This window comes from Emys orbicularis, chromosome 11 (assembly GCF_028017835.1).
Source record: "Emys orbicularis isolate rEmyOrb1 chromosome 11, rEmyOrb1.hap1, whole genome shotgun sequence".
NCBI classification, from domain to species: Eukaryota; Metazoa; Chordata; order Testudines; family Emydidae; genus Emys; species Emys orbicularis.
In genome coordinates this window covers 57,567,173-57,855,530 of record NC_088693.1, presented here as the reverse complement: position 1 = coordinate 57,855,530, position 288,358 = coordinate 57,567,173, and the positions used below count along the sequence as shown (strand labels likewise).

The 288,358-nt window shown below is 42.6% G+C and overlaps 1 protein-coding gene across 1 annotated transcript; it reads left to right on the top strand.

Annotated features, from left to right (window-relative positions):
- The first annotated feature begins 122,563 nt into the window (after positions 1-122,563).
- On the top strand, positions 122,564-283,635 carry SATB2 (SATB homeobox 2). The gene is made up of 10 exons (XM_065413500.1): positions 122,564-122,783; positions 144,386-144,562; positions 185,873-185,999; positions 189,238-189,361; positions 194,512-194,614; positions 213,793-214,265; positions 234,605-234,817; positions 239,233-239,388; positions 249,508-249,705; positions 283,180-283,635. Exons 1-10 carry the CDS (start codon positions 122,615-122,617, stop codon positions 283,633-283,635), a joined length of 2,196 nt encoding a protein of 731 aa, XP_065269572.1. The 5' UTR covers positions 122,564-122,614.
- The last annotated feature ends 4,723 nt before the right edge of the window (positions 283,636-288,358 follow it).

Genomic DNA, 288,358 nt, shown 5'->3' with positions numbered 1-288,358 from the left:
CATCACTATGACAACAATGCTCAGTGCATCATGAGCCTTCCAAAGACACCCAACATGACAAACTGTGTGGATCCCACACAATCGTATTACAGTAACTCCCCACTTAACGTCCTCTCACTTCATGTTGTTTCGACCTTACGTCCCTGCTCAATTACAGAACATGCTCCATTTAAAGTTGTGCAATGCTTCGCTATAATGTCGTTTGGCTGCCTGCTTTGTCCACAGCTGGCAGTCCCCCCAGCTCCCTCCCCCCCACAGCGCCTCCCGCCCGCTGGCAGACCCTGTGGATCAGCGCCTTCCCCCTCCTTCCCCCGCTTCCTGCCCGTGGCAATCAGCTGGCTTGCGATGTTCAGGAGGGAGGAAGGAGGAGCAAGGACTTGGCGTGTAGGTTCCCCCTCTCTCCCCTGACTTCTGCCCGCAGCAATCAGCTGGTTTGCGGCGTTCAGGAGGCAGGGGAGGGAGGGGGAGCCTGTGCACCATGTCCTCGCTACTCCCCCCTCCCTCCTCCTCCTGAATGCTGCAAGCCAGCTGATTGCCGTGAGCAGGAGGCAGGGGAGAGAGGGGGGAGAAGCGAGGATGTGGCATGCGGAGAAAAGGGGGTGGAGGGGGGGAAGAAGAGGTGGGTTAAGGGTGGGGGCTTGGGGAAGGGGAGCGTGGGCGGGCCGAGGGTTGAGCCCCCCACCCCAGTGCTTGCAGAGTAGGGGAAGCTGCTGCTGCTCAACGTGCTTCTCCTAGCCTACAGCACCTTCAGCCTCCTTGCTTGCCTCATTGTCTCCAGGGACAGTGGGCTGTGCCTGTGTGGGGTAAGGTGGGGGCACCTCCCAACTATAGTACAGTACTGTATGGCAAAAGAAATTTTCCCTGGAACCTAACCCCCCCATTTACATTCATTCTTATGGGGAAATTGGATTCGCTTAACATCGTTTCACTTCAAGTCGCATTTTTCAGGAACATAACTACAACGTTAAGTGAGGAGTTACTGTGTAAGGATGAATATGGGGGTGCCGGGTGTTCCCCTGAGGCACAGAGCATCACAGTGGGTGAGGTTCTGTGGCCTGCAATGTGCAGGAGGCCAGACTAGATGATCATGATGGTCCCTTCTGCCCTTAAGGTCTGAGTCTGTTAATCAAGAGATCCGTTTAATTGTGACTAAAGTCCACTCATTGAGGTGCCTTGATTAAGTGTATCCTATTGTACTTGTATGTGATGGGCACTCTAATTACTTAAAACTAGATTAGCCAATCTATGTAGAAGCCAACTACCAGAGTTCGACCTTAATTCTGCTCCCAATGAAGTCAATATAAATTTTAAATCCCATCCATATATTAGTTATGACTGTTGTCAGATTAATTTCTTCAAGAAAAGTATTGACAATAAATTATTTTTGTTGCACGTATTGGGCCCAGAAGCTCATGTCCAGTATTGGATATGCACTGAGTGGACAAAGAGAAGCTACAGTCCTCAAAAAGTGAAGTATCCCTTGGCTTATCTGATCAAGCTCAAACTTAAAAGAAATTCTGTGTCAAGACTGCACGCATGGAAAATTTCCAGCGGAAGGGAAGACTTTGTTGAAAACAGACACTCTGAAAAGGGACTGATCTCCATGGGGTTCACATTTCTTTTCTCGCCATGATTTCTATCTCAAGTGTGCTTGTTTTATAAGGAAAAAGCTCATTTATTCCTCCCTCCCCCTGCACTGCCAGCCTGGCAAACTCAGGATGGGGTTGGATAGTCAGACTGGGTACTTTTAATTCTTGCACATCATTGTAAATTATAAAGGTTCTGCAAACCAGGTTATGACTGTATCACTTAAATTTATGCCCTTTGGCACAGTGCAACCCTCTGCCTTGAATGGGCTTGCACAGGTATAAGTGATTGGAGCTTATTAAACAATTCAGGTAAAGATCCACAGGGACTAGAAGTTGCAATCCCCTCTCTTAGGCCCTGCAAGTGTTAAAGAGCACTAAAACTGTTTTGTGTAAGTAAAGTATATATCACTCAGGGAGCACAAAAGGCCACCAGATCTGTGGAGTTCAAAGGTGTCCTTTGTAGAGTACTTCTCAGAGCAGAATGGTATTAAGTTCCTCCCCTGTAAGAATGTATCATTCCGAAGTCCCAGTGTATCCTACTGCAACTGCAGAGACTGAGTGGTGCAATGGTTCTGGGACATATATAAAGTCTGTGGGTCAGATGCTCAGTTGGTGTAAATCAGCATAGCTTCATTGACTTCAGTAACCTATGCTGATTTACACCAGCTGAGGAGCTGGACCTATGGGACAAAATTATTCCATGTGTCAGTGGCTGTAGTAGGGTGACACCAGACATGTATTTCCTTATGCATGGAAACAGGTCCAATAATGGAGATACTGCAAAATAACGATTGATTGATTCAAAACCAGTCATTTGCATATGGATTGAATCTAGAGAGAGAGTGCATGAACACGCACACTAGTACTTGAGCTTAACTGGCCTCAGAACTGTCAGAAACAAGTATCTGTAAGCTCCTAAATAAATGTTCTTCTTAGCCACTTTAATATAGGATTAGTCACTCTTGACATATTATAAACATTAAAGAAAATTTAATGTCCATCTGGCCAAGAGTCTTTTGCCAACTGCTACTGCTACCAGCTGCAAAATACACTGAGTACAAGCCATCCAGCTGCCACACAGTCAGTGCCAAGAAGGAGCAAGCTGCCAATGCTCCTTCAAGTGTCAGGGCTGGCATGCAGTCAGCACTATGGGGAAGAGGTGCTATGAAACTGATCAATAAGGCGTCTGGTTTTCAAGTAGTCGTACTTGTGTTAGTGTGTGTGTGCTTTTAAATAGGTCAGCGAATAAGAGAGGACAGTTGAGAGATCATTAGCTTTCCTGGAATTGCAGAAGCAGTCACGAACTGTGTTTTACTAACTTGGCACGTCAATGTCTATTCTGCTTACAGTAAAGCATTACGCTGTAGCTTATAACAGGCATGCAAACCTACAACACTTAAAAATGTGGTTCCCCTCTTTGGGTGTGTTTTTGCTTACCGTTTCCTCTCTTGCAGGTTGCTTGTTCCAGGACTACAGCGAGAGTCCTTCCCCAGCAGCATTTTCAGACAATAACATATTTTGGTCGCTGCAGTGCTGGGTTCACTTGACTCTTTTCAGAATACTGGGAATCTTCTACTCTTCTTTAGGAAACCAAACGGTTTTATTTATCTCTGGGGACTCTGTAAAGGCCTCTCCAGCTGCTCAGTATCTGGGAAGGTCTGTTTCACTGGATCTAGAGGAGCTGATGGAGAGCCTAGGGCTATCTATCTCTAAACTGAAATTAGACATCTTAGCAAAAACAGCTGAATCTTTCATGGTGGGGAAAATACATGGTCTAAACTGGATACGGCTCTGAGATCATTGCACATGTTTTCATCAAGAATGTGTATCCCAGCAGGGAGAAAGCAAGTGCTCTCTAACAATTGATATTTATTCATTTAATTTACTTAGATATATAAAGGTCTCTATAGGCTTTGGGTACCTGCTATATAAATTAAAATACAGTATAAAGGAATGCTAACACATAAATTAATATTGCATTCTAACCCACTGTGATACTAACACTGTTGGCTTAAATTGAAGGTCTCTCTTGTTTTCTTCTGTACTCCTGTGTCTTTTAACTGCTTTAGGACTTGACTGGAAACTTAGCTGTAAACTCTGCCTGGGAAAGTGGCAGAGAAACTTTGGGACAGATTCTTAGTTGATGTTAATCAGTGTAGTTCCACTGAAGTCAAAGGAACTAGGCTGATGTATGCCAACTCAGAATCTGGCCCTTCGTGTGTGTGTGTGGCTGTGTGTATTATAAATACACCTCTACTCCGATATAACGCTGTCCTCGGGAGCCTAAAAATCTTACCGCATTATAGGTGAAACCGCATTATATCGAACTTGCTTTGATCTGCCAGAGTGCGCAGCCCCCCCCCCCCCCCCCCGGAGCACTGCTTTACCGCGTTATATCCAAATTCATGTTATATCGGGTCATGTTGTATCAGGGTAGAGGTGTACTCTGGTTCCCCTTCCCTATTTAGGAACCCATCCTTTGCTCATCACCAGTAGGTTTAGAGTCACAGATTTCAAGGCCAGAAAGGACACAACTATCCAGTCTGACCTCTGGCGTAACAGAAGCCATAGGATTCCAACCAAGGATTCCTCCAGGGGAGGGAATTATTCTTCCCTGCTACATTCATGAACATCATTATATGCACCTTCATTGGGAAGCCTGTGTAACTGTCTGCATTTAAAACTTGTGACATGCTCAACTGTACACTGGGGTAATAAACTCTAAAAAGTCCTGAATCAGGCACCTTGATGTGCTCACCGGTGAGAGTGAGTTAAAGTTTTTCTAAAGACACATTACACTTCATAAGCAGGTTTTCACCTTCTTGGTAATCAAAGTAAATTATCTCTTATTTTTTCTTCTGGAATATTGCTGGAGACTAGTTGCATGACCAAACTAAGATCCCAATTCCACAGTAAATTCCTAGCGGATTGGCCACTGCATTTGTATGTGTTCCAGTGAAGGGAAACTAGGCCTAAAATCCCAATTCTGACTACCTCAAACTGAGAGGAAATTCATGTCCTGAGTTGGATCCAAATATTATGGTTTTCCCCTATTTGTGTAAATGGGCCAAAACACAACCCTGAATCCAAATGGTCCCAGACTTTGAGGAAGTTTAGATCTGAGTCTGAACTTTGCTGCTCAAGCTCATCTCTAGTTTGTGCTCCATGTGACTGACATATGATGGTGTTAAAACCAATTTCTATTTCACATTCATGTTATCTCTTTTTTTTTCTCTTTGCTTTGGGTCAGAGCTGGCACTAGACAGAGGCAGACTAAACCATTGCTTGCGGGCCAGGGGGACATTCACTTTTTTTATTATGTGGTGGTTGAGTAGGGGGAATATTCCTGCTTAGGGCCCCCAATGGGCTAGCCCACCCTCTACTTTTGGCACTTATTAATTCATTATTCAGACTCTCAAGTCTATCAAAATTTTAATTTTGGTTTAGTGCAGGCCAACAGTTTCCAAATTCTTTATAGCTTTTTACAGCATGTATTACATAACACAATTGATTTTATTATTTCTGTGGAGTCCTGGCCACTGGGATTGAATGCCAGATTTTTTTACCACATACTGAATTTGAACATATATATAATTTTCTAAATGTATATAAAATTTCATTTTGATTATGCTTCTCACCTGAAGATCTCCTGGTAGACCAGTATTCTGATGGCACGTGAGAAACTGAGGCACAGAAAGGATAAATGACTTGCTCAAGATCACATTGGAAATCTGTGGCAGAGCTGGGTCAAAAACTCAGGTCTCCTGACACCTGAGCCTTGGTTCAGCAAGGTTCTTAAGACCATGTCTATTCCTAGTATGTGAATAGTCCCACTGAAGTCAATGGGACTACTCCTCTACTTACAGTTAGGAACGTGGTTAAGTAACTTGCTGAATCAGGGCACCAATTCTGTGCTCTACCCATGATCCTAGTATGTCAGGAGGATGTTAAAAAAAAGGTATTAAAGTTAGACTTTTTTTAATCAGCAGATCCAGATAACTTGCATCAAAGAGTTTTAAAAGAGCTGGCTGAGGAGCTTGCTAGACCATTAATGTTGATTTGGAATAAGTCTTCGGACACTGGCAAAGTTCCAGAAGACTGTAAGAAAGCAAATGTTGGGCCAATATTTAAAAAGGATAAACACGATGACCTGGGTAATAATAGGCCAATCAGCCTCATGTCAATTCTGGGCAAGATAATGGAGCAGCTGATACAGGACTTGATTAACAAAGAATTAAAAGAGGGTAATCTAATTAATCACAGAATCATAGAATATTAGGGTTGGAAGAGACCTCAGAAGGTCATCTAGTCCAACCCCCTGCTCAAAACAGGACCAATCCCAACTAAATCATCCCAGCCAGGGCTTTGTCAAGACGGGCCTTAAAAACCTCCAAGGATGGAGATTCCACCACCTCCCTAGGTAACCCATTCCAGTGCTTCACCACCCTCCTAGTGAAATAGTTTTTCCTAATATTCAACCTAAACCTCCCCCACTGCAACTTGAGACCATTACTCCTTGTTCTGTCATCTGCCACCACAGAGAATAGCCTAGCTCCATCCTCTTTGGAACCGCCCCCCCTCACGTAGCTGAAGGCTGCTATCAAATCCCCCCTCACTCTTCTCTTCTGCAGACTAAATAAATCCAGTTCCCTCGGCCTCTCCTCATAAATCATGTGCCCCAGCCCCCTAATCATTTTCATTGCCCTCCGCTGGACTCCCTCCAATTTGTCCACATCCTTTCTGTAGTGGGGGGCCCAAAACTGGATGCAATACTCCAGATGTGGCCTCACCAGTGCTGAATAGAGGGGAATAATCACTTCTCTTGATCTGCTGGTAAGGCTCCTACTAATCCAGCCCAATATGCTGTTAACCTTCTTGGCAACAAGGGGACACTGTTGACTAATATCCAGCTTCTCATTCACTGTAATCCCCAGGTCCTTTTCTGCAGAACTGCTGCTTAGCCAATTGGTCCCCAGCCTATGGCATTGCATGGGATTCTTCCGTCCTAAGTGCAGGACTCTGCACTTGTCCGTGTTGAACTTCATCAGATTTCTTTTGGCCCAATCCTCCAATTTGACTAGGTCATTCTGGACCCTATCCCTACCCTCCAGCGTATCTACCTCTCCCTCCAGCTTACTATCATCTGCAAACTTGCTGAGGGTGCAATCCATCCCATCATCCATATGATTAATGAAGATGATGTACAAAACCGGCCCCAGGACTGACTCTTGGGGCACTCCGCTTGATACCGGCTGCCAACTAGACACGGAGCCATTGATCACTACCCGTTGAGCCTGACAATCTAGCCAGCTTTCTATTCACCTTATACTCCATTTATCCAATCCATACTTTTTTAACTTGCTGGCAAAAATACTGTGGGATACCATATCAAAAGCTTTGCTAAAATCAAGGTATATCACATCCATCGCTTTCCTGATATCGAGAGGCCAGTTATCTCATCATAGAAGGCAATCAGGTTGGTCAGGCATGACTTGCCCTTGGTGAATCCATGTTGACTGTTCCTGATCCCCTTCCTCTTCTCCAAGTGCTTCAAAATGGTTTCCTTGAGGACCTGCTCCATGATTTTTCCAGGGACTGAGGTGAGTCTGATGGGTAGTTCCCCGGATTCTCCTTCTTCCCTTTTTTTAAAGATGGGCACTATGTTTGCCTTTTTCCAATCGTCCAGGACCTCCCCCAGTCACCACGAGTTTTCAAAGATAATGGCCAATGGCGCTGCAATCACATCAGCCAACTCCCTCAGCACCGTTGGATGCATTAGATCCGGCCCCATGGACTTGTGCATGTCCAGCTTTTCTAAATAGTCCTTAACCTGTTCTTTCACCAGGTTAATGCCAATCAACATGAAAAATAAATCCTGTTAAACTAACTCAGTTTGGCTGGTAAATGTAATAGTGTTGATGAAATGTATTTAGACTTCTGTAAGTCATTTGACTTGGTATCACATGACATTTTGATTAAAAAACTGGCACAATATAAAATTAAAATGCACACATTAAATGAATTAAAACAAGGCTCATGGGTCTTAGAATGTAATTGTAAATGGGGAATCATCATCAAACAGGTATGTTTCTAGTGGGGTCCTGCAGGGGTCGGTTCTTGGCCGTATACTAGTTAACATTTTTATCAATGACCTGGAAAAAAACATAGAATCATCACTGTTAAAGTTTGCAGATGACACAAAAGTTGGGGCAGTGGTAAATAAGTAAGAGGACAGGTCACTCCTAGAGAGTGATCTGGACTGTTTGGTACACTGGGCACAAGCACGCAATGTGCATTTTAATATGGCTAAATGTAAATCTGTACATCTGGGACCAAAGAGTGCAGGCCACACTTACGGGATTGGGAACTCTGGCCTGGGAAACAGCGACTCCAAAAAAGATTTGAGGGTCTTGGTGGGTAATCAGCTGAACATGAGCTCCCAGTGTGATGCTGTGGCCAAAAGGGCCAGTGAGATCTTTGGATACACAAACAGGGGGCGCTCAAGTAGGAGCAGAGAGGTTATTTTACCTCTGTTTGGCACTGGTGCCACTGCGGCTGGAACACTCTGTCCAGTTCTGGTGACGGATATTGGTAAACTGGAGAGGGTTCAGAGAAGAGCCAAGAGAATGATTAAAACGTGTCTTACAGTGATAGACACAAGGAGATCTATTTGTCTTTAACAAAGAGAAGGTTAAGAGATGATTTGATTACAGAATGCCATGGGAAATGGGACCCAGCTTCCTTGGTAGTTTTGGCTACCATTATAAGACAACTTCATCCTACGATCCAGTTTATCCCTCTAAAATGCTTACTGTAAAGAGAGAAGAGCTGGATCCAGGCTGAGAGTGCCAGGGCTCGAAACATGGAAAAAACTAGATCTGTTGGTCACATACAGGAACTTCTCCCCAAGGATTTGAGTGGTGGGAAGTATTTTTTTTTTTTAATTTGTACTTTCTTTCATCTTAAAAACCAAACAAACAAATCCCAAAGTGATTGCAAATGTTTCCCCAAAACACTGACCTCTCCTAGCAATGAGGGGATGAAAAGGAGGAGGATGTAGGCCCGTGGGCATCAATGGGATGGTTGCCAGCATAGCTCCTCTTCCATCCTTCCTCTGAGTGAATTATCACCTCTATGCATGCTTCACGGCTCTCAGGATTGGGCCCTCTGAAGAGGGTGGGCTAGGGGAAGAAGAAGAATTGTGCTGCAGAGGGAGCTGAATTAGTGCAGAGCCTTAGCAGATCTTGGGGCATCTGCAGGTTTGAGGGAGTCATAGACTTTAAGGCCAGAAGGGATCTTCATGATCGTCTAGTCTGACCTCCTGCACATTGCAGGCCACAGAACCATGCAACCTCTTCCTGCTTCTGCTCTGCCCCCTTCCCCTGAGGAATGCGTGTGTCGGAAGTTCCTATTTTGGGGTAGCCTGTATAAAGGATGAACTGTTCCTTAGATTGTTACATGGGTCTATCTGATACACTGTACGTGGTGGGATGGCAGAATCCATGTACTTCTGTCTATGAGACAGAGAAATGTTGTCAATTGCCAAGAATACCTTGCTTTTTGGAAATGATCACCATCTGCTTGTGTTCCCGATGTAGGGGGTTCTTACCGGGAGCTTCCTGCTGTTTTTTTTTAAAGTATAGCTAAACAGTGACTTCAGACTTGGATTGTAATTTTTTTGTGAATGAGGCCTGGACAAATTGCAAAATATTGACAGTTATTTAGTGGAATTCAATTTTTAAAAACTGTATGTGAGTAATGGTTTCTGTTGGTGTTTTACAAACATCCCTGCAGGCACATGAATTTCACAGTTTGATGAATCAGCTCAAACCCCTACATTCACAGTGATCTCCCAGGCATTTTCAGTACCTTATAAGCAAACCTCTAAATCTTTTGACTTACTGGGAGGCTATGTATACTGTTTCTTTAAATTTGTAGAAAGAAGAGAGGCAGAAAAGTGGGCTGGAGAAGAGTCTAGGCAGAAACTCTATAACGAGAGAGAAAAGTGATAAGGATTATAGAGTTTTCTTTATTCTGGTAATGTTCTTTGTCCATCGCTGAACGAAAGCAACACTCCCTGCAATTCTTTGTCATTGTAACATGACAGTAACATGTAGCATTGGAGCATGACTGCTGGCTTGAATAGAGGAAATATTATTTAACTATAAATTAGGACACTAAATAATATATTATGTAATCTAGTCTGCAATTGTTTATTTCAAAGGGAAACAAGGCATTGGAAAATAAGCAGAATCCTTAGTGAAATCTGTCCAAGCCAGAAACATTTGTCCCAAACCCTGACCGTTGGAGGGCTGATACAACAGGACAAGGGACCAAACCACTCCGTTTGAGTTTTGATTTTGAAAAACTCAAACGATGTCCAGGTTTTCTCCTCTCAAGTTGTCATTCGTTGTATAACATGAGGAATAACTAACATGCTTTGGACTGGCTACTCGATTAGGTATGTTTGCTGCGAGGTATCAAAGCTAGAGATGAGCCCTAACTTAAATCCCAGACTCAAACACCCTCTTGCCACGGTTGTAGAGGCAGAATGCAGATCCATATTTCATAAATGCCCCTTCTTTCAAAACCAGATCTAAGCACCCCGGACATTGTGCTCAGCATACGCAGCTTGGGGCCATTTCTAGTAAACCCCAGGCCAGCTGGCTGTATAACGTAATTGCATGAAGAGTTCTGGTACTATTCTACCATCTTGTGAGGACTGGTGGTAACATGAACCAAACCTGTTTATCAGCCCTTGAAGGTGTAAAACTAAGGAGTTGGAGACTCAGGGCCTGATGATGGCCTGAGTGTTATAATCTAATATTGCCTCTTGGTGACTGGAGTGCTGCTAACTGGCAAGATGTGCCATTATGGAACATAATACACACCCTGGAGAGATTTATTGCAGCTATAAAATATTACTTTCTAAACAGGAAACCCATTCATAAGCATTTAAAATTAGTCTAAGGTTACATTTCAGGAAAAACCACAGTATTAAAATAGTGAATTTCATAGTTTAAACCAGCAAAAAGAACAAGGAGAACCATTAACTCTGAAGGAAACCTTTTTAACAAGAGTCACTTTTAAAAAAGCTGAGTGTAGGAGGCTGCGCTGGCCTTGTTTTCAACAGCCACTCCTGCCACTAGCCGTGCTTCTTTAAACCACTGACAGGCAATGAAGGAGACCAGCAAAATGTTTTAGAACCTGATCCTGCTTCCATGAAAGGAAGTGGCAACATTCCCATTGATTCCCGGTGCCAGTCAGCTGTCTTAACGGGAGGCAGAAAAGACCTGGCAGATACTGATAGAGGCTGTGGGCTCCTGGAGGCTTCCTATTTAACTTCTTTGTACAGCTAGCTAAAAATGAGAGGAATAAAAAACAATTGTCACTTGTTTGCACTGTTAATTTTCGGCTGTAGGGCCATGTGGCACAGGGAGGATGGATAGTTCTGAGTTTAATACACAGGATTGTAGATTGGGTGACCTGGAATGAAATCCTGGCTCCTCCGGAGTCGATGGCAAAACTGCCTTTGACTTCAGCAGGGCCAGGATTTCACCACTCCTGGCTCGTCAACTAACTCACTGTTGTGCTCTTGGCCAAATAACTAATCTCTGTCTGTTTCATCTACCACTTCTGTCCCTCCTGGGAGTGTTGTGAGGCAGGCTGTGGTGGTTGCAAAGTGCTTAGCTATCATTTGATGTTACAGAGCTGCAGAGCGTTCTGACTCTCAGTGATACAGCTAGCAAGTTACAACATGTGTCATTCCAACCTAGAGAGAGCACTCCAGGAGGGCTGCTCATGAGTAGCCCCATTGCCGGCTTCCTTTTATCCACCCTATTTATCAGTCCTGGTTGAAAAACAAGCAAACAAAAAATCACTACATGGAATATTTTGAATCAATCTCTTAAATGTTTAAATATTTTTATTTTACTACACCTCTACCTCGATATAACGCTGTCCTCGGGAGCCAAAAAATCTTACCGCGTTATAGATGAAACCGCGTTATATCAAACTTGCTTTGATCCATCGGAGTGCGCAGCCCCGCCCCCCCGGAGCACTGCTTTACCGCGTTATATCCGAATTCGTGTTATATTGGGTCGCGTTCTATCGGGGTAGAAGTGTATTTTAAACCATTTTTTCACTTACCATTTTCAAAATAAGAAATATTTTTAACTGAATGTTGTGGATTAGCTTAGTCACTGTGGGAATTTTTGTGTTTAAAAAAAAATCCACTTCAAATGTATAAAGAGCCATTCATTTTCAAAAACTCCAAATGATGAATGAGAAATGAACGTTTGGGATGAAAATTTCAGCTAAAATTAACTCTCCAGTTACCAAGCCCTTAATTTCTCTGCCTCCATTTTCCTTCCCATAAATAGAGCAAATCCTGCTCACGGGGGTATTGTGGGAATTAGTGAGTAGTGGTTGTCTATGGTGGTGCAGTATTGCCATCCCTATGAGTTCAAAAATCATGAGCCAAAATCCCAGGTTATGAGATTTTTAAAAAAAAATAAATGTGGGGTTCGTTTTATTTGCCTTCCTATTTTTGAACCTTAAATTCACATTTGCAATCTTTCCTCAGCAACCAGGAGGACTAGAATCTTTTTGTTAAATGAAACCAGAGACTCTCACATAGTCACATAGCCCCAGGGGCTGGCACTTTAAGGAAAAACACCAACTATTGCAAGACTTGTGAGAATTGGTAACTCTGTGAGTACTAAGTGCTATTGTTAGTAGACGTTACATGAGACATAAGTGACATTGTTCTATTGTTTTTCTAAGTGTATGTCCTTTGTTTGCACCACCATAGAGAGACAGTTCCTGAGCAGGCCAGACCACTTGCTGCTGTGCCTCGTTATTCTAAAAATAAACCATCACTTCTAATTTTGTTTGTTATTTTTTTCTAATTAAAAATCACTTTTAAGATGAGATCCGATCTGCTTCCTCCAGGATGTAAATTACTATAGTACTAATTGATGCAATGGTTGATGCCCACCACAGTGCTAACAGGCATTAAACCAAACAATGTCCAGTTGCTTTTGGGGGTTGCTATTACACACTAAGGCTACGTCCTCACTACGGTGGGGGGGGGTGGTGTCGATTTAAGATACGCAAATTCAGCTACGCGAATAGCGTAGCTGAATTCGACGTATCCGAGCCGACTTACCCTGCTGTGAGGACGGCAGCAAATCGACCTCTGCAGCTCCCCCGTCAACGGCGCTGACTCCTACCCGCGCTGGTGGAGTACAAGCGTCGATTCGGGGATCGATTGTCGCGTCCCGACGAGACGCGATAATTTGATCCCCGAGAGATCGATTTCTACCCGCCGATTCAGGCGGGTAGTGTAGACGTAGCCTGAGAGTAAGATAAAGGAAGGAACACTGTCTCTTTGAGGCGAGCACCAGGATTGTCCACGTGCAAACGGTTAACATCTCAGTCCTGAAATGTTATTTAAGATCCTACTTGTTGAAATACTATAAAAGGGAACCACTTAGCAAAAAAAGATGGAGCAGGCATTTGAAAGATAAGTTTGTTCTGCTGGCTAATATCAGAGCTAAATGAGGGTGATTGTGGTTTCTCTGCCGACATGGCTATGGAGCTAAATGTGGGACCACACAGAGTGATATAATAAAAGCCACCTGATATCTGGCCTATGGCACTCATATTAAGGCTCCTCATTGGATCAGTAGTTCTCTGATAGACTGCTCCTGGCTGGCAGTTACATAGGCGGACCTGTTAGATAGTTTATATGGATCTGTAAGTTTGCACATGTGTTGTTGTGGCCTAGCTTCTCTTTACAAAGAAGACGGGCTCAAGTTAGAGCCTCTGCTTATTTTCTATCTCCTGCTAAAGATGTAGGAGCAGGGCCGTCTTTAGGCATACGCAGCTGCCTAGGGCACCATGAAATTTGGGGCCCCAAATTTCATGGTGCCCTAGGCAGCTGCGTGCTGCTTACGTGGCAGCACCAGCCCTGGCCCCCCCTGCAAGGGGCAGGGCCATCCCTAGGGGGGTGTGGGGCCCCGGACAACTCCCTCCGCCCTGCCTCTTACCCTTCTCCTCTGCTCCGCCCCGGCCCGCCCCCATTCCACCTTTTCCCCCAGCGACCCCGCACTCACCGGCAGCGGCGGGAAGCAGAGCAACCCAACCCCAGCCCGCTCTACTCCGCCAGCTCCCAGCCGCGGTGCTCCGCTTCCCGCCACCAGTGAGTGCGGGGAAAGGATCGCCCCCTGCACTCACCGGCGGCGGGAAGCAGAGAGACGCGGCCCCAGCCCACTCCGCTTCCCTTGCCCCAGCCCCAGCCATGTCGCTTGGGTTGGGGAAAGGACCACTCCCGGCTCTCACCGGCGGCGGGAAGCGGAGTGCCGCGGCTTGGAGCTGGCGGAGTAGAGAGGGCTGGGGCCTGGGGTCGGGCTGCTCCGCTTCCCACCGCTGCTGGTGAGTGGGGGATCCCTTCCCCCAAACCCCCTCTCCCGAGCGACATGGCTGGGGCTGGGGCGAGGGAAGTGGAGCGGGCTGCTCCCAGCCCCCCGCTAATCCTCTAGGCCTGTGGGGTCCCCAAAAGTGGCCCCCCACAGCTCCTGCCTCCCAGGCCCTGGGGGGAGGAGGCCTGGGGTCCCACACAGCCCCCCCCCCCCAGCTGTGTGTGTGTGTGTGCATAGGGTACCCAAATGGCTAGGGACGGCCCTGTGTAGGAGAGCTGAAAAAATCAATGTTAAAATTCAAGGCTGGGGTTTTGAAAGCCACCTACAGGATTTGGTTGCCCAGGTCCAGTTAATTTTAGTGGAATTTGGATGCCCATATCCCATAAGTGGCTTTGAATATCTCAGCCCAGATTCCCAGGCTGATTTTGGGATCAGATGAAACTTCCGTTGTCTCCAAAGGCAGTTTGTTTGGGACTTTTATAATTAATCCTACTGGAAGAGAAAAATCACAGTGGCAATAGCTCAGCAATTCCCCTTCGTGCTAGACGCTGCCAAATCAGCTCTCTAATCTGATGGTGAATTATTTAAGCACCCCACCAGAGCCAACCTAGCACAGGGGCTTTAATAACTTCTATTTATGTTCTAAATATATCCACAGCAGCTGTTAGAGTATGAATAATTATTTCCACAGAGATCCTGCTCACATTCCTGTACTAAGCAAAGACAGGAGGAAATCCAGCACAGTGGGTATATTACAGCCTTCTCAGCCTTAAAGGGATGTCCAGATCATAATCAGAATATTGGTTCGTTTGGGAGACGCAGGATCATAAAATCCCTGCATGCCAGCATTTTGATAATCTGTAAAAAGTCTTGGCCAAGTTAACCTTTCTGGCCCCCTACAGGTGAACATTATTTTCTATTATACATACTAGGCTTTGTCAAAAAATTTCAAGCACATTTTGTTGTTGTCCCCCCCCACCCCATCCCCAAATTTTCAGCATCAAAATTGGTCACCAAAAATTGTCATTTGTTAGTTAGATTTGATCAAGGTCGTGTGTGAATGTAAAGCTCAGTAGCTGTTCCTGAATGGCTCCGTGTGTAGACCCGTGTGTGGGTCTCCCTGACTTAGCCAGGAGTCGGTCCCTCCAGAGGGAGTTGGTGTTCGTGCTAGGATTCAGAGTGGCAGCCGTGTTAGTCTGTATCAGCAAAAACAACGAGGAGTCCTTGTGGCACCTTATAGAGACTAACACATTTATTTAGGCATAAGCTTTCGTGGGCTAAAGGCCACTTCATCAGATGCATGGAGTGGAAAATACAGCGGCAGGTATAAATACACAGCACATGAAAAGATGGGAGTTGCCTTACCAAGTGGGAGGTCAGTGCTAACGAGTCAATTCAATTAAGGTGGAAGTGGGCTATTCTCAACAGTTGACAAGAAGGGATGAGTACTAATGAGGCCAATGTAATCAAGGTGGCTCATTTCAAACCGTTGACAAGAAGGTGTGAGTATCAGCAGGGGGAAATTCGTTTTTGTAGTGACCCAGCCACTCCCAGTCTTTATTTAGGCCTAATTGGATGGTATCCAGTTTGCAAATTAATTCCAGCTAGGATTGGCACTCAGGAGTTCCAGTCTAATCTCGGAGTCCCTGGCTCCTAGAATTACTCTTGGGCCACTAACTCTCTCATACCTCTCCCATCGTGCTCTCATTTTACAGTTTAATGCAGGGTTGGTGACCTTCTCCCCAGGATTCGTTGCATTTCCCCTTTTACACAATATCATTGAATCTGCCGCCTCCTGCCCTCGTCTCCTCAGGGAAGCAGTGTCATACGGCGCCAAGCAATCTGTGCCAGCCCTGCCTCTAAAACTGCCCCTGCCGATTTTGCTGGTGTGTTCATTTGCATGCACAGAAACCACATTCGGGATCATTGCATGCCTAACTATCCAGGCACAACTTTGGACACACAACCACACTATCCGGTGCCCTTTGGGATATGGTAAAACTTGGCCACCTCTTGATGTGGTCACTTTGTTCCAAGTGACTTCCGAAATCACCATCGCAGGTGATACACAACTTCAGCTTCCTTCCAGGAGCTCTAAGAAATGACACACTAGCCTGTTTTCAGACAGTCATATGAAGAGTTTATTTAAACAGCATGTACCATTGCCTAGTACTGTCTCTTGATTACCGGTAACCTCCTTTGGAATAACGGACTTTGCTGAGATCCCTGCTCTGTCTAGTTGGGAGGGGCATTTGATTTCTGCAAAATTCATGTGAAATGCACTTCCCTATATTTCTACTGCTCTAAAATTACTCTAAAGGTCTGATCCTGTATGTGCTCCATACATGTGTGGAGAGGAGAGTTCTGAGCGTTGGGTGCTTGTAGGGTTGATTAGCCTGGGCTGACTAAAGGGAAAGTGCTTGTGCTGTCTATGAATAGCTCCCAGGCTAATGTGGCTCAGGACCAAGCAAATGTGGTGGAGGTTTTTTTTGGCTGATTATCAGTTTGTTTGAATATGAAACTCAAAGCAAGCCTTGGAGGGTGTGAAAACAGCTGTGAACCAAAAGAAAAGTTTGTGCAGATCTGTGAGAACTGGAACTATCCTAGTCTGCATTAAAAAAATAAAACCTTCAAGGTAACATCTTAGTGGAGAAATATAAATGCACTTTTATTCACCCCCCCCACTCCAAAAATTATATGTTCTGCATTGGGTAGAAAACCAACTAAAGAGGGAGTGAAATTGGACCCATGGAGCTGAACAGCTCTGAAATTTTGGAGGGTGACTGGCTTGAAATCTTGATACACCCTAAACTTGAATTACACAATTTGAACCTTTCTATAATGAACTGAACCTGAACCCCAGTTCTGACTATGCTAAACTTTAGGGGACGATTGAAATCCCAAGCAGAAACTGGATCCAATTTTGTGATGTAGGCCTATTGCTAAACTAAACTGAAATGCTCTTTTTCATCTACGTGGCTTGTTTACTCCTTCCAGGAAGGTATCCCACGGTTCTCTCCTCATGCTCTCTGTCATCTCCCATATTCCCTTGTGGTTTTGTATCAGTTAGTTATCCAAACATATTTATGACCACATGGTGAATGCATTACTCCAGCTGGACTACTTGTGTGAGAAACTGCCCCCTAGTTGAAGTCAATAGGTCAGTTTGTGTAACTGCTCATCATTCATAGTAAGGTACTAGGTGCTGTACAAATGTGGAACAAGAAGATGGTCTCTACCCCCACAGAGTTTACAATCTAAATATGAGATTAAAAAAACCCAGCAGGTGGAGACATACAGGAGAGCACCAGGAAACAATGAGGCAATATTGGGTAGGCAGTGGTCTCAGCACACCAGCTGCCTAATTGTTGTCAAGATTGTTTATAGGTATCCCAGCAAAGATTTAAGAAGAGATTTGAAGGACAACAATGAGGTGGCTTTGCAGATGTTTACAGGGAGCTCCTCCTACATGGGAGTGTCAGCATGGGAAAAAAAACACCAAGATTTTGGGTTGTATGAAAATTTAACAAGTGGGGGAATGAAGGCTGAGAGCATGGAGGTGAGGGTAAACTCTGAAATAACCTATGAGTCCATAGTGTAGGTTGGGGAAGAATAGGCTGTGAAAGGCCTTGAAAGTGGAAGCAAAATGTCTTAACCACTTTCCCTGTTGATGTTTAATCTGCTTTTATTAATGAGACATTTTTATAGTTGACAATTTAAACATGAGATTACAAAATATTTTTCTTCTTGAACTCTGACTCTAGTTTTTGCCTGATTTCTGAGAATTCAGAATAATCAAGAAAAGTGGTTGTAATATTCCATTATATTCAGAGGAGGGCAGCATTAAACTTTAAATAAAAGGAATATATCCACCTAAAAGGCTAACAAATGTAGAATCTACACTCTAAGCATTGCAGTTTACATGAGATAGACACCAAAAGGTTTTCTAAACACAAATTTCCTGAACACAAACTCTGTAGCTCGATTTTGTTACAACCAGAATCGAATCTAAATTCTGACATTAAAACAAAGCAAATCCACAATCTGCAATTACAGGAGCATTACAGTGTCATGTCATGTTATCTTTGCTTTGTGTGGTGATATAATATTTTGGCTTGTTATCTTACAATAGTGACGCATTCACTATATTAGTGAATTATAATATTATAGCATCTTAGCTATTTAAGTGATATACACTCCTGTATGCTTAGTTTAGATAACATTACTTTTAAAAAACAAAAGTTAAAACAAAATTGAAAAGGGCCAAATTCTCTAGTTCCCCTTTGACTCACTAAGGGCCCGATCCAAAGCCCATTGAAGCCAGTGGGAATTTTCTTACTAGCCACAGGTAGCTCCCACAAACTCTGATTAACCAAGCCTTACTCGGCCAATGGGAAGGCTACTGTTGTGTTCAGTTGGCTTTGGATCAGGACCTGAGTCAGACTGAAGGAAAAAGAAATGTTTTACCAAATCATGCAAAGTTCTCAAAAATAATGGGCCTGATCCTTTACTTGAACTTAGTAAGAATTTTTCCAGGGTGAGCACTGAGAGATCAGGTCCAATGCTAATTGTTTTAGTCATCCACCTTGTACCTCCATATCACTGATAATTAGAGCTGTCGATTAATCGCAGTTAACTCATGCAATTAACTCAAAAAAATTAATCACGATTTAAAAAATTAATTGCGATTAATCACACTGTTAAACAATAGAATACCAACTGAAATTTATTAAATATTTGTGGATATTTTTCTACATTTTCAAATATATTGATTTCTATTACAACACAGAATACAATGTGTACAATGCTCACTTTATATTTTTTATTACAAATATTTGCACTGTAAAAATGATAAAATAAATAATATTTTTCAACTCACCTCATACAAGTACTGTAGTGCAATCTCTTTATTGTGAAAGTGTAACATACGAATGTCGGGTTTTTTTGTTACATAACTGCACTCAAAAACAAAACAATGTAAAACTTTAGAGCCTACAAGTCCACTCAGTCCTACTTCTTGTTCAGCCAATCGCTAAGACAAACAAATTTGGTTACAGCTTGCAGGAGATAATGCTGCCTACTTCTTGTTTACAATGTCACCTGAAAGTGAGAACAGGCATTCACATGGCACTTTTGTAGCCAGGGGTGCAAGATATTTACGTGCCAGATATGCTAAACCTTTGTATGCCCCTTCATGCTTTGGCCACCATTCCAGAGGACATGCTTCCATGCTGATGATGCTCGTTAAAAAAAATGTGTTAATTAAATTTGTGACTGAACTCCTTGGGGGGGAGAATTGTATGTCTCCTACTCTGTTTTACCTGCATTCTGTCATATATTTCATGTTATAGCAGTCTTGGATGATGACCCAGCACATGTTGTTCATTTTAGGAACACTTTCACAGCAGATTTGACAAAATGCAAAGAAGGTACCAATGTGAGATTTCTAAAGATAGCTACAGCACTTGACCCAAGGTTTAATAATCTGAAGTGCCATCCAAAATTTGAGAGGGATGAGGTGTGGAGCATCCTTTCAGAAGTCTTAAAAGAGCAACACTCTAATGCGGAAACTACAGAACCCAAACCACCAAAAAAGAAAATCAACCTTCTGCTGGTGGCATCTGACTCAGATGATGAAAATGAATATGCGTCGGTCCGCACTGCTTTGGATCGTTATCGAGCAGAACCCGTCATCAGCATGGATGCATGTCCTCTGGAATGGTGGTTGAACCATGAAGGGACACATGAATCTTTAGCGCATCTGGCACATAAATATATTGCGACACCAGCTACAACAGTGCCTTGCGAACGCCTATTCTCACTTTCAGGTGCCACTGTAAACAAGAAACAGCATTATCTCCTTAAAAATTGTAACCAAACTTGTTTGTCTGAGCGATTGGTAGAACAAGTAGGACCAGGGGTGAAGGTAACCTGGTACAGACCCGTACCCAGCTGACTTTAAAGTGCTGCTGCGGCAGCATTCTAATGTTGCTGTCCCTTTTGCACCCCCTGTCGGCGGCCCTGCTGGGTCCCTACCGGCAGGGCCACTTACGGGGGGGGGAGGGGCGCAAAAGGGGCAGCGATGTTAAAGTGCTGCCGCGGCAAAGGACCCTGCTTAAAGCGCTGCAGCGGCAGCACTTTAATGTCATTGCCCTTTTTGCCCACCCCCCCAGCCACCGATTGGGGGCGGCAGGCAAAAGGAGCAGCAGCCCCGAGGCTGGCAATTTAAAAGGGCCCATGGCTCTGGTCGCCGCTACCGCGGCAGCGGCCAGATCCCCGGGCCCTTTAAATCACCGCTGAAGCCCCAGGTGGCATGGGCCAGGCAGCATGGAAGGGCTGGCTTGGGGACGCTGATCCCCAGCCCCGCCCCTTCCACCCGAGGCCCCGCCCCTTCTGGCTTTACTTTCACCCCTGAGTAGGACTGAGTGGACTTGTAGGCTCTAAAATTTCACATTGTTTTATTTTTGAACCCAGTTATTTTTTGTACATAATTCTACATTTGTAAGTTCAAATTTCATGATAGAGATTGCACTACAGTACTTGTATTAGGTGAATTGAAAAATACTATTTCATTTGTTTTTTTACAGTGCAAGTATTTGTAATCAAAAATAAATATAAAGTGAGCGGCTGTGTTGTAATCGAAATCAACATATTTGAAAATGTAGAAAACATCTAAAATATTTAAATAAATGATATTCTATTATTGTTTAACAGCACGATTAATCGCAATTAATTTTTTTAATCGCTTGACAGCCCTACTAATAATGTAATGCCATGCAATGGGCAAACTTTACCCTCAGCTACACCCAGACACTTGAACTGAGCCAATGCAGTTGCATGAGTGGAACAAATTCTGCCTTCTGTGATGGAGCCCTCTATTCAGCAAAGCATTTAAACATGTGCACCAGTCTCGGCTTCAGTGGGACTCGGGAACATGTTTAAGTGTTTTGCTGAAGAGAGAAGGACTATTGAATCAGGCCCAAGTCATTCGAATAATCAGTTCTAGTGTGTCTGCCACATCTGTACGGTGCTATAAGAGGCCCAGGGACAGCAAATATAGCCGTTCCCCTCTTAAGAGTTAACTGTGTTCTAAACCAAGAGGAAGAAGGAGCTAGGAACACTGCAAATACCACTGCTCTTCTGCTGCATTCCTGAAGTGTTTGGTTAATTAATATTTATTTCTGGGTGTATTTAAAGTTCTCTGGCTGGTGTAGATGCTCCTTCATTTTTGAGTTGATTCCTTTCTTAGAGGTTAAAGAACTGGAACATGAAGCTGTTGGATTTTGTGAATCTGAAGGAGTGTAATTTAACCTTGAGTTATGTATCAAAATCCCCTGTTTCAGCATAAAAACTGCATATGTACCTATTTAATGAATAAGACCCTTAAGGTTTGTAAAGAACCTAGATTTATATATTCCATTAAACAGGTTAATTAGTTGGTAATTTCACCCTTGTTTGTAATATACACAATTTTATGGTCAATAATAGTAAAATCTATGTAAACCATGCTCTTTATTAATAAACATTATGTGCTTCTGGCTTTCAAACAAAGTAATGGATTACTTGTTTCTCTTTCATGTCTGGCACTGTAAGATTCAAACAATGAGAATTATTGATTGAATATTTCATGTGAAGTATGAAAACACTGCAAATTATTTGTTTTATATAAAAATGACAAGATTACAGCAAAGATACTGGTAGTCTAAAGAAAGCTGTGATCAGCAATATCAGAAAGAGCCAGGACTTGATGGCTCACGGAATTAGTATTGGTTATTGTGACTTTCACTTCTGTGTTACTGGGTTTGAAGCCAACCCAGGTTAGTAGTAACTAGACTTTGTTACCAGCTGATTGCTGTTAAATGGTTTCTGTGCAGTTCTCAGTAGACAATATCCGTATCTCAAAACTGCCACCCAAGTGGCACTAATGGGCAATTCTGTTAACATCATTAGCTAGGAAGGTGAGGACTAAATGAACATGGAACTTCAGCTACCTGGTCCTTCTCAAGGTCAGGATTTGAAACAAAGTGGTGGAGCAGTGTATGAATAGAAAGTAAGTACCCTGGAGGGTTCTACCAATGCTCCACCGTCCTTGTTCCAGTCCTGGAAATTCTTGAACAGAAATTGCCAGTGGTGTTAGTGGGTTGTCTGTTTTTTTGATGCATACAAACATCCAGAGACCCAGACTGAAATTTTAACTTGTGACCTAATGAGAATTTCAGCTTAGATCTCCAGAGGAAGGAATGCCAGTGACCTAAGATACAACAGTACCTAGTTCCCCCCAAAACATAGGATTAATGAAATAATGTGTCTACTCTTCCCATAAAGACCAATACAATACAAACCAAGAGGCATGAATAGAAATACCATGTATATGTGTTTATAGGTTTCTATATAAGCATTCTGGGATCTGGCATGAAAAATAAATGTCTCTTGTAATTGTCTGTGTTAAGATTATGTACAATAGTGCACTGTTTCATAGTCTAAATCTTGAAACAGACACTGCAATTATTTTGATGACCTAGTACAAAATGTAGCCTGGGTAGTTCATGTGAATATGGATAACAATTTTATTTTCCCCTTCTCCTTTCCAATATACAGCTGTATAGCAGTGGAAGGCTCTATCTTCATACTGGCTGAAAAAAACACAATCGCTTCTCTGCAAAAAGTCCATCACACAAATCCTGACCAAACAACAAGCAGAATGCTAACCCAGTCTGGTAAGCGATTTTGTTAACAATGATAAATCACTCTCAAAATGGAGCTGCCACTTAGCACATCCCTACCATTCCTCCACGATCGTTGTTAGAGCATCCATCATGGGTCCCACAGGCACAGAGACACATGTTAGTTTTGAGCTAGATTTTTTTCCTATCTCCCTCCCCACCCACACCCCTTTGAAATGGAGCTGTGGGAGGCCTCCCACGTGATAGGCTGGAGAAGAGACAACCCCTACATTCCTTAGCTTCTCCTTTCCACCCAAATGTATTAGGTAGATGTGGGGGGCAAGGCCAGTTCCACTTCCTGTCTCTGCCCTTTCTCTTTCCCACAACAGTTCTCTGAAAGCCCTACTTTGGAGTGTCCACCCCCACACAACGCAGAGCAGATTAAATTAGGTCAATTAACCTGATAGGATGCATCGGGGACGGGGTTAGAGGGGGGAGCTAAGGCTTGAAAGGCAGACTGAGGCTAGAGCCCAGCTGAGAAGGAACAGGCAGGGCTAATCTAATTTTTTTTTTTTTTTTATTGGGGTCCAGGAAGGACCCACTGCTAAAGGGTCCCCCCGCAGCCTAAGGGGAGGACCCACAGGGCCTGAAACCCAAAAGATTACGGGGGGACCACTAATGTAAAAACAGGGACAGGAGTGTGGTCAAAGGGTCAAAAGAAGGGAACCTGACGGGGACACCGAGCAGAGAACCCCGGACAGTGCCCACTGCTCCTCAAAGGTGTCAAGGGAGCCAGTGGATGCCGCCCAGAGGAACTCTGCCCGGATACGTGAACGGACAGAGGATCGGAAACAGGCCCCACAGTCACAGGAACCTCCATCGGCCAACCTCCTCTCCCTGGTTTTATAAATGGCCAGTTTAGCCAGGGCCAAGAGGAAGTTGACCAGGAGGTCCCGTGACTTAGTGGGGCCACAGATAGGGAGTGCGTAAATGAGAAGGTGAGGGGAAAAGTGCAACCAAAAACGCAACATAATATTGGTAAGGAGCCGGTGTAGGGGCTGCAACCTGGCACACTCCAAGTAAACGTGAGCCAGGGTCTCCCTCACGCCGCAGAAAGGACAGGTGTCTGGGACAGGGGTAAACCGCGCCAAGTACCTCTAGGGCTAATCTAATGCCAGGAAGGTAGCTTGTAGAGGCTTTCTGGGTGGTAGAGAGGGAGGGAAGGAAACCCAGGAGGGGTTCACTCTAATGGGCCCTGCATGGAGATGTGAGCACAGCAGGATGGGTGGGAGACAAGCTCATCTCTTCCATGAGCTCCTCCCCCAAAAGCAGCTCGACATCTGTGGAGCATCTGCAAAGCCTTTTTTGCATCCCTTCTCCATGGGACCTCCACCCAATGTAGAGCTGGCTCCTGCAGAAGTAACGTGTTTACTTACTTGTCCATAATAATAGCCAGTGCCTGGCCCTTACAATGGGCTTCCTTTTTTAGACTTTAGAACACGCTTTTTGTCCTTAGGTACGCAGCAGCCAGGCAGTTTAAGAGTTGGGTATTCATGTTTTTTGTGGATGTTAATGGGCTGGACTCGTGTGGTGGAAGGATGTAAGTCTCTCTGGGCTTTACTATTCTCTGTATGTGTCTCATTTCCTTATCTTTCGGCATCAATCTTCTTTTTCTCTAAAGCACCAAACTGTCCATCCACAATTTAAAAAAGTCTCCCTCTTCCCAAACCGCTACCTGATCTCGTGAGCCTCTTGCTCCCGTAGATTGTCAACCCTGGCTTAAATAAATAAATAAATAAAATTAAAGGAGATATACCTATCTCCTAGAATGGACCCTGAAAGGTCATTGAGTCCAGCCCCCTGCCTTCACTAGCAGGACCAAGTACTGATTTTTGCCCCAGTTCCCTAAGTGGCCCCCTCAAGGATTGAACTCACAACCCTGGGTTTAGCAGGCCAATGCTCAATGAGAATTATTGCCAATGCTCAAACCACTGAGCTATTCCTCCCCCCACCCCTTTCCACAGTAGTAATAGGGACCATCTTCTATAGGGATCTTATAGGGACAGGACTGCTTCACTTCCATTGTAGCCCATGTGCTACCAAGGCTGTATGGTCCAGTGGGCCTAGGAACATACTACAAACCTAGCGACAGCATCATTTCTCTAATACAAAGTTACGGTGTCCAGCTAGCCAAAGTGATTTTATGGCTCTTGATTTTCAATGGAAAATTGCCTCCTCTGAAGATGAATTCCCCAAAGCCAGCAACTCCGTGTTTACAGCAGCACAATGCAGGGTTCCAATCACAACAGTGAGCTTCTGTCAAGGAAAAAAAATCATCTCAATGTGCCAAATCAAAAACCCAAGCCTACATGGATGCTTTGGTTGCTGACCATAAAAGCAAAAGCCTCCTGCTACTTAGGTGATGGATTTCTCTTAGTAGGCAGCCACCATTTTGTTTACAAGGAAATTTCCACCATTAGTATGTACATAAACTGCTTACGGTTGTTTGATTGGTTTTTTAGCAAAAGATGACAAAGGAGAAATGAGACATCTATTAGATTGAGGTGAGCAGTCTGTTGCCACAGCTGTATTACTAAGTTAGGTTTAATTGCTCAGCATTTATGAGATTCATAGTTTATTGTCTTTCTTGCCACACAATAGGCTGGGTAAGTTAAAGAGCTCTAAGTTTCTAAGGCTAGAGTTTTTGGGTGTCTGCCAGCACTGATCTGTTTAACAAACAAGCTGCAGGGTGCTTATTAGTAGGTTGTGGTTTGCAAACCATGAAGCCTCTGGGGCCAGATGCACTGATCAAATAGGAAATCTATATATCAGTGAGACCATTAGATGAAAAAGAGGCGCACCATTGAGTATAAATATGTTTTTCATAGGCTTCAATTAGGCCACTATAAATGACTTTTGTAACTTTCTGTTGACCCAGCAGTCTAAATATTAAACATTAGTATAAGCAACATTTGTTTCAAATTGCTTCTCTTCGAATTTCCTGATGAGCGATAATTATATGAACTCAGTACTAAAAGAACAAGTACTTAATTGCTTTAATTATTTGTATTTATTTCAATGTAACACATGCTGCCTATCTGCCGCCAAAGATGCTTATTCATTATTCATAAAAGCACAACAAAAATTAATGAATCAAGGACTACATAAGGCCAGACGATGAGTTGGTCTGAATCAGCACAGTTCCATGGAAGCCAAGATGATTTGTTTGGCTCTCGAAAGTCAATGGAGCTATGACAATCTATAGCAGCCAAAGACCTGACCCAAGGATGCTGCAAATAAAATTCCTTCACCTGAATCTCCTCCTCTCCCCACTTCAACTAGAGGAGTGTGTTGTTATTTCTTTATTTGTAGAGTTTCACAAACTATCCCAACACACAATTTATTCAATGAGTTTACTCATGAATTATCCATGAGCAGGCTTCAGTTTTTACTAAGTTGTTTGTTCCAAATTCTTTGATGAATTGTGGATGCAGCTGTATTTCATCCTATGAGTTGCTCATGAATTATGTGCTGTAACTACTGCCGTGAATATTTGTTCTTTGTGCAGTGTGACTGGTCACTTCAGTCATATGGGACAGTTTCCAAGCCCCTATTAGATGCCCACCAAACTCTCGGAGCTTTCAAGTTATCTGCATGTATATTCACATTTTCCCTTTCCACAAACGTTCTTGTGGACAAAATTTTGCTCTTATAAATGTTTGTGAAAAGCAAATGAAAGGGGATGCAAAGACCATTAAAGCAGATTCAGTTTCAGTCATACAAATATTTGCAAATTATGCTCCCCCCCCGCCCCCACCTCCCCAGTATGCAGCCAGCTCTAATTTCAATTTCAGGGAAAAGCTAGTAAAGGAGAAAGGCCTTGCAGTGTACTTTAAAGGCTCCATGTAACCAATCAGGAGGAGAAGACATTAAGTTTTAGAACTGAGGACCTTCCCTGAAAATCTAGAATTGTATGGCTAGAGCGAAAACAAAGAACTCTTCTCGGTAGCTCTTCCGCGTGGTGTTAATTTTTCCCCTTTGTTTTCCTTGTAACTTAGGGCTGCCCTAAACATTGCTTAAATAGTCTGAAAGAAATGTGTGTGTGCGGGGGAAGGGGAGTGTCTAGGAGCAGCAACTTTGGGAAGATGGTGCTTAAAATGCACCCCTCAGTTACCCAGCTTGGTTTAAAAAAAAAATTGCCAGGTCTGCAACTCCTTGCCACCCCCCACCCAAACGTTGAGCACTGGCACTAAGCTTTGCAAGCAAAAGCTGTTAAGTAAAATGAAAGGCCACATGACTGCAATATGCTTGTAAAGTGAATGGGGGGGGGGAACAAATGGGGAAGATGACTGTCATTTTGCGTGGTTGATATAAATTAGAATAGTTAGGAAAGGCAGTTAGCTAGAAACAAAGTCCTTTTAACATGTAGTTTGCATGTCAGCTGGCATTAGGTATCATTATGTATTGTATTATCATGGTGCCGACTTTGTAAATGAAGTCACTGAAGTTACTTTAAGCCTCCTTCACACTGCCAGAGTGGCATAAAGGGGCCTTAGTGTAAATGAGAATTGGAATCTAAGGGTATGTCTACACTGCAATAAAAAAACCTGTAGCACCATGTTTGAGAGCCCAGGTCAGCTGACTCAGGTTCGCCGGGCTAAAAATAGCAGTGTAGACGTTCGGGGTCATGCTGGAGCCTGGGCTCTGAGACCCTCCCTATAGGCGCCAACTTTCCCCGTGCTGGTGGTGGCTCACGCCCCCCCACGGCCCCGCCCCAACTCCACCCTTTCCCTGCCCCTACCCCGTCCCCATTCCAACCCCTTCCCCACAGTCCCTGCCCCAACTCTGCCCCCTCCCTGCCCCTATTGGACCCCTTCTCCAAATCCCCACTCTGGCCCCGAGCACGCTGTGTTCTCCCTCCTCCTCCCCCCTCCCAGCCGCGCGAAACAGCTGTTTCACGGCACAAGCGCTGGGAGCTGGGGGGAAAAGCGGGCACACGGCGCGTTCAGGGGAGGAGGCGGAGGCGAGCTGGGCGGGGGGGGTGGGGAGCTGCTGGTGGCCCACCAATTCTTCCCTGTGGGTGCTCCAGCCCCGGAGTCGGCGCCTCTGACCCTCCCCCCTCATGGGGTCTCAGAACCCAAGCTCCACCCCAGAATCAACATGTGTGAGAAGCATGTGGGGTCACGTGTCCCCCCAGATTTGCTGTTTGGTTTGTACTGAGCATGCTCACACTGACTCAGCATGCTCAGTAACACTGCTGAAGCCAGCTGCCCTCACTCTGCCCCTCTCCCCCCACTATTGGCAGGCATGAGTCGTCTCTGCTCCACCATGAGTCCAGACGTCTACACTGCTATTTTATAGCCCTGCAAGCCTGAGTTGGCTGACCCGGGCCAGACACAGCCATACTGCATGTCTTTTATTGCAGAGTAGACATACCCTAAGACATTAAGTTGTACTTCATCAGCCTGACTCTCCTCTCTTTTAAGCTTTTTATTGATTTCAGTAGAATTAGTTCTGTTTAGGCCCAGCTAACAAGGTACGTAAGCATGTGCCTAACTTTATAACGTCAGTTGTCTCATGTTGAAGTGCCTGTGAAACTACTCATGTGCTTAAAGATAGGCATGTACTTAAGTTCCTGGCTAGATCATGGCCTTATGCGAAGTAGGATTGACGCCAATGTCACCAGCTCAGCAGAATAAGAAAAAAGTAGGACTGGCATTTTCAGAATGTAGTATTGAGATGTGCCTTACGCTTTGGTTAAGCGTATATTGGAGGTCAGAGCATCTAAGGGTTACAGTCTCCCTTTTTGGTAGGAGTCTATTGTTTTGTGATTAAATTAGGGCTAGAGGCCAGATTAATAAATAATATGATGCACTTTTCAGAATTCTCAAAAGTCATTAGGCAAGTATACCTCTGTGAGATTGATTAGCCTCGTTATTCCTGTGCAGGACTGACCTCTAAGAGCACAAACAAAAGCAAAGACTAACTAAAAAAGGAGTCTGTGTACCCTGAAATATAGGACAATTTAAAAGCCCAGCAATGTACACTGTAAGCATCTCTGGTTTTCAACCAGAGCAGCACTCTAATTCCAGGGAAATCACGTTGAAATAGAGGTCAGTATCTCCACATATCCAAGAATTCTGGTCAAACTTGGGGCAGATACAGCTTTACATTATGCAGTGACAGACTCAACATTTGATTAACCTGATGTTTGGGGGGGGGGGAGGGAAGAAGGGGGTGGACATCTGGCAGTATTTACTCTGCCAAAGCTCCTGCTGATTTCAAGAGGAGTCTTGCCAGACTAAGGATTGCAGTCTTTGGTCCTCAGTCTCACTCGCTAAGGACCAAAACCTGCAGACCCTGCCAAGGCATCCATGCACCCCTCTGCTTCAGTGAGCAGAAGGGATCCTGTGCCCATGGATCCCGCGTGAGGTGAGGTGGCATCCTCACCTCCCAAATTCTTAGGAAGCCTCTCGGTGGAGACTAAGGTTTTAGCTTCACAGGGTGGGAGTGGGACAGGGAGCCAGCAGGCCTCCCCTGGGTGCTTTTATCCTCTGCTCTCTATGTCCATGGTGGAAGCCAGTGCAAGTGGCCTCCCTTTCCATACTAAGGAATAGATGGGGAGACTCTTTCTGCAGACAGCTGGAGTCGTAGGAGACCCCGGCAACATGGCTGTGCTGGATCCATGCTGTCCAGGGACCAGTGGGAGCTAGGCAGCAGTAAGGAGCCAAGGAAACTGTATGGATGAGCCTTTCCTACAGTGGATCCCTGAAATCCTTGTTAATTTAGGGGGTGGAACTCCTGACCTCATCAGCATGTTGGCAGGGACAGCACTCCTCCCAGTGGAAAAATTACCAGGAGATTTCAAATTGAAACTCTGTTTCCCTTTGCCTACATGAGCATGGCCCACACAGAGGAATATTTGGCGTTAAATCAACAAGGTATGTAAACCCTGCCTAGGTAGCTCAGACAAAGAAAGGGCCTGAGGAGAACAAAAGAACGGCCATACTGAGTCGGAGCAATGGTCCTTCTAGCCCAGCCTCCTGTCTTCCAACAGTAGCCGGTGCCAGATGCTTCAGAGGGAATTAACAGAACAGGGCAATTATCAAATGATCCGTCCACTGTTGTCCAGTCCCAGCTTCTGGCAGTTGGTGGTTTAGGGACACCCAGAGCATGGGGTTGCATCCCTGACCATCTTGGCTAATAGTCATTGATGGACCTATCCTCCATGAACTTATCTAATTCTTTTTTGAATCCAGTAACACTTTTGGCCTTCACAACATCCCCTGTCAATGAGTTCCACAGGTTGACTGTGCATTGTGTGAAGAAGTACTTCCTTATGTTTAAACCTGCTGCCTATTAATTTCATTGGGTGAGCCCAGTTCTTGTGGTATGTGAAGGGGTAAATAACAGGTCCCTATTTCACTTTCTCCACACCATTCATGATTTTATAGACCTCTATCATATCCCCCTCGCCTTAGTCATCTCTTTTCTAAGCTGAGCAGTCCCAGTCTTTTTAATCTCATCTCATATGGAAGCTGTTTCCTACCCCTAATCATTTTTGTTGCCCCTCTCTGTACTTTTTCCGATTTTAATATCTTTTTTTAATTGGCAACCAGAACAACATGCAGTATTGAAAGTGTGGGAATAGCATGGATTTACATAGTGGCATTATGATATTTTATGTTCTATTATCTATTCCTTTCCTAATGGTTCCTAATATTCTGTTAGCTTTTTTGACTGCTGCTGCACATTGAGAAGATGTTTTCAAGAACTATCCACAATGTCTCCAAGATCTCTTTCTTGAGTGGTAACAGCTAACTTAGACCCCATCATTTGGGATTATTTTTATCCAACGTGCATTACTTTGCACATATCAACATTAAATTTCATCTGCCCCTTTGTCACCCAGTAACCCAGTTTTGTGAGATCCCTTTGTAACTCTTTGCAGCCAGCTTTGGACTTATGTACTGTGAATAATTTAGTATCCCCTACAAACTTTGCCACCTCACTGTTCACTCACTGACCATTTATTCCTACCCTTTGTTTCTTATCTTGTAACCAGTTCCTGATCATGCAAGGATCATCTCTCTTAGAACATAAGAATGGCCATACTGAGTCAGACTAAAGGTCCATCTAGCCCAGTATCCTGTCTTCCGACAGTGGCCCATGCCAGGTGCCCCAGAGGGAATGAACAGAACAGGTAATCATCAAGTGATCCATCCCGTCGCCCATTCCCAGCTTCTGGCAAACAGAGGCTAGGGACGCCATCCCTGCCCATCCTGACTAAGAGCCATTGATGGACCTATCCTCCATGAATTTATCTAGTTCTTTTTTGAATCTTGTTATAGTCTTGGCCTTCACAACATCCTCTGGCAAGGAGTTCCACAGGTTGACTTTGCGTTGTGTGAAAAAATACTTCCTTTTGTTTGTTTTAAACCTGCTGCCTATTAATTTCATTTGGTGACCCCTAGTTCTTGTGTTATGAGAAAAAGTAAACAACACTTATCACCTGACTGCTTGGGAAAGTTACCCTTGCTCTCTTCACCACCATCAATCACAACACCACTTCCTCCGGGCAGCATAAAGTTCTGAATGGGGACTCTTCTTGCTGAAGGACAGTTGGGTTGTCATGAGCCACAGGTACATGGAGGAAGGAGGTTACACAAAAGAACAGGCTCAACCCAGACTACTTCTCCCGTCACGAACCAGCATCAGAATTGGGAGTGGGGGTAGCACTCTGTGGGGTTCAAGACACTTAGTCCCATATCCACCAGTGCACTCTGATGCACCTCAGACGTTTAGGCTCTTAAATTCCATTAAGAGCTTGATTTTTTTCAGAAGGTTTAAGCACCTGCAGCTCCCAATCACTTCTGCTGTAGTTGTGGATGCTCAGCACCTTTGAAAAGCAGGCCCAGAGTGCTGCATGGAAAAGGGCTTATCCTCCAAACGAGACTATTAACACGCCCAGGAATTCCATATGTTGCGTGTCTGTAGGGAAATAGAAGGATACAAGTTCTTTTCTTCTACTAAGACCAATGGATTACAGATAGCTCTGTGAAATTGGATCAATGTTTTCATGAAAACAAATCTTCTTTTTTGAATTCATTCCATTTTGCTTTCCCTGAAATGCTCCGTTTGGCTGACGTTCAGCAGGGGTGTTAGGAACTGCTGCTTGCTGAACACAGAGCAAACTCTCACGGCCAAAATTAAGAACAGTGCTGTCTTCTGTAAAGTTTTTAAAACCTAATTAAAGCAAATACTTTGAGATGATTAAAAGGCACACACCATTTTAAAGATAAAAGTTTATTATAGTTAAAAAGGAAGCTCTATAATTTAAAATGGAAAGTTTATGAAGCTGCAGGATAAACCTCAGCTAGAAAAATAACAGGTTTCAGATGTTCAAAATATCATACATTAACCCCAAATGATCATTCTATAACACCAGTTTCCTTAGTCCATGGCGCTGGAAGTTAGAACACCCACTCTGCTTAAAGACACAATACTTGCTACAATCAGCAGTTAATCACCCAATTCCTGTCCTGAACCAAGACTCCAGACTTCATGATTTAATAAGACAATTATTGTATTTCTAATAAAATAAGTGATTGCTAGAACAATACACAACAAGGCTTAACAGCTCTGAAACAGATAGCATCTCTTGTATAGTTGTGAATATTCCAGCTTTTATTTATATATATATATATATATATATATATATATATATATATATATATATATATATATATATATATACTGAATATTCAAGTGTTATTTATTTAGAGTAGCTGTTTGTTTAATTTACAGAGCTAGATTTATTTCAGCGGTTTCTATATAATTAAATACCAACCGACTAGTGGAAACATATTGAGACTTAACAATTATGTAATAAACATCCTAAGTGACAATTAAGTGTGTTGGGGAGACAAATCAACAAATCTTTTAAGGGGGCAAGTACTAAAGAGACAAGAGAAATTAGTGTAATAAAAGAATCACTAGGAGACGGAGTAAAAGGATGAAATTAAGAAAGTCAGTCTACTTTCTTCCTTTCTGACAGTGAGCTGTATTACACTATGTATTAGTGTCCAAGGGAAATAATTGGAACTCCATGCTTTGGATTCTTAAAAGATCTCTTCCTTCTATGTGAGGTGAAATCAGCCAAAGCCCTGCAGCCCCTGGTAGAGAGTTCTCTGGGAGGGCCTTTCAATTTTGAAATTCACTCCCCTGATTGGATCCACCGCCGCCAGATTTGGTAAATTTCTGAGCACACTGCAAAGTCCATCTCTTATCTCAGGTTACTGAGAAGCAAGTTGGGCTAAGTTGGGATGTTTGTATTAATAAACAGTCCTTTTGAATTTCCTTTTTCTGATTTAAAGGATAGGCACCCAGGGCATAGGGTTTGTGTGTATGTGTGTGTGTGGGAGAATAGCTATTTTATTTGTATACATTCAAATAAGCATATAAAAGCAGAGAGGGCAGAAGACACTATACAATAGAATGGAACACATCTTGCATTGGAAGAAGATGGACTGGATGATCTAATAGGCCTAATCCATTTCAACCGTCTGTGTTTTATGACTTGTGTTGGTCTCATGCTGTAGTTGTGAAGCTTCGATAAAGGGATGTTTGTCAACTAGTCTGTGTGTTTGGGTCACACTTTAATCAGTTATGGTTTGTGATGTGCTGTCAAGTTACATCACCTCGGCAGTGGCAGTGACATTCTTTGGTGGAATTTATATCTAATGTAAAGGGAGATAGTTTAAAGTGAATACAAGTGAAGCTGTGATTCTGTGCACTGAGCACTTCATCTGAAGTTGAATAGCAGCTGTGGGGTGATGTTACAAACCCCTGGTGTCTTCCCAGATCTGAGTTCAAATCTGAAAGCAAAGGCCACTAGCTGACAATTCTGAAACTTAAATACATTCCTAGATGAAATGTAAGCAAATTATTTTTTATAAAATAGGAGATATATTCTAACAAACAGGTAAGAGAACATCCCACGGCTTCTATACAAAAGCCCTCAGCAGGCAGATACAATCTAATCTACTCCTGCAACAAGTTATATGAATAAAAAGAGCAGGCCAGGCCCTCAGCTGATGTAAATCAGTGTAGTTCCATTGAGGATCTAGAGCAAGATGAGCATTTATACTGGCTAGGATCAAAGTTATGAGGATGATTAATTCTCCCGCATCAGGACGTAATCTACTCCTTAGCTGGGGCCAAGGAGAAAGTTGCTCCCATGTTCTGTGCTGTACGACGGTAAAAGCAGGAGCTCTGTGGGATTTTGTTACTTTTCTAGAAAGTTGCATTGGTTGCTGTCAGAGATGGGATGCTCAACTAGATGGACCATTGGTCTGTTCCAGTATGAAAATTCTTCTGCTGCAGAGTTCTCCTCCGCTTGCCCTAGGTCATCAGGATTCTCTCGGTGTCATGGCAGGATATAAATAGCAAAGACCTTGGTTAAGGAAACCATCCCTATTCAGGAAAGCACTTCTGCACATGCTTAACTTTAAGTAGCTACGTAAGTCCCATTGACGTCAAGGATCTTAAGCACGTGTTTAAAATTTAAGCACATGCTTAAGTGCTTTCCTGAATGGGGCCAAAGGCTTTCTTATTCTACCACTAAGTCATCAATCAAGTCTTCAGCACGTCAGGCGGTCACACAGGAAAAGGAGGCGACGTATTTGTGATGGGACGAAGGGATCTCACTCAGGGTTTGGGAGAGATGGGGTTAAAATACTGCCCTAAAAGCCACATGCCACTACAAAACTGCGGGATTGTAATGGAATAGTCTGACGTGACTGTCAGGCTGCCTGCAGCTGATCAGCAAGAACAGGAACATCAACGAGGTCGGAATGGAGGAATGTGAAAAAACTCCTCTTCTTCCACGAGGGACTATACCTAGAAACAGGAAGTGCATGTGAGTGGGTGCATGGAAGCGAAGAAATGGATACGCCTTCTTGTGCTCTTTGGGGGCTGGGGCTGAGGGAAAACCCCTCTGCAAATCTCTGGGCTGAAGCCCGTGATACTTTCTTGCAGTGTCCAGAACTGAGTGTCATCTTGTTACCCCTTGCCTCAGCAAGAGGAAGATTTGCTTGTGCTTAACTGGCTGTCAGCTCCCTGCCACCACCAGTCTGTTCACCACCAGAACAAGCTCCCCAGGGCTCTGCCAGCCTTCATACTGCCTTGCAGGTAACAGTAGCTGCACCCCAGTCCCCAAGCCTCTCTGAAAGCATTCCCCTTAGTGTCCAGCCCGTCTCTGGACACTCACATTGCTGTCCCCAATGGAACATGTACACACAGCTTGACAGGTACAACTCAGGATCAGGTCCTTTATAACATCACAGCACCGAGACATAGTTATAGTGAAAACCATCCAAAGTTTATTATCGAAGATCAAGATTAAAGAGACACTCAGTGAGGATAGTGATGGAAACAGAAATGGTTACACAGAAAACACAAAGAATAACAGGCTTCTTAGAATCGATACTTAACTTTAGTGGGCTAAAATCCTTGTCTAAAGTAGTTCCTTACCTAAAGCAATCTCCCAGCATCAGCAACCAATGTGTCTGGAATCCACCTTTCATGGCTGGAAAAAGCGCTGTCCCTTTTACTCCTTCAGTGATGGACAAAGATGTGTCCTTTTTTTTCTTCCTCTATTCCCAAAGTTCATTGTTTTGTCCCCAGCATAACCCGCTGCAGTTTAGGCTCCGATGTTTTCCCATTCCCCCGTTTGCTCTGTATGCAGATTTGGCTTCCATTGTGCTGACTTACAGTGCTTCGTTTACATAGCTGACACTGAGACAGGTGAATCAATTTCCTTTACCTGGCTCAGAACCTGTTTCTCCGCCGGGCCTTGATGTAGACATGTTTAGTACAGATATGCAATTGCTTAAATATCATCCGTACGCACCTCACACAATGACTATGAGGATCAGTGTGATCCTGGCTTTCATTTAATATCTCGTCTGACATTCTCTATGGGTCAATTCTACGACAGCAATGTGTTGGGTGGAGTGAGTTTGTCAGCCCTGTCAGGGATACTGCTGTACAACATGAACCCTTTGCAGTTGCCACTGAGGGGATCTTAGGGTCACAGTCTATTAGGTCTAAAAGCTCTGAAGTTCATATGAACAATGGTGAATGATTAACAATGATTGCTTCTAGTGGTGGGCCAATTGACCTGCTCACTGCATCCTGCTTCTGCAGTACCTGGCTAGTCGCGTCCGCATAACTTGCCTCCCTCCCATGCCCACATACACACAGATGTCAAATCCTGTGTAAGAATTTGCCTGCCCACCTCACTTCTTATGGGCCTGTGGCTGCCATGCAGTTGCCCTTCAGAGCCCTCTGGGGCTGAGAAATGCCCTAGAAGTCCATTATTTAGGTGGAGAAAGGCTGGGTCACCAGGGTAAATGATGGATCTGAGGGATACTGTGTGTTTACAGTGGAAAGGGCTTGAAATATTTGTTTTAAATGAAACCCTAGATCTTGTCAGAAGATTATATAAATGTCTGAGCGAAAATATCTTTACAGAGAAGATCAATCTCCTACGAAAGGAACTCACCTGGGCAAAAAACTCCAAACTGCAGCAGTTAGCATTAACCATCCCACCATCCCGGATAAGCTCAAGAACTCCTGAGAAGTATTTGAGCCACCATCTGAGCTGTTTTCCCTCCTGGCAGATGAAAGACAGCGAAGAACAATTGTGCCCACTGCTAAAGGGGGAAAATCCTTGCCTGCTTCAAGGAAGCAAATCTGCCAGCCTTGATTGTGTGCTCCAAAAAGCCAATATTTGATGCCAAAAACGTCTCTAGCTATTGCCTCATCTCCAGTCTCCCATTCATAGACACAGTCCTTGACAGTATGACAAGTGGCTCCAACAATATGCAGCATCTGCTGACATCATGCGCAGAGATGGCCCTAATGGATAACCTCCTTGTGGCAATGGACAGGGCCATCTCTCAATGCCAGCATTACTCAACCTCTCTTTTCAGCTTTCGGAGTAGTTGACCCCAAATGCTATAACTGAGGAGGCTACATTTGTGCTTGGCCCCTGCACAGGCAGGCAAAGAGGAAAAAGTCCTTTCCCTCTTCTGACCATTGCTATCTTGGTGAACACTAGTGATTGAGTGAAGGACTTCCTGGACCAGAAGCATGCGTCTATACAGCTTGAGCTAAACTCTGTAGCTCCGGGCTGTAACAGACTCACATTCTCTGAGGATGGGGCAGGACGATGGACATGTGTAAGCCACTGATCAGTGTTTGTTACACACTTGCAAAGGGGCACAACCTGGCCTTTAATGGGAGCTGTTGTGCCATCCTGTATTCTCCAGGATGAGCAGTGTAACACATTCCATCTTCAGCTGTTATTTTTCTGCAATCACTGTTTTCTCTCCTCACGGTTTTAATAACTCAAGGTAGGATTTTTTTTTTTTTTTTTTTTTTGCATTTGTGGGGGATTTATTGCAGAACATGAACACAGCATCTTACTGAAAGGTCAGATGTCAACCAAATTAGGCTAAATGGTTGATCTAGTTGGATAGCACTGTGGCTGAACTGCTTTGGGTCTGTTTGTCTGGCCGAGCCTGTAAGAGGAGCACCAGGAACCACAGCAGAATCCAAGCGCGCTTTAATTCATAACCACAATGGGCAAAGTAGCAAACCTTGTTTATTCCATCTGTGTAACCCAATGGTATTAAAACTGAAACTTTATAAACAAGAACATATTAAGTATCGGGGGTAGCCCTGTTAGTCTGTATCTACAAAAACAACAAGGAGTCTGGTGGCACCTTAAAGACTAACAGATTTATTTGGGCATAAGCTTTCGTGGGTAAAAACCTCACTTCTTCAGATGCATAGATATTGAACTCTTTGGTCCATTCAGCTCTGCTGGGATAAAGCCTGAATGGATTTCTTGGTGTAGACAATACGCTGAGCCCCTTAATTTGTTTGCGAGCTGCAAAATGTGGGAGTTTCAACAATGGTTGTTTTCTCTCATTGTGAGAAACAAACCACTCACGGTATATTATGTTAACATTTGATTCCTGCTCCTACTCTGGATTTGGTTTTGGTTAGTTTCCCATTAGAATCGGGACTTGTCTATTGTGGCAGAATTACATATTGGTGGGGATCTCGGAACTGGTGGGATGTTAAAATAGGTATGATGTAAGGAACTTCATTCTGCACTCCTTATTCAGGCAGAACTCCTCCTGACTTATGGGGCCAGCTCTTCAGATGATGTAAATTGGCTTTGCTCCAATGACATGAATGGAGCTTCACTGATTTACACCAGCTGAGGAGCTGGTCCAGGGAGTTTTTCCAGAGTATGTCACCAATTTATTTTTGAATATTAAAAACAGCAGCAACTTAGTACTTACAGAGACAGACAATCCTTTGTATGACCTGATAGAAGGCCATTTGCTGTCTGACTCCTCCCTATCCTCAGGGCCAGATTCTGCACATTTATAATCTGGAACTGACAAGATGTATACTAAACTTCATTAGCTTTTTTGTCCCACAAACACTTACCACCAGCCATTGTGCTTAGCATGGCAAAGTCAATGGGTCTAGTCACAGCAGTGTGCATTTGCAGGATTGGGCTTTTCAAATGTGATCTCCTTGAGGTGGGATCCTTGTCTTTATAACTCTGATGTGCCTAGCTTAGGCTGAGTTTTTTACAAGTAATAATCCAGAATAATCGTTTGCAGACGGAGGGTTGAAGATGGTGTTCTCAGCAGTCCGTTCATGCTGCAGTATATACCTCAGGGCTTGTGCAGGTAGAATCAGGAGCGCCGCCAGCTTTTCTGCCGCCCTAGGCGGTGGAAGGTCCCGCCCCGAAATGCCGCCCCCCACAGAGGCAGCGGAAGGTCCCGCCGCCAAAATACCACCACAGTCGCCGCCCCCCAAATTGTAGCGCCCTAGGCAACCACCTAGGTCGCCTAATGGGTTGCGCCGGCCCTGGGTAGAATGAACTCTCTAACTTGGATGATAGCATAAGCAAGCCTTCCTCTTGATTCGGAGTTCTAATTCCAGCTGGAGAGTTTTAGGAAAGGATCAGTTGTTAATTCTCTGATGCCAACTCAGACGATCCCTTCTTGTGTCAGTTCCCCTCTGGTTAAGAGTTTCCTTAATTCCCTTGATAGCTCTTTCACCCTCCATCTTTCTACAGGATCCCTCAGGTTCAGAATCATCTTTTCAGACTCCCACAATAGATGCTTTATATTTCTCCCATTGCAGGAAGGGATATTTAGCTGGTGAGTCTGACTGGTTGTAAGTCCTCTCACATTCTCTAGTCCTTTTGTAGAGTTCTTGCAGTCCATAGAAAAGACTCTCTAAAGCACCAATTGCACTGGGCAGGGGTCCATCCACTCACACAGATGTCACTTCAGGATCAGGTCTGAATCACTTAAGTTTGTTATACAAACTTTTAATCAGATGGAGCTGGAGAATTCCAAACCTATCCCATTTCAGGGTGCACTTTTAAAACTGTAGCCTAAGGTTACAATTTCCTTAAAGCAAAGGAAATTTACTCCATAGTGCTCTCTGGTGACAAGGGGAGGTGACCATAGAAATTGGTCTTCCAAATCCTTCCCAGTAATTCTTATCAAATTTTGAATTTATATAAAGCCAAAGTTTTCTAAACCAATTTGCAAACTACATGCACAGTGAGAGATGGGAATGGCCTTGAAGGACCAGGAAAAGATTAGATACAAATGTCTTTATTTTAAAAATGAAAAAAAGAAAAAAGAGGGGCAAGATACAAAAATAAACTATTGCTCAGTTTAAGGAAGTTATCTGTACATTTACAGCACAGGCAAACACTAATAGATGGCCTAAAGCTTACTGCTAGCACTGGCTTTGTTTATAAGTCTCTATTTCTTCTAGCAGTACCTATATCTAATAAGAGACTTCTCAGACTATTCATCTGAACTCTCCTCATCAGAGAAACTATCCATAATTCACAACTGTAAGCACTTAAAACCACCTTCTCCATGCAAAATAACCCAAATGAATGTACAGATGATGCCACAAACAGACCAAGTATCTCGGTAGCTCCATTTGATACTGTTATGGCAGGTTTCACTAGTGGTGGGATGTTACAGATAGTCTTCCAAGTTCTTTTTCAAGAGTGTTCAAACAAGTGTTCAATGCTGGGAAAACATGCCATATTGATGTTAGTCTGGATTATGGGAAATTGTGGTGTAGGCCTGGCTTGACTTGAATAATTGGACATGGGTGAGGCCTCATTTCTTGGGAGACAGGATTAGGGAGGTAAATGGATCAGCAAGCTGGAAACAGAATGTCTGTACTAGCTAAAATAAGAGGGAATACCTCAAGGAATCATTTACAATGGATAAAATTAACAGTGGATAAAATAAACTTGGAATGTAAAATGAGTTAAAGAGTAAGTCATACATGGCCAGTGTGTGGACAGAGCATGTTGTACAGAAATTGGTTCCTGAAAAGTGACCAAGTCAGTCTCAAAATATGTGAGGCAATGTTTAGTAAATGCAGTGTAATTTGTAAATGTATATAAAGGAAGAGGTTTTGCTGTGTAACTCTGGATGTGTGGTATGCCCTGTATCCACCCTTCTCTTGAGTCTGATCAACTCAAATGTTGTTTGAATACATGCCAATAAAGAAACCTCTGTGACAAGTTGGAAGTCAAGCTGAACTCTTGGGAACTGAGTGGATAAAGTCTCAGAAGCTACCCCAATATGTGGGAGAAGTGGGCTTTGTGTAGAGGGAGCTATGCAGGCAGCAGGAGAGTTTTCTGTTTGCTTTGATCTCAGAGAGAGTTCTTGAGGCAGAGTTGCTCCTAGGAATTGGACGTTGTTGCTGAGATGAGCTTCTTGCCTGCATGCTGATGGATCACCTCTCTTGTAGGACTGGTGTACAGGTGTAAATAAAACAAATTAAACTTTGAATAAACCCTGATTCTGAATCACAAATTTCTCCTCCACTGGGAAGCTGACCTGAAAGGTTGGGGTGCTGGTGTCAGAAAGGGCCAACCACACAAACAGTCCCTTATTAAAACCACATTCTTTAAACTGATCACTCACAAAGACGTGTCTAGCAAAGAGGCCACTTGGTACTCAACTACATTTCCCAGCAGACCTGGGACCAAAGGGCAAAGTTCAAATTACCTTCCCAGTTATAAAAAGTTCCAGCTGGAAGCCATACTTCCAACAATGAGAAATAGGACACCCATGGTAAATAGTAGCTTTCCATCTCTCATGGTGTTTCATAAGCAAACATTTTACAATTCACAAAAGAATAATATATAGTTCAATGCATTGAATACCATCTCTCTCTGGGTTGCATAATTTAATATTAATTCTAAAATCAGCCTCTTTAATTATAGTATTGGATGTGAAAAAACTTTAGCTTGTATGGCAGAAAAAACTTTTTGTTTTTTATTTTAACATTTGCTTGAACTGGGCTGCAATGATTGTGAGGACTCTACAAATCACAGCTGTGTTTGGATATTATCTTTTCTGAGAAGCTTTGCATCATTTCTGCTGAGTTAACTAATGAAGTGTAATTTACTCTGTGTAATTTTGTATAATCTGATAATAATGCATATATATATATATATATATATATATATATATATATATATATATATTTTAACTGGCACATTCAGTAGGTTTTGGACTGTGGTGTTAGTTTGAAAAGAACTTCCTGGTCTGCTGTGAATTAGTTTGTGTGGCTGAGACATGTGACTGAGGATTGTTGTAGCCGAAGGATCACAAAACACTTTTCAAAAGCATAGAGTTCAAGTGAGTTAGTGTCAGCTGGGAATAGAGCACAGATCTACAGATTCCCAGTCCCTCTGCTCTAACCATCAGAATGCTGTATCTTGGCTTGCTGTGAAGAGTAAGGAAATGGTTAGTTCGCTTGAAGTTGGGAAATAGAATGTGGTTCAAGATCTTAGGTCTATTTCCTGACTTACACATCCATCCTAAGATTCTATTTACACCACACTAAAAATTAAAAGGCTTGTTTTCATGCCCCCAACTCCGAGACTCCATTAGGGGCAGTGATAATTTGCTTAAAGCAAAGCTTTCCTCCCCCCTTTCAATTTTTCTTCCCTTTCTGTTGGATCCCCACTTGCTTCCTTACTAGCTATAGAAGCGGTGATAGGACTCTCCCCATCAGTAGCACTGCTCTGTGATGGAGAGGAAGGATTTCTGTTGGACCAGCCCTTGCCAGACTATAGAGCAAGAAGCCAGAGCAGAGGAGTCTTTCATATCCCTAAGCCAGTCTGCTGATCCATACCCTCCAACATGTAGGACTGTTATTGCTGTCCTATGCTCACCATCTCAGATTGTTCTCTTGGTAAAAGGTTCTTTTCTTGCTGCTTATTCTTTCTAATAATTATTATGTATCATATTTATTATGGTAGTGCCTAAAGGGCCATGGAGACTGCGGCCTCATTGTGCTAAGCTGGTCAAACACAGAATAAGAGACGGTCCTTGTCCTAAAGAACTTACAACGTAAATAACTATAACAGGAGGTTATTTGGCTAGCACTGCAGCAGCTTGTGTGACTGTGATGGGGCTTAACCCCCATCACCTGCAAGGCAAGGGAAAGAACCCAATTTGTCATGCTCTGCACCTGGTGTGGGAGGGGGAGTAGTAACTAATTGCCTCCTGGCCAGAGGGGGTGGTAGGAGGCCTTATAAATAGACTGAGGGAGCTCAGCTGTAGAGGAAATTGGTCCCTCTGGTGGAGAAAAGCCCTGGGATTGGGTTTAATGGACAACAGCAGAGGAAGAACATTAGGAGCAGGTTAGGCTCCTGCAGACAAGCCCTGAAGTAGTTCCAAGAAAGGAACTACATTGAAGATGAGAGGGGCAGGAGGCCTATTGATGTGCAGGCTTGTTTGGACTTTTATTCAGACTTGTTCCTGCTCCCCTGGGTTTAGACTTTTATGTGACCTGGCCAGAGGGTGAAGCTACAGAGTTGAGAGAAGATGGAAGTCTGAGAGTGAGCCCAACAGGGGGCACTGGAGATGAGGGGGTGCCCTAGAGGTGAGTATGTGCGCTTACGGTGACCTTTGCCCGTGTTACCAATCTCATGGAATAAATATATTTCCTTTTTTTAAAATCCGTGTTTTATCAGTAGCTTTTAATTAGCATGATTTATAATCAAAAAGCGGGTAGGAAGGGGGAAGAAAGGGTGGCATCCCTAATCCTGATGAGGGAAATGAGTTTGTCTCATGAATGGCCAAGCCATGAATAAGTTATTTATATTTCACCATTAGTATTTCCATAAAGTTGTTATTCCACTGCAGCACATTACATATCCTATATACACCACATTGGTTTGGAGAGGGAAACTGTTATAATAAATGTTCAGGTTTTAGGCAAGCTGTGTTAGTTTAAGTTGGAGCCGTTTTAACTTGCTGTGTAGTTCAGCAGCGCTATGATGTCAATTTAAAACCGTTTTTAGTGCTGTCATCTGGAGGTTTCTTAAAAGCAAATGACATGTTCATTGCTACGTTGTTAGGGTTGGAACTGTTGTGACAGCTGTAGTTAAGGTTGCCCCAGCCTTTGTGTTATAAAACTCTCTCTTCAATTCTGTATAACTTCATGAAACTTCTACCTTTCGGGCTGAAATTTTCCATACCTGGCCTCTGCCCAAAGGTGAGTTTATATGGAAAGTTTGAGCAAAAAATGGTCCTGTCCTTTCTGAGAAGGAAGAGAGAGAGAAACTCCTGTTTGTCTGTTAATGTACAGCAAATACTGCTATTGAGGCATTCTTGGTGAGTGGTGCATGGCTCTGAAATTTGCTCCCTTTCCTTGCCAGTGGAGCAAAGACTAAATTTGATGACCTTCAATGCTGGAAGGTGAATCTTCCATCTCTTACCTGGGGGAGGGAGACTATTGAGCAGCGTTTTGGAAGTTATTTGCTGGCTTTGAGCCAACCTGTAAATGTACAAAGCACAATGACATGTGCCTAGAGAGGGTTGGTAAAAGAAATACCCACTAGAAAGTATGTATGAGGCCGAGATGTGAAAACGGATGAAAAGAGACACAGGTATGTCCATTGATAGTTATTCATTCTCACATTCTAATGCCACAACACTCTCTTTTTCTCACAACACTTGTCATTTCCAGGCTTTTGTAAACAGGATTTCCAAGAGTGCAATCAATGAGAAATTGCTCCACTTTCTGAGCACCCCCTCCTGGTCAACTTGTGAGAGGGCGTTATCTGTGCCAAAACTTGTATTGTCTGAGGGAAAAGTGCCATGGAGAGTGTTCAATTTAATTGGTGGAAAGGATGTAAATCCCTAAAAGGACCGTGATTTAAATAAATGGATTTCTGTCAGGTGTATAAAAGTTGGGGAGAGCGTACAGAATATCACTAGCCTTCCTTTACAAACAAAAATGACTATCCTATGAGTTCGCACTATACTCTGTTACCCTTTGAGTCAGGTCAGCCAGAGAATTTGAAAGAAAAACTCCTACAGTTTTCTCAAAACTATGGTTAAAGGGGAATGTGTTCGAAAGAAAGTCACACTCCTAAGGCAGCCACAGTCTGTCTGAAGTTGCAAGTCGCAAGTTTGTATGTTCTTTTGGCATGTCAGAGAGTACGTAGTTATTCCCAACCTCTACCTGCTGCTCAGTGGAATGTCACTTGTTTTAAAATAGTTCAAGGAAAATTCGGTGGCTACCTAGTTTAGGGTTTTCTCAGTAAAAGACCCCTATTGGAAATGTGTGCCAGCTACCGGCGCAATTGAACATACTACAGCGGAAGCATAGACAAAGACCAACTGTGTTGATTGCTGGTTCAGCTGCACCTATTGCTAAATCTCATTGTCAGACATAACTATTTGTTTAAAAGAAAAAGACATTATTATTTATTCATGTCTAGTTTTTATAGAGCACTTTCCATTAGTGGATCTCAAAGTGTTTGCAAAGAAGACATAGATACCTTTTTCAGGTGGGGAAACTGAGGCACGGAGAGACATGACTTGTGCAAGGTCACCCAGCAGGCCAGCGGCAGAGTTGGGAATAAAACCCAGATCTCCTGGGTCTCCGTTCAGTGCATGAGACTGTCTCGCCAAAGAGGCTATGATGGTGCACTGAATCTTCTGATTGCTTTATGGTCACTGATTCATTAACTGATCTGTCAAGATGCTAGAGAACTAGACTTGTCTGTAGGAAGGATTGTAGCAACAGCACATGTTTCTCACCCATTTGCTCCCCCTCCCCCATGAACACCTGCTTCCCCATCCCTCAATATACCTCAGCCCTGACCTGAAGCAGCATCTAGGGGTGAAGTGTAGCTCAGCTACCACCATCTATTTATTTTTTGGTTTCTCAGCTGAGGCTGCCAACAAGGATGACAATTAATTCCAATTATGATGGTGACTTTTCTGTGGTAAGCATCGGAATTGGACTGAGACCACCAATTTGTTTCATGCAGGCCAGCAAACAGCCCAGCAAATGGAAACGACTTTCAGTCCTGAACGTGCTGCCACTTGCCAAACTGCTTGGAAAAGCCGGTGTGAACCTAAACTTTCTGTCGCGTGCTCAAACTGAGAAACTTGTGCACGTTTGTGTTGATCTCTGCAACTTGAAGCTTCGCGCTTCCAATTATTCACAAGTGCTTTAAACTGACATTCGAAATGTGAATGATCTGTGTATGCTTGAGGCTTTCATGAGCAAAAGAGATTTTTAAAGTGGCTTTTCCTGTTAACATATTACTTGTAACCAAGAGGCCGAACCAAGAGTTACTGTGTGAAAGTATCTCTGCCAGGTAAGGTCACATTTCAGCAGGGCGTCGTTGGATTGCTTTTCACTCCTAAATGTGCATTTCCAAATGTAGCAGTGTGCAAGTCCTGAAGGATTTAAAGTAACATCTCATAAAGAAGTTAACATTGTTCGTGATAATGCACGGCCTTTGTTATAATTACAGCGAGTCCTGGGAAGGTTCAACTATTTCATTAGCTGACTGAAAAAAACAAAGTCTAAAGTTTCATTAGAATCAGATGTAATGCTTGTGTTCCAAGATCAGTTGGAAACTAATAGGAATAAAATAAGTCATAATATCCCAACTGAGGCTGAACTGTGCTAATCATCCTGTGGATCATGCTGCAGTGATTTGATATTAAAATATATCCTGTGGCAATCCCAGCCTCTCAGTGTCGTCCCCAGAAGATCTTGGGGGAGGTAAGGGAATGCTGTCTACTTTGCTAGTGAGACTATAGCATATGAGGCTCTTCTTGCCAACAAGGTGCCCGGTTGAGCGACTGCTTTGGGGTCATGCTTTTCTCATGGGCCCATTAGTTTCTGCACAAGGTTTAATAAATGATGACAGAACTCAAGTTCATCTCCCTGCTGCCATGACAGACTTTCTGAAATATTGACCAGTGCAGTGCGACCTCCTTGAATCTGCAGGCGGAGACATTGCAGATTAGGTATTGGGGTTCCATCCCCAGAACTCTTCTGCTCAAATTAACTCTGTGTGTATATAGAAGTGAAACACAGCAACCCTGTGATATTAAATGGGTGCACGCACTTGTCCCCTTTTCTCCTCCCATTCACCAGCATAGCCCCCCTTGAAGCCCAGCTTTGAAAGAAACACACAAGAAATACAATGTTGATCAATATACTCAGTACAGTTGTTGAGAAGTACAGCGCTTAGGAGCAGCTCCTGATGCCAGAGAAATAAGAGATGGAACTTTAGTTCCTAATACCCCAGAAAAAATGATAACTCCAAGGACAACAGTGCTTGATGTTGAACTGGCTTTATCCCTTCCTGGAGAAAGGGCCATATGCTATTTACACTGGGAGCAAGTGAAAAGGGTACGTCGCTGAAGGGGTTGTGAGGAACTCTTCCAAACTGGATTTCTGTGCCATCAGTTTCCACTTAACTGAGGCAAGAAATGCGGTTAGGGGTTGAGCCAAACAAACAAACAAAGTAAACAAATAATTTTTAACAGGGCTCTACACATAATAAGAGAGACGACTCCAGTCCCCTCTCTCCTTAGGCCAGCCATTATCTGCCTAGCTCACTTTCCTCCCTCTCCCATTGCAGATAGCTTGGCTTCTGCCAGCAGCTCTCAATCTTGGGGGAGAGGGGAGGGTAATTATCAGTGGTAGCTATGGTCCCCTGACCAAGATTCCCCACTGAGGGTTTGAAATGAGAGACGGCTAGGAGGCGAGATAGCAGCCAGAGGAAGAAGCAAATATCTCTTTCCTTCTGATCTCCTGCCTCCCCCAACCCCCCGCACAGCAACCTTCTTGGCCAACTTACACAACCCAGAAATCCCCTGCCCAAACTCTCCATCCAGCACTTAGCATCTCAGGACCGACCCACCCAAAGTGCTGTTTCTCCATGTGACCCCACCACCATCCCACAATCCTTTATAATCATAGCAGGAAAGTGTGCCTGGGCTTGGGACGATGGGAGAATAAATGTTTGGGACCCTGATGTATGGCTGTGTGCTTACAAATTAAGGACAGGTCACTTCTGGTTGTTGGCAAGCTGTGCCCATCCATAATTTATGGGAACAGGAGTAATCTGTGAAACACCAAGGATCCTATACAGTAACCGAGGTGTAGAGGAATACTGGAAATGTACCCTGAGGTCTCCTTACAAATCATTAGTGTGACCAGATGCCTCAGAGACTGTGACTGTACTAGCTCAACAACTCGCCACACCCTACCGCTTCATGGAAGCCTATGAGAAGCTGCCCCAATCACCTTGCTGTTCTAAGGGACAAATCATTGCCTTGGAGCCTCCGTGGCATGGCAGCCAGACACCCCTACGTGGCCTGGCTGTGCTCAGCATACACAGACGCTTACGCAGATCCTGAAGGGCAACGGGGCCCTGCCTGGGGGTGGCTCTATAGTGCTTGTGTGGCGGGGCCCAGAGAATGGGCCACTCCATCTCTGCTCCCCCTGAGTACTTCTGCCTGACATTCAGTCCCCAGAGCTGAATGTGCACACCTAGGACTCTCTCATAGTATCAGTATGGAGGGGGGGATGCCTCTCATCTCATTGGCAGTCAGAGGATGACATAAAGGTAACCTACACAGCAGGGGGAAAACTGGGGCTTGTCCCTTTTCTTGATGCTTTGTGATGAGTACACAAGGGCTGGAAAGGGGTGTGGGTGCTGGTGGTGGTTTTTTAAGAAACATACTGGAGGGAAGAGTTTCTGGTTTGTTTGTTTGTTTGTTTGTTTGTTTGTTGTGTTTTAACACTAGCAATTCAGGTCTTATGTACCCTGGGAGATTCTATTATTCTGGAACTGCTAAAATGGCATCACAGAAGCTAAGAGTGAAAGTTGACCACTTGACAGGGGAAAGAATTTTTCACAGGCTGTTTACAACTCATGGTTTGTTTTCTAATGCCTGTTTAACTCCTATCACAGGGAAGACCAGAGATGGTGATCTTGAAATCAAGGGGGTATTGTGCTAAAACCCAATGACATTAGAAATGAGGCATGAACCACGACATTCAAGTCCAGCTTTTCAGCCTTCCTCCCTAACGTTCAGGGTGTTAAGATCTGGGAGTTTGGAGTCATGCCCTGGTTAAGCTCCATGGAGTCATTTGGGCCTTCATCTTTAGGGGGATCAGCCTCCCCTGAGCAGAATAAATGATGGAGGTCGGTACAAATTCTGGTCCGTAGGTGTCACTAACCCGTTATATGACCTGATCTGATGCATATTGGAATAAATGGAAAGATTCCCAGTGAGTGCAATGGACTTTGGATCAGAGCCGTAGTGGCACTCTCCCCCACGTCAAGTCTTGAGCTTGGGTTTAATAGAGAGATCTTCCTTCTGCCACCTTTAGTCTTAACAAATAATTGAAAAAGGAAAAATTTCTGTCCAAAAGGAGCCGACTGCAGCAGAGAGAGCTCTGTCTGAGTCTCCTCTCTACAATGCACTCCCTTTTGGGAGGATGGCAGGACATGTTTGAGGGTTTAAATGAAGAGATTACAAAGGCAGCAGGTTGAGGGTATTTTCGATGGTTTGTTCCTATAGCTGAGTGTCTAGGGTTAGTGTAACATGCTGCTGGGGGTATGCAGAGCTTTGAGCCACTCTGTTACCCCTCTACGTCAGCAAGAGTGAGTTTTGCTGGTGACTAGTCTGCGTGTCAGTTTCCTACCACACCAGCCTGTCTTCCTCAGCAGCAAACTCCTCAAGGCTCTCCCAACCCAAACCTCACCTACCGGGTAACAATCAGTGAACTTCATCCCTGAGCTTCTCTGAGATGTTTCTCTGCAATGCACAGTCCTGCCATGGTGTATTCACAGAAGATATTAAGTTCGCTGCTCTGTTAAAGAGTCAGTGCATCACAGTGTATTGATTTAACTGGGGTAAATACACCCTTCCTTTCAAACACCGCACTGAATAGGTTTATAGTAAAAGTAAAACAAGCTTATTAACAAAAGAGCCTCGATTTAAGTGCCACCAAGAGATAAAGGTAGAGATAGTTACAAGCAAAGAACAATGAAAATGCATCAAGAAGTCTAAAACTTAGGCTGCCTCCACTACAGACCTATATTGGTGTAACTACATTAATCAGGGTTGTGAGAAATCCACACCCCTGAGCGATGTAATTAAACTGACCTACCCGCCACTGTAGACCACGCTATGTCGATAGCTACCCCCTCTTGTGGAGCTGGATTAACTACGCCGACAGAAGACGCTCTCCTCTCGGTGTAGTAGCATCTTCACTAACGCGCTGTGCTGCTGTGGCGATATTTGTGTATCTTGGTAGATCAAGGGCTGGTCTTCAGTCTTTGTTCAAGATGCCTTATTTTTTTACCCACAGTCTCCTTTCCGGGTTTTTACTCGCTGGCCCTAGCCAGGGCCTATCGCAGAGATCAAATCGCTTGGTTTATTTGTCTCCTAGGTGAAGAATAAAGATGAATCTCTCTTTGTTCCTTATATTCCCAAAGAGATGTCTTTGTCTTACAAGTCAGGAAGTCTTGTTGGGGATTCAGTCTCCTGTGCCTCTCTGAGGTGCAGGACTCATGTTAATTTTCTTTCTCTGGGGTTCAAGAACAGGATAAACCTTGCTGGTTTAGCTTAGTTTACTGCTAATATGGAAATTGAGGTAAATCTGCATTCCTTTGTCTAGGACTGACCAGTTTATTACCTATACCTAGGCTAAACTGTCTTGTCTTAAACCTCTTCTAGTAACATCACAAAGAGGGAATTCACAACTTCATGTAAAAGGTTGACATGTTCATTCTACAATGACACTAATAACCAGTGTGGTGGTAGCTTTCATATGGTAACTCACAAGGCATATTTTGTACAAATGTTATTGCAGTAGTGTGTAGGGTGTGCCTGCAGGGGTGCCTGGGATCATAGTGACGAATGCCCAGTGTTGGGACAAAGGGTTGGTAAGTCTGAAGACCTTACCAGCTTCTGAAAATAAGTTTTCTTAATGTGCATATTAGCAAGAGGACTCTGATGTGCTGTTGGAAGGCTGGGCCTGTGATAAACGCAATTCTCTCTAGTGAGAGAGGTGTGACTAGGACACAGGTTAGAAGAGCACTGGGGTTCTAGTGTCAAAGAAGTAGAATCTAATTAGCGTTTTGATCCTAGACTCCTTGCACAGAAAACACTGAAGTAATTGCACTTAATGCAGTACTCAAACCTTAGTTGTGTCTCTGGTACCTATTCATCACATGAAATGATACTCAGCCCAGAACTGAATCATTAAAAATCAGAGGATATGAAATGGAAAATAAGAAGCAGAAAACACAACTGTCTACCAAATGACTTGGCTGTAAAAACTGGGGCGAATGTGTTGAGGTTTAAAATTATCAAAGCTTTCTTTGCAATATTTGCAGCACTTTGTCAGCCACAAATATACCTCCCCACATAAGACAGTAACTGTGTTTCTTTGTGGCGATATCATTAAATGCAGCAGAAGGAAGGGTGTTGCCAAAAGAATATCAAAGCATTGAACACAAACTAGTGTTTTCTTTTTAATTCAGGAGGTTCCTTTTGGTTATTTTTTTTTAAAGGTTAGAATCTACTCTACACATCCACACTAAAACTAAGATATTGAGCCTTTTCTTGCCATTAAATTTGGTCTGTTCTCTCATTCCTCTCACTCCCTCCTGCAAAATGTGTATATGGGGCTGTTGGGAAGGGCAGGGGGAGGCTTGGGTTGGAAGGTTTTCAACAGAATGCTGGCACCCAGCATTCTATCTCCATTTTTGTCTGATCATGTTGGCTGAGTCTCTTTCTCAAAGTCTGGCAGTGGGAGCTAGCTCAGGGCAGAGAGCACTGGGGTGATGACAGGTTGAGGAAAACAACCAGAGGACATGGCAAAGACTACCCCCATTGTATCTCTACTCGGGGTAGCAAGTATAAAATGATGAGTGGGACTGGAGAAAGGGGGTGAGGTTTCAGATGGGACCTAGCTTGGTTTGACACCTGGTGTTCAAGAACGCAAGCTTGTGGCTGGACTGCTAGGGACAAACACATGTAACACTGTGTATTCTCAGCATTTAACTCTGGCCTTTGTGGATGATCAACAAGATCTTTCCTACAACACTGCCTGCCTCCTGTATCGCTAATTGAAACAAAAGAGGAAATGCTGGTAGAAATGCCTATGTCCTTTCTACACTAGTGGTCCCACCATTGGACTGCACTGTGGGGAGAGACTTCACCAACAGTGCTCCTTTACAGAGTGCTCCTGACCATGGTTCTGTGTATTCATGGCCTGTCTGCCCCCCAGGTACTCGTGACGGGTTGGGTCACAGAAACCCCCTTGGGACTGTCGCCTGATATGCTGAGACTACCGCTGAGCCCATTTTCCCTGCCAGCTTGGGACTTCAGTACCTTGTCTTGTTGAGACACGCTAACCTGCTGCAAACACAGACCCAGGTCTGAACCACATCTCCCAAAAGCTGCAGACTTAACAGAAAACAGCTAGAAGTGCTCCTGTCTCTAGCACCCAGAGACCCAGCTCCCAATGGGATCCAACTCCAAATAAATCAGTTTTACTCTGTATAAAGCTTATACAGGATAAACTCATAAATTGTCTGCCCTCTATAATGCTGATAGAGAGGGATGCACAGCTGTTTGCTTGCCCAGGAATTAATCACTAACTCTGGGTTCAATAATAAACAAAAGTGATTTTATTAAATATAAAAAGTAGGATTTAAGTGGTTCCAAGTAATAACAGACAGAACAAAGAAGTTACCAATCAAAATAAAACAAAAGCATGCAAGTCTAAGCCTAATACACTAAGAAACTGATTACAGATAAATCTCACCATGAGAGATGTTCCAGTAAGCTTCTTTCACAGACTAGACTCCTTTCTAGTCTGGGCCCAATCCTTTCCCCTGGTACCATCCTTGTTCCAGCTCAGATGGCAGATAGGGGATTTCTTATGACTGCAGCCCCTTTGTTCTGTTCCACCCCCTTATATAGCTTTGGCACAAGATGGGAATCTTTTGTCTCTCTGGATCCCCACCCCTCCTTCTAAATGGAAAAGCACCAGGTTTAAGATGGATTCCAGTACCAGGTGACATGATCACATGTCCTGGGAGACCTCAAGCCTTCATTCTTCCTGGCCTGACTCACAGGAAGGCTTGCAAGTAAACAGAGCCATTTACAACCAATTGTCCTAGTTAATGGGAGCCATCAAGATTCCAAACCACTATTAATGGCCCACACTTTGCATAATTACAATAGGATCTCAGTTATATTTCATATTTCTAGTTTTAGATACAAGACTGATACATTTATATAAATAGAATAACCACACTCAGTAGATTATAAGCTTTGTAATGATACCTTACAAGAGACCTTTTGCATGAAGCATATTCCAGTTACATTATATTCACACTTATTAGCATATTTTCATAAAATCATATGGAGTGCAATGTCACAGTACTATCTATAGCACCTGAGCTATGTAGGTATTTCCTATGCAAAAAGCCTATCAAAGAGTCCAATAAAGTACCAAGGTTCTGCCTCTACCTTATCTCCAGGATCCAGGCTACCATTCACTGGCATGTTTGAGCCTCTTTCCTCCACAAACTAATTACCTTATTAATGCTGGAAAAATGTGGCAGCTTTACATATAGACCCATGCATAGTTCCAACCCAATTATACAGTGAGCTATCTCAATGTAGGATAACCGCTTGGGCTGGTCATTTTCTTTTTTTTTTTTTTAAGTGGTAGTGGTGTTGGCAACTCTCATCTGGAATATTTTAGGGGCGGATTAATCACTTCCCAGTTGTGCTGAACCTGAAACAAGACTTTCTGACTGAAAGGCACATAACTTAATTTTTCTGTGGCTGGATATTAAAACCACCAAAGAATCATGCCATCCAGCGAGGATGTTTTAATTTGGTTTAAAGCGGTTCAGTTTGGCACACGCTCCTGAGGTGGTGGGAACATTTATATAAAAATAATACACGTGGCCAGCCATTTTTTTTCCTAAATCCCTGCTGCAGTGAGTGTGTTTTCATTTTGAATAAGTATTGACTCCCTCTCAATGTCTCTTGATCTGTGAAAAGTGAAAGTCAGGTAGTGACAGTCCTAGGCCTGTGTTTGACATCATGGTTGCTTGCAAGGGAAACTCTCTTGATGTCACCAATTCAGTAATAGGATAAAAGATGTTAAATGACTAGAGAAGTTACAGGTGGAAAAGAGTGTCTCCTTCTCAATGCAGGATATAATACCTGGTGTCTCTGGAATTGAATTGGGAAAACTGTTCTTATTAAGAACTAAATTCAACTACACACACAAATAGAGGAAAGCTGAAGTCTTCAGGTTGAGTCTAGGGCTGCACCCATGTAACTCTCCCCGCAGTAAGTTGAGAGAGAATTAAAAAATAGAATCATTACATCATTGGAACAACCTGGCACTGCGGGATAACTGAGCCTGAGGCCAGGGTGACTGCTGAGAGGTGGGTGATGATTTACCCTTTTATAGTTATCATGCACACCACAGTCTTTCCACAGACCTCTAAGAGGGTGAATTGATCATTGCCAAAAGGCTAAGAAGCTTCTGAGTAGAGCTGGTTGATAATTCCCTGTCAACGGTTGTGGGGATGGGACAGGGTTGTCCAACAAAAAATGACTTTTTAGGTTTAAAAAAAAAAAAATTTCGGATTCAGTTAAATTTGTTTTTCGGGGAAAAAAGCTTGGTGGTTAATTTTTGTTCTCATCCAAAAAGTGTAATTTTAACCTAAAACCAAACATTTTTCAGTTAGAAAGAATTTCAGGTTTTTATATAAAATATATAATATATATATATATATATATATATATATGTCAGTCAAAATCATGAAAAATATTTACCATTTTCTGACTTGCTCTACTTCTAACTTGTGCACTGAAGAAGCAAATCTATGTTTCAGCACAAATATTCTCAATAGTTGTGTGTTATTTCCCTTATCACACAAGTAAATAGTTTTGTCAGTTTGAAAAGTCACCTCTTCACAGGGGTGAAAGTAACTTAAAGGATTTACCGGTACGCTGGAGTGCTGAGCAGGGGGTGCAGCCTCCATGGGAAGAGGCGGGGCCTCCATGGGAAGAGGCGGGGCCTTTAAATACCAGGCCCTTTAAATCAAGATTTAAAGGCCCAGGGGCTGTGGCTGGGAGCCCCAGGCCCTTTAAATCACCTCCAGAGCTACCAGCTGCGGAAGCAGCTGGGAGCCCCAGGGCTCAGGAGCGATTAAAAGGGCCTGGGGCTCCAGCCGCCACTACCACAGCGGAGCTCTGGGCCCTTTACATCGCCGACAGAGCCCTGCCGCTGCTACCCTGCGGCTCCGGCAGCCGGGCTCGGGCGGCGATTTAAAGGCTCCGGTGCTCCAGCTGCTGCAGGGAGCCATGGGCCCTTTAAATCGCCAGCCTGGGGAAGCCGGTCCGGTCCAGCACGGTGTACTGGCTCTTGCCGGTACGCCGTACCGTACCGTACCGGCTTACTTTCACCTCTGTCTCTTCATGAAAGTGCATCTTTAAACTCCGAATTTAAAGATGACTCCAAAGAACACTTTGACATAACTCATCTGCTTCTATAAAACCCCAGTAACTCAATTTCTGTTTCTTAGAAAAATTGCTGACATCTGTTTTTAAGCATTAGTATCTTTAACAATGTAGGATTCTGACTCAACATTGGTGTCATGTTAAAGGATTTGTGCTGAGCTTCTAGTGTAGTTTCAAGTGGTTGCACAAGTATTGGCATTTAACCCCGGCATTTTCCAGACGGCCAGCCAAATATGTGCTTAGAGGGATAACTGGTTGTAGTCATATAAATGGCTCTCTCTTTCTACCCTTCTGTTGTGGCTGGTTGCCTTCTATTACTGACTACTCTGTTAGAAATGTTCACATTGACAGATCATTTTAAAATTGAATATCTGAAATAATTTGCTTCCCTGTCTTATCCTGTGCTGGAATCCAGATGCCAGAACTTGCTGGGGCTCATTTTTATTCCCACAAGAGGAATCAAGTGACTAGTGATTTTGATGTTTTAGAGACCTAACTCGAAGTACCTTAAAAGGGCCTGGTTTTTTGGAAAGCACTGAGCCCCTGCCCTCTGAAAATCCGGTTCCTTTATGGCATCTCGAGCTGGAGACCCAAAAATTGAAGCACCCCATAAATCACTAGTGACTTCCAAAAATTTAGGGCTAGAGATTTTTCTTGGTCTGGGAAGGCTCAGTTTTGACATAGTTAATGGTGACTCTGGAACCTTAAGCCTCTTAAATAAAGGTCTGACCGCACCCGAGGTAGGCTTTCCAAGCACGAAAGGCCCAATCCTTGCTCTGGAGAGCTCACAGCTGAAAGAGGGACAAGTGAACAGACAACAGGTATGGGGGAGGGGAGCAACAAGTACACAGTTGCGTTATCAACCGTCCCACTTGTATACCAGTTACTCCTCAAGTATCACAACGTCAGTTAACTAACATGTACCTAACTCGTATCACAGCAGCAATCCCTCTCTGGGAAAGGTTAGGGGCCTGGTAGACGAGCTTATACTCCAAACTATGTTCAGTGTCAAGCAAAATTCTGACCCCCCCCCCCCAATCCTGCTTTTTCAAGGACGAGAACAGCTTCCAACAATCCAACCCAATTTATGCTTCACGGGATCCTAAAATGAGATCCTCTTGTCTATCTCCCAGGACATGACACGGGATTGTTCTCTACAGTGTTTTCTCAAGGAGTCTGTTCAGGCTGGTTTCAAGTGACTCAGTCATGGGGCTTCCTCCATGGCCCCTGGGGGATATTCCACAGTCTAATAATATTCATGATTATGAATATTTCCTGATATCCAGCCTAAATTCTACTCTGTACATTTTTTTTTATCCTATTAAGCCTAATTACAGTTTGCCCTCTTGGATGCCCCTCACACAGTTCCTCTCCCATTTCCTTTAATGGTCAAGATCTACAGGAAAGAAAACCCAATGTTACATCTATAGAAACCATGATGAAGGGTTGTTTGTGCCTTGTTTAGAAAATGATGAGGCTTTTAAGGCTTGGCCAAACATCAGCATAGCATTTGAGCAGGAGCTGGGGCTTGAGATTACTGACTGGAATACATAAACTCTACACAGATTGCTACCTAGAAAGCTGACAGAGAAATTGTCAGAATATAGAACACCACACGTGCACCTTTATTTTTTCTGGGGCTGCATGATCAGTAGAGAGAGGTCCAACCCCAAACTCTAGATATGAAGGAATGTGTGTTTTGGGGGAGTTCAAAAGTCTGTGTGTGCTTGGGTCCATGTATTTATACTGAATACATTTAAAGTGCTAAAAGGATTTACAGTCCTGTGTGCATAGTTATAACTGTCATCCTCTGCCTCCTAGAGGTGACATGGCAGCACTAAAAAGGACACAGGAGGGCTACTGTGATGCAAGGCTCTGTTAAAACTTGGAAACTCCTTTCACTACACCCAAAGCTTTGTCACTTACACCCAGAAGGATGCTGCAAAGATGGGCTGGTGCTGAAGTGGGGTGTGGGCTCTGCACTGGCCCGCTGCACAGGGATACATTTCACCAAATGACAAAGCCCTGGCTGGGATGATTTAGTTGTGGATTGGTCCTGTTTTGAGCAGGGGGCTGGACTAGATGACCTCCTGAGGTCCCTTCCAACCCTGATATTCTAGGATTCTAGGATTCTATGATCACGGAAGGCTGTGCTGACAGTTCTGGGTCCTAATGATTAAAAACAAATATAGTGACTTGTTCTATATCTCAGAGTTCTATAGTGCCTGTCACCGTAGTATCACCCAGCATAGACTAGCCCTAGGCACAGCCCCTGCTTCCCCATGTGCCTACCGACCCCCTCTGAGACATCCCTCATGGTGGGGAGTGGCAAGGAAGAGAGGGAAGAATGATGCTGAGATGGCCCACCTTCATTGAGGGACGAGAGAAACTAAAAGCCTTTTAGCTGCAAATACCTCTGGGTATCTTCTGCTACCGTTCATGACGTGATCCACGCTTAACACAGCTCAGGGAGTGGATTTATGTGTTAGGGACCCTGTCTAGCTGGAGAAACCCAGAATCCTGAACTTGGGTCTTGGCAGCTCAGTGAAGGAGGAACTGATTTTTCAAGTGTTTAGTGTAAAAATGTATTTGTAAATGTTAAGTTTATATTCCTGTATTCTGTTAAGTTGAGAATTAGTTAACCCTTCATAAAGTACGATGTATTAAAGACTCTCTGGCTCAAATGCTCAACTGCTGTATGTTGTTATAGCTCCATAACAATTTATTTTAGTAAGAATGGCCCCAATATGCTTAAAGCTAAGCACATGAGTAGGCCCATTGACTAAGTATTTAAAGTGAAGTATGTGCATTGAGTATGTGCAGGATCAGGGCCTACTCAGTCCCAGTTTTCTGTCATTCTTAGGTCCCTGATTGGCCAAAGTAACCCTGATATACCCTGATCCTCTTCAGATTTAAAGATGCATTTGGGGACCGAAAACATGCTTTTGTCACAATCTTTTTTTTTTTTTTTTTTCCCTTTCCTTTTTTTTTCTGGCTGTTTTTTAGGTGGCTCTAATATTCCAACTGTATAGATTTCTTCACTCTGGGAATTTGCAGTATTTTTGTAAAAACTCTAACTTATTTCTCTTACTACTTGGTGCATAACTAACTTAGCACTTAAATACCTTAATTTTCAGAATGATAGATTTAAGGTCCTGATTCTCTCCCCTCCCCCCACCCCATACAAGAGCCCTGTGAGTAGATGCATGGAGCCTCCCTGACTTCAGCTTTACTGTGGGTTCCAATGCCTCTGAAATCAAATGTCATAATTTGGGCACCCAAAATTTGAAGCCATCTGTGACTATTTTGGTCTTAACCTCTGGCTATTTCAGCTGCTGCTGAACTCTTAAATGTGTATGCACCCAAATGTACAGTAACTCCTCACTTAAAGTCGTCCCGATTTAACGTTTCATTGTTATGTTGCTGATCAATTAGGGAACATGCTCATTTAAAGTTGTGTAATGCTCCCTTCTAATGTCATTTGGCAGCCGCCTGCTTTGTCTACTGCTTGCAGGAAGAGCAGCCCGTTGCAGCTAGCTGGTGGGGGCTTAGAGCCACAGTAGACCGGCAGCCCCCTATCAGCTCCCCGCTCCCCTAAGTTCCCTGTGCAGCAGCCTGCAGTTCAGCTGTGTCCCTCCCCCCACTGCCATGTGCTGCTCCTGCCCTCTGCCTTGGAGCTGCTCCCCGAGACTCCTGCTTGCTGTGCCGGGGGGGGGGGGGAGAAGGAAGAGGGGGACTAATGTCAGGGTGTCCCCCTGCTCCTGCACCCCGCTTACCCCATCTTCCATACAGCAGGCGGGGGGACAGACCAGGACAGAGGGAGCTTGCAGCAGCTGCTTCTCAGCAAGCTGATCTAATTAACGAGGCAGTGTACTTAAGGGAAATGCGCATATCTCCCTCCATTCCTGCTGCCTTGTGTAGAGAGAGAGTTAACCCTTGAGGGCTCAGCCAATTGCTAGTTCATCATTTAGCAGTAAGGGAAATATCCCACCCTCTGACTCCTCCCCCTCAAGCAAGCTTCACAATCATCAGCACTGTGTACCAGTATTAAATTCTTTGTTTAAAACTTTGTCTGGTGAAAACAATTTCCCTGGAACCTAACCCCCTCATTTACATTCATTCTTTTGGGGAAATTGGATTCGCTTAACATCGTTTCGCTAAAAGTCGCATTTTTCAGGAACATAACTACAACGTTAAGTGAGGAGTTACTGTAATTTGTAAGCCTATAAACATTGTAGTGAATCCAATCAATGAATTAAAAAAAAATCATAATGAACTTATTTTGGACCTAAAAATGAAATATTTTATATTTATGGGGATGTGTCTTACAGTTAGTGTCAAGTATGACTACCTAGATTCACTAAGACAAGAGGGTTGAATCTCAGCGGCAGCATTTTGGCCTTTCATCCTTCTGAGCAAGAGAACTTCAATCCAAGCCCATTTATTGTGTGTAGATCTTTAAGCTGAGACCTTGAGACAGGAGGTCTTTTCTAGTCTACAGCTGGGCACAATTTTTTGGCCAAAACCACAAATTTGGTGACACTGCAACATTTTGTGAATTCACGTCAGTTTGGCAGAATGCGTTGAGCTTTTTTGGGGTTGAAAAAGCTTCTCATTTTGAAATTTCCTTCCAATTATTTTTTTTCACCATGTTAAAACAATGCTCATTGAAACAAAGCTTTTTGTTTTGAACAAAGCATTGTTTGATTCCAAATGGAACTTTTTCCAACTTTTTGACTTGCCGAAAAATTTACAAAAGACATTGTTTTCAGTTTGACCTGAAACTATTTTTAATTTTTTTTTTTTTTTCAGAATTGCCAGAGAACTGAAAAAACGTACCCAGGTTTTGTCCTGTCTCTTTGCATGGAGGCTCTGTCCCTGTCCCTTCTTGTAAGAGCATGTATTTACCCAAGTGCCCATGGACACGTCCTTTGACATCAGGTGCCTGGTTTGCTACTGCTCCCTGCACAAGAAGTGACTGCTTTTCCATCATGTGAGATGTGCATAATCTATAATGCCATTTTTAATACTCTTATCACCATAGTATCTGGGCACAAATATATGGAACTTTGTTAAAGTGCTTTGGAATGAAGAATGCAATAGACGAGCAAAGTTTTATTAGCACTATTTTTATTAGTACCATCTCGTTGTTGTAGGTAGAATCCAAAGCCACAGAAGAGCATCATCCTATTCCTTAGAGAATCCTCTTCAGTTAATCATATTACAAAAGCAAACAGAACCAACATACATGAGGCTACCTGACCGGTGACTGATATGGTAACTGTGAAGAAGTGAGAAAACATCTGTCCTGTGCTTTGGCAGAAATACAGTCTCTTGCCAAGTTCTTTGTGCCATGGGCCCTCAGGGAGATCAGTGTGGTCACCTCCCAAGTTTTCCAGCTCAGACACATCTGCTTTGAGAGTGACAAATTAAAATATCTTAATTGAGCAGAGCCTGCTGCCGCCAGCCCACATGGCCTGCATGTGAGTTGTGGTATTCTCAGGGTTTCAGCACATTCCTCACAGGGCACAGGGACAGCACTGTTTTAGAACTGACACAAGGAGTTTCAGACGCCTTCCCAGGCAGTCAAGAGACTACAGGAAAAAGACAAACTTCTGTGGGTTTCTGGAAAGTTTTGGATTGCCCTTAGAGGTCCTCACAGTTCCCCAGTTGCAGTCTGGGAAGAATGGCAATGCGTTCCTAGCATCTAATGTGCCTCTGAGCTAACGGGTTGTGTTAGAGCCATTAGATGAGTACAAGGCCTACGGAAAACACCAAAAAAACCGTACATCAATTTCCCTGGTTGCAGGTCGTGCAGCCTCCTTCTGGAAAACGCAGCCCACTGCGGCAAAACCAATTCAGTGATATTGAAAGGGCTGTAACGCCTCGAAAATTTCTTTCCTTTGTAGGAAACATGCTTAGCATCACATTAAATGGTCCTGACAGCTTGCCTCAAGTTTTATGTGATTCACTGCCACATTGCAAAGCCCTCACTGGTGGCAGAGAATAGCTGCTTAGACACACTGTTGAATTCATTGCAGTTGATGCAAAGATTCTTTCAGAAGAAAAACATGCAAAGGCCTTCATCTTAAAATGGTTTTAGTTCCTTTATTCCCGTAAGAGATGTGCGCTCAATTAATCCCCCCCACCTCCTCCATCAAATCCTCCCACTGTGAAGTTTTTAGGATGTTAAGAAGCTTGTGAGAAAGGGCCGTGGGTTGCCAGGTCAGTGGAAACTTAAGCAGTCTGTGTCAAAACTCAACTTGTTTGACAGGTGAGACCAAAATATCTGCAGCTTGTGTAATGGAGCGTGGTGGGGTTTGTTTGTTTTATTAGTACTGAGGTAATTATTTGTTGCCTGTCATTATATAGCTCCTTGAGGAAACTAGTTTTTTGTTAATTAGAAAAGCTAGGGATTGTTGACTTCTGGTAACGGACAAAAAGTAATGAGAGTTCTAACGACCAGCTTACTGGGATAGAGGGACAGTATTCAGTGGACACAAATCAGTGTGTACATCTTTAAATTGTAGTCATCACATTATTTCGTGTGTGTGTGTGTGAGAGAGAGAGAGAGTGTTACTTTCACACTCTACTAGATGGAATTTTGGGCCTGCTCACGTGCTTACCATTTCCTTCTACTAGATTATCTAAACTGTAAACTTTGAGGGCAGGGACCTTATCTTCATACCTTCCTCTAAACCAGCGGCTCTCAACCTTTCCAGACTACTGTACCCTTTCAGGAGTCTGATTTGTCTTGTGTACCCCCAAGTTAAAAACTTACACAATCAGACATAAAAATACAAAAGTGTCACAGCACACTATGACTGACAAATTGCTTGCTTTCTCATTTTTACCATATAATCATAAAATAAATCAACTGGAATATAAATATTATACTTACTTTTCAGTGTATAGTATATAGAGCAATATAAATAAGTCATTATCTATGAACTTTTAGTTTGTAGTGACTTTGCTAGTGCTTTTTATGTAGCCTGTTGTAAAACTAGGCAAATATCTAGATGAGTTGATGGACCCCCTGGAAGACCTCTGCGTACCCCTAGGGGTACAGATACCCTTAGTTGAGAACCACTGCTTCAAACTACCTAGCCCTCTGTTGGTGCTTAACAAATACTGGTGATAATAATCATCCTTATCTAGTGGCGCTGTTCATTTAGATTGCCAGTCCTGAAGTGTTACTTTCAGGGGTTAATAATGTTGAGTTCTATCTCCAACACTGCATATGTGGTTAAATGACAAGTTAAATGTGATTAACCATTTTCTACACTGGCAAGGGAGTGCGGTAATAGCTTTTACTGGACCAACTTCTGTGGGTGAGCAAGACAAGCTTTTGAATTTACACCGAGCTTGTCTCTCTCACCAACAGAAGTTGGTCCAATAAAAGATATTGCCTCACCTGCCATGTCTCTCTAAGATCCTGGGACCAATATATTTTCTACAGTGACTGTTTTTACAGCTATCGGACCAGTTACACATAGGAATCCATGAATTACAGCACAGCAACTAAGGGCAGAATTCAGTCCGTTTGGCTTGACCTGTTCTACCTTGATTTACATTTTAGATTTTATTTTAGGGTAGGTCTACACTAGAATGGCTACAGCAATACAGCTCTGGCATATCAGCTGTGCCATTGTAGTGTAGATGCTCCTTTCCACCAATGCAGGAGTTTTTAAGCTAGGCTGATGGAAGAATTTTTTCTGTTGACCTAACTGCATCTACAGTGGGGGTTTAGTTGACCTAACTACATCACACACGGCACAATTTTTTCCCCAGCCCTGATTGATGTAGGTAGGTTGACCTAAGTTTTAGGTGTGGAACACACCTTAGAAACACAAGTAGAAAAATCAAAGTAGGATGTATAGTTGCAGATATAGGCCCCAATCCAGGAAAGCCCATTAGTATGTGTCAAGTATCGGGGTAGCCGTGTTAGTCTGTATCTACAAAAACAACAAGGAGTCTGGTGGCATCTTAAAGATTAACAGATTTATTTGGGCATAAGCTTTCGTGGGTAAAAACCTCACTTCTTCGGATGCATCCGAAGAAGTGAGGTTTTTACCCACGAAAGCTTATGCCCAAATAAATCTGTTAATCTTTAAGATGCCACCAGACTCCTTGTTGTTTTCATAAGTATGTGCTAAATTTTAAACACAAACTTGAGTCCTGCCCTGAGCAAACACTTAAGTAAGGGCTTAATTCTATAACTATGCTTAAGTGCTTTACTGACTCAGGGTCACAAGCCATAAACACTATCATGGAATTGTTTGTAATCCTAGCCATGGCACAAAGGATCAAATTATTACAGAGGGATCAAGATGTCAGGGAAAATTGGGCAGAAGGTCCAAACCAGGGTATGTTTGGCCCCCCGGGTAACTGGAAATTAAGAAATCAAATTATACAATACTGGTTGTCCTTCTGCTATTTCATGAAGTAATTTTTCCATGACCATATATCCCATACTTGACAGGACCGATTTCCCAAGTGGGACTGGAGTGCTGTCCATGCCATTAGGCAGCAGGTCTAGTGGCAATTGGGAGAGAGTGGATCTGCTTTTCTTCATGGGCGAAATTTCCCCATGCCATGCAGTAGGTATTATGAAATGGCTTTGGTCTGTCTATTTTGTTTGTTATTGGGGTGGGATGTTTATTGTAAAATGGTGTGATGCTTTCATGGGGTACCTAGGACTGAGAGTAACCCTGTTACTCCCTGCCTCCAGATAGAGGAAGAGTTGCTTGTGCTTAACTGCATGTCAGCTCCCTGACACCACCAGGGCAATGCTAACCCTCACTATGCTTTGCAGGTTAACAATAGGTGCACCCCAGTCCCTGAGCCTCTTTGAGGTGTTCACTGTGATATCCTGCCCCTGTCACCGGCTTCTCACAGAAATACCAGGTTTGCTTTCACCAAGGGGACAGGGTACACACCAGCTTGTTTGAGCTGATCCTCAATTGAAGCATATATAACATCACAGCACTGAGAGAGCTTTATAGTGAAAACAATAGTTTATTCTCAAAGATTAAGATTTAAGTGATAGTCAGTAAGGTTAATGATGGAAACAGGTTACATATAAAACAAAACCAATACACACTTTCTAGAGATTAAACTTAACTCTAACAGGCTAACTACCTCACTAAAAGCAGTCTAATCTCACCCAAAATCGTCTTGTAGCGTTTGGGGATCTTGTTTTCATGAATGTAATTGTACTGCTCAATTAATTCCTCAGGGGCAGGGTAAAGAGGTGTCCTTTTGCCTTCTTGTGATAGTCCCCCAAATCTCATTGTTGGTCTCCAGAGTCAGGAGGACCCTCTGGGATTTACTCCCTGGAGTGTTGACTTCATAAGCAAATGGGGCTCACACTGTGTTGGCTAACAATGCTTAATTTATATATGAACTGAGGCAAACAGGTAAATAGACATCCTTTGTCTGGCAGAAACCAGTTTGTCAACATTGCCTGGATTCAGACTTAGGAACATATTTTCACCACATATATTTCACAGCAATATTAATGATCCCGCAGGAGCTCTTTAATGACCAGAAAATCCAAAAGGAATCCTACAAAAAGTGGAAACATGGACAGATTGCTACAGAGGAGTACAAAGGAATAACACAAGCATGTAGGAACAAAATCAGAAAGGCTAAGGCATATAATGAATTACACCTAGCAAGGGATATAAAAGGCAATAAGAAGTTCCTTAAAAACATTAGGAGCAAGAGAAAGACAAAGGAAAGTGTTGATCCTCTACTTAGTGGAGGAATGCTAATAACTGATAACATGAAGAAAGCCGAGGTGAGCCTATTTTGCATCAGACATAAGTAAAAAGGCTAATGGTGACCAGATACTCAACACAATTAATATTAGTGACAAGGGTGAAGGAATGAAAGCCAAAATAGGGAAAGAACAGGTTAAAGAATATTTAGATATTAGGTGTATTCAAGTGGGCAGGCCTGGTGAAATTCATCCTAGGGTACTTAAGGCTCTAGCTGAAACAATCTTGGAACCACTAGCAATGATCTTTGAGAACTCCTGGAGGATGGGGTAGGTCCCAGAAGACTGGAGAAGGGCAAGGATAGTACCTTCTTAAAAAAGGGGGACCAAGAGGAACCAGGGAGTTATAGACCCATTAGCCTAACTCTGATACCTGGAAAGATGCTGGAACGAATTATTAAACAATCAATTGCTAAGCCCCTGGAGCATAATAGGGTTGTAAGTAAGGATACGATTTAGTCATGGATTCTGTGACTTTAACGAACCTCCCTGACTTCTTTTGGCTTCAGTTCCCTGTGGCAGTGGCTCCAGCGGGGGCTGGAGCAGTCATCCCTCCCCGCCTCCCGCCCCTCCCCCCTGTTTTTTTTAGTAAAAGTCAGAGACGTGTTGCGGGCTTCTGTGAATTTTAGTTTATTGCCCATAACCTGTCCATGACTTTTACTGTAACTAACCATGACAAAAATCTTAACCCTTAGTTATAAGGAATAGCCAGCATGGATTTGTCAAGAACAAATCATGCCAAACCAGCCTAATTTCCTCCTTTGACAGGGTTACTGGCCTAGTGGATTAGGGGGAAGCAGTAGATGTGAGATATCTTGAGTTGAGTAAGTCTTTTGACACAATCCCACATGACATTCTCATAAGCAAACTAGGGAAATGTGGTGTAGATTAAATTACTATAAAGTAGGTGCACAACTGATTTAATGACTATACTCAAAGAGTAGTTATCAATGGTTCACTGTAAAACTGGGAGGGTATTTCTAGTGGGGTCCCACAGAGGTCCATCCTGGGTCCAATACTAGTCAATATTTTCATTAAATGACTTGGATAATGGAGTGGGGCATATGCATATAAAATGTGCAGATCACACCAAGCTGGGAGAGATTGCAATCACTTAGGAGGACAGGATTAGAATTCCAAATGACCTTAACAAGATGAAATTCAATTAAGACAACTGCAAAGTATTTCACTTAGGAAGGAAAAAATCAAATGCCCAACTACAAATGGGGAATAATGGGCTAGGTGGTAGTACTGCTGAAAAGGATCTGGGGATTATAGGGGATCACAAATTGAATATGAGCCAACAATATTTTGCAGCTTCAAAAAGGGCTAATACCATTCTGGGGTTACTAACAGGAGTGTTGTACGTAAGACACAGGAGGGTAACTTTTCCGCTCTATTTGGCACTGGTAAGGCCTTAGCTGTAGTACTGTGTCCCATTCTGGGCGCCACACTTTAGGAAAGATACGGTCAAACTGGAGAGAATCCAGGGGAGAGCAACAAAAGTGATAAAAGGTTTAGAAAATCTGACCTGTGAGGCTAGGTTAGAAAAACTGGGCCTGTTCAGTCTTGAGAAAAGGAGACTGAGTGGGAGCCTGACAACAGTCTTCAAACATATTAAGGGCTGTTTATAGAGGATGGTGATCAATTGTTCTCCATATCCACTGAAGGTAGGACAAGAAGTAATGGGCTTAATCTGCAGAAATGGAAGTTAGGGAAAACTTTCTCACTATAAGAGTAGTTAAGCTCTGGAATAGGCTTTCAAGGGAGGTTGTGGAATCCCCATCGCTAGAGGTTTTTAAGAACAGGTTGGACAAACACCTGTTAAGGATGGTCTTGGTTTACTTGGTCCTGCCTCGGCGCAGGGGGCTAGACATGATCACTTCTTAACAGCCCTTCCAGCCCTACATTTCTATGATCAATGTGATCCTGGCTTTCATTTAAGATCTTACATGACCTCGTTTATGGATCAATAGCAGGAGAGCAGTGTGCCAGCTGTAGTGAGTTTGTCAGGCCTGTCAGGAATTACTGTTACAGAACAGTGGACCCCTCGCTAGCCGCCACTGGGGCTGCTTCGGGTCACAAATGTAAGGGATGAGCTGTTGTAGCACATGAACAATGACAATTGCTAGCCCTACCTATTCATCCCACTGCAGAGCTGTCACCGTGATTCCAGCTGACTTGTTATCCCCAGGGAAGGGTGCTCTGGGAGAAAGAAACTAGTGGCGATTGTTCAACTGCCTGCTTTAATTGTTTCAAATGCAGCAGTGTTTAAATGGGTCCATTAGAATGGCTGTGCTGTTATTCTATACTCCGGGGGACTCTCCTCCCGCCCCAATGGAGAGCCTGCTGGGGGTGAGGCACTTACATATGAGATGTGAGCAGGCCCAGGAACCCCTTCCCCTTTCCAATAATCTGTTAGCAGCGGCTCCAATTCAGATATTTCTGAGGGTGTGGGGGAGAGGGATCCCCTTCCAGTCCCCGCTTGTCTTCCCCACCCCCCCAAGTTCTCCCTCTGCTGGAGAACCCTAACCCTAGGGCAGGGAGCCCTACCCATAGGATCCCTAGCCATGGGGCGGGGAGCCTACCTTTATGAACCCTAACCCTAGGTTACCCACACCATGCATGAGTGACTCCAGAAGTCGAGTTCTCCACGGACTCCCCTGTGCTCCTCCATAGAGGAATAAACTCCCCGTGTGCCATGTCACAATGCCATTTGGCCCAGCCGCATCTCCATCTGGGCAGAGGGGCAGCTGGGCCAAATCTTGGTGTCTGAACAACTGTGCTCCAGGTCATAATGCCACACGCTGATATTTGGCCCAGCTACTCCTCTGTCTGTATGGAAAGCTGGTCAGGTCATGGCAGTGGCGTTGCAACCCTGGAGTCGCAGCGATGCACCAGACTGCAGCAGCCATCCTGACTCAATACAGGGCCAATGTTTAAAAGCTGTTGGGGCGTGGCTGTTGGGGCCACTGCGAAGAGAGCTTGAGGCACTGCTAGGGCTGTGTTGCTGGGGTGAGAGGGGAGCTGCAGGGGACTGCGACATGAGGACCCCATTGACTTGACCTTCAATGGATCAGCCAACATCCATTAATCCTTGGGGCAGAACCCCATGCCATTCCAGAGAGAGGCAAATCCTGTCGCTCCTCAGAACAGTCGGATGGAATGTCTACAGTGGAGCATTGCTGAGTGACCTGGGCCTACTCTGGCTTTCAGCCCACGGGAGCAGGCTGTGACTATACATTTCAACATTCAAAAATGCAGCTTCAGCCATAATCATGCCAGAAAATCCACACATTTATATGACCATTTCTACTGGTCTGAATAATAACTAGAAGAAAAAGTGCTGACTTAAGTGCAAGGACAGTTGCTAGCAGATAAAGCTAGAAAAAAATTTGATTGAAACTGTTTTCAGCACAAAATGAAGATTTGGTAACACCAAAATGTATTGCAGGTTTGTGTTGAGTTTTGCCAAATTGTTTCAGTTGTAAACACCTCCCCCTACCAAAGAATCAGAAAAAAATTAAATGTTTCTATGCTTTGCTTTGAAATGACGGTTTAAACATTTTCTTTAATTTTCTTTAATTTTTTTTTTAAATTGTTAAAATGTAAACAAAATAGTTTGTTCAACCCCAAACAGATTTTTTTTTACTTTTTTGATTTGCTGAAAACTTGGAAATTTTGTTTCAACCCAAAATTTACAAAATATATTTTTTGAATTGCCAGCAAACCAAGAAATCCATTTTTCTCACAGCTTACCAGAGAAGAAAGATAGGTCTCCTGAGTCCCAGTTCAGTGCCTTACCAATGAGACTGTTTGGTTCTTGGGTCTACTGCAGAATTCCTGTGGGATCTTGGGCAAATCACTTAATCTCTTCGTTCTCCCTCTGTAAAACAGGGATAACAATAATTCCTCTGTCTGTCTTACTCCTTCAGATTGTAAACTCTCTAAGGGCTGGTCTTCACTATGGGGAGATTGACACTGCTGCAATCGATGCAACAGGGATTGATTTAGCAGGTCTAGTGAAGACCCGCTAAATTGATGGCAGAGTGCTCTCCAGTCGACCCGGTACTCCAGCTCTCTGAGAAGAGTAAGGGAAGTCGACCGGAGAGCATCTCCCGTCGACACAGCACAGTGAAGATACCGCGGTAAATAGACCTAAACTATGTTGACTCCAGCTACATTATTCACAAAACTGGAGTAGCGTAACTTAGGTCGACTTACCCCGGTAGTGAAGACAAGCCATAAGACAAGGACTCTGACTTCCTGTATTTATGTAGAGTCCAGCAGGGTGAGATATTGACCTCTGCTGGACCACCCAGGTATCACATAGAAGTAATAAAGAATAGGCTAATTATATTCCACAGGTATCATTAACTTACCAAAAATATCAAGTTAGACTACAAACTCAGAGGCTTTCCAAGTTGACTCATGAGTAGTTACACCTCCTGGTAAATTGTATTGTTACAGAACTGGCAGGAGGGAGAGAATGAGAATCCAGAACTGACCAACTCCGAATGGAAAAGCATGGGTATGTCTATTAAAAACAAAACAAACCCCCCCAACCTCCCTGGGAGGATAAAGAGGCTGCTATTCAACTTCTCTCCAGAGCAGGTGTGCTACTGAATTTGAGGGTACAATGAAGAAAGTTACTGCTGAGACATGGACTGGCTTCCTTTCATGTTTTAGGTAGCAAAGATGGCAATCGTTTGAGTGAGTACAAAGGAGCAGACAGTTCCACTTATTTCTGAAATTGGATGCAGTCATATCTGTGAATCACACAGCAGCAAATCACAGTAATCTGCATTACAATACATTATTCTGCTGCACTACCTAACTCCAGTATACCACTGCAGCAGAAACACTCCTCGCTGACCTGTAGTGTATTTGCCTACGGCTTAGAGCTGTACTGAAGCAATAAGCTACAAAAAGAAATGCTTTCTGCTGCAAAAAAAGAGCAAATTACAACAGGAGTCAGTCTCAACTAATGCAAGACAAGCATCATCTTGTTCACAGTTTGCATAATTAGATATCATGAATAGGGGTTTTTTATTGTTCTAAAAATACTCTGCCTTTGTTTAAATCAGCTATTTCATTAACAGCATGACTTTTATACAAGCATTAGTGAGGTAGATAGGGCAGTGAGTGCAGATAAGGTATCTTTTAGTTAACACTCACAAATAAAATTCAATTTTCCTCCACCAGAGCACCCCAGGAACCGCTGCTCCTATTCCCAAACCCCTGAAGCACTGTGGAGATAATCACTGCTGGCTTGGGTGCTCTCACAACTGCTGCCTAACCAAAGATAATGGGGTACATAGGGTGAGAGGTGCCACAAGACAACCAAACCTGCTCCCCTTCTCCTATCTCCATCCCACTCTCCAAGGCCTTTACTCTTATAAAAACAGGAAGAGCAAAAATCACCATAATCACCTGACTGGGAGGGGTCCTGGTAAAGATGCAGACTATTGGCACTGAAAGCAGAGTCTTTCAATGCTAAGCTCTTGAGACCAGAGGATATCTTTTGTTCCATGTTTGTACAGCACCTAGCACATTGGGACCGAGGTCTCTAGGTGCTACCACAATACAAATAAATAGTGACACAGCCTTGAAACTAATCACTAATAACATTTTCATGAAACTAACTTTTTTAACATACACTGATTTTGTTTTTTTGTGGTGTATATAGGTTGATTTTTATGGCTGACTTATTTTCCTGTTCTGAAGAATATATTTGATAATGTCGCTGAGAAATCTCTAGGATAACCACTAGAATTTACATAGAAAAGAAAATCACTCTGAAAATGTGTATGCAGCACATAATCATAAGGCAGGCATCAAGGGTCTACAGCAAGTAAAAATAGATTGGTTAGGGAGCAGTTTCCATTGCATTGCATTTCAAGGGTTTGTTTGCACACATTGGCATTGGTTTAGTTGACCCCCAGTGTGGACACTCTATTTTTGGTTTGAGTGGTTTCTTTTCAGTTTAGCTTAAACCTGTTACTAAACTGAAACAAAGCCTGGTTTAAACCAAAATAACCAGAGTAACTGTGTGTGTGTAGACAAGCCGCAGATCAGATCATGCTTTCAGTCCAAGCTATTAAATAATATTATATGCAATTATTATATAACATTCATGATATGGTAGCACCTAAATGTCTCAACCAGGTTAGAACTACATTGTGCTAGGCACGATCTAAATACATAATAAATGACAGACCCTGTCCCAAAGAACTTACAATCTAGAAGGGGGGCGGAGGGGTTACAGTCTAGAATAAGCAGATATAGACAGTGCCTTTCATCCCAAAATGTTGTACAGATTAGATACACCACACAACAGTTTAGGGCAGGAAAGAGGGAATGAGCTGCAGGAGGAATTAAGGAAGGCAGCATGTAACTAACTAGCCAGCTAGAACTTGGCCAGGCCATCCACGGTAATACTGGAGTTGGTTGAAACTCAGAATTTTCATTCCATGGGAAATTCCAACCCTTTGAAATGCCCTTTTCTCACAAATTGGGATGAAGAATCTAAATTTTGAAATTCCCCACAAAACAAAACTTATGAAAATATTTGTTTGGGCGATCCATATAATGTATTGTATTTATATGTAATCTGTATGTATTACATATTTATATAGTAAAAAGGTTGAAATGATAAAGACAAAACAAAGCCTGTGAGTCTATTGAAACAAAATGTTCCAATAATATTTCATTGAAAATTTGGATGAAATGGAGCCATTCCCACAAGAAGTCTTGATGTCATTGCATCAGCATTTTCCTGTGGAAAACTGTTCTGTCAGGAACATTTCCACCAGCTCTAGTTAACAACTTACTCTGTGGCGAGAGGCAATGTGTCATGGAATGTTTCATAATCTTTCTTTATATTACAGTAGCACCCAGAAGCCTGAATCAAGTTTGGGGCCCCATTGTGCTAGAGTCAAGACATTGTGAAACACAGAAATAACACATGGTCCTTGTTCTCAGTTTTTTAATTTCCACTGAAAGATAGCACTCCCAAGAGCAGCCTGTGGGGGCATTAGTTTAATATTGACCCAGAGAGCCAGTTCCGATGAACATCTCCAGTACCGATGTTTGCCTACAAAGGGAAATGGAAAAACCTGTCCATCAGCTGACGTCACCTTTCTGTTTCCAGCCCCTCCACCCCAAACACACATGGTTCTCTCCCTCCTGTGTGAAAAGAAAATGGGAGTGAGTGCGGAGGAAGGAAGGCATTTAGGAATTGGCTTGTGTGTTAATTATTTTTTATATGGGGGAAGAATGAGTGCAACAAGAAATCTGTTCTTGAGATCATTGGTGCCTCAGTGTTTGAGATGAGAGACCCTTAAAACTAAGATTTTTGCCTCTTTTCCCCGCTCGTTCAGATTGGCTATAATCCATTTAGTTTATATGAAATCCAGGAGTTCTAAATCTATGGACTCTTGACCAGACATGATCACAGTGAATGTCAATGCATGCCTAGGGGAATTATCATTCATCAGTGTGGTGTGTATGCACCACCATTCTGTATAGGACAGCAAACTTACAAAAAGCCCAAAATATAGAATATTCATCTTTACCTCTGGACACTATTTCCAAAAATCAATGTACTGAACAACTTACTGTTAGGTTAACTGTATCAGCTGTTCTCTTTGGGTTTATTAAAAGCTAGTTAAAGCAATGGACTCACATTATAGATTAATGACATGGAATTCATTTTTGTGATGCTATAGTGCAAAAGATTGTTTAATAATAGTGAAAGCCATCTGCTGTGGTATGCTTTGCTGGTAGTAGCAATAGTGGAAGCTGTACTGTAGGTAGGACATATATTTTTACCATGTGGTGTCCAAATTTGCAGATTTGTGTCCTATTTTGTCTGAACGGGGTTACCCATCTCTAATTGTCAAGTTTTTAAAATGAGAGCGTTTCATATCTAGCTAACATATGTCTAGTTAACACAAATGGACAAGATGTCTGTCTGTCAAGTTGTATGCCTAACTTGTTTTCCAAACACAGTCTTTACTGATCTTGGGAACTGGGGTTGAAACTGTGATTCCCTCCATTCCCTAAAACCATCCTTCTACTACTGCTTGAATTAAAGGAGAATTTCTATAGCCGAGAGCTGTGCTAGGTTCCTTATTCTCTGTGGGCCACCTGCAAGGGGATAATATCATTCACTCTTGCACACCCAGCCAGTCTATTTCCTTGGATAGATTATTGAAAGCAACAAGGACAAAACAAGATCTCCACTCTCAGTGCTTTGTTTCGGATTCAAGCACAAATCAAAGCACATGGATGTAAAATGTAGAAGGGGGTGTATAACTTTAGAGACCCTTGTCCATTTGTGTTAATTAGACATATGTTAGCTAGATATGAAATGCTCTCATTTTAAAAACTTCCCAATTAGAGATGGGTAACCCCGTTCAGACAAAATGGGAAACAAATCTGCAAATTTGGACACCACATAGCAAAAATATATGTCCTACCTACAGTACAGCTTCCACCATTGCTACTACCAGCAAAGCAGTGCTAGTTAGGAATTATGGGTCCCATTTTTGACTGTGTAAAAAAGGGAAGAAAAAGAGATGGGCAGGGGTGAGAAGTGCATGTACTCGAACATGATCAAGGAGGTGAAATGAGGTTCCTTCAGAGAGACAGACTTATCTGGCCCATGAGAGAAACGTACACATCCTAGGAGGGATTCTGAGGGCATTCAGCAATTCTCTGACTATAAGAGAAGCTGTGGCAATGGGATGCTTGCTGAGCATCAGAAATCCCACTGTAATTCTTCAGTCAAGTGCGGTCTTATTGTTTCTAAATTGCTGACTGGGGCAACTGACAGGTCACAGCCTCTCTATTGTGCCTTTCTTCTTCTAATTTTCACAAGCATTTTTAGTCTGCCTTAGGATGGCTTGGCTTTAAGCTAATAGTGATGAATGTAGCTCCAAAGGCTCATCCATTAAGGTTCGCTTAAGTTGTGGCAATATGGACTCAAAGGGGAAGACCAGGAATATAACTCCAAAACTGTCAGAGTTACTGGACTTTAGCACAGAACTTCCTACCCGGTCAATGGTAGCTGTGTGGCAGAAGACCACTTACCTCCTTGAAAATGTGAAGCATTATGCCCATTGTAAAGCTGATGATGGGTAGATGATGGTTTTCCCTGTAACTGGCCATTTGTAGTTTGATGTTTCTTAGGGTTTCTCTGCCCTGGGATGTTTGCATTGGTGTATCTGCATCAGTGCAGATGCCTGCAGAAGTCACACCATGCCATTGCAAGTCGCTTTCCCAACCTGTGCAGTGCATCTACAGTAAGCATTTGACCTGGTCCAGCACCAGTGCGGTTACATGGCTGCAGCTACTGCAGTGTCTAAACCCCCAAAGCCGAGAAGCCTTTAGTCAGGCAGGAATGTGTGAACTTTTCTTCCTGACTCTCTAAGCATTTTTGTGTGACAGAAAAGCAGCTATTTTATCTGTTTAACTACATGATGCAAAAGCCTGTTGCCAAGAGCATCTTTTGTCTCCTCAGCCTAAGAATTCGTTAATTGAATACTAGACAATGTCTGTCACAAGGGAGATATCTGTCTGAGGGATGTCTGCCATCTAATCATGGCAAGCGCTGAAAAGTAATAACTTATAAGAAGCAGAACTCAAATGCAAGTCCCTGCTGTGGCTATTCTTCCAGACAGGATTGGCTATAACCTCTGGAAGAGATCAGGACTGGGAGCATCAGTTCATTATTGTGGTCGCTGTTGTAACCCGAGAAGTCCGAGTTGGCTTCCTTGGTTTAAGCAACTAACTTACAATGCAAAAATGGTCACGCTTCTCTGGTAAGGAACTAAATTCTATATCTTTTTCCCATTGGGGAAAGAAACATTTTGTTTGTCCAGAGGTGATTTCTTGAAGCATCTTGAGACTATCTCCTCTCCCAAAGAAAGCCAAGTAGTTTTCTAAGATTAAATTTCTCAAAGCAACTAGTGATTTTGGATGCCCAACTTGAGGCTTCTTAAAAGGGCCTGATTTTCGGAGGTTGGGTGCCCAACACTTTCTGAAAACCAGACACCTTTAAGATGTGGCAGGTTGGACACCAAAAATCACTAGTCATTTCTGAAAAATCTAGGCACCCATGTTTATCTTCTCTAATTGAAGTGTCCCTTGTTTTTGAAAGCTCATGACCGATCAAGACAGCTGTTGATCCAATTCCTCTTTATTTTCAAGCACCAACATCTCCAGCTGTAGGGGTGTAGTCAGAATTAGTTTTATAGCAGGGGAAGGAGGGGTAAAACGAAGTCCAGGCTAGAGCTGATCTGTGGCCAAAGGTGACTAACCTACAGTACAATATGTTGGCTGCTCTTTTCTCCTTCCCAGAAAGGGCAGATTGAAATGTGCAATCAAACTTCTGATTTTCTGGTGCACATCTTAAACCTTCTGGGCCAAACTAATCACTGGTGTAACTCAGTTGACTTCGGTGTTAACTTCCAGTCTGCTCTCTACAGAAACATGTGAGTGCTAACAGGTACCCAGGATGGCTCTGTTATAACTACCGCTGGAATTTCACTAGCATAGCAGTAGGAAAGATCAGGTGTGCACAGCTAGGCCCAGAGATCCGTCAGGAGGAGATACAGAGTAAAATACTCAACTCACTGGGCCTTGCCTGTACGCGTTAGGAAATTCTTGCTAAACTTCTCTGTAGCTACTGCCACCCCCATTTCACCTTGGTATCAGTGGGAGTGCTAGTGAAGGCAAAGCACTGGTGACTGCCAATGTTTTAAGCACTCTGTCATGTAGGCTTGCCTTGACTAAGGTTCGAAGACAAGGACCTTAAAATGCTAGCACCTGCCTGGAGCCCAGACTACCCTGGCACTGCTACCTCTGGCAGTGGAAGCAACAGTAGGCAATCCGAACAAAACTATCTTAGCATAGCCACAGCCATGCTCTCCTTATTGTAGGCAGACCTTTTGATTTCATGGGTCTACTCTGAACAATTTCTTCCTTATACCCATGGATAGTGCTCTGAGTTTCAAGAGTAAAGTAGTACCTCACTCACAGCTCCTGCTAAAGTAAGGGACAAGTGAAGTCCCCCTCTTGTACTACATCCTGTAACGAAAGCTGAAGCCGCAGTATAGGTTCTCTACAAACAAAACTCAAGAAGAATCTTGCATGTTCTACTGAAAACGGCGCGGGATCATTAGATACTGCTCTATTTCACATATGCATTGGAGTGGTTTTTGTATAAAATTATACAACTCTATCATACAAAACACCCATTGGAAACAACTTCCATTAGTACTGCTATACTATTGCTAGGACAGTCATAACAAGGGATGGGCAAACTCATTTGGCTTAAATTCAAACCCACTCAGACATTACTGGTTTGAACATTCGACTTGTACTCAAGTCTTCATTTCATTTAAGACACTGGTGCGGGACGGGTAGGGGTGGGCAGAGAGTGGAAAATAGTCAAATAAAAGCAAAGACTATAGGGAGACCAGAGTGGAAAAAATGCCAGTGTGAAAGGAGAGAGTAAAATGGAGTAGAGAAGGGGCAGACTGGGACAAATAGTGTGGGGGGAAAGAAGCAGAGATGGGGAGATTTTCTACTGGATATTAACTGTAGGTATAGGATGAAGGGTACCCACGAGGTCAATTTAGCTTTGAGGGTGGTTCTAATCTAGCACAGACTTTTATTTTGCTATTAACAGGCACGATTTGAAGAGCAATCCATTTTTTGCACCAAAAATGCCCCAAATTACAGGAAAAGAATCCTATTCTAGTTAATCTGGCAAGCCTCAAAATAGTCTGAATGCTCCACAAAACCTCAAACTCCAAGAGGTTCACCCATCTCTAAGAGTAACTTCTGGTCTCCTGAGAGGCTGATTCCTGGAGCTGATTATTGTATCAGGTTGCCAAGGGTGGCAAAGTATAGGGCAGGCTTTCTGTGTATAGGAAGATAAATTTTTGATCGTTCATTTAACCTTTAGCTGAAGACTAACCTCTACTTGTTGAATTCATTGTTTTGTTTTGGAGACTGGCTTCATTGTCTCTATCAAATAAAGACCTTGCATAGAGCCACAGTCTGTATCCCAGAAGCCTGTATGAGCCTTCATGTTCAGTGGAGGGGACGATGGAATGTAGTTTTGTCCTGCCTTATTTTAACCCGTCCCGTTGTTACCGCATGAAAACCCCCACAGTGGGAAGGAGCCCTAATGGAAAGAGAATAACTAAAACATGAACATGTTCAGGCAGAGGCAAGTCCTGTATGGCCACGGGTGGTCATGGCTGCTGCAGAAGCGGTATGGGTCCCTTGCAGAGATCGAGACTCTGCAGTACCCCTATAAGGGCTGACCAGCATGGAGGGACTGGGATAGTGCATCAATGATTCTGCTGATCCACTGGCTATTTTTCCCCTGAGGATGGAGAGACAAGTCTAGTGTATCCTTCATTATAGGGATCTGAGATTAATGACAGTCTAGTAATTAGGGCAGTAGCGGGCACGTGGAAGGCCCAGGTTTCATTCCCTGCTCCACTCCTGACTTCCTGTATTACCTTGGACAAGTCACTGTGGGCTTGTCTGCACTACAGAACTTTGGCTGGTAAGGGTATGCCGGCAGAGCCCTCTACTAGAGATGCAGTGTATGCAACAGGAGTTCTCCTGCTGGCCTAGCCAAACCACCTTGCCACACGACACTGCTATGCCGACCAGAGGCATTCTGACAATGGCGGCTGGGAGGTGAGTGTTCCTCCCCTCCCCTCCCCCCCCCCAGCCCAGGTAGCTGTGCTGGCAAACCTTTGTAGTGTAGACTGAGTCGAGTCTGTCTGTCTGCCTCAGCCCTTCATTCTACAGATAATAACAAAGCGTAGCAATTCCCTATCTTACAGAGGTGTTCTGAGGATAGACCCATTAAAGCTTGTGAGGTGCTTGGATACTATGGTAATGGAGGCCAGTTAAATGCCTTGGATGGCTGATAGGCAGGAGCCACTGCAGGACAACTGTGGGAGGATTCCCCCCCCCCCCCACGCTTTTTTGCAGACTCTCAGGCTGTGCACTGATCTGTTTGGCCCTATAGAAATATACATTTCTTTCAATCAAGGCTACTCTAAGCATAGTGACTACGGAGGAGGGCAGCATAAAATTATTTTTAATACAATTAGAGATAATTCAATTTCCATGTAGGGATGTTGGCGATCAGCAATTAATTACAATCAAAACCATTAATCCATTCTGTTGACCACAAAACTACCATCTATCCCAATGGCTCCAAGATAAAGCAAACCTTTGGAGCCGGTTCAGTAATACAAGTAGAGCAAAAATTGACCAAACTGAACATCTAATAAGACGGTTCAAGCACCACCCAATGGTCTCTAGAAAATTCGAATTCCAGAATAATTGAATTCCAAGTAATTTCATCCATTTGTGTGGGCTTCTGTGAAGTGGAAGATGGACAAGAGTTTTTATTTCATTCTGGCTCATCTAAAGAAATCCTAGACTTTTCCCTAGTGATCTGATTACTGTAAGTTTTCAATATGACATTTTATAAACTGTATGTAGGGACTGCCCGCTATTGTTGCTCTTCATATAACCTAATGGAAATTCTCAGCACAAGTCAGCAACTTGGTTTTACCACCATTCTAGGGACACATTTTCCACACTCAATAAATGTGACTGGTTTCCTAAATGCCTGAGGATTACATACTGAAACTTTCCACTTTGTGCATCTAGTCATAGAAGCCGGAGATTTCAATCAGTGCTAGTTTGCAAAGCTGCCTTACACCAATTAAACCACTTGTGGTATGGAAATAAGTTCCTGTATCTTCTCCTGCCAGCTACAATGTTGGTTAAAAGGTTGGACAGCATAATCCACAACATTTCCAAAAGGGGGACGTATCACATATTCCAGCATAGCTTCTTCTCTGGCTATTTGTAAAGTTACCGACAACTCACATCTGTCTACGCACGGCTTCCTATGTAATACGTTAAGAGTGCAATAATAGCTGATGAATTGAGAGGGAGCAGAGGAGGCGGCAGTGCTGAGCTAAGAATGGAATGATGTGCCCTTACTATGATAAACTGATTCCATTCCATTAAATCACAAAGCTGTCTCCACTCTCTTCATCCCATCTGAGAGGCTGAAGAAAAATCCAATCGCTCACTGCAGCTGTCAGGAAATTATACTAATTAGTTTAATTTGCAATAACACAAGCACTTAACTCTCCAAATAATTTAAGTTAGTAAGTCAGTTTTTATATTATGACAATGACATGTTTAAGAGTCTCTGGAGCACTGATTTCTTTAACCTCTGACACTACTGGAGCACATCAAAAAGTGTTTGTCCTCTATTATTCTAGTACCTGTTTTTGAAGGAAATTTGTTGATGAGAAACCATGGTAGTTTCACTTATGAGAATAAAAACTGGCTCATGGCTTGTAATATTTTGCAAGCTAGTGTTGAGGAAAAAATCATCTTTAAAATAAAAAATTCCTCCCCACGTTATACACAGCCCCTGAGATTATTCAGACTGACCACGTGAAATCTGAATTTTCTTTTTGACATTTGTGCTCTTTGCTTAATTTTTGCATTTAACTGGGGAGAGAAGCTAGATCCGTCAGTTTTCATAGTGTTTCTCACTGGTTTCACTTTCTGGTTCTCATAACTAGAATGATGCAGCTATATGTAGGTTTCCAGTGCTGGTTTCAGGCTGTGTGGAAAACAGGTGCTTTAGCTCATGCATATGAGCTCCCCCTATTTCTCAGTGGGTGTCTGATCCTGGGAACCTGCTCTTTCTCACACAGGGATTGGGGAAGCTTTTCTACATGGGGCCAGTGATAACCCATGAAGAGGGACTTGTGTGTGTGTGTGTATGTGTGTATGAGAGAGAGAGAGAGATCAAGGGAAATTCATTGACACCTCTTCAAAAAAGTTAGTATTGGTTGTGGATGTTGCAGAGTCTGAGCTGCCTCTTCTACTTGTCCCTGATTACTTGTTTGCATGTGGAGTCCATGGTGCTGTCTTACAGCTCTATTTTGAAGCTCATTTGCATGGGCATTTAGGCACTAGTTACCCATGTTGCACTTTTGCATGACTATTTGCAATGCACACCTAAATGCAGAATTTGCTTGTGCAGTTGATCACCCCTTTTTGATAGGTTGACTCTGAAATGGGTAACCCAACAATGCACAGCAGTTTGGAGGTGAGTCATGTGGCTAAACACCCAGGCAATGTTCTATCTCTTCTCACTAAGTTTCCAACTTGGAAAAAAATCACAGTTTGGGAACTCAGATGTAATGATGTACCTCTGCACTCATCTGTTGTTTTAGGGGATTGCCGCATAAGATCACAGAGACCCTATAGAAATAGGCAACGTATTGTGGACTCCTTAGCAGGCTGCACTCTGCAGTTCTTTGTTGCGGCAGGCTAGGAATTCTGTAATAGTGTGACTTACTTTGCACAGTGGAGAATTGGTAACGAATTAGACATGAAGATGAACAATACCATCAGCATGGCAGCCCTGGTGTGTTTAATTTGAATATGAAATTGAAGTTATTTTACACAGATCCCACATTTTCATTTCTCAATATGCTACAGGGCGTGTAGTACTACAATGCAGTTATGCCTCATTGGCATTGAGGTTTGGTCAGCTGGGTGGGGACAGTTGAGGTTTTTGGACTTGGGAGAAGTAGGAGGCAGTTTAAGTGTACGGGATAAGCACTTTAGCTGTATCTGATAAAATCAACAATAATTAAATGTAGCATTAACGGATCATCTTTAGGCTTCAGGGTGAACAATCCATGAACATGAATGGGGCATTGCACATCTACCAGAGCAATTGTTTAAAGCTGTTTGCAGGCTCAAAGGCACTACGGCATCAGCTTACACACCATTCATAGTCCCAAATTTTTTGGGGGGGGAGTTGGGAGGGGAACCTTTTGGGCAATAAACAACTTTTGAAGAAAATCTTTAAATTCTGGAGCGGAATTTTGCACCAAGAGGGGCGGGGTGGAGTTTGCAGCCATTTCCATGGGAGCTGCAGAACTGTAGAATACACTGGCCCCTAGAAATAGACACACTAAGCAGGTTTATAACAACATTTACCCTTTACTCTGAACATTCTGGCTCTTATTGGTTTCTGTCAGACTGCTAAAGTATATTTAAAAGCCCTGCTGTGTCTGCCACTGGTTTATTGTACATGTGAAGAGAGTTAATCACAATCTTTTCAGGATCTCTGCCCCTTTTTATATATTGTTTAGAGACATGCTTTTCCCAGTTTTCTAGTCCACACTTACAGTCCAGTGAGTATCTGGAAAACCCAAGTGCCAGCAACAGTGGTAATAATTTTGAAAAACATATTGCTATAATAAATAGGAAAAAAAATCCCTATGACCAGAAAAGAAAATAAAGAAAACAAAAGTTAGTTTACTTTTAAAACCCCTAGAACTCTTCTTTTGGTCTAGTTTTTCCAAATGTCATAATTCAGTTTATCAACTGTCAATAACCAAATACATGTTTTTCTTTTCCCAAGAGCTGATTAAAGCTGTGGTCTCCGATAATTCATGGCATTCCATTGTATTTATTTCTGCTGGAATTTTCAGGCTGAACTACTGTAACTAATCTGCCACTAACTCTGTGCTTGCAAGAGCCCTGACCTCTTGAATCCCTCCTTTTTAGCAGAAAATTGGCATAGAAAATTTCAACACAATAAATGCTTTTAGTGTTTTCCTTTATCTTGAGCCAGGAATCCATATGTACCACCTAATTAAATTAGTTTGCCACCAGTATCAGGTTGGGTTATGGAGTTCTATAGATGTAGTGATAGGAAAACATGAACTATTCTTTGCAGTCGACTAGCAAAAAAGGGAAAGACCAAAACCACAATCCTTTTGACCTCCCTCTAAAAATGGGATTACACAGCTTGACTGAATGTATATACACACACCCACACCCTGGTCAACATCCCTCTCAGATCTGGACATGTTACAATTTTTCACATCTAATTAAAGAAAATTCATAAAATGCTCTCATGGCTGACAAAATCATCATGGACATTATCGTCCAAATCATGGCACTAGCTTTTTAGACCTACAGAAACCGAAGATAAATACCAGACGTCAGACTCTCTGAATATCTTTTGCAAGCTGGACATGTCCAATTTCCTGTCTGGTCTCTGGTACCTTTTAAGACTATTGCTAATGACAAAGTCTTAGCTACTAAGGGTATGTCTACACTACGAGAGTACTTCGATTTTAGTTAATTTGACTATGTGGAATCGATATTACAAAGTCGAACGTGTGTGTCCACACTAAGGACAGTAATTCGACTTTGTGAGTCCACACTAACGGGGCAAGCGTCGACATTGGAAGCGGTGCACTGTGGGCAGCTATCCCACAGTTCCCGCAGTCCCCGCTGCCCATTGGAATTCTGGGTCGAGCCCCAAATGCCTTCTGGGTAAAAAAATATGTCGAGGGTGCTTTTGGGTGCCTGTCGTCATCCGTCCGTCACTCCCGCCCTCCCTCCCTCCCTGAAAGCGCCGGCGGGAAATCAGTTCGCGCACTTTTCTGATTACTGACAGCGCGGACGCCACAGCAGTGCGAGCATGGATCCCGCTGCGACCATCGCTGCAGTTGTGGCAGTTCTCAACGCCTCGCAGCTTCTCCTCCACCTGTACCAGAGGCAGCTGCAGATAAATCAGGAGAGGAGGCAACGGCACCACCGTGACGGCATGAAGTCGGACACTAGCTCCGACCTCTCAGAAAACATGAGACCCAGCGCCCAGGACATCTCGGTGACACTGGGTCTTGTGGATACTGTGGAACGGCGATTCTGGGCCCTGGAAACAAGCACAGACTGGTGGGACCGCATAGTGCTGCAGGTCTGGGATGAATCCCAGTGGCTGCGCAACTTTCGCATGCGGAAGGGGACTTTCCTCGAACTGTGTGAGTTGCTGTCCCCTGCCCTGAAGCGAAAGGACACCCGGATGCGGGCAGCCCTGACTGTCCAGAAGCGAGTGGCCATAGCCCTCTGGAAGCTTGCAACGCCAGACAGCTACCGGTCAGTCGCTAACCACTTTGGTGTGGGCAAGTCTACCGTGGGGGTTGCTGTCATGCAAGTAGCCAAGGCAATCGTCAAGCTACTGCTATCAAAGGTAGTGACTCTGGGAAACGTGGAGCTCATCATAGATGGCTTTGCCGAGATGGGATTCCCAAACTGCGGTGGGGCTATAGATGGGACTCACATCCCTATCCTGGGACCGGACCACCAGGCCAGCCAGTACATAAACAGAAAGGGATACTTTTCCATGGTGCTGCAAGCACTGGTGGACCATCGGGGACGTTTTACTAATATCAACGTTGGATGGCCTGGCAAGGTTCATGACGCTCGGGTTTTCAGGAACTCTGGTCTGTTTAGACGGCTGCAGGAAGGTCTTTACTTCCCGGACCACAAAGTAACTGTTGGGGATGTGGAGATGCCAACAGTGATCCTCGGGGACCCTGCATACCCGCTCATGCCCTGGCTCATGAAGCCCTACACTGGCGCACTGGACTCAGGGAAAGAACTCTTCAACTACCGGCTCAGCAAGTGCAGAATGGTGGTGGAGTGTGCTTTTGGCCGTCTCAAGGGGAGATGGAGAAGCTTACTCACTCGCTGTGATCTCAGCGAGACCAATATCCCCATTGTGATAGCTGCTTGCTGTGTGCTCCACAATCTGTGTGAGAGCAAGGGGGAGACCTTTATGGCGGGGTGGGAGGTTGAGGCAAATAGCCTGGCTTCTGATTACGCCCAGCCAGACAGCCGGGCGATTAGAAGATCACAGCGGGACGCGCTGTGCATCAGGGAGGCTTTGAAAGCCAGGTTCCTGACTGAGCAGGGTCTCCAGTGACTGCTTAGTTTGTGGACACAGATGCTGAACCTGCCCCCGTTTCTTTACCCAGTTACTGTTCACTATCCTTCCAAGTTACATACCCCCTTCACCACCTTCCCAACAAATAAAATCTGTTCCGTTTTGTTAATGAACAAGGTTCTCTTTCTTACTGTTTTCGCGGGAATGTTTTAAACCAGGGACGCAGACTGTGGCGGGGGGCGGGTTTAGTGTTTTGATGCAAATGATGCTTCTAAACTCCGGGAATGACAGGCTCCGCAGTGCTGGATTGGTTGTTTCAACGGAGCCTGCCAGCAGTCCTGGGCGGGACTGCATGTATGTGTCGGCCAAGTGACTTTCTGGCAGGGGGCGGAGGGTTACAGACCCCCTGCTGCGTGGCTCTGTGATCCAGGATAAGGACCGCGGCATAAGATCTCTAACTGCCCTCCCCCGCCACAAAGTCACAGATCAACCCCCCCGCACCCCAGAACATGAAAACCGCCTCCCAGACTGACCAGGGTAACTGGTGACTGCACTGTGTATGTGTCCTGATGCTGGACCTGCACCCGCCTCTGTAGCCTGCTAAAGGTGACTGTCCTGTCCAAGTAACAAACCCCTTCCCCCCCTTCAGACAGAATCCCCTCTAAAAGACACTCTCGGAAACAGTACTTAACAGAAACAGATGTTTTATTACGAACCGCACATGAAAAGGGGGGGAGGAAACTTGGACGGGGGCTTGTGTGAGATGGGTAGGAAAGGACTTTTTAAACTTTGTGGAACGAGAGCCTTGCATTGCTGCAGCAGTGTGCAGGGGCTGACTGAAAGTTTTAACGGCCCTTGCCGCCCCTCCTTCTTTGGACTTTTGGTGAGGGGGGTGTGGGACTTGGTGGCGGGGGAGGGCGGTTGGAGATAGACAGCAGCAGGGCTCTGTCCTCCTGCCTCCGGTCTTGCAGAACATCCACTAGGCGCCGGAGCGTCTCCGTTTGCTCCCTCATTAGTCCAACCAGGGTTTGAGTAGCCTGCTGGTCCTCCTGGCGCCACCTCTCCTCCCGTTCCATGACTGCTCTGTGCATTTGTGACAAGTTCTCCCTCCACTGTGTCGTCTGGGCTGCCTGCTCTCGTGAGCAGTCCATAAGTTCATAAAACATGTCCTCACGCATCTTCTTCTTCCTTCTCCTAATCTGCGCTAGCCTCTGGGAGTGTGATGCCAGGCTGGGTTGGGAGACAGTCGCAGATGTGTCTGTGGGAATGGGAAAAAGGGAGTGAATTCCTGAGACAGATAAATGAAGTTTCTAACAAAGAACATAGTCTTTCTCTGTGAACAACACCATGCACTGCACCTTTCACATGCGCACTCAGGACAAGGTCGAATTTTCGGCCCTCGCCTTCAGTGCCTGGGGTCTTGCAGTTGCGATCAGAGAAGCATTGCAGGACACCTCTACTTTTGTTGCAGGAAAACATGGTAAGCCGTAGACTTGTGGCAGCTTAAAAATGTAATAGTAGCACTGGGCTCCTTTAGCACTGAAAGCAAGGCCACTCTCTGCTGGCAGCAATCAGGGAAGCATGAGCTCTGCCCCTGTCCCACCACCTCGCGGCTGTCCCCGGGAAAGATCCCTGTATGCTGCCCCTCTGCCGCCTCCACCGTGTGGCTGTAAAGCAGTCCCAATACTAACATTCCCCTCCCTAATTTAAAGCAGGGCGTCATGTGCGATATAACTCTGATGAGGATCTCGGAGAGCGAGAGGGGACAGATGCTTCGGGAGAGCATGCAGAGGCCAGGGCCGTATGCCGCCATGCTGTGCCGTGCCATGATCCCGGACTACTTAATAGACTCATGGCGTGGGAACGTGTCTTACCACGGTGCACCGAACAAGATCGCCCTGCCACGGAACCTGATGCGCATGCTTGAGCGGTACCTCCAGGAGAGCTATGCAGAGCTATCCCAGGAGGACTCTCTGTCAATTCCCGGGCATATTGACCGTCTTTTCGTTTAACTGCAGTAGAAGGGACTACAGAGTGGAGCGTCCTGTGGTGGCCTAATCATGAAATTCCGGACATTACTTGATTTTTTATACATAGTTGGGACTAAATAGTTGAATAAGCCAAAGAAATCATGAACACCCAATTGCTGATAGAGTTAATATTCCTGTTTTGTTATAAATAAAAGTTTCTATGTTTACATGAGTGAATGAAAAGCCCATTCTTAACAATATAAATATTCCAGTTATGTTAAAATTAAATGTTTAGATGTTTAAAGCACTCACTGCTTGATCCTTCCCCTGATTCGGTGTCCGGGGTAACGGCTGTGGACGGTTGGTAGGGGATCTCGGTAAGGGTGATGAAGAGCTCCTGGCTGTCGGGGAAATCAGCGGTGCAAGCGCTGTTGACTGCCTCGTCCTCCTCATCTCCTTCCTCATCTTCCCCGTCCGCTAACATTTCCGAGGAGGAACCGGCCGTGGACAATATCCCATCCTCAGAGTCCACGGTCACTGGTGGGGTAGTGGTGGCGGCCGCACCTAGGATGGAATGCAGTGCCTCGTAGAAACGTGATGTGTGGGGCTGGGATCCGGAGCGTCGGTTTGCCTCTTTGGTTTTTTGGTAGCCTTGTCTCAGCTCCTTGATTTTCACGCGGCACTGCGTTGCATCCCGGCTGTATCCTCTCTCTGCCATGGCTTTAGAGATCTTCTCGTAGATCTTTGCATTCCTTCTTTTGGAGCGCAGCTCTGAAAGCACGGACTCATCGCCCCACACAGCGATGAGATCCAAGACTTCCCGATCAGTCCATGCTGGGGCCCTCTTTCTATTAGATTGCACGGCCATCTCTGCTGGAGAGCTCTGCATCGTTGCCAGTGCTGCTGAGCTCTCCACGCTGTCCAAACAGAAAATGAGATTCAAACTGCCCAGACAGGAAAAGGAATTCAAATTTTCCCGGGGCTTTTCCTGTGTGGCTGGTCAGAGCATCCGAGCTCGAACTGTTGTCCAGAGCGTCAACAGAGTGGTGCACTGTGGGATAGCTCCCGGAGCTATTACCGTCGATTTCCATCCACACCTAGCCTAATTCGATACTGCCATTTCGAATTTAGCGCTACTCCTCTCGTTTTCGAGGAGTACAGAAGTCGAATTTAAGAGAGCTCTATGTCGAACTAAATAGCTTCGTGGTGTGGACGGGTGCAGGGTTAATTCGATGTAACGGCGCTAAATTCGACATAAACTCCTAGTGTAGACCAGGCCTAAGTCTTGAGATATAAGATGGAGTCCTATGATGTGTCTGAACCAAGAGGCTCTGCACTAGGACAGTGCTTCGTGACATCAACTTAAATTAGCACCTGGACAGGGCATTATATACAGCTGGGGTGGATTTTTCTACGCTCAGAATGAGAGACATTTTTACAAGTGCTTTGTGGTGCTGTAGCCACAGAACTTTTCTGGTGGTGGTGAGATATGTTCCAACCCACAGAAGAAAAGACTGAGATAACCCAATAACTAGATGCTAATCCTCTGGAGGTGCATGGAATTGTATGACTGCTGCTGAGGAATGGAACTTTGCTCTGCGTGTGAAAGGAGAACGTACAACTGAGCCTGGGTGGGCAAGTGAGCAGATCTAGCTCACTAGAGGGACTTCACTGGACCGAACCAAGAATGGTGATGTTCTGTTAAATCAGGGGTTACTGATTCTGTCCCAAACTGGAACACCCTTCCCATTTACTCGGAACCTCCTCCCAGTTAGCAATATGGGGAGGGCAGCATGGTTTTAACCTGCTTACCTCTCTCTGCAGCCTTTCAGCTGAGAAGCCCTGTACTAGATACATATGATACTGCAGTCAGTGCTTGGAAAATATGATCAACTGAACTTTTTGGTTTTAGATCCCACTAAAGAAATTAACTATTAAGCAACTGCTATTATTAAAGGCAAAGTGTATAGTTTTTCTCTTAGTTAAACAACAAAATGAGAAGCAGAAAGATTTTTTTTTTAAATGAAGTCTACTGTCTGAGGGCAGCAGCACAGTTATATTGAAATACACAGATATTCATTCTCTCTCTCTCTCTGCTGCCTTTTGAATAGGTTGTTATCTTGGTGCTATTCTAACACCATCATGAAAAATATCTTCTCCTAAAGTGTATAATTACCCTCCCTCACTCTTCAATCTCCTCTGATTTGTGAGCTCGTTTAATAATGATGAACAGATGAGCAGAAATTAAAAATAAAGGGCTCCTACCAATTTAGTACCCTGAACATAATGTACCTAAAATGATAGTTTGATTGCCAGTGTCCATTATTTCCAGTTTGTCTATTTTCTATTACTACACAGAGTGTCTCCTGTTCTGTAGACGCCGAAGAGGAATATAGATGTTAGCCAATATAAAACCGGGCTCAGGAATAATGTGTATGTGGTGGCATTTGGATTCACCTAGATCTTGACTTCGTGTGTGTCTAATGAACAAAAACAAAATGCTGGTTTGCAATATTGTAACTTGTGAATTCAAAATCTGGATCAGAATCTGGACCATCCCAAAGTTCCAGGTGTTCAGACTTGCCCCCATTACAGAGAGAGGTTTGAGCGTGATCTCTCATCAGAACATAGAGCAGGGTGTCTATGGTACAACCTCACCTTCATTCAGTTTCAGTCATCTCCTCTCCAAATGGACAGGGTTCGAGGAAGGGCAGCAGACGTGATTAGAGGTGTGATGGTGGGTAGGACAGGATTGTTTTATATGGAAAGAAGAAAGATTAAGGGAGGTAGGATATAGAGGTGTATAAAACAATGAATGGTATAGACAAGCCACTCCAGTTTATCCCAGAAACTCCCTCTGTCTTCTCATGGAATCTCACAGCAGTTGTGATCTAATGAGGTTCTTGAACCCACACCCTCCTGGTTTAAATGGGCGGGAGCTGGTATTCAGGGTGTTTTTAGTAAGTGGTCCTTGACTCTGGAGCTTGCTCCCTGCCTTAGTCAGTCTTACAAAGATCGGATGCCTTGACCTAAAAGGCATGTTACAAAATGCCTCTGGTTTCCCAGTCTCTCTCTGAGGCAGGCTGAATGTGTGGATTGAAAAGGGATCTTATACGTAATGGGTGGGGAGATTTTCTTCTTTGGGAGATTTGATCCAATTAACTTGTATGTATTTAGAAAAACGTACAAGCACCTGAAGGCTAGTTAGGGGCCTTTTAAAAACTGAAATAAATAAATCGGAGAAAATGGTGACAATCAAAAGGCAACAAATTAACAATGAGATAGTGAGTACCATCAACAGCAGAATGATGTTGACAAATGGGAGGGAAATCAGAGAAGAAACATTAAAATGGAGTAGCAGCTGAAGGGATTGATTTTTATGAAGAAAATCTTTTAAAAAATCCTAAAAACCAGAGCCTCCACCCCTATCCTAGCCATGGAGGGTGGGGCCAGTGGCCTTTGGGGAAAAACTCTCCATAGGTTCTTCCATGTTGTCCTATTGGGTGAGTGTTCTTCCCCGCCCAGTGGAAAAAGGCACAGGGTCTGTCCACAAAATTGGAAGATCAAGGATCCATACAGAGGCCCTGGCCATCCACATCAGCTCTGGTCCATGACTACGCCCAGGCTCCCTGTCATAACTGCTCCAAGGCCCAAGTTTTTTTCAAAAGTGATCTCTGATTCTGGGGTGGTCAATTTTTCCATGCTCTACAAGAGACATTTTGGACCAGTCAATGGGAGCTGCGGGTGCTTAGCACCTCTGAAAAGCAGAACACCTCAAAAGAAGCTTTCACCTTTAATTCACTTGTCTGTAAAGCTGGAATAGTAATAATCACCTATCTAACAGGAGTGGTTGTGATAGTTAGACAGTTCATGTTGGTTAGAAGATAAATACATTTAAAAAAATCACCTGAGTGCACATACAACTCTTTGTCTAGGGATCTAGCAGCCTCCCAGCTCAACTGAATAATTATCACTTGGAAAACGTTTATTAAAGTTTGCAACTGGGTGCAGATCCCAATACAAGTAGCCTCATCAGGATGCTCTGGGAAAGACTTAGCAGTTCTTAAACTTCATTGCACCACAACCCCCTTCTGACAATGAAAATTACTGCACAACCTCAGGAGCCTGAGCACACCCAAGCCCCACTGCCCCAAGTGGTCGGGGGGGCCAAAGCTGAAGCCCAAGAGCGTTAGCCCTGGGCGGAGGACCTATAACCTGAGCCCCACCACCCAGGGCTGAGGCCCTCTGGCTTCGGCATCGTCCCCAGCAAGTCTAATGCCAGCCCTGGCAACCCCATTAAAACAGGGTCATGACCCACGTTGGGGTCCCAACCCACAGTTTGAGAACTGCTAATAGAGAGACCCTCCTCACCACACACTGATGCAAAATCGGTCACTTCAGTTTGTGGCATATTCAGATGAAATATCTTGCTAATCTAATGACACCAGCAAGAGTTGTCAGTGGAGATAGAACATGCAGTCTTCAGCCACAAAAGCACAGGCCTCTACCCCTGATGCTGAAGCTAATGGCAGTACTAATTGCTTATGCCCCATGTAAGCTTATCCTTTGATGCATCTAGCAAGTGTGTTATAGCCTCAACCTCTCCCATACAGTGACCCCATATTACAACAACAACAACTACAGTTTTGGGAACACCACCTCCCACTAAATAGCCCCACAGATTTCTGGGAAATGCAACATTTCCCTAAACTACTGGAGAAGGAGCATATAGTCTTCCCAGTTTATTGTATGTAAACATGGGAACCTGGGTATTTCACAGTATCAGCCCTGCTATTCTGCTGCAGGTAACTGGACAATATTTTTAATTGTATCCACTTCTTAACATTCTAAACTTAAAACCTTGCTATTGTTCAGTGTAATGTTTCAAACAGCTTTACTTACAATATAGCCTTCTCCAAGTTGCCCTGAGAAAGCACAGTACAGATGGGACAAGATTATGCTGTGACATTTTTTATGAGCAGTGGGAAAATCCCCTCAGGGCAATTGTTTGCTCTGCTACACTCAGCCGTTCAGGGCAAAGTCAACAGCAGCCTCTAAAGAATCTTTTGTTTTAGAATACATCCATTGTCATGTAAAATGTCGAGTTGCATCACAGCCATCATGGAAGTATTTTCAACCAAAACAATTGTTCAGTGGGTTTGGCTTTTGTTTCCTGACCTACACCAAGTTTCATAACACTGAATCCAAAAAAAATGCAGACTATTTGTGTGACTTCTTTATCCCGTTGCATAATATAAGAACAAGGGAACAATCAGTGGAGTTGAAAACACATTTGAAATGTAGAAAATAGACTTAATGCAACTGGAATGAACCCAGGGAACTCACTGCTGCAGCACATTATAAAGCTTATTGTTTTTTGATTATTTTTTTTTAAATCTTACTAACTTTAAAACCCAGTTTTGTTGAACCAGTTTTCAAACTGGTGATCAATTGCAGGGCACTTTCCCCAGTGTAGATTGGCCTTGGGTGGCAAATGTTCTCCTCCTCTGGTTAGTAGAACTAGGACTTACAGCTGTTTACCTTTCACTTACTTGTCACAATTTTTTTTTTTTGGTATGTTTGCTGATTGCCAAAGCCACTGGTGTTTAAAGAAAGGGCATGTTTCTTTCCAGCCCGTCTCATACTTCAGTGGAGTATGACACCCCTTTCATTTCTTTGGTAACAGGTGTTGTAAATGCTGGATTATGATTTTATTGTAGAATTACATAGGGAGGATATGCAATACTGTAACTGAAGGCTTTGAGCTGTTAATAAAACACGTCACTTTAATAAGAGCAAAGGGGACATGCAAGAATCCTGGCTAGGTACGCTTCTTTTTGCATGGAAGCACTTCTCCTCCCAGCACCCTCGACACCTTTGCCTCATTGTGAAATCTCTTGCACACATCATGCACACCCTAAGGTAAAACTGGGTCCTTAATTCATTGTGTTTTGCCTCAGTCTTGCATCTCCTGCAGAGCACAAGACCCTTACTTGAGGATCTGACAAGAAAAGCTGCGTGCACAACAGAGAATAGAGTTCGCCTTAATTCTGCATGTCTTTGATTTTGTTTTAGCATGTTGTTTGTGTGAGCCCATCCGTTTTTGTTTTTTAATGTTCAGTTAATAGGAAAACAAGCTCTCTGGAATTATGGGAATTGGGGTTAAAAATAAATGTTATTTACTTGATGGGCTATAAAAGCCCCAATATTATACAGTGGTTCTGGAATTACAGGTGCTGGGGGCACTGCTGCACCCCCAGACTTGAAGTAGTGACAACAAACACCAAATGCAGGGTTTCCATCATCAGCACCCCCACTATAAAAATTGTTCCAGCATCCCTGATATTCTATGGGGTATGTTGGAATTAGGCCCAGACTCAGAGACCGCATCCAGTCCAAGCAGCTGACTGAGTGGGTGAAATCCTAGTCCCACTGAAGTCAATGGCGTTTTTGGGGCCAAGCTTTCACCTAGTATCTCCACGGTGGGCTTAGAAGGATGGAATTTTTCTTCCAAGGATGGAGAGCAATTACAGAGTTGTTCCATAAATACTGCTTCTGTCCAGTGGCTAAACATGTCTCATGTCCCCACCCCAGGGGGCCAAAGGATTCCCATAGTGACGGACCCCCTAGCCCATGCTACACACTCCACGGGAGAGTAGATTCATGACCTATGCAGCCCCCCGGAGATCCAGCACTCACTCTTCTGTGTAGCAGCATGACCTAATTCTGCTTCCAGGGATAGTTCAACAGCCCCTAAATCCAGGTGCTAACAACTCTTACAAACTCATCCTGGAAAAAGATGAGCGTGTGCAGTGAACGGCTATTGTATCTATATTTGAATGCCGTGCTTGTGAAATGGGCTGGTTTAAATGCCCTGGAAGATGAACTCCTCTCTGCCCACTGAACAGGTACAGCTATGTAAGCACCCCTTCACTGCCCCGCCAGTCTGCCTTTATGCTAGCATGCAGTAACTGCCTTCAGGGATATGCCCATCCCTCAGTACCCATGCCCATTAAACCCTTGGCCTCTTTGCTGGGACTGGGGTGGTGAATGTCAGTGTCATTGTTTTGGGTGCAGACACTTCCAGTGGAACTGGACTGAGATTGCCAAACTCATCTCCCACATAGGACATCACATTGTAACAGCTTTTGGGCCACTGGAAAACTAGGCTGGATTTGAATAGATTGCTTCAAGATGAAAGACTCTAACAGTGACCTGCTGTTGAATAGAGGGATAGAATGGTCATTGTTTTCTCTCTCCAATGTATACAAAGGTATTCATCGACAATGCTATAATACCTAGGAGAATTTTAAAACACACACACACACCCTTCACAGACAGAAAGTATTTGAGAGGTTTTTAAGGCCCCTGGCTTTGTGGGTCTCTGTCTCTACACAAATCCTTCTCACTTAGAAATGGCCCCACTGATTTTTGTTGCATGGCAAATTTCAACAGGAGCAAAAGATTGTGTGAGCTCTAAAACCAAGATTTATAATTCAGTCAGGGACGCTGCTATTCAGTATATCATCACTAGTGGGCAGGGGCCCCACTCTAGTTGAGATGAAAAGATAAATTCGTTTGTTTGTGTATTATGCAGTTCCTGGAGTGAACAGGATCACGCCTGGTAATTAACTCTGATTCAGAAGTAATGTACTAGAAGACACAATATGATATGAAGTGAAATACAGGAATATGGCTATGGGGTTTTTTATTGTGTCTATTAAATCTAAACCTTAGGCTAGATTTGTATTAATTTTACTCATCTCAAGGATTATAACCACAACTGTGAATACCAGGATCTTAATTCTTGTTGACTTAATACAGTGTTTAAAAATAGCTCTTGCAAAACAAAAGGTAGCATTACCTTCTTCAGGATGTTTCTCCTAATTAACATTTTAAAGCTGATTATTCCCCTGTTATGCTGTCTGCCCCCACCCCTCCAGTATATGCAATATATTGTAACTCTGAAGGATCCAAAGGTGCTTCTCAAACTATGGGCTTGGATCTGTCATGATCCATCCATCTCTTTACCTATGAAGGAGTCCTCCTGCAGTCGCCAGCTAAGCCAGCTGTAGATCTGCTTTGCACTGCCGCCCTGGGGTAAAGAAGCTTTAGAGCAACAGAGGTTCTGGCCCTAGAAGCCACAAGTTCTTGGTTCTCAGAGCACTGAGGCAACAACTCTTTCTCTGAAGAAGGGCATCTTCTCTATCCCACTCAGAAATAAGGGCACATAATTCCCATTAGAGGGAGTGGCATATTTGTGTATGTACGGATGGGAGAACCGATGATGATAACAAAAAATTGTTAACAGAAGGTTGGAAAAGGCATCTGCTTCTATGACTTTCTAATTCTGATTATATCTGTACTCTAGAGGACATGGATGTCAATGGACTTTGCATGTACGAACTGTGGGGTACATGTATGGCTATAAAAAAGGGAATTCAGCTACTCTCTAAAATGAGTAGAATCATTAATAACAGTCATTTCCCAAAATTGTTCTTTCCAGCAGAGGGATTTTCTTCTCTCAGAACTTCTGTAAAAGCTGGATTTTCTTTCTCAGAAATACAAGTGCAAGTGCAAGCAAGCAAATTGTCCATCTGTGTTCATAATATTTCTTTAAAAGGCAGATGTGATCATTTAGATACTGATAATACCATTAAAAAGTGGTCAACTGTCCTGAAGGCCTTGAGGGACAAAGCCTACAATCTGACTGTCCACTAAGTCATACGTAAAGGGATATGAAGGTTGGGTTATGTTTTCCAAGTAATTTTAACAGTGAATTGACTATTTCTATGTAACCTTGACATATTTGGCTTTTATGATTACCCCATGGTTCTTAAGTCACATAACACTGCATTCATTATTAGATGGGACAGCTTCTCATGGTGTATTCTTACATTTTTATTTGGGTCTTTCAGAATGTTGTGTGTTTCTTTTTTTTAAAAAGCCAATAAACATCTTGTTGGGTCCTAGAGATTTATAATTGCAAGATTTGGTTTGTATTATAACAATGAACATACTCTACCAATTGTAGCTTGGTATGCATTTGGGTCACTTTTTAAAGGACACTGTCAAGATTTTTAGGGCTAAAATGGACCTACCCTACCATAACCATGATCCTGTTAGAAACGTCTCACCAGCAGCCATACTGGTATGTTCGTTCTTTCTTTTTCTTTCTTTCTTTCTTTGTCTTTTCAATATTCTGTGGCTTCACTAATGTAAAGGAATATTGTGAGAGACAAATTAGTACACATCTTTGTGTAAGGATGTTTTTGGGACCACCAAGCAGGCCCACGGGTTACCTTATGAACCTAGCAAAGTAGACAACCACTGGTCACTGTAACAGACAAAACTGCGGCTAACTCTGAGTTCAGAGCCAGGGATCAGGTTTATTTCAGCATAGATACAGAGTGCTATACCCCAGTGATCAGTTGAGGTATGACCGGCCGACGATCTGGCTAAGTATATACAGACAAGGCTGAACGCAAACAAAGGCAAAGACTTAAGTCTCCATAAACTCTTTTATACCCAAGATGACACCCTACTATCTATCAACACCCATCTTCTCCGTTGATTACATAATAATTAACAATATCTATGACCAAATGTAAGATTTCACATCACACACTAGGTTGTGTAACGTGTTTATCTACTTATTAGCAATAACTAAGCTGTCAGTCTTAATAATTGACAGGCACTTCGGGGACTTTCCATGTTTAGCCTGATTATATTTGGTGGGGTCATCGTGACCTCTCATTGGTACTCCATCCTTGTTCTGTACCCAAGTATCAGGGATATTTCAAGAAGTGAAAGAACAGGATACTCTCCGGTTTCAGTTGAGTGTAGCATTCTTCTCTTTCTGTCCAAGCCATTGTGTAGTGTGGTTGCTTACTGTTAAATAGCTGACACATTTCACTCAGGAAAGGGCTGAATTTTGGAGGCATTTGGAAAGATCCTTGTAAATAGAGTTATTAGAGTTGCAGTGCTCTGAGACCATTTGAGATTAAAGTATCTGTGTAAATATGTATTTATGAATAAATAATAATACATCTGCCATGCAGGTCTTGTTCCTGTAAGCTTTCGCCTCTGGAGTAGAAGAACATACACTGTAATGGCTGCAGTTTGCTGTCTCCCATTGACTTCAGCGGGGCTAGGATTCCACCCCACATTTTCAGTAAGACCATGAGGGTGTGTTAGTGAAAGGCAGAGTGAGGCTAGCTAGGTGTCTTGATTCACTCCCCCTGTAGTCGTACAAGTATGTGTGTGTCACTATTCTGAATATTTTGAAGCTCATGTGTCCTCAGTACCAGAGGCTACATTTGGGATTGATGTATAACCCATTCTGGGTGGGGCTGGGTGACATAGCAGTCCTTCCTTCTGAGCAAGTCTATGCAACTCCTGTTTCAGGGTGTGCACACTGGATCTCACCTGTACGAAGGCCACACATTGACACTGGGGTGACTTGCAGAATACCAGGGTTACCCGCAGAATACAGTAATGCTTGTTCTTCATTTTACTCCTTACACTTTTCTACAGACGGTGGGACAGATTATTCCCTGTGGCTGAGCAGGTGGAGCCAGCTACAGCTCCTGGTGCTGCTCCCCCTTGCCCCCAAACACTCCCCGTTCCAAAAGAGAAGAGGGGGAGGGAGGGTGGAGAGGCCAGGCAGCTGGTGCAGGACCCACTTCCCCCAGCTTCACACCAGGAATTTTCTGCTGGCAATTTGCATTCAGAACCTAGCCCACTCTCTGGATTTGTCAGGAAATTCATGATCATTGTTCTCTAACTAAATCTCAGATTCACTATTCGTGCTTGTGAGTGAAATAAGCCAATATATCCTAGCTACTGAAATAGTTCCCTGAGATCTTCGTTCCAATCCTCTTCCTGCCCATTCCTGTGGCTGCACTCACTGGCAGGTTCCTCATCTTTTGCCCACCGTTGGGTTATGGTGACTGACACAAGTCTGTTGGGTGAGAACATCTGAACTTTCTCCACTAGCAGCCAAGGCTCGGCTGTGGTCCCGCTGAGGCCAGGGGTCCTAGAGATTGAGGGGGAGGTGTGAGGTACGAGTGTGGTGAATGGTTCATGGATTTGTATGAAATTAGAAATTAAAGACACTTATGGTTTCACTTTCCTAGAGGTAAGGAGGCTTCCACTTTTCATATGAAACCATTTAAGCTGACATCGTTCTTTAAATACACAACCAACAAGAAACCAAAACAGTTTCAACAAATGAAGTTCTCACGAAGAATGCCAGCCTGCAGAAACTCCACAATAAGCTGAAGCCATGTTTTTTTAATCAGAAATACCCCAAACAGCATGCAATCGTCTTATTTTTGTACAATGCTTATTACTTGTACACTGTCAGTAAAACAAAACAAAAAATCCAAATTCCTGACAATCATTTTGAATAATTAACTATTGCCACCTGTTTAAACTGAAAGTCTCTACACCCTAAGGCAGCAGGATTTGCAAAGGAACAATACGCCATAAACAGTAGAGCCTCTACGCAGTCAGGATGAAACTGCATAAGAGGGAACCCAGCAAATGATGTTTGTCCTGCTGCAGATAAATGATAATGGATGATTCCATCAGGACAGATATCTCACGCAGTCATCTCTAACATGGGTTGTTGAGGATGAAGTCTCATTTATTCCCCCCCTTGGGTTGCCCTGGCATTGCAGAATTCTCCAAGTCCATCAGAGGATCAACACTTTGTAGGTCTTATTTCTTCCTCAACTGAAAGTTGCATGGAGCTATCCTAAACCACTGGATACCAGTCTTGGCTCTTAACCTGTCCCCTAGGACAGGTTCTAGAATGTATTCACACCTGAACTGTATGGAGGTTACCATATACTCTGAGGAGCAAGGCTGAGTTTCTTCACTGGTTAGGCCCACACATTTTTCTTATTTTTTATTTGAGTCTGACCGGTATACAGTGAGGATGGTAATTAATTTTAATTTCAACAATGTTATCTCTTTATTTGTGATTTCGGCAGCTTATGATCAGGAGGTGGGAAGAAATACAATCAAGGTGAGAGAGACTGACTGGTTGACAGTGTTTGCCTGAAACCTGTTCTCCCACCCCCATTAGTAGATATCAATTCTGTCCACAGGGAAAGGTTCTGTTGACGTACTTAGCCTGGAGCACATTAACTCTCTGGATGTAAGGGAAGTGGAAGTAGCTTTCCGGGGGGGTTATTTTTTTATTTTTTAATAAAACCAAATCCCAGAAGATTAATAAATTTCCACTGTGGAATAAGAGCCTTTTAATTTGTATTTGAACGGATATAGCCAATACAATTCTGAAATCAGAGCAGGAAAGTAGGGGATAATCAGAGGTTTAATTCACTGTTGGAAACTCTATCACTTATCAATTGCTAGTGTATTACACCCTTAAAAAACAATAAGACCACATTTATGATGGATAAACCTTTAGTAAGCTGGTCCTTAAAAGATACTTACTGATGTTTGAAATTCAAAGGATTAAATGCACAGCACAAGACAACAACCTGATTCTGAAGCTACTGACTTCAACAGAAGCAGGATTGGGCCCTATTTTTGGAGCTGCATCTGAAGACATGATTGATTATTAATGCAAACCAGTGATGAGCTAAATAATTTTTCAACCGCCCTGAATTCGAGAGATCAAATTGCTATTTTTTTCCTAGCAAATTTCTCAATGTTACTCTGAAAAGGCCTACAATATGTCTAATCCAAATATTTGTCCCATTAGACAATTCAAAACTTTTCTAAATATGGAAAGTTTGTGGATGAATCCAAAACCAAATTAATATCTGAGAGCTTGAATTCTGCCTTGCATTTTTTAAATGTTTTCCCAGATTGAGGGGCAGCATGGTCTGGAAGAATGCACAGAGCTGGGAATTGGGAATAGCTGGGGAATCTGCCAATGACTGGCTGTGTAGCCTTGGGAAAATCACTTCAGCTTTTTGACTCACTTTCCCCATCTGCAAAATGGGGAAATGTACTGAAGGGTGTTGCATGGGTAAGGGCTAGGGGGATCCCTTGTGCAATCTGCCTGTATCCTGCCCCCCTGCATATTGGAACTCTATTGGTTCTACTGCCTCGGGGGCCCTCCTCACTCAGAGAGGAAGAGACAGGATTTGCCCTTCAGAATAAATTCTTAGCAAGTTTAATGTTAAAGCACTTCACAGCTATAGACAAGTGTATCCTTACATCTCTGAGGTCAGAAAGGAGGTCAGGTCGGATTCTTCTGACAGACGCAGAAACGGAGACAGAAGTTAAGGTAAGGTTTTCAAAAGTTCCTAAGTAACTTAGAAGCACAAATCCCACTGAAAGTCATTCACGTTTGTGTTCCTAAGTCATTTAGGGTCTGTTGCCTATGCTCTAACTGTTACATCACTCTGTCTCTTTAAAGCATGAACTATACAGTCTCCCGCTCCACAGGATATTAATTAATTATAATAAATGACTGCTCATGTGGAAACTGTTTAACAGCAAATGTCAACACACTATCCCATAGGCCAAATTCTGTTTTCTGTTACACAGCTGCAACCCTATTGAGTCCACACCCATTGTTGGACCCAGTCTAAGCAGGGTCTTGTTCTGTGTCGCTAGCACAGCTCTTTACCTCTGAGGCTGGGTTCCCTCTTGAAAATATAGAGTCAGCTCCTCAGCTGGAGTACAGCAGCTGAGGATCTGGCCCATGGTAAACATGCAAATGTGCGGTGTGAGTTGTACTTGCTTTCACAACAGTTGAAGAAAAGGCATGTCTTGTAACTAATACTTTGCCTTTCCTTTTTATGTTCAGTTCTTTGCAAATCATTTCCCCCTCCTTTTAAATATTTGTTTTAAAAATTAGCACAAAAACATCTCCCAATTCTGCCCCAGTAAACATGAAGAGGAGTTCATGAGTACAGGTTACCAACACTTTATAGAATCTGATGATGGCTTAGTGCAAAGTCCATTCTGCGTTTGGGATCAGTCCTTGGATAGGCACACAAAGGTGTGTTTTTCATTGTACTCTCATTTGATTTTCGCATTTGGAAGTGCAATCAGCAAACTCTGCCTTTCACTCACAGCACAAATGTTACCTGTCATCAACACATTTTTCTTTTTCCCCGGTACACTTTAACACACTACGTCATCGGTCATCCCAACTCTCTCTCCTCTTCCCTCTTCATTCCTTCCTGCTGCTGTGTACATGCACCGACTTACTGTGATCAGTTAAAACAAGACAGAGAGTAAAAGCTGAGGCAAAGAGGCAAGACTCCTTTGCCCCCCTCTCAGTATGGCTAACATGATCAGGATTCAAAAGTAGATGTCAGGTCAGATGTATTTCCAGCTCTGAGCTCTTTGTTCAATAGCTGTGGTGATGCCAAAGTCATGTTGTTTCTCTTTTTTTCCCCCCTTGACAATCCTTTCTTTTCATTATGGTCCTGATCTCACTTGCACCCGTTCTAAAATGTTTTAACTCTATTGCAATCAATGGAATTTGCTTCTGATTTGCACTGTGTTAGGGAGATGGGTCAAGCCCTGTATTTTCTATAACACAATGCCAGATCATCAGCACATACAAATTGCTGCAGCTCCATTGACTTGAATAGCTTACAGTACCTTAGGATCTGGCCCTAAATAGCTAGAGTGACATCCTGGCACTACTGAAGAAAGACAATTGAGGTTTTGGGGCTAGGATTTCACCATTTAACGGCAGGAGGGAAGGGGAATCTTCTTGGGTATAGAATATCAATTTGAAACTGGTCATCAAATGTTAAGGAAATATTATAAGATAGGCTTTTCCCTAAAATATTGTAAAAGCAACCAAAATTTAGACCCTATATTGACATGTTTGTTATACTTCAGTAGTCGATGATGCTGTGCAGAGATGGAGAACTAAATCAATACAGAACTAAATTCTGCTCTGTTACCCTGTTGTAACTGTGAGGGGCATGTCTCTACCTGAGATCAGGGCCGACAAGATTGGGGGGGGGAAGCCGGTACAAATTACTGGGGCCTGGTTGTCCGGAAGGGGACCTGGGGGCCGGTTTCCCCGGCTGTTTAGCCGGTCCGCCCCTGCTGGGGGGCCCGAAAAAAAATTTTCACCGGGGCCCAAACCCGCTCTCGGCGGCCCTGCCTGAAATACAGTAATGTTGAATTTGCATTCCTCTCCATCTTCAGCAGATTGATACAAATAGTACAATACTATTCACGGTTAGACAGTGTTCTCCAGTAGGTACAGTGCCCAAGTCATGTACAGATGTTTGCCCCACGCTGCCCTACTTACTTTAGTGGGATTGACAAGATGTAAGTTGGCACAGAATCTGGCCCACTGAGCATCACAAAATTCCTTACAGACCCTCAGGTACAATACAAATATTATAGCAAAGACAAGGGAGGTCTTAGAGTGAGCTCTTAACATTACTTTATTACAGAATTTCTACCTCTGAGGTAGACCAATGGATGAGATCCAAGGCAGTCCTTGACTACATAACCCCCTAATGTTTTTCATATTATTCTTTGTGCTACCCTGAATTCTGCTCCTGTACTACCACTGTACTAAAAGCCATGAGCACCATTGACAACTAAAACTATCCTGCTGATTCCATTGGTACTTCCCTGTTTTGAGGAACTATCCATCAACAAAGGGAATATGATTTAATAAACGGCATGTTCCTAATTTGGGTCTGCTTGCCACCAGAGAGAGCTCTTCCACTGAGGTAAGGCATCACCGTGGGTCTGATCCTTTAAAGACAGTTGAGAATATCCGGGCTACGTGAGTTTTTTGCAGAAAGGTCACTGAGTGTAGAAACTGAACTGCCTTCTCATGTGGTCCCTGTGATTCAGGGTTGAGGGACAACACCAGAAGCAAGGGGAGGAAGCTTGCACTTCTGATGCCCATGTTGAATGTGGTTTTGGTGGATAAAAGGGGACTGCAAATTCAATGACTGTCCAGCCAGCATCTTTTACAGGTAGTGAAATGTTTAGTGAAGTATGTTTAAAAAAAAAAAAAAAGCCTTTCAAGCACAGCTTTGGAGCCTAAAGAAAATGTCCGTGCTACTTCAGCTCAGATCTGCATTAACCTTAGCAATAATGTCCCACTTCAGTAAGGTACGTAAGCATGTTTATAACTTTAAGCACATCAGTACTCTTATTGACTTCTTTGAAGTTAATGCAACCACTTACATGTGCTTAAGTACTTTACTGAGTAAGGGCTCAGAAAAACTTCTACAGGTAAAAAGTGATTCTGCAGCCCAGCTTAAGTCCCAGAAAAGCACTTGATAGTGTAGGGAGCTTTTCTTTTCTTTTTTGGTGGAGGGAGAAGGAGATTCATGAATGCTAATGGTAGCAGAGTAAAGGCCCTGGAAATTAATACCAGGGAAGTGGATAGACACACATCCCTGAATACATTTGGTGCTGTTATGGTGCTATGAAATGTTAAACTGCTAAAATGGCCCACTGACTAGTGTAATCACCTTTCAGAGAATATGTGAGAGGCATTTTGTCAGCCAGATGTAAACAAAGACTGTTTGAAATTCGAAACTCATCCAAAGTCATTTTTCTTTGAGTCAGTTCCCTCCCCCCCCCCTTCTCAGTTTGGGGTTTGAAAAGATGCTCTCTTTAAAGGACAAACTCTTTGTCATTAAAAAAATCTTTAAAAAATCAATAATGAAAACCACTCCACTTTTCCAGGAGTATAGTACTCAATAGAAGCTGTATCAAATGAATTAGATACCAAGAATCTTTGGAAAATACTGGCACCATTTCTTACAGTAACATCACGTGACTAGCTAGAGACCAGCAGGCCATGTTGACAATCACTCATCTTTTTAACCTATATACAAGACTAAACTGTACACAGTCTCTTACTAATTATCTTACATTGACCTTTCACCCCTAACTCCCAAAGTGCTTTACAAACGGGTGGCATATGAACCCTTATCTGCTCCACACACAGAATTCCCAGGGAACTCTGTGTGCAGCATGGCTACAGAATTGTGACCTGAGACTGAAAAACAAATTATACATAGTGGTCAATTCATCTACCACTGAAAATGCAGGCAGCAGCTGAGGTGAAATTTGGCAACTGTTTAACATGCCCAGTAGCACCATACTGCAGTGAGGGACTACCCTTTTCCCACTGAAACTGTATGGGGAATTTAGTTATGCAGAATGTAAAAATGGTAACTAGCCAGGGTGGAATTCGGCTAGGACACTTGGATTAAACACTATTATACTTATGGACAATCCAGTGGTATCTGTTATGATCACATGTTATCAGGGCCTCAGTTTTACATCTTAGTGTTGAAAAAGAGAAGGGGGGGGGGAGAGCACCTCCAGCAGCACACTGGCCCCTAACCCCATTCAGTGGCATTGATATTAAATTATCTCAAAGGGGAAAGTGCTGCTAATTGGCTCACCAGTATTATCTCTACATAGATAACCTAAGTGCTGCATAATTGTGATTCACCAACTATTTCAAACCAGTGTGCCACTTAATGTTTACTCTCTACCCATTTCACAGATGGAGATTTGAGGCACAGAGAGAGTAAGGTCATGTCTACACTTCAGTGAAAAGTGGGATTCAGCATGATGCCTGGCACACCCAAGATTAATCCAGCTAGCATGGCTAAAAATACCAGTGAAAATGTGGCAGCAGAGACTTCAGCGTGGACTAGCAATGCAAATATATACCCAGGGCCACAATCTACTTGCACAACCAGTGCTGATGTCCATGCTACCGAGTCTGTTTTCAGCATTGCTAGCTACATTAAAGCCAGTGCAGGTATGCCAACCCATGCTGCCATCACATCTTCCATTGCAGTATAAACATGCCCTAAGAGACTTAATCAAAACGGTACAGGAAGCCCCTCGCAGAGCGGGGAGTTGGACCTAGAGCTCCTGAGTCCCAGTCCAATAACCTTAATGAGAAGGCCATCTCTCCTGCAGGCCCTCCAGGAAGGGCTCTGGACCAGGGTTGACAGTAGTTCGACTGCCGCCAGTTAAGGGATTCTTCCTGCTAGCCTTTCCAAGCTAATCATCCACTTTTGCTTAAGTCAGGACTGTGGTATCAGGCCCTAAACCTTAAGATTTTGGGGAAATGAGTTGTGTATTATCCCTGACTCATAAACAAATGAAAGAGAAATCTGAGGCTGGCAATTACATAGTTTCCCATGCAGCCTACCTCATATTTAGCTTCTTTATTAGCTGTTGTTTCTAATTTCTTTAAGGGAGCAGGAAGCCTGTTTGAGCCACAGTTAGTAAACTGTCTTTACAGAAATAAGGAAACTGTTAAAAGGGAGTAGCTGCTACATTATGCGGGTTACTTAATTGTCTTAATCGAAAATATATGAATAAAAATAGACCTCAGACTTCCTCTCCTTTCTTTCTTTTTCCAAACTGAAAAAGATCCAAGGCCATAATAAAACCAATGGCTGTTTATAGGCTGGGGAAGGGAGGGGAGAACAGAACAAGGCTTTTTACTCTTCATCTTTAGGGTGTCATAAGGCAATCAGCTTGGCACAGTCCGGTATTCTTCACCTGGGGCCACGGGTTTGCTGGCCTTTGCCGGGTGTTATGTATCCGACAATACTATTATTTCAAATAGGAGAGACGCTCCATTGTGTTTGCTTTAGGGGAGTGAACAGGGGCTGGAAGTTCGTTGATATTTTACTGTCAGAGTATTTCAAAAGCGGTTTAAATATGTGTGTGCACAGGCTGCAGGACAGGCTCATAAAAGCAGGCCCATATAACCAAGGGGGGAAATTGACAAAATGACATATTTGGTTTCCTTCCTCTGTCCCCCTCCCCCTCAGCTTTCCAAGCTGGGGTTCTACATTGCTTTGCAGTGAGCTGCTGTGTTTGATTCCAGGGCAAACAGAGGTGCTGGGAGGGAGTGGAGATTTGGCAACTGGGAAGGGCACCAGTCAAGGAGCCAGAAGATCAAGCATCTCCAGAGCGGCCTGCTCCTAGGATCTGCGTGCCCTGAGCGCAGAGTCCCGCAGCTCCAGAGCTGCCTGGGTGCACTACAGAGCAGACACAGTGCTAGCGCTGGGGGATCACACGATGGCTGGCTCCCCGTCGTGCAGGCACATGGAGCCGTGCGGGGAGGGAAGGAGAGGAAGTCGGCGATCTATTTTTAGTCGTGCGACTGGTTTGCTAATATTTATTTGTACGCGGTAATGCACAAGGCAGATGGCGCAGGCCCGAGCAGCTCCGCGCTCGGAGATCTCTGACTCCCGCCCGCACGTGGGCTCGCTGGTGCGTGCCCAGCTCTCGGCTGCCGGGGGCCCGAGCCTGCCGGGCTCTTGGCTCAGTACCCGCGCTCTGGCTTGGCCCCGCGGGCCGCTCCCGGCCTCCACGCGGATTGAGGGGAGCCCCCTGCACCGCATCTGCTTGTAGCTAATTCCTGCTAGGGGCAGGGGGAGAGGCTTCCACTGCCGGGGGGCTCCGGATTGACTTTAGGGGCCTGCCAACGGCGAGGGACCCAGGGGGCTGCCAGGTTCCCTCCTCTGGGGGATTCTGGAAGGCGCTGCCAGTCCTTTCCGAGCCCGTCTGCCCGTCAGCAAAGCGGACACCAACACACGCCATAATCCCAAATACCCACCCGCCTCTGTCCCAACACTACCCCGCTGGCGGGGGGAGAGGAGCCGCCTCCGGCTGGGAGCTGCGTGGATGAGCAGCAGGCGGAGAACGCGGGCTGTGCTAGGAAAGAAGCCAGCGCCGCTGGGCCCGTTTTGGTGTTAAAGGCTCGGTTCAGGTGGCACAGGCTAGTTCCAGAGAACTGGTCCCCGAGAAAGCGGGCAAACTGCAGGGGCGTCGGAGAGGCCCAAGGTTGAAAAGCGGGATGAGGCCACTGATTTCTAGGCGTGTGGGGAGGCCAACACCATGGGTCAGAGGAGCAAGGAGTGGGGTTAGTGGCTCCAGGCACGTGGAAACACATAGCACGTAGGCGCCTGGCTCTCCACGAGACGCATGTCCAGCTCTCCCTTTGCCTGGAGCACGGGGGGGGGGGGGGCAGCGCGGGGCTGGGGAGTCCTGCACGATGCGGATCTTCGCAGGCCCGCGGGACTTTCCGCAGCCCCACAAGTGAGCTGCCCCGCCACAGGCTAGCAGTGCCTTTGCCCTCATGGCCTCATCACGTGCTCCGGGTGGGGGCGGGCGCAGCGCACACTCCAGGCGCACCAATGCCAGACGCGCAACTGCGTTACGCCAGAGGTGACCCGCTGCGGGCTGGATTTGCTATAGGCTGTGAGTGAGTGAACAAATGACGTAGACAGCATTGAATAGCGTGGGGCCCCGGAAGAGGGGGGAGATTCCCGCTCCCCTTGAGGTCACTAGCAAAATCCCCATTGATCCAGGGAGGCAGGAGCTCCTGTGGAATCAACACCCTGTGTGATGGCACCGTTGCCTCCTCCCAGTGGGCCTGGGCCTCTCTCCGCGGGGTGCAAGCGGGGCAGGTCTCCCCGCCCCGGCTAGGGCTAGGCAGCACGGGGTAGATCCCCCTCTCCGAGCCTGGCTGTGGAGGTGGGGATGGCAAATGTGCTGGGGAGGTAGCAGGAGGTGGCCGCCGGTTAGCGCAGAGGGCTGGCACAGGGCCCTAGCTGAGGATGCCAGGAGAGGTCCCTGAGCTGGGAGCTGAGGGTTGGCAGAGAGCTCTCGGCCCTCCCCATTCCTAGTCCTGCCCTGCTGGGCCCTGGGCGCCGCTGTGGAAATCCCAGCAAAGCATCGAACTTCAGCACAAACCTGTTTTCCTCCAGCGAGGCGAACAGATCTCTCTGATGCCCTGCTACCCAGCCCAGTGCCAGCGGCCAGACAGTCTCCCCGGGCCACAATTAGTTTGCCTCCTGCACCGACTGGGTATCTTTAATCCCGGCGAATAAGTGACAAACTGGGCCACTCGCTAGTTGTCCGGGCTGTTCTGACTGACTCGTTTTTACGATTCTCTGCAACTGGCCTTGAAACCACTCGGGGGGACATGGCCCCGTAACAGGCTGGGCGCTGACTCCTCCGTCGGGAGAGGGCGTTTTGACTTATTGGGTGGGGCGGCGGGCTTGTCACCCTTGCGCGCCTGCGAAGTCCGGTCCTTTTGAAAGGCATCTGGGTTCAAAAGCAGTGATAACAAAGGCGAGGGCGGATGAAATGAACTGGAGTCTGGCTCCTCTGGCCCGCGGGGATTCTGTCCCCTTTAACGAAGTCCGAGTATTAAAATCTAAGCATTGGGAAACTCTGCTAAAAGAGACCTGGGGTAACTCACCCACGATCAGTGGCTGAAAATCCATAGCTAAGAGACCCGATCCATCCCGCTGCAGACCTCACTGAAGCAAGACTCAGTCTCTTGCCTGAGCAAAGACTGCAGGATGGGGCTGATAGAAACGAACGACCCCTGGGCGTGGGGCGCAGGCAGCCAGGGTCTGATTCATTATAGGACACAGCGCGGGCACACGCAGTGTGGTTGCCTCTCCCTTTTGTTCAGGCTGTCCTGCTCCGTTTGCGATCACTAGGATGCAGCGTCTACCTTGGCGGTCAGATTCCGAGCCCTTACAATGACTATAATGACCTGCGCAGACATTGGAGCACCAAAATGTGTCCCTTACAACTGTGCTGTCAGGCCCAGGTGTGAGTTGCGCTGAAGCACCGGAAATCCATGACGTGGGTGTACTTGTTTCAGACCCGTGCCTGTCGCTCTTGGCTGCACATTTCGAATGGAAAAGTGGAATTTTTAAAGTCCTGATTCTGCTGTCACGCTGGTGTGAGGGCAACAGAGTCTGACCAGGGTAAAACTGCTGTGAAAGGAGAATTGGTCCCAGGACATGTCTGTGTAGCTGCCCCCTATCCTACTCGCATAGAAATCAGTGGCAAACATCGCGCGGACTTTATAAGAGCAGGATCGAGTCCCATAATATGGGCTTCAAAATCTTTCGTTGGCTGTGTAGAGGTAGTGATATCTGAAGTATGGATTTGTTAGAGGAGCACGCACGTGTACTGTCCTTCGTGGGTCTGTGTTGATTTCAGTATCAACGCAGAACGTGTAAATAAGTTAGCAACAGTGTCCCTTCCGCATGTGACCAGGCTCTGCAACATTTCCTAGGTTCCGGCATAGTAGCACAGCTCAGGTTCTGAACGCTTATACAAACTGACCAAGGGCAGACAAGGTCCTGAATTCCGATTGGAGTTTGGTCTGGATAAGGAGAGCAGGATCGGAGCACCCCAGCCAGGAAATTAATGACTCGTCTAAACCTTTGCAGGGGCAATGGGACAGTAGCTTCAGTTAAGAACAGCGCCTTTTTGGTCACTCGGTGTCATCGTCTCCATTGTGTCGCGTTACGTTTAATATATTTATTTTTGTTTATGAAATGTATATAAATATAAGGCATAACGAGTTATCAAACGCATGATGCTGCTGTTGAAACGGAATTAAACATTTATTTAAACATCTTTTGGAGTTGTTCCAGTCTCTAACCAATACACCAGACTACTTCCAAAGAGTGTAACGAGGCACTGCAAAACTTTTACAAATAAAGTTGTATCACCTACATAATATTGTCTGCGTGTATTTTTGAACCTGCCCACTACACCCACTAACGATCCCAGCCAGCTGATTGAAGTGGAGTTACTATCTATGTGTAGCAAGCAATTTAAAAAGTGTAACATCCTGGGTGTTGTCTTTTTTTGAGATTTGAGATGTTGAAATACGCTCCGATTCCTCTGAAGAGAAAGGGTGAAACTGATTAGAAATAGACTGACATATCTGGACAATCCAACTGATAAATGAAGAGAAGTCTATCTTCATTGTGAAGTGACTGAGGCGCTATGAAAATACGGGAGATGTTGTTGTTTACATCTGGCAATGGCAAAACTCAATGTGTGCGAAGATCTTCCCAATACGTGCAAAGAACTGTAGAAGCCACAAATTGTTGCACAGATGAATAGTCTGTCAATAGGGCCATAACATCCTTATTTATGCTAAAGCATGTGACACACAATCTCAAAATGTGGTAGCTCCAAGTTACCACCTCTTTATCACTTATACGAGCTAATAGGTGAGGTGACTTTTACCTTCTTTGCTTTGAAGGAGGCACAAAGGAGCAGACAGGTAATTCCATGCTGCTAATTGTTATGATGTGATGGGCAGGGAAAGCTAAGGAGCCTGAAGGGCTGGAGGAAACATAGAGCAACTGAATGTGGAGTTTAGCTCCGAACGACCAATTAAGATCTCATTAAATTTGTAAATGTGGCTGGATATATTCTAGCAACTGTGACGACTGGAAAGCTGTCACCTAATCGACCCGGGGGTGAATTGATTTGTCGGTGTGATATAATGTTCTTTTAATCAGTTCTATCGATCCGCATCTGCTTTCCTCTATCTTTCTCTTTGTTAATAGGATTAAATCGTTCATTAACTTCAGTACTTTTTAAAAAAAAAACCAAGCAGTTGGGTATTGTCTGTTTAGGGACGTTAGATGAGAAGGTCGAGATGCTCATTACAGGGCGCCTCTCTGAATTCTAATCCTGGCGTGGGGAGATGGGGCGTTATTAATAACTGAGCGCTCAGCACTTAATTTTCACAGCTCCTCCAATAAATTTGCAAGTCCCCCCCTTGGATAAAACTCATCAGATTCCAACCTTAAGGCTAAAAAAGTGTTTCATACACAAAACTATCGGAGTATTTACAGATAGTTGTGAATGTCAAATACTCCGGCGTGCTGACAAAGCGCAGAGATCCTGCAGAGTTTCGCCTACATGGGACCCCCTCCTTTGGGCACGGGACGCCCTCAGCGCTGCAGCGGGACAGCGGGACAGCAAACAGCAGCTCGGGCGGAGGATGGATTCTTTCCTTTTGCTCCAACAGGAGCCCAGCTCAGACAGGGATGAGATGGAAAGGCTGAGCCGCAAGTTGCGCTGCAGAAACCTACGTGGAATAGCATCGAGTTGTAGAGAGAGCTACAGTTCCTGCCAGCGTATGTCAGTGAGACAAACTAGCGGGTTAGGGCATCGATTCCCTGAGATGAAACAGACCAAGCCCGCGGTTGACCTGGGTCTTGAAGTGTTCGGCAAGTGACTAATATTTCTACACGGCACGTTTTAGAATCTGAAATTGGGCTAAAGCTCGCTGGCTGTTTTTGAGAATGATCTTCCTCTTCCAAAGGAAAGTGAAAAACGCAGCGGGTCCGAAGGGAGCCTAATGCGGATCCCAGTCTGTCTGGTACGATAGGGGATTCTGTTCCACCATCCTACGGAGTATCTCTCCGTGTGTGTGCACACAGAACGTGACACTAAAGGCGTGTGTATACGTACACACACATAAGCCATTATCTATAAAAAAATCAAACCCCAATGCAACCACACAAACCAGGAGCCAGTGCGAGGTTTCAGGTTAGTGGACGAAAAGGAAACTGACTCCCAGGCTTTACCTCTCAATTGAATAACACTGAGTAGTGCCCCAAACTATCGAGGGATCAAAGTGACCTCTGCTCGGGGGAAGCTGGAACTGCCTCAGTGAACTCCCCTCTCCTGCTCCCTGTAAACCCTAATCGGAGGCAGGCCCGCTGAGTGGGGAAAACAAGGCTATTTCGCCATGCCTAGCCCGGGCAGAACATGAGTTCCGGGCCATTGTCCAGCCGCGGAGATTTGCAGGAGGGTGCCCAGCCCTCGTTTGTAATCACCTCAGCTTCAGATTTAAATACCTCGGAGTCAGATCTTGCCGGCTTTTCTCTCACTGCGGCTTGCAGTAATGCCAGCAAGATTTGACCCCTTCTCTGGAAGGTGGCTTGGACGCCTCGCTTCTTCAGGTTCACCTAGAAACTTTGAGCTGTTTCAAAGTCTGGGTTCTCGTGATACACCGCGACACCCGAGACTCGACCACGGGGCTCGAGGAAATGTTTGGACATTCATTAAGTTGCAGGGCAAATGAGAATGTTTATTTGATGAGCTTCTCGCCTGCATGTGCCTCCCTGCTCCTGGCGTCACGTTGCTGAATGGAAACCCTGAACGTTTCACGCTGCACTTGTCTAGGGTTTCTTATAATGACAAATTAGAAACACAGTTCTGTTTAAAATAATTTAAAAAGGGGGGGGGGAGAGGTGGGAAGCAGACTGCAGGGCCGAGTGGAATAAGGAAAAAGAAAAACTGTCGAGGGAGCTGAATATTTCTCATCTAATACGATCCCTGGGTGTGAAGAACTGAGTGTTTCTTGCAAACTGGAGTGTTGATCCAGGAGACAGGCGTATGAAAAGCCCGATTATCTGAAGCACGGCTTATTGAAAAGGATAACCAGGCTTTCTCCGCGTTACCACATCCTCTCATCCAAACAGATTTCCTCTCGAGGCCTCTTCGTGCGACACAAAGCAAAGTTCATTTCGCTAGACACCTACTTCTGTAAAAGGGGCAATTACCTGGTCAGCTCAATGGCAGAGCAATCAAGAGTTCCACAACGCTTCAAGTCTCATTAGGTTTGTTATAAATGGGGAGCGTCGGTCTCCGGGACCGGCAGTGTGTAAGCGCTGATTCTGTTTGACTTTCTAAATGGAAGTGCCTTGATTGGGCCCAAACCCTTGCAGGAGATATAACTGCTTTAATTGAACCTGCTGTAAACAGACAAATCACATCTCGCACCACAAACCAGGACTCTGATGGGGCTCCCTTATCTGGCCATGGGCAGCCCTGAGACCTAGGAGAAAAATAACTAAAACCCAAACCTGTCTAAATCCAAATGAAAGTACAGTACGTTAGAGCGCGGTGTGTTTTGCAGGACAGAGGAGGGCCGCAGTTAGCCCATTCTTGCTAAATACAGAGAATCAGCATGTTCTCTGCAATCAGTATCTTTAGTATCTAAACGTTTGTACTGAGCATTAACTAACCCTTCTCCTATAGCTTCTCTGCTATTGTACCTGTAAGGGAAAACATGCAATACGGCAATCGAGTGGAACCATGATTTGTGTTATTGTGTGGTTGTGGTCTTTTAGTTTTAGTTGTCTAAAACTTGCCTGGGTTGTACAGAAGTGCAATCGAGTCCAGTTCCCTGGAATTATTAAGCTATCCATCAACAAGGGAGATTGTTTTTCAGTCTTACAATTCAATAAAACCCTCTAATATTTATCTTAACTTGAAATTCCCTAACAAGCCTTCTGTGTATATTCAGGTCTGCAAGGTTAGCTATTTGCATGGAAATATACAAATACAGGGCTCGATCCTTCCGTCTCTGGGCACCCCAAACTCCCTCTGCGTTGAATTCTCCAAGCCTGGCCCAGGCAGCACTCCCTTTGGATTTAACTGAGATCTTTGGGGGTCGAAATCTACATTTTAAGCTGCATTTTAAATTTCTAATTTCTCCTTATTGTTCAGATCCCTCAGTTTTCTAGCAATGTTGTCCGTGTTATGTCTGAGGAATTTATGAAGGAATCGCTAGGAACTAAGGGGAGTTCAGGTCTAATTGCTGCCGATTGTTATAAAACTGAAGGATCCGGAGGATGTTTTTCTGGTTGTTTTATTTGTTGAGGGGTATATGGAAGGATCGGAGTGTTTTTGTTTTGTTTGTTTGTTGGGGAAGGGAAAGCTTGGGTCTAGACGAAAAACGGAAACCGCATCCTGCAGGAAGGCGAATGGTTTTTTTTACTCCATAGTTTGAATTGATAATTAAATTCGCCCGCTGCAAGAAGCCGCTTTTGAGCTGGGACGCGCTTGGGTGCGGAGGAAGGGATAGAAGTGGGAGAGATTAATGCTATTTTTGAAGGTTATGGGGATGGTGTTTTGATGACGGGGTTGTCTTCTCGCTGTATGTTTTCCATGTAAATTTGGTCTTTGGCTGCTGCAGAAACTTTGAGAAAGTGCTGCTTTCCACGTGGGTTGAAAATGATCTTCCCTTTACTTTAGGAACAGAGAGAGAGAACCCCCCCCCCCCACCACCGCTCACTTTTTTTACGCAGATCATTACAGAAAGATAAAATACAGAGAGCAGCCATTAAAATGAGCAATGCCTCTGGGGTTCAAGTGCTCAGCATTGAACACTTAAAATGTCTTGGTGAGACCTTAGTGTCTAAACCCCTCGCCGAATAAATATAACAGTCACGTGAGACAACTAGTAAAGAACAATATTCTCCACTGTGAAACCATCACCCTTGTAAACGCGTTTGGGGTAACAATGCAGATCTGAGGCTCACTTCTGCGTTCATGTACGTATTTTTGTTTTGCGATTCCTTACGGTATCTGTTAGCTGTAGATCATGGTCATGTGATAGAGAAACGATATTCATTTCGTTGTGTCGATATAGTTTACATTCGAAACGGCAGCTCTTCGCATCTCCTATATCTAGATGAATTTCATTTGAATTCCCGTGGTTTAGTAGCAGGGAGTTTAAAAGATGTGGTGTTTCGATTGCATTTGTCACGAGTACTGGTTACATAACTTTTATTTTATCGCATGAAATAATTTTTCCCTAAACAAAATAAAAACAGTGCAACTTGTCACGAAATGATATATATTATCTGTCACCTTAAATGAGAAAAATCGCTGCTTTATTATCCATTTTTATCATTTTAAACCCACACACATTTATAAAAGAAGCCACATATGACACACTAATGAAGACAAGCTTCCTAAATATATCATTAATAAAAAAATTGACTAGCATGAAAATATCATAAAGCAAATATTAATATTTCGGAAATAGGCACGCTATTTAAAAGTGTAAATAACATTTAAATATAATTTACATAATATAGTCATAGAAAATAATTCTTAATAGTAATGAAAAACGAAACAGTTTGAACACATTTAATCTTTGTACAATGTAAAATATAGCTATCTCAGAAAATGTAAATCATTACTTTCCCCATTCGACTCTTATACAATACACTTATTACTAAATAATATTTATATTTTAAAGCTAAACGAAACTTGGCTTTTCAAACACGTTTGTGCTTTTGCTGTTAAGTTACTGAGAATCCATCAGCACGTGAACAGTGTGACAGATTACTTTTTTTTTTAAATAAGTGACATGCCAAAGTCAGGAAAAGGCGCTCTCTCTCATTCTTAGATGTCATTGAAATCACGGGAGTTTTGTTATTGATTGAACCGGAGCAGACTCGGGCCTGGAAAGTCGCATGTTGGCCTATCTACAAAATCACGTTTTTTTTTCCAACTAGCATTTTAGCGAGCGTTGCTACGAGCGATGTTATTTCTACTTATAAAATCCCCGGCCAGTTTTTTCGTATGCATTTGTTCTGGGTAAAATTGTATTTGCATCAGTAGTTCCAGCTGTATAATACATTTGTTCCAGTTGTACAGTACAAATCCACAGTTCCCGCTCCATGCAATTAAGGTTAGCAGCACATTTTTTATAATAAAGTCCTCAGGAGGCGGAATGTGGAGGATTGGGGGCAGCATTTGCTGAGAAATGGCCTTCATGAAAATGATCTGTTTAAAGATCTGACGCCTTTTTAAAATCCTCGCGGTACAAATTAGACTACCACTCCTCCCCCACAAAACCAAAAACCCGGCCATAGGAAGGTAGACTTTAATGTTCGCATTTGCATTCTGTAATGCAGAACAGCCAGCCAACGTCTCAGCAACCAGTTTATATAGCTGGACAAGGCCAAAGGCGGAGGGTCACCTTTCTACCCAGCATTTTAGCCAGGTCTGAAACGCCCTGTAGTTTTGATCTTTAGTGCTAATTAAGCATATTCAGTGCTCCCAGAAGCTGCTGTCAATGCCTGTCTCTGTTCCGCCTGACTGCTGGATTAATTGTTTGTGCTGGTACATTGAATTTAAAGGCTCAATGAATATAGTTGGCTAGAAAATCCTGCAAGTGAGATTGTCCCTTCTTGGGCTGCTAGGAGTGAAAGGAGGCTGAAGGCAGAGCTGCTCTTTAAATCTGCTCCCACCGTCAGTGCTATGTTCTGTGCGCGAAGCAGTTTCTAGCCCGGTGCTGATCCCATAACTGTGAAGAGTAAGAGTTGCTCGAAGGGGAGGGAAACCTTGGGGCTTTATTAGTTCACCCCTCTTCCGGCCATGCTAGCTTGCGGTGCGTGTTGTTCCGTCTCCACTGGTTAAACCTGCCCGCCGTGTGAGTGATCGCTTTGTAATACTGGGGATTGCCGAGTGCCAGGGAACACGGGACCAGCTCTGGAAACGGGCAACGTTCAAGGGGCTCTCGGGTTGAGGCAGGGCTTGCTCCTGAGAATCAGCCCCCCCCCCCCAAGAATCAGGAAGGAATGGTAGGGGAGAAAAATACAATCATGCACCAGGTTCCTTCCTACCTTCCCCAGGTTTCCTCTCCCCGCCCCCCACTCCCTTACACCTCTCGCAATGTTTCCCTTCTCCGCAGCACAGTGAAACCAAGAGGCGCGCTCCAAGAAGGGGAGGGCGGGTGTCCACTTCAATGCACTCTCCAGTCATTATAACGGGGCTGTAGGGTCACCAACACCAGCCCTGGCTGCCCTCTTACCCGTGAGGTGCCCCGGGGGTGCGTGTTGGATGGACTCTGCCCTTGGGAAGAGAGGAACGATGCGGAGAGGGGAAACAAGCAGCAGGGGGGGGGGCTCACTCGATCGCAGGTCCGATCGCGCCGGGGGCCTCACTCGAGCTCGGGGCAGCCCCCCTCGGGCGTCTCCGCAGCACTGATTCCCCTGAGGGGCTGAGGCTGGCCGTCCCCCGGGGCACCGGTCCCTTGACAGCGCGAGGCGGCCGGCTCCTGGCTTGAGTTTTCCCCAGCGGCCCGCGCGGTGGCGCTGTTTGAAGCAGCCTCAGGGCTGCTCCGCGTGGGGGCCGGGAGCGGCGGCGCTGAGCGCGGGGCCTAGGTGGTCCTGGGCGCTTAGCTGGGCCGGCGACGGAAGCAGGAGCCTCCCTGTGGCCGGTGACGCTCGCCTGGCCGCGGCGCGGGCTGCTGCAGAGCCGGAGCAGCGAGAGGAGCCTGGGGCAGAGGGAGCTGTACAACTGTGCTGCTGAGGCAGCCTCTCCACTCCCCCTCCCCCGAGTCCATAGGCCACCCCTCCCCTTTTCTGGGGGGCCCGCTGCAAACGCTGGCACAGCTGTGCCTCTGGGGGAAGAAGGAAAAGGTGAGGCGCCAGGAGCACCGAGCTTCCTTGTTTTGTTTCTGGTCCAGAGGGGGCCTGGCTCCAGGCCGGTCAATCACACCCGCCTTGCTTTCCTGCATTAAATCCCGGCCAGGCCAGGTGGGCCCAGCTAGAGTCCAGCCCCAAGCCCCAGGCATCCCTCAAATCCCACCCCCAGAACCTGAGCGCCTTCCCCCCAACATCTCGGCCCCGACCTCCTTTTCCCCAGGCGACTTACCTGGATCACCCCTCTTCCCCCTACTCTTCTTTTCCCTTCCTTCCCTTCTCACCCTCCTCCATCCGCACTTTCCCCTTCCCCTGGTCCCAGTCCCCCCCGTCTCTTACTCCCTTCCCCGATCCCCCACTCTTTTGCCAGCTTCCCTACCTCTTGTTCCGGGCCCAAACTTCCCAATTCCCGCACCAGACTTTTCCAGTCCCCAAATTGCCTCCAGATTGAGATAAAGGAGAGAGAGGGAAGCGCCCTACAGCTCTGGAGACGAGGCGAGCTTTGTTTCCCTTAACTTGCGTGGTTCGCATTTTTGCCTTAACTGTTGCCACCAGCGAATGAGTTTTAAGCACATTCGTTCTCTCGCGCTTGGTGGTTTCTTGCTTCTCCCCTTTGTTCTCCAGCAAACACAGCCCGTTCTCTCCCTCCGACCCCTGGCAAGGTTTTGGCCAAGGCTCGCAGCCTGCCATTACCCCTAGCGGAGTGCAATGTAGCCGCCCCAGGCTCTCAGCCCCGAAGGACCTTCCTAGGTGCTCTGAGCATGAACAGTTCATGTGCACGATTAGCCGTCGCTGGCTTCGTGGCCTTTCCGTGCTCTCCGCTAGTGGTTTCCCTTTGCGGGTGGAGGTTTGGGCCTCTCCGGGCCTTTTGCCCTCCGCTAATTTAGCCACCGAGAAAGAAACTAACCGCTCCCCTTTCGACCCCAGCAACAGCCGGTGCATTTCAAGCGCTGTTGGTTGGCTCCCCTTCTGCACAGCCCCTTTGCCCCGGGAGCGCCGCTGAGATGCAGAGACAGGCCCTGGCTTCCGGCACTCAAGCGGCGGAGTAAATAGAAAACGAAATACCCGCTGCTTCTCCAGGGCAGGGCTACCCCCCTGTTGCTTGCAGCCTGGCCGCCGGCTGCAGGGAGCCAGGCGCTTCCAAGTCCGGTAGAGGCGTTAGAGGACTTCGAGCTCACAGCACCCACGGGAAGCCAGGGGGGAGATGGGGGCACAAGGCAGGGTCAGGGCAGCAAGGGCCTCTAGGAAGAAAAAGAAAAATAGGGAAGGTGAGGAAAGGAGCTAGATACCGAGAGACATAGGCAGCTCCTGGAGGAAAGAGGGAAAGAAGGAAATCGTATTGTTTAGGAGTAATTTGTCATTAGATTGCGGGGGGCGAATTTGTGAAGACCAGGACTATTTCCCACTCTGATCCCAGACGGAGACAACATTTCAAATGTCGCAAACTCCGCGCAACGGAGCGCAGCAGATGAACATCAGCGAAAGGAAGCGCAATATTTGTCCCGGAAAATCTGCAAAAACACCGCCGCCTTTGGCTCTTTGCGCTTTTTGAAGGTTGGACAACCCTGGAACTTGAAATCGCGTGTTGGCTGGAAAAGTGACAGTTAATTAAAAACAAACCTTTCCACCGAGATTTGTATTCGGAAAATTATTTGGCAATACACCACCCGAGGATTAAAAAAACTAAAATAAGGAAGATTGTCACACGCTAATAAGCGCATCCATTTTGCATTCACTAGAATAGGTCCAAACAGAAAAACCCTGGTATTTCAATTTGTTCTAAATGACGAAAAAGCAGAGGTTATTAATAAAAAAAGAAACCAGCTTGTTTTTTTATATTAAAAAATGCGCTGGAAAGTAATCGCTTCCCCTCCCTCAGTTGAAATAAAGACGTGAACATTTTGTACTGGAAAAAGCATATGTAATTTGAAACAGAAAAGGCCTTTATTGGGAAATATTCTGTAAAAGAAAAATAAACATCATGTATCTCAAAATCTCCTATAAATCTGTTTGAATAAAATAAAGTTTAAGAAACAGAAATTACTATCCAGCAGAATTTAAGTAATCGGTTCAGTTTTGCGTGTCTTTAATAATAATCCTCTCAGTTTCCCATATCACAATTATTACCACTCAATAATGCAAAGTTTAAGTAATTTTATATATAGAAAACAAGTTTGCAGCTCTTGTTCTCCATTTAACGTACAAATGCAAAAAATAAATAAAAAAACAACCAACCGCCCCTTCGCCCCCCCCAAAAACAAAAAAACCCCACAAACCCATAGAAGAAAAGAGGTGCAATGGATTAATTGAAAATAAAGCAATTGCAACGTGTATATTTATTTGGATGCATTATTCAGCTCCCCCACTGAGTGGTTTAATAATTTAGAATCAATAGTTTCCCTAAAAACTTTATAAAATATTTACAAATAATAAAATATTAATCGATTAACAAGCCAGGAGCTTTACTTTTATAGGAGCTCTACTAGAGTCCTGTAATCATGCTGTTGACACAAGTCTCTGATGTTAACGAAAGGATCATTGACAAAATGTAAATGAAGATCTTCAGACAGTGGTGTTTATAAAATAGCTCATTAATGAGCTTGGATTGACTCTGTCCATCCACATCATCAGATATAATAATAGTGACGAATCAGACAGGGAAGATCCTGGCTAAACCATTGGTATTTTTTTCCAGAAGTACTGAAGTCTTAAATCACCAATTCTTCTAACTTTCTGGCCATTGATCCGAAGGAGTTCGTAGTTGAACATCAAAGGTAAGAATAAATCAACATTATTTAATTATTCAATAGTTGGTAGAAAATACGAACTTCCATATATAACCCACAACAGCATGTTACGCAGTTTATTTTGTCAAGTTACACTAGGGTACTGAAAAAAGTTTGCTCTTCGAACTTCCAGGATTCTTTTCTTTCTTTCTTTTTTCTTTTCCAAACCTGTAATCTTTCAAATACAAAATCTGGCTGACATACTTCAGCTACTTTGCATTAAACTCCTCCAAAGTCTGCATTTCTCAGATGCATTGGCTTTCAGTCCTTCTCAAACAACTCATGCAAATTGCCCGAGCGGGTCGTTGCTCCGTGCCTGGTGGAGAATTCTCGCCCCACACGCCACCCTCCCTACCTTTTGCTGGCAGGAGCCTCTAGTTCTGGGTCCCACAAAGTTCAACCGGAGTTACGACCCCCGCCCCCACCCCTTCCATTTCTTCCTGACCCGGGGGCAGAGATTACACCCGGTCGAGACGCCTCGTAGCCACGCGGCGAGAAATCGCTGTTCCACCGCCTCCCCTACATGGGGCAGGAGCCCATCCTTCTGTGAGCCGAGCAGCTGCTGCCTTTTCCGGGGTGGCAGAATCCTGCTGCTGCACCGGGATTGAGAGTGGGGTTGATCTGGAATGAAGCGAGTTTCTCTCTTACCCTGGTCAGAGCTCCGCCGCGTCTCACAGGCTCCCAGCCCCACTTCCTTGTACGGCCCAAAGCCCTTAGAGAGACGCGACCACTCCGCAACCTATTAACATCGTCTGGAGGAAAGGAGGAGAAGCAATAGCAGCCGCAGCTCAGCTACCACCACCAGGCTGCAAGCTCCACGCAGCCCAAATCCCAAAAGAAACTGCATTGCTGCTGCTCTACTTCCAAACGATGTTACTATGTAGACTACCGGCAGGGATTACAAATATGGTGGCGATGGGGCTAGGAGCTGCGGCTATTGCTTCTTTCTACCAAGTTAAGGTAATACGATGGGTGTGAAGCTATTAGTGCTGCTAGTTCTTATTCTTACCTCCAAATAATGTGGCCCTCCCGCCCCCATAAGGGACTGCAACATTGGTGGCGGGATTGAAAGTTGCTGCTGTTCTTGCTGCTTCTGCTTTTTCTACAAAGCCCGCCGAGATTGCCCTGTGCACGTGTGGGGTGTAGGGAGGAAGGAAAGGAGTTACTATTGCTAGCTCTCGAGCTCTCCTTTTGCTCCAGGTGATATTATTGGGGAACAGGAGCTGCTGCTTATTCTTTCCTGCAACCCCCTCTCCTCATCAGGGCTGGGCATAGTGGACGGGGGGTTGCCAGGAGCCAAGAGCTGTTGTTATTCTTGGTTCTTCTTCCCTGTCCCAAAGGCAGTCACTGAACCCCTCTCCCCAAAGGGTCTGTGCCAGGCCAGAGCCAGGGGAGCGTATGTGCTCTGTTCTCGCTGCCCCCGCAGTTAGCTGGGCTCCTTTCCTCTCCCACTCCCAGCCGCAGGCATCCACGAAAAGCCCCCTCCCCCCAATCCTCAGGACTCCAATGTGTCCCCCTTTAACGCGTTTCTACCCCCCTTTTTGACCCTCCGGCGCCACCGTAAAAGCAGGCCCACTTAAGGGGGCTCGGCCGGCCGTAATAGGAGCCGTTGAGCGGGTGGGCGAGTCGGTTGGTGCCTGTCGGAGCGTGAGCTGGGCATGGGGTTCCCGGCCCGCGAGCGGCGGGGACGCCCCGCTGGAGGGGTTGGAATTTCTTCGGTCCACCTTAAAGCGGAGCTGGTGCTGCCGCCGCCTCGGCTGCTGCGGGGCGGCCCCGAGCTGCTCCCGGGTGGGGCAGGGGAGTTGGCGGCGGGGTTCGGGGTTTGCTGGCAGAGCCCCCCCCCCCCCATCCCCGGCCCAGGCAGCCGCGAGGCCGGGAGATCTGAGCGGGCCGGCTCCCCCATCCCCTGCAGGCCCGGGACTCTGGGGGCTGCCGCCGGGGATGGGCTGGAGGGGCCCGGCCCGGTGGCGCGCTGGCCCGGTGGCGCGCTGGCCCCTGCCCCGGAGCCCGGCGCTGGTGGACGGTCGGGGCTGCGGCTGCACCTTGCAGCCGGGGATGGCGGGGAGGCCGCGGCTCCGGCTGCCCCCGGGCTGCACGTGTCCGGCTGCCCCGGGGGTGGTTGGAGCGGGCGGAGGGCGCAACTTCCAGCTCAGGCCGTGCCCGGCAGCGACGCGCCGTGGGCAGGCTGCTCCTGCTGTCACTAGCCGGGCCCCTCTCTATGCTGCCCTCGCCCCCCAGCCCCTGGCTCGCAGCCCGGAGCCGCGGACAGACGGGCAGAGCGCCCGGCTCCGCCTCCCCCGGGCTGCCCTTCTCCCCCCGCCCCTAACCCTGCCTCCCCACCCCAGGCGCAGCGCCCGGCTCTCCTGCCTGTGTGCGCGATCCGGGGGGACGTTCATTATTTATTTATTGGTGTTTAATTTCCTGCCAGGCGGGTCTCCCTCCCTCCCCGCTTCCCCACCCTTCTGCAGGCAGCGGGGCTGGCTGGAGCAGCGGCAGCCTTGGCTGGGAGGGAGGGAGGGAGGATGGGTGGGGGGGCAGGTGGGCTGCTTCTCTCCGCGCTGTACCTGAGCTGAGCTTATCCAGAGATTTTTATTTATTGGGGGAGGGGAGGAAGGCAGGGGCGGGAGGTGGTTGCTATTTTGGATGCAAAGATCTGGGGACAGGAAAACCGCACACACAGAGACAGACACACACACACACAGACACTGAAACCAAGGACAACCCCAGAAAGGACTCACTTTGCCTTGATGACTCAACGCAACTAATAATCATTTCTCTCCTCTCGCTGTGGCGAGTCCCTCCTGCTCCTCCTGCTGCTGCTGCTGGCAGAGGAGGGAGCGATTGAAAGTGACACATCGGGGGCTGCCGCCTCTTCACCGCGATCACAAGCGCCCGCTTCCCGGCTCCTCCTGCTGCCGCTTCTCCTCCCGCTGCCCGGGATAGCGGCCCCTTTAGACGCGGCCTCCCTCCCCTTCGCCACCCCCTCTCTCCCCCGCGATTGATTTTCTCTGCCGAAGGTGTGAGAAGTCGGGCCTCTCTCTCTCTCCCCCCTCGGAGCCAGTCGCCTCACCTCTTCCCCCCACCCCCGTTCACTCCCCCGGCTGCCCTCTTTGGAAGGGGCTCTGACTCGTGACAGCCAGCTCTGCCCAAGAAGACACCCTGACCCGGGACCTTAAAGCTCGGACTCGAGGAAAAGGAAAAGGGGGGTCAGCTGGGTGGGGAGGGGGGAAGGAAGTAGAAAGGAAGAAAAGACGAACGTAAAAGGAGGAAACAAGAAAACTTTCCACCCTGGATTCTCTACTTTTGATCCATGGACAGAGCCCAACTCAGCCAACTTACAGACAGACTATAAGCAGTAAGTACAGCAGGAGCGCGCCCACAAACCCCGCGTGGGTGAGCAGCTCGCAACAGCCTTTGTCGCGAGGAGCTAGCTAGTTTTATTATGTGCGGTGTCCGGGAAATAATGACGGCGGTGGTGTTAATTGTGAGAGAAACAGCCCTGGCTGCAGCAATGCCCTGTCCCTTCTTGTTCCTATATGTCTGGGTGGCCGTTCCCAGGAACCCGGCTAGCAGGATCGGAGCACACAGTTCATGGGGTTTTCTGGCTTGGTTTGTACTGCGTTGTGTAGTCAAACCTGCAAACCCGATCTCCTTTAAATAGCATGTAGGCACCCCAAAACTGACCTGCCTTGCAAACACTAACGCTAGATCGGGGGTGGGTGGGGGGAGTTTTTAGAGTGAATTTGAACTTGAGTTTGATTTGGCTCAGAGTATCGATGAACTAAGACGCGGCTTGACCCGGGATGTGTTAACGGCTCTTTGATCGGAGAAGTGTAATCAAGATACCTGTCGCATGTTATTTTGATAAACTTGCCGACTTTAATGCACGTTTGCCAACATACGTACCAGGTCACATTTGCAGGGAGCCCAGAGCATTTTAGATCCGGTTGTTATCCTTGCGGTGTTTGCGCACTATTAGTTTTCAGAGTGATCTTCCGAAGAGAGATGATGTCTCCGTATATCGCTGTATTAATTCACAATCGGGTCTCCACATTATGTTGTGTCCGCGTGAATCGGGTTGATTCTGTGCAGGAGTTACTTAACACACCTGCCTTTTTCAAAGTACCCAACTTTCTAAACTGACCCACGAGACAGAAATGTAACGTGTAAATGACTCCGGTAATAACATGGTTTGTGCCACTGAATTTCAAATGAGCGATCAACTCTGGTGAGCCCTTGTGCGTCAGTACTTGTTAGTTACCTGTTCTTCAATCAATGTAGGCAATGTATTAACAACTCGGGTCCAAATACCTGGGTTTCAAGCAGTTTAGCTCTTGCATACTATAGAGAATGAATATGATTCTGAAAGCCGGGGTTTGATTGCTTTATTTGGATGAAGTGAGCGGACAATGATGATTACTATCTCTTGAACTCCCTGATTATGCTCCCTTTACAAACCTCTGAAGTGTATATGTTTCTTTCTCTCTAGGTCCTTGTTCATTTTACTGTGATCTGCCTGTGGGAACTTTGTCTCCAAGTCAAAGTAGCATGGAGCGGAGAAGTGAGAGTCCCTGTCTAAGGGATAGTCCAGACAGAGGGAGCGGCAGCCCTGATGTCAAAGGTCCTCCCCCAGTGAAGGTGGCCAGGCTTGAGCAGAATGGCAGTCCTATGGGAACCCGAGGGAGGCCCAATGGCTCTGTGACCAAATCAGTGGGAGGTAACCATCCAGTAGTATTAATGTATACATAACAGACTGGCAGCTGAATTACAATGGCATAGTGTCAGGGTTCATGTTGATTAAGCTTTCTGTCTGGGTGTAGGATTACAGGAAGTGGATTGCAAATTGTCAGTACCCTACTTGCCCCTCATCAGTAACTAGCAGCCTCATTTACTGTTAAATAGAAAAGTGGTTTATCCAGAAGGTGGCATTTTGTTGGGCATGTTGCCACTCTGTGCGAGGTGTTGGCAGGTTTATGTCACAGCTAGCAGTTTCTAGCTTTTACTGGAAAGCTTTTAGCTGTTAAACTCTATTCCAGTGTTAAAAGGGTGCATGTAAGGGCTTCATTTCATATTGACTCTTTTCACAGAATATTTATTAAAAGGCCTTTTTAGTACCACAGTTAATCCATCACTATATCTACGCCAACTCACAAAAGGCCTGATCCTACCACTACTGATGAAAAATGGGAACAGGATTGGGACCAAGTACGCCAAGCTTTCTGAATAGGAATTCGTTGTTTGAATACACATAATTATAAACTGACAGTGAAAGATCACATTAAAATTTGTGTTGCATGACGGCCTTATTTTTACAGGGGAAAATACAGTTTTACTCATGCATCAATAGATAGTTATTCGCAAAAGAGAGCATTGGAGACCACTTAACTATAGTTAACAGGATCTTACTAGTGGCTTAAAATATATCATGACATTTATAAATAATAATACCCTAATGGTTTTATGAATGAATTCTCATAAATGGAAAAAAACCTGCTCTATTGAATTACAGCACATATTACTTGTAGAGTGTATTGCTTTATGGAACTTATATGAACAGTTATAAAATCTTTAGGCATTCAACCTGTTATGCAGAGGACATAGCAAGACATAAACACATGGTTAGGATCAGTTTGTTTAACATAATTATTACAGATTAATTTTGTAGCTTTGGCACAGTTACTCTCTGTAGAGCTTTAAATTTCATAGTTGCCCTGCTCCCTAGTTGCTATTCAATTTTGTGTTTATGGCATGTTTCAGTGACACGAGTGGCTGCTTTTTTTCAAGCAACTACTTACTCAAGCTAAACTCTCCGATGACCTCTTAAATGTCCTGCTTTTTCCTCTTAATTTTGATGTTGACAAGATTGATATAATGTAACATTACATTTAGAAAAATATCTTTAAAGTTTTGTAGCAGATCAGGTAGTAAGAGAGAAAAATATTTCAAAGCAGGCCATGGATATCTTTATATGTAGTAAGAAATGTAATTATTTAATGTAATGTATGTTTGTGGGTTTGTTTTTTTTAAATCTAGCCCATGATGGATACAAAAATCTAATCAGTTCATAATAGAAAGGGTCAGTACATTTGGAAAAGATACTTTAATATTGTCATTGCATGACTGTGTACTTAATTTAACAGTTTTGTCATTATATGGTTGATTTAAACGTCTTTTCTCAATAGGGTTTCTAATTGCTGAAGTTTGTTGAGAGGCTGCAGCTTGTATTTTTCGAATCATAGTGATCTGTATATTTACTTAATGAAGGGTATAAAAGCTCAGCAGTTTCTTGTGCTTTTGATGAATTCATCTCCATTTATTGAACCTCTTATTATTTTTGTTCTTTTAAAGGATGCAAAGGGAGAAATAACTTTACAGTTAAAGACTTGTTGTATTATACCAATTAGAAATTAATAGGAAAATAATTCATTGGCTGACAGTGGGATCCAACTAACTAGTTTTGTCTGAAAATGCTAGAAAGTAAGTATTCTAGCCATAGGTGCCTTTTAGAAGACTGAAGGACCGTGGCTTCATTTTAAAGAAAGGATTAGAACTTGGAACTAAAGTTTTGGAGATCTATTAAAATGCACTTAAAAAAAGGATGACTTCAAACATTTTGGAATATATATGTTGCTTTCTAATTGCAACTGTACTTTGCCAAAGGAAGTTTACATGGTGCTGTGATTATATTGGTGGTTCAGATTGACTCTGGCCTATTGAAGTACGGAGCGTTTCATTCAGTTTAACATGAAGACTTTCCTTTCTGAAGACAAACTTTTAAGAGGTTACATTTTCATTCACTGCTGTCTGGTTTGTTATAAGCTTGATGTAAACTGGAGTGTTTAAAATGTAGGGGAATCATGGTGAATTTTTTCCCCCATGTGTTTTTTAGACAGCTTGCCTGCGTGTCTCATAGTTTGAGTACCATAATACAGTTTATTCATTGGTTCTTGTTCATATTGAAAGCAAGAATAAAATTATTTTTGTCTGAATACTGATCTAGGATCTATAATATTCAATGCTAAAGTAGTTAAGGTGGATTTTTTTTATAAGATAATGGCACTGTATAAGATTGATTTTTATTTTTTAGAAAAGCTTTCAGGATAAACTAACATATCTATTTTTCAGAGAGATGTTTCCCATTTTCTTTTTAAGATTTGATGTTTATGAACACATTATTTTGACTTTGTGTCCAAGTAATGTATTTTGAATGCAAATAACTGAGTCTGTCGGTTTCAGAAGTTCATATCGCTCCAAATGTACACTGAAATGGTAATAATTTTGTCACTTTAATTGTGACGCTCAAATGTTGGCATTTGAAGAGTACTTTTTTAATATATTAGAGTTTTAGAAAATAATATCCTTTCATGTACAAAACGTGGTGTCTATAAAAATAAGTTAATAAACCACTTTTCCAGTGCTAGTCATAGATGAAGACTCTTCAGTAAAAGCAAACTATATTGAAATGTTGCATAGTGAAATGACTTCCAAGACTTTAGTTGATGTGCTCATTTTATTTTGTACGTTTAAAACGTTTTATAAAAAACTTGTACTTTTCAAAAAGCAATATTTTCAATGTTTTTCTATTTAGAGACAATGTTATTACAATCTTTTTCAGTTCTGTAGAATGTGTTTTAAGATTTGAACCCCAGGGCAATAAGGTGCTAACAAATCACATTTTGATTACTCTTATTTTCCCTTCATTTGTTCTATGTAGGTAAACGCTGAAATGTTTTTCTTTTTCTATTATGCCCACTTTTAGTTAAATCTCAAGAATAAGTATTTCTGTACATTTTCATTAAAAATGGAGAAATTTAATTTAAATTATCTAAAGCTATGGCAGGACTGATGACCTGTGGTAACAAGTTTTATAACTTGTAGTGTTTATTACATTTTTTTACAGTGACTTCCCAGAGAAAGAGAGAAATATTAAAGTGCACGGATGTTCCACTTTTCTCACTGAATTTTTCAGTGAGAGTATTTTACATAAAGCGCTGCAAACAGTATATCAGCTCTGCTAGAGAGAAATTTTGCCTTCTGACTTTTTTTGTAGCCGAATGTACATAATTCAAAGGGCCATTATGGCAGCTGTAGTAAACTTGTGTAGGTCACAAAAAGATAAACAAGGCTGTTTTTAATAGGGGATTTTAAAGTTTCTGTACTGTTTATAATGGTGTTTGCTTCAGCTGACGGTATTAGAGTCCAGTTTTGTTTTGCTCTGGCTAGTTATCTAACCAGTCTGTTTTAAAGCATGTATGTAATAAAACACAAGTGCTCAGATGTTCATGACTGGTAGGTTTTTTAGAGGGTCCCTGGGAAAAAAGGCTAATATATCTTTAAAAAACATATGAAGTCTGGGAGAGAATTTAGAGTGTGCAGGAGAACTATGGTGTTGACAGCTTTATATTCCTGTTGGGTAACATTCACTTACTAGAATTGGCGTCCCCTCTCAGTTAGTAATTCACTCCATAAGGATTTTGAAAAAAGAATGATTAATAGCTAGGAAATTCAGATTTGCAAAATTGTTGATTAAGCTTGCAAACCTGTCTGTAAATGGAGCTGTATTTGTATGTGTGTATTTTATTTCTAAGAAGACAGAAAACGAGTTCAGAGTCTGAGTGTAACTTAAAATATTAATATCCTAAATGTGCTATTTAATGCTTCGGTATAGAAGAATTAAATGTAGAACCCAAATAACACAATCAACTTTTAGGCAGGAAGCAATTGTATAATATTTGTTTTTTTTAAATGAGTTTGAGACCAGTTTAATAGCAATTATTTTTTTCTTAATTTAACTGTTAAAACATGCAATTTAATTTTATAATATCTGTCTGAAAGAGAACTTTCAAACAGTTGTAACTAAATTACACGAGCAGTACTTAAATCTACCATATGGAAGATACAAATATAAAAAATCTTCTTGATGCAGTGCATTCTTCTATGGGTGTTCCTGATAATTTTATACTGCTGATTGTTCTCAGCTTTTTAACATTAAAGATTAAAAATATTTTGATCTTCATAGGTACATTTCAGAAATCTGTTTTAATATCTCTCTCAACAGAGAGGAATGCCAATCAAGTGTGGTAAAAGTACTGTCTATCAAAATCAGTGTCTTACAGCTAGTTTTACAAAAGAATACTAGTTAATCTTTGTTATCCTATATCTGTTTCAAGGATATAAATACTTTGTTGCAGGGGGGTGGAGGGAATCCATTATTATACAGACTCATGCATGCAGATTGATCACATTTGATATTATATTCTAAATTGTTAGGCTATCATTTAGAGCTGAATTTTACCTACAATAACTGTTAACATGTTTTAATTGTCTGCATAGAGAATGTTCCTTATAAATAGATCAGGTAAAATAAAGTAATAGGTTTTAGATGTTGTTCAAATCTAGGTGAAGAATATCTTAATACTGTCTGAAAAAGATATTTTTGCTATTTGAAAGGGCTGAGCATGTCTAGGTATTGAAGTTATGAAAGCCGCAAAGCCTTATTAGCTTGGGAATTGGCAATGCACTGTAGTCTATCTTATACCATGTATGCAATATAGTCCGAAAACACTACATTTTCTTTTGCTTTAATTCAGTATCAATTAAAGTAGAAAGCAGATTCTTAGTTTTATGCATTAATAGTATATCACTAGGAAAAAAACCCTCATCTAATTTAAATAAGGAAAAGGGGACACTAGTATCTCCTTGTAATGGAGATGTAGACTGATTAATTGTTAGAAATGAGCTGCTTTTTGTGTTGAAAAAGATTATTTTTCTTTCCTGATCATAGCTGATATCTTAAAGAGAATAAACGTAACAGTCACTCTTCTGGGGTCATCTAGTGTATCATTTGTATTTTTGCTGAGGTAGAAAAATAGCCCTTCTCTGTTTTCAATACTTGGTCTGTTATTAAACTAAAGATACAGTTGGTTAAAATATATATGCAATTGAACATATGCATTAAACAGAATATAGGGTATCCACCCATTCGGTGACCTAGGCATAATTTGATGGTTAGTGTAATTTTGGAACTCTAAGTTCCAACTACAGAAAGCCACTGACCATTATGTATTTGAGACTTGAAGATTAGCTGTAATAAGATTCCCCCCCCACAACTGTTCAGCAGTAGCTATAGGCATCTTTTTCCCCCTCCTCACAGTAAATTGCTAGATGCCATTATCTTCATCATGAACCAAAGAAAAGAAAAGGGACCAACATCTTTGAGAAATTAAATGTTAATTCTTCTTTCTCTCTGTAAACAGTGCTTTTGCTGTACTTATAGGACAGAACAGATTTACTGTCAATTATTTACAGGACATTTCTTTGAGATAAGTGCTGTCAGTGTGATTCTAACAGATAGCGACCCCGTAGAATAGAATTGGTTTGATGCAATGGAAGGGTGGTAGGTCCATGCCAAAATAGCTGCAGTATAGAACAGCGGGGAACTTTTGCTGCAGAAAATTAAATAGCTACATTTTCACAACCAAATTTAAACAAAGAGCTTAGACATCACCTGAAGAAGGAAAACAATATTAAACTTTACTGTTATGGATTAAACTCCTAAAGGTGAAGCTAAATGATTTGTTTTTTCTTTCCTAACTATATCAATATTCCTAACGAAATTATTTTGCTATCTGAAATATTTTAGCAAGGTTTAATAGTAGATGAAAACTAGTTTTTCATGTAATTGTTTGTAATAAAGTAGTCATAAGCTTTCTGTGATCAGTAAATGTCACACTTCACATTTCTAATCTGTATTCCAGACTTCCACATATTATCCAATACCTTAATACACAACCCTTCATTTTCAACTGAGATTATAGTTTGAATACTTTTTTATGAAGTTACAAAAGTGCAAAAACACTAATTTTTAATGCCTTCTGCACAAGCAAAAAGGGGCACAGTGATATTTTGGACTTTATGTAAAGAGGAAGCTGGCACATGTAACATATTTTGTCACTGAAAATGACACAGTAAATGGCAATGTAAATTGACATCTATGCTGTTATAAAATTGAGACCATTTGCTGCAGTATGTAGTTCACGTTCACAAAATTGTTGTGTGTCCTAAATAAGAGAAATCTTGACTTTGTGAATGAACAATTATCAGGCCATTTAAGAATCTTTGGTGATGTGTAGTGTAAAGTGTTAGAATTGACAAATTGATTGTTTTGAACTCACTGTGGTCTTTTTAAAGTAGAAAGTCCTTTTGAAATAACTGAAAGTAGTTAAAACTAGGAAAGCTTTATCTCTATTGCAAAAGTTATAATTGGTCAAGTTTGCTCTTCATTTACTATCTTTCTATGCATAATGAGCTTAAATTGGATAATTTATTTTGGCTAACTCAAATTTTACAGGATTTTTCCTGCCTGTTGGTAACACTTAATGTATTTCAAGATTAAAGTCCCAATCCTGCAAGGCATTAAGTATTATCAACTCCTCTTGAATTGATGTGAATTGTGGGTGCTTTGCACCACACAGAAGTTGCTCAGCACTTAGCTCAATCAGTGTCTGATTTCAGTTCTTTATGTGTAGCTATCAAATGAGTGTTCTCCTTTGGCAACGCAAACTAGACGTTTTGAACAGAGCAGAATGTGTTAAAAATGCATAGTTTTTGAGAGAGAGAGTAGGAACCAAAGCTTGGTTCATCATTTATCAGCTATACTGCAACAGATGCATTTTCACATTGTTCTATAAGTGAAACTGACTTATGAACTAAAGCCACAACAGACAAAAGCCAGTTGAGGATTTGATGGCTTCAGAGAAAAATATTTTATAGCCTCTAGCCATGCTAAAAATGTTTTCTCCTTTATTTAGGCTTGGCAGAATTCAATTTTTTTTAATGATTGCAACAGATAATTTTTAAAGCATTTTTTTTGTCTATTTCAGTTTTCATAGTTGCTCAAAATCATGGGTTTTCTGCATACTCCCACCCCACAATTTTTATTAATTTAAAATTTCACAATTGGATGAAATTATGGAGGGGCAGACAGTTATTATTTAATGACAATAAATGCTGATATTCAAAAAGTTAAATCTTTAATATTGTTAAAACACAAACTGTCAGCTACATATGTCAAAATATACAAAGTAAATATCCTTAAATCACACTCTAATACGTTCTCAAACAGCATTTTTCTTACTTTGCCTATCTGTAAATTTTGTCTATTATCGAAGGAAATATTTCCAATTGGTTTGTGTATGTATTGTGAAATTGATGTTTATCAACATTTACTAATAAAAATTTAATCTTTCCTAGCCCACCCGTATTTTAGCTCGGTGTGTGTTGCTGAATGCTAGTGAGTTAAAACATGTATATTTTGCTGTGTTACCTAAAAACTAATTTAAATTTATTAGTGGTACAAAGTGCAGAAACTACACTCTCATCACAATTAAAAATGGTATAATTAGCCTGCCTGTGTTAGGTTGTTCAGTTCATTCACAAAGTTTTTACTGCATTTATACATTATATTAAAAAAACCAACCCTTCTTTGCATTAAATGGCAACTGTGTTGACATTGTTGCAGATTTGAAATTGAGTTCTTACAAAATCTACTTGAAAAGTGGCTACGGCTACAGTAACTTCTCATAAAAGCTAATTATTTGAAGCAAACACTTTGTGGGCAATTGTTCTTTAGTCTTTGTACTGAGGAAAAATATTAAATTAAGTATTTAGAATTGTACTTCTCTCAGATTAGAGAATGATAGTTTTAATAATGGCTTGTCACTATAATACCATCTGAAAAGGTTCAGATACCTTCCCTTAAAGATTGAAATAGTTGATAAATATTCTTATTTTAAACCTGGCCTAAAATAACATTATTCCCATCTTTTCCCCAAAAAAAGTTATGAAAAGTTGTAACTGTTAGCGAGCAAGGTATTTTGGAGACCACTAATGTGATAAGAACTTACAATAAGTTTGTAAGATTCTTCTTTTTTTTAAAAAAAAGTCTACATTTAGAGTAAATGTGAAAATCAGTGTTGCTAACAGATCAGGACTTATGCACTCGTGAATTTTTCTGCCTGACACAAAGCTGCAAGGATGACTTACAGCAGTGTCAAATGATTGTAAATGTAAAAGTGGTGCAGTGTGAGCCATAGAGTTCTATTATTTTCATTTGCATGCCGGAGGGGAGAGTGCGTGTCTGCACTAGAGACTTTAAACCTTGTGTCAAATGCTAAATTGTTAGTAGCTGCTACGCCCAGTTTTGTTAAGAAAAAAATTAGCACTATAACGTGTTTAAGCTGTATGAAATTCTGTGAGGGATAGAGAGAAAATGAAAAAGAGGGACAGGTAGTTGTGGATAGGAGTTAAGTACATGTCTTGCTTACATGGATTCCAGTTTGTGCCTTGTTAGTCATGCTGCTGTCCCTGAGGTCAAACCAACACTTCTTTTTTCAGCGGGTAGGTTACAGGACATGTCATATTAAATAGTCAGAATAATGAAATAAATTTGTCTGCAGTAATGCCAGCAAAGGTAAGAAGGTTAAGGGGAAGCCTTAAACCAACCCTACCCTACCATCCAACTACTTTTCCTATGAAATTGATGCATCCTGCACTTTGGCCATATGCATATTGCATTTTCAAAGTGAAATATAAACCGCTCCGACTCCAGTGTCCTCCTTTGCCTATGTGTATGGTTTCTTTTCTTTTTTCTTTTTAAGATGTGCAAGCATTTTCAAAAGAACTAGATCAGGCAAGGACTGTTTGTGGAAATTCTTCATACCAAAATCTTGCTTTTCCTCTTACATTAGCCACAAGGCTACTTTTTTTCAAGATGCTTTACTTATTATATTAGCATCTTAGGTGAAAGCAAATGTACTACTTCATCTGTCCCTGAATAATACCCACAATTTGTTCATTTCACTTACTGCTATACTGTCTAGAAGTTGCTCATTTTATCTTCATTTAGACTGAAGCTTCAAATAAGTGGGCAAACTTACGTAAAATACCATATATCCTACTAATATAAACTCATCGAGAGTTCTTTTGTCATAAATATCACTGATAGACATATATTGGAAATGAAGCAAGTTATTTTCCAAACCATAACTAGACTATATAGCCAAAATAATATAAATTTCTATTTTGTGCTATATTTTTAGTTTATATACATTTCCTCTCTTTATATATTTAAAATTAAATGTGCACAGTTTTCAGGCTTGATATTGTGAATGGCTACTAAGGAATGAAGTTATAAATTGTGTTATACATTACTTTGGAGTAAAAGGTGATTTTTCGTAATGTCTTTTCCTAACTTACAAATAACTTTGTTGCCATAATACAAACATGCTAGCAGAGCAACATGATAGATGTCTCTAAGTATCGTAGTAAAATAAAATGACTTGTATTCTGAGGCTGTGGATAGTTTATGTTGTTTTGGACCCATTTCCCAAGCAGTGATCGAAAACAGATTACAATAACAATTATACAGTCAGAAGATGCAATATCCATTTCTGCTTTAATTGAGTGAAAGAATAATAAAAACATCATTAAGAAAAATGAGGTGGACCTGTCATACACGCTACCAATTTTTAGACTTGGAGAAAATGCAGAGGAACTGAAATGTTTTTTAGTTTTATTTCATCTTGTTTGTTAGCTGATGTTTATATTTATTATGGTAGAAGATCTTTGACTTGGGCTCTTCACAAGGGCAGATATGGATGAACGCATAGTAACTGGATACTACTAAGACGCTAAAGCTAAGGTTAGGCATTATCTCTGTAACCATTGTTGATTTAATTGTAAAATATTTTTTTCCTGTCACTTGTTTAATTCTCCCTTTTGTTACTCATTATGATTAGAGATGGTCATTATCACATGCCACCCATGTAAACTTAGGGGATCTTAGGGGAAAGGGAGAAGAAACGGCCTCTAAGTAAGCAAGCAGTTGCTTTCTGCACTAGATGAGGTGCCAGTCCTTCCAATATAGTCCTGTGTGTACCATGTTGTAGCAATCCTTTTTGGAGAGTCCCCAAAGCATGGGTAGTTGACACCTCCAAATCCACACAGTAGGGCTGCCCCAGCAGATCCTTTTGCCCTCTGGAGGTTGTGGCCAAATATAGTACGCTGGTTGAACAAAATAAATATGTAGTTGTGAAGTTGTGAAGTTGTTAAATGGAATTCCTTTCCCTTGTGACCTGTTTGGTAAAGGTGTGGCTACTGCTAAAAACCGCATGGTAAATGTACGGTACCAGCTCTTAGGAGAGCATTACTAAAAAGGGGCTAAATTTTAAACAGAGCGATGGTACTGCTCCTTCTGCTGCAAAGGTATAAGGTTTCCTCTGCAGCCCTCACTTTCCTTCCTTCAGTTAACACAGATCAAAGTACTGGCACCCTCCATGCGAGACAAACCAGACTGTGGCTGGACCCTCAGTTCAAGATGCTGAGTCATAATTTCTGATGTGCTTGTGCCCCATGCCCACTCCCCCCGAAGGCTTTTTGCAGGCAGTGTGCTGACCGAGAATGTGAATGGAGCAGATCTGCTGCTTCCTAAAAGGGCCAGAAAGAACGCATCAGCTTCCCTCCTCGCTAGGGTGTGGATTTCTTCCTTCATTCACGTTTGCTCGGTGTTGTCTGTAGAAAGGTCTCGATGGTTCTGTCTGTGCTTGAAAAACTCTCTCTTGCTGACAGTGGATTTCAGCAATGGGAGCAGCTGAACTGCTGCTGAAAGTGTAGACAAAGTCATACTGTGTTCAGGACTGTTTCAGTAACCATGCTTGGACCCGAGTTGTTAAGAATGGATTGACTGTGGCTTGCTCTTGTCCATGTTTCCTGCTAAACTGTGCCTGGCACCAGTTTGGCTGCATCCATGGTTGACACCCAGTCTCAGAAATGAGCAGTTTTTCTAGTGTAGACATAGTCTAAATGGCAATAGGGAAGAGGGCGCGAAGGTGAGGATTACAGATCAGTCCCCCCTTTTCCTTGTTGCTGGAGTCTGGAACTGGACTTGAATGCAGCAGCCTAACCGTAGCAATTCCCTCGGTCCCTCTGTCAGCTTCTTCTCTGGTAAGGGGAGGACTGATTCTTCCTTTTCTCCTGTTCCCTTACTTTGCTGTTGGGATGGTGCACAGAGGGCTGGGGATCAAGGAGGGAGAGAGCTTTAATAGTGAGTCCAAGTGAAGATGCCAAAACAAGTCAGTGTGTGTTACTTAACTCTTCTTCAGAAATGAAATCTAAAGCAAATAAGAAAGCTGTGCTGTTACATTCCAAGATATGCATTCCACTGCTAGGAGACTATGTAACAGAACCTTCATTAAAATGTTTCTGCTAGAAGAGGGTTTTTACTCTAAAATGTATATAATATGGTGGCACCTCCTAGCGCTGCCAAAGTCACAGGCCTATTCTAGTTTTAATGGCTTTATAACATGGTCATTAAAATTATGCCAGGTTCCACCCAGAATTAGAGAATCTTAGCCCCTAAAAAAACTTTAGTTGCTTAATTAAAAGAAAACATAAAAACCTAAAACTCCAGCCTTGTTTTTTAAGTTCTAGGAACCAAAAGCAAATATCATGTAACAGTTTAAGATGCTTTTTTAAAAAATACCAATTTAATTCCAAAAGGGCTTCCTTCACTATTTTTAAGTGAAATCTTAGTACATTTTCCATTAATTCATATTGTAAAGTAGTGCTGCGGGGTATTTTTAAAAAGGAAATTGAAAACAACTTAGCTGTTTTATTTAGGAAGGTACTCTAATGGATTCATGTTTGCTTTTTAATATATATTTTAAGGCCGTATACTGCTCTTGACACATGCATACAACTTTCATGGACATCAGTGTTTTCTGTTGTCTTTTTTTATGGGAGAGAAGAGGGGCGGGGGAGTAAAGTTTTAGGCTAGAATAATGGCAATGATAATTTGCATTTGTATGCTGCCTGTCATCCAAGACTCTCAGAACCTCACAACACAACTTTGTGGTATGCATTATCATCCTTGCCTTAATGATGGAGAAGTGGAGACATACTAGCCTATGGGTATGTCTTAGGCAGTGAAGAAAATGCAGACACACAACTCCTATGTTAAAACATAGGGTGGGGAAGGGAGGTGCCTGCTTAAACCAGAGAAGATGACAAACTCTGAATTCCCATCCCTTTGTGCTCGGTTATCAGAGGTAGCTGAGATTCTCTTATTTGGGATATAGGGTGATTGTGTGTCCGATGAGCTACAACTTCCTCTTGGGGATGCAGTAGGGTGAGAGGGGCGTGGAGATTCAGCATTATATCTATTTTTATGTTTCTTTTTAGTCTAAACATGCCAGTTAAGTGCATTTTATTTATATAGTCTTATGTAAAACTGGAGTATTATCAAATCATGTTATGAGTTTGGTAATAGGTTCGTGTCATGGCCTAGTGGCCTAGAGCATTTCCTGTTAAACAGTATAGCTGTGTTTCACTTAGAAAAAGAATCCTTGGGCTGGTTAAACTGTCGGAACTGGGGGAAATTTGCGGTTATGCTGGTGATTTATTTGTGAAAGTTCTAGAGAGCAGGGAGAGTTGCGCTGGTAGGGAGACTGATGCATCAGAAGGACTGGAAGCTGCAGAATGATGTAAACAGTATGCTGTGGTTTCCCATCACCATTGGCTACAACACAATATGTAGAAGAATATTTCCTGACAGGGTTGTATTGAATACTGAGAGTTGGAGGGGAAAAAGGTGGAGAAAGGTCATGTCTGTACTCTGTCCCCTCAGCCCTCCCCAAAAGGGAGCCATGCTATAGTATTTGAAAAAATAAATCTGGAGACTGAATCTTCTTCTAGGCCAAATTTCAATCTGGAGCAAATTTTTACAACTGGCATATAAACCCCTAAAGGGCAGGAGTTAACCAGTGAAATTCTGCCAGTCCTACTACAAATGTCCATTAGCTCACAAGTAACCTAAAAAAGCTGGACTGCCATATAGGCAAGCGTTGTGATTGTGTAAAGATGAAGTTTTTGCCCTACTGAGCTAATTTTTATATTTGGGCAGCACCATACTGATGTGATGGTCTTAATATAATCTCTAATTCTAATGTATAGAATTCCAGTTAGCCTCGTGCCTGGATACATGTAGCGGTTTTCACATGTTTCCAAGTGGTTAGTGGAAAACAAGCTGCAAAGTAATTCCCCCGGTCCTCAGTAAAAAGATTTACAGTGAAAGAATTTTCTACCTCATAACGGGACTGTTGTAGGTTTGTGTTTGTTATTTAAAAGACTGAAGTACAGTCCATTTACCTAAACCAAGCGTTTATTGTAAACAGGCTAACTGCCAACAGCTTATATTCTGTCAAATGTAATTATATTTAAGATTTATGGATCGCTTGAAAGTGATTCTGAGGGAACATGACTAATACCTGCTGAAGTTTTTGAGCTGTTTCTTCAACCACTCCACTGTGCTGTATTGCTATGACCTGAGCCTGTTTCAAGAGAGATTGCTCTTAAACACAAATAGTGATAGGTATGTTGCACTTTAGAAACCGTATCTTTGCATCTATTCAGTCTATCATGTGTCCTAAATATTAAATCTTTAATTGGACTCTGTAGGATTTTATGTGTAAGATCTCACATCACCCCTCAGCTAGAGCTGAGCAATGCTTTCAATAAAAGTGGGGTGAAGATAAGAATGGTGAATTGTCTTTTCTAATACTCAATGGCCTCTCTCTTCTCAAAAAGCTGTTTGGCACACTTTAGAATATCCACGTAATTATGAACTGGTTCAGCTAGTGAAGCTCAAAGAGAAGTCTTTCCTGTTTATTAGCATTTGTGTGAGATGTTCGTTTCTCAGAATTGTTGCAGGGTCTTCAGATGATTCTATTTTGGAGCTATGGCAGCCTTGCTGCTGAGCTTATCTTGTTGTTTGGTGATGCACAATATGAGTTTCAAGAGTGGAAATTATGCAGTTACACAGGGGACTGGGCAAATATGGCTATCACTTTGTTTCCATGGGAATGTGGGATGGAGCTCTTCAATGCTGAAATTCAGGAAGCTCTAAAGAACTGGGAACTGTTAAATTCTAGAGGTTCCTACCATTTTAATTAGTGGGACTAGGCAGTGGATTTTAATGAGGAAGAGAACAGAAGAAAAGCTCTTTCTTTTTGCTATGTGAATTCCGATACGAAGTTCTTGAAGGGATACTGTCAGAATTAGCATTTGTTTAAAAGAAAGCATGGGGGAATTGGATAACAAATCTTTTCATTGTATTTTTTTTGTTATATTCAACTTTCTCCTAGTGGCTGTGATTCTGTAAGTGAAAGTGACTGACTCAAAAGAAACTGACCTGTTCCTCTTCATTGTCCATGTTACACAAAATGCCCCTCTAGTGTGAAAGGTACCTGATTGGTGGAAACCAAATCAGATTTAAGAAAGCTTTCAGTTTTGCTCATCTAGAACAATGGTAGTATCAGCGGGGAGAACAATTTTTTTGTTAAATATACTGTATGACCTTCATCAGAGGGAATTGTCCAGATAAACTCTGTGTTGCAGATGGAGTTGTATTGAGATAGATTCTATCACGAAAATGGGGGCCCAGTCATGAAAACCATCTTGTGCAGAGGTCCCATTGAAGTCAATGGCAGTTCTGCATCTGGAAGGCTTGCAGGATTGGTCCCTCCATAAGACATGTGTTGTATTGAAAAAATGGAGATGCAGTCTCTCATCAGGGTATTGGTGGGCGGGTGTGGGGGGTGTAGTTAATTTTAGCTTCCTCTGCAGATTTGATAGTATATTTTTTGTACACTAGATTTAGGAAAGGAATGTAGTCACACTCTGGGCCAAATGCAGTCCTGGTGTAATCAGGCTCAGCTCCATTGAAGTCATTGGAATTTGGCACTCTGTTTGAGAGAGGCTTGCTTATTGTGTGGCCTTTGTTTAGAATTTCTACTAGGCAAAGCCTGCTTTCTTATGCAATAATGGAGGGTTTTCTGTAGTCTATTAAGTGTCAATAAATGCCCTGGTTTCTGAACATCAAATCATAGATGTTAGCTTTGTCTGTCTGTGAGGGAGATTACCTTGTGTGCGTGTGCTGTAAAAACTTTATTTTCTACTTTTTTCATTTGATAAAAATCTCTCCACTATCGTATGATTTCCTTTGGGTTTTACACCACCATTTGATCTCAATTTTTAATAATTTTGGTGGGTTTAACTCCCAAAAGAAAACATGCTTGTGCTATGAAGTATTCCCACTAGAAATCTGGGAAGTCTTAAAACCTTGTGTTACTCAGAGCTGAGAACTTGGCTCCTTTATTAATTCTCTTCTAGAGAACCCCAGTACAGTAAATTTTTCCATAACATCATGCTGTTGAAATTAATCAAGCTGATGTTTGGAAATTGTTCAAATTAGATTAAATTAAATAACACCTAGACAGAGTTCAAAATTTTGCCTGATGAAAACAAATTTTAATCTGAAAAGATACATTTTATTGCATTCTACTCTTATTGGCTGATCTTTGTATTATATTTATTAGGATAAATGGTGCTTCCCATTCAGTGGGGATAGAAGGGTGAGTGTATATATAGCATTTTTATTTAACATCATCACCAGCTCTCCATATCCTTTCTTTCCCCCTCCCCCCATATGGAGACACCAAACGCATGGTGTGAGCATGCACATGGACAACATGTGCGAGTCCAGTGACTATAGAGTGCAATTTACCGTATTACTCACTTTGAGCACACATTGGACTAGATAACCCTTGAAACTTATAGAAAAAACCAGTGAAAGACTTCCTTGAAATAGTCATTTGAAAGGAACACAAAGGGGCTGGTCCATACACATACAACTTGTACCGGTTGAACTAAAAATATTTGTTTTCTTCAGAGTGATCTAATTAAACTGGTGGAAACCTGTGTAGACATTCTTAAATTGGTTTAGAACTCTGTATTGATTTAGTTCAATACTTTTTTTTTTAATGACCTCAACTTTTAGTTAAACCGATGAAAGTTTGTACACAGATATAGCCAAAACCTACTTCTTGAACGAAGACTACTCAATTTCAGAAATACCTTCAGTTTTTAATGCCCACTCTCTAATTTTTATGGATGTATTTTATTTCTGTTCACAGCAGAATGACCTTGATGAGGAGGAAAAAATGTACAGTAAAATACAAATGTCAGGTACATGATTTCAGTGGTGCTTTCTTTCTAGTCTCTCTCTGCACCTTAGGTCAGGCTCAGAAAAGAAATTGACTAGTTTGCCTAAAAAGTAAGGAAACCCATGTGCAAACCCTTAGCTGTACAACTCCCTGTGACTGGAAAGGGAATTGTGAAGTTTAACCCCCCCAGATTTGGAAAATGTACGCAGGCATAAACCATTATAGTCAAAGCAGTTTGTGCACAGTTGTCATACATTGGACTGTGATCTGGCCTCTTCCTCAGAGTGTGGAGAGTGGCATTTATGTACCAGTGCTGTCCTGAAAGCTTTTGCTATTTTCTAGGATCTTATTTTCTAGGATCTTATAGATTCATAGATTCTAGGACTGGAAGGGACCTCGAGAGGTCATCGAGTCCAGTCCCCTGCCCGCATGGCAGGACCAAATACTGTCTAGACCATCCCTGATAGACCTTTATCTAACCTACTCTTAAATATCTCCAGAGATGGAGATTCCACAACCTCCCTAGGCAATTTATTCCAGTGTTTAACCATCCTGACAGTTAGGAACTTTTCCCTAATGTCCAACCTAGACCTCCCTTGCTGCAGTTTAAGCCCATTGCTTCTTGTTCTATCCTGAGAGGCTAAGGTGAACAAGTTTTCTCCCTCCTCCTTATGACACCCTTTTAGATACCTGAAAACTGCTATCATGTCCCCTCTCAGTCTTCTCTTTTCCAAACTAAACAAACCCAATTCTTTCAGCCTTCCTTCATAGGTCATGTTCTCAAGACCTTTAATCATTCTTGTTGCTCTTCTCTGGACCCTTTCCAATTTCTCCACATCTTTCTTGAAATGCGGTGCCCAGAACTGGACACAATACTCCAGCTGAGGCCTAACCAGAGCAGAGTAGAGCGGAAGAATGACTTCTCGTGTCTTGCTCACAACACACCTGTTAATACATCCCAGAATCATGTTTGCTTTTTTTGCAACAGCATCACACTGTTGACTCATATTTAGCTTGTGGTCCACTATAACCCCTAGATCCCTTTCTGCCGTACTCCTTCCTAGACAGTCTCTTCGCATTCTGTATGTGTGAAACTGATTTTTTCTTCCTAAGTGGAGCACTTTGCATTTGTCTTTGTTAAACTTCATCCTGTTTAACTCAGACCATTTCTCCAATTTGTCCAGATCATTTTGAATTATGACCCTGTCCTCCAAAGCAGTTGCAATCCCTCCCAGTTTGGTATCATCCGCAAACTTAATAAGCGTACTTTCTATGCCAATATCTAAGTCGTTAATGAAGATATTGAACAGAGCCGGTCCCAAAACAGACCCCTGCGGAACTCCACTCGTTATGCCTTTCCAGCAGGATTGGGAACCATTAATAACAACTCTCTGAGTACGGTTATCCAGCCAGTTATGCACCCACCTTGTAGTAGCCCCATCTAAATTGTATTTGCCTAGTTTGTCGATAAGAATATCATGCGAGACCGTATCAAATGCCTTACTAAAGTCTAGGTATACCACATCCACAGCTTCTCCCTTATCCACAAGACTCGTTATCCTATCAAAGAAAGCTATCAGATTGGTTTGACATGATTTGTTCTTTACAAATCCATGCTGGCTGTTCCCTATCACCTTACCACCTTCCAAGTGTTTGCAGATGATTTCCTTAATTACTTGCTCCATTATCTTCCCTGGCATTATCTTGTTTTCTCCTTATTTGTTTCAACTGATGCTATGTGTTCAGGGTCAAAGCACCATCTGAATTTATGTAGAAAAGCAACTAAGTTGCTGTATTTAAATAAATTAACAAAAAAAAAATGAAGCAGCTTAATATGAATGCCTTTGTATATTCTGGCATTGCATTTATCCTTTTCAGAAAGAAAAAATATTCCTTCTTGCCTCCAGTCCACCTCTTGTAACCTCTGTATGTGAAAATCATATAGTTTTATGTCCTGCACCATGAGCTATAAAGACCTGCTGAAGCGCCTTTGTAAATCTGGAAAACCAAATACACACAATTTTAGGACCAGAGGTTTTCTGTTGTGTGTGTGTGTGTGTGTGTGTGTGTGTGTGTGTGTGGTAGTTTCTGGATGATCAGGAATGGGAAGAGAACCAAGCAATGTTAAAACGAACTGAGTAAAGGCTTGTTTTGCCTTACTCCTTCAGTACCTACAAGGCTTCATGTCTAAACTCACGCTCCCAGCTTTGTAAATATTGCTATAAATTCTCTGACTGGGGCTGTTGCAGAGCATTGACTAATTTACACAGCTGTACTTTAAATCTATTGTATTAGGGTTGAGTATGAGAAAGGTGTAATATACGTACCTAGGTGTGAGAAGTTGTGTATATCAGTCTGTGAGAGTAGCATTGGCTTCCAGCCGAAAATGTTTTCTTCTCTCATTTTTAATGTACAGTAAAGAATGTTAATTTATTCTCTGACTGTCAGGAAACAGGGAAGTCTGAGGTAATAAATCTGTGGAAGAAACGATAGCTTTACTCTGTCCAATGCTAAATAAAGGGCAAAACAGGTGGTACTTCCTTGGAATGAGATTTTCTGGGGAGAGTTGGATTTACCATCAGTCTTTAGTAAAGTAGAATTGGTGTTAAAGTTCTAGGGGTTGTAGCCACAGGCACCAAAACCCATTAGCAGTAGAGGATATGGTAATTTTCCCTTTGCCCCCCATTCTTTTTAATGTACTAGTAGCATCTTATTGTCATTTCTGATGGGCCACAAAGCTCAGAGATGCTGTCCTTGGAAACCCCATCTCTGTAGCAGAGCTGCCAGCAAGCAATGGTGGGAAAGGACCATTTTAAAAGCCAGTATTTGGGAGCATTACAGAGGATCTGCAATAATACTGTGGGTTCATCCTGCCACCCCAAAATTAAACTGAGCAATTCTACTTCCAGCAATTGAGAGCTTCTTCTGCAGAGATGATGTAAATGATAGTATAAATTGCATGGGGAATCAATATAACTTATATGTCAAGGGGGCGGATAGACAGTGTTGTAGCAAGAAAAGCAACCAGTAGGAGGATAAAAGATGCAACAGCACCCCCCTCTCTCTCTCTCTCTCTCTTATAAGCTTGCATTCACCCACTTGTGCTAATTTACCAAAGTGTAATTTATGCAGCCATTAGCATTGCGTCTGAATTTGGCCACTTGTTACTACAATCATAAACTTGTCTCACAACATATTAATAGTTACACCACAGATTGTTGGCATTACTAATGATAAATTGGGCATCGAAAGTACTATGACAAACCATATCTGAATAGAAACAGAAGATTTTCACTTACAGAGAGACTGAATTTTGTTTGAACTAGTTGTGTGATTACAGGCAACTAGGATTCAATCCTGGGGTCATAGAAGTTAATAGGAATTTTGTCACTGGCTTCAGGGGGAGCAGGATCAACTCCACAACATCTTTCCGGCAAAGAAGCCCACAGATGGCTTTATGGTACATGTTCTTGAGTACATTAAGACTAAATAGTACTACTTCAACTTGCAAAACCCTTGGCCATGTACCAGAATCCAAGAGTTAAGAAATAAGACAAGGAACAATATGACTATGGATGTTGCATTAGCAAACTGCAAACTATTTCAGTTAAACATTTTTAAATTAAAACAAAATGAAACGCAGCAATCTGATATTGAGAGGTTCATTCCTGATGCTTGTTACTATTGCAACCAACACCGTTGTACTCGTCAAAGGGAGCCTGATCAGTGTCTAATGTAACGATTGAGAGTTGTGTACTTAACATTTTATTTTTAAATGAGTTTCATCTCTTGCACCAACAGCTGATACGGATTTGAGTCCGTTAGTTTTGCCTCCTATAGTTGTCATTGACTTCACTGTCTCCTGTCTGATGTAGGGCTGTGACTCTAAAATGGAATGTAGCTTTTCCCCAAGCAAATGCCTAAAGAACCAGCAAACATCAGTCAGTGTATAGAAGTGATCTTTAACTAAAGCTTGAACCGAACTGTAGTGGATACCTCGAAGAGGTTTTAATTGGCTTCTTAAAAAAGGAGAGTTGACTTCTTGAAATGCAGTTTTCCCTGTATTTTGCTGGAATGTGCAATACAGTAGCACAATGATTGTTCTCCTTAACATAACCTAAAAATAGCGAGTTGTTTTTCTTTTATTTGCCATTAGAGAGAGCGAGCTATAGTGCTGTTCTTTAGAATGAGCTTTCCCCCCACAATAATAGACCTAAAGGAACTCCTTTCATTAGACTGTATAGGTAGGAACTAGTTAAACCATTTTAGGCTGAGATACATCTCCAGCCTCACAATGATTTCCAGCATGTTCAGTGACTCACAAGTATATGTAGCCAATTAATAAACTTCTAGTAGCAGAGCTAATCAGCAGTTTGAAAAGGAAGGATGATAACCTTGTTACAGGTAATGTTATGTGAGAGGTAGCTTCCCTAGTCTGTTTCAGACACAGGCCACACAATTTGCAGCAGATGCAAACCTTCCAGGAGTCATGAAAGGAACTTGCAATAAAACAAAATTAAACAATCCTGCCCAAACCTTCTCCCAAGTCTGGGCTGCTTCTAAAGGTTCTCTCCCAGGACTGCTTAGTCCATAACTAGATCCTCTCTAGACCACCACCCCCTCATGCCTTCTATCACGGTGAGCTAATGAACCATCTGCCTCAGTGGTTCTGCAGGGCCAGCGCCAGCTAACAGGGTGGGTTTTCCCATGAACAATGTGAGCCTGTTACTGTCTGTTTCTGTAGCTCTTAATATGGCAAAAGGCTGAGTGGCTTCAGTCTATACACGTATTAATGACCACACCCCATCCCTCTGGAGCACATAACCATGCATGGAGACAGCCTTGGTCTTTTAATGCTCCTGCAGTGTTCATTGTGTGGGGAGGAGAGGGAACAACATTTAAATGTGGAGCTCACGTATGGCTGCGTGTAGGGAAATATATGGAATCTTAGCAAACTAGAGCTGGAAAGTCTTATTAGGGCATCCTGTTCATCCCCATGCCAATTAGGGATTGGTTCTTGCATTGTATTCTCTGGTCTGTTATCTAGTGTGGTTTTAAATGAGTCAAGTGAGGAGGCACCCACTATTTCTCTTTAAAGACTATTCTGCAGTCTAATGAAAACCGGGAAAAAAGGCAGATCTCTGCTAACATGAGCCTTCCAGGAGGTGTATTAATCTGACGTTTTTAATCAGAAATGAATTATTTATTTGTTCCTGTTCCTCTATTACTGATGATTCTTTTAAAAACTTTTCTCACTTAGGTTTGATGATTCCTGTCTTTTGTGTGGTGGAGCAGTTGGACACCTCCCTCGAATACGATAATCGAGAGGAGCATGCAGAGTTCGTTCTGGTTCGCAAAGATGTCCTCTTTAGCCAGCTGGTGGAGACGGCGCTCCTGGCTCTGGGGTATTCCCACAGTTCTGCAGCTCAGGCACAAGGTATTCCACGGCATTCTTTTTCATGCTCATTGGCATAAGAGAACAGCTTTTCATAGCTCCTGAGGTCACTGTGCAAGAGAATTAGTGGCAAACCTCGCAAGCAGTTAAATCAGTAGTATTTCTTACCACGGGGCTTGTAACTGCGCCAAACTCTCTACCTGGTCTAGAAAGCATTTGATAAATCCTACTGAAGTATGAAAGACTGGTATTGATCAATCAGAGAAAATGTTATTACTCGCTTTGTTCTTTACTGTAAGGCCCCAAGCTTGCTGCCTCAAAGAACATTATTCAGAGGAGCCCTGTAGTATACCTATGTGTATAACTGCATGACATTGTACAATATGTGCAAGCTATCTTTTCCCCCTCATTTCAGGGCCATGACACATGAACACCAGGTTATGTATTTAAAAATGGTTGTGCCACACCATACTTTGTCCCTAAAATATAAATAGGATTCTCTTTATGACTGATAGCTTACTCTGATTATTTAATATTAGACCAATATCTATTTTGGCTTCCCTAGCTTAGTGCTACAAAGCCTGTTGGGAAGCTGAATGTCACCCTATAGTTGTGTAGATGATTGTTCGGCAGTAGAGAAGAGGTAAAAAAAAAAAAAAAAAAACACCTCTTGAGGAAAAAAATTGAAAACCAAGATCCTGATGAAATGATTCTCTCTGCATTTCAAGTGAATGGCTTGTATTGATTAGATGGTAATGCTTACTTTTTGGAAGCGAAATCTGTAACTTTCAGCTCAATCTTGACATGATTTTTAAAAAACCAATGCACAATTAGACTAATCTACAAATGGTTTTACTTGGAAATTTGGCTTTTTAGCTGCTTTAGTCAGTATTTCCTTATTAAAAAACTTGAAATAAAAGGCAGCCAGGAGCTTTCGGCTGCATTCAATGTGAGCAGCAGCGGTGTTTGAAACTAAGTGTCCTGGAAACTAGGATATAATAATGTAGAGCTCCTAAAGAAAACTTCTTTCAAAGCAGTGTGATAATGATTCATTTCCTCTGTCTGCTTTCTGAGAGAGGTCCAGGATTTGAGTCCAAGCAAAACTCAAGCACAGCGACAGTGAGTTTTGTTACAAAACACAACAATAAAAGCAAGCAAAGAAGTTCGGGTTTCTTTCAAAACATTTCATTCCATTTCAGGGACACTTTTCTCTGAATGTAAAGGTCACTGTATCCCACTGTTTCCATCCTGGTGAGCCAGCTTCCTGCTTGACAGCGCTATCCATCTCCGTTAACACGGTTGCTCAACATGTTGGGAGCTAACATGTGGAACACACTGCGTTAAGTAGCCAAGATTTGATTTTTGGCATCTATCGAGGGAAGGGGCTTCACTGGGAAGCCGCTCCAAGGAGGCGTGCCATTGCATGCAGTGACCCACACCAGCTGAGCATCTTGCTTGGAGAAACCTCTCTCTTGCAGTACCTTTCTGCTGAGGGCTTGAGAGGGAGAGGGACTCAAACAGGCCATTAGCCACTTCCCCCTGTGCAGTGGCTGTTGCATTTTTTTGCACTGTGGTCTTGGAAAATGAACAGGTTAAAGTAATAACCTGTTGTTGTTGGCTTGCGTGTTTGTGTTTTAAAGGGCTAGTATTCAAACCTCACATATCAAATTGATTTCATTAGTTAAGAAATGGCCTCTCTTTGGTTAGCACTTTTCTCATACAAAGTGTTAGTGCCCCCCAGTTCCTTTGTACTATTAAACCTCACACATGAAATTGTACTTAAAAGTGGAAGAAATTACCATAAAACTTGATCAGCTCCTAGATCTCTTATTTATGTATTGCTCTTATTACCTCACTCTGAAAAGCCAGTTTTAAATTGTACCATACACGCCATACAAATAGTGAAGGAACACTCAGCGTTCCATCATTTGAGGTTGATTTTTTTCTTTTTGTATGAAGTCTGCTATAGAACAGATCATTTGTGTGCAAGCTGTGAGACATGACAGAGGCATGGACATAGAACTAGGTGATCACCAAGACAGTTTAGATTCATGATGAAAACGGCAGGATATTGGTTTGGTTTGTAATCAGTATGAGGGCTGAAACAAGGTGGTGATGTGAAGATTTGTTTTAGTATTTGCTTATAAAAAATGATAGTACATCTGTTTGTTTTCCCCTTTCTGAAACTATCTCAGCTGCTCTGCATCAGGAGAGACCAGCTTCTCCAATAATGACCTGCTGCTAGTAACTTAATCAACAATTGTGATTATTGGCGTTGATTTCTTTTTAAATGATGCATTGATAAACAATCATTTTAGTTCTCTTTATCAGTGTTCTGTGAACAGGAAAACAGCTAATTTTTAAGACCAATGTGAGAAGCTCAGCATTCTCTGATGCTTTTCTAAATGCAATAAAACTTTGAGCAACTTGCTCTGTAGAAAACTGACTAGGATGCTGATTTGAAGAGCTATTCTGACATATTCTAGTGGCGAAGTGAACATTAACTGCCTTTACAATAATGAAGCATTAACCAGTCTGTGCACTGATTAGTAATCCAGCTGTGAGATAAGCATTCCAGATATTGTAATCTATTAGGTGGAAAAAATGTACATTGTTAATTTTTCTCTATTCTTGTTGCTGTCTGGTTCCAGGGTGTGACTGGCAAGTTTCATTTGATCTTATGAAAAGTTCTGCTTGCTTTTAGAACCGCCCCCAGTAGGATCACTGGCCCTTGGTATGTGTCTGTCATTGGAGGTCCAATTGGGGGAAAATATCACTTGGTTTTTGTGCAACAGGTGTGAGACTACTTGCATCAGTTTCCATTGCTGTTTTCCCTGTAGCTTACTGAAGTAGAATAAACAGTCTTGAGACAAATATACAGTAGGATGTACTGATAGAGGATTTCTGAAGGTGGACCATACCTTATTGAAGAAAGCTTTTTGTTTCATCATCCCTGTCTGTCCTGAGTTAATTGGGGAGAGCATTTTTATCCTGTAAGCTGTTGCTTACAAGCATTTTCCGTGGAGCCTTTTCCAGCTAACATTGGCCTCATGAAACTTCAGTTCTTCAACAAAATCTGCAAACAATGTTCTGTAACCAGATAGGGACTTATTACCAGCCTGGCACTAGGGTGGGGAAGTTGGTTGTATGAAATCCATAAAAGCTTAGTAAACATTTATGTATTTTCTTTCATCATTTGAGTCTACACCTGAAATTAGAAAACCTGCTACCTATTTCTTTATGAATAGAATGTGATACCACAGAGCTCTTCTTAACAAGGATGTTTTCCTATGCAGAATTTAATACCATTAATATCCCAAATCTAAAACACTCTGCTTCTAATAATTGTATTTATTGGGGTGGGGTCCCAGAAAGAGAATAATTCATCTGGAGCATTTGTGGCCAAACTGGAGCCTTCAGAGCCAGGTTTTGAGTGCCCATTAGAGTTCTACATTGTGACCTGCACCTGATCTTTGTAATAAGAAGAGGTAGCCCATGCCCATAGTCTCTGTGTGTCTCAGCAGCAGGGCCGGCTCCAGCATTTCTGCCGCCCCAAGCAAAACAAAAAACAAAAAAAAAAAAGCCGCGATCGGCGGCTGCAATTGGGGGGGGGGGGGGGGGGGAAAAAAAGCCAGGATCGGCGGCGGCAGTTCAGCGGCAGGTCCTTCGCTCCTAAAGGGAGTGAGGGACCTGCCGCCCCCGAATTGCCGCAGGTGCCGCCCCTCTCCCTTGGCCACCCCAAGCACCTGCTTGTTAAGCTGGTGCCTGGAGCCGGCCCTGCTCAGCAGCCAGTGCTCCATGAAGTTACAGCACTGAATGCTGGGACCAGAGGTCTCCACAGGCTGCCCCTCCATACTAAAAATAAAAGTAGCTACCATCTGCTCCATTTTACATGCAAACGTACAGCTGTTGGATTAGCTGTGAAAGTAGACTTCTTACCACAATGGATACTAATTTAGTAGAGCTAGTTGGAAACTTTGGCAAATTTTGCAATTCTGGGAGAAACCAGGGGAAAAAAATTAAGTGAGATTTTTCTTCTATATTTTGACCAGCTCTGCTAGTTAGCTCTGATCACAGGCTCTGCAGAGAAGCCAAAGAATGACTGGACCATGAAGATGGAACTACGCTTCAACTTCCTGAAAATGGTTCAGCTAGGTCAGGGTCAAGATGGGTTCGCCGGGCAACGAGCAGTGTCTTCCACTATTGATGCTCATCTCATACCTGTGTTGTGAATGAATGTTTCCAGGGCAGAGCGACAGTTTTAGCCATAGATTAGATAACTAAATTTCAGGAGGGGCTGCCGTGGCTTTAGGAGGAGTTGTGCTGCATGATGTTACCCATTCAGAAAATGCACATCTGTTCTGGGATCCTATTACCAGGAGCAAAACGTGTAGCAAGTAGCTAGGTGGACAGGAGACAGCTGCATGGGGGTGGGGAGGGAAGAGGGGGGCGGTGATAGGGAGAAAAGTGAAATGGGGAGACTGAAGGGAAGGAAAGAGGGTCGGAGGCTGCCAGGTGGAGTGGAGGGAAACAAGAAAGTGACAGGAGATCTAAGGGAGAGAAAGAAGTGGGCGACTCTTTAGGCTTGTCTCTGGCACTCTAGAGTCTGAGCACTTCACAAACATGGAGGATTTTTGTTTTTGCAGCATGACTGAGAGGTAGGGAAATGTCATTATCCCAACTGGACAGCTGGGAAACTGAGGCACAGATATTAAAGGACTTGCCCAGGATCCATAGCAAATGTGACAAAGCCAGGAATGAAACCCAGAACTCCTGGTGTCTTAACCACAAACCATCTTTTCACTTGGAAAAAGGGGGGCAAACAAAGTCTCTGAACATGTACATATACTTGGAGTCTGCCCCACCCTCAGGCTGTTAACCTAATGCCCTCCATGATGACTGGATGCACTTAAATACTAGAGAGAGAGAGAGAGAGCATGCAGTCGCTTTGGGTATTTTGCCATTTAGAAAACAACTAGTCACTAAAACCCAGTCCACCAAATGTGTGAACCTATGTCAGCCTGAGTACTTAGCTCCTAATTTGTTGCATTGTGTGATGACCATTACAACCTTGTTGCTATTTGTGGGACTAGAACAGTCTACAAATATTTGAAGGGTGTAAATACCAAGAAGGGAGTGTAATTGCCTAGGACCTCCAAGAGGGAAGGGCTAGGGGTAATCAGAGGAAACTGAGTAAAAGATAATTTGGGCAAAATACCAGGAAACATTTCCCAACAGTGAGATCTGTTGGATTGCGGAGTAACATCAGCGTAGACTGTGTAACTGCAGGGTGAAGGCAAACAGATCAGCTGCTGATGTTTATTGCCATTGAACGCACACAAGAATCATTTTACTATTCCTCTATCAAGAAAGATAAAACAAGATCATGAAAATACAGTAGGACCTTGGTAATCTATGCATGTTACTGCTTGCACTAAGTATGCTACTGACAGGTAGAAAGAGAAGGGGTTTCTTTCTGATTACAGCTAGTATAAGTAAGAGGAATAACTGCACTCCTGTACAGCTGATGCGAGAGGAAAATTGGGTCTACTTTGAAGAGTTGTGTGATCACTCCACCTGTAAATTCTCTTCCTACTCCTCAGCAAAGAGCATTGGCTAGTACTGCTCAGAGCTGTGTGTGCAGGGCTGGGTCCCAAGTTCTTTCGATCAAAGCACAGATAATAATAAATAACAGGGTGATCTAGTCAGGTTTTGTACTGCCAAGACTTTTTTGTGTTTACAAAATAAACCCTTGATTTACTGGTAAAATTTGGATGCTATAAATGAAACTCTGTGACAGTTATCAAATGAACAAAATGCACTTTCTGATGGTTTCCTTGCCCTCACATTGTTTGTTCACTTTTTTCTTCTTCTTCTTTGTTTGTATGCGGTAGTGCCTAAGAGACCTGGTCATGGACCACGATCCCATGATGCTAGGAGCTGTACAAGCCCAGAACAAAAAGACGGTCCCTATTCCAAAAAGTTTGCAATCTAAGTTGCTCCCTAATCTTGTGAAGTTCATTAATTTGCAACAGAGTTTCCCAGTGATTAGTGCAGTTCTCCTGTATTTGTGCCCTTAGGTTCTAGGCAGATTGGCAATATCCCCATAACCTCAACTTGGTGGTTGCCAAATATGGATGCCCTGATAATGTAACACCTCTCTCTTATTTAAAAATAAACAAACAAAATACCCCTCCTTTCTGGCCTCCTCTCAGCAGCAGAATCTTATCCTGATCTTTGATTAAAAACGATATCTGATTAAGTTAAAAGTAGTAACCCCCTTTTGCCTTCCTCACTTCTCCCGGGGCGTCTCTGTTCTCATCCCTAGCTCTCCTCTCACTCCCTTCTCAATGCTTTCTGATATTGGGAGCAAGGTGGTGGGGGACTGGACTAAAGCACTCAGCAGTGTTGCGTGTCTGCCTGATGCGGTTATACTGGGCATTTTGCAATGAGCTCTAAAGTTAATACTAACGATAGCCTTGAAACGAATTGTTAAGCAGATCTGAATTCTGGCAATGATCTGAAGGGGTCCAGAAGAAAAGTTTCCTTCTGAATGCCTCCCTCCTCCCTAAATTCTGTGGGTTTTGTAGTTTTGGGTGTGTTCCCATTTTTGCTTCCTTATGTTCTCTAAAGAAGGCCTGAAAGATTTTTCTCAGGTTTTTCCTGTGTTTATTATTATTATTAATTATTTTTTATTATTAATAATAATTTGTATTACCCTAGTACCTATGAGTTCCAGTCATGGACCAGGACCCCATTGTGCTAGGCACTGTACAAACACAGAACAAAATCATGGTCTCTGCTACAAAGACCTTAAAAGTTCATCTCTTGCCTACCTTTGAATGCTTCATGGCAAGTGGAGCACAGAACTGTATCCCAAGAGTTGAGAGTGAAAATCAAGCAAGTGTAAAGGGCAAGGAATTTTGCTCAGCCTGTTTAAAATGTTTTTTCCTTTTTTGTTTACATGTATTTAATTCCAACACCTAGTGAGCACTTGGCTGAAGGGACATCTTTGTTAAAGATTCAACATCCAAAGCCTTTCACATAAGGCATGGGTGCTCCCAGCAAATATCACTGAGAGTCTTCCATCAAAATCATGGAAGACCATACTTAAGACTTCTGATATCCATGAAGAACCTTTATTTTTTGGGGGAAAAATACATTTCAAGCTTTCTTTACATGTCCTAAAGAAGAAGGGAGGGTCCAAATCCAATTTTAAAAAATGTTGCAGGTTGCCTTTAAATCTCATCTGTCAATGTTACCTTTTTTTGGTAGAGTCATTTTGCTGTTACGCAAATACCTCCCATGTCACTACCTTATGATCACATTGGCCACTACATTCCTTACTTTGCTCATTACAGAAATTCTTAACTTTAAAACAGTGGTCAACAAGTGTTTTTTTCCCCCCTCCCCCCATCAAAATGCTGATCCATGTGCAAGTTGCTTTTGGCATTGGCTCTCTGCTCCCCGTTTATTATTTGCAGGATTTTTGTGGTGGAACAAAAACTTCCACAAATAATCTGTTTTTCTAGATGGCAAACATCTGGGTAGTATAAGTAAATGGGTAATTTATTAGTGTTTGAACAGCTTAAAGGAGAGTAACCAAATGGAGCCCTGAATAGCTCAGCACTTCTGATGGCTGCTTTCCATCTCCTATGCGGTTTGTGACTGAGCAAAATACCATGGCGTTCACGAGCAGAAGAGGAGGCAGGGATGAAAAGAAGAGAGAGCTGAGTGGCCAGAGCACATTTTGGTCACAGTAGAATACCCCTGCTTCGTTTCCTGTATGCCTGTGAGCTTTTGCATGTCCATGATGAGAATTTTAAACCAAGTGCTTTGAAATACACCATATTTTGATGACTGGTTTGAGGACTCTAATGAATCCTGAATTGTGTTTCAGTGGAGTGTGTTTGTTCCATACCAGTAATTGGTAAAATTCTGAATACGTCACTGAGAGAAAACATTAAAGATATTTATCTGTTTTTTTTCCCCCTCCTGTTTCTGAGAAATAACAGCAGAACATAATAGCAAATCTGCTCTGCTGCTTTACAAGGTTGTATTCCTTAAAGCCTTCCACTCTTTGTGCCGCAGGCTATATGCAAATAGATAAAACTTGTATCCCACAGCTTCACCCTCTTCAGAGAAATATTGTCACATATTCTTTTAGTCCGTTCTGTAAACCCATGAACAAGATAGTGAAGAAGTTGTGACAGAAAAGGGGCTATGGCCCGGTAACCCTTACAGCAGTATTTGAGGGAAAATAAACAAAAGTTCACTCCAAAAGGACTGTGTGTACTTGATTAAAAGTTCAGACCAGTTTTTAATAAATTCAGATTATTTTTGGTCCACTTCTCCCTGCCCACAGGAACCTCTGGTATTTTTGAGGAATGTTGGGAAATGGTGCATGGTAGTTTTTATTGAACATTTATGTTTAGGCATCATTTCATTTCTCTAATGGGGGCCTAAATATTGGTTTAAAAGTAGCAGTATTTCCTAAAAAAGGGAACATAATAGACTAGATTAGGTTACCCCCCCAGTCCAGGATAGGAAAATGAGGTGTGTTTAGTAGATTTGATAGCTAATGTTTTAATAACACATTTTAAAACATCACTTAGCAGGTAGTGTTGGCAAAGACAATGGTGTTTGAAACACCTAACTCCTCCCCTCTCCAGGGTTGATCACGTTTTTTAACAGTGGTCTGTGTAGACTACGATAAGAGGTGTATTCTTAAAAAGCAAACATATTTTAAAATTCTAGCGTAGACAGGGGAGGTTGCATTTTAACACGTTAGCGCATCAGAATGGTCCCTAGGCTCCCCAGTAAGGCTCACCCTGACCAGCTAACATGTTAAAACATGGCTTATTCCAAACATATCATAGCCAAGGTTATGTCTTTTGTTTCAGAAAAAGTTTTACATTAAAATCATTCAAGTTTCACATCAAGGTAGCTAAGACAAGGCATAAGTAGTTTTTACTTTGATGAAGCTAGTTAGGGTCAACCCTATAAACCCCAACTGGCGTTTACCTCAACCAGCTGTATTGAGGTAAAAATTACAGTGCCTTGTCTCCTCTAGGAATTTAACTAACTTGACATAGTGAGCTCAAGAAAACACACACCTTTTCTGCAGTGAAGGCTAACCAGTTTAGATAGATCCTTTGTCTACCCTAGTTGCCAAGTGGTGTTTAACAAAGTGTTAACACGTTCTAGCTCAGCCCGTTTGCTAAAATACTCCATTTTCCCAACATAGACAGGACCAATGAGTAATCCTGAGGCCACAAGACCAAACTCTGTGTGTTTGCACTTTTCACTGAAGTGTACTTAATTCTGCCGTGGGGTGGGATGGGATGGACTAGATAACTTCTTGAGTTCCCTTCCACCTCTGCCCTCTATGATACTTTATCTTATGGTAGAATTTGTCCCTAAGAGCTTTTCCATCACAGTTAAATGGGAGCAGGAAAGTGTTTGAGACAATGGCTTCCTGTTCTTGATACTAATGGACAATATCCCTTGCATGCTTATTCCAACAAAAATGATCACTTTTTGAATGAAGTAAGTGCTAACTGAATTATAAAGCCATACTAATTGTAGAGAACAGTGTCAACACCTCGCCCCCGGCCAGTTCTGTATGTACAGTAATTTTCAGTTGCTTTCCATTCTCACTTGGGTATTCCTAAAATTTCCAAATAAGAGTTTAATTAGAGTAAGCTTAAGAGAGAATGTGTGTGCCATTCAGGATTCTTTGCTAAATTGCTTTCATACTTTGTTTTTATAATATATTTGCTGCTTAGCCACATTTTGGCCCTCTTCCTTTTTCTAATAAAACCCATTATGTGGGATAGCTAGTAGATAGTTCCTACTTTCACAATGACAATTCCATGCTAAAATGTCCCTTGGCACAGGGATCGTTAACTGATGGCAGTTTGTCTGCTTCTCGGAGTCTATTCTTTTCAGCACTGTGTGAAGATTCTGTGGAAGAATCTGTGGGGAGAACATTGAGGGAAAAAATGTTTATCTTGTGCTAAAACTGACTGAGAACAGACGACTGTTTGAGGAAGAGAATTTATCAAATAATGAACTGTATATAAAAAAATCATTTTAAGATGTAGAGAAATACTCAAGCAGGATTATAGCATCATGAAAAAGTATCATTTTGTGAAACATTACCATATAGTAAGTGTTTCAGTTACCACTATTAATATAGATTGATGCTATATAAACAGATATCTCTATTATATATGCAGGATGTGTGTGTATGCAAACAATACGTGCATTGCAAACATATTATTCTTTAAAAAAAAAAAAAAAAGCTAAGCAGCTTTTTACGTAACAAACATTATATAGATATGCAAAAGAAAGGATTGTTGTTCTGATAAATTAAACGTGAATATGGGTGGTATTTCTTTTAGCCCCCAAATCTTTTTCTGAGCTATGAGCATGGAGAACAGTCTCTTCCTTTTCTAACTTAAAGACTCTTCATTTGTAAAAAAAAATGCAGAACTGAGGTTTTTTTTTTTTTTAATAATATTCACAGCAGTTTTAGTATTATCAGGCAACTTTAAAATAATGCCAATTCTTTCTTTCTGACATCTTACTAAAGACCATATCAACACCATTTTTTTTGCATTTTCTGATCGCTAACACCTCACCATTAATGTGTATGTGAAATTGAGAACCTAATTAAAAGATTAACAGCATGTACAGTAATTTATCCAAAAGGCATGTGTTAATTTGTTACACTAAAGCATTTTATGTCGTCTTTTTTGACACTATCAAAATATTATCAGTAGAACTGGTTTAACCTGGAAGAGTTTGATGCTCTATTATAAATTCTTCTGAAGAAGTGAGATGACTTAATTTCATATCAAACTGCATAAGGAATTATAAATTATCTTTTCTAAAAGACCTATGACACTAAGTCACAGAATGAACAAATAAAACTGATTTGTTCTAGTACAAATTAAGATATATGGCAGTATTTTCATTACAAACGCCATTTGTGTGTGGTGAATGTCTGAAAATTTTACAATACGATACAAACTGCTCTTCTATAGTGCAGCCATTCATGCAGTGCATCTTAAGGTGATTTACAACCCATTATAAAAAAAAAAAAAAAAAGGCACAAAACAAACAAATAAAGCAAAACCCCTTGAACTGGCTAAGCCATTAAAACACAAATATGTCTTGCACCCAGTCTTAAAAGTTGTGAAAGCTGCCTTTTGGATCAAATTAGGAGCTTGATTCTGCACTTTCTGTTCTGGGAAAGGCTGGTTGACTTCAGTGTGATTTTTCCTGTCCTGCCCCCACCCCCCTGGCAGTGAAGACTGTGGGATCAGGCCCAAGAATAGCATTCCCAGTATGAGTAATGTCACAGCTTTAATTTGAGAATGTGTTTGAATCCGTAGAAGCCGTGCTTCTCATTAGATATAGGCCATGTCTACAGTAGCGAGCTTCCAGCGGCACAGCTGTACCAATGCAGCTACACCGCTGTATGATCGCTCATGTAGCCACTCTATGCCGACAGGAGAGAGCTCTCCCAGCAACATAATAAAACCACCTCCATGAGCACTGGTAGCTATATTGGCGGGAGAAGCTGTTCTGCTGACATAAGGCTGCCCATACTGGCGCTTCTGTTGGTGTAACTTATGTCGCTCGGGGGATGTTTTTTCACACCCCTGAGTGACATAGGTTATACCAACAATTACAGACAATAGTATTTACCCTCGTTGGAAAACATTTTGGGGTCTACAGATAAAAAGTGCTACATTCTGTAAGTGCTGAGTACTCTGATGGAAAAGTCTTAAAATTTAATAGGAAATTATGATCTTTATAAGTTTTTTTTCATTTTTTTTTCTAAACAGTTCTATGGGAAATTTTATCCCTGCTATAGAAATGAATGTTTAAAATATGGTACAGTAACATTATTGTTTTCTGTTAACCTGTATAGATGTTTACAGTAATTCCTGTAGATCACTATTAAGTTTCTAGTTAAGCCCGTTGGATCAATCTGTATTAAATTCTCCCAGATTTTGCTGTAAGTATATTACTACATGAAGGGTCAAATTCTTCATTTTGTGAATTTAACCTCGGTGAAGCTAACAAAGTTATCCCAGGGATGAATTTGGCACTTGGTATAATCATGTGTGCAGTTCTTACAAAGTGTATTTTTTTTATTATTAAGAGGTTTGCCAGTGTGAAGCTGCTTCTATTAAGCAGATTGTTGCCTCCAGATATTAAAAAAAAGTGTCAGATTTGGTTAAACCTCCAGATTTATTTATTTATTTATTTATTTATCTATTTATTTAAAAAGAGGGCTCAGCAGGAGTAGAGGCTGTTTATAAAACCTAGTTTTAGTTGTTTTTTTTAATTACAGTGCTTTCACAGTCCACATTGAGTGATAGGAGAATAATAACGCAGCATGAATGGTGAAACGTGAATTAGATTTTAAAATACTTTCATGCCTAATAAACTAAGGTGTTCCGATTAATGTGGGGAGGCAATGTTTTTATTTTAATACCCTGTGTGGTATTTTTATCTTGTCTGTGTCCTTTTAACTTTGTTGTAAAATCTAATTTTATAGGTGCCTCACTACGTAAGTAGGAGAATACTTGGGTTCTGGGGATGGTGTTCTGTATTGAAAAGCAGAGTAAAAAAGATGTTGCAATAAAAAAAAAAAAATATATATATATATATACTGCCAGCGCAGTTTGTTTAAACTCTCTGTGCCAGTGATTTTATACTCATATTAAGGGTGATAGTTTGATTTTTGGCAATGTCATGAAAGTCCAGATCTTGCTGCTCAGATGTATGTCAATTTTTGCTGCTCCGGGGGAGGGGAGAGTCCAAGTCCTTCCAGCTGAAGCCAAAATTTGGACAGGGGTCCAGGAGCTGGCACAGAGGCAAGGTATCGCCTGCTAAACCCCTAGGATCTGTGCAGCAGGCCACTCTGCGAGTTTTATGGCCGGAGAGGGTGATCCAGATCAAACCGCTCATCAGAACATCTCCATGGCTTCCTAAGCATCCCTCTGAACATGTGTTGTAATTCTGCTTTGGTGCATAAGTTGGGGAGGGGGCGGCGAACAGAAGGGAAGGGAATGAAGTTCCACACTGAAAAACACTGTCTTGATATTTAATCAGTCGAGAATAACACTAGGATAAAATTAGTTTAGCCTTTGCTCCAGGATAATGTTGAAAGAACTGACACAAATCTATAAAACTTACTTCACAGATCCAGTTGTCTGGAAATTGTGCAACTCTATTTTAAATAAATGGCTCCAACTGATAGAAATAAATAACTTCTTTTTTTAAAAAGGAATTTTCTTTTTTCCTCTGAGGATTACATAATCACTGTACTAAATAATACACTGTATGTGCTTTGTTTTCCTTTGGCGCACTTAGCATTTGTCTAAATTTCTATCTGTCCGCATGTCCAGAAACAACATGCAGATAAAAACTTTTAATATATGTACTGTATTCAGTTCTTCCAAAACCACCTTATCTGATGTGTGGCAAGATATGTAGTTAAATTTGCTTTGTTAGTACTGTAGCTGTAGCATGCTTGCCCTATAGCAGATAGGCAATCTGTATTCCATGTATTTTAAATATAAAAGTAATTGGCTTATGACTGAATCAGTTCTATTTCTGTAAAGCATCTGCCCTTATATGAAACTATGGAATTATTTATATTAGCAGTTGCTGTGTGTAATACCTAGATATACATGTAGAAACAATTAACATGCTCTAATTAGAGTTCAGACCATTGGGTCGGTCTTAGCTAGGTCTTGTGCCTCCAGCAGCAGCCAGTGCCTGCTTTCAGCACGAGGCCGATTACAATCCCTGCCCTGCCCCAAATCCTTCCAGAGGGATGTGGTGATGAGTTTACAGCCTGGAGTATGAGACCGCGTTATCCCCATGTTTGTAAGTAACGTATTTTACATAAAAAGAATGTTACATAAAAGAATAATTAGTGTTGCAAGAACTCGTGTTGCCAATTTCTGGTATTTTTCTTAAAGCTCAGGTCATGTGACTAGATGAAAGATCTCTGCTTTTAATTTTTTAAAAAAAAGGAGTTTGGGTATCTGAAACATATTATACCTTGTGTGTGCGCGAGAGAGAAATGGATAATTTTTAATAATTGTGTGTGCGTGCAAACTCATTGCATTGACCCCAAATATCATGGGGAACTCACTGCTGCCACTTTGTTCTGTTTTGAGCTCTGGGCATCAGAACTGAGGGTGGAGATTGGAGGAGTAGGGTGTGGACATGGCGGCCCATTTGTGATTCACTATTCTGTGTCAGCAGCTCTTGTCAGGCCTAACATATTCACCACACCTAACGCACTGTTACTATAATCTGTATCTAAAATGTGGCATGTAAGATATCATGGGGAAACTAATATCACTCATTAATATCCTTGCGTGATGTATACAATATTACTGTATTATGAAAGTACATAGAGTGAGGGCTTTTCTGAAAGCTAATGACACATTGGTGATTGATATCATTGTGAAATGTGCGTATTAACATGACATGAGGAGATGTGGATACTAAATGATATTATGCTTTAAGGTTTGTGGCTAAACAGGGAGAAACAGGTTCCTTCCCAGACAGGAAGAAGGCAGTGATTTACCTGTCTGCTATGTAAATTAAGTATGGTGGAATCAAAACAATGGAAGCCACATTTATATGAAGTGGGATAGGAAGCCCACAGAAAGGGAAAAACAGCATGAGATCATCCTGCCTCTTGAAACCAAGTAATTGAACTTGGGAAGATGTAAGTGAAGACAGATGCCATTTGTGCATCTATCACTAGACAGACACAAGGGAACAGAGCTCTTTCAAACTGAGAAAGCTGGGTCCTTCAACCAAGGAGGGGTTGAAGTCTCTGGAAACTGACTATAGGTGAGAAAGTGGCACAGGCTTTGTCTACACTACCAAGTTTTGTTGCCAAAAACTGGCTTTTGGCGACAAAACAGTGAGTGCATACACATGCGATGTGACTTTTGTTGGGAAAAATGCCCGGTTTTGTCGACAAAATACTTCCATCCCCTACGAGAGACTTTTTTTCTTTTCCTTTCCCTTTATTATTGACAAAGAGCCACTGTAGACACCACACATGCTTTAATCACTTTATTTGGCCTCCAGGAAGTATTCCACAATGCCCATCCTGACCACTCTGGTCATCAGTTAGAACTCTGCTGCACTGCAGCCAGGTAAACAACAATCTACCCCTACCCCTTGCAAGCCTCGGGAATTTTAAATTCCATTTCCTGCTTGCTGGCTTGGCATGGGGAGGTCTCATTGCGTTTTCCCAGGTGAGCATGGCTGGCTATCGCACCAAATGCTCTCCTGCCTGGACCACAGCGGAGCTGTTGGATCTGGTCAGTATATGGGGAGAGGAGTCTGTGCAGTCCCAGCTGCGCTTGACCTATAGGAATTGGGATACCTATGGGCACATTTCTCGAGGCTTGTGTGAAAAGGGCTATGATCAGGACACGCTGCAATGCAGATAGAAGATAAAGGAGCTGAGGCAGGCGTACCATAAGGCGAGGGAGGCAAACAGTCGCTCCGGTGCTGCACCTAAGACCTGCCATTTCTATAAGGAGCTGGACGGTATCCTTGGTGGTGACCCCACCTCCACCTCCATCGCCAAGAGCCCTGTGGATACTTCAGAGGAACAGAAGCGGCGGAAAGAGGACCTAACCCGGAGGATGAAGTTATTGATGAAGAGGTGGAGCTAGACAAGAATGTGGATCTCCCAGTGGGGTCGACCGGTGGGGCAGGCAGCCAGGAACTTTTCTCCACTCCTGAGGTGCCTAGCTAGTCTCAGCAGTTGTTCTCCGGCGAGCAAGAAGCAGGAGATGAGACGCCTGGTAAGTGGTTGTGGCTTGTGTAGTGCAGAGGTGGGTTCAGGGCATAAAAATGTGGAAGGCTAGCTGTGTTTCTGTGTGCTGGACATTTCCCCGTGTAGCTAATTGGTATGGCGGAACAGGTTGTTGATGCTCGTCGAGATCTCACAGGAATCCTCCAGAGAGATCTCCAGGAAAGTTACCGAGTACCTCCAGGAAATCCTCTGCCGCAGGTTGCGTGGCAGTGCAGCTTTGTTCCTCCCCCCATTGTAGGAAACTTTCCTGTGCCATTCAGCAATCACTTGTGTAGGGACCAAAGCATCACACAAGTGAGCTGCATATAGAGAAGGGCAGAAGCCACAAGCATGCAGTACCCTGGTTTCCCTGCTTACCCTCGGCAGTGAAATGTCTGCTAGAATGATCCCTGCCTGTGGAAAAGTGTGGGATAATTTTAGAATTATTTCCCTGTAAAGCTGCACTGCAACCCCTGCAAAGACACTATGTTTTTCTGTCCAGGGGCAGCGCCCCCCTCCTCCCAAAACTCACCATGTTTTGGGTGCTTGCAGAGATGTGTGCCTGGCAAGGGTCAGTGAGAAAATGATTCATAAGTTGCAAAAGGTGCATATAAGTGAAATGTTTCAATGCTGTGCTTGAATTTAACAATCCCGCTTCTGTGCATTGTTCCCTGTGCTTCACCAGATGTGGCCTTCAGGAACACCCCACGCACCACTGCCCAACTGTCTCTGCCAGATATGAAAGAGGCCAAGACGCACCAAAGAAGACATTCCAGGAGGTACTGCAGTGCTCCAGTACAGAGAAAAGGGAACGAAAGGACTGCTGGGAAGCCGAAAGGCAGGACAGAAAAGAGAATCAAGCGTTTGCTAGAGACACAACTGAGCAGATGATAAAAGTAATGGAGGAGCAAACAGAGATGCTCAAGTCATTAATAATGCTGCAGAGTGAGCAGGTCCAGGCTCGACCTCCACTGCAGCACATGCACAATTCTTTACCAGCCTGCCCCTGACAGTCTGCCCGCACATTCCTTTCCACTGTCTGGGACTCCTCAGTTTCCCCATCACTCCACCCACTCGCACAACTTTCACAATGACCGCTGGACCTACACACAGTTGTGAGGGTCTGCCCTTTCCCAGTCCCTCCTTTCCCAGCAAGCATCTGTGTTTTGGTGAGTGTCACTGCTTTTTCTTGATCAATAAAAGCAAAGTTTTATAATGGTAAATCATCTTTATTTTGTTTTCTGCAAATTCACATTGCAATCACTATGAGTACAGGTACAGGCATTTTAATCATTTTCTTACTAGGATATGCAGCCCCAAATGTTAACATAGCCTCCTAGGAAAAAAAACATGGAATGCACCATGGAAGCTACTCTAAAGATATACTCTGCTGCTGCTCATTGTCAAAGTGCTTCCTCAAAGCCTCCCTGATTTCAGTTGCTGCCCTCTGGGCTCCTTTGAGAGCCCTGGTATCTGGCTGCTCAAACTCAGCAGCCAAGCGCTCTGCCTCAGCGCTCCACCGCTGAGCAAACATTTCACCCTTAGATTCACAGAGATTACGTAAAGTGCAGCACGCGGCTATGACCATGGGAATATTCTCCTCATTAAGGTCTAACCTGCCATAAAGGCAACGCCAGCGTGCCTTTAATCTGCCAAAAGCACATTCAACTGTCATCCAGCACCTACTCAGCCTGTTATTGAAACGCTCCTTACTGCTGTCCAGGTGTCCCGTGTAAGGTTTAATGAGCCAGGGCTGTAAGGGGTAAGTTGGGTCTCTCAGGATCACTATGGGCATTTCCACATCCTCCACTGTAATCTTGTGGTCTGGAAAGAAAGTCCCCGCTTGCAGCCTTCTGTACAGGTCAGTGTTCCTGAAGATGCATGCATCATGCATCTTTCCAGACCATTCCGCGTTAATGTCTGTGAAACGCCCACAGTGATCCACAAGCGCCTTCAAGTACCCCTTCCTATTGATGTACTCTGTTACAAGGTGGTCTGGTGCTAAAATTGGAATATGTGTGCCATCTGTCATTCCTCCACAGTTAGGGAAACCCATCTCTGCAAAGCCGTCCACTATTTCATGCACATTTCCCAGAGTCACAGTCCTTCATAGCAGGATGCGATTTATTGCCTTGCACACTTGAATTAATGCAGCACCAATGGTAGACTTCCCCATTCCAAATTGATTTGTGACCAGGAGCAGTCTGGAGTCGCCAGCTTCCAGACAGCGATTGCCACACGCTTCTCTACTGAGAGGGCAGCTCTCATTCTGGTGTCCTTGCACCACAGGTCTGGGGCCAACTCAGCACACAGTTCCAGGAAGGTGGCTTTACGCATCCAAAAGTTCTGTAGCCACCGCTCTTCATCCCACACCTGCATGATGATGCGATTCCACCATTCAGTGCTGCTTTCCCTATCCCAAAAGCGATGGTCTACCCTATGCAGTTGCTCTGTGAATGCCAAAAGCAATGTAAAATTGCTGCTATCCATATCATGGAGAATGTCGGGCGCCTGCGAGTCTTCCTCTGTCAGTAATTTCACGATTAACTGCACTGCCATACATGATGTCCTCATGACACTTAACAGAGCATAGGAGCGAAGTGCAGGATCCATTCCTTCTCACTTCAGATGCTGGGGTGCACAGCAAAGAATCAGAGGGTCCTGTGGCACCTTTAAGACTAACAGAAGTATTGGGAGCATAAGCTTTTGTGGGTAAGAACCTCACTTCTTCAGATGCAAGTAATGGAAATCTCCAGAGGCAGGTATAAATCAGTATGGAGATAACGAGGTTAGTTCAATCAGGGAGGGTGAGGTGCTCTGCTAGCAGTTGAGGTGTGAACACCAAGGGAGGAGAAACTAGATGATATCTGTCTGTATTTGTGCAAGTTTCTTCATGAGGTTGATAGATTTCCATTCCATACGGCTAAATGCAGTGCCTTGCATGGTGTCAAGTATCAGAGGGGTAGCCGTGTTAGTCTGAATCTGTAAAAAGCAACAGAGGGTCCTGTGGCAAAGAATGGCTGTTGAAAAAAATGGCGCAAAAGAAAGCCGGAAGCAAGTGGAGGGCTAGGACACAAAGCAATGCATGACGGGACCTTTAGCACGGTTCCAAGATGCACCATGATCGGCTCCGCCTTCCCACAACACCTAGTGACAGAAGGTGTCGCCCTGCACTGTGGGATACATACCCACAGTGCATTGCTCACACTGTCAATGATGGTGCCCACAATGTGGACGTCATCTGTCGCCAGAGGGGGCTAGTGTGAACAGGCTTTTCCGATTTTTATTAAGTTGACTTTTGGGTGTCAATATAAGTGTAGTCGACAAAACTTGGTAGTGTAGACAAAGCCTTAGGCAAAGATCTTTCACGTAGGAAGACAAGGGAAACCAGCATCTTCTACTTCTGTAGAAGGTCCTGACTAAGGGAAAGTCTACCATGGCTGGGAAGAATGATGACTGGTGAGAGAAATCAGTCTTGAACAAAGCCTGTACTTTGCTAGAATAAGTTTTAGATGTTTAAAGGCGTGTTTTTGCTTCTTAGTTGTTTGTAACCCATTCTAACTTTATTCCTTTTACTTGGCATCACCTAACCTATGTCCTGTTGTTAATGGATGTGTTTTATTTAACTATAAACCAACTCAGTGCTGTGTTTATAGGGAATGGTGTATTTACCCCTGTTAAGTTAATAAGCTGTGATGTGCTTTTGTCTCTTTAAAGGAACAAACAAACATTATTTCTCTGACCTGTCCAGGGGGGGAGGGCTGGGCATTACAGAACACACAGATTTGGGACTGGAAGTGTGTTGAGGTCACCTTGCTGGTTGTAACCCAGGCTAGTGGAAGCCAGAGTGGGCTGTGAGGTTGTAGACAGGCTGTTGGGGTCGGAGTTGCTGAACCAGGGCTGGCTGCATAGCACACAGACCCAGGGCGCGACCTGGATGCCTGTTGCTGACTCTAACTAGGTAAGGGGCTGTTTAATTGTGGTGTAGACTATTGGGCTGGGGCTGGAGGGTGAGTGGAAAGGTCACAGAGCTTGGGCTGCAGCCCGAGCCTGAATGGCTACACCGCAATTAAACAGCCCCTTAGCCCAAGTCCGCTGGCATGGGTCGGCCATGGGTTTAATTGCATGGGTTTAATACATACCCTGAGCCTCCCAGGCTGGGAGCTACAATAGCAAAGCATTGTGAGGCACTCAGGGTTACAGGGTAAGAAGTGACACAATCCCTTACTGGTCTGGATTTCATCTCCAACAAAATTTAGATTTGAAGACCCAGTAGTAGAAACCTCAGCATGTTTTTAAGTTATAAGACTTATGTAGACCCTGGCATATGCCTGGCCAATGGGCATACTCAGTAAACCGCTGAACAATTCTCTGATATTATAGGACAATTGGCATGTTTTGTGATCCTGCCTAGAAAAGGAGGATTTCAGCACCAACAGCTTATTATCCTGTGCACTCCTATCAGCAGATATCTCCCCGAAGTTACACACAATATCTTGTAATTCAGTCAGTGACCCTTAAGGGATCAACAGAAGCTGGTGCTGGAAAGAGCTTAGTGGGAGAGAGTGCTCAAAACCTTGAAAAAACCCAGTGCTTTTACTGAAAGCTGTTCTGAAGAGCTCTTGAAGCAGATCAGCGGAGTGGATGGGAAGATAGGCACTGAATGGCAAACTGCACATCCTAAAAACATCTTTAGGGACAGTATGTAGTTTGGGGCCAAAATTTAGTTTTGGGCTTTTGTTATTTATTTTCTTTTTAATTTTATTTTAACCTAGAGGTGTTTATTGCTTGAGTGTAGGTTTTTAAATGGCCCATAAATGGTCAACTTCTTTCATTCAGTTATTTTTCATTTATTAACAGGATGATTATAGTAGGAAAATTAATCATGGGCTTTAGAAGTCATGCAGGGTTTATGATGTCATATGATGTCATTACAGCAATACACCGAATTGTAAAACTTCAGAGCGACCACCCTGTACCACCAGGCTGAATAGTGGAGCATTCATTCATTCAACCAAGTTGCAGCATAAAATATTCCATAGACTCTCTTAAAATAGAAAATGTGGCGTATGGGAACATGTAGTGCAAAGCTGCCCTTTTGAAGCTGTAATTGTAGTCTGTACTACAGGAGTGATATATATTCAAATTCCCAGAATTCCTTGTGTTAGAACTGTACAGTCTCTTCAAAAATGAGTGACTGAGAAATACCGGTTAGTTCTGGGGAACTTGTAAGAACAAATACTACAGGCCAAGTTCTGCTGTGTTTACACCAATGTAAATCTGTAGTAGCTCAACTGAAGTCAGTTTTGCCTGGTGTGACTAAATGGGAGAGAATACAGATCTTGGGAGACTGAGTGACCAATGACTGCTCTAAACCACAGAGAAAATGAGTTTAGCAATCTTGGACTGTTGAATAATGATTCATTTTATAATGTGACCACAAAATGTAGCTGAGTCAGTAATGATTGCTTCAAACGGATCATGAAACTGAATGAGCAAGGAGACAGACCTACTAAATGTAATCCAAAGTGTCCGTTTCAGGCCAAAGGTCAAGGATTCTTGGTTAAGCTTTTGCTTGGGGTTTGGGAGGGAGTCTGCCTGCGACAGAGAAAAATAAAGGTCTCACTCTTTAGTGCTTAATATCACTTAAAATCATCTTAACTACTGTACTGACCCCCCAAAATTAAAGCAACATTAACAGTCTTATGTACAATACTTATACAAGATACTCATAGCACTATGGCAAAAAATATGTACCATGAAGGAAGGAAGATTAAACAAACTTTCACAGAGATTCTTTGCAGACTTGTAATTAAATCCAGATTTAGCAGAAGTATCGTTACATTATCAAGATTAGTTTGGCAACCCGGAAGTTAAACTCCTTACTATTCTACCCCACGGGATAGAAAACTACCATTGCACTGGGACAAGTGACGTCAAACGATGCATTCATGCTCAAGCAGAGAGTCCCCCTTTTGTTCAGACACTGAGATTTGTTGCAGGTGTTGCTATGGCAAGATGGGGCAGAAAATCCCATTTTGAGGTTAAAGCGAGATATTTAGAAATTAGAGGGAGAGTTCGAGAGCGTAAATTAATTTAGCGATGATAATTGCATTATTGCACTGTCTTGCCATGGAAATAGCTATTCCTAAGGGAGTCTATTACAGTGTTAAGACTTAGACTATTATAGTGTTAAGAGTGTGGTTCTTTGAAAGTGCTTTAGCTTTTGTGAATGATCAACATCTGTCTTTCTACTTTTATTTACTTTTAAGTAATAAAGTTTAGGTCAATAGGAGCTCAACCCCGCAAGGTGCCTGAGCTTCCTCTGAGTTTTAATTGTTAGCGTGCTCAGAGAATTTGCTCATAAATTGAAATAAATAACTAAATTCCCATTTGAATCAAGCAGAGTAGGTGCTCAGTAATTGCCTGATTGGGACTATAGATTTGGATGCATTTTCTCTAGGTAATTGTTCCTTTATTTCAAGCAAAACTGTGCTTTTCCCAAATAAAAATGGTATGGTCAGCTATCAGGTGTGGGTTTTGCTTATTGGCTATTGGTGGTGCAAAGTGTTAGGTATGTAGAGGACTTCCTTAGTGATTTAAGTTACTTGAAAGAAGAAAAGTGAACCCAAAGTTCCTTTATATTGCTTGTCTTAATGGGACTCTGCTATTTCACAACCACTTTAACCACTTATACTTGAAGCTATAGTCTTACTGCCATCCAGCCTTCCATCTGGTCTCCAGCAAAAGGCTAAACAACGTATTTATAATCCAATAAGAAGAGCTGCTCAGAACAATTTTCTTTTAATGCTCAAAATCGGGGAGCTCTAGGTGCTTAAATATGTATGTCTCTCTCTGTGTGTGTGTTTGATATAAAGTAATATCACTTTTAAAAAAAGCAATGGTAAGATATGATATGGCCCTTAGACAGTTTTAAGAGGGCGTGAAGACTAAAGTTCCTTCCTCTTACACATGAAGGGGATGCTTAGATATGGAAAGAGAGAGCTCAAAGCCATGATGTATAGATAGAAGATGTGGTGTTAAAGTGAAAAGTAATGGCTCAGGATAGCATTTGACTCATTTGACCTAATATGTAGAGTCCCTAGTCTGGATGGGACAGATCCTTGGAGTCCCTTAGGTGTGCATCTACTTTTGGTCAGTGACTGATGGTGAGCCATGCTTTGTATGCTGCTGATGTTGGGAATGGAACATTCTCCTCCTTCTGTCCATCTGTAAATGAAAAATGCACAACAAGAGCACAGCAATAGCTGGTCTAACGGCTAGAGCACAAGACAGGTAGTCAGGAGACCTGGGTCCTGTTCCCAACTCTGCCTCTGACTTGCTGTGTGTCTTTGGAAAGTCACCGGTGGTTAGTGTTGCTGGTCTATTACGGGTGCACAAGGGTCCCTCACCCCTCTGTGCCGGGGTCAATTACAGACCCAGTCCTCGCACTCTCTGCAGCCATAGGCAGTAGACTCCTCAGAGTGAATGGAGCAGCGTAAGGACAAGGCCATGGCTGCTGCTCCTTCCATGTTGGGCAGCAACCTGAGCTGTCACGGAGGAGGAGAGGGGAAGGGAAGGAGAGTGCATGCTGCAGTCCATTGGAGGTCAGTGGAACTGCCTTTCTGGTGCATCTTCTCGGAATCTCTGGAGGCATTTTGAGTGTGCTGGCATCAGCTCCAAAGATGAGTTTGGGGGCTTTTAGGGACCAGCTTTTCTAAACTGGTCTCAGAGGGTCATGCCTGCAAATCAGAGGTATTTCCGTTCATCCAGCTGGTTTGTAAGACTGATATTAGCATGTTCAAATGGTCATTTGTGCAGGAGTTGGGTTACTCCCCACATTAGCCGTGTGCATGTGCCATCATTCAGTTTAGCAGGCGCAAATGCGAGGGCTTTGCAGGTACTCCGTATGCGCAGACTCTGAAAAATCAGTAGAGTAGAGCTGATGAGAAGTTCTCAAAAATTAAAAACATTTTTCAGACTTGCTCAGGTCAGCATAGTCAACTAGAACTGGGCCAACCCTGGTTAGGTGCTTTCTATGATTCGATATTTGCCAGTTACCATTTAGACTAAGGCATTTATAGTTATTCACAAGTTTCCGCTTATTGAGTCACGTATGGAAGAACACTTTTTGTAGAATCTCATTAAAGGCAGAGCCAAGATTTCTGCAGTTTCATAGTTATTATTTGACAGTATCAGCATTCATATTATTTGCTATAGTGATTTTTTTGGTTTCATTTAACATTATTTAGCTGAAAATTTTTTCACTGTATCATCTCTATTAAACACATCTCATGTTCGCGGTTAAACTTAGGAGTTTTGAGTGCCCACATATTCTATCTGGCCCCTAGTACTGTGCTTTGGAAAGGAGGATTGACTGCTTTAAAATGTGGTTATCTGTTCTCTTACCAACAACGTGACTTATCTTTAGCCTACAAATCACAATGAATCAAAATGATTTTAAAATAAAAAAAGGTTAATTGAGTAGAGAAATGTTTTTCCATAAACGTTGCATTCTTTCTTTTTGGATAAGCAGACATATAAAACACTGTAAGTACACCCACAGCATTCATTCGTATTAAATGAATACACTTTTTTTTATACTAGCTGTGCATGGTAAGTGAATAATTTCTGTCTTAAATTATACATTTTTCCTCTGTGGTTACAACCAAAATTATACAGATTCCCCCATGTGGAATTATATCCTGAACTGGTCTCCCCGGTGGTATTTTTAAACCTTTCTCTAAATAATGTGCACTGTTTTAATTAAAGCAAGTAACAATTATCTTGGAGCTATTGGTTATGTCAGTTTGAGTTGCCACTTAAATTCTTTTCTTCTCACAATTAACGATATAATCATTTCTAAGGCAGTCTGTGATGGGAACCCTAGTCACATCACAGCAGACGGGTCATTATCATAGCAGGGGAAAGTAAGTATTTCATGTGGACCTTCCCTGGGGGAAAGCATCAGGAAGAAGACAGTAGCTTGCATTTCTTTTGCTACGCTGGGACTGCTGTGTCCCCAAAATAGAGCCAAAGCCGAGTGATCTTTAACTCCACTTGAGCCATCTCTGTGTGAACTTTTTCTTTGTAATATCGCTTCAGCTGTACTTCTTACTGCTGCAAGGTCCCCCGTGCTGCTCCTGTTTCAGGCTTGTCCAGTAAAGGATTTCTCATCAACTAATAGCCATGATTTCAAATAAAACTTTGGTTGTAATAGGATCCAAGCTTAGATGTATGATCATATAAGCAAAAAGTGCACCGGGGCTTTGAGTGGAATGAAGCCCCCGCCTCCCTCGGTATTTTTGTCTAACATATGCCACTCTATTAAAAATAATTACTTTGGTTCCTTGGAGGGGAAGAGGCAGGATTTTTTTTAAAGTTTGAATCCAGTTCTGAATGGGCAAATAAATTCCGGAGATTAGTTTTCATTTGAAAAGCCTCGTTTAAATGGTACCTTGATTTGAATGTCAGCCAGTTTAATTTAGATTATTGCTTATTACAATTTACCTGGTGTTGGGCTCTGCTTGTCTCATTAGCAATGTGGCTGATGATTATATTTGGAAGCTTAGTCATCCCATTTAGACTCAGCATTTCTAGTCACCTGAGGGAACTGACCTGCGCTACCAAAGAGCTATCCAGAAAGAGTATCATTCTTGTGTACAGTGGTGATGGCTTAAGGAAGGGGATAAAAGATCATTTCCCATAGCAGAAGTAATGAGTTCATCTTCTTCGTGCAGTAGAATACATCTAATCTAAACCGGCATCAATAGGAGACTGTTAGGGTTAAAATAAATGTCTGAATAAAATTCCTTATTGGTGTCACTAAGGAAACCGTACAATATTATAGGAGAAAGAACTGAAAAAAAATGAAATGTAACTTTCAGCAGTTCGGCTTTTGATTTACATTTTGCATGTCACTCATCTTAGAGATGTACACACGTATAGTTTCACTATCTGTGTGCATAAAGGCATTGAAGGGTTTATTTATATATAAAAACAGAAAGAGAATAGTGATACCATTATCCTGCACAATGTAAATGTATATTAATGGGAAACTGTCCAGTTGGTAAGATAAAAATGTAGGTTTGGTGGGGGAGGAAAAAGGGTTTTACAAAACCTAAAAATAAGTGTACTGTTTTTCCTCCTAATTTAAATTCAACTTTTATTTTAATATATCAACTTCTGTACAGTGTTTGCTACCTTAGTATGTCATTGTGCAAATACCGGAGAACGAGTAAGTGAAACAGCCCTTCCTGACCTCTTTATATATGTGTGTGTATAATATTTGCAGCTACTAAAGACATTACAAATGTTATGGAAAATATTTATTCCTTCAAACAGTTAAATATATCTATAAAATCTGACCACGGGAAATTGTATTTAAAAGATATGCTTGCTATGGCAGCAAATCAAAACGGACTGTGTTGATGGAAAAATGAAATGTTCATTACTTCATAATTTTGGGTAGGCCAAGTGCAGCCTGTAGGTTAAATATGGCCTGTAGATTTCTCCAACATGGCATGTAACTTTAATGTGCAGATTTGCCCTGTGGAGACTGCATATACCAGCATGCAATATTCTGCTTTCATCCCAGAGGGCAGCTCTGCTGCGTACTGGGATTGGTAGTCTCAGTGGGCTGTATTGCCCTATTATACAGACTGCTCTATTTTGCACAAATTAAGTGACACCCTCAGGCTCCTGGCAATTTGCCTTTTCACCCCTCTATTGGGCAAATTTGGTCACCTGTGTCACAGATAAATCACGACTGTTATTTTAAGAGGCAGCTGTGGTGAAGTGAAAGCTCCCTCGCTGATCCCAATAGGTTAGACACACTGAGGTCTGGCTAACGTCTGTTTGTCCTGGATTTAAATTGTTACTTTCAGGACAATGTGCCCAGTAGCGGGATGGGAAGAAAAGTTGTGACTCACTCTAATAGAGTATAATTCTTTGCCTTTGGGGTGGGAGGAGGAGGTGTTAGAGGTTTGAGGTTTTGGGATTATTGTTGTTGTGCATTTTGGAGGTGGCTGGCCAGCCAGAATTATGAGATAAAAGAAGTTTGGTGTGGGTGGGTGGGAAGGGAAAAGGAAGCTGAAAATTATGTGGCACATGATTGGTGGGTGAATAGGATCTGACCAGTGGCAGAATGACTCTTCCACAGTAAGAGGAGAGTGAGTTCTCATCCGGGATTGTGAAAGTTTATCCAAACTCTGATGTATCTTCTCTGCGCTCCATCTTGGGAGCAGAAAAATGTGTTCATTTATTTCTAAGAAGCTAGATATGAAAAGAAGATTTTTGCTTTGTACCAGAAGAGGGTTCAGGGGAATCACATTTTGTAACCGCCTCTCACCATTTCCTTTGTGTGGCTTTGTCTGCCATATATTACCGTAATCCTCTATTTTAATAAATGTTGGGCCTGGTCCTGCTTCATTTGGCACTAACTGGCAGCCTTGATGGGCATTCTCAACAGAGAGGTCAAGGATTCAGAGAGACCAAGCTACCCTCTTAGCCCTAGAGGAGGTGTTCCCAGGAGGTATCGAAGACATACTGGCAGGGATGCGTGGAGAAGTTTGCCTTGCCATTGCCCATTCTGCACCAGTTAGCTGACAAATAAAAGGATTCAGCCTCCCAGACTGTCAATCTGTTGTTTTTATACAAGCAGTGAAATTAATTTAACTACAGAATAAGTAAAGGAGATGAAAGATAAGCCAGCATTGTTGGCCCACCAAGAATGAGAGGAAGAAAGTAGCCCGCTGCCCATACTGTAAAGGTTAAACAGGGCTTCAGTTTCTTTGGGTATGTCTATGCTGCATTTAGACACCTGCGATTGGCCTGTGCCAGCTGACTTGGGCAACGGGGCTGTTTAATTGCAGTGTAGACATTTGGGCTTGAGCTGGACCCTCCCACCTCGCAGGGTCCTAGAGCCTGGGCTCCAGCCCGAGCCTGAACATCTACACCGCAATGAAACAGCCCCTTAGCCTGAGCATCGTGAGCCCGCGCCAGCTGACATGGGCCAGCCATGGGTTTTTAATTGCATTGTAGACCTACCTTTTTAACAAACTGCCACTAAACAGTTTGTGAAGTTTCATTGTGAAATACCCACCTAAACCCAGTGGTGCCTAGAAAACAGCAGCATTTGCCATTGATTCTTATTGACTCACCCGTAACTAACTCATTTTAGTTAGCGTTTTTGCCATCTCTTTGGGTGGAGGTGTTCTGTATTTATATTGTCATTGTATCAAAAGGCAACCCAGGCTGGGGCTTCATTGTGCGAGGCCTTGTACAAACGTGTAGCAAATGATGACTCTTTTCCAGAGCATTTGCAATGTGGAAAACAAGAGTTGTTGTGTTTTATATCAGTGATAATCTCAATGGATTTTCATCTCCCATAAAACCAGCTGTTAAGTGGAAAGTAGTGGTGGAATTTCTATGAGATCTGGTTACATTTGTGGCCGGGCATTAAGATGTGTGTGCTTGGTACTTACCATTGATGCATGCTGCCAATCAAAAAGGAAACAGAAAAGCAGGAAGAGAGTAAAAGCTGCCTCAATTGAGAGTGAGACGAAGCAAAGTTGGAAGATCTCTGGGAGGAGGGTTTGCATTAAAGGTGCTCTGGCAGTTTAAACTTTTGCAACCATCTCTCAAGCGGGAGATAATTCAAGGTCTTCTTGACTTTGGGATTGTTATTGGGTAGCCTTTATGTATGCAGATTGTTGCCTTTCCCTTCTTTTGGTTTTCTTGAAGAAACATTTATTAGAAACAATACAAGAACGATTCTACCTACTCTTTGAATAGTTATTTTATGTGTCTCAAGCGGTATTGTGGGGCATCTTTCCAATGTGAGAGCTTCTCAAAAATCTTTGACTGGGGTTTGCAGCTGCCTTTTGTGACTCTACTGCTGTGAAGCAGCCAGTAACATTTAGTCACCTAACATTCAAGAGACTTTGGGGCACTACAGTAAAGCTTCAAATGAACATACACATACCCCTGGTGCACCATGTGACCCTCCACCTGAGTGCTGTGGTGCCAAGTGCAGAGAATAGCTATCGGAAGTCTCAACGTGAGCATAAATCTGATTGACCTTTAAAATCGATCAGGCTGTGAACACTAGCAAACTAACCGAGCCTTCCGCTTTGTATTTTGGTTCGTCATGTGTGGTGCCTCATTGGTGCAAAGGTTTGCTCTGGTTCTTATGTGGTCAAGGAAAAGGGGTCTGTTTAGGTGATTGAACCTACTTTATGCTTGTTTGTATGTTCTTTCTGGGAAACATGCAGCCTAGACAGCCATTGTCCCACTTCCACCCAATAGGTCTGTGGAAACAGGTACCATCAAAAAGACTTACTATTTATTATATATACAGTGATAGTACCTTTAGTAATATTATTTATTAATTTGGTAACACCTGTAGGCCTCAGTCAGTTATTGCCAGTGTAGGATGCCATGGGAATCATTTGCAACAACAGACGTTGTACCTCACAGTAAAATGAGATCCTTACTAGATCTCGCGGGTCTTACTGTGATGATGCCACATTTCTGAGTAAGGCATCATCTGGACATCTTAGCATGGCGTAACCCACCAACACTGGGCCATACCATCTGGTTTCCTTCCACATACAGAGGAGCCGGAAACTGGGCCAAGTATAGGCTAAAATTGGAAGGGAAGTGGGGAGATGATTGGAAATGGCAATTTGACCTCCTCTACCTCTTTTCCCTGAAGTGTATTCATGGGTTTGTGGCTCTGTGCATTCGGGGTGGGAAGTGGTGTGAGAAAGAAGGGTCAATGCCAAGAGGATAACCCCCCTTCCCCTGAGTTTGGGCAGAAGGGGAGAGGAAGGGAGGGAGGGAAGCTGTTATAGAAATATACCTTGTAAGATAATATTGATACTGTCAGTGTTGTCTTACCTGGAAAACTTCTCCACAAAGAACCACTGGTGAGGTTCCTATGACACATGGTACTTAAAGTGCCCATGTTGTCACAAGCTAAGGGGGCCTGAGAGTGCCATTGTTCTGGCTGGCATCTCCAAGGGTTTCAGGTAGGTGCCTTGAATCCTCATGAAGAAATAGTTCCCTCCACCATTGCACAAGGGACATGCAGTGCTGCCAATGCTTTTAATCTTATTGGGAGTCTTGCAATATTTATTGTTTTTCATAAAGCCCCAGCTCCTGGAATCCTGTGATTTCATTTAAAGAAACACAACAGTACATTTCCAGCCCTCATAGTTGTGGAGAAAAGCTTAAAAACGTGACCCGAGTGTAATCTAAAGACTCAAAGACCTAACGGTAAATAAAAATGACCCCAAATTTATCATGTAAAAAAACCCCAAACATAACCATGATTTTTTTTAAAGTCAATTCATCATTTTTAGTGGCCTGACTCATAATTTTTGAACACAAAGTTGGCAGTATAAACGTTGCCAAGAAGATAAAGGTAGTGCTGGGAGAAAATGGGCCAATGTAATGGGAGTGCACCCGCAATATAACTGGAGCTGCTTTTTTTCATGCTAGGTACAATTACTGGTTGCAGTAAGTCATCACCTCTGGCAGTGATCTGCAACCTTTTTCTCTTTTTGTTATTGCTTGATATGAAACCCAATGTAGTTGAGCCCAATAACCAGCAGAAATTTATTTACAATTATCCTAAATTTGGAAGTATTTTGCAATTCCTTGGAAGAAAAGTGGGGAGGGGAGGAATCTGAGTCTGAGCCCTTTTTAAAGTGGGATTTAGTGAAGGAAAAATTAGCCCATAGAATCAATATTGAACTTATTGTCACATTTCTGAAAGCTTAAAATACTTTCAAATTGGGGGCAAACTGAATTCTGGCAACAGGATCAATTTAATGATATTTTGAAAAGAAATACTGCACATTTTAAGGATTTGATTCTGTGTACTTCTCTAATACTAATCAATCTGCAAAGGAAAAGTGGATTTATGCCCTTTGTTTTTGCTACTCTGCGAGGTATGAGGAAGACCTGAAGACTTAAAAAAAAAAAAAAATCCTGCTAGTTTTTGTTTTGATTTTAACTGCAAATATTAGGTACGTTGTTTTCTCAAGTTTATTAAAGGTCTCATAGTGGATTCAGACCTTAATTGAAGGGGTTGAGGTATTATATCATTAGCAAGAGAACTTTTTGCCAGCTGTGTGTCAGGCGTTTGAGTTAAATAGGTGGAAACTGTCATAATTCTAAGCAGTCAGGCAAAGACAAAAAACCAAAACCCCACAACATCCTTTTTTTTTTCTTTCCCCCCCATAGATTCTAGGACTGGAAGGGACCTCGAGAGGTCATCGAGTCCAGTCCCCTGCTCTCATGGCAGGACCAAATACTGTCTAGACCATCCCTGATAGACATTTATCTAACCTACTCTTAAATATCTCCAGAGATGTCCACACTCAGTTGTTCATATTCCTTCCTTGGTGCTTATGACATCACCCTACCAATTCTTCAGTCGTTCATATCACTTCCCAGAAGAAATAAGGAAGATAACAGCTGAATTTCTAATGCGTTTAAAAAAAAAAGGGGGAGGGGGTGCAGGGTAGGGAGGAAGCAAGGGAAAAAAGTAGGTTTTCTTTTACACTGCTTCTTCCTGACCCCGTACGTCATCTTATTCTCAAGAACTGATGGCTGTTGAATTCCGCTACAGAAAGACATTCTGGTATTTTATCTCTGCAATCTTGGCCTTGCTTTCTTCCCTCCATATAGTTCTATTGTTGTGAACAGGCAGGGTATTTGGATTCATAGGAGTATTGCTCTCCTAAAGGAGTCAAAACAATGTCAGTGGATTCAGCTTTAGACCTATTAGCCTCCACAATGCCTGTTAATAATGGTCATTTATAACATTAAAAATGTGTTTAAAAATATTAAGCTGCAGTGCAACGTTAGTGCATTTTACTGCTCAATGGATCTCTTTTCTACATGAGATTTTTGGGTGTAACATTGCATTGGGCAGTACAGATGAGGGAATTGTTTGGAGCTCCTAGAAAACATCTAGAATTTTTTTTAATCAAGAATTTCTTCTTCCCCAAAGAAAAACAATCCTCTTCCCCCCCCCAAAAAGGGAGGGGGAAAATTCTCTGCTGTCTCTGCCCTTCTGGAACCACAAATTAATTGTAAAATCTAAAAAAGGACTTTTCCAAGGTTTTGAATGCTAGGACCTGTGAAGATCTCAAAGATTGTACATTCAGGATCCCATGTTCTCCTGAATGTATTCTGTATTCTGCATTTTGTTGACAGTAAACAGTTGAAGATTAAAATAAAAAGGCCAGGGCAATTCTGCCTTCATTTACCCCCTCGGCAGCTCCTTGCAGGTCATTAGGTTTGCATGGTTATCATTGAGGGCAGAAGGTAGAGCAGGGGTAGGCAACCTATGGCATGCGTGCCAAAGGCGGCTCGCGAGCTGATTTTCAGTGGCACTCAACACTGCCCGGGTCTTGGCCACCGGTCTGGGGGACTCTGCATTTTAATTTAATTTTAAATGAAGCATATTAAACATTTTAAAAACCTTATTTACTTTACATACAACAATAGTTTAATTATATATTAGACTTATAGAAAGAGACCTTCTAAAAATGTTAAAATATATTACTGGCACATGAAACCTTAGATTAGAATGAATAACTGAAGACTCGGCACACCACTTCTGAAAGGTTGCCGACCCCTGATGTAGAGCTATATAACATGGGACCTTCTGGACATCATACAGCTGACAAGTTGCTATTAAAGAATCTGCTGTTGTACAATACGAAGGGGAAGAAACCAACGTAGTGTCCCAGGAATGTGTTGACTGATTGAAATGCTCCAAAGCAAGACTGTCAGGAACTGTTATTAAATGGCAGCCTGAGTCTCTGCACATGACAGTCTGTAAAGAATGTTCTCTGAACAAAACATATGATGAATTTGGATGCTAATGGCCAATAGGTGCTGTACATCTGTTGCTCCCATTAGTCAGAGTTAAGGGAACTCAGCCCATCCTGGGACCAGGCCTGAAAGACCCTAAATGTAGAAAACAGAGAGTGCCCAAAAGACAGCTTTGAAACTGAGGAAGATGCAGCACGTTGTACTTAATGGGTATTACACTAGTGCGGCAATCTGGGCCTGACACTGAAAAGTATTGGTGGAAACAAGTCTAGTTCCATGGCAAGGTATGAGAGGCAAGCCTATTTTTTTAGGCTGTCATTGAGTGTAGCTCCTTCCCTTGGGAAGGAAGTTGAGGCACTGAGCTAATGTGAGTTATCAAAGGCATCTGCTAATATCAGTATAATATGATGACAATCGATTGTCATTCATGCTTTTTGATTATTCAAAAGATCTTGGTTTCATGCCTTTGACACAGTGCTTTAGAGGAAAGATTTTCTCTGTGTCACACAAAAGAAATGAGAGAGAGAGAGGCATTTCTTTCTCATTCTTGCAGTCCTTCACCTTGGTCCAAGCTAAGGGCAAATTTATCTCAGAAATGCTAAAAGGAAAATATCATGCTAGGCAAGTACACTTATGAACAGGAGAAATTGACATACAAAAAAATCTGAACAGATATTCCAGCAATCCAACCCCTATCACCATTTGTTATATTCCCTTGTATAACAATTTAAATAACAATCTCATGAAATAAATAACTGAACATCAGACATGGTTTTTTCCATATCCTGACCAATATTTTGGCAGTTTTTCAAAAAGAATGGGAGTTTTGAAAATTAAATAAAGGCTTCTAAAATAACCAGTTTTAGAAAGTTTTATTAAATTTGCAGAATAATTCTGTTCTCTTTCTTTCAATAGAGTCTTTATTAATTTAGTCTAGTTACTTAGTGACTATATTAAATTAATCTAATAAAAGTCAGGGTTCTAACATAACGTTTCCCAAATGTGAAGCAGCATCTATTACATGAGACAAAACCTCTCTATATATGGGCTTTATATGTTGTTGTATAATTACAAGGCATCAGACTGTTCAGTGTATGTTATTCAAGTCAAATACTTCACTACAATGTACTCAGGAGGAGGGGAATGAGGAAAACTAGCACTCAAAAAATTAAAAGTCCTAGCAGAGGACCATATAGCAAAGCTATTTTTTATCCCTGGAAGCAGTCTAAAGTTCAGTAATTGAACCGTATAACGCTAGTGATCTTCTATTGACAGTCTCTTCTACAAATATATATATAATTGCATCTATGTAAAATAGCCACATTAGTGTAGATTCTTAAGGCCGGAAAGGACCAGTATGATCATCTAAACTGACTGTCTGTACGATGCATGCTATTTTCACTGTAGAATTCCACTGACACATATATATTATTGTGTGCGTAGTTTTAAAAAGCATACTCTCGCCCCCAGAGCTGCAGGTAAAGCTAGTGTCAAACACATGCCTTTCAAATGAAGGTCACCTTTTTGTTCGCAACCTAAAGTTGTACACATCTAGTCAACTGAGATGGAGTGTTAATCATTCAAGAGGTGTGGGTGTTCCTGTTGATTTGTGGATGTGTACATCACAACATAATCGCAGAGTTTATTCCTGTTCTCTCACTGAATTATTTATTATGGTCTGAAGTGAGGGGGGTTTCTTTTGTATTGGCATAAACATAGGATTATGTTTATTGTGTGCTTTCAATCACTAAATCACCAGTATGTCAAAGGGATAATGCTGCTTGCCTCATAGGGACAATTAAGCCTTATGAGGTTTAATTAATTAATGTTTTATAAAGTGCTTTGGGATCCTCAGCTGAAAGGTGTTTTGGAAGTGCAAAGGAGAATTATGCTGATTATTTTTTCCATCTATTCTCACCCCAATATGTCACTGATTCAAATTCAATAGAAAAATGTAGGCCCCATATAACAGACTCCAAACGCAGTACAAAATCTGTTCAGTTGGTATAAAAGCTTGAAGAAGCAGCTCAGTAATATAATACAAAAATTAATACAATCAATTTAAAAAAATGTGCCCCATTGGTCGCTTTCTCCTTTCTACTTGAAAAGTCATTCCCTGCAATGGTTTAACAATAGTAACTACAGGAGCCTTTATGCTGCTATGTGCTGCTGATGTACTACAACCAGGCCATAGGTTAGAAAGACAGGCTGAGTTATTATATACTGCAGGATAGTGATTTCCCGTGAACTAATTTATGGATAAATAATTCTATGTACTTGTTATATAGGACAGGCAGTTTTTAATTTCTTTAAGAAAGCACATCTGAACAACAGTAAATTACCTGCTATAGCATAGGGACAAGACCCTCTGAAGCAGGTAAACAGATGCAATCACTGTCACAAGAACTTACCAGTCTCTTCAGCAATAGAAGTAAAGCTGTGAACAGAGACTCCATGGCTTAGAACAGTGGTTCTTAACCTGCAACCCATGGCCACTTGTAGCCCAGTCAGCACACAGCTGTGGCCCATGTGACGGCCTCAGGGCCATATAGGTAGTATATAGTGTGGATGTGGCCCACATAACACATAGAAAGCTGCATATGTGGCCCACAGTGGTAAATAGGTTGAGGACAAGGTGGGTGAGGTAATATCTTTTATTGGACCAACTTCCGTTGGTGAGAGACAAGCTTTCGAGCTACACAGAGCTTTTCCTCAGGTCGGGGAAAGGAGAGCTCTGTTTAGCTCAAAAGCTTGTCTCTCACCAACAGAGATTGGTCCAATAAAAGATATTACCTCACCCACCTTGTCTCTCTAATATCCTGGGACCAACATGGCTACATCAATACTGCAAACAACTCTATGGCTTAATCATTCTAGGACCCAGGGTTTTATTGACAGTGTTTCATGGCCTTTAACTGGGAGTTATATAGCATTAATATCCAAATACTTTAAAAAAATTATGTCTAGTTTCCCTTGAGTTTACATTGTGCTGGTAAGAAAAACAGTTAAGAAGTACCTCGTTTAAAAGAGAAACTATTTGTTTGATTAGACTTATAGCACTACAGCAAGTGATGCTGTTGTTATTCCCTGAACCTCGCATCCTCGGAAGCAAAGGTCTATGTGAGATATATTCAGTGTATAAGCAAGGAACTGGTGATTCTCCAGTGTCTCAGTCCACGAGGGGAGTGATCATCCTTGTTAACAGCTCCACTCCTTACGTGTCTCTATGGGACACATTTGTTTATGCTGAAGAAAATGAAAGAGTTTGGTGTTGTGCACCAGCTGACCTGCACGGTTAGTATTGATAAATACCCTCCCTTACAGTGTTCATTAACCAGGATTCTTCTTTCTGAGCAAATATTTTATTTTATTTTAACCAAGGAATACTGAATTCTTTTCCTCTCTTCACTTTTTTTTTAACTATTGTTGAATTTTCATTGTGTACCTGCAAAAATTTGTGTGTGTGTGGGAATTATATGATCTTCTTAATTTGACCCATATGACTTAAGCTCTGTTTTGGCATGTAAAGCGCTTTAAATAGTTTAGATTAATCCCTTGCAAACTTACTACAAATATGCTTTAAAAATATTGTTCAGGTTTGTCCATAGTCTGTAAAAGGTGGAAATTGGGAATAAATGTGATAGATGTGAAGGAAGCTTTAACAATAGCACGAGGGATGTTCTGTTGTATGGTGCCTGTACATTCTGTTTGGAAGTGCTCCAGTTTTAAAGGTTTGATCCTGCAACTCTTATCTAAGTAATCCCTGCTTGCATGAGTAGCTCTATTAATTTCAATGATAGTACTTACATGAGTAAGGACTATTCATGTAAGTGAGGGTTGCAGGGTCTGGCCCTAATTGTGAAATGGCCTAGAAAAGCCATAGCTAGTAAGGTGGCTTAGTGATTTAAGATGCAGTTTTGAAACGTCTAGACACATTCACAAGTTCAAATCCTAATAGCATTGAGTCAGTCCTTCATTTTCTTGTGAGTTAAATACATTGAAATCCAAGGCAGGTGTGAATCTTTTGGATGAGACCTTAAAAACTGAGCACATTAAACTTCCTGTAATTCTCTTTCTCTAAGCATGCTTGTCAAGCACCAAGTGTCTAGCCAAGATTTCCACTCCATCCACAGAGGGTCACTTGGTTGGCACCTCCTCCTCTACAAGTGGCTGCATTTTCAGTGGTCCTTGATATATGCAGTTTTAAAGTGTTTTGGGATCTTTCTGAGTGAAAGGAGATATGCAAATTTAAAACGAGGCTGCATATCCTTATCATTCCTCTGTTCTTCAGTCTGCTACGCTGATCAGTAATGAACCTTGTTCAGTGACAGATGGCAACATTTTTGAAAATCAAGCTTATGAGAGGCCCTGTCTACAGAGGGCAATGGTTTTCAGGAGCTAATCTTGAAGATGCTCCAGCTAACACATCTGAGGCTATGTCTACACTACCGCAGCAAGTCGACCTACGCTACGCAACTCCAGCTACGTGAATAACGTAGCTGGAGTCGATGTACCTTAGGTCGAGCTACTGCGGTGTCTACACTGCAGGGGGTCGATGGAAAAAAATCTCCCGTCGACTTACCTTACTCTTCTTGTCGGGGGTAGAGTACGGGGATTAACTGAGAGTGATCTGCAGCCGATTTGGCGGGTCTTTACTAGACCTGCTAAATCGATCACCGGTGGATCGATCTCAGAGCATCGATCCCTGCCGCAGTGTAGACCTGCCCTCAGCCAGACAGAGTGGAGGGAGAATAACTTCTTAAAAGCAGTTGTTGAAAAATGTTCTTCAAACAAAACCATTTAAAAGATATTTTTTTTTGCCCCCTCAAACAGGCCGTTTCACATTTCAAGATCAGTTTTTGAAGGCTGTTCCGGAACACAGGTGGTTCCTCTGTGTAGACAAGGCCTCAAAATCTCCTCAGCTTGACCTAGTAACTTAGTGAATAAACTCCTGGCAATTAGTGTTTGTGCACTGTTTGCCAATCTCCACAAAAAGAGCCCCAAAGGGGTCATTGGTTTGTGAATGAGTGATTGAATTAGTTAATGGAAAAAGGTTGTGAAGTCGTAAAAGGATCTGCCTACAGATTTCTTGAGAGTTCTGCTGCATCTCTTCCTCAAACAGTATTAAGGAAGGAGGAATGTTGTTCCTGTTTAAAATAGAGTATTTGTTCAGTAATCATTTATAAAGTGCCTCACTGATTCTCACACTCTCTCCAAGTCTTGGAGGGTGTCTCCGCTGCAATTAAACACACTCTCGGCTGGTCCTTGTCAACTGACAGGCTTCACGTTGTGGGACTGTAAAATTGCAGGGTAGACGTTCAGGCTCCGGCTAGAGCACGGGCTCTGGGACCCTCCTCTTTTGTGGGATCCCAGAGCTTGGTCTCCAGCCTGAGCCCAAACATCTACACTGCAATTTTACAGCCTTGGAACCTGAGCCCATGAGCCGGAGTCAGCTGACCCAGGCCAGCTGCAAGGGTTTAATTGCAGGGTAGACGTACCCTTCGGGCTCAATACAAGATAAAAACACTATACAATACAAGTGAAGTTGCATAATTAAAGACCACAACCTTAAAAATTGGAAATTAGGCCATTAAGGTGTGTATCTAGGAAGATGATGCCTAGCTATCCTGGCGTTCACCTATCATGAATGTCGCATTAAAAACACCTTGAGAGTGGTAACAAATGAGAAGGGAACCTCTAGCCAAACTATGACTGTATGTACTGCTCAAATCCTGATGGAAAGTTATTTGGGGGAAAGAGAACTGGCATGCTTAAACAAGCTGGCACCAACATCCTATCTGCAGCACAACAGGTGCCTTAAATGCAGCTACAGTGCCATGAACGAAACCCCCTGTGGAGCATGCTGAAGCGCAGCATGGAAATCATGGCTTCTGGCTAGCCTAGGGACTAACTCAATATTTTTTTTTTTGAATTTCACCCATCACATCACACCGGCTAAAAAAATAGCATGCATCAGCGGTGCTGTAACAAGGTGTAAAGGACTCACAGTAGGTGTTAACGTGCCCAAGCATTATGGTAACACCTGTGTTTGTCTAATTCCAGCCAAAACAGTTTCCTTTCCAACTGTAGAAAAGGATAAAAAATCTATCTAACTACCAGTAGTAGCAGACATTTCCTGTAAAGCGATTTATATAGTATTTCCCATGATGCTTTGGCCTGTGGTTTTGCTTTGAACTTTCCCAGGTTGGGACAACAACTCGCTAACTTCAGTGACCTCTACTGCCTCTTTGTCTCTCTCCAGCGCTGTCAGCACCAAACATTTGGAGACGGTGTTCTCTCACGGAGGTTCCTATAACTGAATGAAGAATAAAGCCTCTTGTAAAATGTGACCAATGTAGATGTGACTTATAGGGCACATATGATGCTTATTTTTTCAGTTATATGGAAACTTGAAGTGATTAAAAATAGTAAGCCCAGTGTTCTGCGAAGCTGATATAGATTTCTGGATTTTTCAGGTGACTTTGCATTATATTATTACATAGTATTAGAAGGGGCAAGGGAAGTTGGCAGCTAAACTGTTTCTCTAATATGTATTTCACTCAGTGGACCCTTGATGCTCATTTCACGACTAATGTATGCTGTACTATGTGCATGTCTCATTGTCACCAGAGATAACATTAAGTAAACTATCCCCTTCAGAAAAACAGCTTTTCTTGGCAAGTGGAATATGGCTTGAGGAGCCAGCTCTGGAGACATATGATACTGTGAATGAGTGCTGTGTGTTACTTCACTGGATCTGAGTCCAGGCACTATTTATACTGCAGCATATTCAGCACCAGATTGTTAAATCTTAATACTGAAACAGTGCATCATTTAAATGTTTTTGTTCCATGTATGCCCCACTTTCAAGCATTGGATGTCAAGCAATAATTATTAACTTTGTCTTGGACGAGATTCTACCCTTACCAAAAGCTTCATAACCTACTCTTGAAATGTTACTGAGTCTATACCAGAGTATCATATTGAGACTTCAAACTAGCAAAGATAATGGTCTACTCCAGCTTCCCTCTCAGGGACTGTACATGGTAATGGAATACACTGTGAACCATTTGAAGATCTATTTCCCAAGAAATCTATATGCACGTATTGAAATGCTACAAGTGGGGAGAGTAGTTGTACCAAAATTATCCTACCAGTGTTATGCAGAAACAGAGAAAATATTATAGTATTAGCACTGTGCCAAGTATCTCATGCAGTAAGGGAGACCATTGTGCTAACATTTTCACAAAGCCATTGATTTGCCATCTCATAACCACCTTTACAGAAGCTTTGATAAGTCTAGATGCAACTCAAAGTTTAGATTTGGCTATCATCAGCGTTGGTAAAATGGTGCATGTGGGGAACTGCGTTAATTTTAGCATCATGATATCACCTCAGAAGATTTCTGATGAGTTTTCTTGATAGGCCGGGTTGTCATGAGCTGTTGCTTACTATTTAGAAGCACTGGTGTTCGATTATTATGAGAGCTTGCAGATAGATATGCAATAGTGTGGTGTCACCAGGTAACAGCGTTGTGAACAGTCATCTCTGTGTTGCTTTTGATAATATTCACAGATTGCCTTGTTGATCTCTTCTGGAGCTTTGAATGTGTGTGAACGGGCCAAAGACCAGGTCCCGAGCACTGTCAATTTAAGTGGGAACAAGGGTGTTTGGTACCGTGAAGCACTGGGCTCAGAGATGATAAGCAGATTAAACAAAGAGGAAGCCAGTAACACAGCTGAGGAGATGGAGTGAAGCAGAACAGCAGACGTCTACCCACTATGCTGTGTACCCATACAAGGCAGCACTGTGCCTCATTATATTCCTAAAGTCTCTCTGTTTTCTGTGCTTCCCTGGAAGTCCATCCTTTCTAATAATTAGTAATGGTTTCTGTTAGTGCCCAGGGTGTGCTAGGCACTATATAAACATTTAAAAGAAGGGACGTCTTCTGCACTAAAGAGTTTACACTATCACATGCGAACTCAGTCTCTTGCAACAAGCCAATCTAGAAAGTGTGTTGCTGCTGTTACTGAAGGAGCAGAGGTATAAACAGGGACCTGGAAGACAGCTGTGCTATTTTCAATCTGTGGTCAAGTACAGCGCTGTTACTTTTTGCCAAAGAAAGCAACCATCTGCCTGGTGAAACGCAGATCTGGGAGTGAACTCTAACTACTTCATCGATTTCAAATGCTATTTGTACTGGGAATCACACCACAGTCAGGATGGAACTGTGTGCTGAGCCCACACACAGGAATTTTCTTGTTCAATTCAAAACCAAATCTTTTATTGACTTAAGGGTTGTGCAGGCTTTGAAATCAGGAGCACAGGGTATTTAAAGCTTGTCTTAACTTAGAAAGTGCAGGCTTTAGTGGGATGAGGAAAGGTGATGCTGTGTGTGGGGACGCATCCTTTGCTTCTCTATCATAATTCAAGAAACACGAAGATGTAAACAGCTCTCTGTTTACAATTCAAAATATATTCCTTCCCCTCCACTTAGTTAGGTTCAATTGTCAGAAAGAAATAGCTTTGTGTTCAGAATTGCAATAAATCTCAGGGCGGGTTCTGAACACCCTGACCAACCAAATAATCAAAAGGTTTCATAAATAGCTGATAGATGTGTATTATATTTTTCTTTCCAGGAATAATCAAACTTGGGAGGTGGAACCCTCTGCCCCTCAGTTATGTGACCGATGCACCAGATGCGACAGTAGCCGACATGCTACAAGATGTCTATCATGTTGTGACATTGAAAATCCAATTACAAAGGTGGGTGTTTCTGAACATCTGTCCTCCTCTATTCTCTGAGCTGCTCCGTTGATCACAGCATTACTACAGAGATTAGCACATCCTGTCTTCATTAATTTCTGGGCTTTTGATGAAATGAAAAGGAAAATGAAGGGAAGGGTGCTTCACGATGCAGCTTTCTCGGTGAAACTTCCAACTGTTTTTACATTTTATTTTCTGAAGCAGTAAAGCCACGATGGTGTGGTGGGGGCAGGAGTGGGGCGGGTGGGTAGGTGGGTGCGGGGACTCCATCAATCATGAGGGATATGAAGCCTTTAAAGGGAAACTTTCCACAACTCTTAATTTAATGGGTCCTCTAGGCCTGATTAAATGCTTAGCACATTGTATATGAAAAATAAACACCTCATCTGTTTCCAGGATTCGGGTTATGAGGGTCTAGACTTTCTGCTAACTGTGGCTCAGACAGAATGGCCCAGAGAGCTTGTTGCCTTCTCTTTTGTCTCCAGTGGCCAATCCTAGCAGGGTGGGGAGAGCCTGCCTCTACTGCTCCATCTGGTAATTTAAACTATTTCCTACTCTAGAGCATCTGATGGACAGAGTGGTAGCTGCTGTCTAACAATTCTGCACACTCTTTTTATTTTATATATTTTTTCTCTTTCTCCCTCCTGGCAATTTAAAGAATATGGAGACTACTGGGCTGTTCACTGAAAAGGGTGGAGAATTCTACAGATGGCCTAAGCAAAGCGCCCACCCAGTTCTTAAGAAACTCTGCTTAACCCTCGGATGTACCTCACTAAATCAGACAGTTGGCCCATCTGCCATAGTCCAGTGATCAGGATGCTTTAGAAGAAGGAGTAAGAAATAGTGGATTATTATGAAATAACTTGCCCATATGAAAAGGTTCATTCTAACTTTATCATAATTAGGAGTCTCATGGCTGTCGTATCCGAGCACCATCAGTTAAATCCCATTTCAAAAACCTCCTGCAAAACAACAGAGGGTCCTGCTGCACTTTGTGTGCATGTATGAAATTGGCACTGCATGGTTGGGTTGACTCTATGCATTACACCGGGGCTGCCGAGTACTTTGAAACTTATGGCACTGCATACTTTCCACCTCGCTTACTTAATCAATGGCAATATTTTTCTCCCCTTAAGAATAACTAAACACCCTAAATGAATATCCACCCCAGAACTATGAATCTGACATATGCCCTTCTTGGCTGAGGAAAAAAAGTCCACGAGCAACTGGTTCACTTAACCACTGAAATAGCCAAAACTTAATTCAGGGAAGGAACTTTCTCTTCCTGATTCAAACATGCAGTAATGAGACTGACACTGAAGAAATCTGCCCTCGTAATAGCTCAGTTCTGGCCAACTGTTGCTCAGTATAAAATCTTTTGTTACCTAGCAAACTCACAGAGAAGCTAGCCACAGGCCAACTACAAACTCTTCTAATTGAAGCTAATATACTAGACCAGGCATAATCTGGATTCAGGCCAGGACATGGTATGGAAACAGCTTTAGTGCCACTGATGGCACTGCTGTCATTGGGGCAAACATCCATTCTCCTCCTCCTTGACCTCTCTGCAAAATTTGACATGGTTGACCATAAGATACTGCTGTCTTGCCTGAGAGAGGTGGCAGGAGTCCTGGGTAACGTGTTAAAATATTTTCTGGAGGAACACACCCAATGAGTAGTGATGGGAAACTGCACCTCTCCCACTAAACCCTTCATCTGTGGAGTCCCACAAAGATCAGTTCTCTCTCCAGTCCTTTTCAACATCTACATGCAGCAGCTAGGTGAAATGGTCAGACAGCATTGTGAATAATGTCACAAGCATGGATTCAGGTACCAACAGTACCAACTGAACCTGAGCAAGGCAGAAGTTGTGCTGATAGGCAGAGGAAAGTGTCTCCAACGAAGTCTCCTTGATTGAAGTCATATGCCCACAATTGGTCAATTCAGTCTGTAGTTTAGGAGCACTATTGGATTCTTTGCCAATACCAACCTCTCACATAGCAGCTTTTATGAATAACACTCGGTCATCTCCAGTTGCCTCTCTTCCCTCCTGGTGGATAAAGACCTGGCCTTAATTACTCACACACCTTTGTCACCTCTTGGCTGGACTACAGTAATGTGATATACCTGGGCAGGAAGCCATCAGCCTTTGGGAAACTCCAGCTAGTACAGAATGCTGCAGTGCATCTCCTCAGCAACACGGGCTACTGTGAGAGCATCATACCCACCCTCTGCTCTCTGCACTGGCCTCCCAAAGATTATTAAGTCAATTGTAAGGTACTGGCCCTTATCACCAGGGTGATCAATGGCCTGGGCCCAGCATATCTGAAAGAGCCTCAAATTCTGAGATGAAGACTCTGGTCAACAGCTCCCCTCCTCAGGCACAAAGGCACTTTCTAGCATAAGAGTAAAGCTGATCTGTGCAGGAGACCGAACGGTTTCATGGATCAGTCTGAGACTGAAACAAAGTCCCCCAGGAACATTGAATTGTCACAAACCTCCCCGCCTTCCTCACTGATTGCAAGGCACACTTCTTTGACCTTGCCTACTCTAATACAAACATAGAGCGTGCGTACTTAAAAAAAAAAAAATCAAACAACCTTACAACAATCAAATGCACCTGAAACGAAACCTTCCCGAAACAGAACGCGACAAAAACACACGCAATTCCCCACAAGCGGAGAGAATGAGAGTGACCATCTGTGACAGACCTTAGTCACGTTGGGTAATGCATTGCTGGAAGGTACTCCGATACTATGGTGGTGAGGGCAGGATATATACCAATGTAGAACAGAATTCTGTTTTAGACCAAAGCCTTGGCCCTCCAGAATGGGGGCGTCTCTCACTATTTAACCGTGTTGTATAATTTTTTTTCTATTCCAGCAGGAGCATCTATTTGTGCCTAAGAGGCTGCCTTTCCCAGTCATTTGTGTGGCCTGCATTAAGCAGAGCACTTTGCACTCCTTCAGGCCCCAAAGGAAATGGCTAGGCACACATGTTACATCACTTATGGAGGCTTAGCTAGGATTTCTGGCATGTGCTGTAATTCTCTTAGTTGCAGCACATGTCCTATTGGGGGGGAATGGGGATGTAAAAAAAAGGATGCACTTTAAAGAAAGGTCTGAGCACAGGACTGTAAAGTGGGGATGTCTTCACAAAGATTTATGGTTGCACGAAGAGAGCAGGTTTGCTTGCTGGTGACGTTTCCATCTGATTTTTCTGCTTTCTGTTTTTACAGTTGTTCAAAGTTGGAAGACTTGCCAGCAGAGCAGTGGAACCATGCCACAGTCCGCAATGCCTTAAAGGAACTGCTTAAAGAGATGAATCAGAGCACATTAGCCAAAGAATGCCCTCTCTCCCAGGTCAGTGCTTCAACCTGTACTAGAGGAATCTGCTTTATAAAATCCAAAGCCAGTAACTGTTTAGCAAGGTGTTTGCAAGAGAAAATTCCAGAAAGGTTTAATCCTTTTTTGTTTTAATTAAAAAGGAGAAATTCCAATCCACTTGGGAAAATATCCCTTTACTCTTTAATTGTGGTGCATTATTTGTAATGTGTTGTTGGAAGGAGATCAGCTGGTTTGTGACCTCAACTTCAAAGGGACCCCAAATTCTCCATATATATCATCTCCAAATTTTGTACTACCACTCAATACCGTGTATTGCAACTAGGGTGACCAGACAGCAAGTGTGAAAAATTGGGACGGGGGTGGGGGGTAATAGGAGCCTATATAAGAAAAAGACCCAAAAATCGGGACTGTCCCTATAAAATTGGGACATCTGGTCACCCTAATTGCAACAGGTGCTTATCCTTACTGGCAGAAGCCTGCAGCATACTTTAGGGACACGCACAGTTTTCACCAATCTCTGATTACAAAGAAATGTATATAACTCTCATCAGTGTGGTGCCAGTTTCTAGGAAAAATATAACAAAAGTAAGTGTGTGTGTGTGTGTAAATAGAGAGAGAAACTTTATTCAGTACAACTTTGTCACTTGCAGTGAAGACACAACCATAGTTCAGACCCCTAATGAAACTGAGCTCTTGTTCAAATTTCTTACATAAAGACTTGTATAAAGTTGGCAAGGTTAGCTGAGCACCCCTCTGCACCACCAAAAAAGCCAACATCCAGTGATTCATATTACCTGACAAAAAACTTCACTAGAACAGAGGTATAGCTGTTAATATATTGCTTTATATTGTCTTTTAAAAACATGGAAAATATCTTTTATAGTTAACCTCTTCCCCCTTCCCTCCAAAAAACTCCGTTCATTTGCTAACACCAATCTGAATGTTGTCCTCCTGTTGCTGCCTACCTTCAACTTACAGGTTAGAGACAGCCAAGCAAAACAAACTTGAGTATACACATTCCAACATGAAGGTGTTCTGTTGTATAATAGAATGATGTAACCCACACCATCTGCATTTTATATCAGGAACAGGAAATCTCTGATTAAAGTAGATAGTAAAAATGATCTTGTGGTTATTAGGTCTTTAGAGTGTCCATATCAAATTTGCTAACTTATAAATTAAAAAAATATTGTTTTTAGCTATGAACACCACAAACTCAACCCCAGATTCATAAATCAAGGATCTTTGATGATGATATGTCATAACCAGTGATAGAAATTCTGTAGGCCAAATTTGGTCCTCCATTAGATCTATGCCACCCCAAAAAGATACAGGCTACATCTACACTACAGGGGGGGGGGGGTCGATTTAAGATACGCAAATTCAGCTACGTGAATAGCGTAGCTGAATTCGACGTATCAGATCCGACTTACCCTGTTGTGAGGACGGCGGCAAAATCGACTGCCGCGGTTCCCAGTCGACGGCGCTTACTCCCACCTCCGCTGGTGGAGTAAGCGTGTCGATTCGGGGATCGATTGTCGCGTCCTGACGAGACGCGATAAGTCGATCCCCAAGAGATCGATTTCTACCCGCCGATTCAGGCGGGTAGTGTAGACCTAGCCACAGGTTAGAGTTAGGTCCTGCAGCTGGTACTGTCCAGAATAGAATCTCTCAGCTTCCCATAGCTGCAGAGCTAACAGGAGTAGAAAAGCAGTTTAACCCACATTACTTACTGAAGTGACTCTGAATACAGGAGTGGATGTGTTGAATAAGAAGGTGTTACTTTTACAGAGTAGAACAACACTTTAAGTGTTTGCCTTTATATATAGAATGGGAACTGCAAAAGGAGAAATCTGATTGGCTAGCAAGGGTTCCAGCATGTAGGTTGGGGCTCTTTGGCAGATGGTAGCAAAACTAGCCTATAAAAATTACATTTCAAGAAGTGAAATTAGATGAGATACCTGCAGCTCTCAGGTGGAGGAAGACTGGTCTTCAATCCTGTATGTCCCAGTGCACCTGACCTGTAACACTATCCAGTATAACTGAATGGTGAGCCATGTTACGTGGTGGCATTCATTCACTGTTTAGGGATGTTTTCCATCAGTTTCCATATGGGAATGTGGCAGTTGGCTTACCTCTCTATAAACTCATCCTGACATACATTAGCAAGATTACTGATGGCAGAACTGTAGGAGAAAGAATCTCTATCCTGGTGATTATGCAGAGAATAAAGGTACAGAGACATGCTTTTGAGGGTTCTAATTCAGCAAAGCATTTGCACACACTTACCTTTAAGCATGTGCTTAAGTGATTTGCTGAATGGCAATGGACTCCGGAGGCTGGACCATAATGAATGCACTTCTTGCATTAGAGCCACAAAAAGTTGTAACCTCTGGTGTCGTGGCTCCCAAAATGTAAAAGATACAGTGGAAGGTTGCATAGGAGCTGTCTATTGCCATTATCTGAATTTGCCTTGAATACAATTCCTTTTCCCAAATCAGTTTTAAAAAAATACCGCACCAAATGTGAAATGTCATTACAACCCCCTTGTGGTTAATATATTATTGACAGCAGCAAATTACAGAGCTGTCTCCTAGGAGTCAAACTGCGGAGCAAATGCTGCTGTTTATTAATGTGTTCACAGTGCATCGAGTTTCCCTCTGTACAGAAGTGGAAAGGGGCAGCACAGGGAGCTTTCTTTTTTCTCAGTGACTATGCTCCAGCTCTTGTTCTTGGTACATGAGCTCTTCTTGCAGCCCAGATGGAGATTCTGATTGCCACTAATGGGCAATGTAATCATTCGCTTTGATTTACAGTTGTTCTGTTTTTCCTGCTAGGTGTATTATGTATTTGCAGCTTAGCCGCCCTTAGCATAAGGCTGCTGTTCAAACAAATAAATCCCAGTTAACCAAGGCAGGGCATTGGGGGTGGGGCTGGCAGGAAAGGAAATCCAATTATTTCTTCACTTCCATCTTTGCATTGAGACCTCTATCTTCCAAGTGTATTGTGCTAATCATTCCAGTATTGTTCATGTATTTTGCATACTTGTATAAACTTCATTTCCTTGTTGTGGGTTGGTGGTTTTTGTTTTTGTCCCATAGCTTTCGTCTTTTATTTTAACTTATGACATTATATCTTGTTTATATGAATCCTTTGCTAGTTCTAGTATACGTTATCAGGCAGATGCCAGCTTTCTTTCCATGTGGATGTGATGAAGCTGTCCACCCACTGGGGGTAGGAAGAGGAATTTCTGCCCCATTTTTCTTCCTCAGAACCATCACAGCTACAATCTTAGTAATGCCCATTTATTGTAGAGCTGTGAGAGCTTAAATAAAAACCTACTGGAAAAGTAAGCACTTTAGAGCTTCTTCTTCCAGCTTGAAGTTTCCACTCTGTTATGCCTTCAAAGTGCCCCTGTTTCCTCAGGGCACACTTTAGAACAAGCAAGAGTTCATAGGGAAGGTGGTGCTGCTGACTGTTATGGTACTAGGTGTAGGTCTCAAAATATGAATTTTAATTAGAAAATTGAAGCTGAGTTTTGGCGATTAGAACATCCATTTAAAAACAACAACAACAACCCAGCCCTTATTTCACAGCTACTTTGCGTCTCCCGTACTGCAGCTTAGTGGCATTCAAGTGGAAATGTGAAAGTGAAAGGGAAGAGGAACCTCTGTGTTTAAAGTGAATTCATGCCTCAAAGACTGAAACTAATCTGTACAGTCCAATCTTCCTTAAGACTCTCTAAAGTAAATTCTTCTCAGCCTCCTAAAACCCCCAAAACTCAAGGGGTCAGGAAAACTGGCGTCTTTTGGGGTTGCAACAGAGTAGCAGACTGGGCTGAATAAATGCATAATTGATCTTGAATAGGGTGGGTTGTTTTTTTTTAAAGCACTGTAAAAGCGAGTAAGCCAGAAGTGAGCCTAGCTAGTAGTTTAACAGCTATGGATAAGACCCCATTTCACACATGAGCCTAGAGAGGCCTGTGTGCCAGAGTTGGAACCCGTGGTAAATAGCTTGCCATTGCTTTGAGGTCATGCTATCTCTTTAATCTCTTCTACTGTGCAGAAGTGTCATAACAGGTGCCAACATTTCTCTGAACCCTGGCATGACTGCAGGCATAAAAAATGTGATTTCAAGAAAGGGTGCTTTGACTCACACATCTTGTTAAACTTCTTGGGCTTTAGAGTGAATGTGTGTGTGTATAGATCTATGTATCTTTGTATAAATGTAGATATACACATAATGCAATGATTCAGCTCTGGAAGAGTTTAAAAGTTAACAATTATTTACTCTATAAAATGGAGATAACTACCAGTAACAAAACTATTTTCCACCATATGGCCCAAAGTGCCCCAAATGTAAAATATTTTTGTGTGTGTCAGGGGCTGCAGAGCAACTCTACCTACTATCTTCTTCCAGTTGTTTTGTAGCGGTAGTTGCCAGAGGATACCTGCAAAGGGTGGGGACGGTGGTGAAGCACTTTGAATCTTTCAGCTGTACCACTTTTTGTTGTGGCCCTTGCTTACTTTGAAACTGTACTGTATTTAGTTTAATCCGCTCTGAATAGCATTGTTAATTTTTCTGTTGAGTGATTTTTCACACAAGAGCTAATCGCACGTTTCTATAAATTATATTAATTTAACTTATTTGCCTAACTGTTGTTCTGCAGCGAGTAGCACGGATGTTCTCCAGTTCTTGGCTGTGTGGTCTTGTTGCAGTTGAAAGCAGATCAGAAGCATCTGAAAAGCATTATTTGGATTATGCATGCTAATCTTACCTTTAGAATCTGGTTCCTAAATCACAGTTGTTCTTGCCCCTTGCATCTAATGTGTGTGTCCCCCAACATGTCACTGCCTGTAGTTAAGTTTTTAGTATGAAGATTCCGTGACATCACAAGCATAAATTAAAGTGACAAGTCAGTGGGAGCTGGAGACAGGAGTCTTGGTTCACACAGCATCTTTTTTGCATTATTAGTGAATCAGAGTAATCATGTCTGGGGATGTAGAGTGGGAAATACAGCCAATTTTGAGTCCTTCACAGTGACTGCGTTAGGTTTTGAAGGCAGGTTTTGGGTGATCAATGTGAGCTTGCATGTCATTGACGATCTCTGGAAAAGAGTTTTCATTGTTTTTTTTAACACACGTTCTGTCTTCCTCTACTTCCAGAGTATGATTTCATCCATTGTAAATAGCACATACTATGCCAATGTATCAGCAACCAAGTGCCAGGAGTTTGGGAGATGGTATAAAAAGTACAAGAAGATTAAAGGTAAATTAACTTCAGTTATTGTTAATTTCCAAGCCAATGAACTGTGTTTGACTGTTTGAAATTTTGTTTTAAGTAAGGGTGATGATAAGCCTTAATAATATTAGTGAATTTGTCTGCAAAGAGGGCACAGCTGTAGCACACTGGAAATTAAATCCAATGACTTATGAACAAGGATGGTGTGAAAGAAAAGATTTTTAAAGAAAACATGCTAGTTACATCACATTTTAGATTGTAATTGCATTGAAAAGATCAACCGTGTGTGTAAGAAAACTAAAACATCTTGGAAAAAAAATCTGCTATAGAAGATCTGGATTGAAAAGTTAAATTGCTAAGTAAATCACCTTCATCGTATTTTATTTATGAAAACTAAAAACCTGTCTTCCTAAGTTAAATGTGTCCTCGCTTTCTGTTTAAATATGGTTAAGTGTATTGGCATTCCTGCCATGTCACATCATCTGGAATTTAGGTAGCAGCGGTGCATTTGAAACCAAGTTTCTTTGAGGCACTGGGCTAAATTCATCCCAACTATTCCCACTTATACCAAACTGAAAATGGCCCATTATTTTTATTATATGGAATGGAATTCTGTTAGTTGGTGAAATACTAATGTCTCATACAGGAACATTATTCTATGTAGGTTCTTATAATGCCCTCATTGCCATAATGCCTGAGTGTCTTTCAGCAGCGCATTAAGTGACGTTACTAACATCTGTCATGTGTAATTTGTTCTTTCTCTAGTCCTTTCCTCAGGGGGAGAATTGTGTGTACAATGCAATGTTTTGTTTTGGTAGAGTTCTGTTTTAAATACACATGCTGCTATGTATTTGTGTTAGACAAAGTATGGCTGAAGAAGTGTGCCTTGTATTTGAAGGGGGAGGTGGTGAGGTTTGTGATGGTTCTTTGTTCCGCAGCCTTGGACCCTGAGTACGCTGTCTTCTGCACAGACAAGATTTGCCATTATGGCAGAAAGTTCTATTTTGCCTGAAGAGTGGAGTTGTTGGCCAGAGTCTTCATCTCAGAACTTGAGTCTCTTTTAGATATGCTGGGTTCAGGCCATTGAGCACCATGAAGATAAGATCTTAGACCTTAAATTTGACTTGATATTCTTTGGGAAGCCAGTGGAGAGAGCAGAGGACAGGTTTGATGTGCTCATGGTAGCTTGTGGTTGCTAAGAAGATGCATTGCAGTGTTTTGTTTTAGTTGGAGTTTCCTAAGGACTGATAGCTTCCTGCCCAGGTATATCACATTATTTTAGTCCAGATGGTGGGTGAGTAACTGGTAACACAGTAGCTGGTTAAAAGATAGGAAGCAAAGGGTAGGAATAAATGGTCAGTTTTCATAACGGAGAGAGGTAAATAATGGGATCCTCCAAGGATCTGTACTGGAAATTGTGCTGTTCAACATATTCATAAATGATCTGGAAAAGGAGGCGAATAGTGAGGTGACAAAGTTTGTAGACAATACAAAATTATTCAAGACATTTAAGTCCAAAACTGACTGCGAAGAGTTACAAAGGAATCTCACTAAACTGAGTGGGTGACAAAATGGCAGATGAAATTCAGTGTTGATTAATTCAAAGTACTGCACATTGGGAAAAAATCATCCTAACTATATGTACAAAATGATGGAATCTAAATGAGCTGTTACAACGCAGGAAAGAGACCTTAGAGTCATCATGGATAGTTCTCTAAAAACATCCGCTCAATGTGCAGCAGCAGTCAAAAAAAGCTAACAATGTTAGGAACCCTTTGGGAAGGGATAGGTAATAAGACAGAAAATATCACAATGCCACTATATAAATTCATTGTACGCCCACACGTTGAATACTGCATGCATTTCTGGTCATGCCACCTCAAAAAAGATCCATTAGAATTGGAAAAGGTTCAGAGGACAACATAAATGATTAGGGGTATGGAACAACTTCTGTACGAGGAGAGGTTAGAAACAGTGTTCAGCTTAGAAAAGATATGACTAAGGGGGGATATGTTAGAGGTGTGTAAAATCATGAATGGTGTGGAGAAAGTGAATAAGGAAGTGTTATTTACTCCTTCACAAGAACTAGGGATCACCCAGTGAAATGAATAGGCAGCAGGTTTAAAACAAACATATATAAGAACTTCTTCACACAATGCACAATCTGTGGAACTTGTTGCCAGGGATGTTGAGAAGGCCAAAAGTATAACTGGGTTCACAAAAGAATTAGATAAGTGCATGGAGGATAGGTCCAATGTCTATTAGCCAAGATGGTCAATGACTCAATTCCATGCTTTGTGTGTCCCTGAACCTCCATCTGCAAGAAGCTGGGAGTGGATGACAGGGGATAGATCACTCGATGGATTATGTTCTCTTCATTCCCTCTGAAGCATCTGGTACTGGTCACTGTCGGAAGACAGGATATGTGGCTTGATGGATCATTAGTCTGACAGCCAATGCATTGGTCATTCTTACGTTCATATTTCGTATAGGAAAGATAAAGCTCTATGTCATTACATATTTCTCGCACTTAAGTCTGTGTCATGTGTTCATTTCACCTACTGGCTGCATGTAGATGTTGAAAAGGAATGGAGAAAGAATTGATCCTTGTGGGACTCAACAAATGAGGGGTCTAGTGGTGGAGGCATAGTTTCCCATCAATATGGTTTGGACATGTCCCTCCAAGAAGGACTTTAACTATTTTAGCACATTCCAGTGAAACTCTGCCATCCCTCAAGACAGCAGTATCTCATAGTCAACAGTGTCAAATGTTGCAGACGGGTCAAAGAAGATGAGAATGGATGTCTGCTCACCATCCTTTATTGCAGGAGATCATCGGTGGCACTAAAGCTGTTTCTGATCATGGCCTGGCCTGAATCCAGATTTTGGGGACTACAATATTAGTTTAAATTAGATGTTTGTAATTGACCTGTGACTAGATTCTCTGTGAGCTTGCTCAGAAACAGAACGTTTGACACCGAGCAGTAGCTGGCGTGAACCAATGTATCAAAGAGGGAGCGTTTCTTCAGTGTCGGTCTCTGGAAGAGAAGATTCCTTCCCTGAATTGGAATGCATTGGCTATTTCAGGCATGACTTGCACCAGAAGCTCAAGACTTTTTTTCACCAGCCATAAGGGCATGTGTCAGATTCACAAACCTTGGGTCGGGACTCCATTATGGTGCCCATAACTTCTTGAGAAGTGAATATACCAAATGTACACTTATTCATGAAACTCAAATGTTTAAAAAAGTGTCTGCAGTTTTTTTCTCTTAAAAAGTAGAGCATATAGGATGTGGAAGGCTGCTCATTAATTCATTTAAGGCAAAATATAAACCCATCATACTAATGTAATAAGGAAGCTTCTTTTAGAATTGAGAATATTTGTATCTTGCATAAGATATCAGGCAAACACTGAGGGATCTGTTTTCCCTTTGATGTATGTGTCTATTTCCCATTAACTGTAGTGTGGTTACATGTGTGCATGGAGTTTGGAAGATACACCTATAAAAATCAGAGCTCAATTGTGTGCAGCAGTTATATTTGCCCTAGCAAGAGCCATTATGTTTTAGGTTAAAAATGTCTGTGAAGGAGATTAAAATAGCTGAAGTAAAAGTGTAAATTAAGTACATAAGAAAATTAAGATACACATCTCCTCTTGTAAAATTACATGGGGGTCATCTGCAAATTTTGATTTAGACATTTACTATGTCGTTAATATTTACCATTGTGCAGAATGAATTGAATAGCTCCTTCTCACTCTAAATCACCATCGTGTGACTCAGAAGTGTTTTCTTTTCTCTAAATGACACTTAGTAAAAAGATTTTTTTTTAAGTGCTCTTGGCTGAAACAAATCAAAGGAATCAAACAGCTTCAAGGTCATTTAGTAGATCGCTTTTATTCGCTGTTGCAGGAGAAAAGCTATGGGCTTGCTATTTCATCAGGCGAGGGTGTAATGCCAGCTCCAAAGGCACTGGAAACCCTTAACTGTAGTGGTTCTCAGTGTTGCCACTTCAGACTCCCAAGTGTTTCTAGCACACCGCATCTTCCACTTTCTTCCTTTCTTAGAGCATTCAGTTCTTCAAGCTCTTTCTTTTTTTTAGTTAGTAAGTGCACAGTTAAATCGTTAAGTGCAGTAAAAGCAGAGCGAGACCTTGATTTCAATCAAGAGGTCAAGGATCCAAACCTGAAGAGTTTGCCAGATAACTGTGTATGTGCACTATTTAAAGAGAGTCAGCTAGTCGTTGCTGTTTGGAAGAATATGTGTGTGTTAGTAGGAGGAGAAAAGAGAAGGTTAAGGTATGTGTGAAGTAAACACAAGCTGCTGTAAAACAGTTCAAGTGGTGTTGATTCATCAACCAAATGAGTGGGAGGGAAAACAAAGATCCATGACAGGTACAGTTGGGTATGGAAAATAAATAGCTATGTAACTTCATTGCAATAATCTCTAGCACCCTCTGAAAGGGAAGATTTCTGCACTTAGTTTGGTGCTTTTAATTTCACATCTCCATTTCTTTGTTATGATTTCATTTCTACTTCACAGTTAGTGGTTTGTACAGTAGAACTTATTTCATATGTGAAATTAGTGAGTTTGTAAATATAAATCTCCACACATCCCTTTTAATAAAAAGTAAAAAGTTTTGTTTTTTTAAAAAACTGGATATAAGCAACAGTTAGCATTTAAGGTCAAATTTTGCCCTTGGATATCACTGTGAGGCATTGGGACCAGTACACGCATATCCAAGGCCAGATTTGGTTAATAGAATTTTAAAAAAACAAAACAAAACAAAAAACCCCAAACAAGCAAAAAAAAAATAAATAAATCACATGCACTGTGGTAAATGCAAAATAGAAAGGGGCTTCTAAATTACTATTGACGTCGCAAACTAAATGCAGTCTATGGTATTTAAATGTGTTTCCTATTATCTGCTAATGTCTGTTTTAATAAAACAGTGGGAACTAAATGGTTGCTTCTTAATCAAAACCATGATTTCCTAAACATAAGCTATGTGATTCTGTTACAAATTGCCACATATAGATAGATCTCCTAGGTCAAACTTTTTTCCTTTCTCATAGAAATAAATAAACAGTAAAATAATTATACACTCTGGAAGATCAAAGTAAATATGACTAAAGCAATGCAAAAATAAAAAAGTCCTCTGGAATAAAATGAAGAAAAGCATCAGGTTGCAGAGTATATAGTTAATGTTTAAATAAATATAAGAAAGTGAACAATCAATAATTTGATATCATTAGCAACAGATGTCAAAACTATATACAAATAGAATTGTATGAAATTTGAAGTAAACATTCTTAGTGTGCATTCTGTTGAGCTTACTGAAAATACAGCTAAATTATTTATGTTTATAATTTTTAAAAGTTTTCAGTTAGTTCAGCTCAGAATGTTAATTTTCTCTTGTGTCAAGCCATGATAGAATAAGGTTCTGGCTTGACTCTCCTACCCCCGTCTACCAGCCCCTTTAAGGTTTGAAGAAATTCACAGTTTACTCAGTAGCACAAGAATTAGTATACATACTGATAACTGGAATTTACTAGTGTGAGAATGGAGATTTTTCCATCTTTTCCCGGCTGTTGGTTTAGCACTCTGTATGTGTGTTTGGGCATGGGTGAATGGGACAGTAGGATGGAAAAGATCAGGAAAAATCTTTCTAACCTGTTTGGTGTATACGATATATATTGTGTATGTCAGTGGTTCTCAATTAGGGGCCCCCTGGGAGGCCGTGAGCAGGTTTCAGGGGGGCTGCCGAGCAGGGCCAGTGTTAGATTCGCTGGGGCCCAGGGCAGAAAGCTGATGTCCTACCGCAGGGGGCTAAAGCCCGGGGCCCTGAGCCCTTCCACCTGGGATTGAAGCTGAAGCCTGAGCAATTTAGCTTCCTGGGGGCCCCTGTGGCACGGGGCCCGAGGCAGTTACACTGCTTGCTACCTCCTGATGCCAGTCCTTGTTTTATATGCAGAAAACTAGTCGAGGCACAGGTGGGCCATGGAGTTTTTATAGCATGTTGGGGGGGCCTCAGAAAGAGAGAAGTTGAGAACCTCTGGTGTATGTAATTGGGGGAAGAGGGCTTATATTAATACAGTTCTAACTTTAAAAGTTGGGAAATGAGAAGGTTAAGGTTCTCAGTAACTTTCTCTTTGCCACACAGCACATATGTAATAATGTAGGTATAATATTTGGCAGTTTAATTACCGATCAAAACTATACACAGGATTTGCAAGATGGAGTGAGTTAATGTTACTCCATGTATCTTTTATTTAACTTTTGATTTTAAATGTTCACTTTTTTAAGATTACAGGACTACTTCCTCATTTACACTGAGGCCCTTTGCACTACCCTAATAGTGGAAAGAGGCCTTGAAGTGAATGTAAAATTACCCCACAAGGCCCTTTGCATTCCCAGAGCAGAAGAAAAGGGCCTCATGTACATGAGAAACAGCCCCACAGTTTTTAATGAGGATTGCATGTAAATCAGACAGCGATGACCTAGTCTTCGGAGGTACTGAACACAAACATCTCCTATGGAAGTTTATGGAGGCTATGGATGCTCAGACCCTTTGAAATTTAGGATCTGAATAATTAGTTTAATATTTCTTAGCAGAATAGAATATAAATGAAGCCCAGTCTTTGGTCCAAAAGTGATGAGATCTTCTTTCAGTCTTCTCTGTTTGTGTTTCAAAATCCAGCATAAATGTTTTCTTCCAGTCCATATGTAAATAAAACATAAAAGTTGTTCAAATGCATTGAAAGGCAAAAGCAATTATCTGCAATGAGTTAAAGCAGAAATAATTCCGTTTGCTTTGTTTTGTGCCTGATTCTACAACATTTAACACAGACTTACTTAGATTCTCTGTTTGTAAAAATTAAAGAATACATACATAAAAAACTGTGTGTGTGTGTAAACAGACAACAATATTTCAAAGCAATCAAAAGCATTTCCAAAAAATAAAATTCATAGAAATAATTCATTGTCCAGTGTCATTTTGGTAATTTTTTGCTAATGGTCTTTCAGCTCTCTGCTTTTAAAAGATATAGTCCCTTCCCAAGGTTAATTTTATAGGAAAGACAATCACTCCTTCACTACTGAAAGTGGGTTTTGTTTTGTTTTAGTACTGTGAATATTTTCTCTTTGCTTGAGAATTTGGGCTCAGGCTAGGGAAAGAGAGGGGAGCAACAAATATGATGTGACCTTAAAACAAGTGAAAAACGTCTTTTGTTTGTCCAGGTAATAAGAGTCATCTTTATCCCTAAGATCAGAGACCATCTTGATGTAAGTTCAGAGATGTTGGCTGATGGTCTTTTTGTGAAGTGATGAATCGCTTCAATATAAATGAATTATTTCTGATTTCAGTAGGTCAGGAGCTAGCTGTTGCAGGAAAGAGGATACATATCCTCGTTAAACTGAGGATAATCTATGTCGTCTTATCTTTTCGGATCCTCTGTGGTTTTCAGATATTGTTGTAGGCTCTGTTATTTTTTGAAAACTTGTTTACAGCCTCAGACAGATGGACAGAGAATCTGTTTTTTGACCATGGGTCTTAGTAGCAGTTGCAGGATTAGAGAGTTTAGAAGCAGCAGCATTTGCATGAGTTTCCAGCTTTTCTACTGTCAGGCTGACAGAACCCAGTTTCCCATTCAAGGCAGCAACTGCCGAGGGAACACACTGAAAATTCCTATTACTTTCTTTAAGAATTATTGTGAATTGTTCATCTGAAGCAGGTGTTTGTAGGAGCTTCTTAGAAAGATGGCAGTTCTTTTCCATCCAAGATTTTTGCTTTAAATTGCCCTATGTAGTAATGTTTTCTTTGGGCTTCGACATTTCGGATGGCTAGTTACACTCATTATCAATTTAGATACTTAAATAACTGATTTAAGAATTTGCAGTTTCTTGGGGTTTTTTTGGTTGTACTTTAGTTGTTGATCTGGAGCTAAGCCAAAACGAGGCCTTTCAGTTCAGCTGACGGCTCTTCCTCCTGCTATGAAAATCTGAATCTTTTCGTTTGTTTACTTTTGTACCTTCAATGCTGAAATTGAATTCAATAGGTTTTTTTATTTTTTTTTAAGAAAATGAAAGAAAATAAAGAAACTATCGGTCTTGAAATTGTTAGCATTTCGATGGCCCACGGAGGCTTTGAAAGGTCACAGCTCATTGAGGGATGAGCTCACATCTTTAATGCTGTTAAGCTGTAGACTATTTTCGGCTATGCTGCTTTGATGGGACAGTAGGGTATTGGTTAGGGTTACCATATTTAAAAAATAAAAAAAGAGGACACTCCACGGGCCCTGGCCCCGCCCCTTTCCCAATCCCGGCCCCGTCCCAACTCCGCCCATTCCCCGCCCCTTCCCCAAAGTCCCCACCCTAACTCCCCCTCCTCCCTCCCAGCCACGCGAAAAGGGCTGCCCAAGCGCTACTGGCTTCACGGTTTGCCAGGCAGCCCCCAGACCCTGCGCCCCCGGCCAGCGCTTGCCCAGCACAGCTGGAGCCTGGGAGGGGAAGCGCCCAGCCGGGGGCGCAGGGTCTGGAGGCTGCCCGGCAAACCGTGAAGCCGGTAGCGCTCGGGCTTTGGGCAGCCCCCATGCCTCCGGACCCTGCGCCCCTGGCCGGGCACTTCCTCTTCCGGGCTCCACCGGCTGTGCTCCTCCCCTGACTCTTCGGCTCTGTTTAAGAGCTGAGCTGCCCGAGCGCTACCGGCTTCGGGCAGCCCCCATGCCTCTGGACCCTGCGCCCCTGGAGCCCGGGAGGGGAAGTGCCCGGCCGGCGGCTCAGGGTCCGGAGGCATGGGGGCTGCCCGAAGCCAGTAGCGCTCGGGCGGCTCGGCTTTAAACAGAGCCGAAGAGTCAGGGGAGGAGCACAGCAGCCGCGGGAGGGGAAGTGCCCGGCCGGCGTTATTTTTCCCGGACATGTTCGGCTTTTTGGCAATTCCCCCCGGACTGGGGTTTGATTACCAAAAAGCCGGACATGTCCGGGAAAAACCGGACGTATGGTAACCCTAGTATTGGTTTATATTGAGACTGCTGTATCTTTACAATGGAAAAAGATGGAGTCTTAATTTTTTTTAAATCAGAGTATAGAATTGACAGAACAGACAAGATACAGCAACCATTATAGATATCTGAAAATTATCTACACCTTTTCAAACCCACATTTCTTTTTCTCCTGTCCCTGATGTTACGACATTTTTTATTTTTAAGGACTGTGTTGTGTGTGTTTCAATGAGACACAACCTGCCCAATGCATTGGATTCCAGAAGCCCATAAGCAGTGACCCTTGTGGCTGTTAAGCAGGATGGAGAGAATTAGAGCTGGCTGAACTATTTTGAAATTTGAATTTTGATGAAAAAGGCATGTGTGGGAATTTCAACTTTGCAGAATTTTATTCCTATTTTTTGACTGCTCTAGAGACAATGGGAAGTCCTTACAGCTCCCAGTGTGTTGTCACTGCTAGGTGTCTGCTTAAAAATGTTAACAGATGCTCACTAAGGATGCTCAGAAGTGAGTTGTCAATCTTTTACCTTTTTTGTTTTAAAAACTTTTTATTTTCCAAATTAGCTAAGAGATACTTTCTCATTGTGGATCAGTCACATGCCAAGACTGGAGTTTTGCTCAGCCATTTTTGAATTATTGGGGAGCAAAGTAAAAAAACTTTCTTCCTCCCCTCCCCCACACTGGTTATCCCAGAGTGTCTTGTTTTTTCAGATCTCTTTTGCACCATTCTACAGGTTAAATAGGACACACTACCATTCAATCCAGTATTTATAACTATGTGCAGTCCCCCCTCCTTTAAAATTAAAAAAAAAAGCGTAAAACTTTTTTGGTCACAAATAATTCAAAAAATGGTTGAAAGGATTTTCCACACACTTAACCACAAAACCAAAAACCAACTTCCAGTCTCATGCCAGTTAAGGAAATTTCAGCCCCAAAGGAGAATTTTTGAGAAAGTTAGCATCAGGTGAAAATGAGAATGGAAAAGGAACTCTAGACTAAGTTTGAAAATACCCATATCTGTTGCTGGGACAGAAAGTGCAGCACTGGTGTATCCTGATCATCTGAATTGCAGATTATACAAAATGTATTTCTGTCACTGAATTATATTTATTCAGCACTCCAGTTATCTGATGTTTTTAGAGGTGTCTCTTAATAAATTACATGGGTGATCCATTCCCCCTGATGACTGCTAGCAATGGGACTCAGAAAGTGATTTCCATGCACAGCACGCATTGCACAATTGGTCAGGTATGGTTTGGGAGGTGCATCATCTATGGTAGATCACTGCCTAGCTATAGGGAAGATGCGTAACTACCAGGACAAATGTTTCTCAGAATAATTTTACACAGTCATAGGCATTTCTATATGGGACAAGAACAACGGTCCATCTAGATTAACAGTTTTTGTGTTTCTGTAAAATTATTCTGACAATGTTTGTTCTTCTTCTTCATCTTCATTTTTATTCAGGCTGATTGGCATGTAAAGTTCCTCTCTGTATCATATGAACTTACAGTTAGCATATCCTGCATGTGAACTAGACTGCACATAGTTATAAATACTGGATTCGAACGGCAGTGTGTCCTATTTAACCTGTAGAATTGTGCAAAAGAGATCTGAAAAAATAACACACTCTGGAATAACCAGTGGGATGCCCTGGGTTGTACGTTTATAGGGTGGAAATTTGGCCTAGTATGTTTAAACAGAATTGAAAGAAACAAAGTTAGAGCCTTATCCAATACACTGTGAAATCTATGGGAGACTTTCCATTATTCCAGTTGGATCAAGCCCTTAGTGAGAGAGAGAGGAGGTAGAGTCTCAGCGTCTTTTGTAAATGTACTGATGCAAGTGGAGCTCAGAAATGAATACGGTACGAAGGCTTGGCTGTGGTGGGTTGGTCAATAACATTAGTTCACCTTGTGCCCAATTCACCTTGGGTGCTGGTTGCACAGAAGCCTGGTGTTAATTCAAATACACAAATAATGAAGTAGGGGTGCATGAGAGAGAGCACTAAACACTGCACAGTCAAGAACAGACAAATGTGTTCTCTGTTTGGTGTTTCCATTAGGCTCGGACAGAGAATAACCTTACTGCCTCTCCCTGTGCCCCACCCCCCATTATTACATATTTGCTATATAGGTGTTGTTGGGTCATTTGCATGTTAGGAGAGTGGAGGCAGAGAAAGATTGTAAAAGTTAAAACTTATCATCAAGGCTGGCTCATTCTGGTAATCTGCATTTTCCCCGAGCCTGTCTATCCCAATCCTGCAAGAGCAAGTGGCCTGGCCAGAGAGCAGACGGTAAATGAAGGGCTTTGGTAGACACTGAAGATTAGATGTTGAATGAAAATGAGGCTCCTCAAGCTAGTCCCCTGTACTGAAGTGGCTAAGTGGGCGGTGATTAAAAGAAATAAGTAATTACAGTAATTATAGATGAAAAGATATGACTTTACCACTTTAAAGGCACCTCCTGTGTTCTGGAATCGTTCTGTTATTTCCAAAGAGTTGGCTTGTAATTATGAAGAGAAAGCAGCTGGGTACTCTCTGGATGTGCCACGGCAGCACTGGCTCCTCTAGACAGAGGGTGGTTCTATGGCTTAATGTGTTGGCCTCCCAACAGTAGAGTCATGGGTTCAGATCCTGCTTCAGTGTTTGGTGATGCCTAAACCTGCATGACTGTGACTGTAATAATGACATGACTGACCTTTATGGTTCAGAAGTATTGCAGGGCTTAATGTGATGCACTAACAGAGCAGTGTGTGGAAACTGGCCTAGTGCAATCTATAGTTGCCTGTCACGAGGGCCAGAATCTTTGACTTTTATGATCATCAAATTGAATCAGGTTTTAAATTAAAAAATAGAATGAAGAAGAAAACCACCCAAACTCTGAAATGGTTCCACTGAAAAACAGCAACATGGCACCTGCTATCCTGTGATGGTGAGTTAAAATCACAATTGAAATAAAGCAGTTCTGTCTATTCTTTTTCACAACCTCCTCCTCCATTACAGTGGCTGTTTGTCGGAGTTCTCAGACAAAGAGTTTGTAGCCCCCCTGGATTGGAAAGGCCAAGGATTGAATGGGCCTTGGAAGATGGTCTGCCATTTCCTCCTTAAAGGAGGCTTACCAGTGTCAAGGTTGTAGTGTGTTGGTGGGGAAGCATGTTAAGCTTGCCCTATTGCTCTCTGCACTGTACCCATTCTGCGAATGAATTGAGGAATTTGGTATCTAGAGCTGGCAGTCAATTCCAGTGTCATTCATAAGCCCTAAATGCACCACAGGCTGTTTGTGAGAATGTTTTTGTTGACAACCAAACAAAAATAAAGTGGGGGGGGGAAAAGAGGGAACCCTCTCGCTCTTCCGCCTAAAAGCATTTGATATAAATCTATTCACCTTTTTTCATTTTTATGGAAAGTCCTTTTTCATGCTATTGTCTGCATCAGCTCTTAGACCAGTGGTTCTCAAACTTTTGTACTGGTGACCCCTTTCACATAGAAAGCCTCTGAGTGTGACCCCCACCTTATAAATTGAAAACACTTTTTATAAATTTAACACCATTATAAATGCTGGAGGCAAAGCAGGGTTTGGGGTGGAGGCTGACAGCTCGTGATCCCCCATGTAACAACCATGTAAAAAGGAGTCATATAAAAAATGGAAACTAGGACAAATTACAAAGGATGAAAATAGGCAAACAGCACAGGAATGCAGGGGCAAGATTAGAAAGGCAAAGGCACAAAATGAGCTCAAACTAGCTACGGGAATAAAGGAAAACAAGACGACTTTTTATCAATACATTAGAAGCAAGAGGAAGACCAAAGACAGGGTAGGCCCACTGCTCAGTGAGGAGGGAGAAACAGTAACAGGAAACTTGGAAATGGCAGGGATGCTTAATGACTTCTTTGTTTCGGTCTTCCCTGAGAAGTCTGAAGGAATGCCTAACATAGTGCATGCTAATGGGAAGGGGGTAGGTTTAGAAGAGAAAATAAAAAAAGAACAAGTTAAAAATCTCTTAGGGTACGTCTTCACTACCTGCCGTATCGGCGGGTAGCAATTGATTTATCCGGGATCGATATATCGCATCTCGTTAAGACACGATATATCGATCCCCGAACGCGCTCACCGTCGACTCCGGAACTCCAACAGAGCTATTCGCGTAGCTGAAGTTGCGTATCTTGGATCGATCCCCCCCCAGTGTAGACCAGCCCTTAGAAAAGTTAGATGCTTGCAAGTCACCAGGGCCTGATGAAATGCATCTGAGAATACTCAAGGAGCTAACAGAGGAGGTATCTGAGCCTCTAGCTATTATCTTTGGAAAATCATGGGAGACGGGAGAGATTCCAGAAGACTGGAAAAGGGCAAACATAGTGCCCATCTACAAAAAGGGAAATAAAAACAACCCAGGAAACTACAGACCAGTTAGTTTAACTTCCATGCCAGGGAAGATAATGGAGCAAGTAATTAAGGAAATCATCTGCAAACACTTGGAAGGTGGTAAGGTGATAGGGAACAGCCAGCATGGATTTGTAAAGAACAAATCATGTCAAACCAATCTGATAGCTTTCTTTGATAGGATAACGAGTCTTGTGGATAAGGGAGAAGCGGTGGATGTGGTATACCTAGATGTTAGTAAGGCATTTGATATGGTCTCACATGATATTCTTATCAATAACTAGGCAAATACAACATAGATGGGGCTACTATAAGGTGGGTGCATGACTGGCTGGGTAACCGTACTCAGAGAGTAGTTATTAATGGTTCCCAATCCTGCTGGAAAGGTATAACGAGTGGGGTTCCGCAGGGGTCTGTTTTGGGACCGGCTCTGTTCAATATCTTCATCAACGACTTAGATATTGGCATAGAAAGTACGCTTATTAAGTTTGCAGATGATACCAAACTGGGAGGGATTGCAACTGCTTTGGAGGATAGGGTCAAAATGAGCTGGACAAATTGGAGAAATGGTCTGAGGTAAACAGGATGAAGTTTAATAAAGACAAATGCAAAGTGCTCCACTTAGGAAGGAACAATCAGTTTCACACATACAGAATGGGAAGAGACTGTCTAGGAAGGAGTATGGCAGAAAGGGATCTAGGGGTTATAGTGGACCACAAGCTAAATATGAGTCAACAGTGTGATGCTGTTGCAAAAAAAGCAAACGGGATTCTGGGATGCATTAACAGGTGTGTTGTGAGCAAGACACGAGAAGTCATTCTTCCACTCTATTCTGCGCTGGTTAGGCCTCAGCTGGAGTATTGTGTCCAGTTCTGGGCACTGCATTTTAAGAAAGATGTGGAGAAATTGGAGAGGGTCCAGAGAAGAGCAACAAGAATGATTAAAGGTCTTGAGAACATGACCTATGAAGGAAGGCTGAAAGAATTGGGTTTGTTTAGTTTGGAAAAGAGAAGACTGAGAGGGGACATGATAGCAGTTTTCAGGTATCTAAAAGGGTGTCATAAGGAGGTGGGAGAAAACTTGTTCATCTTAGCCTCTAAGGATAGATCAAGAAGCAATGGGCTTAAACTGCAGCAAGGGAGGTTTAGGTTGGACATTAGGAAAAAGTTCCTAACTGTCAGGGTGGTTAAACATTGGAATAAACTGCCTAGGGAGGTTGTGGAATCTCCATCTCTGGAGATATTTAAGAGTAGATTAGATAAATGTCTATCAGGGATGGTCTAGACAGTATTTGGTCCTGCCATGAGGGCAGGGGACTGGACTCGATGATCTCTCGAGGTCCCCTCCAGTCCTAGAGTCTATGAATCTAAACCTTGTGACCCCCTGAGGGGTCGACCCTCAGTTTGAGAACCCCTGTCTTAGACTGTCCAAGATGGATTCAGGTAGATGATACGGACAGATGTGCTTTCGTTTGCTCTTCCTCTGCATCCAGGCATCTTCCTAGTGAAGCTGTAATACTTTGACACACACGGTAAACATTATAACAGACAAAAGGAGCATAGAAAATGGACAGTTTGCTGCACTCAGTTAGGGGATCATGTTGATCTGTGATTGTTTTTGGTGTTTGGTGACTTTTTAGGTCATAAGAAATGAGGGACAGAGACTACAGTTGGTCAGGAGTTTTTTGACCAACTGTTTTTTCACCAGAAAATACTGATTTGTTGAAATTGAAACTTTTTGCAGAAACTTACCTGTTTTGATGAAACTTTCCTCAGGTCCAGGATTGAGAGAGAGGCCTCCACACCCCAGAATAGCCAGTAATGCAGTGCTTAGGGCACTCATCTGGGATGACCCAGGTTCAGGTTTGATTTGAAGCAAGGACTCCACTGCGGTGGCAATAATAATAATAATTTTTTTTTTAAAAGTCTTGTTTTCATCCCAGTGCAGAACAAAAACAAAAGTCAAACGCATTTTTCGTGCAACTGAATCATTGTTTTCTGACCACCCCTAACGAAGACTTTCCTGGAGTGCTATGTGAGCTGCTTTTCAAGCTCTGGCAATGCACCTTAGCGCCTCCTGGTTGCAGACACCTTGAATCTGGCTAACTGGTGTAATAAAATTGGAAGGGTGTAGGCCAAAAAGTATTGCATTTTTATTTACAAGGACTCTTTAGGGTAACGAGCTTTATAGCTGATATTCATACCTGCTTATTTAAATAGTTAGCCAATATGATATGGGGACAAAGGACACAGTTACAAGGCAATATGAAAAGGACAAACAAATGTAGGGTAAGACTGTGTGGGGAACGTGTGGAAATCAGACAGTGCAAATGGAGGATACCACTTACCTATAAAAAACATGAGGCTGTATATTTGATATGGCAGTGCAAGGGTATCCAACTTCATTACTCATATGTTGTGCCCTCTGTATATTGCCTTCTTTTTCTCATAAATTGCCATGGGGATGCTCTTTGTCTGAGGGTAATACCATGCCACCATTTCAGCATTCTCACATTGACTTCACTGCCTGGGTTGGCCCTGCAGTGCCCCTACTGGCCACGGCTTGAGATGTGACATTGGGCAGGGAGGAAGGTCTCTGAGGTGGGACCAAGCAGGTGCTTAACTGGCTGGTTGTTGCTCACATATTCAGTGTCTAACAGATCACCCTATGTGGGGACGACAAGGAATTTCCCTCCGGTCAGATTGGCAATGACCTTTTTCACCTTCATCTGCAGCATATGGGTGCAGGTCACTTGCCAGGATTATCTGTGTATATCTTACTAAGGGCTTGTTTACATTACCGGCTGGATCGACGGTCAGTGATTCACACAGCGGGGGTTGATTTATCGCATCTAGTTTAGACACGATAAATCAACCGCCAAGTGCTCTCCCGTCGCCTCCGATACTCCACCAGGGCAAGAGGCACAGACGGAGTCGACGGGGGAGTGTCAGCCATCGACTTACCACAGTGAAGACACCGCGGTAAGTAGATCTAAGTACGTCGACTTCAGCTACGTTATTCACGTAGCTGAAGTTGCGTAACTTAGATCGATCCCCTACCCTAGCGTAGACCAGGCCTTAGTCATTTTCCTGCCATTGCAGGGGCCTCAGGACTGGTGCTCCTTGGTGCCTCCTATTCTCTGCCTGTGGCATATAGTACTCTAGCCTCCTGTGCATTCAGGGCCGGCTCCAGGGTTTGGGCTGCCCCAAGCAGCCAAACAAAAATAAATAAATAAATAAATAAAAAGCTGCGATCGTGATCTGCGGCGACAATTTGGTGGGAGGTCCTTCGCTCCGAGCAGGAGTGAGGGACTGTCCGCCGAATTGCCGCCGAACAGCTGGACGTGCCGCTCCTCTCCGAAGTGGCCGCCCCAAGCACCAGCTTGGTAAGCTGGTGCCTGGAGCCGGCCCTGTGTGCATTGTAATACTTTGCTCTAATTTCAGTTGGATTTAGTGGACAGGTGCTGGGCGGTGTTGATGGCTTGTGATACGTAGGAGGCCAAACTAGATGATCTGGTGGTCCCTTCTGGGTCTATGTCTCTGTGAGAGCAACATGGCAGACAGTATGGGTAGTATTGTTACAAAGTGAGTCTGAGACTACAATGTAGAGGGGATTGGGTAATCCACATTTTTTCCATGCAATGTGATTGTTAATGGTGACTTTTTTTATTATTAAGGCAGCTAAAGTGACTAGAATCTGGTTTGTTTATGGGGGACATGTGTATTACTTTACAGCATAAAATGATGGAAAAAGGAAACTGATAATAAGGGGAAAAATACACCCAAGGAAATGAGTCAGATGATATATTTGTATTCTTGTAATACCAGCTAGCACTGCAAAGGTTAACAGCCTGGCAGCATTTTCATGTTAAACTTTACTTTTAAAGGGGTTTATAGCTTGGCACTTAAACCAGGTCTGGGTGGAAACTTGGCAAGTAAGGTTTAGCCCAGGAAAGTGAATTTTATTTGTTACTAAATTTTCACAAATACTTGGTTACCTTTAAGTTTTTGGTGTTCTTAGAGCTGAATTCAGCCCTCTTGAAACTGAGGTAAATTCCGATAGAATTGCTCTGAATTTATAGTGGTGTAAATGAGGACTGAGCTTGGCCTTTGTCTTCTCTTCTTCAGCAAAAATACTTGGGGTGTTTGGTCTCTAGCAAATACTAGGTTTATTTATTAATTTTTAAAATGGATTTGTGGAAGATTAATTCATGCTATTGCACAGGTTCAGTAATATCTAAAAAAGCTTTTGTAAATTATATGTACATATCTGTATTAACATTGCTCATATTCCATAGTGCAAATTTGCATTAAGACAGATATGGAATCAGAGAATGATACAGTAGGACCTGGTCCTGCAAACTCTTACATATATTGTCCTTGTGCTGTAGCCCTATTTCATTAATTGGGACTAGTCTCTTGAATAAGGGTAGGCAACACCTCGTCCATAGACTAGATCATTGAAAAGAATCAAATAACGAAGTGTCTGTGCAATATGCTGCAATTACTGTAAAAAAGGTTGTGGTTTTATTTTCAAAAAAAATTTTTTTTTTTGAGTGGAGCGGGTCAACATTTTTTAATTGAAACATGTTGATTTTCAACCACAATGAAAAATTTCACACACAATTCTCGCTTTGGTCGAAATGGAATTTTTTGAAACACTGGAAACCCAAAACATTTCAGTAAAGTTATTTAGTTTTTGATAAAAGAATTGTTTGTTTGTTATTCAGAAACTGATTTTTTTAACCTGAAAATCTTTCAGGTTTTGGTTTTTCATAGAAAGATTAAATAAAAATGCAAGACATTTCCCAAAAAAATAAATGACGTCGTTCATGCAGCTCTAGTATTTAGTACTCCTAAGAGGTGCTGGATTGAGTTCTCTAGAGTTTGAAATCCTGTGTGTATGTCCAGAACTTTTCAACACTATCTCACTGGTGTGATCACAACCCTGTTCATGATGGATTAGCTCTAGGGGTGAAAGGACTGTTGATTCCCCAAGAATCAATAACGTTATATGTTTGATTCAGAGAAGAACAGGCAAGATCCCCAATAAACTGTCTACCTGAATATTAACTATCTAAAGCTTCAAAGCCTTATATAAGATAAACAAAAAAATCTTCAAAGCATTGTGCAAACATTATTGATTACACAAGTTATAATATTATTGTGACATCCATGAGATAAATCTTGGCTCATTATTTGCGGAAAACATTCCTATGATGAGTCAATAATTTCTAGGTATGTGATACTAGGTCCTGGAATACTTTTAATCACATCATATATATATATAAATGCATCCAGACTGGCTATAGCTAAGTTTATTGAAAACTTAGTTACCTCTAAGCCAGTGTAAAACTATGGCCTGGTATGTCTACATGAATTCATATAATCACTGGTCATTTTATCTGTGTGTGGTACAAGACTTTCATTTGTAGCTAGAGTCCTTGTGGTGGGACACTCTGTCCTTCATTTCTTAATAATTGCAAATTAATTTTTGTTTTTTTTTAAAAAAAAGGGTAGCTGCTGGCAGGGAGGCTAATGTAAGCAATGGCTGAAACTTTGAAACATTGAAAAAAATTATTTTTGTGATTGTTCTTTTTGGTGGTGTATTTGCCTGTATGTCTTTCCTGGAATCCTAATGTTTCTGCAAGTAAAGCTTGTAGAGGTGGGGGGTTAATAATTTAATTGTCTGATACATTAGCTGTAGCATTAACTGACTTTTATTATATGTACTAAAAATACAGTCAATTGTAATAACTGTTATATTAACAATCCTGCTGTAAGTGCAAACCAAAATCATAGTGAACTCATTTTATCTTTTAACAGTGGAAAGAGTGGAAAGAGAAAACCTATCAGACTATTGTGTTCTGGGTCAGCGTCCCATGCACTTACCAAATATCAACCAACTGGCAACCTTGGGAAAAACTAATGAACAATCTCCTCACGGCCAAATTCACCACAGTACTCCAATCCGAAATCAAGTGCCAACATTGCAGCCAATCATGAGCCCTGGTCTCCTGTCTCCTCAGCTCAGTCCACAACTGGTAAGGCAGCAGATAGCAATGGCCCACCTGATAAACCAACAGATTGCTGTAAGCCGGCTATTGGCTCACCAACACCCACAAGCTATCAACCAACAGTTCTTGAATCATCCACCCATCCCTAGAGCTGTCAAACCAGAGCCAACGAATTCATCAGTGGAAGTCTCTCCAGATATTTACCAGCAAGTCAGGGATGAACTGAAGAGAGCCAGTGTGTCCCAAGCTGTCTTTGCAAGAGTGGCATTCAACCGCACCCAGGTATCAATTTTTATTCTATTAAATAAGAAGAGCGGAGGGAAAAGGTCATAACTTTACAAGGTTGCATGGTTGTTGCAGGTCATGACAAGAAACATACCAAGGAAATATCAGCTTAGCTTTTTCTAATCTCATTTTACTGTCATCACAGTTATAAATCTTTCAAAATTTTCAAGTTAGGTTAGATGGTCAGTCTTGGGTGCTATTAAAATAATTGCAGGGTGCCGCTTATATTTTGCGTAAAGTAATATGAATTTCACTTGCAGATGGGGAGTGCCAACCCTCACTGCTAGGATATCACTTCATGATAAAATAATTCTGTGGGCCTGATTCTCTGCTGCTATATGCAGGGATGCCCCCAGAAATTTTTCCCATGGTTCTCACTGTCAATCCCGGTGGAGCCATCCCTGCTGCAGCTGCTTGCCCCACTAGTCTGTGCCATGTTCAGGCCCTGCTTTCTAGCCTGAGCTGTCCCCATCACTACCTGTCCTTGAGGGGGGGATATGTGCGGAGGTTTCTGGGTGGGAGGGGAAGCCGGTGCCAGAGCCAGCCCCACAGCAGTGGTGAGGAGGAGCCCCTCCACTGAGTGAGTGTTGTTGCCACGTGGTGCATGGGGGTCGCAGCGACACTTATTGTTGGCCCCGCAGCCCCTCCCTGAGTGGTGCTGCAGCCCTCATGCATCGGGTTACAATGGCACTCACTCAGTTTTGACCCTGTGGTACCTCCATCACAACGGAGGGGCTGTGGGGCCTAACGTGAACAGCATTGTAACCCCCACACACCAGATCACAGTGCCACTCACTCAGTTTTGGCCCTGTGGTACCTCCATCACAACGGAGGGGCTGTGGGGCCTAACGTGAACAGCATTGTAACCCCCACACACCAGATCACAGTGCCACTCACTCAGTTTTGGCCCTGTGGCCCGTCCATCATGACAGAGGAGTCATGGGGCCTAACCTGAGCAATGCTGGAACCCCCATACACCAGGTCACAACGCCACTCACTCAGTTTTGGCCCTGTCACCACTTGTCATGACAGAGGGCCACAAGGCCTAACCTGAGTGGGCAGTGGGGTAGCCAAGGCTGCTCCTCCTTGCCACTGCCCGTGGTATGCACTGTGCATAGTGTGAGCACGACTGTGGGCACCAGTGGTGATATGACCACTTTTGACTGTATCTCTTGTTAATTCTGGGTGCAAAGCTAGGTTAGTCAGCCATAGGAAGAATCCATGCCAGTGCAGGGAATCCCCTGGTGGTGTCAGGCCAGCATAGCAGCTCCTATGCCTCGTCTCTTCTTGTAGCTGGTGTCGGGAGTGTGGCTGGGTGAAAGCACCCATCACTGGGATGATCCCACACCCTACCGACATCTGGCTCCCTTCGTGCCATTTGCAGCCTGCTCATTTTACTGCAAATTTCAGACTGCTGCAAATGATACTGGGGGCCTGGATTGGTTCCCATCCAGATGAGATTCAGCACTCGGGGCTGAAAAAGGCAAGCTTTGTGCCTCCCCATGAGCTGCCCCATGTAGTCCGTGTGTGTGTGTGTGTGTGTGTGTGTGTGCGCGCATAGGCTATTTCATGAAATGCATGGTATTTATAGTAATCAGTGTGTGTATAGATTACAAATATTGACTAGTTGCAAAGGAGGTGTATCAGTAAAATATTGCTCTAGGGAACAAAAAGTGCTTGAGATCATGGCCTTAGGCTATATGTACAATGAACGGGAACAGTCTTTCTCTGAGGGGCAATTCTTTAGCGCTGCTTCCTCCACAGCCAGCTAGTGTTTAGCATAGTATCCCTGTATTTTGATCTTTCTCTCGGTTCCTGCCTTGCCAGTTAATTGTTTTTGTCCCTCCTAGAGCTTCCCTAGCTTCTTATCTGTAATCCCTCAAATCTGCCTCCCTTGTCTCTTCCATGAACTCTTCTTCATTGTTGAAACCTTCCACAGCTGCCCCTGCCTGACTGGCAGGAAGAGGGACGTTATGCCCCCTATCCCCTTCTGCCATCAGCCTTCTTGTTGTGGGAGCTGGAGGAGTCTTTGGGCTGGGGTCAGACCTCATTTCCTTGCTGTAGCATCTGCCACTGATGCCGATATTTTGGTGTTTGTGGGGGGCCCCAGAGCAGCAGAGGTGAGTGGGGGAGTCTGACGGAACTCTCAAAGCCGGCTTTGGAGAGCCGTCTGCCATTTGCGGTAGACCATGTTTGATAGCATCACATCAGTGGTTTAATCACATTTCATTAATGCGCAAATAATGACAAGATAGTATCATGTGAGTGCAGAAAACCTTCTCACCTTTATGCTAGCACCTGGAATACCTGAATACATACATGTCCATGATGGGCCTCCCATGTACATTTATTCCATGCCAATTGCCATTCCGATATAAAACATGGATCTTCAACCTGTATTATTTGATAACAGAACTGAAGGAGTGTAGTGATGAAAGGATTTCATGTTTAAAAATACAGCACAAACTTTATCCAAATAGCCCGTGTGAAGCTCTCGTTCAGCTTTGCAAACAAGACAAAACATGGACAAGCGTGTGTATTTGTATTCACCCCTCTGTCTCTTGGAGGTCTGTGCCACACACTGCACAGTGCCTTTGTCTATTCTCCTGGAGTAATGATTTTCTTTGGCACAGCCATTTTGGAAATACCATGTTATGAGGGAACTAATTAAAGTATGGAGCACGTTTTTATTACTTCCCTTCTGCCAATAAATTCATAAGATGGCTACACCCAGCAAAACATGCACTTTCAGTCAACATGACTTTGAGTTCTGGGATTAGCCTTGAGGATATCAAATGAAAACTACATAGGAATGTCTGAGTATTTCCCTTTCAAAATGCTGCTTTTAATTTGGAAAAGCTTTTCATCCTTCTGGGATCATAACCTGTTGTATATAAAGCTCAGTATAATTAAGGTAGATGGTATTGACAGAATGACATATTTTGAACTTGAACAAGAGGTCAGCAGTAATACTGCCTTTGCTGATTCTACGACTGTCACTGAATGTGAGGCTGTGTTTTAGCAAGATTGTTGAAGCTGAATGGGTACTCTGTAGTAAACCAAAACCTGATTCCCAAAATGTAAAGGCTCTCGGAGAGTTTTTAGATTAAATTGGCCATTTTGCTATATCATGAAAAGGGTGACCAGATTTTGACATTGTCAAAATCCTGAGCTATGCATATATGTCATCTGTGGAGCGCTGCAATGTCAGACATCCAGAACAGCATCAGAAGGGCCCATATCATCTATTAATATCTGTGGTGGAGATCCTACCACAGTTTCCTGTGGGATCATTTGAAATCTGGAGCAATTCAGCTGCAGAACATTTCTTCACTTTCTTATGGTGACCTGGGATAGGTCCAGTGGATTTAAGACACTGGACTGGGAATTGGGAGACTTGGGTTCAAGACCTCGCTTGATTGCCGAACTGTTGTGTGACTTTGGGAAGTCATATCTGTTAACATTTTCTAAAGCATCTAAGTAACTTAGGACCCCAAGTCTCATTGACTTCCAAGTTATTTTAGATTCTGCTTTGTTAGGGTTACCATATTTAACAAATAAAAAAAGAGGACCCTCCACGGGGCCCTGGCCCCACCCATTTCCCCACCCCAGCCCCGCCCCAACTCCGCCCCTTCCCCGCCCCAACCCCGCCCTAACTCTGCCCCCTCCTCCCTCCCACTCCCAGCCACGCGAAAAGGGCTGCCCGAGCGCTACCGGCTTCACAGTTTGCCGGGCAGCCCCCAGACCCTGCGCCCCCAGCCGGCGCTTCCCCAGCGCAGCGGAGCCCGGGAGGGAAAGCGCCCAGCCGGGGGCGCAGGGTCTGGAGCTGCCCGGCAAACCGTGAAGCCGGTAGCGCTCGGGCTTCGGGCAGCCCCCATGCCTCCGGACCCTGCGCCCCCGGCCGGGCACTTCCCCTCCCGGGCTCCGGCGGCGCAGGGTCCGGAGGCATGGGGGCTGCCCGAAGCCCGTAGCGCTCGGCTCTTAAACAGAGCCGAAGAGTCAGGGGAGGAGCAGAGGCGCCGCGGCCGGAGGCTCTGCTCCTCCCCTGACTCTTCGGCTCTGTTTAAGAGCCGAGCTGCCTGAGCGCTACCGGCTTCGGGCAGCCCCCATGCCTCTGGACCCTGCGCCGCCGGAGCCTGGGAGGGGAAGTGCCCGGCCGGTGGCTGGGGTCCGGAGGCAAGGGGGCTGCCTGAAGCCCATAGCACTCGGGCGGCTCGGCTCTTAAACAGAGCCGAAGAGTCAGGGGAGGAGCAGAGCAGCCGCGGGAGGGGAAGTGCCCGGCCGGCATTTTTCCCGGACATGTTCGGCTTTTTGGCAATTCCCCCCGGACGGGGGTTTGATTGCCGAAAAGCCGGACATGTCCGGGAAAAACCGGACGTATGGTAACCCTAGCTTTGTACATTTTTACTGTCTTTTTTTTCTTAAAAAAAAAGCATAATAACTAATGTCTTGTGAGTGCAATGTCTCCATGCATGTCTATCATTCAAACCAGATGCCACCCTTCAAATCTGACCATGCATCTCTGCATTCCAGTACAAAACAAAACAAAAAAAGTGGCAGCTAAAGCCACACCTTTGCTTGGGTTATGGAAAACATCTCCAAAATTATTGTAATGAGTGAAAAGAAAATACTTGCCTTTTAAATATCCAGCTAATGATAAAAGATATTAAATGTTGAGGACCTCAGAGGGTACTGGATAGCATAACGTTATGACAGTTCTCCTCTTATATATCACTTTGCATCTGTATGAAGAACTAGTCCGATGGTAGGGTCAGTTTGTTCTCAGTTACAACCTGGCCTACTGCTATTCGGTATGGTCACCATTTTGTTGCATGCGGACCAATTGCTGGTTCCCATATGCTTCCAAGCCAACCGAGTCTAGTCATTGCTTTTAGATCTGGGGCTCTATAGGGCACGGTCCCAGGCTTGGACCTCTTGTCTGGAACCATTCTTTGGGAGATGTGGTGTTAGCACCCAGATGCCCTCAACCCACCCTTCTCTTCCAACCCCCCCCCCCCCCCCCAGTGTCTGAGACTCTTAAGTGGAGTTTGTTTTATTGCCATGTGCTCCATGGGGATTCAATCTCATGCATGCCCCACCTGCAGACTCTTGTGTAGAAAAAATCACTGTTCCATGGGATCATAACAGCAGATGAGAGACAATCAGAGTTGATGGCTCCAGATTACAGTCTTGATGGCTTCTCAGTAATACTCTTCCAAGGAGGCATCAACCACCTTTCCTTGGCAGGGCTCTGTCTGGAATGTTGTATGATATGCTGCCCTCAGGCAAGTTTCAATTTGGTGTTAGCACGTAGTATAAAATGAAGTTCATAATTTGATGCAGACATATCCTGCCCTGTCACACTTAGACATGCGTGCTCAGCTCCCGTTGAGGTCTATTTTCAGGTCGCACTAGCACTTTGTGACTTTTTGTTTTAAATGTCTTTCTTCCTCAGATGAACTCACAAATGGATATTATACAAATGGTACATTTTACATAAAGAAAAATTAAATGTCATGCTTGACTTACAGTCACCCGGACGCTAACATCATGTGTTACACATCCATAACAACCATCTCAAAAGAGGCAAGTCTTTAACATCCATAAAAAAAAATTAATATAATTTCAGCCTGAGTGTCCGCTAGAGTGCAGGACCTTAACATTAAGAAGGCCACTTGGCATTGGAATTAGTGCAACAGATCACTAGGGTATGCCGACATAGCCTGTAGCAGTGAACCTCCCAGTCCAGGTCAACACACTCAGGTTCACAGGGCTCACGCTATGGCCCTAAAAATAGCTGTGTAGACGTTGCAGCTTGAGCTCTGGCACCCGGGGGTGGGGCAGGGTGGACTGGGCTTCGGAGTCCGAGCTCCAGCCCAAGCCACAGCTTAAAAGCACTGTCTGTACAGCTTTTTTTAGCATGGTAGCGTGAACCCTGCAAGCCTGAGTCTGTTGACCTGGGCTCGTGGTCACAGGCTTCCTCCGTCTGTGTAGACATACCCTAGGGCACGTTATTTTAACAGAAGTATCTTGCCACATTTTGATGCCTCTCTGTCCTTTGCTTTTGATTCTAAATCAAATCTTCTTAGCTCTGTCCTTTTATTTTCCTATTGGCCAGAGACCAATGTCTCGAGTAATACTCAGCCACCAGGTGAAAAGGAAGGAGAGGGGTTCAGATATGAGCAGACTCACTAGTGGTGCACAAGACATATCCATGGACATTCTCAAAGGCTCAAAAAACATCACAAAAAGAAAATAAGACAGAGGCTGGGTCCTCACCCACTGTCACACTGCCCCCCACGGCACCTCCCAAGGCTTGTGTGCTAAGGCAGAGCAGATCCAGTCCACTGGCAGGTCAGATAGTGAAGTGTTCAGATTTGTTACATTTTACAAGGACCCTTGACCTTAAAAACTAAAGGTTTGTTGTAGCAATTTTTCTATGTGCATTAAAATCCTTGTACCAACTAGCTAATAACTGCATTAATCACCAAATCATGGCCCAGTGTGTAATCTTTCTACAGGGTGGTTATGTGCTGTACATTAACCTACAATTAAGGATAGCTTCATAAAATATGTACGGTGAAGCTTGTTTAATAGATAAACTATTCTCCAATTTATTTTAAAGTCCAATGACCTACATACTCAGATGCGGAAAAACCCCTCTTACTAACATTATTTCTCCCCTGAGACCTTCCATCTGAGCAAATCTGTTAAATGAAGTAGAGGAAGCTTTGATCCAAACTAGGCTAAATCCATTGGAACAAATGCCTGACACGTATGTGTGTGTGGGAGGGAGAAGGTGAGAAAAGGAAGTCAGAGGTAAAGTCACGTGATTCAAGTAACTTCTGAGGCTTCTTCTAAAACTTTAAAGTTCGCAGCTTGTTTGAGACAGCAATATTTGCTTAAGCCTCTGGCTATGTTATAATCTGCGTACCAGGCAGAACACTCCTCTGCAGCCCCGCACCACAGATCTTTATTGCAAATTCTGCATCTTTCTGAGCGTCCAGAACACCCACTGAGGTCGGTGAAAGTTTTGCATGTGACGACGTGCAGAATAAGCAAAAGTTATCCATACTGTGGATAAGAAATCTGCAGTGAGTATTTAGCAGCAGCAATTTGTTCATTCTACGTTGCTCGTGAGGGGAATAATTTGTAATTGGATTGAAAAATCTGAAATTAGTGTATTTAGCAAGTTTATTCTGAAACAACGTGCATCAGATACCCTCAGAAAGTGTAACTTGCTCCGATTTCTGGTTAATTCCTTGGGCTAATTATTGTGTATTCTTTTGTTTTATCTTTATTGAATCACAGTAGTAGTTTGAACACACCTTATTATATCATTCTGAGGCTCATTATCGAGTACGCACTAGAACCAGGATGGTGTTCTGAGGCCCACAGAGAGAAAATAATAATTATTACTAGTTTTAATTATAGTCTGGAATTCCAGCAAGTCGGGAGTTCCTGCATACGCTTCAAAATACTTAATTTGGTTGTGCACAAAACAGTGTTTTTCAAAGCCCTTTTTACCTCAGAACCAGTTAGCTGTGATGGGAGCTCTGGGTGAACATTGGGAAGAGATTCCCCCCCCCCCCCCACTCCCCCAAGGATGTACACAGCCATAGTCTCCTCTGAGAATGCTGTTGGTATTGTAGTTCATAACTTGGGCCCTACCAAATTCACGGCCATGAAAAATGCGTCATGGACCGTGACATCTGGTCTTCCCCTGTGAAATTTGGTCTTTTGTGTGCTTTTACCCTATACTACACAGATTTCAGAGGGGAGACCAGTGTTTCTCAAATTGGGGGTCCTGACCCAAAAGGGAGTTGCAGGGGGGTCTCAAGGTTATTTTAGGGGGGTTATGGTATTGCCACCCTCACTTCTGCGCTGCCTTCAGAGCTGGGTGGCTGGAGAGTGGCGGCTGCTGACTGAGGGCCCAGCTCTGCAGGCAGCAGCAGAGAAGTAAGGGTGGCAATACCATACCATGCCAGCCTTACTTCTGCGCTGCTGCTGGCGGTGGCTCTGCCTTCAGAACTGGACTCCCAGCCAGCAGCCGCCGCTCTCCAGCTGCCCAGCTCTGAAGACAGCGCTGCTGCTAGCAGCTGCACAGAAGTAAGGGTAGCAGCACTGCAACCCCCCCTACAATAACCTTGTGACCCCACCCTCACAACTCCTTTTTGAGTCAGAACTCCCTACAATTACAACACCATGAAATTTCAAATTTAAATAGCTGAAATCATGAAATTTATGATTTTTAAAATCCTATGGCCATGAAATTGACCAAACTGGACTGTGAATTTGGTAGGGCCCTATTCATAACTACAGGTGTGGACCATGATGAGATCTTATCGTTCAATATCCACACTAAAGTTGAGGGTGTGTCTATGCTGCAAAAAACTACCCTGCAGCAGCAAATCTTAGAGCCTGGGTCAACTGATTCAGGCTTGTGCTACAGTGCTAAAAATAGCAGTGCAGATGTTCCTGCTTGGGCTGGAGCTCCAGCTCTGAAACTTGGTGGGGGGGAGTCTCAGAGCCTAGGCTCCAGCCCAAGTGGGAACATCTACACTGCAATATTTAGCCCCATAGCACAAGTCTCGCTGCCGCAGGGCTCCCTTTGCAATATAAACGTACCCTGAGAGATTAATTTTAGCAAAGGACTGTGGGTACATAATATGACTTTGTTTTAGCTTGCAGACATTGGGGTCTATATGCAATAACTCATATTAGCATGGCTGGAAGTTTCAGGTGCGCACAGAGATGAGAAACCACAACGGGCCCCTATACTTCTGCACTTAGCTACCTTCCCCTCGCCTCCTACCCCCCGCCTCCTATCCCCTCAGCAAAATATTCACATGCCCAAGGGGCCACACAGGATAAGTGGAGGGAGGATCTAGGCTGTGGAGAAAAGGTATTCTTACTGTTAAGTCACTGGACTGTGATTCAGGAGACATGAGTTCAGTTCCTGGCTGTGCTATAGACATCCTGGGTAGGTCACTTAGTCTCTCTGTGACTCAAGTTTTCCATCTGTAAAATGGGGATAATAGGACTGCTCTACCTCACCAAGTGGGTGTGAAGTACAGTTTGTTAGTTGCTTGGATACTACAGCAAGGGGGCCCCTCTGTGTATCTAAATAGATAGCATTCTGCTTAGTGTGGCTATCCCCACTAGGTAAAGGCAGTACTGTTCCTTGTATTGCTATTCTGCCAGGCCTGGTAGAGGCGGGGCTACAGGTTAGCTCAGTGAGGAATAATCATCCTTCTACTCAGCTCCCTGGAATCCCTGGCCTGAGTTCCCTTACTGCTGTCTTCTTGGCTAGCTGGCCCAGAGGCCTGGGAGTTAGGAATGTGCAGACACTGTCTTCACTAACTGTTGTTTACAGGAGTGGTCTTGGGGACTTCAGTGGGACTACTGCTATGAGTCACATGTTCCAGTCTGGCCTATAGTGCTTTACATCTTAAAAGCTGTGTATGTGGTATATACTAATTCATTCAAATCAGTGCCCAAAGGGCGAAAGGCTCTCAGTGTCCCATCACCAACCCCTAGCTATGCAGGCATCCCAAATATCTGTATTTTAAAATAGGGAAAGCATATGAATAAGCATGTTTACGTTAAACCAAACTGTAAGTAGAAAGTTGATATAAAAATAGGCATTCGTGGTAGCTCTTGCATTTTTTCCTTGCTTGTTTTAAAAGACTTCAGTATTTCAGATTTTGGTGTTTATTTACAACCATGAAAATCCTTTGGAAAATAAACAAGGAAGGGTTGATAAATGGTGCAAATCCACCATTTCTTTACTTCTTGGAGACCTGGGTTCAAATGGCACTGGGTTAAGCTGCTGCCATGAATGAAGTTGTTAAATGTGGGGCAGATGCCACTCATGCACATAGTTGGAGCTGTGGGGTGTGTTTGTATGTGTGTGTTTTTAAAGCCATAGCCTTCTAAAGGGTGAAAGGTGAACAAGAGGCTTTAAAAGGCTTTCTGCAGAAGACAGAGAAGGGCAGAATGCCCCTCGGAATGCGCTGGGAGAGCAAAGACTTAGAAAGGATGATGATGGGCACTATAGAAACCCCAGACAAAGGCATTCTTATTCTGGAATAAGGGTATCTACAAGGAGTTATTCCAGAAGATCTATGCCACTTCAAATTTACATCCTACCTTTATCTGGAATAGCTGTCAGGTGGAGATGTGCCCTAAAACAGGTGAATGAGCTCCCTTCAGGGCTGGCCGGAGGTTGCCAGCTGTTGTGGAAGGCGAGGCTGAGCCATGGCCAGCCACTCTCCCTTGGAGATGTGTAGCCCCACTGGTGGTGCTATGACCTCATACCTTGTGTGTAAGGAGCACGCTTAGATTCTGGCTCTCTTCAGGGCAGGGAGTTCCTTGCACCTTCTTCCTTCGCCCCCATTGCAAATTCATGCAGATTCACTCAGTCTGAAGTTTCTGCAAACTTGGTATTCAAATCTCAATCAAAATGTTTTGCCAGAACCTGGTTTATCAGGCTGAAGACTGATAATGCATTTAGAAACGTACCGGCACAGAAGGTAACAATTGTGAGAGGGAGATCCTTTTAAAAGACACTTTTGGATGAGTGAATTATCCTTTCATTCTCTGGAAAGTTTCCTGACAATTTCAGTTTTGCTGCAGTGATTCCCAATGGTTAGAACTTCACTGGCAAGGGAGCCCCAGATGACCAACAGGCAGCTTGACTCCAGAACTGAGGTCTCTATGGTCAGCATAAGCAGAATAAACACAATACATCCCCCTTCTTTAATGTCCCTTTTTGTGCAGCAAAGGCATGATGGAGAAACTGGAGTTCCAACCAGGAAAGCTGCCGGTGCTGTAAACAAAAGATCAGCTCCATATTACAGGATCCAGCAGACTCAATTAGTAGACTAGTGAACTGTTGTTCTCTTTGCTCAAGGGACCCCCGATGGACTGAAAAGCCTATAGACCAAACAAATGTATTCTGTTTTGAGTCTTTTTTTTTTTTTTAAAAGGCATCTTTTTTGCCAATGTTTTGACACAGTAGCCAAAGCGAGTAAAATTTTTGGGCGAGTGGCCAGTGCTTGTTTTACTGAACACCCGCAGAAACTGGGAATATCAGTGAACCTGAGGCTTTTTGAATGAAACAGTCATGGTGCCAGATACAAAGAGAGCTGGCAAAAAAAAAAAAAAAAAAAAAAGGCAAGCATCTTCAGTGCTGAAGAGACCACTTATGACTCTCTTCCCAAAGAACAACCTCGCCCCTTGTTTCTTTTTAAAACTCTTTAGCTGTGAATGGGAATAATCAGCTTTCTAGTTTGAAGATTTGACTTGCCTAGCTCTGCTAGTAGCTGATTGGCTGTTGCCTGAAGATAGTTTTGGGCAAAAGGGATCTAGAGTATAGAGGGAGTGGAATTCCATTTCATTGAACTTGGGTGTAATGAAACTCCATTTGGAATGAAATAAAAGGAAAAGTCCCAGGTAGTTTCAGTGCATTGCGTTGTGCAGAGTGGAAAGTGATTAAGGCATTGGGTTGAGACTCAGAGACCCGGGGTCAGTTCCTGGCTCTGCAACAGACTCCTTGTGTGACCTTGGGCAAGTCCCAATCTCTCTGCCTTGTTTTCCTATCTGGAAAATGAAGCTACCTCACAGGGGTCAGGAAGGTATATTATTCCTGTCTCTGAGGAGCTGAGATACTACAGTGGTGGGTGCATAAGGTAAGAAAGTTCCAGTTATACTAAATCTCCATTTATATTGAAGAGCTTTGAAAGGAAAAAATAGCATCAGTATGGGTCCAATTCTGTTCTCATTGGACTGAATTGGCAAAATTCCCATTGACTTAAATGGCAGCAGAATTGGGCTCTCTGGTTTGAAATATGTTTTGTCAAAATAACTTCTGTGTATATCTGACTGTGAGCCAAATCCTGTCCGCTTCTTCTTGTGAGTGTCTTCACCTTGACTTAAGTGGGAGGAAGACTAGCAGCATTTAATCCTCTGGCTGCTATCTGTTTAGACGTTCATACCATACTCATCACTGTGGTGTCTACACCATTCTACATAGACTTTCAATTAGGAAGGGCCTGTTTTTGTTTGTTTGCGAAGAAAACTCTCTCTCATTGCCTGAAACCTTTTCATGCTGCCTGCTTGTTTTAGTCTTGTGTGTAATGTGGCACAAGCGGCGTTTTGTTATATGCACAGGAAAGAAGGCAGTCTGTAAGGGAAATGCTTAAATTAATAAATTGCAGATTTTTGGTACATGGGATATTTGTTCCAACAGTGAGTTTTGCAGTACCCAAAATTTCAGTTTCAATTAACTTAATTGTATTCAATAGGCTGGATGAAAAGATCTTAAGTAGTATGTGAGTCAGGCTTTCAGAATGTGTTCTGCAGGAGGCTGCTCCTGGCTACTCAGCTGATACACAGGATTTCTGATCCTTGGAAACAAATGCATAGATATACAAAGTGTGTGCTGTATGTCTTGCTCCCTTTCTGGGTTTTTTCCTTGCATGTCATATAAATGGCACAGCATTTGCAGGTATTCTCTCTTTTTTTCCTGCCTCCTTTTCCCCCAGCTCCAACATGCAGATCCACATGCACACACTGTCTTCCCTAATAAAAAGAGATACCATAATAAAAAAGAGGCTTTATTAAACTAATGCAATAACACCATTTTCTTGAGAATTTAAACATTTCATTTTTAATAATAAAAATCAAATTGACATTGTTGCACCCTGAATGTGTTTTATTCAAATCGGACTAAATGCCGTCGCTTCGTGCCTAAGCAGATATCTCTCGAGATGTATGTATTTATAGCATTAGTTAAATGAGTTTTAAGAATCAGGCTTGTATCAGGACTATAGGTAGTGAATCTGGGAATCAAGATTAAAAAAAATGAGGAGCTGATGGGATGTATTCCACTGCTCTGGTAGGTCAGGGGCCAACTGCTCTCAGTTATATTGGTATAAATCCAGAGTAACTTCTTTGCAGCAATGGATTCAGTTCATTTGGATTTACAACAGTGTGAGATCAGAATTTGTCCCATTGGAAGTTAGAAGAATTGTTCAAGTGGCAGGGTATAAATGTAACATTGCATATTCTCAGCTATGAATGGATGAACCTTTGTGCTGCTTGGTTTTCAGAAGTGCTCAAAACTTCCATTGGCTATCCAAACTTCTTTGATCTGCAAAATTGAACTGGAAAAATTGCCAGGGTACAGAGATGCCAAAAAAAGGAAAATAATGAAAATGGCCTTAGGTCCTCAGAATCCTGAAAATCCATACACACTATTGCACAGATATTTTTGTCATTTGTTGGATGCTTGTAGGCTAGGAATGGTCTTTTAAAAACCATTCAAAGTATCCCATTCAAATAACACCCTTGTTAATGGTCTGTTCGGCACAGCTGCCAATAATATAAGTGTTGCCGTTGGAGAAATGTCATGGCAAAGTCTTGTCTTGACATGAAGTATACAGAATGTGAAATTCCTTTATAAGCCTGAGGGCTGATAAAAATGACTTATGAGAGGTTACAGAAGGACAGTGCACCTTACAACATTCCTTTTCTATCTTTTGATTACAGGTAGTAATAGTTTATATCTAAAATCGGTCATTTTAGTATGGTAAAATTAGATTTCACTGCTGGATACCATGGGGGTAAAGTTTCAGTATCACCCACTAGGAATGAGTTCAGAGTTCTCATTCATAAAAATGGGAGTGGCGTGTCTCAGTGCCTGCCCTCCTGTGTGAAGACTCTTCTCCCCCCAAGTGTGGAGGTGTCACCGTCGCTAATCCGTGAGGTTCAGAGGCTGAATTTGAATAAGCACCAAAGCTTCTGATACTTATCTGAATCTTATCCAGACCTGCTGGGAAGTGGAGCTGGCTTTCTCATGAGATTTCCAGGTACACCTCTACCCCGATATAACACGAATTCGGATATAACGCGGTAAAGCAGCGCTCCGGGAGGGCGGGGCTGCGCACTCCGGTGGATCAAAGCAAGTTCGATATAACGCGGTTTCACCTATAACGCGGTAAGATTTTTTGGCTCCCGAGGACAGCGTTATATCGGGGTAGAGGTGTATTACATGGTTCTGACTGGGCTTGAAATGCCATGACAGCAAGTCTTTTAGGGTATGTCTACACAGCAACTAGCCACTCTCGCCTGGCTCCTTGCCAGCCGACTTGGGCTTGCAGGACTCTGGCTGCTGGGGTGTTTCATTGCTGTATAGACTTTCTGGCTCGAGCTGGAGCCCAAGCTCTGGGACCCTCCCATCCCACCGGGTTGTCAAGCCCAAGCTCCAGCCCGAGCCTGGAAGTCTACACGGCAATGAAACAGCCCCACAGGCCGAGCCTTGCGAGCTTGAGTCAGCTGGCACTGGCCAGCCGCAGGTTTTTCTTTGCTGTGTAGACATACCCTCCGTTATTTCAGCACTTTCCATGTTGCTCTTGTCCAAAGCGAGGAAGGGCAGAGGTGCACAAAAAAGAAAAAGTAGCATGAAAACCCTGTCTCAAAAAAACAGGTTGGGGATTTGTTCATGTTTTGCCCACACTATTCAACTCCACACAGGCTGTGGTGCAAAAGGCAGAGGCTTTGGTTGTCCTGAGCCTTGTTTGAACCTTTTAGCATTAGACTATTCTGTTTGCTCCTGTGGCCCTATGCATTGATTTGGCCCACACAGCAGTTTAATTTCCACCTTCAACACAAACTGCTTTTGAAATGCTTTGCTTAAAAAAACTATTGTTTTTTTCCCTGCCAGTGACAATAGAATCATTCTTTCCATTGAGTCCTTTATCAGTTACAGGTCCTGATCCAAAGTCCATTGGGAAGACTGCAGAAAGATTCCTATTCACTTCAGCATTGGATTAAGTCCATAGGTTGCCTGGCAATTAGAGGTTACAGTCAGCCTCTATTGACTGAGCCAGGCAAACCTAAATCACCACCCTTTCCAGTACCACCCTGGTTCACATGGGCCCAATCCCCTGAGGTGGGGAGCACCCATAGCTCCTGTTGCCTTTACCATGGACATCCTCTCTTAGGAGCTGCACAGCAGTTTGCCAATTGCTTGTCCACAGTTGATTACAGGACTTCCTTTTGAGGTTCCGGTTGTTCAGTGTGGAGATTCTGTCGGTAGCAAAACCAAAATAAAATAAAATCACAAACAAGGCTCCATAGGACTTGTGCAAAATATTTACTGTCTCGTTTTTTGATGCCAGTAGTAAAGTTGTGTGAACTAATTCTTAACTAGCATAAAAAGACACTGACAAAATTATTCTAGACTTAAATACTTGCAAAGTTTTATATTTTGATTGGAAATATGCTGCTTTTTCTACCTCTGTGTTTGTTTTTTATAGTCAGTTATTGACACAGTGTGTAATTAAAAAATAAAATACAGCGCCTGGTATAAGCCCTAAATGTAAGCCAAGCTGTGCACATGTATGATACCTGGTCTCCGAGAATGTGTACAATGGTGTTTATGAGCAGGGCCTCAATTTACTGTTACATCTGTTTTAATCACTCATCACTTGAGATGGTTTTAAACCAATAAGCATTATGGTGGAAAAAGAAGCACAATTCCTGTCAAAATACTTTTTAAAAGTGGGTATCTTAAGGATTCTGTTTGATGGAAGAATATCCGTTTATTCATGTAAGTTCAATTTAGATAGACTAGACAGGCCTTGGAGTGTCCCTTTAAGTTTGCATAGCTAGTTACTCTGCAAATTGCCAAGTGTGTGTGTGTGTATTTTTTTTATATGGGAAATGTATGTATGTTGGAATGAGCTAATTTAGCCATCGGAATTTTATAACAAATGTATGAATGCTGTGGGTTTCCCTCCTTAGCCCCCTCTAGCAGAAACATAATTTGCAGAAATGAAAACAGTCTTTGGCTAGCTTTAGGCTTTTCTCAAAAATAGAAACACTAGGGTTTGTCTGGCTGGGCTGCTTTCCTCACCACACACCTGGTGTATATCATTTTAAAAAATAAATTATGCCTCATTAAATTACAATTAAGTGAAATCACGATCATTTGTTTTTCTGGAAGGAAGATGTTTTGCATACTGAAAACCTAATTTTTTGCAGGTGACAAAAAGGCTGAACAGATTATTTAGTATCACTTTATTTTTTATAATGTTGCTTGCTGGTTACTTTGTGTATACTCTGGTAGCTCAGAATTATATTAATGTAAATGTTATTGCTCTCAAGATATTTTATTGTATTGTCTTTTCTGTCACTTTGCGATCTATCTGGCATTGTTTACTGGTGCACTGCATAACAGCATTCTCTTCAATCTTAGAAGGAAATGGGATTTTTCCCTCTGAGTTAGTCATTTCTCATTATCTATCCTGCTATTCACATAGCTCATAAGGCTACCAAACATCCACCCTCATCTTTCGAGATGGACTGAGCCTCAATATAACATTTGTACAGCCATGTCAAGGCTGCTTCCCCACTTTGAACTTTAGGGTACAAATGTGGGGGCCTGCATGAAAACTTCTAAGCTTAACTACCAGCTTAGATCTGGTCCGCTGCCACCATTCCCAAAGCTAATTCCCTTCCCTGGGAAGCCTTGAGAAACTTTTCACCAATTCCCTGGTGAATACAGATCCAAACCCCTTGGATCTTAAAACAAGGAGAAATTAACCATCCCCCCTCCTTCCTTCCACCAACTCCTGGTGAATACAGTTCCAACCCCCTTGGATCTAAAACAAGGAAAAATCAATCAGGTTCTTAAAAAGAAGGCTTTTAATTAAAGAAAAAGGTAAAAATCATCTCTGTAAAATCAGTATGGAAAATAACTTTACAGGGTAATCAAACTTAAAGAGCTCAGAGGACCCCCCCTCTAGTCTCAGGTTCAAAGTACAGCAAACAAAGATAAACACTCTAGTAAAAGGTACATTTACAAGTTGAGAAAACAAAGTAAAACTAACACGCCTTGCCTGGCTGTTTACTTACAAGTTTGAAATAGGAGAGACTTGTTTAGAAAGATGTGGAGAACCTGGATTGATGTCTGGTCCCTCTCAGTCCCAAGAGCGAACAACCCCCAAAACAAAGAGCACAAACAAAAGCCTCCCCCCCCCCCAAGATTTGAAAGTATCTTGTCCCCTTATTGGTCCTTTGGGTCAGGTGTCAGCCAGGTTACCCGAGCTTCTTAACCCTTTACAGGTAAAAGGATTTTGGAGTCTCTGGCCAGGAGGGATTGTATAGTACTGTACACAGGAGAGCTGTTACCCTTCCCTTTATAGTTATGACAAGCCAGATTTCCCACCTGCACAAATGTGACTGGGAATCAGAGTAAATAAAGAGAGCTCAACTCCTCAAAGTTGGAGCTGTGTCAGATGGTGTGCAGTTACCTCGATTGCTTGCACAAGTCTGGAAACATGCATTCCAAAGTTTGGGCACTGGCAGAGCCACTTGTACATGCAAATACCTGATTAAGTATGGAGTCAGTGACTGCACTTGTAAGGAATTGCTGGTGCACTTTTGTGTATGTGTCCGATCTTCATTTTTTACAATTATACCATAAATTCAGACATGCTGGGGGTCGGGGAGGGAGTGGGAAGGAGGAAGCAGTGCAATCTGTCTTAGAGCAGTGGTTTTCAACCAGGGGTCCGGGGCCCCTTGGGAGTTTCAGGGGGTCCGCGAAGCAGGGCTGGCCTTAGACTTTCTGGGGCCCAGGATAGAAAGCCAAACCCCGCCACATGGGCCTGAAGCCGAAGCCTGAGCAATTAGCTTCACGGGGCCCCCTGTGGCACGGGGCCCCGGGCAATTGCCCTGCTTGCTACCCCCCTAATGCCTGTCCTGGCTTTTATATGCAGAAAACCAGTTGTGGTGGTACACGTGCGCTGTGGAGTTTTTATAGCATGTTGGGGAGGGGGGCTCAGGAAGCAAAAGGTTGAGAACCCTTGTCTTAGAGTACATTCCTGTTGCTCACAAGTTTCTTTTTCAAATCAGCCTGGTGCTGGGGAGGAGAAGAAAGGGGAGCATAAGGAAAAATCCCCAAATCACACAATATTTTGGAAGCTGGGGTGTTTTTTTTTTAAATTTGTTTCTGGTATATCCTCAAAACAGCCAGAGAATCAAGAGTTAGGGAACTTGTAACATTGGTTATTAATTTTTTTATCCAATTTGGAGAGTTTTCCATTGACTCTAAAGGAAAACTGCAGGTACTGGATATATCTACCTTGGAATGGCAAAGGGCTGAGGTCAAACCTCACAGTTTAGACCTCTACGACATCCACCCCTCTTTCAGTTAATCTCTCCCTGGGCTTGTTAGTCTGGAAAACTTGAAAAGCATTTTGAAATGTCCCCAAACTGTACGGTCTCTAATAAATTGTTACAGCTATACCAACTACACGATACATGATACTGTCAATGATTTCAGCGGGTAACCGAAGCAAGAGCCATTACCATAACGCCAAAGGGTCTTTGAATTTTTCCATCGTGTGGATCTCATCTCAACAGACCAGTTGCCTCAGAAACCATCTTCCACTTTCATCGCACGGCCCCAATCCTCTCCCATTTGCAATGCCGTTGCACTTCTGTGGCAGCTACCACAGTGGCTTACATACTAAAGTAATATTAGGAAAATGTATTTTTAGCTTCTTTTAAGGAGAGACATTGACCAGTCAGCTCTTTGGGGACCACCAGTGGTCTGTGGACAACAGTTTTGCGGTTTCTGCCATAACAGATCATGGTTCAAGCATACCTCTTCTGTGTATGTTCTGGCAGCGTGTGAGCAGATGTAAGCAGACATAGGGGTGTTTTTTTTCTAGACTGTTGGTTTTGTCAATAAGTGTAGTGAATAAGGCCAATAAACACTGGAAAATATTGGCTTTTGGTCACTGGTCAACTGTCTTGGAAATGTCCAACAAGGGTATTGGGGACTATTTGATGTGAGGGGAGAAAATAAGCCAAGAGTAAATACTTCAGGTTTTCTAGTATGTGGCTGCATGACAAGAGCACTGAAGTAAGATTGACTGTAACTGTAATGTGATTTCACTGGGCCGTGACTGTAAAGTAACAGTGAGGTATATTTTTGACAACGGTTTCCACACAGTTGTTTTTCTGAGGTACTCCAGTTTCCCCCAGTATTTGGTTGGTAAATATTGACCCTTTAACGGTGATGGCTGTAGGTAAGCTTCGTTAGCTATGGAATGGAATTCCCAGCAGTAAAGCTTTTTCTCTCTGCAGTATTTCTGGGAGCAATGCTTCAGTTTGATAGACTGCTAGGTGGGCAGGGTGTATGAATGTTGTGGGACAGAGCAGCCTTTTTAATACTTTGAAATCTCCAACTCTGAGCCTCTTGACTGGCTTGCCCAGTACTGAATTATACCTCTTCTCCCTGCGAGTCTAATCCTTCTCTGCTTCTTGCTTGTACGTGAATAAACTTGAACACAGATGTTGAAGGAAGTTACCATAGTATTACCTTGTGGAAGTGAAACCCACATCAATAAGCCAGTGGCAGATATAATATGGCCCTGTAGAAGACAGTGGTACATCCTGTATGATCTAATAAATTGCCTTTTGTCTTAGGCCCTGATCCTGCAAAGCACTTAGGTCTGTGCATAGTGATATTGACTTCAAGGTAGTGCCTACAGTTATGCATGGGCTTAAGTGCTCTTGTTGATTTTAGGGCCTTATTAAATAACATGTTTTTGTCCCTAAATCCTTCTGAATTGAGGGACCTCTGCTATACTGGCTACCTGCTGGCATGAAACTGTAAACACTGGAGGAATGTTATTCATTAATTAATGTCGGCATTGTGAAGTCCATGATGTTTTAAATGATGCAGCAAATAAAGGGTTAAAGTAACCAGTCCCTGGAGATCGTTTCTAAAGCTTTAATATTTGCTGCATTCTCTCCTATGAGAAAAAATTGTCCAGACTGAAGTGAATGGACTGTAACATCAAAACCCAGCCAAATGCTGGTTTTTTTTTTTTAATAAACCTCCTGTGCTGTTTAAATGTCGGAACTAAATTTACCAAACTTGGCAGATTTCTAAAGATGAACAGGACTGCCAAGTGTTCCCAGCTTCAAGCAGGGAGAGGGGAAAGATCTAACCGTTCCTAAAATATTTTCAGGAGGCACCTGGTGGTAATTGCAGTTTTGCCGTTCTGCCCAGGCATCTACCTTTCTATCCAGCATCTCTGTGCTCAGATTGTTATTAGAGCATTAGAATAGGACATTCCCAAAATAAACCAGAGCGCCCAGAAGACAAACACTTTCCTTCAAGCGTCCCTTCTGGAGAACCCTTAAGAAACTGATGTAGGTTCTCAGCATTGCAACCCGCATGGTTACACCAAACAAATTAAAAAAAAAAAATCAACACATGACTTGGCTTTTTTTTTTTTAATTTTTTGAACCAGGGATTGCTGTCAGAGATCCTGCGTAAAGAAGAAGACCCTAGGACAGCTTCCCAATCCCTCCTGGTAAACTTGAGGGCAATGCAGAATTTCCTCAACCTGCCTGACACAGAGCGGGATCGTATATATCAGGACGAGAGAGAGAGAAGTATGAACCCCAATGTGAGCATGGTGTCTTCGGCAGCCAGCAGTCCGAGTTCTTCCAGAACCCCCCAGGTAAGGCGCAACCCCTCTTTAATTGTTTTTCTTTGGCTTGAGATCCTGCACATATCTTGGAGAGGGGGTTTCTCAGTATTTTCCTGTCTGTTGTTCCCTGCACCTAGATGTGTCTTGGAAATTTCTTCTGTAGGGTTTTGGAGTTGCTGGTAAGAGGTGTTTATTGGCTGTCAGCAAGGCACTGTAACAACTTTAGCTATGACCCATGGCATAAATACAAAGAGGTATTTTAGTACACGAGAGAGGATACATGTGCTGTGTATACAGATTAATGGTGTATGTCCGCTATATAGCTACTACATGATGGATTATAGAAAGAGCCATGTTTCTAACTTATGTTAGTGTCTATTTCAGTGGGCAGGGCAGAGAGAAGAGTTGGACCTGGGTTCATGTGTGATTTTCAGTGAATAAGAGTGTGTGGCTGATATAGTACATGGCTCCCAGTGAATGAGAATCTCATCGAAATAAGTTTGCTCAGTAGTCTGCCTCATCAGAGTCCTTATTTTAGAGGTTTACATTTGTAATCACTTACAAGTATGGAGATGTCAGGTGGGTGGAGTGTTGAAACGGAAGATCACTGCTTGCTATTTGCCACCAACTACTGTCTGATTGACGTAGCTTCAGATTTCTGTACGCTTTGATCGCTGCTGTTTTACCACCCACTTCCCTAACTCCCTATATAAGATGCTCATCTGCCACTAGAAAAAGAGAACGTGGGCACACAGACTGCAGTGTATTTTCCCCTGCTCCCTGACTGAAAATAATCTCACAAACATTCAGGCTTCTGAAAAAGGGTGTGTGCTTAGAAGGAGATTGTGATTACAGCAAATTACCTTTGTCATCACAACATTTGCATAGCTTTCATTTGAAATTCCTCACCGCAGAGCTAAGCCAGCTCAGTTCCAGCATTTAACTTGATTCAAAACTTGACTAGTGAATGGGCATGTATCATCATCCTGCTTTAGTAACTGTAGTATTTTGAAGTCTGTAAAGCATCTGAGTTGTCGTTCTGTGTACACGTTATCTGTGCGTCTAATCTTATTACTGGATACTTTTCATATCTGAGATCTGTAGCTCTCAATCTTGTTATTGGCAGTAGCGTAGCACAGACTGATTAGTTATAAAGACAGGATTTTGTTTCTGTAAAAACAATTGAGGTCATTCAAATACATCCTGGCATTTTAATACACTTTATACCTACACATTACGTAAAGGAATGGTTAATTGCAGGTAATTTTCTAGCATACTCTACTCACACAAATTTGAAAATGAATTTTGTGTTGCAAACCCAGGTCTTTGGCCTAATTAACTATTATCTTCCCAGTTTCCATTTCATGAAAGTAAGGATTTGTCAAGACAACTGTTCTATCTGATACTTTAAAACATCATAACCACACGTGTTTCTGTATTAATTATTGTAGTAAAGGATTTGCTCATTCACACAAATGTTCAAGTAGGATAAATTCCACAACTAGAGTTACGTACGAGGCACTCTGGCTCTGGGGGTAGGTTTCGGTGCAGTTCAGTGGATCGTGGGAGTTGGAAAACCAGGGTTCTGATCATGTCTCTGCCCCCAACCTGCTGGCAAAGCCACTTCACCTCTTTGCCTCCTTTCCCCCGTCTGTAAAACGAGGATAATGGGTAACACCTTCCCATTTAAGAGCTCAGCATTGTTAGCAAATCTGATTATAAAAGTTTAAAGAGACCAGGCGGGGGAGGTAATATCTCTTGGACCCACTTCTGTGGGGGAGAGAGGAGCTGTTGAACTTGCACAGAGCTCTTCCTCAGGCCTAAGGCGAGTCAGAGGCACCCCAGGCTCACTTTACTTTTTGACTTGAATGAGGCAGCAGTTTTTTTTTTTTTTTTTACATATTTGTTTTATTGATGAGCAACAGTGATACATAGAGCGTGGTGCCCTCAGTGCTTGTCTTTTCCTGAGCACGCCGGGAGCAGCTCCTCACCCCACAGTGTCTGGGCACCAGTGAAATCCCACTTCAGCACTCGCCAATGGCAAGGCATGCTGTCGGCACTGCTGGGAAGACCTGGGCACCCCTGAAAACAAGGCTGCTGACCAGCCCGTAGGCAGCACATTTTACTTTGCTTCCCATATACATTGTATTAGCCTGGGTGAGGCCAGTATCCTTTTGATCTCCTGTTCAGTGATTCCCGCAAGTGCAGCTTCCCAGCCGAGATGTTCTAAATAGCAAGAATAGGGGCCTTGGACATAGCAAAGGTAGCTAGATGGGAGGAATTGTACTGTCCTTCTAGGAATTATGCTACAGTGCTAGAGAAGTTGATTTAATGGCATTTTGAAACATCGTTTCCATAGATACCAGTCTCCTGAGACAGTAGTTCTGGGAATGATTTTTCAGTGTGGAGGGTTAAACGAGAGGGTATCGTCAGCTACTATTAATATGGAATAAGGACAGTGGGGGGTTGATATAACGGGGATGGGGAGTTAACCACCCGTCTGTAATTCTGCACTGGTGATGAAATCCCCACCTGGGGTGTTTCCTTGGTATGTTCCGGTATTGTTCAGGACCAACGTGAGGAGCGGAGTACCAGATTAACTCAGCAAAAGGATCTGAGTGCTTTAAAAACCAATTCTGAGAGTTTAAAAGGTTGTTGCGTACATTTGGCCAGCTCTCTCCAGTCTGTTTTACAAAGGAGTAAGGGATGCAGCAGTAACTGACAGGACTTAAGAGCTCTTACATTGTTGCTGCCCATTTATCCTCTTCCTTTGCTTATTATTTGCATTGAGAGATTCCAATAATGGCCAACTTCACATTAGCATCAAGACAGTTTTCAAACCTGGGGGTCGAAAGTTAGGCACCTAACATCCTCAAGATTTAAGGTGTCATCGAAAGAAGTCCATTGGAACTAGTGGGTGTCTTTAAATCTTTGACTTCAGTAGGCTTTGGATGGGGCCTTCAATGAAGATTTCCATGGTGAGGAAAGGATTTGGGGTGGGAAGAGCTAGGAGGAAGAGAAGGGAGGGAGCTCAGAATGTTCTGATTGGCCTAGATAACCTTTCTGTTAATATACAGACATTTGGGCAGTTGTGTCCAGCTAACAATTGACACTAGAAATGAGCCTGAATCAAAACCCTGTCATAACTACCCCCAAACTCCGGGCAATTGCAGGTATAAAGGCAGGGACCAGCTGCAAAGGTTTACAAGGGGCCAAACCAAGATCTGGGAATGGAACACACACTCAGAACTTTTGGGAAGGTTTGGATCTCGAATGTGCTGTGAGCTTTGCCACTTGGGCTCATTTATTTCTCAAGCTCTTTGCACCTCAGTTGCAAACAGACAATTTATACTTGTGACGTTCATCCTTTCGTTAAGGGCTCTTCCTCTCTGGTGCAGGGATTCCAGGGTGAGCTGTTTCAGAGTTAAGGCCTAGTTTAGATCAGCTCTAATAGCTCTGCTATTTAGCCTCTGGAAAATGAATGAAATCCGGTATTCCAAGGAGCTGATGCTGCTGACACAGATTACTGAGTGTCCTACTGTAAAAGCACCAGTGGAAGGGCATGTCATCGCTCTCGGTCTGTTACTCGTCAGTAAAGTTTTAGTGCTGCTGAGGAGGTTAAAATAAAAATCTTGCCGCAGCCTGGTGGATTGCATTGGTACAAACCTTTTAGGGTTCGCTCAGCCTGGGGAAGGACTGGCATCCTCCGTTATTGTCCTTCATTTGTCACAGAAGCTGATGGGAAATCATTCAATTAAAAGGAGTGCACTAGAATACACAAAATCGCAATATGAGTTAAGGAGAATGAGGGCGGCACATCAAAGGCATGCCAAAGCCTGGCTTTATTAAATGATTTTTTTTTCATTTCCACTGATTTCCTAGGTGAAATTAGGTGACTGTCTGGCTAGCATAATGATGATAATGATGGGAAACCATACATACTCAAATGACATACGTATAGCTTTAATAAAGAATGAGGGAGACTTGAGGGAGTGCATTAAATTGAGTAATAATTTATTATTTAGAGACCTCTACCCATTTACTCATTTTTTCTGGGAGAATTGGCTCTTCCTCCAAGGTATGCCATTTTTAGAACAACAAAAAAGAAAAAGGCATTGCCCCATATATATGCTGCATTTGCAGGCCAGCAGAATGAACTTCATTGTCTGCCTGCAGCTTAGAGCCCCAGCTACCTATCCCGTCTTTGAGCTGTTCAATAAACATGCTGAGAGAGAGAGGGTTGACAGGGCCCTGCACGTCCTATAGGAATGCATTGCAATTATTTCCAATCACAATTAACCTGATTAGAATAATGGACAGGAAGTGTCCCTCTGTAGCTAATGCAGTTTGGCATCAGCTGACTGAAATCCTTTGATAATTTCTGCACAGATGGCTGGGCTGAAAGCAGCACTTTTTTAATTATTATTTTCATGGTCTCTTGGTAGGCCAAAACCTCAACACCGACAACAGACCTCCCCATTAAGGTGGACGGCGCCAACGTCAACATCACAGCTGCCATTTATGACGAGATCCAACAGGAGATGAAAAGGGCCAAGGTGTCTCAGGCCCTGTTTGCCAAAGTGGCTGCCAATAAAAGTCAGGTGAGTGGTTTTTTAAAAGAGCAAATTCTGGGGCTGGGATTAGACCCTTCTCCTCCTCCCTCCCGCCAATAAAAATACATCTGTTCCTGCAATAATAATAATCTCTGGGGAACCTGTCATGTTTCCTCTCTTGCCTCCCGTCTGGTTTCCTTTTCCTTTTAAAATAGGATGGAAAAGGGACCAGCTCATGATCCCATGTAGTTGGTTTTGGTTTTGTACATATTGGGGCCCTCTCACTCAGATGCATACACCTCCCTCCCAACTGTGGTATGTAACCTAAAATTTCTGGTAGTGGAACAAGGACCCTTCAAAATTCTGCCTCATTTGGGAGATAAATTCTTTATTTTTCTTAATTGCTTAACTCTGGGAAACCAATGGGAAACCGCAGCTGAGGCAGATATTTTTTGTTTTATATGCAGTATATATTGTGTACAGTATTGCCTTTTAAATCATTCACTGTCCATCCTTGCCATTGTACAAGGAGGGGTTGGGGGAGAAGGGCTAACACTTAGTTCACTTGGACTAGCTCTCACTTTGGATGCAAAAAATACATACTAGGGAACTCAAAGTGGGGCTAAAATTCTTTCAGGAATCAATGAAATGGAAATTTTATCCAACTGTTTCCAAAAAAAGAAAAAAAAAGTCCGCCAGAACAGTTTTATGGAGACAGTGGGGGACAGAGTTTGGCCTAGGGCGGACAGTGAGTATGTTGGTGACCATTAAGAAGGATGTGTTTAAGTCTGTGTGAAAGGGGCAGTTTTGTTATGAGATGGTACCAACCTGTGTGTGTTTGTGTGTGTGTGGAGGCGGGGGGTGGGTGGGTTACTCATGCACACTCTCTCTGCTAGTAATATATATATATATATATAATTTTCCTTTCCTTCAGGCAAGGAAACAATACTATTCAAACCGAAGTAAAATAAATCTGATGAAAATGTTGAAAGGCATCTAAACAAGGCATTAAAAGCCATCGATACCGTTCTAAGAGCCTTACTCTTATACGTATTTATATCCTGACATAGACTGATTCCTTTCCCCTTTCTTCATTTTCTCTTTCCCTTCTTAATTGTTATTTCCCTCTTATGTGGAGGTGCTTGGGTTACAGCGCACAGTCCCCCCCAAAACCCAACACATACACAGGCACAATATGAAATACATAAAAGGAAAATACCATGGAACCCTTTTAAACTGTTAAATGCATAAAAATCTCATATACCACATGGCAAAATATAATGAGAACTGGAGCTGTTAAACGAATAAAGCTGTTAAAAGCATAATGCCACTTGGCACAACTACTGTGCATTTAACGGTTTTCCACTGTGTAATAAATGACATATGTGGTAAACGTGCAGTAAATATAAAAACTGCACAATTGATTTTGCAAACGTGCCCCTTATTCTTTGATTCATGCAGATATCAAAGTTACACACACAGTCCGGACAGGCCAGTTTTTAATAAGGAGTTTTTAGCACAGACTGAAAGCCAGTCTCTCTGAGGCTTGGCTCAAAATTGTCTGCAAACTTCCTGTCATTTTACCGAGAGGAATCTTGAAATAGAGGCACCGAACCACCCAAAAATAATTTGGGTGGCTCAACAGCGTCAGTCTGTGCCAGTTCAAATGCTTAAAGTGAACAGCAACTGAGCCCTCCCCTGGCAGAACTGAACACCAGCCGTTCTCCTGAAATAAAAATAAGCCCATTCCTGTCCCACTTGAAAATGAAAAAAAAAGACGCAAAGTTTGAAAGCATGAAGCAGAAGGTTGAAAAGAGGACCCATGAATGCTCTTGTCTGGAGTGAACTAAATGTAAGGTTGTGTTGTTCGTCCCCCACAGCAGCCAGTTCAGAAGGGATTCTGAGCTGATGTTTGTCTTGTTTCATAGCCCTGCCAAGGCAGTATTGTTGACTCCCTGTAGTGCTCCAGCATTCACCATGCTGAGAGGTCCTAGCTACCGTGACATGCTGCTGGAGTGTGGAACTGGCTTATGCGGGGCACTGAGTGCTGGGGACAAATAAGTGATGGTCCCTGAAATAGAAGTATGCTGCACCTCCTCTTTTCCTGAAGACCCTTTACTGACCACACCCATAGACTAGCTGTGTGCTCCAGTAAGATCCCCCAGTTTATGTGATGTCAGCGCCTGCTGTGGGGGTGACATTGAACACAAGTTGGCCTGAATTTGAGGGATTAGGAAAAAAAGGAAAGCAAATTATTGGTTCATTTGTGTGGGACGTTCCCTCCCCTCTCCCCTTACGCACTGTGGGACTCTCAGCACATAACCTTACATTTGGTTCATTTAAGAACTAGCAATGAATTTCACTCTGTGTAGCCTAACTCTGCTCTCGTTGAATGACTGTGAGTGTTACCATTGGTTTCCATGGGAGTAATGCCGCTCACAGTGCTCTGGAAAATCCCTATATTTGCGGGGGGAATAATGTTTGAAAGAGAGAAGAGAGAGAGAGAGAGAGTATTAAAGGAGAGTCTGATTGCACTCTTCTCCAAGGTTCATTCCTTTGCTGTTCTCCCCAGGTCAGGCTTGCTTTGTAGTGTTGCATAAACTTCCCCTGTTGTTTTCCCTCTTCCCCAACTGACCACTGGGATCAGTCCAGTTTGCTAGTAAGGCAGTTGCTCTTGTTCTTTCAACAGCAATACCTATGACTGTGAGATCTTCACAGTGTTAACTGACAGCAAGTATCAGACAAGGATGTTCTGACATTTAAAAAAAAATCCTTAATGTTGAGCTGCCTCTCACACAGCCAAGAGCCAGCGGGACCCATTTCTTTTGCCCTCTTCCTGGAGGAAGAGTTGGTACCCAATGAAAGTGGCTACTGTAATTGGGATTATCCACTGGTGGAATTAATTGGCCTATAATTTAATACCCATCCATCTCTGTTCTTAAATCCCTTTGCAGATTAGGTTTAGCAGCTAGAGGAGTGAGGGTTCTTAGGAGTTTGGAAATCAGGGTAAGTGAAAGGCCCGGGGGCTTCAAAAAGGGAAAGGTGCGAAGATAATGTGGTGATAGTCTTCTTTAAGGGATTTAACCCCTGTAATGATCTCTGTTCTGAGACCATTAATCTCAGACTTTCTACTTAACAACCATTTATGTTCGTTATGTGTATATTTTTATCTAAAGTTTGATCCTTTGCCATTTAAATACCGGCATTTATGGCCTGATTTTCTGACGTATGAGAGGCCAGTACCTGCTTTCACTCACACGTGTGTAAATCAGGAGTAACGAAGCTGAGCATCTCTGACTTACACCAGTGTAGCTAAGAGCAGAATCAGGCCCGATATGTTTATATTCTTACACTGTTTTAAAAACATAAATAAAACCCAGGCAAATTAAGTACAAAAAACTATGCTAGTGACGTTGAGACGAAATGCAAGGAAATTACTACATTTTGTGTGTGTGTGTGTATATATATATATAGTCCCCATCACTGTAGTTCCAGAGAACCTTTATGGTGCTTATGAATCTGTGTCTGATGCACACCCATTTGATTCATAGTTTGGTATTACTCTTTTACAGTACCCTAAGGTCACATGGCAAACATAAAAAGATAAGCCCCTGAGCCAGTGATCTTAAATTCTCTGTGTACCTTTAGGGCTGGTCTACACTAAAGCTGAAGGGGACCTAAGTTACACTACCTCAGTTACTGTAACTTAGATTGACTTACAGCGGTGTCTACACCGCACAGTGTCGATGGGAGATGCTCTCAGGGAGGTGGTGTACAGACATTGATGGGAGAGTGCTCTTCCATCGACTTAGCAGGTCTTCACTAGACCTGCTAAATCTACACTGCTGCATCAATCGCAGCAGTGCCAATTTAGCCCTAAGTATAGACAAGCCCTTAGACACCAGTGTCTTCTCTACAATCTTCTCTACAATCTGTTTAGACATTTATATGGTCCCCATTACACATAGTAACTGAGTACCTCACAGACGTAATGAATTTATCCTCACAATAACTCTGTAAGGTAGGGAAATATTATCCCGATATTACAACTGAGGTGCACAGATTAACTGATTTGCCCAAAGTCACTCAAAAAATCTCTGATAAAGTTGGGAACCCAAATCATATGAGTTCCAGTCCATTGTCTTAACCACTGACTAGCCTTACTCTCCTACAGGAGATATCCTCGGTGTTGTGCTCTTTTGAACTCTGGGAACCTAAATACACAGAATCTTTCAATGTCCCTTTTATTCAGGAATATAGTACCAGGAACTGCAAAAAACTTCATTTCTATTAATCTAGGAATATGCCAGGATTTGAAGTTACTATATAAAGCCAATGGTTTAGTGTTTAGTCTGAAATTTTGGAAGAAGGAAAAATACTGATCAGTTTTCGTTAGTAAATTCAAGGTATAAAATGATTAACCTTGAACTGTAACAAAATGCGCTGTGTAAAGCTTTTAAGGTTCAGTTGACCTCCTCATCAAGAATTCATTGAAGCCCATGACAGAACTCTCCATTCTAGTTAGTCTTTTATCCATTTCAGCTTTCTTGATTAGGTTATCTCGAATCATTAGGGGGTTTATTTATTTTAATAGACACTTATTGGATTCATGGAAAGAGAGTTTGGCGACTAAGGAACAAGAGCTGAATATTATCTGGCTCATTTCGCACGGCAGAAGAGTCCCAGCCAAGAAGAGAAGAATGCTTTCTGCGCTTCTGAAAGTTTGATCCAGGGACTTCATGCGATTCCCTTTAGAAAGTGATCTTTCTGTGGCTAATAGCGTAACTTAAAAAAAAAAAATCTTTCAAGACATACATCAAATGTTGCTTTTTTTTGTCACATATGTTGACATTTTCTGCACTGATGATGTGGGTGAGGAAATGGCCTTTTACATTTATTTTGAGAGGAATCTTGAATCACTCTCACTAAAAACTCTTCATTTGCCTACTCATGCATTCACAGGAATCCCTGGAAAATGTCAGTGTAGAAAATTCTAAAATTATTATTTTTTTTTAAACTGAACACACGCACAGAATCAGTTTAATTACATGCCTGCAATAAGGCCTTATCAGTGCTGAAAGCATGTCCGTATCCTGTGCATGCATCTATGCTGTGTCTAAATAAGTTACGCTGGGCAGCCGGCTGCCTGTTTCTATTGTGGACATCAGCAGACGTACTTCTATGAATGTAGCCACTGGCTTCAAGACCAATATGTCTAAGTCTGGACTTTTCACCTAAGCTTTCTTAGCTCTTATATTGACTACAAGTGGGGCTCCGCCTGCATAGAACATGGGGGTCTTTGTGTGCACCCTCTTAAAGCTTTTTAAACCTAGTCTTATCTGCCTCTGATACCCCTGGCTTCCATTTTGCTTAACCTCCTCCTCCCTCCCCCATGCTATGTTAAGTATTACAAAAGTAAAAGGGTCAAACTGCTAAAAAGGGATCAATGATAAGTGACAGTGAATAGGGCTTACATTTGTTGAACCAACTAACCCATCCCTCGAGGGGATTCCGAGTGCACCAAGCCTAAATGCTTTAGTGTAGCAAGTGGGCTGTTCCTTTAACAGCATAAAAACACAGTAGGAAAGGCTGGCCTCCTGCAGTTTTTTTTTTGTTTTGCTATGGGAAATGTATTTGATTAGGAGAGAGAGAGAGAGAGAGTAAAAATAGGACATTAGTATGATATTATTTGTTTTATCTAATAAAATGCCTAGAAAATCTTCATCCTTTCTGATTGGAACAACAGCAAAAATAGAGAACAGCTCTTCTCTACACTTCCTTTTAATAAGATAAATTGGGCAGAGCTCTAAATGCAAGTTCAGGTTTTGGGGTGAAAGTAAGAAAGTTATTAGCAGAATTCCCTGGTAACCACAAGTACTGGGTGTGCCTGAACATAGAGCCAAGAGCATCCTTTAATTGTGGTGTTTTTCCTCCTCTTATTTTTAATGGAAGTCATTGCCCTGTTTAAGAACTTCAGAAGTAGACATTAAAGGCCAGATTCTGCCATCCTTATTCACCTTGACTAGTAGCAAACTCTCTTGGTAACACCGTTGAAATCAATGGGTCTGCTTGCATAGTAGAGCACCACTCAACATGTGCATGGGCAGCAGCATCAGGAGCTCGGGGATGAGAAATCTCTGTGAAGAGTGTGTAATTTTTCAGTCTCTCAGTAGGTTCGTTTAAGCTGGCTTCACTTGTAAGCACACTGAAAAGTAGCTCAGACATTCTGGGTGAGTTAGGTAAATGAGGACAGGGTAGAATCTCCCTTTTGTTTTTTCTAATCTTTTGTCCCCCTCCCCCCCAATAAATCAAACCACAGATGAAAATCAGCATGAACTGCTGTATCTCTGTGAATGCCTGTATCAGCATTTCTTAAATGAAAATAATTCTCCCGGAAAGCTCCATGTAACATACACAGAACTACACAACCACCACAAACCCCCCCCCCAAAACAACAACAACGAAACCCACCAAACGCCCAATTTGAGATTTTTAACAGAAAAAGGAGATTTGTTTATTAATAATTCATGAGTTCTCATTGAACATGCACGAAGAAACGGTGCTATTCAATAGAGAATACTGTCATCTGTCACTGTTTTATTTGACATTTACACTTTTTCTTTTTCTTTTTGCCTGGTACTGCAAAACTTCATTGGATGGCACGCTAAGATTGTTCAAATGAAAAAAATCCAAAACCCCAGTGCAGACTCCTCATCTTTACCTAGAGAGGGTTTACTTGCAATTATAAAGGGGTGAGAGTGTGTGTGTGTGTGTGTGTGTGTGTGTGTGTGTGTGTGGTAATGGCTTAGTGTTTTCTGATATATTAGCCATGCTACTACCTAATAACAGATCCTGTAGATGGATAGATAATCCCAAATAGATAGGCGAGTGAATGAATGCTTGAATAAATAGATAGAGGGATAGAAGAAGAGCGGGTGAAAGAATAGTTTTGATGTCGATAAGTGTACAAATGCAATAGAGGGTGAAGGGGAGGGGGAAAGAAATAATGACTGTTGTGAAGAAAGCTGACACAAATAAATTGCCATTGCTGATGCAAAATAAATATTTATAAATGGCATCAGAGGGAAATCCAGTAGTATAAAACATGAGCGTAAACAGGGCATTTAGCACAATGACAATTCAGAGTTAGGAGCACCTTGCAATTTCTTGCTAATATTAGGCTCATGAAAATCTTTCTGCTCTGTAGGTTAGTTATTATTTATAAAAATCACAGAACCAGCTGATACATTCATAAGCTAATTATTGTAGCAGCTGGGTACACATGGTGCAATATGTCTGAGGCTGTGAAGTATCACAGATTTCTTGGGGCCTGCTGTGGTGTGGGGGGGGTGCTGTTGAAGGCTACATCCCTTAATCTGATCAGCCAAGCAAATACTTTGTGGGAAACTGGATTAATATTCCTCTAAATACCATGAATGTGCTTTACCTTCCGAACTGGGCTCCCTTAAACACGCCATTAGCGTATCTCCATTGGGGAATTGAGAAGTTCTCAGGTGTCCTAAGGACAGGGTCTTTGCCTGGTGCCTCCCTTTGCCAGAAATTAATTTGGTTTGCTCATGTCTGCACACATGGTCACACTGCAGTCTAATCCTCTCCCTAATAGCTCCAAGGTCAGGACCTCGCATGTTGCTGAGCAAATTGAGCCCTATACTTCTTAAAGACTAATGGCAGAGAGCACGCAGTCCATAATGAGGCCTGTAGCATTGTTCTAAGTGATGTAATGAGCGTAGATTATAACGGTGCCTATAAATCAAAATGCAGCAATGAATGTTGTGCTAGACATTCCAAGTTTCATCCGTGGCGATGGTACCACTCAGCTGTCACCTGTCTCATTTCAAATTGGGGCTTCCCACAATGCAACTCCTGCCTCCATCAGAACAGCAGGTGTTCTCGTCCTTAAGGTCTGTATCTCTCAGAACTCTGTCTTTTAACAGATGTAGGTTTTTGTTTTTATTTTCTGTTTAATGATTGGTCTTCATGCTACAGCATCCCTCGGGAGATGTTAAACATACCTGCTTGAAACATTTGAAAGAGTCCAGTTGGAGACTTATTCAGATCAGTAAAAAGGATGGAGAAATAGGAGCTTATTTTTTCCACAGATGGTTTATTTTCCATTTCAAAAATTGTTTCCTTTGTACAAAGAAACCCCTGAGAAAATACTGTGGATCTGGAAGATTTTTTTTCTTTTTTAAGACACAAAGTTTTGGGTGTTATTTTGGATGGAGGGGAACTGTATTAGAAATTCAGCTATCACCTGACTCTGAGCTTAGCTAAATACCAAGTAAAATACTTTAAATATATATATATATATATTTTTAAAGCAAATGATTAGAGATCTTGTTTTCATCTCTCCCGCCCCCCCCCCCCCCCAGTTTATTGCAAGAAAAGATCAGGTCTGCACAAATGTGGCCTCTCACTTGTAAAAACAAGGCAGTGTTGTGTTACAGATTAGTTTATAAATCCCCAGTGGCTTCACAGTTCAGTGCCTACAGCTGCTGCAGATGGGCCTGGGTTTTTGTCTCTTCGCTGTGCTGCAGCCGGCAGTTGAAGGAGAAAATGGAATGATCAGGTTATTAACATGTAGGCCGTGAGGAAGAGGCTGCACAATGAGAACAGCTGGTGTTGCTGTCTTGGCTGATGCAGCGGAGATAATCAAATCTTCCTTTTTTTTGGGAGGGGGGGTGAAGGCAGAAGACACAGTGGAGAGTTAGACAAACAACACATGATATTATATGGGGGGTTTATAATGCACATTAGGAGTCATCACTGGCTTACAAGTTGTTATATAAAAATCTTTCCTTTTTTAGGAAGGACTGTATGGGCCTTTAATGAACCTGCCTATTAAGTTTTCTTTGGTTACAGCTTGGAAATATGCAACCTGGGCTACTTCCTGTTCTCTGCATTTAACATCGATCTAGCTGTCTATCTTTTAGGTATTTTAAGGTGCCTGTCAAAATGGTGTCTAAATGCCGAGTTGTAGCTTGGAAATGATTAGGTTATAAAGCTACGAGGTAAAATATTTTGACAAGAGTCAGTAAGCCGCGTTGACAGCATCCTCGGCGTTATTTTCATATACTCCATCATTTGCATTGCATCTTCTCTTGCGCAGGCACAAGAAAGAAATCGTATCCTCAGTGCTAAGTAGGAGACATCTGCCTGCAGGTGTGAACTGAGCCAACTTTCAGACCCTTGCAGGTGCAGTTATAGTTAACCTGCGCAGGGCCCAAGGTCACAGACAGCTATGCTCAGTGCACACACGGGGCCAGGTGTGTGAATGCCATTAATAGGCCTTGTCATTTTGCCCTGTAGTATTCTTTATGTTTTACAGCCAGCTCCTTTCTTGGAGTGCACACTTTTCACTCTCTGGGAACCTTTGCTTCTTGGCCCTTATGGAGAAGTCCTATAGTATTTAACAGAGTGCTAACTTTTCTATAGAATTTCAAGCTAACCTATAGAAGTATATAGCAGGGATATCATTATCCAGTATTACACTCTATGGGTTGGTTTAGAAATCTCTTCAACAGATATCATTGTCCACAGATTTTTAGAGTAATTCCTACAGAGCCCTATTTGTCTCATTCTTATTAAATTTGATAGGATTTTTCCATAAGGCTTAATCTTCCTTTATAAAACAGGCATTTGATTATTTACACCTGGTCAAGTTTTATTTTGGGATCTGAATTGGAGTCATGGATGTTACGTAAGAAGAGCTAATCAAAGGGTTTTTACTTGTTGGTATTTTTTATAAAAAGTTTTCATTTATTGTGTGGGGACAGAACTTCTGAGTTGGTCACTAGCAGATGTCAGGGGCCACAACCACCCTCCCTTGCTGTATTGCTAAGTGTTGCAATCAATCAGTGGTTCTCAACCTTTTCCAGACCACGACACCACTCCCCTTGCTGTCTATTGCTAAGTGGGAGGGGTGTTGTGGTCTGGAAAAGGTTGAGAACCACTGATTTATTGCAACACTGGTTTGCCACAGTTAAACCCAGTTAAATCTGTGGAAATCAGAGGGGCTTCCATGTCAGATCAAGGCAGCAGAACTTGAGACAGTGCATCAGCAAAGCCTGCAATATAGCTGAGGTTCATTTCACATCTACTTCATCAGTGCTTGGCAAGTTAACTACTCTAACCCTTTTGGTGCAGGGATGGCTGTGTGAGCTGCTCCGCTGGAAAGAGAACCCAAGCCCAGAAAACCGCACCCTCTGGGAAAACCTCTGCACCATCCGCCGCTTCCTGAACCTTCCCCAGCACGAGCGGGATGTGATCTACGAGGAAGAGTCCAGGCATCACCACAGCGAGCGCATGCAGCACGTTGTCCAGCTCACTCCTGAGCCTGTGCAGGTCAGAGCACTAACCTCCCTTTCAGTGGTTCTCTGTGTTACAACAGCTGTCCGAGGTAGAAAAGAGCAACTGGTTCCAGCTTCCATGGGGCTTGCAGGTTGAGTGTGTGTATGTGTGTGTTTGTTAGGTTACCAAAGAAGAGGTCAAAACAAACTACTTACACTGGAAATAAGTGAGGGTAAGACTCAATAGGGAGAAGAGCTGGTGGTATTTGGGGGCCTACCTAATCCACATTTTTGTGATTTAGTATTATGGCTCTGAGTTATAATCCAAAGTATGTTCCTCCAGAAATTGAAAACAAATTTCTCATAGTGTGTGTGTGTGTGTGTGTGTGTGTGTGTGTGTGTGGCTGGAAAGTGGACCAGGAACTTGAGTAGATGCGCTCAACCCACAAAGTTCTCACAGCTTCTGACAGGGATTCTCAAACTATGCTCCACTATCCAAAAATGCTGTAGCATACATCATTAGAAAGAGACCGATAATACCACAGAAAATAGGGGGTATTGGGAGGAGAGGTGGTCCATGAGTGGGTGTGTCCCGTGTGAAGTGGTCTAAAAGGTAAAACATTTGGAGAAGCTCTGCTTTGAAAATATCTGCTACATGTGTGTTCGCTGAAACTTGATGTGTTCTAAAACTGAGCAGAGTGAACATTTCCTTGAAAGCAGAACTTCATTTCAGAACCCTCCTCAGTGATCGCTGCATGTTTGTAGGCTCCATTCTTGACTCATGCCCTAGATTTTGGTTCTTTGCAATTTTATATTAGCCTTGTCTCAGTTGTTCTTAGTGAAATGAGATGTTCTACTGGTAAATAGACGCACACATGCACAGAAAAAGAAGGGGGCTGAGTGAAATACTACCAGACTTTCATCTCTGAGGTCCTTGCTTCAAAACATAAATGAAAATGAGTAGCAGATATTTATACACATCACAAAACCAAGAGTCATCTGGCTGTCAAGAGAGGCTCAGAACTGAGACAGCAACATGTAGCAGATCAGGACTAATGGGAAATGAGAACTGGAAAGAATTGTAGAGTACTTCCCACCCTGCACTCCTCATGCGCACCACTACCACAGGTAAATTCAAACCAGTGCTTTACTGTCCTATGGTATGAGCCAACACTGGGGGATGGAGGTATTATTTGTATTGCAGTCATGTCCAAAGCCCAGCAGGGCCAGTGAGTATCAGGGACCATTGTACTAGGTGCTGTTTTATTTTTTAAAAAAACAAAACCAGGAAAAATAACACTCCCTCCCACCCCAGCAATCTTAAATCTGATTTAAGATATGATGTCGCAAATGAGGCTAAAATTCTAGGAGGGAGTGTAGGTTGTTGGTGGCAGGAGGAACAGTAGAAAGAATCATAGAGGCTACCTATGTGCACAGCTTGATGACTCCAAATCATGTTGAAAGTTTTTTTGCTTTTTTTTTTAAAAAAAGAATAATGATCATTTCTCCACATCACCTCTCGATCTAGCCTTCTTTCTTTTGGGGGTCAAAGCAGAAGTAAGTCTTGAGGAGGTCATCAAACGAAGAGAGGCCTTACAGATTAGTTACGAGTCAGCTTTTGGGGGGTAGTGGACAATGGCCATTCAAAGCTAGTATTATTGGAGAAGTAGGATAAAAGGGATGACAAGAAGCAGTTAAGTAGGGAGGGTGAGATTTGCCAAAAACCCTGAAGCTGATGAGAAGAAGCTTGGACTTGATGCAAGGAGATCCAATGGGAAGATTGAAAGAGTAGGTGATGTTGTATAGATCAACAGGCTAGGAAGATGATCTTGGCACCTGCCTTTTGTGTGGATTAGAGGAGGGCAACGTGAATGTTCAGGTGAACTAGAGAGGAGGAGGTTACAGTGGCCAAGCTGGGGCTTGGCTGAGAATTCTTACTGATTGTACCAAAAGGAAGGATCACATCTTAGAAATTGTGGAGGAAGAAGTGACAAGCTTTGGCCTAGCCTGAATGTGAGGGAACCAGGCAGAGTCCAAGTTAACCACCAGGTCATGAATGTATGTGAAAGGGAGGAGGTGGTATTGTCAACCAAAACTTTTCAACCTCTGGTGGGTTTCAGCCCTTCACTTGCTGTTCCTTTGCCCCCATTGAAGTCCACTCCATCCAGCTCTTCACTTCATCTCCTTCTAAGTGGAATAGTCTATTGTTGCAGCCTCCCCTTCCCCCATTTTACCTGATGTTGATGGTTTGTTCTTTCTTCTTCTCAGCCCAGTCTGTTACTTTTTATCCTGGGCAACTTGAATTTCCACTTCAATTTTTCTGATTCTGCTGCCTCTCGAGTCATCTCATTTACTTCTTTTGCTTGATTTCCTGCACACCATCTTGGTCACTTTCTTGGTCTAGTCATCACCGAAGAGCTTACTGATTTTTTATCTCTGAATTTCCTCTCTGACTGCTGATTATTAAGAGTTCATCATTCATTCAAGTCCACCTTGTAATTCCTTTTCTGATTTCCAGTCTATTAAATACTCTCGTTTTTCTGATGTTCCTTTCCCCGACTTTGCTCCGGCCTTTCAGCTTCATGGTTTCTACTTTCAGCTTTACCCTCTGTTCTGTTACTAGATTCTCTGCTCTTTTCTAAAAGTGCTTTGTTCATCACTCTAATCCCCCGCCTCTCCACTCAGTCCGCGTTCTCTACTTCCATTCCTGTGCTTTTGAGCACCTCTGCAGGCAGTTCTGAGACTGTTCCCCCTCTAAGTTCATTCTCTCTTCTTTGAATTCTGCCCCCTTTCTTTCCAAACAACTTCACTTCTCCCTGGTCAGTTTTTGCCCTATCCAGCCACATATAGCTTTTCAACTTTTGACTTTCTCCTTAAAACCTATACCCAGCTTCCATCTTCCTCTCTTCAAAATATAGATAAGAACAAAAGGGAAAAATTTTCACCAACCAGCATTCAAGTTCTCCAATCTCACATTTGCAGAAAGTCCCCTAAATGCCCAGCATCAGAGGGCCAGGGTTCATTGGCACCCCATTCCTCTCAGATTGTAAACTATCTGAGGCAATGAACTTGTCCCTGCCAGCAGGTATATGGGATCTTGGGGAGCAATTACCACACAGGTGGGGTGCCAATTAATTTCTTTATTAAGAAAATGCAAAAACAGGGAAAATTCAATAGTGAGGGGTATGGGGTTTGTTAAAGTAGACAATTGGGGAGGGGTTTCTTTTAGTAAATGGGATAGGGGGTTTCAATAGTGGGGTACAATACAGTTGGTAACCAATTAACACTGAAGTATAAATGTAACAGGTAGCTAACAATTTCTATGTAAAGAGTGTGTCACAGCAGCATATAACCAACTAACAGTATGGGTAAAATGTGTTAAATAACCAACAACTTTAGGTAAAAAATGTGTCACAGTGGTGTAAATGTAAAATGTGAGGTGTGTTAGAGAGAAAAGGGGTGACCAATGGGGTTTTACGCTAGAAAGAGAGAGAGAGAGAAAGAAAGTGGTAGAGAAGTGAGGTTGGGGGATGGGGGAAGAGGAGCACGTGGTGGAGGGAGATTTAAACTCAGGGAGACACAGAGAGCAGACAGGCTGCAAGTTTGAACAGCAGAGAGACAATTATACAAAACACAGCAAAATCTTATCTATGATTTAACTTAACCAAAACTACACAAATTAGCAAGTAACAAAACACAATGCAACAGTTCTTTAAGCCTAACTCACAGGGTACAATGCAAGCAATTTTCTTAACCTAACTTAACTACAGCTGTGCAAAATGAAATTACAACTTATCTAGACTAAAGGACAAAATCTAACCTAATGGGTGCACCTTATACTAGGGGTAGTTCCAGAGGGCAGAGTGGTGTGTGCCCAGGATACAGCTCCAAGGGGGGAAGGGGATTTAACTAGTGGTGGCTGCAAGCTGGCAGCCCAGGATACAGTCCAGGAAGGCACAGGCTTATTTCTAGCAGCAAAGGCGCTGCAAAGCAAGAAACAGATTACAGATACAGACCAAGGAGTTTAAGAGAGGTTTTAAGACACAGACCAAGGTTTAGCTTTAGTCTGTGTGCTGGGGAAACAGAGCCAGCAGCTAAAGTAATAAAAGTATAGAAAGTTTCACAGAGGGATTCTTACCAGTCCCCAAGGCAGCAGCAAAGGCAGAAGCAGCAACAACATCAGAAGAAGCAAGGAGGGCTCGGTACGGTCTTGATAATCAGGAGGTCTCTCAGGCAGCAATTCGTTCTTCGTGGGGGGGGGGGGGTTAAAAACGGGGGTACGCTCAAAAATAAAACGAGAGCGGAGAAAGGACCCCCCAGAACCCCTGGCTGATCAGACCAGGTAGCAATGCAGGAACCTTTCTGATCTTTGTTTCAAAAAATGCCTGTTCTTAAAGGCAATCTCAGGCAGTTTCCCCACCAGTAATCCTGATAGGCTCCTTCTGTCACAGGGGAGGAGATACAGGGAAAAACTGCAGGTGAGCATAGAGACATGCTTGGGCAGAGTCCTGGACCATAGGCGTGAGTTCCCACCTCAGGACTCAAAAGCACATGAGGCCTATGACTCATGCCCAGGATCTTAAAAACACATTAGGTCTTGCAGCTCTGGACATAGCCTACCCTACACCGAGCCCAGGTTTAACAAGGTGATAACAGGACCAACCCTTTGAACAGGGCAGTAGTCCCACTTAGCACGTAGCACAAGTGGCCATCCCTTTGAGAAGGGCAATGGCTCTTGGTAAACAACTTAAGGGGCCCTCCCTTTGAGAAGGGCAGTGGCCCTGGTAAACAACTTAACAGCCAGGGAGGGGCGGCCACAGGAGGAGAACAAAACAAAATGGAGTAAGGGGACAGCTGTAAGAAACAAAATGGAATAGGGGGAAAGCTGTAACAGACAGAACTGTCTTCTTACATATTTGTAAAGGACCAAGTTCACTTCTGGCACTGTATAAATAACAATACTCAGCAAAGCTAGATGAATTTGTATTTAGCAGAGTATTCTCTCTTTAAAAACAAACAAACAAACAAACAAAAAACAGTTGTGCCAGAAGGCTACCAACTTTGTGTAGCTCTTAACTGTGTTAGACACACAAAGGAAACTGTTATAATTGGAAAAACCCAGCCCTGGAACTAACACCAGATTTAAGGACCTGAAAGGGACAGTTCAAGATAATTTTTCCCTGAGTTGGCTCTAGCTTTAACTAGTGACCTTAATAATTTAGCCTACTTTCAAAACTCTTCTGCACATCACTTTTTTTGCATAGTGCACGGTGTCTCATCTGAGTGACATGTTACACTGCATTGCAATACGATGCGTTTGTATTGTCAGCAAGTTACAAAGCCATGGATTAATTATTTATTAGTCAAAATATGAAAAATGAAGAAAAATAAATGGAACCAGCTGGCAACTGCATATAGCAAAACTCTGGAGACTCTGGGATATGGTTGATACATTAGGTTTGTGTTTTGGGGGTGCTGCATTTTAAAGGACTTTGTTTGCCCATCCAAAATTCCCAGTTGTTTTTTGAATGGCATGCTACCAGTACAAGACACAGACCTCCACCTGTCCCCCAGTGTCAAAAGAAACTCTGGACAGAGTGATTTTTTGGTTTATTTTAAATCATATTTTCAGTCTCTGTGACTGAAGTTATTTTCAACAGCAAGGTTTGATTTTGGCTTTGCTGTGTGGGTCGTTCATAAGCAATTAGCTTTGAAGAATCAATGATGGCTAGTATCCGAGATGTAAAGCTGAGGTCCTCACACTTGCAGTCATTGGAAATTCTGTGACACTTTACATAAGGGTAGGGGTCTTAGGCCCAGGAATCCTGGCCAGACTCCAGCTGGAGTAATTACATTCTGCCTATCTAAAATTCCCTCTCTGGTGTCAGTTGGAAAAGTAGTCTCACTTCCTCCTAGAAGCAGTTTCTGGTGCAGAATGCCTGCTACATTTCAATTCTGAGCTGGCTGCATTTTAACAGTGGGTGAAACAATCCTATATCTACTGCCACAGAATTACTCTGCTTTGCAGGTCTTCGGGGTGAAAGGTGCTATGTAAATGTATGTTGTTACCACTCAGCCTTGACGCCAAGGTGATGGTCGTTAAAGGCCAGAACAAGTGACAGCGTTGTAAATGTAAGACATGCAAAATGATAAAAACCTTAAGTGCTTACAAGGCTCCCAAAGGAAGGCGGTGGGTAGTCATTCTTGCCTCTCTAGTTTGTTTCATTTTTCTTCCATCTTCTTTTTAAAAAAAAGAAAAGAAAAAAAAAAAAGGGTTTTGCTGTGTGGCAGTCATTCATGTTCAAGAATTGAGATACGGTGCAATTGTTCTAGCAATAGCATTGCCACATGGCAATCGGTGTTTGAGATTGGGCTTGGTCCCTTGCTTCCCAAGCTGAGAGCCAAACTAAAAGGAGCCTGAGGAAGAAATGCCTCCTGTCATTGGCCAGCATTTCCTTCCCACCCAGTAATAGGACCTTCATGCCTTCTGGCTTCCAGCAGATCCCCCAGCATCTGTGGCTTCTGGATTGATCCCTCTGCTGCTTTCTTGGGATAACAGGGTGAGGGCAAACTATACCCCCTCTGATTAAATAGGGTGAAGTTCCTCTTCATGGAGTTTGTGCCCCTAGGCAGAGCAACCCCGCTAGGGGACAGAAATCGGGTCAGAAGTCAATAAACAGAGAAGTTTTTGAAAAAGCAGCCCTTTAAATTCAGTTACTTGGCTACTTGGAGTAAATTGGAGACTGTGAAGGTTCCTTTGCACTGGGTTCTGTCTCATTTACATGTTGAGTTCATAATTTTGAAACTCCTCTACAGTTCAGGGATTGAATGCCAGTGATCACTGGTGGCTGACTTCTGCTCTGCAGTATCAATTTAAATCCACTGGATTGTGTTACTCCAGCTCTACAGCAGAGTAACCGAGAGGAGAATTTGGCTCTTGATAGTTTAAAAAGATTATTGCCGCAGTTAGATGCATTTAGCTCCTTTGGGGAGGCTGCAGCAGTCCCTGACCATCAAGGAGACAGTTGACATTTCTATTCTGCATGCTATTAGTGTATAACTTTGTTTTATTCCTTGTTTTCTCTCTTCCATTGGATTCTCCCTGACACCTATATATTAAGGCATTTAATGGAGTGCTTTCCTATTCCTCGAGTGAACTGTTCAAGGGTGGAATTTACTGCCAAAGAAATTTTCACTAACAAGCTTGATGTAGTAGGAAGCATTTTTATACCAAAGAGCCGATAAACCCTAGGCCCCATGGAACCTTGCGGTATGGCTGCATTCTCTGGCAGCATAGAGTTCATGGAAAAGGCCAGGAAGACCATAACTACATAGATCTACTGAATAAATTACATGCATAGTGACCATTTTTGTGACTGGTCACTGCAATTATCAGGGCCATGTAGCGGCTGCCTAGGTGTTCTGCTTGCTATGCCTCTGGGTTGAGGGGGATTATTCCTCCAGCCCCATCTTTCACTTAGATCCCATAAGCCTTTGAAACCATGGGTCCTAGGCTAATCTCTGCCCTATAGAAGCACATACAGCTACCTTTCCATAACATTCAAGCTAACAAGTGACGAGAGAAGCTTGCCCATGCTGAAATTTGGGGGTTCACTACTGGGACACAGTAATTCACATTTCTCTCCTTTCTGCCCTCCCCCAAGGTGACCATTCCAGAGAGCAACCTCCTTGCCTGGCGCTTTAATATAGGGCTAATTCGTTGTTAATTGCTGGGGCAGAGAAACCTGACTCAGTTGGGAGAATGATGAATCAAGCTGTTGTCTCTAGGGTGTCAGGATGGATAAGCTAGTTCTCTAGAGTAATGAGCCACTGCTGCAGCAAAGCACCTGCTATTCAAAGAGCAAGGCAACCTTGCATTTCATTTTTTGTATAAGCTGTCAGACAGATCTGCTCAAGCTCATAGCAACATATTGATTTAAGTGTAGTCAAACGTTGACTTTAAAGAAGAAACAGGAATGTATGTCACGTGCTTCCTGATACACTGCTACTTTTGTTAAATTATTTTGTCTAAGGATATCTCTTTTCTTCTCTGGGAGCTTTGATTTAGACAAATCTGGCAATTTAGAATAGTTCAGATCATACATCTTGGGGGAATATTAGTAAATAAAACAAGGTATAGTGGAAAGCTGTCCTTCAGGAAGGTCTTTTTGTATTGGTCTGTTGTTTGGAGCACTGAAAACATCACAATGTCTTTTTAAAGACCCAGGAAAAATGCATCACAAAAATAAAGGCTATCATTTTACCTTTTTGTGGGAGATGCCACAGGACAAATGCTGTAGAAATTACAATGGAATATAAAACATCAGAACATGAGTCACCTGTAAAAGTGGGTCAAGGCAGGAGAGGTGGCAATCCCTGAAACCCTAATCTCGTATTCTCTTTATAAAAATAATAAAGAAGGGAATGAGCACCACAATAATGCAGCCTAATGAAATAACGGATTTGAAATGACACTAACACTAGAATACACAGGTCAATCAATACACAAGATATGCAGATTAGAAGAAAAAGAGGTAACCTGATGTAAAATTCCTCCACTTACAAATAATACTAATTAGTAACTCTTAGCCAACAGTAAGTAGGAGGAAAACCATGGCAATATTGTTCCTTCAAGGAAAAGAGCATGTAGAGTACGCTGCACCATGATCTGCACACTCATTTTGTCCACAGATGGATCTGGGAAGGGCAGCGGTCTTCACATAATTGACAACTTAGACAAAAGCCACTTTCCCATCCCAAACTAACTTTTTGTGTGACTTGTGCATATGAATTTCCCCAGACATTTTGTGTCGCACTCCAGTTCTATTCCACTCTTCTGCATGATTATACCCTCTTGTTCCTGTGTTCGCTTCAGCCTCTTCCTACATCATAGCTCCCCAAAACATACCAGAAACGTCCCCCTCTAATCCCTGTCAGTCCTTGCTCAAAATGGGAATGAGGCCAGACAGATAAAACAGGCTCTACAAGCCTGGGTGTACTTGAGCAGGTTGTAGTGTATCTGCAGTGTAGCTGTATTTGAACCAGTCTCAGAAAGCTTAGAACCTTTTATTTGAGCTGGCACACTAATGTTGAGTACTTGGTATATTTATGTGCTGTTTGACCTTGAGCTATGGGGAAAAATGTGTGTCAAATCTTAATCTGTCAGATTTGGCAACAGAGTATCTAACCACTGAATGTTACCTGGATATTGTGTGTGTGTGTGTGTGCGTGCGTGCGCGCACTTGCTGTCTTCCATTTCTGTATTGCCTTTAAACCTAAAAAGTTGAAAAACACTTTGAAAAATGTCAAACTGTATGGTAAATAAAGACAAGTTTGTATCACTGCAGTATTAAAATGATACAGTTAAAATCAGAAAAAGTCAGCCCATTAGCATTTGCAAATGCTAATATATCTTAATATGTTTGTTTCTCCCCTGGCAGTTGGGAAGGGATAGGGTTTTCTCTGTCCTGTAGCATCCCCCTGTGTGTGTCCCCATCCACTACTGAGTCCCTCTTTGTTCCCACTGCCCCAGCATGTGTGGTGTCTTTGAGAAATTGGTTCATTTCTTCCTCCTGGCATGAAACCAAATCCTCCATCAAAGTGAATACGGAACAAAATAACTGCTGCTTTCCCCATATCGGCAACACCTAGCTGCTTTAGAAGGGCTGCTGCTGCAGTGCGAGAGTGGGAGATTGCACCGTCGTCTTGGCTTCTTTCCATTCTGGCTAAGTGCCATGTTGTGGGGAGAGGGAGCTGGCCATGTATCCCCCAGACTGAACCCTCTGTGTACAGTAACTCTCTTGGGATCCGTCTCAGCGGCACAGAAGTTTCAAAAATATTCTGGCAAAAGCCAGTGAGGTTTGGACTCAAGTTTTCCAGAGACTGGGCATGTCTGCTGCCCGTTCTGCACAATGGCCTCTTGTGGCAAGAGGCAGCAGTGCAGCAAAAATCCCTGCTCCTGCATCACCCAAATCTATGTTTTTGGGCACCATGGCATGTAAAACTGTTTGCCCTGAAAACGGGGTGACTGCTTTAGATGTTTTGCCCTTGTTGACGTGGAAAGCGACTTGTGTGTGTATGTGTAAAAAGGCTGGTTGGAAAGCTTGGAGCCCTCTAATAGTACTGTTGTTTCTTTACTCCATTCTCTCGGGAGTTCTTATGCAGCTCTGTTACTCAACTCTTCAGGAGTCACAACCTCCCTACTCAGAAAAGAATTGTGGCTGTGCACTGTGGTTTTACATCTTAATGAATGTTTGACCACTTCACCTTTTGATGAGCACCATTAGAACATTTTTCTGACAGTCTACGGTAGCTCAGAAACATTGCCCCAGCGAGGCTTGCATGCATTTTGACAAAGCCAACAAGCAACACATAACAGACAATGAGCCCCTTATATTAGACTCTGAGGTATCCGATAGAATTTCCTATGATTGATAGTTATTACAATTGCAGTGGAAAGCCACTGAGTTTTTACTGTTCTAGCCAAACCTACCTACTGCGCCTTCTCAGCTGTTTCTGTTTAGTGTGGATATCTAATGTGGCTGAAAAGTGCTGCTGATTTTTATTAAGTTGAAGTCTGCAGCTCCCCTTATAATGATAGTAAAAGCACACTTGCAATTAAAGGGAAACTGCCTTAGTTCTGAAATTAATTCATTTTATTTAACCCTAGAAGAGGGAGAGCAACGAGGCTGGATAGTTTTGTCATTTCTGAAGTTGCAAGTTCAGTTTCTTCCAAGTGGTCTCCCTAGAAGCAGTGCTTACCTAGCCAAATGACCTTGTACCTTTAGATTTCTAATTGATCTACTTAAATTGTAAAGACAGCTTTATGGCAGCTGGTGGGTGGGAGTTTTCAGTCAGTTGCACATCAGTGTAGGAGAACGGGGGCCGGTGTAGGTGAATTGAGGTGGTACTTGTAAGCAGGGGAGGAAGCTGGGAGGTCAATATCATATTTTATATCACCTGGTCTTCATGGTTATGCTGCTAAACAATATACAGGATACAAGCAAAATAAGCACAATTAAAACCTGTTTGTAGATTAATTTAATACTCAGAGAGACAAGCGATTGACAGCACTGGTCTGAACAGCATGTTCCCTGAAAACTGCTCTGCTCAGTTCATGTCTGTTCTATACTGCACCATCTCAGCCATAGGCCCCGCCCTTACGCAACTTGGCCAATACGCTTCCACCTGAACTACCTTTAACCCTCTTTTTCCCAGGCCTGGGGCTCCCATAAACTCAGATGGTCACTTTATTCTGAATGATGCAGTGGTTGGAGGATGTGTGAACGTGGCCACAAGCGTGACCATTAAGTTCACTCTTAACTTGTGAACTTACACAGCAGGACAAGACACAAGTGTGAGGATGAAGAGCTGTTGGACCTGCTGCCCTACTTAAACTCCTAAAATTCTAGTAGTAGTTTAAAAAAAATCTCTTTTTCATTTCCTATTAGTGTTCCCTAAGTGGTCTCTCTTACCCTCTCCCAGAAGTTAGCAAATAGCTGGCTTTAGAGCCAGGCAGATCCGTGTGGTGGATACTTCCAGGACACTGGCCTTATTAACCTGACCTTTCAAGTGGGGACCCCTCTTGAGAGTAAGGCTCCCTTTGCCAATCACAGTGCAGCTGGCCTCTTCTGCAATGTAAAGATATGCAAATTAGTGTGGGCAAGGAAATTATAGACATCGGGTTAGAGAAAAAAAGGACACCCATCACCTCTACTGTTACGAAACAGATCCCATCTGATTGAGGCAGATCCATATTGAACTTCATCAGCCAGCTGCTGGTTAGCAGAATTTCTGAAGTGTGGTCAGATGTCTGGCTGCCCTGCCCTCTGGTAACAACTTCAGCTTTGCCCCAGCCTCTTCCTCATGCAGCCACAGAAGCCTCACTCTTGTATGAGTATCTGTCTAATGCTGGGTATCCAGTATCTGAGCATCTCACAGTGTTTCTCTTCACAGCACCCCGGGGAGGTAGGGAAGTGCTATCATCCCAATTTTGCAGATGGGGAACTGAGGCACAGAGAGATGATCAAGATCACATAGGAAGTCTGTGATGCAGCAGAGAATTAAACCTAGGTTTCCAGAGTCCCAGGCCGGTGCTCTAACCACTGGGCTATTCTTCCTCTCCATTGATTAAGGCTCCTACTTCCTTGATAATGGCTCATACACAAATATACACACATTGCAGGGGGAGACTTTCTGCTTGTGTATACAATGTGTTTGTATAGCTTGTTTTTGTATATGTACATATCAAAATGGGAACTTTTTTTTTACATACACAATTCTTACATAGACTACCTATAGAAGTAAGTAGCACATATTTTTTTTTTCTCACATTCATCTACACTTACAGTATTTCAAAGAATATTCCAAAATATCTTAGCACAAATGGGAGAGTGAAGCTGCCTGCTAGATCCCTAGCTGCAGAACAACAAAGGCTACATTATAAACCCAGATCAAACACATGACATTAATAAAAGACTTTAAAAATAATTAGTTAATTTATTTAGAAAGCTGAAAGTCTCCATTTCTGATCATTCTTATCATCCTGAAAGGAAGTAGGTGCCCAGCTTCTGCCTCTTTTCAAATGCTTTCCCCCCTCTTCCTCATGTTTTGAATTATAAGCTTGTGTGTGTGCGTATACATATAATGTGGCGTGTGTGTGTGTGTAGAAATATTATGTGGCCTACATTTTTGGAAGTGACTATCGGTTTGGAGTGCCTAAGTTTTTGGGTTTTGAGACACCTCCTGACTGTCAGGAAAAGCTGAACACCCACCTTCCGAAAAAAAACCCAAACCTCTACAAGGTATCTCGGGTTGGGCACCCAAAAATGTGAGTACCCAAAATCACTTGCCATTTCTGGGAAAACAGAAACCACACACACACGCACGCACTCATTTGGCAAGAAAAATGTAGAAAATCATCACATTTGTTTGGGTTTCATAGACATAGTTAAGACCAAAAGACAACCCCCAGTTTCCAGTGGTTTATTGTAAATAACTCCAGGACCGTATCTTTGATGATTACCTTTTTACCAACATGGTAGAAAATCATTTTGAAACCCATTGGGGTTTCTGGTTGTGTCTGTCTCTGTTTTCTGCATTGGGTCTCTGCTTTTTCTTGTGCGTCTGCTTAATTAAGCTGTGCCCATATTATGTTTTTCTCTTGCATCCAGCATTTAAGGAGCTAGTAGGAGGAGACAGAACTTCTTCATCCATGCCCCAAATTTCATCCACACTGGGGGGCATTCTGCAGAAGTAGTCTGAAATTGAAGTAACTTAAATAGGTGATTTAGCCACAGCTGTCATTGATTTTATTGGGAGTTGGGTGGCTAAATCTCCCAGTTGGGTTTGAAAATTTCAACCTTCCTGACCTTGTTTCAGATATAGAAAAATATGGCAGCCTGGTTGCCTTCATGCTTTCAGGAAACCCTGGTACCTATTTGCTACAGCTTTTGGCTTTCAGATATTCAACATATTACAAAAATCCACTTTGTTAATATGGCTTTAAAGGGTATGAATTAGTTACTCTACCTCCTTTGCATTATGAGATACTACAGTTAGAAGAACTGTGAATCTATCCAATTGCATAAGAAAGAAGCTGACATGCTCAAATTCCAAGATTTAATGCATCCCTTAAAAGATGTGTATGGACAGCCCTTCACTAGTTAAGTGCTAAGTTATTATTACTATTTATTATTTACTTCCTCGCCTATTTTCCTCGTACTGAAGAAGCAGGAAATATTTCGGTTGTTTCATTTTGGAAGTGAAATAAATGTTTTCCCTGTGGCATTTGAAATTTTAATAATCCATAATAAATAAAATCATATCTAATAACATAACTGGTTTCACTTGGCACTGCGCTCTTCTAGATGCATTGCAACTGCGGAAACATAAATAGTTCCAGCCTTCGAAAGCCCAGTTCCTATTTGCTAAATATACTCGGCTTGCTTTAAATTCCTGTGTGTGCAGTCATTAATACAATCCTCTCTGACAGCATTTAATTAAAGTGCTTTTCTCTATTAAATTCATTAAAACTTTTTTTTACATACAACTGTTTCCCAGACACTGAATGTTAAGGACCTGTAGGCCTCTTTTTAAATAACTTCTGTCTCCTCACTGTAAATTGTTAATTAAATTTAACTTAGACTGTTTAAGATGGCTGGGAAAGGAAAGCCAGATTTCAGGATATGGTCCCAGTCATGTCTGTGATTTTTTTTTAATACATTTTTCTTTGTAGCTATAGAATGTATATCATATTGTTTATGATCATTGCTGTACATTTAAGCCGGAACAAAATAAAGAAATAACCTAAAGAACTAATTTTCATTACAGTTTTAAAATGTGCATATTTTTAGGACAGTTCCTTAGCCTGAGAGCATTTGCATGGGTGGGCGGGGAGGAGAAGGGAGGGAGTAGTTCAGTATTAATAGATTATTGACAGTTTAATGTCTTGGCACCTAGACAGCCCATAAGGTATAATAAACAGGAAGCTGTCTGATGTGAGAGCAGTCAATAGCATATTCAATCAGAACCTTTCAGTTAATTGCTGGTTGACCTCAGAGATTTCCTGTAGGAAGTACTGTCTTTACTTTAGAACTAGAAGAACCAATATGGTTTTCAGATTTTAATCTCATGATCCTTTTTCTTACATTGGCTTGGACAATGGTTTTTTGCATTGCTCCAATATGGGGCATTGGAACTATACTAATAATTTTCTTTCACCTGAAGCTTTTTGAACAATGTTTTGCACACTTGGGACCCTTTTGAGTGCGCTCTTCTGTAGCCAGGTATTGCAGATTTGAAAAAGGTTCTGTTATTACAAGATTGGTCATTAAGGGGCTTAGGGCTAGATCCTGCATTCCTTACTCAGGCAAAACTCCCATTGACTTCAGTGGAAGCGTTTCATGAGTTAATAAGGAGTAAGGACTACAGAATTCGGCCTTTCATTTAGTTGATAAGCAAGGTAAAGTAGCTGTCTGGGGTCAAGAGAGTTAAAGAAAACAGAGTCTAACCAGCGTCGGATTTCTTCAAAGCACATTACATAAATTAGGCATTGTTCTGGTACCTCTGTACACGAGCATATTAAAAATAATTGGCCTGCCTTTCCTAGGTGCTAAGTACCACAGCTCCCAATGATTTCAATAAAAGGTCACTCAGCACCTCTCAGAATCATACCCCATATGTTTTACAGGTGAGCATTGAACACTGATGTGTGTGCTGGTCTTTACAAGTGCAAAATGGGTCTTGGTTTGTATTTAGTTTCTCTAATTTCTGTACTTAGCTTCTCTAATTTTTTTCGACTGTGTATCTTGATAAGATCTAGATAAGCTACAAAGGCAGGCAGGCAGGAAGCAAGCCACAAGGGCATTTTCTGACCCTGACAAACTGTAAACCATCTGCTCATTTGGGGAGGAAGGCTGCATGGAAAACTCGGTTGGAAACTCTGCAATGTTTTTTTCTCCAACTTTTGACTTCCAAAGTGTGCGTTCCTCATGTGAGATCGCTTGTAAGTGAATGGCTGCAGTCCTGGTTTGGGTCTCTTCATGACAATGACTACTCTAGTCTCCCCTGGAAGCTTTTGTAGCAGGGCCAGGTTAATTTACATTTCATTCAGTCAAGAGACTTTTTTTTGTCTCTAGATCTTGCTGTGATTATGTCTTTAGCCACTTATCATGCACTTCAAACTTTTCCTTTGCTGAAAGGAGCACTATTGTTTTTAAACTATAATTTCCCCTTGGTTTTGATTCATTCCTTTGGCTGGCTTCTTTGCCCATTTGCTTAGAGAAAACCTCTTGATGCCACTCTAGAGGCTGGATTTTGTTCTCACACTGGCTTTACACTAGTGAAACACCACTGACTTAAGAGGAGTTACTCCTGATTTACCCTGGTGTAAGTGAGATCAGAATTAGGACCCATATCTCTCTATAGAAGGGCTCTCTTGGGTGCTGCCTATAAATGCATGGGTTGCCTAAAGTAGAACAAGGTTGTAAATTTCCTGGTTTCAGGCTTATAGGAGGGGTAAGGGGAAATAATGGAAGAAGATGACCCCTTTCCTGGAGTGTTGCAACTGATTATAGTAGTTTTGATTTATGCTCTAACTAATTTTAGTGGGAGATGGAACAAAATCATGGTGAAATGCCACAGATCCGGTGTACAGGTTCCAAGATGCATGCTTTGCCCTTGGGCAAGTAACAGCAACATATATGCGTTTAACTCTGAGAAGTTGCTGGTCCGAAGATATTTTAAGTAACTTCCTAGTTTCATTAGTACTTCTCAGCAAACTGATTATCAGTGCTGCATGGACTGAAGGACTCCCACATGGAAGACGTATATATTAAGTTCCTTTTATAAACTACATTGCTTCTTATTTTTTTGGGTCAGTTCTTCCATTTGTGCAGGCACACAGCCCTTATACATGCCAACAGGAGTTATAGGGGTAGCACAATGGAAGACTAGATCTGCTTGCTATAAACTTCCATTTCTTGGTGGTACAAAATGATGTAAATAAAGGATCTTGCACTTATAGTGGAAATCTAAGGCTCCTCTTACAGGGATCTCTGCAAACCTCCTTTAAGCCTCACTGTATCCCTGTAATGTAGGTAAGATCACATGTAGTAAGTAAACTGGGGCACAGAATGGTCAGTCGTCTTCTCCAAACGAGTCAGTGATAGAGCTGGACTAGAACTCAGAAGTCACGACTCCCAGTCGCTTGTTCAAACCACTAGTAATTTCTTAGATTATGAGGCCAGAAGGGAGCATTGTGATAATCTAGTCTGACCTGCTGCATGACACAGGCCTTCCCTGAATTAATTCCTGTTTGAAGGAATTAGTAGCTCCATTGTTTAGGTTGGGAACAGAAGGCCACAGACTAAGTGACTTGCCCAGGGAAGTCTTTGGGAGATCTGGGAAGTGAATCCAAATTTCATGAGTCCCAGTTCACTGCTTTAACCACAAGACTGTTGTCGTTGTACTTACACTGCCTTTGAATACTTTCCCTGCCTTTGCATCAGCCATCCACATCTACACTGAATTGTTTCCGTTTTTTAATAAAAAAGAATGAAGTGCATTTTATTTTTCAATTGCATTTTTGCCTAGTTTTCTGAACAGAAAACATCTGTTCTGCCAGTATTACACAAGTGCAAACAATGTAGGAAACCTTTCCTTACAGCTTGCAATTTACAACATCCGTCATCTATAGGAAAACTAGTACTGGTCATAATTAGTGTCCAGTGAAAAATGGCAATTGAAACAAGACTAGCAAAATCAGATAATCGTCCAGTGTTTTCAAGACTTCCATACCTTTTCAAGAGTGAAACGCAAAGACAAAGGATCTTTGTTATAATTCCCAAAAATCTACTGTCTTCTGTCTCATAGTCCCTGGAGAACTCAGCACTTTGATCATTTGACTTTATTTACCCAATTTTAAGCTAAGGGTATAATAAAGCATATTATGCCAGTTGTGTGTGTGGTAATGCTGGCTATTTTGCCTTTTACCATGGCAGTTGATTATAATGCGGTGTTTAAGACTTGCGTTCTAAAAAAAGGAATATTTATACTTTTATGTGTTTGATTCACACAGTACAGTTTGCTCAAGTCCTGTTATTAAGTGCATTGGTGGTTACGTCTAGAAAGCAAAAAACATGCTGAATAGTGTTTTATCAGCACAAATCTACTATTTTCACTAACCATAACAGGCAGGTTCTTCTGACTTCTGAGTGCCCCTATTGTAAAAATTAACAGAACAGTTGGATATTCTTGGAACCCCAAATAGCCATGTGTGAGGACTAAAACAGTTTGATGGGACAAATAATTACCTGCCAGAATAAAATGTCTAATCCAAACATATCCTCCCTTTAAATAATTCAAAACCCTCGTCTTAATCTACGTAGCTGGAAAACTGCATGATTATAGTGGCGCCATTTGTGCCACCATAGTTATGGGGTTTATAACTTGACCTTAAACTTTGCTCTAGGCTGGAATTTGGCAGGAAAGATCTCCCGCAGGCTACAGGCAAATCCTTTATGATGTTTGGAATAAAGAAGAAAATGCATGGAGTGGTAACTTTTTGAGATACAGAAAGTACCAAAAATATGTCAAAAGTTTAGATGCATTTTTGGATGACTTTGACTGAAAAAGTGGCTCTGTTATTCAATATAATGGTTTTGCCAGCTTTCAATTAGGGATGGGCGAATTGCTTTGGATAAAATAAGAACCAACCCAAGTCTTTGCCAAAAACTTGAACCGCACCCTAACCAAATTCAGATGGAAGGACTCTAAGTACAGTAGTGCCCCAAAATGCCATCGCCCACCTCCAGCTAGGCAGGAAACATTGATTCTTCCTCTTGAAGGAGGTTCTGGCTCCAGCAATCCAAGCATTTCTCAGACTCGACTATTGCAGCTCCCTCTCCCTGTGTCTGAGGGTGGGTCGGCACAGACGCTACAGCTTGTACAGAATGCAGCAGCTTGCCTCTTGAGCAGCAAGACATCCCCAGAACCACCCTACTCATGTTTTGCATTCTCTAGTGACTTCCTGTTAGCCAGGGGCGGCTCTAGCTTTTTTGCTGCCTCTAGCATGGCAGGCAGGTTGCCTTCGGCGGCTTGCCTGCGGGTGATCTGCCAGTCCCGTGGCTTCGGCGTACGCGCCGCCGAATCCGCGGGACCGGCGGACCTCCCGCAGGCACGCCACCGAAGGCTGCCTGACTGCTGCCCTTGCAGGGACCGGCAAGGCGCCCCCCGCAGCTTGCCGCCCCAAGCACGCGCTTGATGCGCTGGTGCCTGGAGCCGCCGCTGCTTTTAGCTGCTGGAGCCAACTCAAGGCCTTCGTCTAGAATTGTTATGGCCCTCAATGAGATGGTGTCTGGATGCCTCTGAGGCAGCCTGTTCATTTGGCACCCCCTCTTGCATTAGTTGGCAGTCAATAGTGCCCATAATGCAGCCCCCAAGAGCCAGAGATGGGCCATTCTCAGCAAAGGGCCCTTTATTGTGGAAGTCCTGCTGTACCAGAGATCAGAAGGAATCCAAGCCTGACATTGGTGGCAGTTTAGATGCTGTGATGATGGGCACCCCAGAGATACCTGAGACGGAGAGAAGAGAGCAGTGATGCTCTCCTCCCCCAATTGCTTCTCAGTTCTTCTCACCACTTTACGTTTAGGCTCTGCCAGGCTGTTCTCACAATACTTGCAATCTAATCTGAAGCAGGAATTGCCAGAAATCTTGATAGAAAGCTGTCACCTCAGAGGTTTCCTGGCCAAGTTCTCAGACTCAAGAGGCTTAGGTATTTAGAGTGCTCATCTGTTGGCCTGGTCACTCCAGCTGGTGGCCACTGCACTTTGAGGATGACTCATTACTGATGGCTGAGTAAGGCAGAGTTTTCACCTTTAAATCCCTTCACGAGTTACAATAGGGAGAGGGCTGCCTTTGCTGCGCCAGGGAGCCATCAGAGCCCTGCTGGCTGAGACACGTGCAGAGAACAAAGTGCATCCACCAGCTGCAATGGCCATACCACATCCCCTGCCTGTGCTGCCCACTTTTTGGGCTGATTCCTTCACCCTCTTTAAAATGAGAGATTGCAGCCACCCTGTGCTACAACCCACATCTGTAATGAGGCCTTTCTGCCGTCAGGGACCCTGCAGCCTGGTTTTCACCAGCAGAAGCTAGAGTGAATCTGGCCTGTTTTCACATAGTAGGTATCCACATAGTAGGTATGTAATGGCTCCACCTGTTGGGTAAACAATGTTGTTTATAAAATTCTCATAGTGCAGATAGATATTGGAGAGGAGCATAAGAACATAAGAACATAAGAAAGGCCGTACTGGGTCAGACCAAAGGTCCATCTAGCCCAGTATCTGTCTACCGACAGTGGCCAATGCCAGGTGCCCCAGAGGGAGTGAACCTAACAGGCAATGATCAAGTGATCTCTCTCCTGCCATCCATCTCCATCCTCTGACGAACAGAGGCTAGGGACACCATTCTTACCCATCCTGGCTAATAGCCATTTATGGACTTAGCCACCATGAATTTATCCAGTCCCCTTTTAAACATTGTTATAGTCCTAGCCTTCACAACCTCCTCAGGTAAGGAGTTCCACAAGTTGATTGTGCGCTGCGTGAAGAAGAACTTCCTTTTATTTGTTTTAAACCTGCTGCCTATTAATTTCATTTGGTGACCCCTAGTTCTTGTATTATGGGAATAAGTAAATAACTTTTCCTTATCCACTTTCTCAACATCACTCATGATTTTATATACCTCTATCATGTCCCCCCTTAGTCTTCTCTTTTCCAAACTGAAGAGTCCTAGCCTCTTTAATCTTTCCTCATATGGGACCCTCTCTAAACCCTTAATCATTTTAGTTGCTCTTTTCTGAACCTTTTCTAGTGCTAGAATATCTTTTTTGAGGTGAGGAGACCACATCTGTACACAGTATTCGAGATGTGGGCGTACCATGGATTTATATAAGGGCAATAATATATTCTCAGTCTTATTCTCTATCCCCTTTTTAATGATTCCTAACATCCTGTTTGCTTTTTTGACCGCCTCTGCACACTGCGTGGACATCTTTAGAGAACTATCCACGATGACGCCAAGATCTTTTTCCTGACTCGTTGTAGCTAAATTAGCCCCCATCATGTTGTATGTATAGTTGGGGTTATTTTTTTCCAATGTGCATTACTTTACATTTATCCACATTAAATTTCATTTGCCATTTTGCTGCCCAATCACTTAGTTTTGTGAGATCTTTTTGAAGTTCTTCACAATCTGCTTTGGTCTTAACTATCTTGAGTAGTTTAGTATCATCTGCAAACTTTGCCACCTCACTGTTTACCCCTTTCTCCAGATCGTTTATGAATAAATTGAATAGGATTGGTCCTAGGACTGACCCTTGGGGAACACCACTAGTTACCCCTCTCCATTCTGAGAATTTACCATTAATTCCTACCCCTGAAAGAGCGTATTCTCTTTCACATAAAACTACCATAGAATAAACCTAAGGATCTGGCTTAAACCAGAAAGAGATGGGAAAGTCAGAGCTAATCCAGTGATCATCAGCTTGAGCTCATTTACGTTCTACTATAAAATCAGGTAGTTCCCATGCACTGCATGGCAATGAAAGTTTTCTCTGTGTTTTTGTGTGAAGAGTTTAGTTAGTGTTACAGAGGGAAAAGTCACCCCATCCAGACACCCATGAATTACTTTGCATGTTCAGGGTTGTAAATTTTTTTAACATTATACTGGCAAAATAGTAACTCTTGTGCAGCCACGTGCTGTCTATTAACCTAGATCAGGAAGGGGAAATAAGCCACGCATTATTGGAAAATAAGGTCATGATTGTGGTAAAGTAATGGCAGAAATTTTTCTCTTTTTTAAGACTGATTTGTAAACATTCTTCAAACAACTGTGAAGACCGTAATTCTATGTTTTAAAAAAATTCCCATGCCCAGATGTTTTTTATAGTAACCATAGACCTGTCCAAATGTTATCTGGTCATCCCCAGTTGTCACTGTGAGTCATATCACACATGTAGCCTCTTAGCAGCACAGTGTAATCAGGCTGTAATTTATATTTTATCTCCAGTGATGATAGCTTTTAAAAATGTTTTGTGGTGTATTTGCTCTTTGATGCATGCTAAGCCCCTATTAGCATTAATGGGAGCAATGTGTGCTAGGAGGGGAGACTACACCTTTTTTTTTTTTTTTTTTAAGTCAACGAGATTAATTGAATTTTGCTAACACTTTACACTTATCACTTCTGATGTGATGGCAAATGCAGTACACTACTGGACTTTTTTCCAACTCATATTTTTTTAAGGCGGATGGAACAGTTCACTCCTTTGTCTCCCTTATCTAGAAATGCAATTAAAGTTTGTTGCTGCTCTAATAAAAAAAAAAAAATTAAGAACACCACGATAGCTCAGTCCTTCATTTCTAGTCTTCTGCAAACTGTTGGGTGCACAATGAATGCAGGATCGATCCCTTGTTTCAGAAGCTCTGTGTTTGTTCTGTCTCTTGCCATTTTTTTTCGATCACTGTTTATTTCTTGCCCTTAAGCAACATGACTGCCATAAAGCAAAAGGAAGCATATGGAATGTATGCTGGGAAGCTGTTGAAATGAATTGCACTCAACTAGTTCCTCATTCCCATTTAGAAACTGGGCTTGTACTTGAGTTTGGGTTCCTTGTGGAACCTTTTCCCCTATCCACCTAGCTCAGATAATTAATATGTTGCAGATGAAAGCCCTTCTATATCGCTTGTGTGGCTGTGTTATTTATTTATTTTTCAAATTAGCTACTGTCTCTTTGCAGCTGCAAAGAAGAATTAGGGCTGTTGGTTTAAAGATCATTTTAACCAACTAACCCATAAAGATTTATTTGGTAAAAGGAGTTGCATTATATGTCACAAATTGTATGATTATCTTTGGTGCTGGTGTTTACTCTTGTGAAGCAATTATTAAACTGCATTTAAAAAAAAAACAATACACGAGAAATGCCACTAGCATTTTGGTTACAATATTAAAGGAAGCTCAGACTAAAACTAGATGAAAGTGAACATATATATCCATGTCAGACTTCCTACCATTTTGCACGCTCATATTGATTTCTTTTGACATGGTCTTCTTTTATTGAACACCACATTTTTTTTAAAATCCCTTACCCATAACAGTACCTGCTAGGAGCAATTGTAAAAGGAAACCAAAGTATATTAAACCTGCCTGAAGTCAAAATGTAATCTAACACCTGTAGTCTGCAATTTGTCATCACTTCATAGATACTTTTTCTTTTTTAATAACAGTTTGGATTTTCCTGACTTTTGACCTTAGGATACTGTATAATCCAAGAAAAGCAATGGAACTAAACCACAGTCTTTAACACAGCTTTATGGTGTCAAGATGTAAAATCACAGACATGTGGATGAACCCAAAGAAAATACTTCATTTGGGGCTGTAACTAGTGCTGCAATATTTATCTAAATGAGTATACTTTGCAAGACGCCAAAAAAAAAAAAAAAAAAAAGTCTCACACCACTACTTTAAAAGGAAAAATGAGCACAGGTGCAGATTGTAACTTCTATTATAGTTTCTCATGCAGACATTCCTAGAAGCCTGTAAAGTGTCTCAGCACAGGAATTCTATCTAATTAATGCTTTTTGCCAGTGTGACCCAGATTGGAAATCCTGTTCGTATGTAGTTTCGTTTATTGCAGTGTCTTGTTCTGGTCTATTCTTGTACAATACAATGTATTAAGCTAACTCTTTGCAGTCTGTGGGCAAGATATGTAAATACAGAGCTGTGTGTGTATACATCTGTATGTGTCTCCAATGGATTAATATAATATAGCTAGATAGTACATCTTCCTAGGCATGACTTTTGGCTGGCTGGTAATAGTAAATGATAGCATGCTAAAGGTTAATCCAAGTCTTGGGGAGTGGGATACCCTGCTTGTGAGGTGTGAGGGTATGTAGCCACTGACAGAGCAGCATAGGAACCCTTTGATTGCAAAGTTAAGTCTTGCAAATGGTGATTATGAGTCTAATCCAAACCCCACAGAACTCAATGGGAGTCTTTCCATTGACTTCAGTAAACTTTGAATTAGGGACAAGGAAAGTAACTGTACTGAAGTGGATGCTTAATGTGTTAAGTTGTGAATTGAAAGTCCCATGAGGACCTGGTCCTCCTCTCAGTGAAGTTGGTGACAAATCCCACTGACTTTAATGGGAGTAGGATCGGGACCAAATGTCTGTAATGGATGCAGTATGTAACTGGTGTAAGTGTGTGTGTACCACTGTTTTGTAAAGCTCTGGTAATCTCCTGTATCTCTCTAGCATTAGGGTTTCATGGGCCCAAGTACACTAAAACTCCCCATAATCGGCATCGTAAGAGTTCTTGTTGCAACTACAATTTTTGGTTGTCTAGGATAGTATTATAAATTCCGGGTGCGGGTTGTTTCCTGGCCCAAGGAGTGTTAGGGCTCTTGCCGAGGGGGGTGTTCTTTCCTCTCAGAAAAGAGAAAGCAAGATCTACTGAAACTTTGCTGCCTCTGACTTCATGTTACAGTAGCTTTATGGGAACTGATATTGCCCAGGGTAAGCCATCCTCAGAGCCTCCAGCTGCTTTGAGTCACTTCTGGCAATATAATCCCTGCAGAAAGAGAGCCTGTACTTAGAAAATTTACTGTCTTCTCCTTTGGGAAGGTAATCTTATGGCACAGTGACAGGGATGGCTATGAGGATGAGGGGGGACACCTAATAATAACTTCAACAATTTCTGAGAGAATGTGTTAGAAGTAATGATCTCACAGACTAATTCTCTTTGCTAAGAAGGAAACAATTGAACCACATTGTAAAACAAAGAATTTGGGGTTTTGATGACACAAATCATGTAGAAATGTGGTTCCTGTTTCTCATCAGTTGTGACAGTTATATAGGCAACAAAACCTGTTTTTCACAAAGTAAGCTTTGTTAACCTTTAGCTAGCTGGCAGACGTTCAATGCACAATGCAACACATACATATATTTATTCGATTGTCTTATTGGGGGGTGGGAGAGTACAAGTTCCCTTAATGACCGGCCATGTTGTCATCTTTAGCGCTAGATGGGGAGAGAGTGGGGTGGAAACGAATGTTAATGAAATAATGAATTTAGCCAAAATTGAATACTGTGCTGATGGAGAACTGTAGTTAGATGGAGTTTGTCCAGTTTGGTTTGTTTCTATGGGACCTACATCTGGTAGTCTTCACCTGAAGCCTGTATTCTCATCCAAAATTATCTTAATGGAGATGGGGAGCAGCTACCTGTAAAACGGAGCAGTGGCCCCTTCCCCCACCCCAATATTTCTTTGCTTTAGATTTTAAAAAGATCACAAAACCTTAGCTTATGACCAGTAATCCAGCTCACTCCCGTAATGATATACTACATTATATACTTTCCTAAACTTAATCATTCAATATCTTACTTCCTTCCCTGCAGGCATGTACCATTATATTTTACACATGGCTCCCAGCTGGTTTTCATTGTGGCCTTCAAAACATATTTCAATACTGTGCGATTTAAGACTAGTCACTCTATCTTTTTAAGTCAACTTCCATCGTATTAGCTTTTTGTACGTTTTCTGTCGGCGGTGGCTCATATTAGAAAAGTGAATGTTTGTGTGTGTTTAGAGTACATGGGAATAAAGCTCTATTTCATACGGCATCTTTCGGACAACGTCCCTTCTAAAATGGCTTAGAGTGTAATACTGCTTTTACAGCTCGAAAATTAAATCTATTGGACGGACAGAAAAGTAAGTCCTATAGGTAAGGAGTGAGATAGATATATACAAATTAGATTTGAAAGTAGGTGGAGAAGTAGTGAGGCAAGGAGACAGGAAGTCAGCTCCAGAGGCCAGAAGATGCAGAGAAGGAGGCTCTTACACAACGTCATCCACCATTGGTGTGTAGGGACAGAGGAGAGCCGTGCTAGAGGAGCAGGAGGAGAGTGGGGAAAGGAGAACTGTGAGACAAGCATGGAGCAAGTCAGTGGAGAGTTTTAGAAACAAAGGGGGCAAATTTGAACTGAATCCTTCAGTGATTAGGGGTCCACGGAGATGTCTAAGTAAAGGGGAGGCATGGTCATGCTCCTGGGACTGGGAAGAGAGGTGTGTGGGAACAGACTCTGTATTGTACGTGTGTGTCTCTTGCCATCAAGCAGATAACCAGTTTTATTTTGGAAAAATGTGTTTGCTGCATATGTCTTTCTTCTCTGTATCCTCCCTCCACAGTCCAGCAGACACTTCATGCATATTCTTCTTTGACCGGTCCCGATTATAACTTGCTACCTGTACATGTGTGTAGACACACGTGCACATACCCCATCCTTTAGCTATAAAGAGAATCTGCAGTGATGCTTTTATTCTGTAAGTGAGCCAGAACAGCATTAACCAAAAATCCAAGAGTACATAATGTGGTGTGCAGAACACCCATTAACGTCCATAGGAATTTTGCATAGAAATCAGAAAAATGATGACCCTAAATTCTAGAACTGGAACTACAATAAACTATATAGTTTCCTTTGTGACGATGTAGTGTGCAGAACAGTAAATGAAATAATCAAACAGCAGAAATCAACTAGTGCATTTTATGAAGCTTGTCCAAAGGAGTTGTTTACAAAACATGAAGTTAATTCTCACTTAAATAATACAAATACAAATGCAAAGAAATACAAACTTCTGACTAATTCAAAATAGGTTAATAACGTACGGAATCAGGAGATACAAAATTGTTTGTTTACTATTTGTATTTGGAGGAATTGCAGAGAGTGTGTATCTGTCCGTGTGTATCTGTATTTATACATGCATATAATACCACTACAATTTGCTGTTAACACCAGTCTAAATTCAGAGTAATCCCACTGAAGTCAATGGGGTTATTGTAGATTTACATTGGTGTAACTGAAAGTAAAATTAAGACTCTTTTTTAAGAAAATATTAATTCAGACAAAACCTAACCTTTTTTTAATATATTGTACTAAGCAGCCATGGTCAGCATATTCCCTTCTGGGAAGGGTAGGAAGGTTGCTCCATCTCAGAAAGGGTTAAAAAAAATTACGCTGTATTTATCTTTTTTTTGCACAGCCCTCTCTTTGGTGATTTGATTGCTTTGAAGATGCTGTAGGCATCCCTTCATTTCCTTCAAATTAAACCTTTTACTGCTGCTGATCCTGTATTGTTGGGGTTTTTTCATCATTATATTTGATTGGAAGTCTTGTAACATTTTTCAGATGGATCACTTCTCATGCTGTTTATTGAATGAAAAAAAAAAAAGTCACTTCCAATTCCAACACGAACAAACGGAGTAACTCCTACTCTTTCTGGATGCTTTTGTACCTACAATAGCTGCTGCCCAAGTTGTGATAAGCAGTATTTCTTGAGGCTTCTAGTATGCAGCTTTCTGAAGTTCATACTGTCAGTTTGTTCATATAGTTAAACTTCTTGTTATTGACTGCTCTGTGTTGTAGAATGCCCAGGTACACAACTATTGGAGACTGTTCAGGAATGGTCTGTGAGAGGACATACACTGGGCCAGATCATTATGATCTACAAATATGACTGAAAATCTCTTAGAAACAAATCCATGGACAAAATAAAATCTCCAGAGAATAGTCTAATTATTCAGTTAGCTGGAACGTTATGCGTATTTTATTGCAGGAGACCGGCATAACAGAAAATGTAGCTTTTTCATTTTGGTTTTGTCTTTTTTTCCCTAACTAATGCAACGTCTCTGATCCCCCCTGTGTTTGTATGTACAGAAATGGGACTCTGATCCATTGATATTGACTGCGTGCATTCAATGAACACTCCTCCCTGTAGATGGGTCCTGTCAGAATTGTACCAACCTGCATTTCACCAGTGCTGACATCTGCCTTTTAACTGCGGAGGGCAGCCCTACCACGGGGCTGCCCTAGTGTTTTTATGCCTAATGCAATTAGGATGTTGAAGTACTGTAGTTCTCACTTTTCTGCTGATGCTAGCATGCCACAGTGGACCACACGAACTTTCTGTTATTTGAAAGTGGTGAAGCGAGAGTGCCAGGAACATTCATTTTAATTGGTCAACGTTATTTAGGCCTTACCACTATTTTATTGCTCAGTGCATTAGAGTTCTCCACCACCAGCAGTTACTGTATCGTTACAGATGTGATTTTTGCATCTTCTTGGCTGATTGTTGGTATTGTATGGATTTTTAATCTCTATACAGATTGTCTGTTTGTTCAAACAAACACACATATGAGTGTGTGGGTAGAGTAGAACCAATCTAATTCAGCACCAGATTCTGCCTCCTTGAGTCACAGTGAGTAGTACCTTAGTTGTCGAGTAGCCCAGTTGATTTCAGTGGGACAACTCATGGAGTAACATGAGTAAAGGTAACATAATCTTTCCCTAAATGTGAAAGTGTCAATCTCAACTCACTTTTCAGCAATAGTTTAATAGCAGCACATTTCTGTGAGGTGTCGGATTACTGAGACTGCATTACTTTTACAAAATATGTTCCAGGACATTTATTAGTGTAGTGTGAAGAGTTATGATAAATAAAATATGGCATTTGGCCAAATAAATGTGCCCATTGAAACCTTTATAAGAGTGGGTCTTTGTCCGGCTAGCCTTGCCCCTCAGGTCTCCCTTACAGCAAGTGAGAAGAAGGGGGAAAGTTTACAGGGATGGGCAGGAAGCAGTTGAGGCCAGGTTAGAACAAGAACACTGTGGTGCCCTTCCTGCTGACCGGAAGAGTGGGATGTATTTATACCCCACATAGCCCTGTAAAGACCCTCTTTACCTGGGTCGAGCTGGCAATAGGGGGATTATAATGTTACAACTTTCAGGGAAAGTGTGGGACCCTTAATGAAGGGGGGAGACAACCTAGTGACAGATGATGTGGAAAAAGCTGAAGTACTCAATGCTTTTTTTGCCTCGGTCTTCACAGACCAGGTCAGCTTCCACACTGCTGTCCTGGGCAGCACAGTATGGGGAGGAGGTGAGCAGCCCTCAGTGGTGAAAGAACAGGTTAAGGACTATTTAGAAAAGCTGGACATGCACAAGTCCATGGGTCCAGATCTAATGCATCCGAGGGTGCTGAGGGAATTGGCTGATGTGATTGCAGCGCCATTGGCCATTATCTTTGAAAACTCATGGCAATCTGGGGAGGTCCCGGACGACTGGAAAAAGGAAAATATAGTGCCCATCTTTAAAAAAGGGAAGAAGGAGAACCCGGGGAACTACAGACCGGTCAGCCTCACCTCAGTCCCTGGAAAAATCATGGAGCAGGTCCTCAAGGAAACCATTTTGAAGCACTTGGAGGAGAGGAAGGTGATCAGGAACAGTCAACATGGATTCACCAAGGGCAAGTCATACCTGACCAACCTAATTGCCTTCTATGATGAGATAACTGGCTCTGTGGATATGGGGAAAGCAATGGACGTGATATATCTTGACTTTAGCAAAGCTTTTGATATGGTCTCCCACAGTATTCTTGCCAGCAAGTTAAAAAAGTATGGATTGGATGAATGGACTATAAGGTGGATAGAAAGCTGGCTAGATTGTCAGGCTCAACAGGTAGTGATCAATGGCTCGATGTCTAGCTGGTATCAAGCGGAGTGCCCCAGGGGTCTGTCATGGGGCTGGTTTTGTTCAACATCTTTAACGATCTGGATGATAGGATAGATTGTACCCTCAGCAAGTTTGCAGATGACACTAAGCTTGGGAGGGGCGGGGGGATAAGTAGATACACTGGAGGATAGCAATAGGGTCCAGAGTGACCTAGACAAATTGGAGGATTTGGCCAAAAGAAATCTGATGAGGTTCAACAAGAACAAGTGCAGAGTCCTGCACTTAGGATGGAAGAATCCCATGCACCGCTACAGGCAGGGGACCGACTGGCTAAGCAGCAGTTCTGCAGAAAAGGACTTGGGTATTACAGTGGATGAGAAGCTGGATATGAGTCAGCAGTGTGCCTTTGTTGCCAAGAAAGCTCACGGCATATTGGGCTGCATTAGTAGGAGCATTGCCAGCAGATCGAGGGAAGTGATTATTCCCCTCTGTTCGGCACTGGTGAGGCCACATCTGGAGTATTACGTCCAGTTTTGGGCCCCCCAAAACAGAAAGGATGTGGACAAATTGGAGAGAGTCCAGCAGAGGGCAACGAAAATGATCAGGGGGCTGAGGCACATGACTTACGAAGAGAGGCTGAGGGAACTGGGCTTGTTTAGTCTGCAGAAGAGAAGAGTGAGGGGGAATTTGATAGCAGCCTTCAACTACGTGAAGGCAGATGACAGAACAAGGAGCAATGCGGGAGGTCTAGTTGCAGTAGGGGAGGTCTAGGTTGGATATTAGGAAACACTTGCACTAGGAGGGTGGCGAGGCACTGGAATGGGTTACCTAGGGAGGTGGTGGAATCTCCATCCTTAGAGATTTTTAAGGCCCAGCTTGACAAAGCCCTGGCTGGGATGATTTAGTTGGGAATTGGTCCTGCTTTGAGCAGGGGGTTGGACTAGATGACCTCCTGAGGTCTCTTCCAACCCTAATCTTCTATGATTCTTCCATGTAGGCGTATATGTGGTGGATGTCCAGTGCAGGTACTCAGTATGGAAGAGATACAGTTATCCGATAAAATGGATTGGAAAACGATTGAAAGGAAATCATCCTTTATGGGAGTTGAGCAGGGGAGCTTGGGGCTCCTATGTCTTGTCAATGGGGAGCTGACCCCACTTCCTTCTCCTGGTCCCTTTAAGGGGGGCTGAAGAAGAGGGTTTAGGGCACCTACATCTTGAACAGCAGGGAGCCAACCCGCTCCTTCCTGCATTGTACAATTTGTTGCCAAGTACTCCCAGATATTATACATGAATACAGTTGTAGCCTAATTAAACCATATCCATGGCCTCCTGTCTTTCTTCTGGCATGGATGGACAATGAATAAAGGTCACTCTGATGCAGATACCTTAATATTTGTTTTCTTGTATGCTCAATTTGGCAATCCACAATGGATCCGTCTCTTCCGGTATTAGTTTGAATTAGCAAGGTTCTGCTCAGTGTGTGTGTATGTGTATATCTTGGCTTTCTCGGGGAGAATAGCTACCTTTATATAAAATTCAGTCTGAACCCTCAACAAATTTCTATCATTTTAGTTCTTCTAAACCCTTTTAATGTAGGGTTGATTTTAATGATAATTTACATGCAAGATGTTTGAATATTTAAAGCAAAGACTTGAAGGATACTTTTCAAGTGCGGAAACAAGATTTCCTCTTATTTTGTGAAATATTAGGTCCATATTGATTTTGTTAGCTCGGTAGCTTTGAGTTCTGATCAGTATTTCCCTGCATTCTGGAGAAACCTTTGGACAAAGGCAGCCTTCAATCCTGTGGTGGGTTTTTTGTTTGTTTTTTTGGTGCCAATAATATCCGCTTTATGGACTTTGCTTTAAATAAAGCATCTGTAACTCCAATATAGTTCTAACAATTCAATGGAAGTTTCACCTGAGGTAATGGCTCAATAAGGCCCTTTCTGAGTAATTATAAATGGCTGTTAGGATTCTATAGGAATTACAGATGCTTTCTTTAAATCTGCCTCCAAAAAGTAGGTATTATAATAGTGGTGAAAGCCCTTTAGAGGGTCAAAGACTGTGTTTGTCCAGAGGCTTCCTTAGAATGCAGGAAAATTAATTATTTGAATGCAAGGCTACTAAGTTAACAAAATTAATACAGATCTAGTGCAGTGAAAACTGTTCAAAGGACACCCTTCACAAGGCAACTACTTATCTTCAGAGACTTTCCCCAAAGTATCCCCTAGCCCAGTGGTTCTCAAACTTTTTTTTTCACAGACCACTTGAAAATTGCTGAGGGTCTCGGCGGACCACTTAATGATCTTTCCAAATGTTGTTTGTACCATTAGCTAACTATTGTAAAGAGCTTTGGATAAAAGCGCTATATTAAAAACCCTTAATAATAATAATAAACATTTTTTTGTTCTACAAATAAAAGCACACAACTCATATTTTAATATCAGTAGTCTTACCTTTCTAATGCGATGGATGTGCCCTCTCTACCCCACCGCAGCAGCCCCTGAGATGGGGCTGGGAAGGAGGGCCATCTCTCCCCAGCAGCCGCAGCCCTGGATCTGGGGAAAGTCACCTCTTTCTCTGGCCGTCGCAGCCCTGCACATCCCAAATTCCTCCCACCCCTCTTCTCACCCCACTGCCCCCTCCCACCTACCTACCCCCTATTCCCCCCAAGGCCACCACCTCACCTTACATGTGCGTCTTCTCCAAGGTCCAGGCACCTAATTAAGGTAGCCACACCTGTGCGGCTGCACTAATTAGGTGGGTGGCCCGTATTCTCTTGTGTGTGGCCACCCAGGCACGCACCTTAGAGGGAACTATCCGCGAACCACCTGAATGGAGCTTGCGGACCACAGTTTGAGAACTTCTGCCTTAGCCATTCTGGTTACAACACTACCCCTCCTTCCATAGGCACCAACTTCCACTGTTCCCGGTGGGTGTTTGACCCCGCTCCTGCACCACCCTCGCCCCGCCCCCATTCCACCCCTTCCCCAAAGTCCCCATCCCGTTCCCCCAAGTCCCCGCCCCTGCCCCACCTCTTCTCCACCTCCTCCCCTGAGCGTGATGCGTCACCGCTCCTCCCCCCTCCCTCCTGGAAAGTCCTAAGTGCTGTTTGGCGGTGGGAAACGCTGGGAGGTAGGCAGAAGAGCGGGGACGCGGCACACTCGGGAGGGGGAGGGGAAGGAGGGGAGCTTGGCTGCCTGTGGGTGAAGAGCATGTCCCGGAGCATCCATGGAATCGGCGCCTATGCCTCCTTCACTACAAGGCCATCTCTTTTAAGCAGCTGAAGTTTGTCTGTCCCTTGAGTGATTGTTTGACAGTGATACTCAGACCTCAGTGGTTCAGGAGCCAAATTAGTGATCATCATTACCCCAAAGAGCCAAAGTAGGGTGAATTCACTGTTTCATTCATTCTCTCTCTCTCTCTCTCTCTCTCTCTCTCTCTGTGTGTGTGTGTGTGTGTGTGTGTGTGTGTGTGTATATATATATATATATATATAAAATATTTATATATATATATATATATATATATATATATATATATATATATATATATATATATATATATATATATATATATATATATATAAATTCTCACAGCAAAATGACTGACCAAGTATTATTAACCATCTGTAGTTGATAAAATAATAACATAGTAAAAGCATCCTGATTGGTTAATAACTTAGACTGGTTAGTATTGAAATCAGTGTTTTAATATCATGTGCTGCAAAGAGCTGCAGGAGACCCATTAAAGCGTCACTTGCGGCTTGCGAGCCTCAGTCTGAGAATCACTTGGTTAAGACAAGTTTCACTACATTTAAAAAAGGAAAATATTGCCACGTCTATCTGAAAAATTTCATTATATAAGTCTTTGTCTAAAAGCAGTTCTCATAGGGTTTAAACCAAATCATATTGTTGTTATGCGGTAGCATGTAAACCAAGATCAGATCCCTTTGTGATAGGCACTGTACAAACACATACTGAGAGACAGTCCCTGTCCCAAAGAATTTACTATCTAAATAAGCAAGACAAAGAGTAAGAGGGGAAAGAGAGATACAAAGGGGTGAAGTGACTTGCCCAAGGTCATACTGACCATCCGTGGCGGAGGTGGAATTTAATCTGCTGGGGATAGAACCAAGCTATCCTGAATCCCAGTTGACTCCCATGTCCACTGGTCTACAATACCCCCGACTTAATATCTAGCTCTGGCCATTTTACTTGGCCTTTCATATTTTGTCCTTCTGAATCAGCCTTTACGGTGCAGTTGCTTTGTGGAGAAGAAAGGGAACGGAGAATAAAAATTCACAAGTACATCTGTGTACTAAAGGGTAAAATAAAACCTTGTCTAAATTCTGTCCAACTGCTGCATATGTCAATTGGCCTTTTTAACCAGAGGACTGGCCACATTTTTGAATTGTGCAGAAAGTACATTGAATATGTGTGTGTGTTTAATTCTATAGGTCCTGCATAGACAGCAGTCCCAGCCCGCAAAGGAAAACACACCTCCAAGAGAAGAGGCCCCACCTCCACCTGCTGAGGACAGTTGTGCCAAAAAGCCAAGATCCCGTACCAAGATCTCCTTGGAAGCTTTAGGCATCCTGCAAAGTTTTATCCATGATGTAGGCCTGTATCCTGACCAGGAGGCCATTCACACTCTGTCCGCTCAGCTGGATCTGCCCAAACACACGATCATCAAATTCTTCCAGAACCAGCGTTACCACGTAAAGCACCACGGGAAGCTAAAAGAGCATTTGGGAACAGTGGTTGATGTGGCAGAGTACAAAGATGAGGAGCTGCTGACTGAATCGGAGGAGAATGACAGTGAAGAAGGCTCTGAGGAAATGTACAAAGTGGAACCGGAAGAGGAGAATCCTGACAAAAGCAAGGCAACTCCTTCAGAAATTGACCAGAGATAATGTGAGCCCATGATACAGAAAGCAATACATTGATTCAAGGATTTTCTGTTTATTTTTATTAATTTGTTTTTTCCCCCCTCTTTTTGCATTTGTTGTTGTTGTTTCTGTTGCACACGATCGGTGTGAAAACTGAATGAATTCAGCATCGTCCAATTAAAACATCGCCTTGACACAGACACTTGAGTGTTACACTTTTACGTTTGACTGAGATAATAGTTGTAATCACATAGGATTATGCCTGTTTTAATCTTGCACTTATGAAAGGGACATCTAGCAAGTTAACAGGAAGAAAAAGACCTATGAAATCAATGAAGGAAGATTTACAGCTCTGTGTGTGTGTGTGTGTGTGTGTGTGTGTGTGTATATATATATATACACATAAAATTTTATATATATATATATAAACATATATATATAAAATAAAAATTGCATGGGACAGAACTTTACAATCCGAAAGTATAGACTGTGAAATGAGTTCTTTAAAGATGAAACTTGTTTATGTATTAAAACCACTTCACAATGAGTTGCTTTGGCTTTTTGATAACTGCCGCCTGCTCTCAGGGTGTGGTGACTATTTTTGAATTCCTATTTATTTTCTATGTTTATCCCTGATTTTTTTTATTATTGTTATTATATGGCTTCCTATCTGGCAACTTGATGGGTAATTTTTGAGGTATGTATTTAAAGACATAAATAAACACTGCCAAAAAAATAAGAGAGAAAACGGAAAAAAAAATCAGGGCACCTTAAAAACAACTACTATGTTAAAGTACTTTAAAACACAGTGCACACTTAAAATGATACAGCACGTTCCATTATTCAGACTGCCCTTTCTGTAGTGAACAGATGAATTTTCATGGAATTCAAAATGAGTAAAACTGAAATTCAGTACATAGAAGACTTGTCCGTTAATGAGGTCTTGATTAAAAAATAGCATTTTGAGATTTGATGTATGGAATTCATACTATGAACCACGTTTTACTGTGGAGTTTATTTACTTGTTCTCTGTTTCAGTTCTTAAAATTTATACATTTTATGCCTTTTATTTTTTGTTGTTGCTTTTAGTTTTTATTATTATTTTTTGATTCAACATAAAGTCAAGTTAGGAAACTAGAACGTCAAAACCCACATGGGTAGAAAACTGTCCAGTTAAATTGATTGATAAAGGGGGTCTCCCACTCTTGGCTTCCCTTTCCCTTTCCCCTTTTATGTCTATTAAACTTGGGCTTCCTTTGTTTCATGCACATTATTTCAGTGGTACTAAGCGCTTTCAGCCACTGGTCTCACAAGCTGTAGCCCACATTCAGTGCATGGCAGCCCTGATGCAAACACATTTTTCAATCTTCCTGCAGCCTAACAGCTCTAGGTAATAAGAGTGAGCGGCGATATCTGTGTAGTCACCTTCTTGTCATAAATTGAAACATTTTCCCAGACACCTAACATAGCAATTACATTACATAAAGCAGAACTTATGCTGACTGACTCTTCAATGGTATGAGCACTAAAGCTGCAATCTACTATAGTTTCCAACTGTTTTGAGGCATCTTGTCGGGAGCAACACTAGGTAGCATTACTGTTCACTTCCATGTAATGATTTCCCAGAGAAGACCTCACCTTCACTACTATTGCAGCTGGACTTATTACAGACTCCTTCTAAACTGCAGTCAGAACCATGTCTGCAGGGTTTCCTTTTTGTCCGTGTTGTGCTTTTATGTAACCTTGACAACGACCTCATGCAATATCGCTTTGAAAGTTATTTTCTGTTTACCACACCAGGCATTGTAATATAACTGTTAATACTATTTATATATTTGAAAGGTATAAAAGTAGGAGTAAAAACAAAAAACAAACCTCTGTGTTGATCTTTACTCAGAACGTACAATATACAGGGAGAAGACATGTTGCAATACAAGCTAATTCTAGCTGCTCAGTAACCTCTGGAGTTTTTAAAGGGACTTTTTCAAATAATGTTTTGAAACATAACAGTATCTCTGCATTAATTTTATGTACCTTTGCAAAATGATGGTGGTTTGCTTAATTAAGCCCTTCTTGCTCCTCATTCTTTATTTCTGTAGTATGCTGCAGCTTTAATCAGAAGTTCAATGGTTGCTGCTTTATGTTCTTTGAAGAGTTACTCTTTCAAAACTGTCTTCTTTTGCTGTTACTGAAATCACTCCATCTGTGTAAAAGGAAACTGATTTTTGCCCTTGCAAGGTTGTTCATCTGTTGATGGCATCAACATTTGGTATCTTTTACACTTCAACCAAAAATTTTATTAGGTATTTTTTCAATGCTGAGTCTTGCCTTTTATTTTTAATTTCACTGCCAATTTTGCAGTGGTTCTAAGTGAATCTGTGGGCATTTTAGCCTGTGGTCTTGCCAGAACTTTGCGAATTACAATGCATATATGTCTATTTATTCAGTATCCATCATATAATATCTATTTGGAAAAAGAAACTTTTCTTGTAGTGCCTCTTAACAAAGCACAATTTTCCGCCTTTTTTGTGAAATAAAAAATAATAAAAAAATAAAAAAACAAATTGTGTTTTATTGCGGTATCAACAATGTGAATAAGGATTAACATATTGTAAATGTTCTTTTTTCCATGTAAATCAACTTTATCTTTGTTATCACTAAGTGATAATTAATTTTTAACTTATGTGCATTGTTAGGCTGTTAGAATTTTTTGGTTGTTGAAATAAAACGCATTCAATAAATATGACTTCATTTGTCAAGTAATTCACTGGGCCTTATTTTCTTTCTCTCTGAGATCAAATGAATCAGGCCTATGAAATAAAGGAAAAATAAGTGTTCCTATTTTGGAAATAAGATTTGCTCAGAACAGCACTACCAGTCATTACAGATGTTTGCTAAATCCATATAAGGCCATTGATGTCAGTGGAGCTTTAGTGAATTAGAGCAGCTGAGAATCTGACCCATTATGTTACTGGATTTTTACTGTGTCACACACACATATCATCTGTGACAGGATGGGAAGGGAGGGGCATAGATGCATTGCCTTTCAACCAATTGGATCACGGTATGCAAAATGAACTCAAATGTATAAAGATATTTGTTAGCCCGCTCCCGTATTTCAATGATGGATATTTCTGTTTATAATTAAAGAGCCACAAATGACTGCGTGTCATGAAACTTTTGGAACACACATGTCCATGGTTAATGGACATAAAAAAAGGCTTTTATTATATTTATGGCAGGACATCCTACTGAGTGTCTAGGGGAATGCCTCAAGGATTGATGTATCTGTGGAAATGTGTGAAAATGATATTTTTGAGGGAATGCAGATAAATGGAAAAAATTGCTCCAAATTCTTAAGCTAACAAAGTAGCGAGTGCCTGGATTCCATCCTAGCAGACAGAATTTATATTGAACTCCAGACTTAATAGTCCTTGCTTGCTTTAGGTATTGTCATTTTCCCCACCCCCATTATAATTCTATGGCTAGGATGCAGCGGTTCTTCCCTTAATGACTCATTTACATTCCACACGAAACCGGCAGAATTCCTTGTTTAAAAAAAAATAAAACGACAATAGATAACTGTGTCTTACGATACCCAACCACCTGCTTGTCAATTGAATTTTGGAATGTCACCAGAGACCAAGTAAAAACAACTGTATGTTAAATTAATGCTGCTGCACTTGGAAGCTACTCACACAAGCGCCATTTGGTTATGTTTTGTTTTTCTGGCACGCATAATTGCTACTTTTCACTTTATTCCACTTACCTTTGAATGAACCCTGGGGCCTTTTTCTCTCTACAATGGAAGTAATAAGTGCACAGCAATACTGTACCTATTGACAGACAACACCACCACTAACTAAGCCTCTTCCATGTCAAAGCCACAGCTTGCCTAGTACCTGAAAAGATGCATCAGTCAGGCAGTCTTCAGCCCAGCATTAGGGACTGATCACTGCTCTGAACTACCAGTGAAGGCCTCATGCATAGCAGCTGCTGGACCAGGCCTTGTGGCTTCTGCTGACTTCAGTGGCCTTTGGGACCTGATTCAGCAAAGCACTTAAACGTGTACTGAAGTCTATCCTTATTCAGCAAAGGATCAATGGGATTTAAGCACATGCTTGAGTTCTTTGCCGAAGTGGGAACTTGGTGGTCCAAGGTAATGAAGTTCTCAGAGCTGGTTTAAATTTTCCGTTGAAATAAAATGTCAACAAAATACAGAAAATGTTTCATAATTTCCCTCCATTTCCTGATTAGGGCAATTTTGAAGATCCTGCAAGGTGCTGAGTGCTTTTATCCCCATTTAAACCAATGGGTGCTTAGCCCCTTGTAGCAGACAGGCAAAGAAATAGCAGCATTAATGTTTCCATCTATCCTCTAGACCTCTTTATACGCACACTGTATTTTTTTAATTTGAAAAAATATAATCTTACAAACATATGGATACTTCTTCCAAACTCTTAAAAACAATCATTTAATAGCTGCTATGGTAGAAATATTTCTATTAATAATGCTTCTATTTCTCCACACTTTACCTGCTGCTGCTGTCTGTTAGGCATGTTTTAGTCTTCCAGACATATGTATTTCCATTTAAAAACCTATGTAACTGAAAAAATAAACATTTAAGATTTTTTTAAATTATGTACAACATACTGTCTATTCCCTACAATTCATCATCATTCAAGTACACCTCTACCCCGATATAACACTGTCCTCGGGAGCCAAAAAATCTTACCGCGTTATAGGT

What these genes read in the sequence shown, in the direction of transcription:
- SATB2 (XM_065413500.1), top strand. Translation starts at nt 122,615, where the DNA reads ATGGAGCGGAGAAGTGAGAGTCCCTGTCTAAGGGATAGTCCAGACAGA. An exon ending in TTCTGCAGCTCAGGCACAAG is followed by an intron (nt 144,563 to 185,872) that starts GTATTCCACGGC and finishes TTTTCTTTCCAG; the next exon opens with GAATAATCAAACTTGGGAGG. An exon ending in TTGAAAATCCAATTACAAAG is followed by an intron (nt 186,000 to 189,237) that starts GTGGGTGTTTCT and finishes CTGTTTTTACAG; the next exon opens with TTGTTCAAAGTTGGAAGACT.